The 288,358-nt window shown below is 40.7% G+C and overlaps 13 protein-coding genes and 3 long non-coding RNA genes across 27 annotated transcripts in view; 9 read left to right on the top strand and 7 right to left on the bottom strand.

Annotated features, from left to right (window-relative positions):
* Gycalpha99B (guanylate cyclase 1 soluble subunit alpha 2) overlaps window positions 1–4,571 on the bottom strand; it is a 54,052-nt gene extending 49,481 nt beyond the window's left edge. The window contains exon 1 of the mRNA XM_065489632.1: window positions 4,338–4,571. Coding sequence (XP_065345704.1) covers window positions 4,338–4,484 — 147 coding nt within the window. The 5' untranslated portion in view covers window positions 4,485–4,571. The remainder of the gene's footprint in view (window positions 1–4,337) is intronic.
* Window positions 4,572–26,913: 22,342 nt separating this feature from the next.
* On the top strand, window positions 26,914–33,512 carry Gycbeta100B (guanylate cyclase soluble subunit beta-1-like). The gene is made up of 13 exons (XM_065489710.1): window positions 26,914–27,001; window positions 27,349–27,422; window positions 27,475–27,575; window positions 27,643–27,761; window positions 28,045–28,360; window positions 28,478–28,629; window positions 28,687–28,827; window positions 28,881–28,963; window positions 29,027–29,197; window positions 29,983–30,220; window positions 30,272–30,409; window positions 30,561–30,718; window positions 32,803–33,512. Exons 1-13 carry the CDS (start codon window positions 26,999–27,001, stop codon window positions 32,927–32,929), a joined length of 1,821 nt encoding a protein of 606 aa, XP_065345782.1. The 5' UTR covers window positions 26,914–26,998; the 3' UTR covers window positions 32,930–33,512.
* stops (SOCS domain-containing protein stops) lies at window positions 30,737–32,642 on the bottom strand. Its single transcript, XM_065489711.1, has 4 exons — window positions 32,440–32,642; window positions 31,780–32,142; window positions 31,128–31,451; window positions 30,737–31,079 (listed from the first exon to the last, which is right to left on the bottom strand). The coding sequence occupies exons 1-4, from the start codon at window positions 32,625–32,627 to the stop codon at window positions 30,863–30,865; spliced, it is 1,092 nt and encodes a 363-aa protein (XP_065345783.1). The 5' UTR covers window positions 32,628–32,642; the 3' UTR covers window positions 30,737–30,862.
* A 3,227-nt stretch (window positions 33,513–36,739) lies between the features above and the next one.
* LOC135943988 (proclotting enzyme-like) lies at window positions 36,740–39,275 on the top strand. The gene is made up of 6 exons (XM_065490660.1): window positions 36,740–36,782; window positions 36,838–36,984; window positions 37,259–37,433; window positions 37,982–38,312; window positions 38,369–38,494; window positions 38,714–39,275. The coding sequence occupies exons 2-6, from the start codon at window positions 36,903–36,905 to the stop codon at window positions 38,891–38,893; spliced, it is 894 nt and encodes a 297-aa protein (XP_065346732.1). The 5' UTR covers window positions 36,740–36,782; window positions 36,838–36,902; the 3' UTR covers window positions 38,894–39,275.
* A 1,737-nt stretch (window positions 39,276–41,012) lies between these two features.
* On the bottom strand, window positions 41,013–82,171 carry LOC135944693 (pleckstrin homology-like domain family B member 1). Of its 5 annotated transcripts, none has more exons than XM_065491817.1 (19): window positions 82,023–82,171; window positions 71,264–71,461; window positions 65,801–65,974; window positions 57,292–57,423; window positions 55,288–55,400; window positions 55,010–55,175; window positions 54,325–54,482; window positions 53,988–54,175; window positions 53,249–53,296; window positions 51,647–52,097; window positions 51,468–51,587; window positions 50,376–50,575; window positions 50,225–50,327; window positions 49,654–50,167; window positions 49,090–49,258; window positions 48,266–48,371; window positions 43,644–43,763; window positions 43,068–43,328; window positions 41,013–42,364 (listed from the first exon to the last, which is right to left on the bottom strand). In XM_065491817.1, the coding sequence occupies exons 1-19, from the start codon at window positions 82,042–82,044 to the stop codon at window positions 42,179–42,181; spliced, it is 3,429 nt and encodes a 1,142-aa protein (XP_065347889.1). In that variant the 5' UTR covers window positions 82,045–82,171; the 3' UTR covers window positions 41,013–42,178. The 5 variants fall into 5 exon arrangements, with proteins under 5 accessions (XP_065347889.1, XP_065347890.1, XP_065347892.1 ...); XM_065491818.1 differs by lacking the exon at window positions 82,023–82,171 and adding an exon at window positions 81,260–81,349; XM_065491820.1 differs by lacking the exon at window positions 57,292–57,423.
* On the top strand, window positions 55,013–55,476 carry LOC135944695 (uncharacterized). The gene is made up of 2 exons (XR_010575358.1): window positions 55,013–55,141; window positions 55,212–55,476. It is a non-coding gene; the product is annotated as an uncharacterized LOC135944695 (long non-coding RNA).
* A 411-nt stretch (window positions 82,172–82,582) lies between the features above and the next one.
* On the top strand, window positions 82,583–83,436 carry LOC135943679 (uncharacterized). Its single transcript, XM_065490335.1, has 2 exons — window positions 82,583–82,754; window positions 82,820–83,436. The coding sequence occupies exons 1-2, from the start codon at window positions 82,673–82,675 to the stop codon at window positions 83,299–83,301; spliced, it is 564 nt and encodes a 187-aa protein (XP_065346407.1). The 5' UTR covers window positions 82,583–82,672; the 3' UTR covers window positions 83,302–83,436.
* On the bottom strand, window positions 83,409–84,385 carry icln. Of its 3 annotated transcripts, none has more exons than XM_065490337.1 (5): window positions 84,133–84,385; window positions 83,934–84,079; window positions 83,732–83,875; window positions 83,614–83,673; window positions 83,409–83,561 (listed from the first exon to the last, which is right to left on the bottom strand). In XM_065490337.1, the coding sequence occupies exons 1-5, from the start codon at window positions 84,249–84,251 to the stop codon at window positions 83,482–83,484; spliced, it is 549 nt and encodes a 182-aa protein (XP_065346409.1). In that variant the 5' UTR covers window positions 84,252–84,385; the 3' UTR covers window positions 83,409–83,481. The 3 variants fall into 3 exon arrangements, with proteins under 3 accessions (XP_065346409.1, XP_065346408.1, XP_065346411.1); XM_065490336.1 differs by having other exon boundaries at window positions 83,732–83,878; window positions 84,133–84,384; XM_065490339.1 differs by lacking the exon at window positions 83,614–83,673 and having other exon boundaries at window positions 83,732–83,878; window positions 84,133–84,384.
* Window positions 84,386–88,522: 4,137 nt separating this feature from the next.
* LOC135943632 (peritrophin-48-like) lies at window positions 88,523–93,561 on the top strand. The gene is made up of 4 exons (XM_065490274.1): window positions 88,523–88,921; window positions 91,641–91,902; window positions 92,110–92,377; window positions 92,761–93,561. Exons 1-4 carry the CDS (start codon window positions 88,885–88,887, stop codon window positions 93,340–93,342), a joined length of 1,149 nt encoding a protein of 382 aa, XP_065346346.1. The 5' UTR covers window positions 88,523–88,884; the 3' UTR covers window positions 93,343–93,561.
* A 1,206-nt stretch (window positions 93,562–94,767) lies between these two features.
* On the top strand, window positions 94,768–114,042 carry ck (myosin-VIIa ck). Of its 2 annotated transcripts, XM_065487458.1 has the most exons (33): window positions 94,768–94,953; window positions 103,652–103,692; window positions 104,518–104,631; window positions 104,974–105,123; window positions 105,180–105,364; window positions 105,528–105,649; window positions 105,703–105,959; window positions 106,016–106,181; window positions 106,237–106,753; window positions 106,938–107,444; window positions 107,654–107,915; window positions 107,968–108,111; window positions 108,167–108,394; window positions 108,453–108,668; window positions 108,728–108,934; window positions 109,031–109,222; window positions 109,279–109,746; window positions 109,809–109,982; window positions 110,038–110,265; window positions 110,330–110,509; window positions 110,562–110,679; window positions 110,750–110,876; window positions 111,080–111,249; window positions 111,304–111,494; window positions 111,553–111,671; window positions 111,755–112,025; window positions 112,084–112,221; window positions 112,276–112,458; window positions 112,665–112,866; window positions 112,919–113,144; window positions 113,200–113,297; window positions 113,347–113,516; window positions 113,578–114,042. In XM_065487458.1, exons 2-33 carry the CDS (start codon window positions 103,675–103,677, stop codon window positions 113,782–113,784), a joined length of 6,555 nt encoding a protein of 2,184 aa, XP_065343530.1. In that variant the 5' UTR covers window positions 94,768–94,953; window positions 103,652–103,674; the 3' UTR covers window positions 113,785–114,042. The 2 variants fall into 2 exon arrangements, with proteins under 2 accessions (XP_065343530.1, XP_065343529.1); XM_065487457.1 differs by lacking the exons at window positions 94,768–94,953; window positions 103,652–103,692 and adding an exon at window positions 104,092–104,372.
* A 14-nt stretch (window positions 114,043–114,056) lies between these two features.
* Window positions 114,057–156,740, bottom strand: LOC135941760 (tectonic-1-like). 2 transcript variants are annotated; one of them, XM_065487459.1, is made up of 9 exons: window positions 156,604–156,740; window positions 155,568–155,776; window positions 154,350–155,347; window positions 153,907–153,977; window positions 115,012–115,117; window positions 114,721–114,825; window positions 114,502–114,639; window positions 114,299–114,397; window positions 114,057–114,231 (listed from the first exon to the last, which is right to left on the bottom strand). In XM_065487459.1, exons 1-9 carry the CDS (start codon window positions 156,644–156,646, stop codon window positions 114,057–114,059), a joined length of 1,944 nt encoding a protein of 647 aa, XP_065343531.1. In that variant the 5' UTR covers window positions 156,647–156,740. The 2 variants fall into 2 exon arrangements, with proteins under 2 accessions (XP_065343531.1, XP_065343532.1); XM_065487460.1 differs by having other exon boundaries at window positions 114,075–114,231; window positions 114,299–114,417.
* Window positions 117,688–150,669, top strand: LOC135942677 (nyctalopin). The gene is made up of 9 exons (XM_065488934.1): window positions 117,688–117,843; window positions 143,849–144,005; window positions 145,945–146,197; window positions 146,307–146,618; window positions 146,689–146,825; window positions 147,351–147,503; window positions 148,033–148,213; window positions 149,117–149,256; window positions 149,380–150,669. The coding sequence occupies exons 2-9, from the start codon at window positions 143,975–143,977 to the stop codon at window positions 149,646–149,648; spliced, it is 1,476 nt and encodes a 491-aa protein (XP_065345006.1). The 5' UTR covers window positions 117,688–117,843; window positions 143,849–143,974; the 3' UTR covers window positions 149,649–150,669.
* LOC135942164 (uncharacterized) lies at window positions 150,897–153,839 on the top strand. The gene is made up of 5 exons (XM_065488148.1): window positions 150,897–151,015; window positions 151,175–151,535; window positions 151,594–151,956; window positions 152,015–152,357; window positions 152,899–153,839. Exons 1-5 carry the CDS (start codon window positions 150,984–150,986, stop codon window positions 153,837–153,839), a joined length of 2,040 nt encoding a protein of 679 aa, XP_065344220.1. The 5' UTR covers window positions 150,897–150,983.
* Window positions 156,741–157,514: 774 nt separating the features above from the next.
* On the bottom strand, window positions 157,515–180,032 carry LOC135941990 (uncharacterized). Its single transcript, XM_065487844.1, has 8 exons — window positions 179,700–180,032; window positions 162,591–162,966; window positions 162,303–162,417; window positions 162,029–162,239; window positions 161,168–161,974; window positions 160,868–161,080; window positions 159,840–160,070; window positions 157,515–159,730 (listed from the first exon to the last, which is right to left on the bottom strand). The coding sequence occupies exons 1-8, from the start codon at window positions 179,830–179,832 to the stop codon at window positions 159,579–159,581; spliced, it is 2,238 nt and encodes a 745-aa protein (XP_065343916.1). The 5' UTR covers window positions 179,833–180,032; the 3' UTR covers window positions 157,515–159,578.
* Window positions 180,033–189,996: 9,964 nt separating this feature from the next.
* Window positions 189,997–257,167, top strand: LOC135942897 (uncharacterized). Of its 4 annotated transcripts, XR_010575141.1 has the most exons (7): window positions 189,997–190,294; window positions 204,783–204,858; window positions 208,202–208,327; window positions 208,414–208,496; window positions 226,459–226,538; window positions 238,483–238,553; window positions 256,985–257,167. It is a non-coding gene; the product is annotated as an uncharacterized LOC135942897 (long non-coding RNA). The 4 variants fall into 4 exon arrangements; XR_010575142.1 differs by lacking the exon at window positions 226,459–226,538 and having other exon boundaries at window positions 190,008–190,294; window positions 238,486–238,553; XR_010575139.1 differs by lacking the exon at window positions 226,459–226,538 and having other exon boundaries at window positions 190,010–190,294.
* A 19,785-nt stretch (window positions 257,168–276,952) lies between these two features.
* On the bottom strand, window positions 276,953–278,004 carry LOC135943023 (uncharacterized). Its single transcript, XR_010575156.1, has 4 exons — window positions 277,866–278,004; window positions 277,472–277,812; window positions 277,296–277,415; window positions 276,953–277,243 (listed from the first exon to the last, which is right to left on the bottom strand). It is a non-coding gene; the product is annotated as an uncharacterized LOC135943023 (long non-coding RNA).
* Window positions 278,005–288,358: the final 10,354 nt, after the last annotated feature.

Below are 288,358 nucleotides of genomic sequence, written 5' to 3'. Positions count from 1 at the left end.
TAAAAGCAGTTTGTTGAAATTATGCAGCTGTGTGCTGAGAACCTCTTCAAACCTGCGAATTGCTAATAACTAATATTACAACATCAGCTACCCCCTTGCAAGTCAATTTGATGCCTCACTCAGTGCATCGTGTCTCAAATAAGCTTAATTTGAATAATTGCTTGTTGGAGCAATGTTGAATACCTCCCGAGAACCTAATTATTGTGCAAACTACCCGGGTAGGGTGTGCACCTCGCAGCTCAAAGGCACTTCATAATTAATTACTGCTGTTCGTATTGCATTATTACGAATCTCAACCCTGCCCTTGTTTCAAGCTGAAAATTTAATATTGCTGGCTGAGCAATCTGGCGTGTGCAACACTCAAGATATAGTTATATTTAACTTGGAAGCACAATATCGCATTGTTTTCCTTCTAATGAATGGGCCTCGTGGTTCCCAGCTGTGCACACAATTAAACGACCAAGCAATTCAGTTAAACAAGAAAACAAAAAGCTTTTTAATTGACTGATTGAAAAGCTCAAACTGTGTTCCACAAAAGAGCTAATATTTAGTTCTTAAAGAATTAGTTTAAGAGAAAGCAGGAAAGAGTTGTAAAAATTGATACAGCCGATTGATTAATCAATTATTCATTCGTTTAGTTCTTAAATCTAATCAGTGTCATGAAAATATAAAAAAATAGTATTGATAAATTATAAAATGTACACTTAAAGTGTTCTCATTCAAAATAGAAAATGCTGAAGCAGCTGAACTCTCTAGAAATAACGGTTTTTCTAGATTTTGTGGCATTTTATCATGAATGCTTCAAATATCAAGATGTTTTGTTCTAGTTTAGCTTAAAAACAGTATAACAAAATCTTTTTGTGCTACTTGAACAGTGAACTCTAATCATGACACTTGAAAAAAGATAGCATAAACTTCAACGTGTTGAACATTGAATTTCAGCTATTAAACTGACTCACACCATGCATAAATTAGCCTGTCTAACTTATAGCAACCAATTAGCACCAGATGGAAACGGATTACACGCCTCACCAAAAAGTTTGTTCAGCGTACTGAGCCGCGAGTGAGCAACTTAGTCAGGAAAGCAACGCTCGTCCTTGGGAGTGGGCCGTAAAAATTTTATGGACGGCGAGTTTCGTATTGTAAAGTGGCAAATACAAACTATAAAAAGTGCGCGGCTGTTGGCCGTGTACGTCGTTTCCCGCAGAAAGGGGAATTTCGAGAGGCGGAAAGGTCGGAAAACGACGCGATTCCACACTGAGCCAACGCTTTCACTGCTAACAAAAGGTGAATATTTAAATTTTGCATGAGCTGGCAGGCAGACAGGCCGAGTCGGCCCGCCAGGGACGAGCTGGGGTAATCCCTAATGGAATCACGACTTCTGAGCAACTAAGCCCGACTCGTAGTCACTCTGGAGACTTTCAGGGTCATGATTAACACTAATGAAGATATGAAAAGTGAAGGAAAGGAACAGTGCTTGATTGAACTCAGCCCTCTCCGTCACTCCTAATTTCGGAACAAAGAAAAATGCAATACATTTCTTTGTATTTCGCAAAGTCTTTTCAATACGTATCTTGAAATAGGAAGACTCCTTGTTGTGCAGGGCCCAAATGACCGGACCAGGCTGGAGTGCGTGAATACAATTAAATATAAAGTATCAACCCTGGATGACTCACGTTAGAGTTGATTTTAGATATTTTTAATTCATCTACGAGTTCCTATTGCATGAGTAAACCGCGGCTGGCTCCAAAAGTAAAAAATTACTAATTTTCAAAAGTGCGCTGTTATTTAATTCATGCACAAGCCTCTTTTCCATTTTTATTGATTTTATTTAGCAGGTGAATGCAGTCGATCGGTTTGAATGGCTACTAGTATGAGGCAAAATCGCTTTGAAGGTTTCAACAGTGGAGGTGATTATTAAGTGAATGTGCGAGATATTTATGCCAATCAATAATTAACTCCCAAATACCACCTATATTTATTTTTTTTCAACTGTTCACACTTTCTTTCTTCAAGAAACCCCATTCCTTGTAAAGAAAATTTAAATAATGTTCTGATAACATATTCAGAACTTGACTAATAGAGTGCACGGAGGAAAAGTCTGCTCAACAAGAAATCAGATTTTTCATGCTTAACCCAAACGTCAATTCCGAATCACCGTGTTGATAAAATCCGCTTATGACAAACATACGCAGAAAACTCGCTTGCGCATTTATTCATCTGCCAGCTAGAGTGCGGTGAGAATGAACATCGAACGCGTCTCAGCAGGTGCGAAAAATTGTGTTTTCAGCGGTGCCCGCTCGCTCTCCCTCGCCTTGACGTGTGAAAGCGCAGGGAGTGAATACACAAACTGAGTTGCCGGCGCACCTAAACTGTTGAAAGGACAGCAGGCAGCAGCAATCTCGCTTTTTCTCTCTTTTGGCAGGCAAATAGATTACCCCCAGCAGTGCCCACGTGGAACCTCTGTTCACCACTTTTTCTCTCTCGTGTTGCTCCACCTTTGTCACCCCAGCGGGATGGCTTCAGAAGAGGAGCGGGCCTGTATCCCTGCTCTTGGGAGGAAATTGGGCTCTTGTCGCCTCACCTGCTGCGGCTGAGTCGGCTAATTGAATCGCACGAAGACTTGTTATCTAATTGTTCTCGTTTTCTCTGTTTTCCTCCCTAAGTTATCACCTCGGTATTTTGGTGTCCAGGTAAAGAGCTCTCTTTTATATTTAATTTCCCCAGCCTGGCGCGTAATTTGTTTTTGTATTTCAACCATGACATTAACAAAAGTATGACCTTTTTTAAATTCATTACGTGTTAAATAAAAGCTGTGCTTAATTTCCCAACATTGAAATGCAGCAAAAATTAAAATAAACTCTTTAATTTCAAAATTCTTAATTTTTAACATATAACAAGTGATCTTTATGCGATCTGGCAATCTTGTAACATTGCCTGGTAATGTTTTTATAGGCTTCTTGTTGCAATCGAATTTGAAAGGAAATTTTTTACTTCTTCCTGGCATCATTAAGATCCCGTAAAAATGATGAAAGAGAAGTATGATGAAAAGATCTTCTCGCTATAGTTTGTTGCATTATACTCATACCAATCATATCCTCCTGTGCGAATTTCGTTTTTGAAGTCTGACACTTATCGGGTTTTCCTCGTGCAGCACTACAACATTCTCTTTCATAGTTGTGCAGTTTACAAGGGTATTTTTACCAATGTGACTGAATTTAAGCTAATCCAAAGCTGGATAAGCTTTTTAATTTCATGCCCGTGTGGTTGTGCTGATGATGCGAATAATCCAGTAAAGGTTAATTGAAACGTGTTACACTAGAAGTTTCCTCTAATTTTGAGTGAAATTTGTGTGATTCCTACATGTGATCTAGTTTATTAATTTACACCCTGGAACATTTCAAAGGTAATGACATCATTTTCGCAATCAAACACACTGGCTGATTTGAAAGGGCTTAATTTAATCATGATCATGACATGCTTTTAACTCATAGCTCACAAATATTTAAAAATAAACACTCATTAAATTCCTTATGTATTTTGAATAAATTTTGATAAAACGGTGGCATTGAATACGACTCAAATTTTGATGAAAAACAATCACTACATTTGCTGGGGATGTGGAACAAGAGCAATATATATGTTTATTCCACAAAAATATTCTTGATGAAGTATTTAGGTATAAAAATTTAGTTTGTTGTGAGTCAGCAGGTACTTCATACATCCATAAATCTGAAAGAAAACTACAAAATAAGATTTTGAACTTGTTTATTATTCCTGCTAAAGCGTTAATTTAGTTTATGCTCTAATGGCTAATGAGTCATCACTTGCTGGTTTGAACAACCCTATTCTGCGTGAAAATGATATTTGTTCACGGCATTAGCGTTCAGCGATTTATTTTAAGCACTCGTTGCAGAGTCGAGTGGCAAATTATTATAATTCTGCTTCACGTTGAGTAATCCGAAGCTTATCAACACATTCAAATTCCTCCCATCACACTCAACACAGGTAATAAAATAAATTGATTTCGTGAAAAATTCAATTTTCTGTTAAAAAAACATATTTTTAGAACTTCAGCACAGCACTTCCCGTGCTGACTATGAGTTCACTGGGTCCCACGCATTTGATTGATATGCATTTTATTCATTGGGTACATTCCGAAAATGAAACGACTCAACAGATTTTGATACAGATCCAGCTGGCCAGAGCGAGAACTCGCTCTTCTTTCTCGGCACATACAATAAACAAAGCTGTGAATTTTTAACAGTCTCTGCGCTCGTATGTTGCTCCGTGGAAGCTAGAGCAACCGTCTTGGGCTATAATTTATTTGTGCTCACCGAGGGCGAGGTGAGGATGCCGATGGCCTCGCTGAGGTGGCGCAGGTTGAGGGCGGCAGTCGCGGTGTGTGGCACGTCGGACTCGGCTCCGGCGGGCCGCGTGATGATCTGGGCACCCGAGTTGTGTCGGCTGAAGGGACACGCCATGCTTAGGAGGCCATGCTGCACGCGAGGATACGAGTGGAGATGCCTTCGAGCCCACGCCCGCACGAGCACTGAGACACCGAGTGTTTGCGGCCGCGAGGCGCCCAGGCAGGCGCACTGTCGCGCGGCGCGCACCCTCTCGCTCTGCTGCCGCACGGACTGCCTCCCTTTTGTACATATTTCGCCTGCTGCTTTGTCCTGAATTTGAACCGTGCGGCTTTATTACGACTGACGAGGCCACCGCTGCTGGACAAACAAAAGGATGGCAAGGCGTATTTTTGTTTAGCACCAGCTCAGAAAGTTTTCCCCCTCGATGCTAGTAATTAAATGAAAACAAAGATTAGAACGCCAGTTAATGGCGAAATTCGTCGGTTTGTTGGCCAGATGGTTTGGATTTGAAAGCACCCACCACCTCGTTGCTTTTTTGCAGTATCTGCGGCGAAAAAGATGCTTTGTTGTTCGGCAATTGCAAGAGAGGCAAAGTTGGTAAAACCAGCTTGAGTGGGGCTTTTTGTTATTCAAATTCCAACCACCTTCTGACTGCTGGGCTCACCCTGATTGCTATGTTTGTGTTAGCTGTCAAAGAAGATTACTGTTACCGGCGCAAGAAATCATGAAAGCAATTTTTTAGCGTGTAAATATATCCAGCTGTCTAAATGGCTTCATACAATACAATATATAGAGCGTGGAAGTTGAAATGGCTTTTTTGTTTTCTAGAAAAAAAATTAGTTGGCATTAATGAATTAAGTTTTTTTTATCAAAAGCTCTAATTGGTCGAGCAATAAGAAAGTGGCCACTATGAGAAAAATGTCTGGATTTTCCTTCTTTCTCTGTGAACAAAGAACTTCGCTAAGTACTAATATATTCAATATTTTTGAGATATTTTTTATAACCAAGGAAGAATTTGGTGAAATTTAAAAACTACTTATTTAATAGACGTTTGAAACGGTTTATTTAGAAGATCAAACGAATAAATCACATTTGACCATTTGGTGATATTTAAACAGCTTTAATTTTCATATTTACTTCTATTTGACGCTTGAATAACTAATAAATGGGCCACAATGGGTTTAATTTTACGGATCACATTGGCTCCATGGCAGAATTACAACTAATCCAAACGCATTAATATCTCGGGTCGACACCCGACATTAATTTGCAGTCGAACTGTGAATGTGAAGCCCCTAGGCAAATTACATCCACGTACAAAATTTACGGACAGAGCTCGGAAAATTCTGCTGCCGGTGGCAGGATCGTGCTAATTGTTTCTCCGAGTAATAACGCATGCGGCACGACCGCACTGCATGCAATTACATACTTGTCGGTCGGCAAGGGAATGCGAACTGTACAGGACGAGCGAGTTTCTGCTGGCTAATTTGCCACTGCGTTATTTGCATTATTTATCCACATTCCGGTTGGCAGAGAACAACACAGGCACACCTACTTTGCAGTGTGCAACAGCGACAGCTAATTAAATTGCTTCCAGCGCAGGAATTACGGTTTCCGCAAGCACATGAATGGTCGAGCAGTCATATTCATCGAACGGATTGATTACAAATGCTGCATCCGTGACGTGCGGATGTGCAATGGTTGTGGTTATCAGGCCAGAAAGTATACGAAGTGCTTCCCAGTACCAATATCCCGCATTGTATCAATCTCGTACACTATTGTTTAGATATTTTATGTACCATTTGCATGAGGATGTGCAGTGTTTCCCTTTGAAATTCAATTTTCCCGTGTTATCCAAAGCTTCACCAGACACAGACAATGCACTGCGAATTAAATTTTCCCTTTTTATATTTGCGCAAGCTGGTACGAGTTGTGTTCAGAAAGCAAAAACAAATGTTATGCATTTCTTCTCCATATATCGGTAGAAACAAGAACAAAGGTTTTGATATTCGAAAAGCAATAACAGACTTGTTAAAAACGAGCACTACAAATCTATTTGGAGAGGATTGTGGACAGATTTCGCAGCACAGACGGCAGATTGAATGACGTTAGTTTCAATCTCTGGCAAAATAGCAATATCGTCGATCCCGTGGCCATTGCAAAAGATAATGACACTGTTTTCGCGATCAAAGCAAACATATAAATCCCCATTATCGGGCTACGCCACTTAAACCGGCTGTCGTTGTCAGGCCGTTCCATGTTCCGTCCTTTTCTACGGAGCAAACTCACTGAGTGGGAGTCCAGTCCAGTTTGCAGTCCAGCAATTTATGGCGCTGTTTTGCCACCCGGCCGACCCGACCGACACACGTCAACGCGACTGGCTGCTTCGGACCAGCTCGCCAGATTGCAACGCATGTATATTTATGAAATGCGTTCGTTGGGGAGGAAGCAGCAAGCAGCATCAGCGAAGAGAGTGAATCTGCGACCCACGTCTTTGTGTCGCTGCGTGAGAGGAGGTGGCGACGGGCGACGCGATCTCGCCACATTTGGATGCTGATGCGGAATCCATTCCCCGTCAGTACCGGTGCTCACCTCTCTGCTGTAAAGCTGCCGCCGCGCGCTGATATCATTTGGCAGATACGAACGAACGAGCTCTGCCTTTCGGAGGTTTGAATAGCAAACTGTGTATGTGTGCCGCCCGTACATTGTCTGTTCATCACTTCTGTCATGTGCACCACACAGAGGAAGACATCGTGTTTCCCAAAGATTAAATTGTCATTCCTGTTCACCTGATTCTCATGTTATCGATAAGATTTGAAATCTAGTCGAAGGAAAAATAGTTCAGGTGGCTATTTTTCTTGGAGAACGGTAAAAAAATTAGTAAAAATGTTCTCTCAGGAAATTTAATACAAAAAAACACAATATAAATTATGCAGATTTCAACTTGTAATTTGATTTTAGGGTGCAGGAAGGATTGCGAGGGTCGAAAAGATGTTGTCTCTTTTTATTCGCGCTGCAGAATGAGAGGTTTGACTACGGCTGATGAGGCTCCAGGTGCTTAAAACAATATGAGGATGTGTGAGATCATTTCTCTCTTCAAAATGTTATAATAATAATAAGCCCGAGTAGAGTAGAACCATTGGCAATTTCCCTTTTTCACTAGTGAATTAATTAAATTATTCAGAGCAGCGAGGAATTTTCATGATAGTGAAACCTTTGAAGTGATTAAATTTTGACTGAACGAACAATAATTATACCAATTAGGTGTGCAGGCGTCAATAAACAGGAGTCATGCGAGGAATTTTTAATGTGCTACGTGAACAATCGGCTCCATTTGAATACGTTTTGAGCAAACACTCGACGCATTTAAACCGGGGGCGATAAACGAAGTCGGAGCACGAAGCCAGCTGCTACTGCTTGGTGAAATTATATCGATTCCAATGCTAAAATTTTCATCAAAAGACTGGTACTTTGCAACGCACGCTGCGCGTGATATTGACGGACGCATAAATGAATGCTCAATGATGTGAAAGTAAAAAATGTAAACAGCGGAATTTTATGTTTTGAAAAGAATATTCTGCCAATTCGATTGCAATTCGCAAATTAACATGCAAATAGGAGAATACATTTCCAAAAAAACAGCAAAAAAGTGGAATGATTTTGAGGGGTATTCACCCTATATGTGTTTTACTTTCATTTAATGGTTTAGTGATTAATTTACTTTTCAGTTTGAATGAAATGCAGCTTCCTCGGTTAAATGAGCTGTTTATTATTCCGTAGAAATGTCCTGCTTCTGTTTATATAAACAGCTCGATAATACCGAGGAAGCTGCATTTAATTTAAACCAGAAAATCATGGCAATCTCGTGTGCTTCTACCTTTAGATATCTATCTAAACAATTGTCTTTTTTATGTTTGATTAATCATTCTATATAAAAACTTAAAAAGACCAAACTATTATAGAATTGCATCGACCAAATAAATGTTTGGTATTGCCACAGTGAAGCTGCATTCCAGTTTTATACGGCTGAAGATGGCATCTGAAGAATGCACTCATCGTTCCGGAATTAAATTAAATTAAATTAATCTGCACACGCACGCACCACGCGCACCGCCAAAGAATTCCACGCACTGTCGAGTATGCATAGCTTACATAATAAGTGGTTCTGAGCGGAATGGGACTGCGGCGCCGGTTGCCATGCATAATTTGAGAACATCGGATGCGACTCCGGAAAAGGGGACAGTGAGCAGCTCGCGCACTCGAGGCTTGTAGGCGTGCGTTGCGCCCACCCCCGGGGAAATTTGTAAAGGAACCAACTGCCCGCGCGAGAAGAAAGCGGACTGTGCCGCCGGGCACCTCTGCCGAGCGCGTTGCATACAGCTCAGGATTTTAATCAAGATGCTGATGCTGGCTGACCATCTGTCGCAGCGCAAACGGATTTGCATTCCAGCAAGAACGAGCGACATTCATCCCTTTTCCACAGAACTCGGCCGTTTATTTTTACTTGTCAGCTTAATTTCATGATTAAAATCTCTTTCCTTGGTGATGCGGGACGCGGGGCACGTACACTGCAGATGCTACCCCTGCTTTGAATTCCATAAATTTTGTAAAGCTGCGTGTCCAAATCTTTCATAAAAAGCTGTTTTCCTTACTTACAGTTCTGCAAATTTAATAATCTAATTAGTGGTCAGAGTGGTATTTCTTGTTTTTATTTTCATTTTATTTGACTAATGCGTTTGTTTAATGTATAAACTGCTCTGATATTTCTCCTTTTTGTTGCTCTTGCAAATAATGGCTTTGCATGCGGGTTCTTTTAAACTTTTTGTAATTGTTTTGGCTTTTTTAGCCCCTGCCTGCAGGTCTGCTCTCTCGGAGGAATCGGAGCGGGAAAGCAAATGAAGTGTTTGCTCTCTCGGCTCCTCATCATTCTCTTTGTTTCCTCAACTCACGCGTCTCGTAGTAAGAATTAAACATCGTTCATCATCGTCATGTAGAGCAGAAATAAAGGCATCTCAGCTAGGAAAAGGAAAACAAGCGAATGGAGAAAAGTCATTGGCGAGCGTGTTCGAGGCAATTGCAGGCCCGTTAAGCCTCACGGCCTGGAACAGCACGAAAGCAAATTTAGAAAAATGCACGGCAGGATGTGGGAGGAGAAGCTGGTTGGCAGGGATTGTTTACATGAAGTTTCACGAGTAACAAAAGCGCCCCATCAACTTATCAAGCTCGCGCGGAATTGGGAAAAAGAAGAAAATGGAAAAGCAGGAGGCTGGCTTGTTGGCTGTGTTGGTTGATGCAGTTGGCGCTCTTCCAGCCGACTAAACTGCGCAGAAACTGGGCCAGCGCTGAATAGTAAAGCAGCCATCGTCCTTATCGGTTTCTTCTTTAGCCATTTGCAGAGATGATTAATAAAGAAGAGCTACATTGGATTTTACAACCAATGGGGGCATTGCTTTTAATTCTTTAGTGGTAAATCTGATCAGAGAGGAGATGCCAACCAACACCATGCCAGAGGCAGGGAGAATATATGCACTTTTAAAAATGGTTATTGGCACCGAATGCCGATTTAACTCGCAATAAATGGCCTGTTTTGTGTTGAGTGATCACACTAGCGAAATATCTTTGAAGAACTTAGCTTGAAGTTGGTAGGAAAGGAAGGAAGAGGCGCGAGAGCGCTGATTAAGGAATCCCCCACAAGCAGCACGAGGGAATTCTTCAAAATCAGCGGGGCTAGGAGGAAAAGTTTGACAAGTGCTGAGTGGCGTTTTTTGCTCACCACTTCTCCCCAGTCGAGGGGAGTGCGGCAGCTCTCTCTGGTGCTCGTTTGGCACCGACACGCCTCAGACCTCAGACGTAGAAAGAACAAAAGGATTCCAAATTATCACCAAAGGGAACAATGAAGGACGAACTCTTTGCCGAGTTGATTCAAAAGAGACAATAAATCCAAACTCCTGAGTTGTATATTAAAATTTTATACTTTATACTATTCAACCCAAATTTGGCTTTCATTTAAAACGAACACTGCATACAAAATACTTATTTCGTGGTTTGATGTTGTGTTGTCAATTCCAAGGCAATGCGCAATACGAGAGACACATAAAATACGAATAACACTGATAACAAGGAAACTGGAAACATGACAGCTTTCCCATTCACTTTTAATCAAGAAGAATGAGTTGGAGCCTACGTAAAGCTTTCTTCAATATTAAAGACCTTGCTCAAAGCAAGCCCGTATTCCAATATTTTCCCTCGAGGCAGATTAAAAGTGCTGACGCCGCGGGTGGCGAAAATTGGGCGAGCATCATCAAAGGGTGGAATGGGGTGACGCACAAGACAGCGTTGTGTTTCTGCCGGCCCAGTGGGCTGCCGCACGTAGCCCTCGTTGACGCCAAACAAAAAGCGACAGGCATGCATTTATTTGCCTTCAGCACAAAGTCGTTGGCGCTCATTAATGCAGACAGGTGCCAGCACGCACGTTTCCCTTTTTGCCGTTAAAATAAATATTGAATGGCGCAGCGACCAATCCAAACGTGCCCCACGTTTGTCCCGGTGGGAATAAAATGATGTATATTGGCAGCCCCACTGACTTTATTATATTGCGGCCTTTGTGTGCCCAGCTAAATGCGTTTGTTTTGTTATATTATTGGCCATCATGAGCCGCCATAAAGCCAGCCACCCCTAGAGTCTGTTAATATTTAACCAACAGCAGCAATTACCAGGAATGGTCACCAATTCTGTTATTCCGAGAGCAGGAAATTTAATAGTGGAGTGAAACGATTTCGGCAAATAGTTGTGCTGACTTCTATCGTAGCAAAATAGTACCATTTTTTTCTTTGAAATTAGGGCATATTCAATTTTGAAACGCAAATGGAAAGAGAGTAAATTCAATGCAGTATGCTAAAGGAAATCGTTTGGGAAGGGGCTTTTAAGCACTGCAGAAATATATATCAAAGCAACAACCATCTACAAGACTCAATTTGAGCACCATCAAAGAGCTACGGGTTCCAAAAGGAAGATGCGTGTCTTGTGTATGTGTGTTTGCCTCTCTCTCTCTGGCGTCGGTTTTCATTTTCGGTGATGCCTTGCTGGCGCATGGTATGTTTAAGGTGCATGTAGGCCGCGTGACAGACAGTTTTATTGCCGCTCGTAAACACGGCCGCGTGTAAATAATCACAAAATCATCACCGCTATCATATGCAATTTGGCGATCATTCATCAAACTTTATGACTGGAAAAAGCAGCAGCTTTTCGCGCTGCCGCACGGCCGCAGGTAACGATGTGGACGGGGCTGTTCAGCATTAACACGACCCAGCGCTCTGACACCAACGCTGACGTAAGCATTAATATTGTTTACACCAAGTTCAAGATCTCGAGCGTTTGTAATGTTTTAAGGCCGTTCTAAAATAGACCAGAGATCCACAAAAAGGTGTTCGTGCTCTCCGCTCGTTCTCTGAGTGAGAATCAATAATTTTTTACGAGACGTGACGTTAGAAACAGGACTTTGGATTATTTTAGTCGCATCAAATTTCGTTTGGTTCTTACTAGTTTTTGTAATTTGCTGTTTATGGTTTATTAATATCATACTATATTTATTTCCTATTTGGACAAAATATTTCCTCGTTCCCAGATCCATGTTTTTTGGTAGAGCTGAAAAAAGGTAAGTCAGTTTGTTTGTTCGCAAAAAGCTTCTATTATCAGTCTTTACGCAGGCTGGGCGAGCATATTAGAGGGGAAACGGGAAAATTGATTGGCCCGACTTTGGTGCCAAGCGAGTAAAATTATTCTCTGCCTGCGCGGGAGCTGGCAGCCATCAAGTTTGCAAACAAAATTGAGTTTCAGATTGAATTTCACCTGTCATGTGATCGAGCCGCTGAGAAAAACTTGTTAGTAATTTGATCGCAACGACAAGAATAGTCGGGAGAAAATGAAAATCTTACTTTAATCATAGACTGGGGAAGACATTGCGACAGATTTTTTCCCTTTGGTGATGGCTTAGGTTCGTAATTATCTTTGTCTCTGAAGGGTGCTATTTGCCCATCGCCCTTCTAGGAGTTCACCAAGCTTTTCCCGCCCAGTATGGAGAAAGTTTCACAGTCTGAAACAAGTTCATCCATCCTTCACAGCTAAAACTGCTTGCTCAGCTCTTATCGACGCTTTCGTTTCAAAGGAATCCTACCGCGGCAATGGCCTGGAAAATTAATTTCTCATTCATCAAGCGTTCGTTACGTTGAACAAGTTCTCTCCTCGTGCTTAGTGAGACGATCTATTTTTCCAATGCCAACAGCTCTCTGCCTCTGTTCCAATTAATCTCTTCACAACGTAGATGCAAACTTGCAGAGCCTGTCACGATTGCCCGATAAAACCCGTGCAAATCTATGGACCCAAAACTCAGATTTGAACGATGTTTTTATTTATAAAAGTAATTTATTCGTCTGTGATTTATGATTTCAAATTAATTGACCTAGAATTTTTTATTTAAATTTGCAGCGTTCCTAATTGTAAATTCACGCTCAGTTCTCTTTTTTTTTAGAAAATCAGCATTTTCCAATTTGCAATGAGAAAAACAATCTGCCTGCTTTGATGTCACTTCAAAGAACAAAAACCAGCCTTTCGTATTCATCCACTTTGAATACGCAATGTCGATCCCTCCAGTCAAAGACGCGACAAAATAAAGGTTGCACAAGCTGATTGAGTGGAAATACGAGAAAAAACTGCCGTTTTACGATCCACCACGCGACAAAAATTGCTTTTCTTCTCCTTGTTTGCAAGCATGGTGGCATGACAATGACAGCCGCGAGCGTCGGTTTTATTACCCATTGCATATGCGAAAGGAAAATTGGCTTTGAATGTAAAGGACGATGCTTCTTGCGTAAATCATGCAGCATTATTTATATCCTGTTTACGCGCCTTTACTGGATTTTGGTCCAAAATCGTCAAAAATACGGCCGGCGGAGGATGCTGTTCATGCTTGCACTTATAAGATATAATTCAGAAGCAGATATTCAAGATCTTTTTACGCAACAAAGATCTCTATTTTTCCTGGTGTCCTTATTTTCTTCTATGTCGTCATGAATTTAGCACCGAGGGCGTCAATTTTATAGCCCAGCGCGATCGTGCCGAGAAAAATTAGCTCGCTTCAGAAGTGCTACAGTTGCTCGCGTTGGAATTAAAACTTTTCCTCGTCGTTACCATACTTTGTAGGTTGATGATGCGAAAAGCAACGCTGTGCTTGGAGCTCTGAAACGATATTGCAAGGCTCGTGCAAATACTCTTTTGAGATTAAAATCACCCAACTGGAGAAATTCCATACGCAGAAACCGCTTGGAATGTGTTGACTTGTAAAGCAGCTCGTGCATACTACCCGACCACGAAGAATTTTAACAAGAAATTTCTACTGCCACTGTGTCATTTAATACTTGATATAGAATCAACGCTACTCAAATGTGTAAAATTTAAATACGACTCGCAAATGCAAGACGTTAAATTTTTATTCATTTACGATTGGGGATTAAATTCTGTCTAAATTATAAAGGGCATGGAAACAAGAAGATATAAAATATTTGTCTTATAGTTGATCGAAAATTTATTTAACCAAATTTACAAACCTAACCAAATTTCTCTTGCAAAGTATTTCAGTTTTAAAATATAATTTTCTATTTGAGTATGTAGCGGTACAACAACGCGGTCCTGTTTTTTGTTGGAAGCCAACAATTGTCGGCGGTTTGAATTATTGTAATTTTGCATTATTGTTTAACAGCAGAAAGATGATTTTAAAATAAGAATTCAGTTTTCGTCCGTCAGCCACACGGTGCTGACGTGATTTGTTTAATTGTGCAGAACCCGATTCAAAGGGGTGAGTCCAACCGTCAGTTAAACAAAAAATTTGTAACTTATTATTGTAAACAATTTCAGTTCTGGTATTTGATTAAGCATCCGATCGGATTTCCAACTGTAACCAATTCACCAACAAAATTCGTCATTCTTAATTCATCGGTCTTCATCATTCCAACCCTCTTCATCCCCCAAATTACTGTGTCATTTAATTATTTAATTAATTACTGTGTCATTTAATACTTGATATAGAATCAACGCTACTCAAATGTGTAAAATTTAAATATGACTCGCAAATGCAAGACGTTAAATTTTTATTCATTTACGATTGGGGATTAAAATCTGTCTAAATTATAAAGGGCACGGAAACAAGAAGATATAAAATATTTGTCTTATAGTTGATCGAAAATTTATTTAACCAAATTTACAAACCTAACCAAATTTCTCTTGCAAAGTATTTCAGTTTTAAAATATAATTTTCTATTTGAGTATATTTTGAAATTTGTTTAGAGTTCACGTTCCAAATGGTTTGCGATTTCGAATTAATGAACTGCGCAGCAATTTTCACGCTCATTTTAAATTTACATTGTCATTCTGTTGTTTCGTTATTACCCATGCTGCCCTGAGTTCAATCTCACACTCTCCGAATACAAGCGGTAGATCATAATTAAAAAAATGCCATCGTACCAAACTGGAAATAACTGTGTGTTTTTAATCTGCCCTCTGGGAGTAAAAAAAATACGCGAGCAGGGCTGATGAGATTTTAATAACAGCGGCCGCCGCGCCGCGCAGCTCTGCTCGTGGTAGCATTCATACTTTGCGGGCGCGAGAGGCTCATCCCTCATTGATTTTAGAAAGGTCCAAGGGTGTATGCTGTACGTTTGTATATCACTGATGATGTACACGTGTGGGTGCCGCTGGGCCGTTGAAAGCGAAGCGGCGCCTTGGGGAGCTGCCTCCGCCAGCATATTATGTTTTCGCTCCGCCACCTCCACCTCCGCCGCCGCCGAACCCACACTTGCAGCAATATACACCCTCATAACACACTCTCGCAGAGTGAGGTTTTATATCAGGATTCTTGTAGCCAACCACGCACACAGTGAGTTGTTTTGGCTATGGGGATACCGGCTGTTTGCGCAGGATGGATGAGAGAGAGAGAGCGGGGTGTCCAATTTAATTTTCTCGCAAATTATGCTGGTAGCTCAGATATTACGTGCGGTTTAGTCGACGTTCTAACTAGGCGAAGGGTTGGTGTAAACTTGACAAAATATGGAAACACAACTTCAAAAGCAATTGTGGGTGGTCCTCATTAAAATGAAAGCAAACTCAAATTATATTCTGGGTTTGGAAATGCTCTGAACCAAATATATTTACGTACCAAACAGAACGAAGCCCGATTAAACAATTGATAAACGCAACAACTGCAAATAAAATTAACCTTTGCTTGATTTAACGATGTGAAAATTTCTCCAAACACGCTTCGCGAGCTGAATATGATGATATTATTTGCTTGAACGCATTACGGCATCTTGAAACAACGAAGCGACGCGGAAATAATTAATTAAAGCGACTAAGGCAGTGAGAGAGAAAGATAGAGATTAACTTCAAGGTGGCGCGAGTGGTGTGCTGTCACTTAGAGAAGCATATAGACTGTCTTATTTGTTCAAGCGCGGCGCCCCGTTGATTGCTCTGTGACCGTAAAGACGCTGTCAAAACTCGACGCCTTGCTGCATATGCACTCGGCGCGACGTAAAGTTTTGATCTCGGCAACCGCCTGCTGCTCTAATTGAGCACAAAACGCCAGCGGAAAGGTCGTCGTAGCAGCGCAAGAGCGGATTATCAGCGCCACATCGGACCCTGGAGTGTGCTACGGGTCGTGCGGACGGAAGCCAACCGGAAGCTTTTCCCCTTCCGTGGCCACATTTTCCGTGGCATTTGGGATTTTGAGCCGACAAGGGGTGTGGGAAATTTTGTAAGGGCTGAAATCGATTTTGAATTCCAGGGGCTGGATATGAAAAGTCGCCGCAAGAAGGGTGGATTCCATTTGATGTAACTAATTGAGGAACATTGATACAGCAAATATCCTCAGAATATCATTAGCACAAATTCCCTTTGGTTTCAATTATCTATTTAAATTAGTTTCATAGTTTAATACGTAGCTTCATGCTAGTGGAATTGATTCCGGTACGGGGGATATCACCTATTTTTGGTTTGTCACTTGCAAATTTAAATCCCAGTAAATCCGATCGTTGGTCCGACAGTTTCAAACTATGTGATTATGGCTCCCACTTTCGAAAAGTCCGTCTCACTTTGCTTTTATCGGTGTAATAAAAACGGTGCGAAGATTTCCGTCCGAAACAAGTCAAGAGGGACAGAAAACGACACGCTCATATAGATGAATGCATTTGTCGTCCCAGGGAAAAGTCGATAGGCCTCAAGCCTGTTTCATTATAAACTTGGCGTAAAAACCACCGTCATAAATGTTTTATCTGTTTCATTAGAATGACGAGGGCGGACGCGCGGATACCATAAAAGGAGGCATGCAGGCCGTCATTAAATTAAATCGGTCTCGTTACCTTCGCGAGAAAGTGCAGCCAAATCCTTTTTATCGAACAGGAAGGAAATTCGCTGCGCGGGGGAGGGACCGAGGATAAATTGCTCTGCCCAACTCTTAATGGGCCAAACAGTTTGAGAGCACCAAAATTGCACGAGAGCTTGGACCGATTTTCTACTTTGCTATTCAATTGATGGCTGCTTCACCAATACTGGTGTAGGCAGCACCCGCGGCCTCCACCGGAATCCAATACAGAACTCGCCTGAGTGAGAGCGATTTTCCTCGAATCTGCCACATTTCGCCGCTGGGGGGAAACGTAAGGGTTTCGATGGCAAGGCAAAGCAAAACGGGGAATTTTTATTGAAATATTTTCTTTGTGCGGTGGAAGCTGTTCATCTGCCAAAGGAATTCAATCAAATCAGGCCCTTTGTAAGAGCGTATTGGTTTCGTAACGAGCACTTTTTCAAAAAGAGTTTTATAGCGGTTGTGTTTTTTAAATTCTTCTCTAAAATTCTGGTGATTTAAAGCAAATATTTAATCATCTGGCAAAAATTTTCAAATCAAACGGTATTTAATCTCAATTCTTAAAAAAATACTTCAACATTCATTTCAAGAAGAGTACATTAAATTAAATTGAATGAATTAAATATTTATTAGACACAAATGTATACAACAGAAAACACATATATGGAGATCAACGTTATCTGCTCGTTTTTGCGTTGATGGCTTGAGACAGAGTTAAATACTTCCAATCAAAGTCTAGGAAATTGTAGACTCACATTTTTAAAAATCAGGCAGAGAAAATCGTGTCTCGTAAACATGTGTCTATCAGCAAAAACAAGCTCCCTTCCAATTTTGGTTGACCGTAACGGGGGTGACGAAAAACTCAGGGTCGATTTCAGCGGTTTTAAAGAGCTGAATAGGCATGCATTTTTTAAATACGTCAGTCACCACCAGTGAAATTAAACTAAGCAATTTTTCAACAATTTATGCATAAATTGAACTTTAACATGTTTCCACACAAGCCACCGTAACCTAATATTGTCGGAAATTAACCACAGTCGTTTTGAGTGAAGTCGAAATGGTATATCAGATGCCCGCTTGCCCAATTAACGCAGATGCTCTGTGTTCTCACTGAATCGGCAGCGAGGGTAAATGAACAACGATAACTCACTTTGGGCGCCTTTTCTTTCTGCCTTGCGAAATTGGAAGAATTCTGAAAGGTTCCCCTGTTTCCGCGAAACGAGATTAGGCCCCTGGCTGCGTTGGCGTCCTATTCTGCTCAGTAAACTTTCACGACGAGAGTGTTATCCCCCAAGCCTTTCGATAAAGTGAATTTCCACTGCAACACACTGTTAAATTAAATTATTTTGAAAATTTGTTTCCCGTTGCGGCAGAAAAAGCTCAATAAAATTCTGCCTTTATTTTCCAGTGAAAAGACAGCAGGCTAACGTGTGAAAACGTGAAAGCAGACGCACGGAAAAAGGTTTTCGGCCGACTGCGGCGCTTCCGGGCCACAACTGTCATTCATCACCGGAGCAACAAAAGAAGCGCAGCAGCCCAAATCCATTTTGCGCGACGTATGCAGTGCAAGTTATGCAGGCAAGCAGAATTCTGAGCTGTCACCCGACTTTTGACGGGCTGTCCGTCCGTCTCTCTATCCACTCTATCCACCGGAGCACCCTTCCTTTCTTTCTTTCCTCCTCTCGCTCTGTGTGGCTTATCGACCCACATACGAGCTCAGCAAACAACCAACAGTGCAAACTTCTGAAGTGCAGACTAAGCCCACACTGCGGATGGGGTAAAAATGAATGACGAGAGCGACCGAGCCGAGCATTCATTACAAAGTTAAATTATCCCTCTCATTACGCACGCCGAGTGAGGGCGTTTGTGAAACAATTTCGCGTGGAGAGCGAGAACTCGTTGCCCCCCACAGCTGGAGTTTCATTGCTCAAGATGTGATGCAATCAAGTAAACATTCAAATTCATATGCGAGGGAACCAAATTCTCTGCTGCATTAATACGATTATTTGCTCACCGCTTCAAATTCGACACCCAAAAATTTCATTGTTTCTACTTGAGAGAACGACCAGTACTTGGAATTTTCAGCTCAGCATATTTAAAAAGTTTCCACGCTCGTTAAATCATGCTAAAAAAACAGTTTTCAGTTTAAATTAAGATATTAGCATCAAGTAATTAGTTTTGCTGAGAATTAAGAGCTTTAAAATGAACTTAAAACGAAATACAATTAAAAAATCTTATTGGTCTGATAATCTTGGAACATAGCAGTTTGAATCAACAAAATACGAACAAAAAGAAGCATAAATGTGAAAAGCATTTCGTCAATGTTAAATCTCAATTACAAATTATTCTATAGTTTTATGTTCTGCATACTTTATGATTCTTTGAATAGCATTTTTTAGTTCTAACGCATTCGAAAAACTTTTTTAGAGATGGAAACTGATTATAACAATCAAATGTTATCAAAAATGCAGGCTGTGATCTTTAGCCACAGAAAATAAAAAAAAAACAATAAATTACATCAATTAATCTAGAAATTTAATTGCCCGTCACTTCTGTAAATGCACAGAACTGCCGCAAATAATATTGAAAAAAATATATGAAAATTTGTTCAAAAATTCTACTGTTTTAATAATGTGTGCTAAAAACGCTCAAGTTATTCCCAGCACAAATCCCAAGCGTAACCTCTAAAAGTTGTTGATCAAAAATTAACATCGCGCATTCTCCTGATGTATTTTAACTAAGTTTCATCAACCTTTGCATTTAGTTCAGTGGGCTGAAACCATTTTGTGCAATTTGCAAGTATGAACTTTGGCCAGTAATTTTGCGTCCAGTTGAGCTTGTTTATATGACGCAGCCCTTCTACCTTTGGCAAAGTTGATGTAGAAGCAGATAAAGGCCAAGTATGCAAATGCCGGGGCACGGGCCAAAGAGTAAATCAATCCATTTTAATCCGCAGGGCTTTGCAAGTGGCGTCAAATATTTGCGATGAAAGCCTGGCTGCGGCGTATGTGCGTTCTCTGACGCTCGCGCACCCGCAAATTCTGGTCTGGTTTTCGCCAGGCGAACGCACTTTTGGCATTTTCGACGGCGAGGGAGCAATCAACTCTCGCAATTCTCGCCTCTGTGCCCAAGTTGGTTTTGGTATTCACCCTGCAGGCGTCTAGGAAAATATTCTCGTAATAAAGGCGGCTAGCGGCCTCAGCAGCAAGTCACACGGCACCATGGCCCGGCGCAAAGAGGTATTTGCATACTTGTTTTGCACTCTGCGGCGCACCACCCGCTGGCACGGCGCACACAGTACTCTCAGCGGGGAGAAGATATCGCTCTGCATGACCCTGAACAGCAAAATTGTAATTATATGCTGCTTAACATCGAATCAATGAGGACTGCACAGCACGCTCAACTAGATATCTCAGTCAGCAAGCTGCCGCAGTGCTTCTCCGAGGAATAAAATTACCGGAATTTACATTAATGGAATTCAGCTATCATGTACAAGTCAAGAATTCTTTAGATAAAATTACAATAGAAAAAGGTATAGGAAAATTAATTGCAAGACTTCATCATCGTCGATTTCAAGAGTTTTTAATAATTCATCCAGTTTTGTTATTAATTTTCCTATCAAGAATGCAACAAAATTCAAATTACTCTTTTCATAGGGTAAAAATTTAAAACTATAAAATGAATATTCATTTCTCAAGAGGTAGAATAGAACGGAAAATTTTCTCACTCATTTTGCACATTAATATTGGAGATGGGAATTCCGCAGGGCATGAGCCTGGTGCCTTTGTTCAAATGCGCGGATTAATATTTATAGCGAAAGTTGGTGCGGAGTATTATGGATTATCACTGCGAGGCGAGTACATAGTCGTAGCTATTAAATTTGTAGAATTCTGCTCGAGCTAGTGGGCTGGCTGTGCCGTCGATAAGTCTTCCAGCCTCCACGGCAACGATGAGAGACTGTGTGGCACGGCGCGAGAGGATTAAGGCCTCTTCGGAATTTCATTAATCGCTTTCGCATCGTCGCCGAACACGTACACGCTTCCACTCAAATGGGGCGTCTTGCGTGAACCGCAAAATTCTGCTATGAAGGCGAAATTTTAAACGGTTTTCGATTAATGTTTATCCTTGATTAGAATAAAAGGAAAATCGAAGAAAAATCAATCAAACAGCTCAGCGCAAAAGTTCATTAAATTATCATTAATTGGTAAAAAAAAAACGTTTAGTGAGAGTAATAATTTTTTATTGCAGCCAGTGTTTTTAGTAAAAAATAAGATGTTCTATTTCTGCCAGGCTAAACTGCCCATACTGCTAGATTTTATCATCTCTATACAATTAAACTTGTTCATGTGAGCGTTTTATAAAATTAAACAAAGGCAGAACGTCAACCTTGATGTTTACTTTTAGAATGAAAGCCAACAATATCCATATTTATGAAGGCAATTTACGGTTTCCCAATTCTAGAGACTGAAACGTTTGTCTCGCACACGTTCGCCGGTCTCAATAGTCGCATGAGCGGCCGTATAAAATTATCATTTATCACGCCAACGCTCATATGTGCAGAAAATTTGCCGGCCATTTTCGCAAAATAGTCCGGGAGCATGAAGGTTGACTTGTGCGCGGCTAGCATTAAATCAGAAAACTTTGGCCACGCGCACTCACTGGCATTTTCCGAGCTGTAAAATTTAATGGTGCGGCCGGTGTATAATATACGAGTCCATTTATTTCCAGGAAAACTTTCTCTGGCCACTTTGTGTCATCGAGGTCATTCGGAATTTGTGGTTGGCGTAAATTTTAGTTGCTCGCCTCTGATCTCACCGCCACGGAGAGAGAGACACAAAGGAAGAGGCGAAAGTCGTAAAAAAACGCCAAGCACAATAATTCATCATCTGGAACAACAACTGCTGCCATTTGAGAGCAACTTTTCAACCCTTTTGATCTCGCTTATTCGGTTTGAAATACATTTTCGTTGCTGCAGTGTGGTCGGGCGGTGTCGAAAAATTACTCGCTGGTGGCGAACGCGGCCCCATGCACGCCCCGACAGATTCATCATTTTCCCAAATCGTTGTGTGCTCCGCAGCCCAATAAGGAGGAGTCGACTGCTTCTGGCTGTCCCACTCGCGCCCTACATCCGACTTCTCGCGATAAATCACTCTAGACAGAAGCATTCGAATTATTTATGTGTATTGAGAGATAAAGCGAATTGCGGGGGCGCATTCCAACCAACTTTGAACGACGCAATAAATTTTCTGGAAGGGCGTTGGATTAAATTTTTGTTTGAAGGCATGAAAAATGTGATAGAATTCCGGAGTTTGAAATAAATTTCCTTTCCTATCGTTCCTTTCTAGTTACAGAACCTGAAATTTATCTAGTTTACATAATATTCTGAGGAGTGAATATCTGAAGCAGCTGAATGTTCCCAAGGATGAAGTTTTAATCCTCCAGCACGTCAATCAGTCTCACGACAGCAGACTTAGCAGAGGTTTATACCCCTAAATTAGTCGTCTCCCTCTGGTTTTCATCAAAGGGACGCATTCCTGATCGAAGCCTGCGTGTATTCCGTCAGCGTGCATTTATTTCGCAAGGCTGTCACGGGCGACTGACTATGAGGCGGGCTGGCTGGCTTCTTTTTGCATTAATCATTAAGCACACTTGCGCGACTTCCCTCCGGCAGCCAGCCGCACACTCTATATTTGGCACCAATTACAAGGGTGCTGAATCTTCGGAGTCCCCATTAAAAAGTTTTTTTGCCGAGCTCTTGAAAAAAGACGCGCCATAAATTGCGAGATTTTTTTCTCCGGCACTACGAAGTTGATCGAAGAGACGTATCGTTTGCATATTTCTCGATTTATGGATGTAATGATAGGCCATATCTCTCTCAAAGGGAGAAATTTATTGTTCTTTCTCTGGCTCGTCACTAGATCGACGGCTGCCTTTTACAACTTTATTCGAGAAGTCTTTTGTCATCTCTAGCGTGCACGACTTATTCAGTAGGTTGGCAAAGAAACTTTGTTCCACACGTGGGAGACCAACTTTCACACATCGCATCGAGCGTTTAAATTTATTTGGGTCCAAGCTTGGAATCAGAGTTGCGAGAAATATCCGATTTCTGCAAGTCTGTCAAACCCGAAATGAGTTTTCAAACTCAGGGGGGAATAATTTTGCCCTCCTGCCAATCATTTTGTTCGCGGCTTACTGAACCAGAATCCTGCATATTTCTTACAAAATCTCTTCCGAATTTCTGTGCACCGAAGAGAAACTGATGCTTGCCGGCAGAGAGGATCTTGAACTCGTCTTGGGCGCTCGTGGGCACCCCTCTTCTGGGAAATTGCATCTTCGTGAGTGGGTGACACTTGATTTAATCTCACGCACAAAGACGCCTCATTAGACGCCTTTGTCGCTCTCGGGCGAATCTGGCAGAGAGGAGCGAACGCTTTTAAATCTGCCGTTTGTAAGCACGCGCTCACCTTTTCTCTAGAAAATGAAATTGGATCCACCCACACACGTTGACTCATTTCGTTCGTGAGCACTGCGATTTCCTTTGATCGCTGCTGATTTTAATTAATTGAAAACTTTCAAAAGCCTGTTTTTAGACGTCTGCTGTCAACAATGTGTAATCGAGCTATATTAAATTCCCATCACTTACAGCACATATTGTATTTTCTGTGTCAAAGTTGAGAGTAGTTAATGAGATCTGGTTTTCTGATAACTAAGAGAAAATCATATCCATCCATTTCATGAGAAGCGGTTAACTCATTGTTTGTGGAAAAAAACAGATTGGGTTAAAGGCTGTTAAATAGATGAATGGGTGCAAGTGTCAGGTTTTTCGAAAATAATTCTATTCTTTATCATTCCTAAAATAGATCACAGAGAATGATGCTGCTATATGCCCAGAAAAATCATTTTGTTACCAATGCATGACCTAATTCTTTGGAATTTCTAAACGGCTAAAATTTAATTCTTATAAGCACATAACTTTTAATAAAGAGGCTTCAAGGTTTGTGTGCTACTTGAAACATGAGCACTCCTTGAAATAAGAAGTAGTTTCCCGTCAAAATAAGGCATAAAGCACGTTGAAGTTCTCGTCAAGAGAAATTGAAATAGGACATACAACATGCAATGCATATTTTCGGTATTTTCGAGGATATTGCCATCAATCTGAGTTTTAATAATTATTGTAAACACAATCAGTAAGTTTTGTTAAATCTTAATATCAAACAATAACGCTTTGATTCTGGCCAAAGATACACTTGTATATTTTTTAATTGATCCACTTTAAAACCATTCATCAACTAATGAAATTCATTAAATGCAAATAAAATAAATTTGCACGTTAGCTACAAAGGCGAATTTAACCGAACAAATACGGTGGCTAAATCTCAACAGTTATTGTGTTTAACCAATTCATATAATCAAAGAAAAAGAAAACATATATGTATTAATGAACTTGTGTTTAAATGCTATTTTAGAGCAAATCTTTTTTAAGTCCAACGTGTGTCTACGTGCCAACAGCATTGTTAAGTGCTTAATTCCCCCAGTAAAACAAACTTTTACAGTATTCACAAATATAGACAAAGGAATTATATGGATGTCACGCAAGTCAGTAAAAATAATATTTGCCCGCCGTTGTCTCTCCCTATAAATTCCTCATACTCCATTCGCACAATGCAATAATGCAAGGCAAACAGGCCGACAATTAAATTAGGCCTCGGGTTCCCTCTGCATCGTTTGGCTAGAGGGAAGTCGAGGCAGGAGAGAGAGAGAGAGAGAGAGAGAGAGAGAGAGAGAGAGAGAGAGAGAGAGAGAGAGAGAGAGAGAGAGAGAGCGACTTGCAGAGTCAATATTTGATTTCATGTTCCATCATCATCGTGTTATTACTATCCGAGCCATAAAATAACAAACACACAGGCGCGCGAGCGCGGCCGCACTCTTTATTAATTACACACGCCGGCCAAGAGGAGCACACATCATTATTAATTCGCAGCCAGCTTTTCGCAGCTTAATTACGCTGCTATTCTACGGAAATTGCGGCTTGGCCCGTTAGCCATGCCAGGGGGGCTCTCTCATTTGAGCTGATTCAATAAGCTCGCTGCATTATGAAATATTCAGAGTGCGAAAGCGAGAAAAAAGATCATCCCGCGCAGCCGGTGATTTTTCCATAATGGGAGAAGCAATCAAAACGCTTCCAACGGAAACGGATTTTGTGCGAATCCTCTCAATTCATACAATGCGGCTGTTATAGTCGAAGCACCGATTCGGAACATCTGTTCCTTTTGTTAGAAAAAAAAAACAGAAATATCAAAATTCAAAGGAAGTTAATCCCATCGAATTACGTTTCTCTTTTCAGCTCACACTTTCATTTTCTAAAATAACGCCCCGAATAATAATTCTCTGATTTTAGCCTCTGCACATCTCTTTTATCGATATGAACGTTATATTTTTAGATTTTCAATCGGTGTCCCCCAGCTTTTGCAGATTAAAAAAGCCGGAATTGTTTGTGTTACGCCCTTTCGCAACTCTCATTTTACGTGCCGGTGCCATTTTGCACGCAGGAAATTAAATTTTCTGATGAGTCCTCCACGCGCCCCTCTGAATATAAAAATGAGCTCTCGTTCGTCAACTGAAAAGTTACTGAATAAACGGTTTCTATTGACTGGCTTCCACCGCCTGATTGATTCCCAACGTTGCTGTGCGCGCGGCCCGGTAATTTCTGCAGCAATCATACTTGCAAATATGCCCACCCGTGGCAGCGATTTACGCGTTCACTCTGCTGCTTTCCACCTAATTGCAGCCTGGCAAGTTACTCTTTGAAGCCTTGTTTGGGAACAGACGCCATCGTCTCCGCTCCTTGATTGCACGAAAGAAAGTTTGGTTGGAAGTTGACTTTTTTGGAGCTAACAAGGCACAAGCTTAGCTAATGAATTAAGGGAGGCAGAAAATGATCAAGCGTTGTGATTTTAATTAGAGCGAACACAGAAAATGAAAAATGGAGGAAAAACTTATTTCCCAAGCGTGGAGAAATATTAATTTGGATTTTACCAATTTGAAAATTTCCTCGACTAATTTTTAGGTATTTTAAAATAAAGTAAGTAACAAATTAAATTTTACCATGGAGTTTTCAACTGCATTTAAGTCTCTTTTGCTTAACAGAATACATACAGGAGCAGTGATCAGTAATTCTTCGAACTTAAGAAAAAATTATCACAATATGGCTTTTTTCTGTGAGGAGCTATATCTCCTGTGTAGTTAATTTTGTGTGTTTTTTTATTATTATTTTGCTGGTTAAGTACTAATAATGGAAAGGGGGCTGAAACAGCCACTGTTTATTAATATCATGAGTAAAATAATGTATCTCATTTAGCCACCCATCATAGTTAAGATCCAAGCAGAGTAGAGCCTTTGTGTCGATGTTTCTTACAGTTGGTTTGAATTTAATTCCATAAACGTATTTTATTTTTAATGTTCTGATTTTATCTATAGCTAACATTGGCTCCGTAATGTAAGAGCACTACATTTTTCATGAAAAATACGAAAAATCAATAATCTGGATATATCCTTGATGCAAAAAATATAATTTTTAATGCCTGAAGCCCTTTCTCTAGAACACCAAGAATAAATTAAAACATTACATGCATGAATAAAATACCTCCTCAAAGTTTTTTAAAAATGCAAAAGTTTGTACAGTGTACTTGTTCGACTGTTGGTTACAGTTTTATTAGATGCTCGTTTCAGCCTGGAGTGTTCTGAGCCAGCAACCCGCGCGCCACCAATGATGTGCAGGTTGCCTATTTTTAAATCCTTGTGAATTGCATCATGGCATCTATTCCCCAACCATTTATTTATGAAGACAACCTTCCAGACGAAAAGATAAGCGAAATCGGCCCTCTGGGACCAACAATTTTAATCACGAGTGCACGTTCTTATTACAAGCGGATAAATTCTCGGTTGACTGGAGACGCACGTAGGCCATCCGATCGAATGTACGTAGTTGACAAGCGAGGAGTCGCCCGGCCCTTTGTGTGCCAAGCGTGCTTTTCCAAAAAGGAGTCTCGCTGCAAAGAAGCATCAACCTTGGCGCGGGCAGGCAGCCGACAAACCCTTCTTCCCTCTCTGCTCCGGTGTGTCGCTAGCAACAAGGGTCGAGTGGCGCCAGCGCGTAGCGAGCCTCCAGATCGATGAGCCTGGTGGTGCTCAGTCGGTGTTCGGAGAGGAACCTGCTCTCACCATGGTAAGTCCGCTCTGCCGCCGAGGCAAAATAAACATCGGCGGAATTTTCCGCGTTTGTTTTTACGCTGGTGAATTTCGGCCGTGTTGGGGAATTGTGATTATTTATCATTACGTGGCCAAAGTTTCCTCTTTCACCCGCATGTGCACTACCGGGGGTAAATATTTGCCTGGGAAGCAGCTGAGGAAAAAAATAATTGCCTCTCTGCCACTCGGGTTAATAAAAAAGCAACGCCACAGGGACGGCTTTTATCTCGAATTTTCATGTGTGCCCTTTGCAAACAGCGTGGCTTTCATCCACTCGAAGCCTTTTTCTAATGACTTTTCTTGCGCGCGTGTATTATATTGCAGTACGGCTTTGTAAACTACGCGCTCGAATTGCTTGTCATCAAGACGTTCGGAGAGGAGACCTGGGAGCAAATCAAGTGAGTCCAGCAAATTGGCTACCACCACTTATCTAATTGGCTCGATCCGCAGGAAGGATGCAGACGTGACGATCGAGGGCCAGTTCCTGGTCAGGCAGATCTATGACGATGCCGTCACTTACAACTTGATCGGGGCGGCCGTAAATCTATTACGTGAGGCAGCAGTCGATTAATTGATTTACTACTATGCTTAAAAATAAATGATTTTTAACCCGCTCAGAGATTCCAGCGGACACTATCCTCGAGTTGTTTGGGAAAATGTTCTTCGAGTTTTGTCAGGACTCAGGGTACGATAAAATCCTACAGGTGCTCGGTGCCACACCACGAGATTTCCTTCAGGTATACAATAATTTTCAGAATATATCAGGAAAATGAAATAAAAATTCGTATAAATTATCATTTTTTAATTCACAGACCTAATTTTTCTTAATATTTATCAGATTTATTATTAGCTATTTTACGCTACTTATAAATATCGGAGTGAGAACTGCTTTTAAATACAGTCAAGCTTCTAATCATTTAGTAACGATCCTGAACTACAAAATTACAATTTTTAGTATTTCGTGATTTTAAATACCATGGTGTTTTTGTTATATGTTAAAAACGTGATTTAATTGTCCAGAATCTTGACGCCCTCCATGACCACCTGGGCACCCTTTACCCTGGCATGAGGGCACCGTCCTTCAGGTGCACTGAGGAGGAGGACGGTCAACTGGTTTTGCACTATTACTCCGACCGTCCAGGCTTGGAGCATATTGTGATCGGGATCGTTAAGGAGGTGGCGAAGAAACTGCATGATACCGAAGTAGAAGTGACCATCCTGGAGGGAAAGACGGAGCACAGCGACCACATCAAGTTCCTGATCTCAGAAAAGTCCGTTGGCGCTGGAAGGCAGACTAGACCCGAGCTTGCCGAGCTGACCCACTCGCTTTCCTTGGGTAAAACTGCTAACTATTCACCAGAGATTTGAAAGCATGCGTTGTGATGAAAAAATATATCATTGGAATTACCGAAGGAATTACAATTAATTTAATGTGACCAAAATTAATTTCCAGAGCCAAAGGTTAGCCCTGCTACTTTCTGCAGCGTTTTCCCATTCCACATAATGTTCGACCAGAACCTGAAAGTAGTGCAAACTGGCTACAGCGTAGCTCGAGTGATCCCCAAATTGGCTCAAAGCTGCCAACTGGCAGATGTTTTGGAAATGGTAAAAATATCCATGCATTAACCAGATATCATTTGGGATGAATTTCATAAATTTCAGGTAAGACCACATTTGGACCTGACCTTTGAGAACATCCTCTCTCATATCAACACAGTTTACGTTTTACGGACCAGACCAGGAGCCTATGAGCGCGGAATGGCCGCAAACGAAGAGCCCGAGTTTAATTCCCTACGCCTGAAAGTATTTAGAACTCCCCTCTTTAAACTACTATACTGATCAAATTGATTTGCTAGGGTCAAATGCTGTACATTCCGGAGTCAGAGTCGGTGATTTTCTTGTGCTACCCGAGCGTGATGAACATCGACGACCTCACAAAGTAAACAAAACAACAACTGGGCTTTTGGGGTCAGAGTGTTTAACCAGCACCGAGTGTTTTCAGACGCGGTCTCTATATCAGCGACATCCCGCTGCACGACGCTACCAGAGATCTGGTGCTGTTGAGCGAACAGTTTGAGGCCGAGTATAAACTGACGCGCAATCTGGAGATTCTCACCGACAAGCTGCAGTCGACTTACCGCGAGCTGGACGGCGAGAAGCAGAAGACAGACGGGTACGCATCTCATGTACCGCGTTTTCATGTGAACCGGCAAGCTAAGCTCATTGCCATTACGCAGCTGCTTGTTTCAAAAACTCAGCGAGCAAGCGAGCAAAATGCAACCTGTGGCACACTAGAAACTAGCAGGTTGCATAGCTCTTAGGATATGAAAATTATTAAAGTTCACGCGGCAGATCACATTTTATTACTAGAGAAAGTAAAAAGAGCTGCAGCTATGGAAAAATCACACTTCTCAGTCAAACTTCCGTATTTCTTACATTCTTTCATGGCAGATGGTAGTAGGGAAAGATAATAAAGGAATTGAGGCAATTAAGTGACCAAATGAGGGGTCAGTAAAAGTTAACTTCGCCGCCACATTCGGATGAAGTTTGAAATTAAATTTTTATGGTCCTCATACTTCGTGGCCAGACCATTTAAACTGTTTAAATTGAAAATATTGGTTTGGTTATTAAGAGGTGGGGTATTTATCGGATTTTTGAGCGCAGTTCCGTTAATCTGAACGCCCGAGTAGTAATTAACTCTTTACCCAATGTAATTAACAAATTTTTAAGGAGTGATAGAGATATACATGAAGTGACAGAAATTTGTGAATTTTCCATGAATAGAGTTTCAATAGCTAAATTCATTAAATTTAACTTCACTTACACTTATTATTTTGCTTCATTTGATCCCTTAAATACTTATAAATTAAAGTTTTTCATTCGATTCTCATAAATTATTTTTTAATTAAATATCATATTGTAGGAAAGCTGAATCGTTGTATTAACATTCTGCTGTAGATTGCTGTATTCCGTTCTGCCGATATCAGTGGCCAGCGAACTACGCCACAACAGGCCAGTGCCCGCTCGCAGGTACGATTGCGTGACCTTGCTCTTTTCGGGAATCGTCGGATTCGGAGCCTATTGTGCAGCACACTCGGATGCCCAGGGAGCCATGCAAATCGTTGATATGCTGAACAGAATTTATACCTTCTTTGACAGCCTCACTGACTCAAGTCAGAATCCAAATATTTACAAGGTAATTTTAGATTTTATTTTAATGCCAGGTTGCAACTTTTGCGTTGCTTAGGTTGAGACAGTGGGCGACAAATACATGGCGGTGAGCGGACTGCCCGAGCCTTGCGCGTCACACGCTCGGTGCATGGCCCGTCTGGCGTTGGACATGATGGACATCATCAAAGGCGTTCAGGTTGACGGCAAACCAGTGGTGAGCAGAAAAAAATTCAAGATTTAAAATGATTTAAAATAATCCCTATGATTTAGGAAAAAATATTGAATCAATTGCAAACTAATGTCAAATTATATGTTTATGTTAGAATCACAAGAAATATTTTAAAACATTAAATCTAATTTTTTAGAGGATTACGATCGGTCTTCATTCTGGTGAAGTGGTGACAGGCGTGATCGGCCATCGCATGCCCCGCTATTGCCTCTTCGGCAACACAGTCAATCTGACCAGTAGGACAGAGACCACCGGTGAACCTGGCAGGATCAACGTCTCTGAAGACGCCTACATGTAAGAGAAAACCAGAAATGGAGTTTGTTGATCAATTTATTGCTCTATAATTTTAAAATTCGTGTCTCTTGCGTATGACTAGTTGTGGCATCTCATTAAATTAGAATACATTTTTTTTTTGCAAATCGCGGAAGCTTATAAAATTCAGTCTTCCATGAGATCCAAGTAAGGCTTCAGAGTGGATGGAACATTGAGTTTCTCTATTCCGTCGGGCAAGCTCCACCCCCTGCCCAGTTCCCTCCTGACGGCACACCTGGCGATGTGCTTCAGCTCAGGTGGTTCCGCCCATCTCGTTTTTGGCAGCACGATTTCCGCAGTTTCCCTGAGCCGCTCGTCGCCCAGAGCAGCGTGCGGCAGGGCCCTTAAAAACAATAGAAATAATCATTCATAAATTTTGGGGGGAAATCACCTCATGATGAGCCGTAGGCAGTCTATCGCGGCACTGGGCACCGATCCTCCACTCTGCATAATTTCGTGCAGCCGCAAGAGTTGCTGCACAAGGGCAACCGGCGAGGCGCCCTGGGTCCAGACGCCGTGCTCGCCAGGGCCCAAGCGGGCTCCGTGTCTCAGGAGGAGCAAAAGGGCCGTCGGCCGGTCCATCACGCACGCCAGGTGAGCCGGAAGGGCATCGTGGTAAGCGGGCATCGGCACGTCTACCATGCGGAGGTTGCAACCTGAGATTTTGTAGGTCTGACGTTCAGTTGTGGCGTGCTGTAGGTAGTAGTCTAATGCGCTATAAAGTATAAAGGTATTAAAAGATTTTTTTTATATTAATGTAAAATTAGTTTATGCTCAATTGCTATATTTTTATTCATCAAAAATAAAAGATATTCATGATATTTTTTAAATTTGCAAGCCACAGTGCTCATAAACAAAACCATTAATTTTACTCTTAGCCATCAGATAAGTTGGCATGAAATTGTGTACGTTTCAGCAAAAATCTTTGAATAAATCAATTATATGGGCCAGATAGCTCGTATTTCAGGAATGGTTTCGAAGCTGTAATCAGCAAGAGAGAAAAAAGAGAAAATTGCATTTCGAGTAAAATAATGCGTTCTTACTTGAGGCTCTCCTGTTCGTCCTGGTAGTCAGCTTGCCAGCCAGATAGTAGCCTGGTGACCAAAGGCCCTAAAATGGCTGCAATGACGATCCTCTCGAAGGTTTTCTCGCAATCGAAAATCTGTTTGAGCATGGCGGCGATGACTTGGCTGTCGGAGAGTCGCCAGTCGAAACTGAGCTTTGCCGCCACGTAAAGTACGTTGTGGTGCTTGCCTAGCGGGCAAATTTGGCCGTTGTCCGCCTTGGCGATCGAGTGCACCCTGACGGCTGACGTCACCGCCAGAGCGCAGTTGTCCTCGCATTTGCTGCCCTCGCTTGCGCTTATAATTGTACTCAGGTAGTCGGCGATGCACCGGCGTTTATATCTGAAATTTTTTTATTGATTTTAATTTATTTCACATATTGAACTTTGGTAGAATTTTCTATTGTGATTATGCTTCTGCACAACACGTAGTATCACCTTGAGCTGTATAAACGTGATAAAAAAAGTAAAAAATATTTTTCAAGAAATTACACATTATAGCTAACAGTTAGCGCTCAATTTTCTTAGACGTAAAGAAATAAAAGCAAAAATTAGGTGGTTTAGATGTACCAATAGTTACGAAATTTTCAAATATAACTAAAGAAAATTTTATACCGATGATTTAGAAGAAACAATTTACCTTTTGGCCAGGCCATCCCTTTCAAGGTCAGCAAACACAGTGTCGAAAAACACTTCGATGATGCTCTCGACCATTCTGAATGGGGACTGGCGCGAATTGGCCCTCGGATTATAAAACTCTTTTGGGGCTTCGTCCTCTATGACGCGAAAAAATACATACACACACAGTGGAAGTAGCCCCTTGGCCATTGTTACGGCTTCCCTAACATATGCTCGAGAAAGTCACATGCTGCGCGCATTCGTCTCCTTTCCTGCCCTCCAGCAAAACCCTATAATTTGTAAACGTGCAATTGTTTTCCTTCGTGCGCATCAAGAGAAAAGCAAAAATTCATTTTTCATTCCGTGCATGACTTATCGTTTGCAGAGTGCTGATGCAACCCGACAACGCCGACCCAGGACTGCACTTCGAGCCGCGAGGTCTGGTGCCCATGAAAGGCCGCGCGGAGCCGATGCAGGTCTACTTCCTCTCCAGGGCTGAGAATGAAGAGTAAAATCGAGCAACGCCACCGGCTCGGCCTCGCGCCTGAAAATGTATTTTTGTCTACAGAACTCTCTTGCTTGCTCGGTTAAATGGAAAAAATGTGTCATTCCTCTCACGCGGCAAGATGCAGGTGAAATGCGACCAATGCTGATTGTGAGTATATTTGATTTTGTAACTTGAATAAAATGTGCAAAAATTAATTGAAAATTGAAAACGCGATGATGAAATGCTAATTTATTTTTATAGCATTTCATTGAGTTGTTTGAGGGATATCGAGTTGATTTTTATCCATTTTTATGAAACGTGCGACATATTACGTCCTTGGAAAAATGTTAAGAAAAGTTTTACTAGTCGCCACAAAAGGCAAAATTTTGTTGTATCGTCCAGAGTGGATTAATTCAGTGATGCAGCTGAAATTTATTCAATTGTTGTCAATATTTCAACCAACCTGGACGGAATTAATATAGATGAAAGCAAATATTTGTATTATGCGTATTATAGTAAAATAAAATGTAAAACAATCACTATAGTTAATGTTGATAATTTGTGCGAAATTTTAAACTCGAGAGAGAATAAATGTTGAAAACGGTAAATCCAAGCAGTTTCGTTTGACGGGCAAAGGGAAATTTCGCAAGATTCCGGGGGATCGTCGCGCCGACGAGTGTGATAACCCTCGGCTGGGTGGCCGCACAAGGCTAACAATCAATCAACAATGGCTATAGGCGCGCGCGTGAAACAATGAATAATGCTGCGCATTAGGATGCGAGGCTGCATCCTTATGCCCGCACCGCCCAAGTTCAACACACTCGTGGCTGCAGTCGATAATAGCGGCAAGAGAACTAGGGCCAATGTCGGCACTTCAACTCGCCACACGATCTTTCCAAAGAGGAAAAATTTCGTCGACCTAGGTTTTGTTGTTTTTTTCCACACCCATCATAGCTTTCCTCAGGCTTTTTGTCTGCAGCTCGTCATGGAGGAACCAGCATGCCCGCGATGATGTTGACAGCTTGCGAGTTTCCTGCCGACGGCCTTGACTTTGAGAGCAGTGGTGCAACACACGCCTTGCCCCATTCATTTCAGCACGCGTGACATAATTATTATTTATTTCACTCGTCTGATCGGCGATAACAAGGCACGACACATGTAGCACCTGTCGAACGTGATCTTGAAACAAATCTGCCACAAGACCAGCTTTTCAAACTAACTTTCACTTGAGACATTAAAAATTCATGTTGAATTGAAATACCGGATATTATTTGTAAAGCTATTATTGAGCTCTACTAGTTTTGCCTTCTGTAATTCACCTTATTTCATGAATATATAATATTTCAGATACATTAACATTAAAAAAATCACATAAAATCAATCAGTTGCGCGCCGATATTATTTTCCATAAAAAAATACAGAAATCAGAATATTTTAAATTACTGGGTACTTCCTGATTATAAATAATTATTCAGCATTTTTTTTTTATTTTAATTTGGCATTTTGGGATAGACGGCTGGATTTAAATAATTTTATGGAGGTGCACTGGCGCCGACTTGCAAATAACTGGTTTGTCACCTTTCCACAAAGCTCAGGACATATATGTCTGGCGTGTCTATCGGTGAAACAAAAAGAAGGCCAAAGCTCCTCTACGGACACTTGGGTCCCATGTCATTCGCTCGGCAATGTTATTAGGACCCGGTGGGCACATTAGGAAGTGGTGAGCAGAGGTTATAGTAAAAAAATAAACATAACATCTTACTAAAATAGGAAAAATAAAAATCTATGCGAAGATCTCAATCAATTACTCATTTAAAAAAAATTACTTGTCTATAAAGAAAGTTAATGAAGAATAGAAGACTCGCAATTCGATTCAAAACAAAGAAGCGGTGAGTCAATGAGTCGCTTGATTGTAAAAATCCCCATTCTTATCGGTCTTCCTGCTCGACACAATCATATAGGGGCTGTCAAATCGTTTTCGGAAGTGAATTAATCACCGAACGGCGACGGCACGCGTTTGTGATTTCTCTTCAAAAGGACGAGTTTGGTGACAAGGTTGAGGCTCTCGACCGATAGCTGCAGAGCATTGTCAAGGCCAATATTTGATATTCCTTTCCTGTTCGATTATGTAACGTGACCAAGATAAAAATTTATCTCTTAAATGACTAAATAGACCTTGATTCAGATAAGGGGAGAAATTCCCGTTTAATTGAGCCCAAATGATTTTATTTTTATTTTACATAGCCCAGTTATGGAAAACCTGTAATTAACATGCTGGACTATATCTGTCCATAAATACAAGAGTTTTGGCACATTTAACTGCGCTTTTCCTCGTTCACTGATCATGTTTGTAAACAACCTTTAAAGTTTTGCAATTTTGCAGAGATGACAAGTCAATGAGTATCAGCGTTATGTAACTGGATTCGCTAAAGATGAGTCACCTGATGCAACGAGACACCAAGGTTGCCTCATGAAAGTTTAATTGTTTCATTACAAACGGTTAAAAGCAGGATCAATGGCTCGTCGGAAGGCCACGTCGGGAACAACTAATTTACACACATGGCGGTATTGGAATTATTTTGCAGATTTTGATCGCACTTCCTGAAAAAGTCACACGCACCTGTCATGTCTTGCGAGTCTAGTTTTTATTTTAATGACAAATTTATGGCGCCTTACAGGGTCGGTTAGAGAAAATTAGCTGGTGCTAATTGTACCTCATACAAAAAGAAAATAATTTGTTCGCACGTGAGCGGTATATGATCTGTAAGCAATGGCATTGGCTCGCAAATTAAGCTTTCAGCGTCGGCAAAGAGTGAAAGCTAATTGAAGAAAACAAACAAAAGATTAGAGTGCTCCTAATATGGATACGGGGTTCAATGTCAAACTCGTTTATGAGGCTACAACTGAACCAAAATCACAAGTGAAATTAGCTTCAACCATAAGACAATAAAATTTTTCCATCATTAATTTAAACCATACACAGAAAGACAGTTTATTATTTTGAGTTTTAGTTTGACTACTAACAAAATAAACGGCTCTCTCATTTTAAAACAGCTTTCAATCCAGAATGTAAGTCAAGACTGGTTTCTCTGTTGTTGAATAAAATTTAGATGGCATGTAATTTGTGACTTAAGTGTACTTTTAGTATATGCAAACTAAGTAGTTAAAACACTGAACTCGCAGAGCAGGTAGTGGAGTAATGTGGTGAAAGCTCGGAATGTCAATTTGCAATTCGGCTATTATGCAATTTCTCCGGCAGACTGGTTCCAGTTTCAGGTCGTTCGTCAGCAAAGTGCACCTTAGGCTTTTATCAGACTGGCCGGTGAATCATCGTAACTCTCGCCTGCTTTCATTGGGGCGAATGATTCGACCACTTTAATTAATAGCTTCTTGATCCGAAGCTATCGACGAGTCGCCGGTTTCGCGCCGCGTGTTTGTTGTGAACCCACGCGACACACATGCGGCACACGCGGTGAGCATCAAATGAAAGTGAATTATGTAGGTCAGTGGGCTGCTGAATGCTCTCGCACCACGTTTTATAGCACTGCGTTGATTCTTTTTGTGGGGCCATGACTTGCGCCAGCAGCATTCCAACTTTATTTAAATTAGATGAACTTCAGAATCTTTAAAATTGAACTTTCATTTTAATTTACATAAGTTTTAAATAGAATGTAATTCTGGATTTGGATTTTTTATCACTAAAATATATTTTGCCAATCAAAGAGCGACTCAAAAAAAGAATAAATATTATTCATTGGAACGTAAGTAAATATTTTAATCATGCAGGGTGCAGTATTTTCAATTGCGACCGTCCCAGCAGTGCTCAGGGGCCGGAGATCTTGGGGGCGTGTGCGGCGTGGAGGGGTCAGCCTTGAGAGGTCGTCGGTTAAATAGGTTGAGCGCCGCGGGTGACTTATCATTAGTTGACGCCAGGTCGTTCCACGAGCACCGCTCCTCCACTCTCACGACTTCATTGGGATTATATCATCCGATTCACAATGCTGTACGTTGACACCGGACCGTGCATTTTGGCCATCGCCTTCTTCAGCGGTGTCTCGCTCGCTTTCACGCCTGTCAACCGTGAGTTTGTTGTCATTCAAAGTTTCCGACCTGACTTAACATCCTGTTTTTTTTTTCTTTAACATGAGGTTGCATTGCGATTAAATTTAATTTGAACAACTGCTCTGCACATAGAAGAATGCAGTCAATCTCAATTTGCTATTCCTTGAGTTGCATTGACAAGAGTCTCTTTTAAACTTTTGTTGATCGCTGCCTTTTTTCTCCCCCTCGAGCGAACAAACTCGAGCACTCTGAGTGGGCGAAAAGTGTGTGTCTGACCGCAATCAATCACTAGTGGCCGACGTGCCCTGTGGACTTCGGGGCGCCACCTCCAGGATCGTCGGCGGCGAAAAGGCAAAACCCGGCGAGTTCCCGTGGCTCGTGTCGATCAAGAGGCGCGGCGGGCACTTCTGTGGCGGCACCCTCATCAATAAGCGATGGGTCCTCACCGCCGCCCACTGTCTCTGCAGGTATGTAGTTTTTTTATACTTTTGATTTGTTCCTCAAATTAAAAATTTGAATACGTACAAGAAAAAACAGTGGCACCAACAAAGAACATTACAAAATTTAGTCTAAATAATAATTATTAAATATTTTTTCAAGGTTTTATGCTTTTAAATATTTCGTTTACTATTTTGACACGCATTACCATGGTTAATAATTAAACATATTTTTATCTGCATAGTGTTTCCAATTATAAATTGGTCACAAATAAAGTGTACGATTCTTCAAGTTTATAGCTCAATTTTAACTAGGTATTTGTGTCGAGAAATTAAATATTTTATATTGAGAAAGAAAAATTTAACCCAGAATCACCTAATAAGGAAATGGTAAAAAATGCTGATCGAATTAAATAATTATGAAAGAATTTAAATAACACCTACAATTATTATTGCAATTGCATGCACATTGTCGTTGCTATGCTTATTTAAGACAAATATCATTAGAGTCATGTGCCCAAAAAATACAAAACGTCGTAGATGAGCTCTCGTTTAAAATTTAAATCTCTGTTCCTCAGTGGCACCGTGAAACTTCCTTTAAACTACATCAGAGTGGCTGTCGGCGAGCACGACCTGACGCAGCCTGAGACGCCGCAGTCGATCGAGTACTCGGTGGACACATCAGAGCTGCACCCCGAGTTCCAATGTCAGCGTTACGTGCATGATGTAGCTCTATTGCGTCTGACTGAGGACGTGCAGTGGGCGCCGAGGTCCGTCTGGCCGGCCTGTTTGCCGGCCAGCAGCGGTCGCCTGGCGGACGACCTGAGCGGCGCCAAGGCCGTGGCCGCAGGCTGGGGCTGGCTCAGCGAAGACTCATCCAAGGGTGGTAGAGCCAACATCTTACACAAGGTATGGAGCGCGACAATAGCCAAAATCAGGTGGATTGATTTAATTGCGCCAAGCAGGTCGAGCTGGAGATTTTGGAGAATAAACAGTGTCTCGAGTGGTACCAGTCGCAGGGCAAGAAGGTCAAGATTTTGCCATCGCAAATGTGTGCTGGATACGAGAATGGAGGCAGGGACACTTGCAGGGTAAGTAGGTGTTGTGTCTAAATTAGAATATATTCTTAAAATATTAAAACAATTAAATGCTTTGGCTGTGCTGCTTTTTGGGAAAACAATTTGTGTATTTTGTACTAATTTGAAACTATTGCTTTTTATTGATTAATGTAGCCCAAGTATTGACCAAAACTCTATTACGTTAAGCAAAACCAAAATTAGATTAAATTAATTGGTTGACGTCAATTTTAGGCTGATAGTGGCGGTCCCCTGATGATTGGTGACAGCGAGAGGATCACCGTGGTAGGAGTTGTGTCGGCGGGCATCGGTTGCGCCCTCGCCAAGCTGCCTGGACTGTACACCAGGGTGGCCAAATACCTTGACTGGATTGAGAGCCACGTTGCCAGAACTGATGCCAAAAGGAGGTTCTGAGCCTCCTCAAAAATTTTTAGAGACTAAATTCACACCTTTGAGAGTGACTGATTGATTTGAGGTTCCTAGCTGGTCTAGTCACCTTCTGTAAAATGAAGAGTATTTTACGTACCGAAATGTATTTTCATAATTTATATATTGTGTGTGTGTTGTTCAAATTGAATATAGTTTCGTTAAAGAAATTTCAAATTTGCCCGCATGATCGGCACGACGAGATCCAAAAAGTGGGTCATTTCGAGTGTACATAATGCTTAATTGCGGTTCAGCAATTACCAACTCACTGTGAAGTGCAATTATTATGCATATTTGTTTGAAAGCGAGCGTTCTCCATTCGCCTGGGGAGCCATAGTCATTTTTTGTACCTAAAATAAAATATAATCAGACAAAATATCCAATGTTTTTTTTATTTTTACATCATTTCACGCCATTACGACACGAGTAGGAGAGATTTCACTTTCCATTTCCGCCGGCTGCGGCAGCGGCAGCCTTGACCCTGCTCTCGCTCAAAATCAAGTTCACGGCATTGATGGCCGAGTGAAACTAGATCTCAACCCAAAAACACACTGAGCTCTTTCGCATTGAGATCGAGACATCGTTTCGCCTGCTCCGAGTTCGCCTTGAGTGCCGAGCGAGTGACACGGTCGTCGAGAGTAAGAGTGAAAAGCAGCGCGCGACTTTCTCTCAGCGCCGCGCTGAAAACGGATCGCACGCGTGCCGACGAGGATGAGATGCCGATGTTAAATAACAATATAAATAATTTACCCACCGTTACGCGCGAGCTGCTGTTGCAAAATTGAAATGCGCATTAACTTTGCATTCAATTAAAGTAAAGACTGTTTACTATATATAATGTTAAGACACAGCCTCGAGCTATAAATGAAGAGTGAGCTTAATGAAATTGTCTTCCTGGTTTTCATCTCTTAATTACATTTAGAGATTTCTATGCTATGCGCTTGAAAATAAATTTGCATGTCAATTGAAGAGAAATTACAATACGCATATGATACTAATTTCAAAACAATTTTTAAACATTCTAAAGAATTCTTCACTCGAGGAATGCATGTTGTCGACAAAAAAATTACAGAAATTAGTGATATACAGCAAAAATTTCAAGTTGACCTGGTCGAGAGGAAATAAAAATCCGACTTTTTGAAAACACGAGGATGCCGATTTTTTTCAATATTAAAACTAATTTTTACGAATTAAATGACCTATTCAACTTGAAAATATTTCTCAATGAAAAAGCTACAAATAGCTCTACTCTACGCGGTTTGACCTATGATGCTTCTTTATTTTTTCAACTAATTTACTGCATGAGTGTTTTCCTAATTTTGACTATTTAAAATTAATTTTCAGTAGTGAAAATCTCATGGCGCTCCGCCACGGAGGGCGAGTGGCATGGTTCTACTAAATTTCGTTTCTTGGTTCCCCTTTAGATCATGCTCAATCGATCATTTTTACCATTTTTATATACTACCAGTGGCTCTTAAATTCCTGCAGCGTGAATTTAGTTTCCCAAGAAAATTGCGAAAAGTACTGCGCCAATGAGGCCTGAGTAGCCGAGCTGGCTAGTAAGCGAACATGTGACATTACTGATTCTTTCTTTTAAATCGCACTTATAATTCCTTCATCATAATCTACACCGAAGCTAGAGAAAGTTTACTTTCTTCAAATTTCCTGCGGGTTTACTTTTTACTTATTTTGCTATTGTTATAACATAATTAAATTTATTTTGGTATCTCACTTAGCAGCGCTAAGATTTACTGCAAGATTTCTTCAAGATGAGGGAATATTTAAAAAAATGTATACCTGTGATGAACGTTGAGATTTTTACTTGATTATTTTTTATTTAAATTCCTTATTTGTGTTTTGCAGTTCTCTAAGCAGTCTCCTTGCATATGATATTAAATGAAATATTTTTTCTAAAACCTTTTGGTGATATGATGATCCTAGTATGATTTATGAATTTCTTTTGCTATCCTTGAAAAAACTTCCGTTTTGAATTAATGTCTTCTTTACTCGTCTTTCTTCTGAGAAGGTCAAAATAAATATTGTGCGCTCCACGTTGCGACTGAGCCTAGCCCATTAAAAGTTAAGTGTTAAGGTAATGAAAGACAAATTTGAGTTTCGAATAATTGTGGTTGTAGCTATTATTGTTCCTGTAATTATTGATACATAGTTAAATGTATATGTACAAAGGCACATCTCATACATGGCTGCACAGGTTGATTATACAATAATGTTATGCGATAATGATATTTATTGTATCTATTGTTCTATGTTGTCAGTTGTTGGTTGGTATTCTTTCTTTGCAATGATTATTTCATTAATTAAATGTAGCATGAAAACGTATGTGTATGTAGCACATTTCTGACATAATTTTATTTTCTCACAAAATCCGAAAATCTAATACCACCAAGATTGTATCCTGCATGCATTGAAAATGCAGCCCACACGCAAACTGGTTAAATGCCTTCGTAGTACTTTAAATTACAATATTTTTCCAACTTGATTCGTTTTTAACTTTGGTTGTAGGACATTTCGATTCAAAGCCTGCCAGCTTAAGATGTCTGGCAGTGAGTAATATTTTTTACACAGCTAAGTGTTTACAACTCCGAATAATTTAGCCTAGTTGCCATACATGGCAATAGTGATTGTGTGCTGAGTGAATATGAGCGCTGATATGACAGGTTGCAGGGTTCGGGGCCTCAACTTTCTGACTGTGGCGAACCAAACGCAAACGAATCAGGTAACCTAAAATCTTGTGTAACGACAGGGCAAAGTTAAAACAAGTTACAACATTTAATACAGCGCCGCAAGCCAGACGCTAAAATGAAAAATGAAAAATCATGCGTCAGCGCTTTTCCGAACCCTGCTAAATTGGCTGTTCCTCCAACAAACAGCCCCTTCCATTTTAATCCAGCTCGAAAATTGAGCAACAAGCTTTTTTCAACAACTTAGATTCGAGATATGCCACCGTTCAAGATTTTTTTGAGATTATCATCGTTTGTACCTAAGAAGTAGTCTCGGAGGTGGCCCAGCAAGACAATATAAACGCTGCACCAATTCATTATTACAAAACACGGCAAAAAGCAGCACTGCAGGGATGAGCATCTTTCTCTTATTTCATTTTACCATTTACCCTGAGATTGGCATTTTTTATAAATTTTTCTTTCACGTCTTAACTAGCACTCGCATTTGTTTGCAGCGCAACAGTCTTTTCTTAGAAAAACTAGCAACAGTCACTGTGTTTCGAACCAAATGATTGCAGAGGAGGAGAGGAATTTAACTCGGGCCAAACTCTTGGTAGCCCTCGGCACCGGTGAAGATCACGTCTATCCAAATGCGCATCGCCTCTGCACTCGGCGCCATCAGGTGGTACGTGCGCTCTGAGCATTTTACACAGAATGTCAGCCCAGGATGAGGACTCTTCACAGAGTTTAGGTGGTCCACATAAACTTCCTCAATAGCCTGAAAGACAAATCACAAAAATTAACACCAAAAATACTTTTAGAACAAAGTAAATGCAACGAATGAATGCCATGAGTCTAAAATAAGCACAGAGTTTAAAGATAGGGTAAAATCTAGTTTAATTACATAGTAAAACGTTTACAAAGAGAACTAGATCACTATCCAGACGCTCTCAAGACAAAAAGGGGTATTAAGCTTAGTTATAAATTTAGCGTAGACATTTTATGATTTTTCTAACAATTTTGGATCTCTCTCTCTCTCTCTCTCTCTCCTTATTGAGCATTGAAACAAATAAATATGGGGATTAACGCTTACTATTTAGAGTAAGACTGAAGTTTAATTTTCACACAATTCTTGGAACAGTGAATAAGAAACTGTAAGATATATTCGTTTACTTTATTCAAGCTATTTGTCTGCAAATCAAATCAATTTTTTAAATAAAATGATTCTTGCAATTTACAGGAAAATTAGCAGCATAACTAAAATGTTAAGTCTCTCAGTAATTGAGACAAATTTGAGAAATTTTAACTTCATTTTCTACATTTTAAAACAAAATTGTACTTCTACCAAATTGATTTGTTTCCTTGTAGCATAAACAAGGAACATGATTTCTAAATTTCAATTGAGCACTGCAGAAGCAATTTTTAATTTATGCAGTCAAACTCAATTTCCAAACGTTTACAGTTTAATAATATTTTCTGACCTGGAAATACGCGCCACCCCTGGCTTTCTTTTCGTTGCGGTCCGAGTAGTAGGTGAAGCAGCGCTTGGTGCGGTCGAAGACAAACCACCGGCGTTGCCAGGTTCGGAACTTGGATCCCATTTTGTGCAGATAGCCACGGCAAGAGATGTTGTCAAGAACAACATGATTGCAGAGCTCGACCTGATGTCCGGCACTCTCAATGTGCGCTTTCAGGTCCAAGGCCTCACTTCGGATTGGCAGGTATCGGGTCAGAGGACGTTGCTGGAAGGAAATAGTGAATCGATTAGTCATGCATCCTTGTTCAAAAATGGACAGCAACATACATGTTGGCCAAATGTCAACATTTTAAAAAGCAGAGTATAAATTGTTGGCAAATTTTTAGCGATACAAAGTTAAAATTAAGATTTGAAATTAATAGAGAGAAATATCCTTTCAGATTAAATGGATTAAGTAAAGTTTGATATAATGTAAAATCATCTAATATTTGAAATTAAAAATTCAATTTTTTTTAAATTTTGCTCATAGAAGAATTGTAAGCATTAGTTTGTTGGTTTTTCTGATGAATCAAGTAAGTACCTGTGCTCTAGGCGAGAGTTTTGCGTCCCTCAGTCTGACAGAAAGCTGGTCCTCGTAGCTGGACGAGTCCGAGAGAGGTCTGGTGTCTGACAGATCTCGCTCTGCCTCTTGCTGCTTCACCTGCGAACATTTCAAATCAGCAGAGAATTAATTAAGCGCCTTGCCAAAAGCCATTTATAATTTGGGGCACTAATTAGCAAGAAATTGGGGCAACGGGACAAATGCAACGCAGGAACTCGGTACGCGCACAGGTGTTTGCAAGGCTAGCTCCAAACAAGCGTGTTTACCCACTTAAACGCCTGCCTCTCGACGCGGGCATAAATTGTGACGCACGCCGACGGACTATATTTGTTTTTATGCGCCGACAGGAATAAACTTCAATGAGCATCGCGTGGGATTGCTTCTGGATGCTATAATGCGCATTCCGGCTCGCTCAGACCCATTTAGCGTGCTGGATTTCACTCGGTTATTCATGAATTCGAGCTAATGAGGCGCGGTTTAAAAATTCATTTCGGTGCACCAGCACTTGACTGGAGCGAACCGCTCGTTGCCTACGCCGGCTGCTTACAATTTCATGGGGTGCTGCACATTAAACTTAACGTGCGCGTGTATTTTAATTACACTCTGGCCTTTATAGGTCTTAGTTCAACAAGCTTGAATGCTTGGCTGACCTTTGATAGAATTTGCAATGGCCGTGAGTTTTAACATGACAAATAAAATATGAACTTTAATTTCCCTCTGATTAATGAATTTGGTTGGAGTATCACAAAATACAGACGATATAAAATGAATCATCCTTCACGTATAGATTAAGATAAACCTTTATTTACGAAGCACTTGAAACCACTGGTATACTTAATGCATTTCTTGGACGTATATAAGAAAAGAAGTTGCGCAATTCTGCGACTCACAAAGTCTCAACCTTTACTAAGGACCAAAAGAAAACGCGAATTAACACGCTTTTGACACGGGCGTCTGGATGTTTCAACCCGTGTTTCAATCATGCCCCCTATGAAACGCTTAAAATCGAATAAATAAGTCTGCCCGTCGTTTCGTTGACAGTCCTCGTTTCGTCACTAGGCCGCACAGCGGAAATCGCCAGCATTGGCACGTCCGCCAATGGCAGATAAAAAAGCGGAAAAAGCAAAAGAAAAAAAGTAAAGTAGCGATTGTTGGTTACCTGCTGCTTGAGGTAGAGCACCCGGGGGTCCCCGAACATGACTGTTTTTTCGAAAAATGCCGGGCGTATGTTTGTGGCCTCTGGCCAGAGGCAAGAAACAGTCACAGATCCGGCGAATATATTTAGAAAGAAGAGGCACAACAAATCAGGCTCCGCCTCGCGCCACTCTCAATAATATTCCGCCTGAATTCGACGGGCCGCGACTGGTAATAATGCTGTTCCACATGAGCACCGGCACACTCTGTTCACTGAATAAATAAATAAGTACATGCTCGACGACGGGGTTCGTGTTTGCAGAAAGAAAACTCGACTCCAAGGCTCTCGCGCGAAGTAGTGGAAAACTGAGCGTCATGCAATATGCGGACTCACTAGTGTTTGTTTAAGAAAAGGGCAAAACTCCAGCAAGAAGCTAATGCAGGTTTAATTGCTCTTATTTTAAGTGATATTTATCTTTGTGATGATAAGACAAAGAAGTACATACAAAAAGAAACTAAGTATTTTGCCTGATATGATCAAGAGTGATTTTGAATGGCTCTTTGATGTACTTGGATCCAAAATAACTCTTGACAAACATTAATTGCACTTTAAAATACTTGCAGGGTAATTTAGTTTAATGAGAATCCAAGAATAAACTGTAGTACACATACCCAACTTAATCAAAACTAAGCCAGCCAGCCAGACAAACAAACAAACAAATATAAACGGCTTTTTTATTTTTTGGACAAGAAAGCGTTTTCCACCGCAAAGCTTTTCGAGCCCCAAGAGACGATTCTTGATTAATTTGCACGAACCTGTCAACGGATCATGGGCACGCACGCGGTCAACGCTAGGACAAAGAGCACCTATAAAGGCAGGCGGCAATGATTTGCCGGCTCACTGAGCAATGTCAGCAGAGTGTATATTATTTACTTTTGCTGCGTACTCCATTTGTGCAACGCTTTCTGAAAATCAGCAGTCGCGGCACGGACATACTGCTCCTCGGTGTGGCAACAAAGAGACTCCTGCGCGCTGCTATATATATTTGTAATTCCGGAACGAGCAGGAAGACGTAGAAAACAAGGCGCGCGGGTTCCTTGTTGGCTCTCACGAGCAGCACTAACTAACTAGCTCTGCTAACGAGCAAGCACACACTGCTGACTGCCGCTGATGCAGGGGAGCATTACTACCTAATAATAATATAAAATTGCTCCTGCAGCTGTCAGCCAGCGTCCCCTGCAGACCCGGTAATGGCGCGCCCAGCTGCTCCCCGATGCACTTTTTCCACGGTCGTTTGTAGAATTTTGAGAAAATGGAAACGGCCGATAAATTATTTTAGTTTTAAATGCATTAACAGGGCATACCTTCAAAACGCTAACAATTTATTTTCCGTTCTATGGGAAAGCAACGTGATTATCTTTCAAACTAGTTTCCAATTAGCAAAGATTTATTAGTCCAATTATTTTGAGAGGACATTTAGATGCGGTATGAAGACATAGTCACATTAAAATTTTATTTTTGAGAAATATTTGACTGTTCCTTCCTTGCCGTCATTTGGATATTTTCCCAACTGCAACAAATTTAGCTCGGCAAATAAGAAAACTTAATTAGCTATTAAGCATTCTAAAAAATGTCAAGGTCAAATTTTGGACGTCATCACACCTTTTTGCTGCCTTCAAGGAATCGACATGACAATGGATCTGGCAATTAGCATACCCTGAATAATTGTGCGAGCAGTCGTGGAGGGGCAGCATAATTTCCCGACGTACAAAAATTGCGGGCGTGCAAATTACAACACAGCATTTAAGAGTGACACCGTCTGTACTCGCTCCAACAGCCACGGGACTTGGCCAATAATGTTCACGGTCCTAGAGCGGAAAAATGAGCTTCTGTGAAATTAGCTCTTGGCACCACGTATTGTGAGGAACGATTTGGAGATCTGGACGTAATTGCACTACGAGAATATTTCTCCACAGTGATGCAAACAATAACAATTTTTTTAAATAATGCCCTGCAGAGGGCTATAAAGTGTTCCAAGGGCGTTTTTACGAATTATCTATGGAAATTAAAAAGACCGTCAAATATTCAAGCATTTATATTTGGGCCACGTCTGTCCGTGCTTTAAGCCTATTAAAACATTCAAAATTCACGACGAAAATTGTAAATTTGATTGAAATTCAAATTGATTCACAGAAAATTCTACATCTCACGCAAGGACAGCTTTCAAATGAGTTGAGCAGATGATTTCGGTGACCTCGCAAAACAGACGCGGGTCAAGCAGGAAGGGCAACCGCTTAAGTTATGAACTCGGCAACGATACGATGTGAAAATTTGCGTAAAATAAAACGGCCACAGAGTTCATGTCTGGTTCACAGCCGCAAATTATGGTCAACTGTACTCACCTCTTGACAGCAGTGGCAGTGTCTGCGGTGCTTCTTCGCTTTATTGGAGCGGACGACAGTCATCCACACGAGAGACATAATTAACTAATGAGAGTTTCTCAGTGCGGGGCTGCGTGATATTCGCCCTCCCACCCTCCCCGCAGGTATGGCGTCATTATTTATTTGGACGCACGCTGCCCCTGGAAGAGTCCAACACGAGAAATTATTTCATCTCGCTCGCTCGCCGCCTCTCATTCATTAGTGGGAACAATCAGCCTTCAGTATTTTCTGTTTCTACGACGGAGCGGGATTTGATGGATCGGCCCATGTGACGCGTAATGCGGGGCCCCTGCTTTCCGCAACACTAAATGGGCTGTACCAGTCATGTCAGCTGTGCTTCCATATTTTATGCTATATTATTTTGGGCACCATTAAATGCGAGCCAGACAAATTAGACCGCGATGCCGATTTGAAATTAAAAATTATTCTTGGGCGGGTGTGGGTGGTCACACTACCAAGAACGTGACACTCTTTGCTACAGTCTAATTTGGCTTCGATATGCCTTCGCGACAGACGCCTAATTAGAAGATGCTTCGCAGGACACGTTTGGACAAAAGCGCGCAAATGAATTGCTTCTAAGAATGGAACCCGTTTGTTTGTATTGTATTCTTGAACTTGCAAACTATCATAAATAAGTCAACGCTTTGTACACGGTGGTTTTCCCCGACGATATCAAAATCTAGTCTAAAATAGTTACACCTAGAAATAATTTTGGATAAAAATAATCCCTCGAAACTTGATACCTGGTGCATCCTTGGTACACCACTTCCTGCCGGTTTTTCTATGTGACAAATTTTGGACACACTGCGCAGAAGAGCTCGAAATATCTTTCAGTGAATCATGCTTGGCTCCACGAGCAAAATGGCTTGGAACTTGTTGGGAAACAAATTGCTATGATCACAAGGAGGTTGCAAGCATGCCATTTTCACTGGACACTTTTCAAAATGCTTTTAATTGTACTAATTGCGCGGTACAAATCAGTGGGCTGGCGTGTGAGTTGAGTGGGAATGAAAGCGTCTTCCTACCTGTGATGGATCTGATATGTCCTTCAAGTCCTTTTCTTCTTGGGACGAAGTTGGAGACTCAGTGGCAGGTTTCATTTGCTTCTCAACTGCCTCGTCACTGCTTGCACTGCAATCAGGAAAATTGTTTAAGTTAATTCAAGCTAATTGATATGATGTAAAAATAATGTCTAATTTGATTGCAAGCATCCACATGAAATTTGAATGTCTATCAACCAAAAATCTTATCACTTTCTAACCTTAATCTATTTATGTCAAAATCATTATTTTGAGAGGTCTAAAGTGATATTTTCTATGTGCTACCATGTAAATATTTCGCCACAAAAGAATAGTATAGTTTAATAAAAAATTTAACTAATATCTTAATTTTATTGATTGCGTCCAAATGCATGAAAACATACAATTAATTCAATAATAAGCAAAAAGAGAAAAGATTAAAGGGCCAAATATGTTAGGGGGCGATCTTTTGGTGAAATCCCTCAAAAGTATTGCTAAAAACCTTGTACTGTCCTGTCCTGTGCAAGAGAGAAACACCAGAGGATACAGTTCGTCAGCTTAGGCGGGACGTGTAGATTTTCAATAAGAATATTTAACTTAAAATAATATGAACAAAAAATTTTCCGATTGAACATAACTTTTTGCAACAAGGATTGCACAAATAATTTTCCTTTCAAAAGTCACCCCAATAACATAAAATTCAATTTTTTTTTTTAAATTGAACCGGAAAATTCAAAATTATGTTGAAAGAGAAACGCAATTAGCTTCTGCTAGAGATTTTCAAGCTTATAATCATATTTTACTCTTTTGTTTGAATGTTTTGTGCATACCTTTCCGTTGGCATGTCACTGCTGGTTGACTCCTCGCTGCCAACACTGTTGAGGCTATTGCAGTTTGCCTCACGCTGTCTCCGTTCCTCCCACTGTGCTCTAACTTCGTCCTGGACTCTGCGTTTCAACGCCTGAACACGGTTCCTTTCCTCCTCTATCACTTCGCGACCTGAAAACATGAATGACTTTTGTCATTAATGGCATTTACAATTTTTAAGACAGGGTCTAGCTCTATCAAAGTGATAAAAAACACGAAAACAAATTGCAAATTCCTATGTAATAAACAAATAAAATATAAGTATTGCAGTTGTTCATCTACAAATGTCAAAAAAGATCCCCTCTAGTCTAACAATATCAAAAATAAAAATAAGTATCAATGATGTGACAAAAAGAGTGAGGACAAATCTGCTCTATGGTAATCCATGCTTTGGAGTTTGCTTACACTTTTAATAAATCCCACTCGAGAAGAACTCTGATAGAAAACACAGACAATTTAGTTTTATTTCATTATTTTTAAGTTAATCCAATCGATTATTAATTATTTGTAACGAGAACTGTACTTACCCTGCTTTGCCAACAGAAGCTGTCTGTTCTTCTCTATCTCTTTGAGAGATTCAATTGTTTTCCTGCCCAGAGAGCCGTTTTTCATGTCAATGGGCGCCTGAGAGGTCACTTGGCTGATTCTCTCTCCAAGTTCCTGAGGACTCAGCGCAGAACTCTTTTGCGGACTTGGCTGAGGGGAGATCTCATCAGCTTCAGAGGAACCTTCGGGACTAGATTCTCCGGTGGGCACAACGCCTTCTTTGGTCAACTCTTTCAAGTGCGCTTCGATCTCCCTCAAGCGGAAGCGACCCTCCTCCAGCTGCTTCAGAGGAGTGTCCAGTTGCCTTTCCACCAGTTCGGTATGGTTCATGGCCGCCTCTGCCGCCTCCTCCCGCTGGCTCTCCAGTTCAATCAAAGTCGCTTTACGCTCTTCAATGTTCGCCATTACATCGCCAATTTCCCGAGAAAGTTCTTCCCGACCAGCCTCCCACATTGCTTCCTGCTCCATGTGCTGGAACTCTTGGTCCTCAAAAGTCTAAAATATGATTATTCTAAACATCAGCATTTTGCAGTCGAGATTTTTAAGTTATACCTTTCTCTCTGCCTCCAGAATTTCCTGTTGGTGGCGAAGCTGCTCAGAAATTTCCATCTGGTCTTCCCTGCTGCCTCTACACATCACGAGCTGTTGCTCAAGCCTACAGAATGCATTAGAAACTTCCACCTCACAAAATGCCTGAATTTACCTCCTGACTTCTAACTCTCCTTGCTCCATTCTTGCTCTGCAGTCCGCCAAATGCCTTGCCTCACACAATCTAGCAGTACTGATATCCCTATCCAGTTGCTCCAAGCGCAGCCTCAGTTCCAGCAAATGTTCCTCCTCTTGAGCAAACGTTTCACATTGCATCTGCCACTCTCCATCAATCAGAGCCCTTTCCATTTCGAGCTAAAATGAAGAAAGAAAATTCAAGTAAGATATTTTAACTTTACAAGAAAAAATTTCAACAAGTAAAGGAAATGATGAAAAATAATATGAATAATTATTCATAATTATTCTGCCATTAAAATTTAACAGATCCATGTCGCGGTTGCTGGAAAGCTTAGCAAACTTATTTTGGATTGTAAAATTATCTAAAAATGATTTGTCCCCCCCCCCAGAAAGTGGGAGTATTTCAAATTTGATACTAGGAGTGATGACTTTCTAATTTAAGTTTTGTCTTACACTTAGTAGAATTAAACACTTTGGCCTATATATTTAAAACTCAGACGTTTGTTACAAATACTTTTGAAGCAATGGCAAAATTGGCTTAAATGGTGTAGCGTCGGAACCAGTGAGTTTTCGATTCCTGCCACCCTCTTTTAGCCACTGCAATTGTTCACCGTCTCATGCATCATTTTTGACAGTGGCGAATGTAACGTTGCTACAGGCATTTTACCAACAGATAATTTATTCTTTCTTTCCTTGACAATGGTATTTAATAAATATCTCTGCTCGTCATCCAGAATATTTCCATCAATATGCCAATTTTGGATTGGACCCATTTACGTGTTGGCCAATTTTTCCATTGCTTCAATTACAAGTAATTAAAACACGTTACTAGAATTTTTTAGTGAGGGCAAGTGCTTGCAAAGAGAATTATTTTATTTCTCAAGTTTTTTTTCAATTTGCTTAGTTTGATTTAAATAATTTATCTGATTTTTTGTGATGCTTAGAATGTCTTTTAGTTCTAGTACTATATTAAAAATTTTAATATATAAATCTCAAATGCATGTTGTAAAAAAATACATTTTCTTATTTTAGGGGAGGAAAGTGGTTTATTTAATGAAAAAAATTATACCTCTCGAACCAGTTCCTCCTCGTGCAGTTGGATTTCTGCAACAGTCCTTTTGATATTGGACATTGAGCTCAAGATCCTGCTCCTTTCCCTCTTCATTTGCTCAGCCTCCTCCATGCTCCTCTGCAAATTTTGAGAGAGAAAATCACAATGCCATTCATTAATTATTCATTTCCACTCACCCTTCGGACTCCGTGGCTGAAGTTAGGAGCGGGACTGTTGGGCAAGCTGCCTCCCATCTGCTTCAAATGCGGCTCGAGAGCGCCGTCGCAGGTGCCCAGGGGTCGGATGAACCTGTCAGAGGACGTGGCTCTGTTCTGGGCCTCGATGGCTTTGAGCAGGGGCATGTTGGCGATCTCTTTGGGCAGCGGCGGCTTCGGTGGGGCGTTTTCCATCTCCTTTGTAGTGGTTCGGATTCGGGTCCTCGGACTTTGCGGGTACACGTTCTCGTAAGGGCTGCGCTGCTGTGGCGACGTTCCGGGGCGGGGGGCGTCAAACGTGAAAATTTGGGACAGCTCGTCCTCAGAGGCGGTCAGATTCTTGCCTGGAGAGACTGCACCTTTGGCGGGCGAGTCGTTCATCCTCGGACTGGGCAGCCGCTTGTCCCTCGGCAGCGATCCATTCGTTTTGATCCTGCAAAGAGAAACAAGGAAAATTTCGTCAGTGAGAGTGTGAGGACAGAGAAAATTAGACGACACGGCACTGCCTAAGTAAACATTTCGTCTGGGGATTTTATCTACACGAGAGTGATGTGATGCAGTGTGTGCGCGCGACCATATAGTCTCTGTTAATTCGCTTTGTTGCGTCCACATCTAATATTAACGGGGAATTGCTGATAACGAAATTTAAAAAGTGAAACTGAGAAAACTCTAAATTATATACGCTAAAATAGACCATAAATTACGAATTTTAAAAATTTTCCTACTTCAGAATTAATAATTCAAGCATGCAGAGATGTTATAATGATTTAGTCGTTAAAATAAATTATTTCTGATATAAAAGCGTTTAGAAAAAATAGCCAGCTGGCTATAATAACAATACTATAGTTGTGTAAATTGCTCTGGTATGGAGGTTGTTTCAACTGTCTGCAATGAGTTTTATGGCTTCCCAAGTTCAAGGAGGCGAACTTTATTACAAATGTATTTGCAACTCAAGCGAATTGCGAGCAATGCAAATCTGAGGGGAAACTAATTGTCGGGAGAGAGGGAGGGAGATATTTGGACTTCCTGCCAGCATCAGTGGGGCGCTCTTCTCTACGAGAGTGTATCAGGTTACCAGGGAGCAAACAACAATGCTCATCACTCATGCCGTTGCGCTGATTAAAATGCAACTGATAAAGAAGTGCACGCTGAACGACTGTGACTAATGAAGTGAGATGCTAGGCATGTGCAATCATTTTATCCATTTTAATGTATGCAGATGCATGATAGTCACAAAACATGTGAAGTGGAAATGCAGAAACAAGAAGGAGGTGATGTAAAATGTATTCACCAACGATAATAAATGAAATCGTGTGAGTCCTTTGTTTCAAAATACATGAGTTGCTTGAATTGACAAACAAAGGCGATCTTATTCGAACAGGGTAAGCTCGTTATTATTTTCTTTTGTATCCAAAGTGCGTTTTGTACAATGTTTCTTTCAATCGAGTTTTCTAAGCCTTCTGTCTGTTTACATTGTGTTTTGAAGAGCAGGTCAAGGTAAAAAATGGATGGCGTTGCAGCGAAGTCTCTTTGGTGTCTAGCACACAACTACTAGAAGAACAATAATAGGCTAATTGCACTTACGGATATAGTAGTGAGAATTGATTTAGAAGAAGAACGTTGTTGTAGCTTCTTTAACAAATTAAAGGTCATGGTTAGAGCGACTTTGATCAAAACATCCCAAATTAGAACGGGGGTAGGGTAAAGAGCTCTTGTAGGTATTTACATGTGCGTGGTTAGGTTTTTTCTGCTGTTATATAGTTCTATAAATCGTCCGGTGTGTTTCAACGTCAGCAGTCACACACCATCTACTTCTACGCGTATATATGTGTGAATAATTCCGCGACGCGAGTGTGGCTTTTAATAAAAACACAACGGCAGAAAATAGCCCACAAAGCAGGCAGAGCGCCGACACGATGATAAATTCATCAGCTGAGACACACTGCTGAATTGGTGATCGGAAAAAAGAGGAGCAGGGTGATCGGCTGCCAGTGAAAGAGATACATATCAGGTGAATCAACACTCTGCGGTCAGCCAGGGTATTAAGGTCACCAAGAGGCCTGCTAATTAAATCTGAAAACTGCTCTGTTTGCTCTCCAACGCGGAGGCAGATAAGATAAAACAGAGACTGCTCACTGTTCAGCCTCTCTCAGCTTGGTTACTCAAAAACTTCAAAAATAAAAAATCTTAAAAGTGCGCGTCTAAAAAATTGTTACAGTGCTGATAAAAATGCAAAATCAAACAATATTTTGCATTTCAGGTGCCGCACTTTGTGACTTGGTTCTTTTATTCGTGAAGCGTCAAAGAACTTTGATCCTCTCACCTATTTTGGTGCACGGGAGGGGTGCCGCTTGGGGGCGGCGGCGAGGGCTGTTGTTTGGCACCTGCTTCGGGGTTCTGCTGCTGCTGCTGTTGTTGTCTCTCGTACTCTGCACACATGGTGAGGATCTCCTCGAGGCGGGCCCTCTCTAGTCTCTCAGCCTCCTGCTCTTTCAGCCTTTCCTCTTGTGCCTGTGTGTTAAGTGCAAAGACATCTCGTGGTTACATTTCAAACTCCCACGCCAAGGCAACACTCGCTGAGCTTTTTATCAGCGGAGCCGCGGCACACAGCGCAAAACAAGCTCGCTGGTTTTTTCTCCGTACAAGGGATTCTGATTTACCTGAAGCCTTCTCAGCTCCAGTTCCTCGCCACGCGCCATTAGCTCTTGGAGGCTGCACGACGAGCCTCCGTGTCCACTCAGCGAGGGACTGCACGGAACCGGAGATGCTCGGGTCATGAGGGGGCTTCCTCTCTCCGTTTGACTTAGCCTCCCGCTTCCTGAGATTATAATTTATCAGAGCCGTTTAAGGAAGTTTATTTGTGGAGATCAAAACGTTTTATTGGTTAATTTGGCTTAAGACTGGATTGACATGTAAATTATTCGAACAGAAGGATTATTTATTTTTTGTAATTTTTCCTCGCAGGCACCCTGTGGGGGGCGAGCGCGTTGCATCCCTTAAATATTAAAAATAAGAATCTTTTGAACTGAACGAAAGTAGTTGAAAATAATAATAAATATTAATGTGTGAAATACGAATTTGCAGTCAGTAGCAACAAGCGTTTCGTGAGAAAAGGAATGAATTTTTTCTTTTCATTTAGGCACTACTTGCATAGATTTTATATATTTTTTTCATTTTGGGTTATGTTGCTTGAAATGAAAGCTTCCTCTAGCAAGTGCGAGTGATGATTTTCCTAAACATATCATCCAAGAAAAAACTGATACACTAAGCTAAAAATTGTGTAAATGATTTGACTTAGTTAGGTAAAAATGGGTTCGTATAAATCTAATGCAATTTTTTTTCTACCGGCAGAGAGGGTTCGGCGATGCGCAGATGCCCCATTTCCCAGTAAAGGTGACGGGGATGAGGTCCTCTGAACAAAAGAAGAGCCAGATGCGTTCATGCCGAGAGGGGACTGGCCCAGAACGGCGCTTGCTGGTGAGTTGACTGTGACAGTGTCTGCGTGGAACACCTATGAATTGTGCACAGATTTATTAGTTCCGATCAGCCTTCCAGCAGCTGCGTATGGCTCCTAGCATTAAATTGGCGAAACAATAAACAAACGAGAGCGGAGCGACCCTTACCTTTGGAGAGATCGAATTGTTGATCCAATCCTCGGTCCACGGCTTTGTGCCTCTGACTGGTGGTTTATTCAAACCGATTGGCGTTTGCAGGCTGTAGTTTGGAGTCTCTAAAGCTGAAAGAAGAATAATATTTACGTCAGGGAATTATTGTTTCATATCCAATAAATTGAAATTCTTAGGAACAAAAGGCATGTTCTTGTCGTTACTATCAGTCTTTTATGTATTTGAAATTTTATCTAGCGCAACATGTAATTTCAAAATGCACTATTTAATAATTCCCATCGTCATAAAGATCGCCGTCGTTTCTCTTTCACATCATCCCATTTAATATCGATTCAGCATCAAATTGCGCACCGCAATTTCATTTTATGGTCAGAAGACTTGGCTCAGTCTCACGCTGCTCGCGGGCCATGTCCATTCAATTAAGCCATCTGGTAGGAGCGGGTGTGTTGCAATGTGTCGGGGTGGACACACGCGGGGGTCAATAGCGCCGAGCGAGAGAGGAACTAGCTGCCTGTGGCCGTAGCCGAGCCACCGAGCGCAAATTGATCGCGTTGCTTTCGCGCGCGCCAAGGAGCCTCGCAATCAAGATAAGCCACGCACCACCTCTATTTTCAACAGCACCCTTATCTCGCGCGACACACTAACTCTCAGACACGCAAAACAACGGAAAATTTAAACACTCAACGCTGCGGAGACGTGGGTGCCAACTTGCTCGACGGTATTTTGAGTCGGCTGGTGAGAAATCAACATAACGATTTAAAGACCGTGGAAAGTGGCCCACGGGGCGCAATAAACGAAAATTATTGGCTTGCGTTAGCATTTGATGGCATAATATTTTTAGTGTAGTATTTTCATCGCCTCTTCAAAGTTTTCGGCGAAAATGAAATTAAGTATTATGCACAGATGATGACTGCTCAGGAAAATGTCTCTATTGTTATTGATTTAAATTGATAAGCACGCTACTGTTCATTGTCTTATATAACTCTTGCTCGATCTATCCTCATTGTGGTCATTTAAATTAATACATTGTGCACACTTAGAATATAGAATATTTATTCAACGCCAACGGCGTACAACTATTTTCCAGCATTTTTATGAGGCTGCTTTGGATAATGCCATATAGGTTTTGTCGGACAATCAAGAAGATGGTACATATATGTACTATACAGATTGGCACAGAATCTACACTTGCATTTATCAGTAACATTCAAGTGAAAACAAGTATTTGTGCAATCAAGAAAATGATAACCATGACAAGAATATTTTGTTAACATGGAACGATCTTTACAATTGGAATATAGGTTAAGTATTAAACAAACTGATTTTAAATCAATTCATGTTAGATTTTGTTTAAAAAAATTAATGGATTTGAAACCCTTTGATGATTTGCTATAAAGAAGATAAAAGTAGCCGCTTTTATGATGGATTATGTTGCCCGATTGAGCAGACATGACATGTGTAATTCTGTACTCTAATTTGACAGTTGTAAACATAAACCCTCAACACAGCGGTGGCAGTAAGAGCATGACAACAGCACGCTAATGGGTATTACCTGTTGTACGAAATACATTTGTATTAAAATTTAAAAAACTCAACGTTCCCTTTACACACGAAACTCTCGCAGCATAACACCTTGAAATTCACCAAATTCATAGCTCTGCAGGGAGACGCGTAAAGTTATGGTGGGATATTTTTCAAACTTGACAGCTTTCCCCGAAGGTGGGGGATTTTCTGCGGTCTAACAAATCGCAAATTTCACATTCAAAACGCATTAATCACGGTGTTAATAAATCTTTGGCGCATGTTCACGTGTTTATCGATTCGACGGCACCTGGCCTATGCTGCCAAGACGGACGAAAACTCGAGAGTTGTAGGAGCACCCGCCCGCCAGAGTTGGTATTGATTTTTTGTTCTCTTTATGGATGGAATTCGCCACTCTCTGGCAATCCGGCAGCGGTGGCGGCGGAAACGGGACAAAAGGGCAAAAAGTGGAGGACTCACCAGCCATTGGAGAGACTAGGGGCTGCATCATGGAAATTCGCGTGTTGGCTGGCATCACGCTCTTCATGTAGTTGGCCTCCGCAGGGTGGTTGAACTTGAAAAAGTTAGACCGGCCGATGCCGAGCATGCTTCCTGCGGGCAAACAACCAACTTTCCCTTCAGTGCATTTTGTCAACCATTCGTCGTTGGATTAATATTTGCTTAGGAAGAAAGTCAGCTTAATACAGCAGACCCTTTTGTTTACACAACATATTACTCCCAAGTTTTTTGTACCAAGTACATAGAAGCTTATCGGGGCGAAGGAAAATATTTAAAGTTGATATTGTTCTTTAGTTATAAAATTCGGTGCCTTGCAAAGCTCCCCTGAATTTGAAGAAATTTGAAAGAAACAGCAAGCTGTGATCGCTGAAATTTAATATAGGCAAACATTGTAATGAATTATGATCACAAATAAATGATAGCTTCAACCATAAGTCCATAAGAAAATAAAAAACGAGGAGCGGAATGGTCAACAAACAGCAAATTGATGTTTGCTGACACAACTAAATGAAGCGGCTAAAATGTGTACTGTACACAAACACCTTTTCGCAACACGAAACAATTTTGCGTCATATCAATTCGTATAACTCATTCTTTTGTGTTCCTTTAATGCTATTTCACAATTCTGTTTACTCAATGAAATGAGAATATACCAGCCGTCCACACAACTCATGACAGAATCACTTTTAGATAAGGTTTAAAAGGCCAATATGATGCCAACCAAAGTGCTTGTTCTCCACGAAAAATGAAAAAAATTTATTGGTAGAAATTGGGCAATAAATTATGTCAATATACTTCTGTAAAGAGCAACTGTGACCACCGGCACGTAACTTATAGAACCTTTTTATATGAAGGCACGGCCCATATCTATTTTTTCTGTCAACACGGAAGGCCGATAAAATACTTCAGCAGTGACGGATTTCAAGTGTCTGTCTCTCGCGACAAAAAGATCCAAATAAAAAACAAATGACAGATTTATGTATTTCAGCAGAGCAAGCAACAACGTGATTTTTCGCAGTCTCGTAACCTTGCATGCTGCAGCCCAACATTCAATTAAAAAAACAGCATTATTGCAATTCATACTAGGGCACGCTGAAAAAAAACAATGGCGAATAAAGCGAGCCAGCCAGCCAGGAGCCAGTCAACGAACAAACAAACAACAAAGTAATAATGTATAGATTTTATCAATGAGAGAAAGAGAGGGACAAACACAATCAAACCGCGGGCGGAACGAACACATGCCCAGCAGCCATAGCGCGCAAATGTGCGTATGTATGTTCGGGCTAAATTGAAGAGCGTGGTAGAAATCACCACAGGCGGGAACAGCTGCTGGGTTGTTTCCATATCTGGATAGTGGTTATAATGGCCTTAGTAAGAGCTCATTGTGTTTTCTGCCGCTGCTTGGCACGTTCATTCGTCATTATGAAAGAGTTGGTGCGCGCGCCGGCAAAGACCCCCAAGAGACTTTGGCAGCGGCTCAAACGTAGCCCAGAACGCACCTACCAACGCTTTTTGCTTTGCCAAATCTCGACGCTGCTCCTATTGTCAGGTGAAAATTGGTAAATTGATTCTGCAAGATGAAGACTAACGTTTGCACGGCACACGCACAACTTAATTAATTTAGTTGTCTTATTAGCAGGACCGAATTTTAAATTACTTTTAAGGCATTATATTAGGCTATTTTTGGACTGTTTTATGGAGCAAAATTGTCAAAATTAAACGTTTTGCATGCGTTTTTTTTTCAGAAATATTTTGCAGCATGCTTTTCACGTATTTGATGTTTGGTCGCAGGGAAGAGTTGACCAAATAATAATTCTTCTTTTAACACAGACTTGTTTAATCACCAACAGGACTGTAATACATTCAATCAATTACAATTACAATAATATTTTATCACTAATGGCACTTACCCCAAATTCTTGGGTCCGCGAATTAATAAACGTCCGTTACAATGAACTGCCAATTGAAGAATGATACAATTTGAATATTCGCGTTAACAGTCAGAAAACAACAATGACAATTTGAAATTCTTACACGGCAACAATGAAATAATACAGACCAAATACAACAATCAAATCAACAATACGCTATAGTAGTCCCCTCCGTAGGCTGGAGGCCTGAAAGGAACATCCATATCTATCAGGTTGTTTTACTCGGCGGCCGTATCGAGTTGTATTTCTTGGTTGCTCGGCTGGCTCGACGCTAAGTGCAGGTTGGGGAGGTGGTTCGGGTGCGTGATCTTCTTGTTCGTCAGGTTCTTGCTCAGGTGGAGGAATGATATGTGGACTTGGTGCAAATTGAATCAATTTCGGAGGTGGAGCGATGAGAATGGGTGGCTCCGGCGCCAAGATGAAGGCGGGTTTCAGCCGGTCAATCGAAATGGATTTTGGCTTACCCTTAACTTCTAACTCAAAAGTTTTTTCGCCACGCTTGATGACTTTGAAGGGGCCTCTGTACGGCGGCGTCAATGCTGGTCTTACGGCGTCGGTTCGGATGAAACAATGGCTGGACTTGGCTAGCTCGGGGTGCACGAAAAATGCTCGGCCGCTATGATGCGCAGCTGGTGTTGGGCACATTTCCGCTGTATGCGCTTGAAGACTCGTCAGAAAATCTGGGGGTGAAAGAGAGAGCGATGGCGGCGGCACGAAAAATTGTCCTGGAAGGCGTAGTGGTTCGCCGTAAACTAGTTCGGCTGGGGAACAACCAAGGTCATCTTTCAGGACGGAGCGTAGGCCAAGTAGCACGGTTGACAGAGCTTTCGACCAGGGTGTCTTATGGCACATCAGAGCTGATTTCAAAGTGCGATGAAATCTTTCTACCATTCCGTTGCACTGAGGGTGGTACGCATTTGTATGGTTAACTTGAATACCTGCGTTGCTTGCAAATTGCTTGAACTGGTTTGAAATAAATTGTCTCCCTTGATCGCACACGAGAACTTTTGGAGTGCCGAAGCGGGCTATCCAGTTGTCTTTGAAGGCGCGGATGACATCTTCGGCGGTGATGGATTTCAGGGGAACGACTTCAGGCCATCGAGTGTAGCGGTCCACCATGGTTAGGCAGTACCTAAACTCTTCTGATATCGGAAGCGGACCAATAAGGTCGATGTGTATCACAGAATATCGTTCAGTTGGCGTCTTGAAGTGCTTAAGAGGAGCTTGCGTGTGTCTGGTTACCTTCGAGCGCTGACACTCGAGACATGCTCGAGCCCAAGTGTAACAATCTTTTCGCATCGATGGCCAAACGTATTTTGCAGACACCATTTTTGACGTTGACTTTGCGCCAGGGTGAGCCAGATTGTGAATGGTGTCAAAGGCAGGGCGGCGAAATTGCTTTGGAAGGAAAGGGCGCGCTTCTGAGGTTGTCGTGTCGCACCATAGCTGATACTTGCTGCCGGACACGGAAAACGGTTTAAGATTCAGACAGCTGGAAGGCGAGCGGTATTTTTTTATGTCTTCGTCATCCAGCTGCGCCTTGGCCACGTTTTCAGACGTCAATTCCAGGATTTCGACGGCTTCAATTCGAGACAGCGCGTCCGCCACCACATTTGCTTGTCCGGGAACGTACTGGATGTCAGTTGTAAATTCGGCGATATACTGCAGGTGACGAATTTGACGTGGAGTTCGATCTTCTTTTCTCACCTTGAATGCGGACGTCAATGGTTCCTGGTCGGTGTACACCTTAAACTGCCGGCCCTCAAGGAGATATCGAAATTTCTTTACTCCACTGTAGATAGCGAGCAGTTCGCGGTCATAGGTTGAGTAGTTCTTTTCAGCCGGAGTCAATTTCCTGCTGTAAAAGCTGAGCGGTTGCCACTGGTCATCGACGAGCTGCTGGACGACGGCGCCGATCGCAAAGTCCGACGCGTCGGTCACAAGAGCAAGCGGTGCACCATCGAGTGGATGAGCAAGCACTGCCGCCTTTGCCAGGGCTTCCTTTGTCTTCTCAAATGCTTCTTGTGCCTCATTTGTCCAATTTAGTGGGCGCTTTTTGGGGAGCCTCGGGCCCGCTAAGAGCGCATGCAGTGGAGATAGAAGGTGGGCTACTCGTGGAATAAACCTATGGTAATAATTGAGCAGGCCAAGGTATCGGGACAGTTGGTCGGTCGTTTTGGGCAGGGGAAACTCGGAAATCGCGGCTACTCGATCAGGCAGCGGACGAAGACCATCCTTGCTTACCTGGTAGCCGAGAAACTCCAATTCTTCGGCGCCAAAGCTGCATTTCTCGACGTTGAGTGTTAAGCCATTATCTTGGAGCTTTTCCATGACGGCGCGCAGGTGGCTGTGATGCTCCTCCCTTGTTCTTGAGGCGATGAGTAGGTCATCTACGAAGACGAAAACAAAGGGCAGTTGGCCTAAAATGCTGTCGATCAAATTTTGGAAGGTGGCGCCAGCGTTCCTTAGCCCGAATGGCATCTTCGGAAATACGAACAGGCCAAACGGCGTCGTTACTGCTGTCTTGTGTATGTCTTCTTCAGCCACGGGAATCTGAAGATAAGCTTTTTTCAGGTCCACTTTTGAAAATACCTGGCATCCGTGAAGGGCTGAAGAGCAGTCGTATATGTGACGAGTCGGGTAACGATTGGGAATGGTGCGTGCGTTTAGCTGGCGATAATCTCCACAGGGTCTGTAGGTCCCATCCTTTTTCAGGACGAGATGCAGCGCGGAGGCCCAGTCACTCTCCCCTCGCCGAACTTCTCCTCGCTGCTCCATTTCCTCGAAGAGCTGACGGGCGATTTTTAGCTTGTCTGGGGCGAGGCGACGGAATTTTTCATGGTGTGGAGAGCCTTCTGTGGTGGGAATTCGATGAATGGCTTTGTGTTTGACAGGTTGGTTGAGATCAGCAGGTTTGAAAAGTTCAGGGAAGTCCTTCAACGTGCTGTAGTATTCGTTCGACGAATCGACCATTTTGACAGAGCAGGGCGAATTTGAGGGCTCGGCGATACCTTCAACCGAAAGGTTGGTTATCTTATCGACGAGAGTCCCCTCGTCCAAGTGCACGGCCATCTTGTGCTTGGCCAAAAAATCAGCTCCTAAAATTGGGCGGTCGACGTCAGCAACTACAAAGACGTGTTCGAATCTTCTCCGGAAACCAAATGTAAGGTTGAGGGTTATAAATCCGTATGTGTCAATGCTATTGCTGTTTGCTGCAGTGAGCACTAGGTCAGTTGTCTTGGATCTCTTTGGAAGCAGCTTTGCAGGAAGGACACTCACTTCTGCGCCGGTGTCTATGAGAAACGTGCGGTCTGTTTGCGGGTCATATATGAAGAGACGTTTGGTAGACTTTTGGGGGCTCAGCACCGCCTCTACTGCTGGGCGCCCTTTTCGTTTTCCAACTTGTCATTTTCAGCGCGGCTCTTCATGAATTGCTGGAAGTGGCGGCAGCCGTTGACGCAGCGGCGCGCTTTCTTAGCAAACCTGTCGTGGTAGAAACAAAGGTCGGTCTGCACGAGTCGTGCGTTCAGAGACCTGCTTCGACCGCGGTCGGGTTGGCGTCCACGCTCGTCCTTTTCCATGAGGTTGAGAAGCTTGGCAATATTTTCCTCGATTAAGGCTACTCGAGCTTCGAGAGATTTGGGCTTTTGCACTGCAGCGACAGATACAGTTGCAGGTGCGCTTGCTGCTTGAGAAGGCATTGCAGCACCATAAGCATCGTACAGGGCGTCAGCTGCCTCTGCTGCCTTCGTCAAATCCGAAGCGAGAATCAGGGCAGGGTGCCATCCAGCGGCAGAGCATTGCGCCAGCATTTCGTGAGCTCTTCGATGAAGATTGGATTGGTGCGCAATTCATCGTTCGCACAATTTCTCAGGCGGTTCAAAAATTCAGAAGGACGCAAAGTCCCCATCTGCAAGGCTTGCATTTTCTCGACGCTTGCTGTGAAGCTTTTTGGCTTGAGAGTCTGCAGCAGAACATTCTTCAATGACGTATATGGCATTTCAGTCGGCTTACTGGTGATGAGGTCGCGCGCCGCGTCTCCGATTTCGTGTAGCATAACATCTCTGGCGAGAATGTGATATTTCACGGCCTCATCGGTGATGCCTTCGATGTCAAACGCTGATTCCAGCAGAGCGAAGAACATGTCGAGCGAGAGCGGCGTGAATGGTACGGATAGGAAATCGGCGTTGTACCGGCGCTGCGGAGCAGTCGTGGATCCAGCTTGGGCCATGATCGTGATGGAACCTCTTCACACTAAGTGTCACGTCGGGGTCACCAAATTTGGTCGCAGGGAAGAGTTGACCAAATAATAATTCTTCTTTTAACACAGACTTGTTTAATCACCAACAGGACTGTAATACATTCAATCAATTACAATTACAATAATATTTTATCACTAATGGCACTTACCCCAAATTCTTGGGTCCGCGAATTAATAAACGTCCGTTACAATGAACTGCCAATTGAAGAATGATACAATTTGAATATTCGCGTTAACAGTCAGAAAACAACAATGACAATTTGAAATTCTTACACGGCAACAATGAAATAATACAGACCAAATACAACAATCAAATCAACAATACGCTATAGATGCTTTATTTGACTTATTCTTGCGAAAACATCTTTTGTTGTTATTCTTACAATAAGATATTTCATTTTCTTTAAGACACTCAGATGGAATTAGAAAATATATATTTTTTTGAACTCGTGATGATTTTTTACGAGGAATAATACTTTATTGAAGTGTTTTCTGTTTTATCTGACTAAATTATAAATGGTAAAAAGAGAAAACGAACTTAATAAAAAAAATTCAGCATTGGTTTCCAACCTTTATATGTTTGCTCATATTGCAGACATTATCTGCTTGTTGGTTTAGTTAGAAAATTTTGTTTGCTTCAATCTCTTTGGAAAGAAAAACCTTGAGAAAACAAATACCACGTTGTAATCCAAGCAAAGTCGAGACAACGCAGCCTTTTTTCTCCACATTTAGTCACGAATCCCAATTCTGTTTTGAATAGTCTTGAGTGTCAAAGCACTCGGTGGATTTCCGCCTCATTTCCTTGATTACGTGCGCGGGCAAGTCAACGGCCCTGGGAGTGCGTCGCGGGTTGCGTAATGAGCGCTCGCCAACGAATTTGCATTCGTCCAATAAGCGGAGGACGCCGCTGAGGAAGAAGCCCCGTCCGCGTGAGTCGCTTCTAATGAATATTGCTTTCGCAGAGCGTGCATTCGATTCCGCTGACTGACGAGAGAGACGCAGAGGTCAATGCTGTTGTTTGATCAATACTCTCTTCCTCTCTGTGGTCGCCGGCTAGACGAATCTCTAATTTCCATCTCAAAAGGAATTATAGCTTTTGTACACAATTCAATCAAAGAGCGCAAATTAGCGAATTGAAAAAAGGAGGTTAGACCGCGCACACATCAAAGTTGTTTTTACCAGCGTGGCAGTAGCGATAAATTTGCATCGTCGCGATAGCTTGTGGAGCGGAATGAGCATGGAGCAAACGAATCACGGCGCCTGCTGGCAAAAGTGTCTTTTTGCACGATGCTGTCGAGTGCAAAAATGCTATAATAGTGAATAAACACGAAATGCAAAGAGAGAGCGTGCTTTGAAGATGAGTTATTTATTCCACGAGAGCGCCCAAGCGAAAGAAGGTTGATAACTTTGAGACTCGACTGTTTGCTGGTGCTATGCAAGTAAGAATTATTTCCCCAGCCGAAAATGGTCCTCACTGAAGTTTGCATTATTCATCTCTTGGACTGAACTTCGAGCGAGTTCTCTCCTTAATTGGATGAATTGCGCGCGATGAATTAACGAGAGGAGCTGGCCACTTTTGTGATAAATCAATCGTGGCAAATAGCAGAGCGAAGTTCAGCAATTATTAAACGGGATGGAGTGAGCTCATCGTCATCATCATCATCATCACATAAAGCAATGAAATGAAAATATACCATTTGGTATTATTTTCCTTCTAATTAATCAAAAAAATAATAGTACATAATAAACTAAACTAATGATGAAACTCCGATTTTGCCAATTGTAGTTCTTCTGCTTGTAGTTTTACCGAAAAAAATCAGTGTGTTCAATAACATGACATAATCAGATAAATGATATCATAATTATTATTATGTGAAATCTAAATGCACTAGTGCGGTCAGGTTCAATGAGATAGTTATAGGCATACTGATTCTGCTGAAAGAGAGAATCTAAACGTTAAAACAGCCTTTTCCCTTGGGCCCCTGGACCACCGACAGCTTACAACCCAGCCCTCAACAAGCCATCTTTCTTCAAAATGACACAAGATTTATTTTCTGTTTATTATATATATTTGGAATTAAGTTGAGCTCGGTATTTGCAGTCTACAAGCACTCGACGGACAGTTACCAGTCTAATTAAGCTAATAATAAATAAATAAACATATTCTCAATTATCGCACACATAAACAAATTATGTAAAGCAGGTTGAGATGAAGCTTAAGTTTCGACAGTCATAGCATGGCTCCTATGGGTATAGTAAGTTACAAATTTTGGCTCACCCTGCGTCAAACGCGTGGAAGCAGTGACTGGAACGCCATCAATCGACGTGTTCTGCGCCAAGGGGGTGAGGGTGACCACTCCGGAGTTGTTCTCCAGCAGACAGTGATGTCTCTCGACGCCGGTGCCCTCCACCCTGATGTCCACGTCGTCGCTGCAGCCGATGAGAACGCGACCTGAAAGCACCACAAACGGGCACTTAGTGTCGTGGTAAAAAGTGGTCGCGCCGGGTGTGTTTCGCCGGTCGAGCAAAAGAGTGTGAAATTTGCTATTAATGGTCCAGTCTCTGATGGGTCCCGAAAGAGTGACGTCACGATCAGAATTAGCTCAACTAGCACGCGTCTCGCCCGAAAACAAACAGAAAGGTACTACAAACAGAGGGCGGGCTGGGTCTGGTGTAAACACACGGGATACCGAAACTGTAAATAAGTAATAACAATAACTGGAGGAAACAGAACCACGCGCGCGGGGAGGAAAAGGAAAGCCACCGCTCTAAAAATACGCGCGCTCAAGAGAGGAAAGGGTTGCGACTTCAGCCAGTGTTTTTGTTCAGTTATTTGGAGAAACAGAGTTGATCACGCGATACCATGTGCTAGAATAGGATGGGGTATTTTCGTTTGTGATTTATGAATGGTTGATTTAACATTTTACGGATTTTTCTGGGGACATTTTAGTAGTCAAAGCATGGTTTGTCACATATGTACAGTGAGGTTAACGTTTTTCTCTTAAGGTATTTATACCACTCATGATAACATCTTTAGTAATTCGTCCTTGTAAACGATCAGATACATTTACTTAAAAATATAATTGAATAAAATTCGCAAATTCGCGGAATTTGAGAAAAAATACTAATTATTTTATATTAACAGTAAGGATATGCATCAAATTGAAGCGAATTTTTAGTTGTGATTGTTTGAAACGACGATGTTTGAAACGGGTTTGTTCATTGTCGTGAATAAAAAGGGAAGGAAGCGTCGCGAATTTCCATTCTTGTTCAAAACTTCAGAGAGCGAAGACAGTTTCAGGGAAATTTGACATGGTCAAAGATACCGACGTTGTGGCTCCTGAAGAACTTTTGGAAGCAATGGAACCGTTCATGGACCTGATGCGGAGGTTGAGACGACGCAGGCGGAGAAGTGTTTCATTCTCTGCGAGCAGCCCAAGCGCCAATAGTGTGGACCGACGCCGCCGCCGACGACGACGTCGCCGCTCCTCCCGTCGCTAAGCAGGCTGAGCAATTTTCCGAGTTCTTCCCTCAATAAATTTTGAAATTAACAATCAGTCCTTCAATTTCATTTATTCACCTTTACGGGAAATTGCTTCAAATTCGTTGAAAGTCAATTTTAAATCTGAACTAAACTATGAGTGTTTCCAAAAAAAAAATTGGATTCATCTACATTTTAAGAATTATTTTATAGTGAGCTTAATTATGAATTTCAGTTCAAATGGATTACAAATAAACCCAAATAACGATGTTGTTTTCTGACCTTAATTAGAGATTTTTTAAAAGAAAAATCCACATTAACGATTTTCAACAATATAAATCATTTATGATAACTATGCAAAGTTGAGCTTAATTGTTATAAAATAACAAACACATTATTATTATTTTGGTAATGTTCTAAATGTTCTCTAATTTCGCTGTGGCAGCGCCTTTTCCCAATAACCTTGGACAAATAGTTAGATTTTTGCATCTACGTCCGTGTAAATTTTCTGCCGGCGATAAGTTCTTTTAAAGTCCATGTAAGGGCACAAAAATTTCAAAGAAAAAAGGCGGCACTCAAGTGGTGTTGAAAATTTTCTGTAAGTAAAAGGGTTACCTAAACATTTACAGCATTTTATAGGGGTATACGCATCTAAATTTTAATTTAACGACAGATAGGCAACGGAATGTTCTATATAATATACTAGATAAGCCACACAAGCAACACAGCTCCTTTATTTAAGAGCTGCCACTCCACGCGATGCTGCTGCGCTCTCATCAGAGTGGCCTTGCTAACTTGCATTATAAACGAAATCTCATATCCTTCAAATAGAAAAGTCAGCAGCAGATTAATCCGCACTGATGCATCCCATTTTTCAGCTGTTCAAGCAAATTTCCAACGGCTCCAAAGATTTAGGGCCGCGATTGAACAAGACGGAGCCGTCAAAAGCAGCCGGCAGACAATCAGCCGTCGCGTCGTCGAGTTTTTCCGTGAAAGAAAAGGGAAAATGGTCGGCACGGAAAACACCAATCTACGTGAAATAATAATGGGTCTGACCTGCATCGCCGCCCGACTTTGCTTCCATGCTTTTTGCATGGCTGATGCATCTCATTATTCCAGCTCACATATTGCAGAGTCAACACAAAAAGTCGACTACCTCTCTGTCACCAGTAGCCACCCCTTAACGTTCTTACGGCGACGAGGGAGCGAAATCACGCTCTTTACTTGCGGGCTGCATCACCATGGCTCCTGCGGATCCCTTCTCGCGCAGCCAACGCGCCCCTTCGCGCAATTTATGACTCGAATGTGCCAAGAATATGGTGACCTGGGCATTACTCCATCGAGCATCCCTTTTTAATGGAGACACACCAGCTGCTCGAGGAGAATAGTGTCAGCCGTTATCACAAGTCAAGCAAAGCAGGTGCATATATTTTCTTCAGCTTTGACATATATAACATAGAGACTGCATCAGTATATAAAAAGAGCACCATTATTTTGCAACCTGTGCGGCACGCAGGTGGAGATGTTGCATACAATTACTCAAATCATCAAAGAAAGGTAGTCATTAAAAGGGAATTAATTCTGTTGGGTGAACTTTAAGGTTTTTTATTGTAATGAATTTATATTGCTTGAAATTCAACTAGAAAACAATTGTTCCTCTTTGTTAGCCTACGTAATGCGATTTAATTTGATAACCGCGAGCTCCAAAGACATTGTTATTCAAATACTGCTGACTTAGTGTAATTATTTCAAGCATATATGTGTAGCTCAAATTTATTACTTCCCTTCCACTGCATCGTGTCTTCCCACATTGTAGGTGACTCATCCTGTTAACTCTTTCTCCGCACCAAATGCTCCAGTGTGATTTGTCAAAGAGAAGTAATTTCGAGCTCCCTCGACCAAAAAGCGTAAAGGCCTTTCCAAAAATAAGCACCTCTCATTTGACGGTATGCATGCGCACCAAAGCTTAAGGGGGTACTTCAAAAAACGGCTCCCGTTTAATTTCCTTCGCGTGTGAGCGCGGCACCACTTCTCTGTTTTCAGCAAAAAGCTGCAAATTGGAACGATTTTGCAAAGGCTCTCCAGCCATGTGTGCGTCTCGAAAGGCGCACGCGAAACTGAAAAGGGACAAAAAGTTGTTGGCTTTGCATGCTGTGCTCTCTCTTTCTCTCTCTTGCACCCGCGTTGGAGCCGCTTTTTTAGTTTAGATGTATTCAAGGGCCGCTGTCGAGGCACTTAAAACTGTCGAAGGCCCATAAATTGGAATGTGTGTGTGAGAGTGCTGCGCCGCGCGCGCCCTTCAACTCTTCCCATGTGACACGCAGAGTTTAGTATAGGGAAATTGGAGTGACACGTTGCATCCTGTTGTCTCTCAAAAATTTTATTGCTCAGAAATGTGGCTCGACTTTTGACACGACCGTATTATGAAAAGGCACTCTTAATTTATTTCTTTGCTACTGAGACTAATTTGAACTGGAACATGGCTGGTGACAGGCAAAGAAAATAGACACGAGTGTTCTTTGGTTCAATGACACCCTGAACTTGTGCAGCTGAGGACGGTGCCTTTGCTTGAGTGATTTTTTTAGATAATCATAAATCTTAGATTTTATTCTATGTAGCCAAACACGATAATATGGTTTTTTTTTCAAATTGAAATAGCATATAAGTATTATGTATTGTAGAGTGCAGTTTTGCAAATTACAATTTTTATTTATTCTCATTCTGTTTCCCACTCATGAAGAGAACAAAATTCTAACCTCTGGAGCTCTTCTGCATCACGCTCTGCCATACTTGGGCATCCTACAACGCATGATATGTAGTTTTGACAGCTGAAACGATCAAATGCGTGGGTTTGGTGGAATTACACACCGCTGTGGCACACTCATGGGCTTGCATTGTTAATTATTTCGGACCAGGAGGAGAGCCCGCAGCGTCTCTCTCGTTCTGTGTCATAAATCGATTTCCGCCCCCTGACAAGGCCACCGTTCTCTCTTGCTCTCTGATGCACACATAGACCAACAGAGAGGGCGGGAAGGCGGGGGTTGCTCCATGGTGGCGGTTTGGGTTTCTAGCCACACCAAAGCTAGTTGTTGCCCAAACTCTGACACTTTCTTCGTGACGTTTGTCTCTGCCTCACTCAGAGGAAAGTAAGCTAGCTGGGCCCTGCTTCCCCAGGGGAGCAACAAAACACGGAAAATGAGGGGACCCGACTGCGAGCTCGTAATCTGCTTTTCGAGTAAATTGCTAGTGACTTTTCCACCAGCCTCCATTGTGGCGATCACCCCTCTAGCCTCAAGATGGAAAATTATTTAAATTTTTAAGAATGCGAGCAGCAAAGATGAAAATCCACTAGAGCTTTAAAGCTTGGAGAAATTTTGAGGCTTGGGAGAGATTTTTTATTAATTTTTTAGTACACTAAATGAAAGTAAACACCGCAGGGATTTCAACAAAAGTAAATTAAATACTCAGGAGTACACCAAAAAGTTAGAGTCTATATTTTGTGCATTGGTAATGAAATTTTTCAATGAGAAGAATGGTAATAATATGATTATGTAAAATATCACCATTTATTTACTTTTTAGAGATGAAATAGACAATTGAAGGACTGTGCATAAATGAAAATTTAATATCTACCGGGATCATTTTTATTTAAAAGCTCAGAGCAGCCCAAAAACTGGGGCTCTCAAACTTTGCTGGTATAAAGTCAGTCTTTTAAGCATCTCTTAATGGCCGGCCTGAATTAATAATCACCTCCTAAGTCAGCTGGCACCAAGCATTCTCACTATGATATCAACGTCCCAAGAGCAAGCAGCTCCGTCCGTCATAACAAAACACCAACCTAATCCTGACGCAAACCAGTATAAACTTTGCGCAAACTAACTTGACCACCCGCTGGAAGTCTGGTATCATTATAATACGCTACTATCCTCCACGGAGTAATCCACTTATGGCTGTAGAAGACAGGGGAAATGCGAACGAAGAATTTTGCGTATCACACAGTTCGATTTTTTTAATGTAGATTATTATACATTTTTCATGGCGAAATATTTTTGCAGCTGATAATGAGCAAATTAATGTTTCAGAGAGCCAAAAATCGATACAAAAATTAACTTTGTTAAAACGTTGAAAATATGTTTGTACAGCAGCTCAGTCGGAGGAATGTTTATAACAAAAACGCAGCTTTTAATGGCTGTTTTCAGGTGAATAAATATTTAAAACAAATATTTCTGGCTGTTGCCGATGCATTTAAATCCAACTGACCTTGCGGCAGCGGGTGAAGGGTGACGGACGTACTGAGCCTGCCACCGCCTAGGCTGACCAAATGGGGTACCTCGGCGTGCTGCACCTTGAGTGCCCGTCCAGCCTCCCGAACCTGCAACCCCCGGGGGCTGAGCGGGGGCGGCATCGAAGAGAGCGCGGGGGCTGCGCAGCCAGGCGAGATGGCCGTCATGACCGCACCTGTGGGCAAACAAATCAAGTCGATTAAGCAGGAGCCGTGATTTACGACGGCTGATATGTAATTAAGATTGGGCCGGCCAAGACAGGCCGGTTGTTTCGATTATTAATGTCCTCGCTGTCTATAAATATTACTCGCGATTGATTCAGAAAGAGAGTCGTGACCGTGTTTGAAGGAATAATCAGCACTGGCATTTCAATTCGTATATTAAGTTATTGTCTCTCATTGATAAACTTTATTTTGACAAGGTGAGAATCGAGAATGCCTCGTCAATTTAGAACTGTCTCGTGTCATGCCACTTCTGCTCAATTATTACGACGCAAAGCATTCATAATTTAATTTTATTTCTTATCACAGTCAGAAATTGGTGACTTTAATAGCAACAATGATCTAAATGTTCACAAAAACTGTGTTAATGAGAGTAAATCGAATGCTCTCAATTAATTTCCATATGATAACGAAACCATGTGGGCTACAAACCCGCATAAAATTCCAACTGTTCTATAATCTATAATTTCGTGCGTTTCAATCGATATTGAAATTTTAATGAGACAGAAGATCGATTTAACTTTATTCCAGAACAAACATTTTTTGCTTTTATTGCGTTTTCTTGCAAATGCAAATGAGATATGCAATTGAGTGTCCAATTCGAGTAGTAAAAATATGCGTAGAGAGCAGGAACAATATTCAGCTAATAAAAGTTAAACCTCACGTCATCCTCCTTCTCACGTGCGCATAATAACATTATTATTACTCTGGGCTGAGCCAAAAGCGTGCTCTGCCTGTTTGGATAACTTTTAAAAATGACTCGGTCTCTTTGTACACGCACACATTTGCTCAACCCAACTAGTTGTGTTCCAGTGTGGCGATTGCGTCAGAGCTGAGCAATTTTCACAGCCGCACGTTTAATAAAATGATTACTTTAGCAGACGCACTTGTGTTTCGAATCTTAAGCACGCACATTTAGCTGACATGAGCGGCTATAGCTCCCAAGCAAAAGAGCAAAATTTATTTTTGAATACTGAATTACTGCACACAATAGCATGATAACAACGAGCTGACAAACACATTGCACGCAGATAAAATTATGTAACTCGATCGTTCATGAAAGAAGATGAGCTTTGAAGTTAATCGCGAGAAATGATCAGCCAGCTAATTGAGACAAATTGCACGGATGCACACTCGAGACAATCAATTTCAAGCAGTCTGATTGGCTGAATCAGCGTCTGAACTCGAGTTCGCTCTCTTGAGCTGCAGCCAAGTGAGACGTCGGCTGCTTTCTTCGTTACACCAATTGCTGTGGTAAGGTTCTATTGGACTCTTTGTCCAGCTGGCAGCTTTATATTACGTCACTGCAGACAAGCCAAAAAGAGTTGCCAATGCCTACTACAAAACACTCCACTTATGCGCACTTATTGAGAATTCTCTCTTTTATTGCGACGTGGGCGTCGTGAAGTATTTTATTCTTGGCTGAAAAGTGCCAGACGTGAATTGTTTTCTTTTGCAGGAGGCCGGGAGGGTCAGCGGAAGGCCTGCGTTTCATCAAAGAAAAATTCACATGCGAGAGCGAAAATGAGCTGATTTGTGTACTGAATGGCTTTCAAACATTGCTGGCCAAGATTAAATTTAACTCCTCGTGATTCAGCGCAGTTAGGCAGAATTCATCAACTTCAGCCTAAAATTAAAATCGATATCAATTTATACTCTCTGAAAATGGCATGTGTGTATCTAGTATCTATCTACAACGAGTAAAACAAGTGACACTCGCAAGCTTTTGTAACAATTAATTATGTGAGATTGTAAAAAGCAATGCCATAATATGACGTTTTATCGTTTGAGATGAGCGAGATTTTAACCAAGGACTTTATCGTGCAACAAATCCCCCAAAATTAAAGGGCATGCACGCAGCAGTTTGACAAATCAGTTATGCACGATCCTCAAAACTTTAAATCGCTTTTATTTAAGGATCATTAAAAGATGTTTCAAAAATTATAATTTGCAATTACAATACACGTTTTGAAGTCAGAGAACAATGTTTGGGCGTAACGAATTTCAAAGCACGATGTTTTCGCACCGCATACACAATTAACGAAGTTTGCAAACTTTGATTTGGGCCCGACGCAAAATTTGTGTACGCCGGTCCGATCGCGCGCACACAGCATGCTCATGGCAGCTCATTAATATTCATGTTTGAACTCCAGAACTGGCGGCAGTAGAATGCCAAACGGAGTGTGAAAATGCAAGTCGGCAATTATGCAGAGGAATATAATTGCCCCGCATAGACGGCGCAAAATGAACCGACGCGCACTACACATTGTACCTGCACATGATACCATTTTCAAATGATATTACATTCGAACGTGTCTGCTGCACGTTGGGCAAGCAACGAAGAGGTGCTTGATGGTGTCATCCTCTCAGCAGCAGCAGCACTTACATCACCACGGCGACCAGCGCAGTAATTAATATACGCGGACAACTCTCATCGAACGCGAGCGCGTACACCGCAGCCATCCAACAGCAGACGCTTTTTTCGCTGGATTTATCGGCGGCTAGTCATCTGCATGCCGCGAGATACAAATGAGTCGAGAGACCCGCCTTTCATGAGGTGAACAAGCCATAAAACTCCAATAAAAGTGCGGACGCCACGGCTTTGTAATAAAATTATATATGGCCTGGAGAAAAACACCAGCTGGGGACACAATAGATCCAACGCCTGAATTGAAAATTTTGGCCCAAGGCGGGATATTGGAATAGTTTATCATTATTTGCCAGCGTTGAAAATTGATATGAACGTGAAAAGCTGTTAAATTGAGTGAGTTGAGCGGGGTTGAGAGGAAACCTCTTATTTTTGCAATTAATGTAAATTGCACTTAAGCTTAATCTTTCATTTTCCGAGATGGATTGAGGTGAACATGAATTTAATTTATTTACAATTACTGTAGAAGTTACCTGCAAATTGCAGTAAAATTATAGCAAGGAAAAACTGAATTTCATAGCTCTCGAAATACATTTTTTATGAAATTCAGAGAAGGAAGGCTATAAAAAGTTTCTTTATGTCTCTTTAGCTCGGCGTTCATGCACTTTTTACTGCTTTTCCTGGCCTTTTGAATGCATAATGCAGCGCTGCCTGGCATTTTCTCTCCCAAAGGCGTGTCGGGCAGTGCCCACATTTCACGTCGGTTATTACGGAATTTTGTTTACCCCAGCGAGGTGCACCGCAAGCAAATGAAGCTAAAGGGGGCGAGGGGGTGGACGAGAGCTGCACAGCATGTGTGTGTCAGTTTAGCGTGCGCGACAGGAAGTAGTGGTCCATTGCTTATTTTGAACGCAACCCACCCCGATCGCCCTTTGCAGCCGACACAGCCGACTTGACGTACTGTATAGGACCAAACATGGCTAGCAGTGGCAGACTCATTATTGGAGTTGATTGGCTTTCGGAGCACGTGCGAAACGCACGCAACATTGCAGCCGGTGGTACTTGGCCAGTCGACACTGAAAAATATAGCGAAGCACGTGGACTTGCATGCAGTTTGCAGGAACAAATTTATTGAATGGTTTAACCTTTGTTATATAGGTTTAACCTCATAATGAGGGAAGTAATTAATGAGAAAGCTAAATGCTTGAAAGCAAAGTATGAAACATCTGATGCATCTGATAAGGTATAACAAATAAAATAATCATAGGCTAGAAGTCTCTTAATTTACCTTAATTAGAAAAAATTATTAACCACAATATTTCCCGGAATGATTGAGGTTAAACTCAGAGGACCTCCGTGGAAGCAAAATTTAATTAAGCTCGCTCAATTTTCACAGGGGGAAAAGTCGCCTGTGCTGAACGACCAAACTTGCCTCCAGAGAGCTTTGCCTTTCTCGAATATATGCCGCATAATAACACAGCACTGCTAATAACATGCGTGCCCTCCGATTCGAATCTTTTACAGCCAATAGCCGGGCACACTATAAAACTATTACGAGAATTAGATCCGAACGCACGCCTTTGCCGCACAAACATTCGTGTGGGCAGTTTCCTTATACTCGCATGAATTTATTATTATATTCGTGTGGCATGTGTGAGAGAGCGCAAGTTCAAGGCCTGGCGTGATTGAGTGGTAAATTACAATTATTATGATGGCTTCCTAGATGGGGGAGTCGGTGATACCGTCTACGGTCAAGAGAGGGTGACAAATGAGCACGTCCCACTTCTCATCTCGGTCCCCAAGGAGACAAAGGACCCGAGGAATTCTGCCACTGATTCATCCCCTTGCGGCAAAACGTCAATTCTCAGGCTATCCAATTGATTCTTCGCGCGCGTCCTCGGGGGAAATTTGAGAAGAGCAATAGATGCAGCTCTGAGCGAATTTTATGGGCAGTCGACAGTAATTACTTTTGCCAAGGAAACTTTAGTGCTGGACTCTTGATATTTCATTTTTCAGCAGGAAAAATTGAAATACGTGTTTAGCAGAAGGCAGGTTTAGATTAAACGAACTTAGTAACTTTTAGACCAAGATTTTAACTAGCCAGCAGAAGTTGTAATTGTTTGAGTCATTAAAAAATTTTAAAGGAATATCCAGCGTTAAAATTGGTTTTATCCAAACAGCAAACTTGATTGAAGAACAGTTATTCATATTTATGAATGTCAGAACCATTAAAACACAAACAACAGAGCAAATTCAAAGCGAGGCGAGAAACAAAACTGTCAGCATCATGAAAAGTGAGCCCTTTCTCGGAACTCGCAACACAAAACACAATAAACGTGCCGATTGAGCATATCAGATTACAGAACATGCATACACATATTAGTTTATTCTCTGTGTGAGCTGGCGAGATCAAAAGGAAACATTGCCATTTTCTTTTTTCCGTGCCTGCTGCTGCTTCACAGATCATTATTATTTGAAACGCCCTGGGCATTTGCGAGGCGCACAAAGAATAGCTGATGATCACGTCGGCCTGCCGCTTTTCCCAAAAGATCCCACGGCAGGCTCTCCTCTGATCACGGAATTGTGTCAACCATGCATTTCGTAAGACACGAAACGATTTCATTTTCAAAACAAACAGTAATTCATTTAGATTGCATTCCAATTAATAAGAAGAAAAGAATTAACAAGTGTATGAGAGAGCCCACTTTTACAAAAAGTCAATTTCGCAATTGCTTTGAATTATTTGCTTTTGCCCCAGCAAAAGCAGTGCGATTCTAACTTGATCTACAAACACATTACGTTCTGTCCTTCCACGAATTTTTTTTTCTGGCTAGTGTGGGAAATGTGAGCACAAAGTAGAACTCTATCCAGTCCAATTATTTTCACACTCTAATGAGTCGACAGGAAAAGCAGAGGCTGATATATGTAGGTGTCAATTAATAGAGGGGGCTGAAGTGCGCAGTAGGGATGAGTTCTCGCTTGGCCGAACATGACCAGGCAAAAAAGGCTGACCAGCTTCATTCGCGCGGCAAATTTTTTTCAGCCCTGGCAGATGGAGATGCCACAACATTTTGATTAATTCAACGAATTGGAATTCGGTCAATATCACTTTGTCTTCATCGGCTCGGTGCACAGGAGCGTGGTTTGGCAGCCAGTCAAACTTTTTGCACCGAGCCGCTGTTGATGTAACTATCTAATCGAATTTTTCCTGAGCGATCGACATGTTGAAATAATAGAAATTATATCTGCCAAAACTTGTGAAATATTGCTGCTAGTTTCATGTTTTCGTTAGAACCAATTTATTTGGAGCCGAAATATGGAAAAATATTTTTATCGTTACGAACTTCACATTAGACTGACACAGGCATGTGTGTTTATTAATTTATTAATCATAAGGAACTTACATTTTTTAGCAGATATTATAATAACAATTGCTGATTAACCATTCAACTAGGTTATAGACACTTCAAATTAAACACTGCGTTTTCCAAGTGTTACGTGTTACAGAAAAAATGTGTATATTCTGTAGGGTTTCAATGGTAGTTGGTAAAGTTGCAGAACTTTAAAGCGAGTTAACTTTTGAAGTTTCTTGTACAAATTTGTCTTGTGTGGTTTGTACTGAGAGGAGTACGTGGGTGTGTGAAACGTTATTATTCCCTAGTCGGAGTAGCTGCACGCACACGCAGGGAAGTTTGATATCAAGCGGCACTGCCATTCTGGCCCAACGCTTTCCTATTTTGGCCGAAAGTAGAGAGAGTATTGATTATTCCAAGCGCACACGTAGGTGTCTTGATAAGAGCCGCGCGCCTTATTTACCTGACTCTTTTATCAGCCTGCTGACTGACAGAAAAAGAACGGTAAACCGACGGGCGCTGAATGGACATGCCCACCCATTAAAAACGAGGCTTTGATGTGCTACTGTGAGCTCTTTCAAAAAGATCCTTCAGAATGCAGCCGCGAAAAGGTCACAAAAATGGGCTGGCCAATTTCGTAATTAAATGTAAGAAGCAGCACTCAAGACAAAAAGTGACATACCTTTTTAAATTAAAGAGAGGTTTGTCGCCTAATTGTAAGTGCGAGTGCTGCCCAAATATTAATATTTTTTATTGCGAGTGACAGTGCTCACGCATAATAGACAAAAGTAAAACATTTCGTTTGGTTCATGCTGGAACAGAAACTACAAGAAAATTGTTGTTCGTATCTACGCCTCGTTCACTTTGATGAGAGGAACGAGGAATTCGATAATAGGAAAATACGTGAGCTTTCAGGGCGTGCCTCCTCTCATTTGTGAGTGGGCGGACAGAATGACAAGGAATGCATTTTCCTCGCTTCTCCTTCTCACTACAAAGCCCAAGGAACGGACTGCATATTTGGGACAAAAACCGGCTGGAAAAAGATGTCAGTCAGCGAGGTTGGCATCCCCTAACGCTGGAGGGAGATATGCTGTCAGCAGGTGCTAACGGAGCTAAAAGAGCAGCCAGCATCCCGGCACAAAAGTGTGGCGCCAGTCGGCCCGTTGAAACTGGCACCGAACAACTTCTGGCTGCGTCTGTGGTCGCTGAAGGAAATTCGACTCTTGGCTAGCTTGTTTGCGAAACTCGGATTTCGCGGCCGGTGTGCTTTTCTTTCTTTCTTTCTTTCTCGCACTTTCGGCCTGCCCGGGATTAGAAATTAAGCTGCCAGTGCAGTCAGTCAGCGAGAAACAGAACTGTTTCTTCTTCATTGAGCTGAAAATCAATAGCACGTTCCGCTTGATGCGTTTGCTAACTTACAACATAATATTATTTATTGTAATTATATATTGGATTGCAAGTCTTCGTTTAAAAACGGTTTAAGTGACAGGTAGAATTTGAAATAATTAAGCGACGAGCAAATCAAATCATGTATTAAATACCAAGCCTCACTTCATTCCTCGAACTGATTGCATGAACATCTGACGCCGAGTTTCTCATCTCAGTTTCAATTTGTCATCTTCGCAATCAACGACGCGCAGCCTTGACTTTAGTAGACGCCATGCGTCTCATAATTGCAATTCACGGCAATTAACGCGGCGCGGCGACAAGAAACCTTGTTCAACTTACTTTGCAACGCATGCGTTCGCCTGGCATGCATGTAACAACAAACAAGCCCGCGATGGTCAATTCAATTTTCGCCATTAGAAGACTCACAAAGCCGCCCGAGCACAGCTTGCTGCATTAGGCATTAAAACCGCCAGCCAGCTTCGCACTGGATAAATGACTGCGCTCCGGAGTGTGTTGTACTTTAAAATTTATGCAAATTGCTCACGCCAAGCAGTAGCAGCAGCCTGCTCCGAGGAAGGACTCGCAGGGCGTTTTACTCCAGACACTATTCTTACATTCCGCATTAAGTCGGAAGAAGTACTCTCAAGCTGTGTCTTGTAAAGCGCGCAAGTAAACCCGAGTTTTAAACATATTTTAATTTTAAACAAACAATATTTCTCTGTCGCATCCAATTGCGTCGAATTTTTTTCTTGTGATTTTTTAACTTTCGCAAAGCCACACGTACAATCTGTTAATAACATAGGTGGGGCAGAAAACATCTTGCCAACACCGAGAATGGTAATTTTTCGTGGCTGCAGGACAAGAAAGGCGGCTCGTCTCGCGGCCGATCAATATAGGCTGGCATCGCGGCGGCACAAACGTATAAATGATTGTGTTTGATATCGATTTGCGGGAGCAAAGTTGTCTGCCGTGTCTGCCGCTTTGCAAAAAGTGAGAAAAAAATCACAAGCAGCAACGTGCAGCAAGCTAGCTTTACGCAACACCGGCCAGATGCCTGCTCGCTGTGTGTGGTGAGAGGGAGAAAGCACACAGCTCGCGCAGTAATTACGCTCAAATTATTACGCATTCACTGCCTTATGCGCGCAGATAATATGGTAGCGAACGAGGGCGGATTTATCGCCGTCTGAATCTGTTCCGGACCAGCAGGTGGAAAGACGCGACGCCACCACCGCAAAATGGATCGTTTCTGCACACTGCCTCTGAAAAGTGGCCTTTACAAAATAAAAACAGACACCAACGGAAATTTAACTGCGTTAGGTCCCAACAAAGGGCAAAGGGGGCATTCAATAACATTAAAAAGGCAGCCATTTCCGTCCTGAGTTGGTTATTTTTGTGACATATTTATATTGTAAAGATGACAAGGTCGGAATCCATAAAGCTAATTTTAACATCATTGTTCGCGTGACGAGGCGTTGAAAAAAAGGCCAAAAAGATAAGCAATAAAATCTTATATTTAAGCTTGAATCGTCACCAAAACTAGGCGCTAAAAATTCTGATAGTATTTGTCTCTGGTTGAGCAAATAAAAATTCCAGCAGATTGAGTAAAATTAAAACAGTCGGAATTTTAAAAATTTTAACCTTACTTTTCTCAGGGTGAGAAAACAAGTTCACGCGATGAGTGTAGTGTAGAGCAACACGCTAAAATTATGTAACCAGAGCGGCACAAAATGTAAAGGAATGCATAATTACAAAGGCTGCTATTGAATTACGTGCGTGCCCCTTTTATGGCTGCCGTCGGACCTGTGACAAAATGAGCAAAACGTCCAAGAAGTACACATAAAGCGGACAAACATCAGCGCGTTTAGCTGGAAATCCACATTTGTATTCTGTTTGAAAACCAGATACTGTTAAATACGAAAGAGCCAAAAATAGCTACGGTTGGAGCGGATTTAGAAATCCCGACGAATATTTTTGCCAACCGCAGTGATTAAATAAATGACTATTTTCCACGAAACTGATGAATTCCTGATAAGAACTGTTGTTGAATGCCTCTGGGTCTGGGCGTGTCTGATTTTATAGAAAAAGTCATCTCACTGGGAACTATTTTAATTTTTGCCATCGTCATCGCATTTTAGTGTCATCATCAAAGGAAAAGACCACTTTTGAGAGACAGAGGCTGTCGAGTAGAGGCTGGAGGGAGAGTTCTGCTTTAGCAGAAAAATGAGTTCGCTTTTATATAGCTCTTTCATTTATTCATATATGCACACATATTTTATGATAGACTAAAAATGTCAACTGTCACGAGGAAAAAACGACTAAAAATGTATCAAATAATAAATTGAATCAAAAAACTGATATGATAAAGGTCTTCTGTTAATCAGTAATTAGGCTGTTAAAAGGTATTAAAAATAGTTAAAAGTAAAATACAAAACTAATTAAAAAAAACATATAAATAGTGTAGGATGGGTGCATACAATTCGACGCAAAACCCGGATTTTCCACATTTGTCAAACCAAAATTGCACCTGGCGGTCATCGGTCTAGTGCTGTTAAGAAATGCTGCTCAAGTAACGATTTCGTGGGGAAAAAGCGGCTGAAATTTGGCAAAATGGCGAAGCAGAGGAAATATTGATGTTGGCTCACCGGTGTGCCGACGGGATCGAAGTGTGCGATCCGCACAGAGTCCGTCGGAGTACTATCAACAGCACGCCCAACCCTTGGCGAGAGCACCAAGCCGGCGCACTCGCTCCACGCGCACCCCCAACCCCCGGCAGGCTGGCCAATTTTCGCCGAACGCGACTCGCTCCCCAGGCCCAGCCTCTAGGTTCAAAGTTTTACATTGTTTCTGCTCCATGAAGAAATAAGAATAAAATACCAGTCAATCGTTTCAAGTATAGATAATTTATTGTTCTGAATTAAAAAATCTACACTGATATTATTACTTCAGTATCAAGGTCAAAATCAATTAGAGATTTAAATTGAACCTCGTGGCTGTTACAAATAATTATAGAGTCATAATTTGAGGTGAATGGAAATTGCAACTTAAAAGAAAATTAATTTTTCATCGAGGTTTTTTTTAATTTCCAAAAACATGAACAGTTCACACGTAGCAAAATAACCTGTTATATATTTATCTACTTAAAAATATTTTGATATTAAATTTTGGAATGAAGCAAAATTCAAAAACTAACGATGCACTTAATTGATAATTTATGACACAACAAAGCTTCTGAAAAGTGAATTGCCGGCATAATAAGTTTTTCAGATCCATAATTCGTTCCAAAGACATTTTTGCCGCCATCGTCGTTAACTCAACAATTCTCTAATCTCTCGCAATTCTCCTGTCTTATATCAATGAAAAGGAAAACACCGACAGAGTGGGTTCGCAAAAAGTAGCTGGACTCACCGATTCCGATGTCACTTTGCATGGTTCATAATTGGGCTGCCGCACAAATTCATAAACAAACGCACTCACACCCTAACACGCACCCGACTCGAACGGACCAAAATGTTGTTTTCTTCGCTCGCGCAGTTCGCTCATTCGCTATTCGCTGGAGCTCGATGCTGGTGCTGAAAACTCTAAACATTTGTTGCGCTTGGACCATGCGAAGGCCATCTGTCTCCAGTCCTGGAACTATGGCTGATAATTTCTGCCAAGTCGCGCTCACTACGTTTTCCTGTCGACTAAACTGACATCTGGTGATCTTATGAGTTACCTCTAACAATCAGAAGTAAGAAGTAGTGTTATTTTGATAAAATTAATAAACGGAATTAATCAGGTGCCAATTGATAAATAAAAAAACTTAAATGATTAAATTATGATGCTAGAGAATTAAAAGGCAGAAGGTAATCGTTGATTACGTAAAAAAATGTTCATTAAAAAATATAAAAGCATCGCATTGCACTCAAAAGGGCGGGAAATTTCAAGGCGGATCGTAAGATTTGGCGGTAGAATCAGCCGGTTGTTCCGAATCATATGTTTTTGTTGAATGAGTTTAGTAAAAGTTGAGAAAGCCAGCATCAAAGGCCATTGACGAGAGAAAATAATAGGCTGAAATGGAAGATAAGCCACCCTTAGAAAAAGATGAGTACGAAATCAGATTCTACGATAGAGCAGTTCGAGAATTGTACAGAGAAGGTAAGCCTCATGAGCCTGTAATAAGTAGCTTTTAATTATTATTATATATTTAATTTTTATTCCAGTGGAGTATATCTATTTTAACTCTGCAAATGATGCGTTCAGCAACATGGCAAAGCTGGTGAAAAAACAACTGGGCGAGGCCAAGAAGGACAAAGTGGACCATATTGACAGGAATTACGACTTGGTGTCCAAGAGAGTCGTAGACGAAACAAAGAAGCAGCTAGGTGCCTTGCAGAACATGATGGAGCAGAAAATTTTCCACATCCCCGACGACGTGGTTCTTCCTGAGGACATGTGCCAGATGCGCTATGCCAACACCACTGGCAGCAAAGTCGACCAACAGTTTGATCAGATCCTTGGAAGATTTGAGGCCGTACGCTTCTTGAAGTCAGCTGTCAACGACGAAATCCAATGCTTTGAAAACCTGTTTCCACACACTCAAGCTCTATGTGAAGACATTGAAAAGTGTTCTAAACGCATAGAAAGTAATCTTGTTAAGCCATCTACCCTAGAACAACTTCTCAAAGTTGAAAACCTGCTTTAAATTAACTGTTAATAATTAGTAGATTTGTGACTCGTAAAGTTGCATATCAAAATTAAACCTTAACATAAGAATTGTAAAAACTTAGAATTATAAAATAAAATATCGTGTTGTAAATTGTACCATTAAATTTACTTAATATCTCAAAATGCATACAAATAATTGTCGTCAACGTCTTCATTGTTATTCCGCATCATCAAACTGGCCTGGTTCAGCATCCATTGCATCGTCACTGTGATCATGGCCATTCCCATTGTCTGTGGCTGAAAAATTCAAATGATTATTAGACTCTGGACTTAATGAAAATGTTCTTACAAATCCTTTGGATTGTGATATTATTGAGGGCTGCTAATGTATCTTCTCCTTCGAAATCGTCTTTTGCAAGTAAAAATATTTGATTTCATTAAGACTATTTCTTTAAAACAATCACTACCTTCGCTTATACTGTCATTGGGGTCTGGATGTAGGAGCTGGCAGTCTTTTAGAGCTTCAAATAGCTGTTGCAGAATACCTTTGTCTGCAGGAACAAATCTGACGATTGTCAAGTTATCCTCTTCCTCGTCGTCATCACCAGCCTCTGCTGTTTAAAGGAGATTTTAACTGTCATCTTTAATTTTTCTCTGTGAACAACAAACCTGTATTGTCGACGTCAGCGTCCAGCATGATGTAGAGACATTCGTGAGGGAAGTTGGAGAAGTCCTTCGAGACAGCGTGAAGAGAAATGTGAGGGTACTCGAGGCTGAATCCATCCTCCGAGGTGCTGCTCTTCCACGACAGAATGCTAAGGAGTAGGAGACATGTATGATTTTCTTGCGATTGGACAGGGTATATTACGATTCTGCAATGTAAAGGGTGCCGCTGCCCAATTCCCTTTCGTTCACGAAAGCACGTGTGTTGGATTCCTGATGGCGAATCTCGCCGCTCGGCTCGCGATAACTGCTCATAACCACCATGATTTATAACTGAAGGGGCGGCTGTATCTTTCTCAAGAATCGTTTTTTGGAAGCAGTCGCTGCGTCGCTCAAGAAATATTCTGGTAAAGTTGAAGCCGGCGTTGGCGTACCCTCGACTCAGGCTTGTTTCGTTTGTTTACGTTTATCGCCGCTCACAAACCAACTCGGAGGCCAACCAATGAGAGCGCTCAAATAAGTAGACGAATGGCACTTGGCTGATTTTGGACACTTTCAGCGCCAAAGGAACGTGCTTTTGATTTTTAATTCTCTTCCATCCAAAACAAGCATATGGATGGAAAATATTAGGATCCGACGATGGGACAAACATCCTGTTACTTTCCATAACAATTACATGAAGAGGTAACAGGATTGTCGGAACTTAATCTCTACCATCTTTAACTCCAAGGGTCCCACGGTTATAGCGTTCAAAAATGCTTTTATTTCGAAGCTCAACAATGTTATGCCGTTGAAATTTTTTTGCAAATTGCGAAATAAATGCGATACATTCCTATTCAACAGTTATAAAATAAACAGGAACTACTATTTATGGATGAAATATTCTGATATTCCTTGTTGAAAATAGGTCGTTGTTTTATTTTCTGCCTTTCGGCTGTCCACTGCAGCCCTATTTCATGGGAAAAATTAAAATCTATAATTGGACCAAACAGTTAAAATACACAGAATATATGTGACATTGAATTTAACGCAGGTAAATTATCAAAAAAATATTTCAGGACATTTAAAAAAAAAGTAAACTGCATATTTCTTGGCTAACAATTTGCTGGCGGGTACTATGGAAAATAACGAAAAAGCATAATTTAAGATGTTTGATTAGTGATCACTGTAAATCTCGGATTTTAAGGGTCTTGTAAACAAGAAACACGCACAATTTATTTGATTCATCTGGTCATCCCCTAGGTAAATAAAGTATAATTTAAGGATGATCGGCGCATGCCGTTCAACCCCATTTATACCCCCTTAAAAATCAATAAAAACATACATTTTTGATCGTTTCAGAATTTTAATCACTTCAGTTACTTAGTTTATGTGAAGGTGATTTGAACTGTAAGCATATTTTGCAATTGCGACACTTACATAGAACCCGAAATTTAGCTTACAATGCTATTTCAACTTAAAAACAATGAAATCAAATAGCATGAAATAATATACTTTATTCTTTGTAAATTACAATGAAAAATGTTTGGCTTTGCAGCAACTTTCTAAAAAATTTACTGTGCTGCTTAGCTCAATTTAGGCTTAACTGAATCCTATGGGATGAGTTCATGCTGCAGCAAATGCATTGGCAACCAGCATTTTCCAGGGTTATGCAGTAGCAATCCTCTTTAAATCGCAGCGGAAGTGCCTTAAAATCGAACGTAAACTAAACGCATATTTTATACCTATAATGAATATTTTAAATGGAACGTTTTATTCAGTGCAGAGCCCCTACTCGTGAACACTCGCGCTTTGCTGCTTTACAGCCCACCTTTTTATGTTTTAATAAGACTAGCGTTTCGATAATTAACTTCTCGTCGTCACGCAAACACCAGAATTCGCTCTCAGTTCGAAAAAGGATTAAGACTCATTTTATTTCTTACAAATTAAAAGCGAATTACACGAAAATTGTTTAAAAACGGATCCCGTCACGATCTTTCCTAATTGTGACGCACGAGAGCGGATATTTTTTGCGCCACTGGTTGCAAACTGGCAAAATACTAATGGCCATCCATCTAAATGTGATTCGTCCAACATCCGCGTGAAATATGCATATAAATCTTAAACTCGACTGCTGCTGCTGCAGAAGATGACAAGAGTTGACTTGTTGTTTATGTCGGATTTGATGAGAGCAAAAACATGAGAGTTTAGCTGCAAAAAGTCGGCTTTACATATAATATAAGGTCGTTTTTGCTGGCAGGTTGTTGAGAGAAGCTGAAAGCACAAGCGCGCTAGCTCGCACTGGTCGCGTATCCGCATTCTATAAAAAGCAAGCGTTGCCTCTCTTTTATAATGTGGTATAATGCGGGAAAAGTCGTGATTTTGAACAAATAAATATTCGTGCGCCTCTCTCTCCGCAGGCCGGCCGGATCGAGCTGCTGCCCCGCTCCACTCGTGCGCGCAGATAAAAGAAAGGAACCACAAAAAGTACGTTAATAACACCAGGCAGACACTATATATACACATTGGTCGTGACCTGCACTGATCTAAATTCACAAACAGCGTATATTTCGTTCCATTTTGGGGGGATGTTGCGATCCTGCTTCGTTCTTGTCGCCCCCTCGCATTCAGTGGCGTGCCTACACTTCTCATCACAGTTTCTGGAAATTAAACTGTTGGTTGGCTCCAATTTTTACACACATTCACCAGAATTAAAATAAAATCAGTGGATTATTACTGGTTCAGGTCCATTAATTTCTGTTCACATTTGTTATTTATGTAAGAAGGTCGTTCAACCAAGAGGGGAGGTTTGTGCTCCTTATATGCAGCATGACATATCATGATTGTTTAATTTTTTACTGTTGAAAATAAATTTTATTTATTTATTTCCTGTTTCAATTTCTCTCTTGTAATTTCTCTTTGTAAATTAGCACTTAAGTTGCTGGTATTTAATTTTTATCCAATCCTAATTTACTATAGATGTAGTAGGACAATCTAAGTTCCATTATATTTATTGTACATTGAAAAAACTATTGAGCGAAGTAAATGAAGTATTTTTTTTTTAAATCCTCTGATGGATAACAGATTTCATTTTTATGCGTAGGATTAACCATGCTTTTGCTTATTCTTGAATTAGACAAACTTCACTCTGAGAATTTGTCTTAGTCAGTATTGTTTTGCCTGTCCCTTTTTTTCTTTAAAGCTAGATAATTTTAATACCAAATTATTCTACAGTTAATGAGATGATGCTCAAGAACAGTCTTCTAATCTTTTTTTAACATAGCTATATAGAAAAACGTATACGCGGACATTATCCTTTTACTGAATTTCAACATGTGCGTACAAGCAACCTACCAAACCACAAAATTGCTAATTTTCCGAGTCTGGCAAATCACGATGCTTGAATCACACAGAGCGGATTAGATTATCTTTGAGAAGATTCGCCCCTGGCACTATTGCCTCTTCTGTAATGCTAATGGTGAAGCGCATCTTCCAACCGAGAGAGAGAGAGAGAGAGAGAGAGAGAGAGAGAGAGAGAGAGAGAGAGAGAGAGAGAGAGACTCTCGATACGGATGTGACCCCCAAGCAACTCCATGACTCCCTCATCAATCACACCATCGGTCCTCGATCTCATCCACTGGTCTGCGTTTTCAGGGAAATCCGTGCGCGCGGCACAACTCGCGAATTTATCACCCGTGAGCACGAGCGGGCCTAGACGGCAAAAAATTCAGCACCGCGCGTTAATGAGTGCTCAGGCGCCCATATAATGAGGCAGTGAGTGATGCCTGCGAAGATTTCGCTCCCGGCGCCAGGTTCAAGTGACCACGCGCGTTTGCCAAAAAGCTCGATCGCACACATCAATCACGGTCTTGTTTTGTTCTCTCTAGTATACATGTGTAGATGTTCAAAAACATAAACAGCAAGATTGTTTCATGTAATATAGACACATTAAAAATCTCAAAATGTGGTCAAAGGAAAATATAATTATTCAAAGCAATTTTCTCCTATAGCTTATAGTGTTTTGTGAAACATGTTATTGAATCTACGAAAAAAAGTTAATTTTAAGAAACAAAAATCTCCAAATGGCTCCTATACTAAACGTAGAATTGTTTTGTTGATTGGTGGTATTTTGTGAAATTTGGAAAGAAAAATGACCTTGCACTCCTTCCTCATACTGGAGATCCCAATGTTTTGGCCTCATTTGGCCAAGTCAGCAATAGTTTTCCTAAAAAATATCTAGAAAATGAGTAATTATTCTTCTTCTAGATAGGAAAATAAACTGAACTCTTGTCAGAAATACACCTTGTTGCCTTGTAATGTACGATTAGTGTGTTAAAACAAATAAATCAATTCTTTAATTGCATTCTCAATTAAAAAATAACACGTTTAAAATATCTGCATCATTAGCTTAGTCATCCAAATAAGGAGTAAATAAAGTTAAGTATATTAAGTATTTATAATCTTTCCATGATGGCTAAAGACTTAGAACATGTGTAACTAGGAGAGAGAAAAGTGAATTAATAATTGGGCATGCTTTCGAGAGATTGACGCGTTAACGTAGGCGATAATTAGCCGAGTACTGGGAATCGACGAGGAAACTATACACAGCTGCAGTCTCGAAATTGAGCTCGTGCTTGCAGCAGGCTCACCAAAGATCCAGTTTTCTGCGCATCTTTTGACTCGTGGGGTTTTCCTTTCAGAGCAGACGCGCTGTAGCGCGGCATACGTCAATCCCCAATCCCCAGCAGGAAAATTAGCATAATTTTCGGCGTGTAATCCTAGGAAAGGGCAAGTGCAGAAATTCGGTCAGTCGTGAGTGTGCGGCTGTGGCCGGCTTTTGCGATGCAAATCCAGGGGATCAAAGTGCTTGGCTAGGCTGGCTAGGCGGGGGACTGTCCAGGGTATAAGAGGTTGAGGAGCGCCTGGCCCGCGCCACAAGTCACGATCACTGAGCGGCGAAAACAGCAACACATGCAGCATGAACCCAGAGCAATTTGTTTTGGTTTTCCTTGCAGGTATGTTAACTCATCTTTATATACCAGATTTTTTTCTTCCCATGTGCACAGATTTGGCCTCTGAAAGGTATATTTTTTAAAAAATTAATCAATATCAATTTGATAGGGCGTCTTTTTTTAACTGGGACAAATCGTCGAATTCTAACCTACTGTTGGGCTTTGGCAAGAAAGTTTTCTAATTACATAATCAGGCATGCATTCTTTACGTTACTGATGGATTGGGAAATGTTTATTTTAAAGAATGAGATTATCATTAGACGAGAAAGCGTCAGGAATACAAACGTTGTTCATTTTGAAAGAATGCCAAAATTCTGAAGTGTTAAATCCTGTTTGGAAGCAATATTGCTCTCCCAGGCACTCTGCAGTCGCGCACACAACCTTCAAAGCTATGTGAAAAATGCTGAATAAATGATGAGTTATTCCTGGTGCCTCTCAAATAGGCTGAACGTGAGATGTCAAAATATTGAGAGGCAGCCAATTAAGCGTTTGCAAAAAAGGCTAAATATGACAGGCACATTTTAAAACACACTGCGCCTGGCGTCACATATGCGCACACAAAACTCATCTATCTTTGTTGGCTCAGTTGAAGTGCGCCTGGCAAATCGAGGCAAAAAGCCGCTCTTTTGCATCTCGGAAAGTGCATTGCCTCCAAACATACATGCACGACAAGGGCGTTGAGCAATATTTGCGCCTGACCATCGTACAATCTAACAAGGTCTTGTGTACGGTCATTAAATGTCTATCAAAGTCTAAGTCGCTTCTAGACCGGCGTGACCGTTGACAATGCACCATTCACTACATTTTACGACCTATTGAAGGGAATTTTGCCTCAGGATTTGCATAATTTTTTTTCCGCTGCTCTATTACTTGTTTCTGAATCAAATTTGCTCATCGTTGTGAGCTTTTAATCGAGTAAATTAAGAAAATAAATGGGCTTATTTACATTTTTAAATGGGTTTTATAAAATTTCTCATTTTTTATCACACTTAGGAATTTTTGGCGGCTATCTCTTTTTTTGCCTATTTGTAACTGATAACATGCTACAACGATTCGAATGATATGATATTATGCATATTCAATATTAACTGTCATAAAATCAACTTTACTAACAATTTTTGCCAATTAAGCAACTAAGAGCACTTTAAATACAAATTGTTCCTAAGCCTTCATGGAATTTTTGCCCTTCAAAAATCTCGAAAATATATTATGAAATATATGCAGGTTTAAATAATACACTGAATTTCCGTTTCCTGAGATTAAACATGAATCGATTTTTAAATATCTGAAAACTTCTTTTACAGACGAAAACTAAATATTTTAGCCAAAAAATGACTACAGACAATGACCCTTTTGATCATAAAAATCAACTAAAAGGCCCAAGTCTAATCGTTATTGATCGCTAATATATGTATTATTCTTGTTGAAATAAAATAATTCAGAAAAAATCATGCTTTATCGAAATTATTTGTTGATCAGACGCCAAATCACTTTTGAAGACGATGAAAATGTGAACAAATGTGAAATAAAATGTTCAGGAAAAAATCAAGAGAGAACTGACGAGCGCTCTCTTCGTATAATGATGTACGCTATAATCCAATGCAAGAAGCCTTGAGACCGAAAACAGAGTGTTTGTCTAGTACACTTCTTCTTTCCTAACATACGCAAGTATGGAAACATCCGTCTGACACCATCGCTTGCCGCCACCTGAAGGTGTCTTTCACGCGCGCGGCTCTATGTTTGCACGGTTTGATTAAAGTGCAGGCGAGAGAGGTGACACTTGAGCAGCATAAATTTTAATCGCATCAAGCAGTTCGCTCGATGATTGATCGGGACATTCTCTTGGCAAAGCGAGTGGAATAAATTCAATTCGAATCGAGCATGATTGGCGTCATGATCAGGAGTCTCTCACAATCGAACAAGAACAAGTGGCAAATATATAAATGGCGTTTTCAAAATGATTTTGAAACAATACTGCAGACAGACACTTGGTTGCTTCGCGCTCGAGTAACACCTTGAGGTTGTAAAAGTGTTTGATGTTTACGTTCTGCACTTGTAATTTTTTTGCAAAAGATGTTGAACGTCAAGTACTGTTTGTTCAAAAGTGTCATTGCTCTTTTATTTCTTTAATTAGCATTTGTAGCCATAACATCCAAGGCGAATGTTTGCATTTACATTTAGTCGAAAAAGGCGCTCGGCGACAGAGCAAGTTTTTGTGAAAAAAAATGTTGATCTACGGCTTTGAGTTTGAAGAAGGCAAAAAAGCGGCTCATCAGTACAAGGATGCACCAGCAGCGACGGTGCTAGCCGGACATAAAAAGCGGTCATCGGCGGCAATAAGTCAATTAGCACATTTTAGCAGCGGAGCGAGCGGCGGTCGGAGCGGGCTTAATTTTTTAATTGGCGTTCTTGACATTCCTGGCCTGAAGAATGCGAATAATTAAGTGGCATATAGTGTTGTTTTGCGTAAGGCTGCGTGTAATATATGGTTGGAGGCGGTCAGATCGTTACCTTCCACTCGGCGCGCTCCCGGATTTCCAGACGGAACCTGCGAGAGTGCATGACGTCACGCGCGCTGCAGGCACGCCGGCTGCCCCGGCCGCGCGCGGTTATCCTCAAATGCTCACCGCGGTGCTGTGCTTACATAATTAGCCGCGCGGCAGCAGAATAAATCTGCTTCTTAATGTTTATGGAGACTTTAACGAGCGACGCTTTGCTGCAGCCGCGACCGCTGCCGCCACCGGCGCCGCTCAAGACTGCGCCTCCAGACCCGACGGCTACCACTGGGACACCGCCTGCACCGCCTACTGGCTCTGCAAGGGTGGAGTCCTCGCGCTCAGCAGGACCTGCGCCGAGGGCACCCTCTTCAACGGCCTCATGTGCGTGCCAGGCGCCCTGGTCGAGTGCCGGCCGCAGCCGCCAGCCCAGCAGGCGCTCGACCTGCCCAAGGACGCCTGCCTCGGCCTGAACGATGGCGTCCACAGGTATACAAATTATAATCACTCATTTACATAATTTCGTTTTTATCTTGTGCGCAGAGGAATATTATTTTTTAGCAGTGAGTCAATTTTTTTTTCTTGAAGGTCTGTCTGGGTTGCGTAATCGGTTGCAATAATGAAATTAAAAATTCTAATTAATAATTTGTTTACTTATCATGAGTCTAACATTTTCCTTTGTAATTATTTTTCTAGAGATTACCTCAGAGGTGGTTGCTCAAGCTACTTGATGTGTGAAAACGGTAAAGTGGTCCAGCGGGGCGAATGTCCAACCTCCATGTCGTTCAACGGCCTCACCTGCGTCAACCAAGCGGAGGTCACGTCTTGCGGACACAACAGCATAGAGGAGATTCCTTCCTGTTCCTCCAGTCCTGGTGTTTCCAGCACACCCTCGTGCAGAGGTTACTTCTACTGCTCAGCCGCTGGAGTCCGAAGTCAGATCTACGAGTGTCCAAACGGACAGGTGCGTTCCCAGAAATATTTTGTTCCTGTTGTGTTGGCTGAGTTCCACAACCTAACAGCACAGCGCTGTAGGACCCTGATAATATCGACATTGACTTAAACAGTTTTGATGTAGGCAACCGTCTGCATTCAGTTGATAAGCGGGTTGCATAATTATACTATGAAGTCGATGTAAATAATCTGTAACAATTTTCAAATGTTGACAGCATTTCAGATAAATTGATAAGTTGATTGATTTTAACCTTTTTAATTAATGGGACTAAACTGAATAATTAGAACTCCCCCCCCCTCTCTCTCTCTCTCTCTCTCTCTCTCTCTCTCTCTCTCTCTCTCTCTCTAATTTTTTGTACATAAATCATTAAAATATTTCTTGTACTTTTTCAGATCTTCAACATCACTACTCAAAAATGCAGCCCTGGTTCCTCATGCACACCTCCTCTGTTGAACTCCTGTTTCAACAAAACCGACGGCTACTACCAGGACGCCCTGTCCTCAGGCTGCCGGAGCTACCTCTACTGCTTCCAGGGCAAGGCTATTACCTACCTTTGCCCGGAGGGTTACGCCTACAACGGTACTACCTGTTTGGTGGACACGTCCTTTGAGTGTCCGTACTGGTCTTCGGACTGCATCGGCAAGAGCAATGGCTACCACGCCGACTCCTCCTCAGGGTGCAGGCAGTACTTTTTCTGCCTGGACGAGAACAGGATACGCACCCTGACTTGCAGCAACGGCCGCATCTTCGACGGGTCCAAATGCACTCCTAAGGGCCACTGTCCAGCGGCTGTGAAGAATGGCCACAGCGACTGCGCTGGGAAACCGGACGGACGACACGTGGTAAAAGGCACAAAGTGTACCAGATTCGTTGCGTGTTTAAATGAACAAAGAGCAGCGACAGGTTCGTGCGCCAAAGGGTTTTACTTTGCGGACGGCGAGTGCAGACAGAGCGGCGCGTGCCAGGAACTTTAAGGATTATATTCCACTGCCATAATGCGACCATGTGGTGCAAACCTATAACTGCGCTTATTGTTAGACCTAAAAAAGGACTGGTTTGAAGCGCTCTTGTGTACAAATACTTTTTAAGTTTAATGGCTTTTAGATTGTAACTGATATACATACTTATTTATTTTAAGCCCTAAATTTTGTGGTGCAACTGAACAAGAAATAAAAATGTTCTTGAAAAAGTAATGAAGCTATTTTTATTTCTACGACTGGCAAGAGTGCCCGAGTTTTTTTATACGTCGATGTAAATTTTCAGGTTTAATTCAGTTTTGTGAATTGGTAAAAAACGTCTCTATTAATGTTTGGTTCTTGTATGATTTTGATTGCAGGCAAATAATGTCATCAATGAAAATATCATGAACAAACGCAAAATATAGCTACATATGTTTGCCCACTATTGACGCAAGGTAAACAAGATGAGGTTCTGTTGCTACTAATTATCGCAATTCATTGACCGCAAGAAGTGGAAGATGAGCTAAATTTTAAATGATATCTCCAGCAGAATTAATTATCCGACAACGAGAAAGATTTTAATTTCTATATAGCTATTGATTTGATAGGAAGATTTTTCTGCGATGAGACATCAGGTACACCTGTTATAGTCGCAGTTAACAACGAGCTATATGTGGGCCCAATAATATCGCGATTGAATAACGAATGACAGGGAACAGCACACGTTGAAGGTGAGCTTGGTCCTGTGAAGGTAAGACGTGTTGCTCCCACACTACCAGTGTACGATGTTGATTTGTTAGGTAGATCCAGAGCGCATCGGGTGCGACTCCTGGCGCCGTTTGTAATTGTCTCAGTGCTGGAGCAATCTGTAGCCAAATATTATATACATGTATGAATAAGAACTCAATTGCATTTGAACGGACAATCGAAGATCAGACGTTTCCTCACTACTGAAAACCCGTTCTTTTAGTGGATGTTGGCAAGTATGGGGCAAAGTTGCCCTACTGGTCCATATCAATAAACAAAGTGGAACCTAGAGTGTATTAAAAGGCTATAGGCATTTTCCTAGTTAATCTCATTCACGCAAGCTAGAAAGGTGCACACCAGGATTAACCATTTACAGTAAAACCCAGCAGGAAAGTATAAAAATTACTATGAAAATTTAATTTATTTGAATTAAAATAGAAAATTATATCCAAAAATAATAATTTATTAAAAGTTGTTATATAATTTCAATATGAAATTCAGCAATTGAGATTTATTTTTCATTGCGATTTATCTGTGTAACAACTTCCTCCAGGGCATCCCGAGCATCATAGGATTCTGTTGGTGGTTGAGCGGCACGCCAGATGTCTCGAGCAGAACGGCAAGCACGTCTGGCGCGGCCGCCGAACCTGTGCGCCAGGGCGCACCACTCTCGCTCACCTGCTCTCGCGGAGTACTGTGCGGTGCACTCGGCTGACTCGGCGAGCAAGAGCAAGCCAATCAGGTGTTTGACAGGTGTCACAGTGCATCCTCAGTGCCCTTGTTGGATTTTGCCCAAATTATTCGGATAAGTCACTCTGGATGCCGATGCGCCACCCCGAGTGGTGAGCCGCGACGCCCCCACACCCTCCGACTGCAAAGGTGAGTCTCGAGCGACCTGAATTACGCGTCAGGTACACTCTTTTTGAGCTGAGCCGGTCACTGACCTTGCGCCTGCCGGTGCCTCGACGATGTCTGTCATCGAGCAGTTTTTCCAGATTAGCCTAATTAAGAACCGACTTGCGAAACTGGATTCTCGAATTATTAAACTCTCCCGCAGGCTTGTTTCAGGGCGGGATTTAAACTGTGAATGCCTCGACTTTTCGAGTCTTAGAGCCTACGTACGTGTAACGTTATGACGGAAGTAATCTTAAAAATTATGAAAATTAAAAGCTCAGAATTTAAAAAAAATTGCACGGTATTTTAACAAGAAGAAAAGACAATGCTGTTTAATGTGCGACAAGAATTAGGATCATTATCATGCATGGTGCGTATTTCCCCTCATAGGAAAATCAATCAAGAAAGAGGTATAGAAAATTGTATACAACCCAACAGTGCATACTTTGAGCAAGAAATATAAAATATGCTTGTAATATTGATTTAAAAAAGTATTATCGCATATTTAGCTGTAATGAAAACAATTTTTAAAGCAAATTTTTTACTGAATATGAAAACTTTACGTTTCCACTAAAATTGCAGCTAAAATAGACAACTTTTATCACAACACTTTTTATCCTCAAAAGCAAAGGAATGCTTTCTAAAAAATACGGTTCTAAATCGCGATGGTTTCGCGTTCATTGATTTTTTTCTTCCTGCAACGGAACCAATCGATTGTGTCTCTCAAAGAAAGGCAGGAATAGTCATTTTTAAGAGTTAGTTGCGCGTGAATTTTGGCACTTGATAAAAAGTAGCACGTAAACATTAAGCTAATTGAAAGTGCAATTTTGCGGCCGTATTAAGATATCCAATTACAATTCCTCTGGCAGCCGCAAATCAACGAAAAAAAAAGTTTTCGCTTTTACAGTCAACACATAAGCAGAAATTCTTAATCACACCGTAATTTGGTGCGTTAATTGGAGCCGAGCAAGATTAAAAGAACAGTGAATTTCGGGTTTACGGCGAAGAAACGAAATTGGCCCATTATCAAGGCGTCGAGATCAGAGGTTGATGGAAGTGCGCTTCCGCGGCGAGAGCGATTTCCTTCTAGTTTCGTGCTCACTCGCCAGAATTTGGAGGAGATGAGCAAAAGGGTTGAGCCTCCTCTATGCAGTCAGTCGAGCGTTTTTACAACGCACACCACTTGAAGGTCGGCGCCGCGCGAGTATGTTTGCTCCGGGTTTTTAATGCAATTATGGCGACGCAAATTGGCGTCAAGTTCATGGTGCGATGATTAATTCCACGCCGACTGCTGCGTGCTGCCGAGGAATCCGCAAACACACAGTAAGCTCGTCACTTCTCCGCCTCTTTCTTTTTTCGCGATTTTTTCGAATATGGGTCAAAATGAATGGCTAGCTGAATAATTATTCCACCGTGAGGCTCTCCTTTTTGTACTTATCATGATGCCGCGGCGCTGCTGTATTCGCACGACGAGGCAATAAATTAAACGTGTTCGCTGGCCAAGCCCAGCAACAAACCCGCACCACGCATTTTTCCTCTCCAATCGAGAGAAGTTGATACAAAACGGTCGATTTTGAGCGCTTTTCTCACTGCCCTAGATTTGCAATATTTGCAATGCATGCACTGAAAACTAAATAAAGCATAATTTTATAGATTTTATTCCGCTTATATTTTTTCACAGTTAGAAAATTATTTGAAACTCTTTCGCTCGGCACCTTGTAATTACGTCATTTGTCGAGATCAGAAGCATATACTCAACACCTTTCTTGGTCTAGTCAAGGCAACAATTATTGTCTATTGTCCATCTGCACAACGACCTCTTTAAGATGCAGACTCGAGCGACATATTAATAAATGAGTCAAGTCACAACAAAACGAGCATACACGTGGATCTTGTGCGGTATAAAAGTAGGCGGATATAAAAGGCAGCTCATCTATCCGCAGACAGGTCTCTCTTTCTCTTTTCTCCTCCAGAGTGAATTTCATTAAACAAACTGCTGTAAGAACAACAAGAGTCGAACCAACAAACTCTTGACTCTTGGATAAAGATCTTAAGAGGTGCTCAAGAGGTGTCGAGACAGAAATTCACTAGATAATTCTTAATTTTCTTTCATCCTAACGCTTTATTTTGATAAACATGTCTATTTCTTTATTTCTTGTGATGATTTTATTTATAACAAACCTGTTATAGCAGCTTCAAAATATGATATCGTCTTGTTATTTTGGTTATTCCCTCATGTATGGTGGTTTTTCTCACTGGGAATACTTTATTCAAATGACGAGACAGAATACAAGCAACTCTGCTAGTATGAAAGTTGCAATTTTTCCTTTGGGCTCCAAAGAAATTCACATTTGTAAATAACAACCGTAGCCATTCATTTCTGCAAGCAGTCGTCGTCGTCGTCGTTGTCGCCGTTTCCACGAAGAAGTGATAAACAGCCCAGTGAGGTGTTGTACTCGTTTCGTGATTTGCGTTCCGGCCGACGCATGAATACGAAAACAGCAGTAATGGTGCCGCATGAATGCGACTGATAAACATGCTGACTAATTTAAAATTTACAGTAGTAGATGCGTGAATAGAAAATCACAAGCCGGCGTTTTTCTCTGTGTGTCAGTCTCATCATGCGCGCAGCCTTCGAACGCGCGTGATTCCATGTATTATTCCCGACCGACAAGTACAGTTAGCGGGTGCTATAAAAATAGCTAAATAATAATTAACATAATGGTGAACATGACTATTTTCGTAGCCGAGTGTTGCATCTGTGGGCCATTTTTACAGCTCGCTCCTCTTTCGTGCGTTTCCTTCAAATAATGCCATCTGACTGATGCCCTGGCACGTTTAATTGCCGTCGTTTGAGACTGAGATTTACGATGATGGATGGGGGCTCCAGGAATACTTAGCCACTTCACTTTAATCCTTCCTAGGAATTTATTGGCAGTGCGTGAGCATGGTTTGTGGAATAATCACATTTGAAAATAATGAAAACTTTCAAAACAATCAGAATTTCTTTTGATAAGTGGCCTCCTTTAACCCAAACTTCAGCAAATCGGTTGTATTAAATGTTATTTGATCAATTGATAGAAAGAGGCTTGAAACAAAGCTACTAGGTTCTTTACGAAAAGAATAGTGCGGATCTATTGTAGCGAAAAAGACATACTTTATTTGGACAAAGCGTTCCACGAATCAAACAATGAGTCTGTGATCCGAAAACAGAATCACGCCCTACTAGCTATTTCCAGCAAAGAAACAAAACACTTCTTTGATAGTGTCGAGTCAGAGAAAGACTGGAGAAAGAAAGCGATCGCAGAGGCAAAAACAATGGCGAATGAATGAGACGAAGGGAGCCAGTTTGACCTGGAGAAGCGAGGCAGAAGCAAGCTTTTCTCATCGCAGCGCAGTGGCAGGTCCTTCTCCACGACTCAAATGCTCCACATTCAGTGCGGAATTAAATTTAAATCGACTTACTGGAGCATAAAAATAGCCGGCTAGCTCCAATTATGTCTCATTACGCGCTGCATTATCTTCGGTAAACAATGCATGCTGCGTGCGCTGCAGAAAAATCAAATTTCAATATGAGATTCGCGGCGTCGAGGGGAGCCTCGGCCGTGCTTTATTCGCCTCGTGCGGTGACGTAAGCAGCGGCAGCAGGCTCTAGACGATGCACCTGTTTTGCTATGAACCGTAACTTTTTCTTATACCTGCCGCGCAACAACCTTTGAGCGCAGGTAGCCGCCGTTCGCAGAGCATCTCTGCGCGCTTCACGCCGCCCGTGGAATATAAAAGCTAAATAAAAGCGTTTTTTACCGCTTCTGAAGGTCGAATTTGGCCTTTACCTGGGTGCAGCGCGGTTTACCAACTATTTTCATTATTATTTCCTCTTCGACGTTGCATGGAATTGCTCTACAGTCGCATTAAATACATTTTTTTCCAAAATCAATACCGCTGAAATGTTTTAAAGGTTTATTCCATAGATCCCAGTCAAATTTTAGTTTTTATTTTCTTTATAATTTTATTAGAGTTTCACTAAAAAAATCAATGGATTTGCTCTGTGCGTTTCAATTTAGGAAGGATGGCTAAAAGTTAAAATTAGAAGAAAATTTTTTGCTTGATTTAATTTACACGCGTTAAAAATTGTGCATTTTTTCCATTTTATTTCCGCAGTTTTAATACTCTCAAACAGTTGGCGCATAAAAATTACATACAAATATCATGCGTCGCAGCTGGCATTAAAATGAATTCTAGTTTATTTACTTTCTTTCTCATATACCAAAGAATAGTAAAATACCAAACAGTACCTGGAGTGAAATTCGATCAAGAGCAGCTCTACATATTTATGACCCCTGCTTCACCTGAAAACGGACCCTAGCGTGTGAAGGTGAGCTCAGACGCAAGTTTTGACGTCGCAACCTGATTTGGGCCGTAATCAGGGGGCCTATTCAAAACATTCGCATCGCGTGCAATCTGCTTCCCGGTGAGAATATGCAAATGCTGGCTTGTCGGTTTCACCCAGTAAGTTTATAAAATCAACTGGAGCATAATGAGTGAAATTCGAGTTTGATTAGTCAGCCGATTTGACTCGCTGTTCTGCCGTTGCAAAGGGCCGAGAAACGAGGCATGAAACCGTTTTCAAGTTTCGCTGTTTCACTCAGCGCCGGTACAAACTGCTGAAAATGGCTTCCGAGAAGTAGAAGTGTCGCTTGACTTGTTGCGAATTTAGTTTATACAGCTCTGTCGTCTATTCCATGCTTACCGCAACGCCCTTTAGCACGGATTTGTCACGATTTTATTGCACTGACGTGGGTGTTGCGTGTACTCACTCTCTCGAGAGAGAAAGGGATTATCTAATTCATATTTGTTTTGAGGATGACAGCAGACTGAATGAAACACACTTATGCTGTTGGCATTCCGTATCATTTGTAAACAACAGAGATAAAGAAACCTACGACACAATCGCAAATTCCAATGCTCATAGACACAAATCGGGTGCAATGATATCATCGTTTAGATCATCCGCGGGTGAGTTCGTACAAAATTACGAAAAAAAACCTCAAAATAAATAAGACATTAATTATTTTATTTGTTAAAAGTTAACGTCGGGGAAAAGTCAAGTATTTACTGCAAAATTTTTTGCCTTTTGCTTATGTGAATAGCTTCTAATTGTGTTTTCTCTTTAAATTTTCTGTCTAATAATTATATTTAGTGGGTTGCAGTGCTTAGAAAAATATTACAAAAATATCAAGTATGACGTTTTAATGAGCCTACTTTACTATGCATTTAATCATTTTTTGTTATAAAATGTAGGAAAAGTATGCACAATCGATGACAGTAAATAATGAACAGCAAGAGCATAGGGGCAAAATAAAATAAAAATAATTGAAAGATTAAATTATAAAAGAGTTTACTAAAATAAAAAGTGCAGTCTTCTAATGCTGAAAACTGATCATTGAATCAAAACAAACAATTTGTTCTGCTTTGTAATAGTTTCACAAGACAAGACATTGCAATATATCACTCAGCACCCGTAGAAATATATAGGTTTACGTGGGAGATGCTGCCTAACTCTCTGCTCAACTGATTTCAAGAGTGTTAAGTTATACCAACGAAGTGCACACTTAAAAGTGGCGTGTGCAGAGAGAAAGAAGCCATTGTAGAGCCCTCAGTACGTGGTGCAATAATAAAGCGCGTCTTAACAATGGAGTTGTGGTGGCAGGAAATCGAATTAGAGTCGCGCACCGCCTCATCGGCCACACTTTGAGACAAGCAAGTAGAGCAAACATCATTTGAAAAGCGTAATACCATGCTTGCTCTATATTTCGGACTTGCGAACTGATGTCCACCTTCCATGCAATAGAAAGATTTGATTTTGCCAGTTAAATTCATCGACCGTTTTTATTTTCGGTTATTATAAACTTTGCTGGTCCTGGTATTGCATGAGCGAGTTAATTGACCGCAAATTATGCGGTTTTCCACGCCTAGCGTTGAATATTCGTGGTTTCTTATGTAATTTACAAGTTATGCGCTTCATTTTTCTGTTTCTTAAGTTATTTTATCCAGCTATTTGTCAATATTTTGCAGGGTAGAACATAAATTTATGGGTTTCAAGAGCCCTCTAAATTAATTTGCATTTTAACAAGCAAGAAAAAATGAGTCACAAATAATGAAACCACTTTTTAACATAATATAAAATGAAAAAGTTTGGCTGTTTTAGAACTCTTTAAAATTGAGTAAACGATACTACAATTCATAGATTGCTCTAATATTTGTTTCTTGTTATGGAATGCTAAAATGAAATTAACATTATTTTTTCGTTGAAAATAACATAAACAGTGAACCTCTGCCTTATAAATATACTGAGAATACATAGGTGTTTTCATAATTTTTCAAAAAATAGTTGAGTTTGGATTTAATAGCGCCAAAATTCTTTGGTAAAGTGGTATAGAAAATTAACTCAAATCCAGTTCAGTCTCAATTTAAACTAGTCATTCTAAATAAAATAGATCATTAACTTGATGTTCATGTTCGATTTCTATATCGAATTACAAAATCAAAACACCAAAAAATAGCAACGCACCGCAAATCACAAGAAACCCAATCAATGTAAGAACAATGGGAAATGCTAATAACGGGTTCGTCAACCATCTTCAGCGCAGTGGCTGCTGCGTTTCCTGCGATTCCTCGAAGCTAGGCTCCTTCCTAGCTCTCATCGAGAGCAGCTCCGGTTTCAAATATTTGCTCCCTGATGAATAAAAATAAGCAGAGGCAGATGATGATGATGCCTTGGTTTGGTTCATCATCTTCGTTTTAAGCGCTTGCCTGAGCACGGACACCAGGAATCTCAGCCTTGTCGATCGCTGAAGGCTCTAAAAAGTTAAAGAGGGAAAAAACAGTTAGCCGTGTCTGACCAGCGTATATCTCCCTCTTCGCTTTCTGCCGGCCGATAGCACACGCCGAGACATGCTAAACGCCTTTTAGGTTTTTTTTTATCCAGGCACCCATTAGTCACTCGACGACTGCTTTTTTTCCTAAAACCTGCTTTTTCTGAAGGAAGTCTGTGAAGTGCATGGCTTTCCCTGAAGACTTATTCCGTAATTGAGCTAATTGGTTTGAGCACTGTCTGTGATTTTTTTAATCAGAAGGCAGCAATTATACAACCTGAACGTGACATAGGACATACAAATATGTACAAATATGAAAATAAAAAATAAAACAAAAACTTGAAAATTGCTGATATGGAATCTCGCAATATAGAGATAGGAAATAATATTTGTTTACCACCCTTTACAATCGTTTTGAAGGACATTGGTGGAATAATCTGCTCTCTACATGGACTTGTTCCCGTGCAATATTGAACTTTCAATATTTCTCAGTGACCTAAGCGGACAGTTAAATTACTTTGTAATTTTTAAGCAGTTGTGCTATTTTCACTAAAAAAATTAAAATAGTAAGGGGGACGGGACAAGTATTTTAGCTCCAATTTTCAGCTGTTGAGTTTCGCTCTGTTATAAAAAGCGTTACATTTATACACGCAGCACACAATTTAAGCGAAATTTTCCGTGGGAAGTATCGCACAACATGGAGCTCTGATAAACCTCGCAGGCCAGAATTCTCTCACTCGCGAGCACCGACTGCTCTAAATTACTGTCGGGCGGAAAGAGCGACGTCGTTGCCGCTGCTGACTATATTCCTCGAGTTGTATAAACAAAACGAACGTGATGCTAATTAGTTCTGCTAAATACTACAGCTGCCATTCTACGCGGCATTCGAATGAGGGCTTCAATAATAAATTACTGAAATGCTCATAACGACCCAGGAGATGGTAGAGTGATGCGGGTTGGCGCTGTCCTCACAAAAAGCGCCTGGTACCGTTGAAATCACCAGTAGTCGTTTTTAATAGTAGATCGCAGAGCGAGGCGGATCTGGTGATTACCTAATGTGAGATAATTTTTGGCCAGAGGTGCAGAATTTCGTAGAGGGGTTTGACCGAGCAGTAATTCCAATCCCTATAATCAAACTCCACCAAGCGGCAACAAAATTATAAGTATATCTATTTTTTCAAATCGTTTTAATTTTACAAAATTTATTAACTTTGGAGATAGGCTAGAATTAATTCACATTGACAGTGAGTCCCTCCTGCTCCCTTCATTAAATCAATTTCTCAAATTTACCTATCGTTTAAAATATAGAATCGTGAATCATTACTTTGCACCTCAAGTACCTACACATTTAAAATTCATAAAATACACTCTTTCAGCTGTTCATGTGTGAATTATTCCATTTACTTTTATGATTAATAGCACTGTGATTGAATTGAATATTTCACAAAATGAAATCTACTTGATTTATCTCTGTTTGACGGCTGGATGTTATGACTGTGCGTCTCCCACACTAGCACTCTCGCAATTTTCGCGAGACGCAAAGGCGGCGCGACGAAATAAATGACCCAAGAGACGGCAGAACTGCAATTTATTTTTATTATTAGTGTGCGCGACACCTTTAGCGTAGGACTAGGGCCGCGTTGAAATAAATTCGTGTCCGCAATAAAGCGTACACATTTGAATTACCAACGAGGCCAAACAAGGCGGGTCGCGTAACATTGTGCTCGGACATGGGTTTTCTTGTCGAATTTTGATTTGCACGACACGGCTAACCGCAATTTATTAACAGTCGACGCACGGTGTTTCAGGTGCTGCCCTTTAGCGGTTCGCCATGGTGATCGTGACCAGGGTAAGTGACAAACGGAGGCGTCTGACCCGCGGGTCAGCCCAGCCACGTCCTAAGACAGACGCAATTTAATTAAATAGATGTCTGAATCGCGGCCTCTTGACAGGCTGATGGGAGTAGAAAACAACATGATGTCTAGCTCTTGGCCTATGTTAATCGCGTATTATTAATTTGAACTTGACACCTTTTTATTAACGACATTGGCCAGCTATTTTGTTCCTGATAAAAACTACAGGCTACTTAACAACTTTGCTTTTTACAGTCTATGAAATTAAAATCATTGCTATTTTTCTAAGCAGGAAGAAGAGCAGCAATAATTTTTCAGGATGCAATTTTATGCCTTGAAGGTATTCCTATTTGCAGTTTTTGGTAGTTTTGCTAGTGATTGTTGAGTAATTTATTAAGCTTTGTTGCCAATTCGCTCGGAAAGAGATTAGTAGGTGTGGGCAGGGGAAGCGCAGGAGCGGAAGCACTTCCTGTGTCTCTCGCAGCCAGTTGCACTCTCACTCACCTGAATGTTGCGTTTTGTTTTCCTACCCCCCGAGTATGGACAAAGCCATGCGTAACATTCACTTTTGGCTGCAATTTACATGCTCAGTTTCAAACGAGTTGTTGGCAAATGAAACGCATCACCATCGGACAAAATGAGACGAGGGCGAAACGCTCTCAATTTACCAGGCAAGGTAACTAATTGACGGATACAATTTTCAGGCGTGTTTGTTTAAACGAGTGAAAAGTTGCGTTTCGTTTAGCAGCAGCTCGTTTTGCTGCATTGTCCGCCAGACTTTGCTTTTTTGATTTGCACTTGATTGACAATTTGAACGATAGGGCGACTACATCTGGGTCGAGCCCACCTCGGGCTACGAGTTTGATGTCGCTATTGGAGCCAAAGTTGTTAACACAGAAGGGAGGAAAATACAAATTAAGGACGACGACGGCAAGGTTTGCGAATTTACATTCGTTTGTTCTAAAAAATATCTTTTATAAAGCATAATTTAAATTGATTTTGACTGGGGAACTGTAAATTGTTTGTACATATAAATTAAAAGATTTAACCATATAATACTTAACTTATCAAAGATCAATAAATGTTCTTAAATTGATCCACTCAAATTGATAAGCGATGGAAATATAATAGACTGATTTTTTTTCAACATGTTTGCTTTCATTGGAATTAATTTGTTGGTTTGGCAAATATTGCTTTTATGCTATAATTGGCTGTGGCAAGAAAATGAACCTTATTAAGTGTTTATGGAGCTAATTCATCTTTTTCGCCGAGTTTAGGACCAATGGCTCAGTCCAGAGAAAATTCGTATCAAGGCGATGCACGCCACCTCGGTGCAAGGCGTGGAGGATATGATCTCGCTGGGCGACCTGCACGAAGCGGGCATCCTGAGGAATCTGCTGATCCGCTACAACGACAACCTCATCTACGTGAGCTATTCGGTTACGCGCTTGGTGTCAGATAGCTAAGTGTTTACATTTTGCAGACCTACACTGGCTCGATTTTGGTGGCTGTGAATCCATACCAAGTGCTGCCCATCTACACGGCGCAGCAAATCAAGCTGTACAAGGACAGGAAAATTGGCGAGCTGCCACCGCACATTTTCGCAATCGGAGACAACAGTTACACGCACATGAGGCGCTTTGGCCAAGACCAGTGCATTGTCATAAGGTTAATCCGATTTCATTCAGACCGTGAAAAAATGCGCCTGCCGGACGCTTATCTAATTTTCCCATCGCGAAAACGACGTGACGGAATTTATTGCTTTTTGGCGCTCTCGTTCTGTTGTTTGTTGACTTGAGGGAATAACTTGATTCGGTTTCTGACGTTTCAGTGGAGAGAGTGGAGCAGGCAAAACAGAGAGTACCAAACTAATCTTGCAGTATTTGGCCGCGATCAGTGGAAAGCACTCTTGGATTGAGCAGCAAATTCTCGAAGCTAATCCCATTTTAGAAGGTTTGATTCCCAAAAACATGTCAAAGATTTTGACTTAACCTATTCAACTACAGCTTTTGGAAATGCGAAAACCATCAGGAATGATAATTCGTCCCGGTTCGGAAAGTACGTTGACATCCACTTTTCGCACAGTGGAGTCATCGAAGGTGCGAAAATCGAGCAATATTTGTTGGAAAAATCGAGAATCGTGGCGCAGAGTCAGGACGAAAGGAATTACCACGTATTCTACTGCATGCTTGCGGGGCTGAGTGCGGAAGACAAAAGAAAGCTGGAGCTGGAGGATGCATCCCACTATAAATATTTAACAGGGGTTAGTACATGTCCATCGATAATAGAACGATGCTAAAATTTAAAATTTGTTTGCAGGGTGGCAGTATTGTATGTGAAGGAAGAGATGATGCTGCAGAATTTGCCGATATTAGATCTGCGATGAAAGTTTTGCTGTTCACTGACCAGGAAATCTGGGACATACTAAAACTCCTTGCTGCCCTGTTGCATACCGGAAATATTAGATATAAAGCATCAGTCATTGGTAATTTCAATCCGTAGACAAAAAAATTGTTTTTGTTCAATGTATTCAAATCTAGACAACTTGGATGCAACTGAAATTCCGGAACACCATGACGTCCAGCGGGTTGCAACAATTTTGGGAGTAGGCAAGCAGCCCCTGATAGCGGCTTTGACAAGAAGAACAATTTTTGCCTCTGGAGAGTCAGTGGTTTCAACCCTGTCAAGAGAGCAAGCCGTTGACGTCAGGGATGCTCTTTCCAAGGGAATATATGGCAGACTCTTTGTCTACATTGTTAACAAAATCAACAAAGCGATTTACAAACCAAAGTCCACGTCGTGCAATGCCATCGGAGTGCTGGATATTTTCGGTTTTGAAAATTTCAAAACCAACAGCTTTGAGCAGTTTTGCATCAACTTTGCTAATGAGAATTTGCAACAATTTTTTGTGCAACACATTTTCAAACTGGAGCAAGAGGAGTACAACTTGGAGGCCATCAATTGGAGACACATTGAATTTGTGGACAATCAGGACGCACTGGACTTGATCGCCATCAAGCAGCTCAACATCATGGCCCTAATCGATGAGGAGTCACGGTAATATACATTTAATTTTAACGCTTCCTTAAAAATCTTAAATAGTCAAGGTCAACGCCGGAAACTCTTGTAAATGGGCCTGTACCAATTAATGATTATTATTTTATTATTTGCAAACGTTATAAAATTGAAATAAAATATTTTTAAGTGCATTTTAGCTGAAAAATTCTTATATTTTGTATAGATTTCCAAAAGGCACTGATCAAACTATGCTGGCAAAGCTGCACAAGCAGCACGGCTCGCACAGGCACTACCTGAAGCCCAAAAGCGACATCAACACCTCGTTTGGCCTGAGCCACTTCGCAGGCGTCGTTTTCTACGACACCAGGGGCTTCTTGGAAAAGAACAGGGATACCCTGAGCGCTGACCTGCTACAGCTTATCCACATTTCGTCCAACCCTTTCTTACAAATGCTGTTCGCTGAAGATATAGGCATGGGTGCGGAGACAAGGAAAAGGACTCCCACCCTCTCGACGCAGTTCAAGAAAAGCTTGGACTTGCTCATGAAGACACTGTCAAACTGCCAACCCTTCTTCATCAGGTGCATTAAACCCAACGAGTTCAAGAAACCGATGCTGTTTGACAGAGCGCTCTGCTGCAGACAGCTCCGCTATTCAGGAATGATGGAGACCATCAGGATCAGAAGGGCGGGATATCCGATTAGACACTCGTTCCACGAATTTATTGAAAGGTAACATTATTTATTCTCTAAATTGAGGACCGGCAAATTTTCATTAATAATATTATATAATATGAAGCCAAGTAGATTTTTTTAAAGACATATTTTGGATAAAAAATTGGATTAAAGCAGCTATTTTTTATTAGGAGTAATCGTTTCATAATCAATTTTGAATTTTTAAAACAATCCTAGCTATATGCTTATTTTAATTCAATTTTTAGGTATCGCTTTCTGATTCCTGGAGTCCCACCTGCTCACAAAGCAGACTGCAAAGCAGCAACAGCCCGAATCTGTCAGGCTGTTTTGGGCCGCTCAGATTATCAATTGGGAAAAACTAAAGTGTTCCTCAAAGACGCACATGATCTATTCTTGGAGCAAGAAAGAGACAGGGTGCTAACTAGGTACATAGTAGTCCTGCAGAAGAATATCAAGACATGGGTCCACAGACGGCGTTTCATGAAGCTTAGGGCAGCAACCAGCATAGTAAAATCTCCAGGTTGAGCGAAAAACATGGTTTGACTTAAATATATTCCAGATTCAGCAATACTGGAGGGCTCACGCTCAAAGAAGACGCTATCTGGAGATGAGGGTTGGCTACATGAGGCTGCAAGCCCTGATCAGGTCTCGCGTTTTGGCTCACAGGTTTAGACATCTTCGAGGCCACATTGTGTCTCTTCAGGTATGTTTTATTTTAAAATCGCACATTTTTAGATGATAAAGTATTTTAATTTTAGGCGCGGTGCCGTGGACATCTTGTGAGAAGAGAAGTCAGGAGGAAATTGTGGGCCGCAGTGAAGCTGCAGTCGCACGTCCGTAGAATGATTGCTCAGCGCCAGTACCAAAAAAGCAGGCATGAAAGAAGGCACCATTTGGAGATGTTGCAGCGAAAGAGGCAAGAAGAACGGGAGCTTGCCCAGCAGGGCAACAAGAGGGCCAAGGAGATTGCTGAGCAGCACTATAGGGTAAATTTATGAAAATATTAAAAAAAATCATTAATTATTCTATTGTTTTCTACTTCAGGAGAGATTGGTTGAACTTGAGAGAAAGGAAATCATGCTGGAAGAAGAGAACAAGCGTAAAGCAGAAAACCAGAGGTCAAGAATTGAAATTGCTGCTCGAAAGCAGGAAGAACCAGTGGACGATGGAAAGTTAGTGGAGGCAATGTTCGATTTCCTCCCAGATCAGAGCTCAGACCAGCAGAGCACAGGGCGTGGAGGCGCAAACGCCGTTTTCATGGTTCGTTGCAAAATACTGCATTCACGGTGCTCATAATTTATTGTGCGTACTATTGGCAGGATCTACCAACAGCGAACGCTGATGATTCTCTTCCCACCGATGATGAGGTCATGCCACCTATTCAACCAGCAAACGACATTGACCTCTCCGAATTTAAATTCCAAAAGTTCGCTGCAACGTATTTCCAAGGAAATGCAACCCACCAATATTCAAGGAAACCTCTCAAGCAGTCTCTTCTTCCTCTTGAAACGCAAGGAGACCAATTGGTACGATAATAAAGAAGGCAATAAAAAATATATTGTCAAACGAACTTAAATTCATTCAATTGATAAATTAATTAATGAAATGGAATTCGTTTCCAGGCGGCCCAAGCGCTTTGGATTACAATTTTGCGCTTCTGTTGCGACTACCCTGAGCCCAGGTATCACACAATGGTCAGGGACACGTCATCAGTCATGTCGAAGGTGACAGCCACGTTGGGCAGGAACTTCATTCGTAGCAAAGAGTACCAGGAAGCTCAGCAGATGAATAATCAGACCAATGGCCATGAGAACGTAAAACAACACAAAATAAAAATCTACTCATATAAGTTACCTTAATTATTTTCCAGGCTAAACCTGAGAGTCCAACAGCCAGGTCGATTCGTCACAAATTGGTTTCCTTGACACTGAAGAGGAAAAATAAGTTGGGAGAGGATGTGCGCCGAAGACTCCAGCAGGACGACGAGCAAGCTGCCGACAGCTACCAGTCCTGGCTGGAATCGAGACCAACGTCAAATTTAGAGAAACTGCACTTTATAATCGGTCACGGCATTTTGAGGGCAGAGCTCAGGGACGAAATCTATTGCCAGATCTGTAAGCAACTGAGCAGCAATCCATCCAAGTCGTCGCACGCCCGAGGCTGGATCTTATTGTCCCTCTGTGTCGGCTGTTTTGCTCCTTCAGACAAGTTTGTCAACTACCTGAGGGCGTTCATCAGGGAAGGGCCACCAGGGTACGCTCCGTATTGTGAGGCCAGGTTGCAGAGGACCTTCCACAATGGCACGAGAAATCAGCCACCAAGCTGGCTTGAGCTTCAGGTAATTTATTATTTTAAATGAAATATAATTTTTTTTTCACACACCTAATGTTTTATTCATAGGCTACGAAATCAAAGAAGCCGATCATGTTGCCCATTACTTTCATGGATGGAAACACAAAAACACTGTTGGCTGATTCGGCAACCACTGCCAGGGAACTGTGCAACCAACTTGCAGACAAAATCTCACTCAAGGACCAGTTTGGGTTTTCCCTCTACATTGCCTTATTTGACAAAGTAAGCATTTAAAAATAAAAAACGCACTTGAAAATTTAAAAATATTATCTTGTAGGTTTCGTCATTAGGCAGTGGAGGGGACCACGTAATGGACGCAGTGTCCCAGTGTGAGCAGTATGCCAAAGAGCAAGGTGCCCAGGAGAGGAATGCTCCTTGGCGCCTGTTCTTTAGGAAGGAAATCTTCGCTCCGTGGCATGACCCAGCAGCCGACGCAGTTGCTACTGATTTGATTTACCAGCAGGTTGTGCGTGGAGTCAAATTTGGGGAGTACCGTTGCGACAAGGTATAAACTAGATATATAACATTTAGAAAGAGCATATATATAAATTTTAATTATCTTCAAATAGGAGGAGGATTTGGCTATGATTGCAGCCCAGCAGATTCTTGTTCAGTACGGACCCAATGAGAATCTGCCACAGGACGAACTGTACTCGTTGCTTCCAGGGTATATTCCTGATTACTGTCTGACAGCTTCAGACAAAGCTTTGCCCAGATGGTCCACTTTGGTGTCTCAAGCATATAAGAAGGTATGAAACTTTTTATCTATTTGAAACTTTATTTAAATTTTGATTTCTTTAGAGCTACTACTTAAAAGAGAAAGTTCCCATACAGCGAGTTAAGGAAGACATTGTCAGCTACGCCAAGTTCAAGTGGCCGCTTTTGTTCTCCAGGTTCTATGAAGCTTACAGAAATTCGGGTAACTATCGATTTAAATTACTCATAAATAGAGTTCATTAATGTTTAAACTTTTATATTTACGCTTCTAGGGCCTAATCTGCCGAAGAATGATGTAATTATAGCTGTAAATTGGACTGGTGTATACGTCGTGGATGATCAGGAACAAGTTTTGTTGGAGCTTTCATTTCCTGAAATTACTGCGACAGCAAGTCAAAAGTAAGAGAAAATCAATTTAAATCAAAGCGAAAAACTCCTGCTGAATATATTCATTAACAAATTTTTATTTGCAAAAACTGGCAAAATAATATGCAGCTTAAACAAATTTATTTAAATTATGACATGATATAATAACTAACCCATGTAGTAATGAGATGGATTAAAAAAATACAAGTTTTACCATTATTAATTTTGCATTTCAGATCTGCTCAAGTTTATACCCAGACCTTCTCCTTATCAACAGTCCGTGGAGAAGAGTTTACCTTCCAGAGCCCAAACGCTGAAGATATTAGAGATTTGGTTGTGTTCTTTTTAGAGGGACTGAAGAAGAGGTCAAAATTCGTCCTGGCCTTGCAAGATTACAAGGCACCAGGTGCGTTCATTTCATTTTGCGCCTAACAAGTTAAAAACAATGATTCCGGTGCAGGCGAAGGATCATCATTCCTGAGTTTCACAAAAGGAGATCTGATCGTCCTGGAGGATGGATCCACTGGCGAAACGGTACTGAATTCCGGCTGGTGTGTCGGCAGGTGCGAGAGTTCTGGTCATAAAGGTGATTTCCCTGCACAAAGTGTATACGTCCTGCCGTGCCTCAGTCGACCTCCACAGCATATTTTGGTATTTGATCGATTTTTTTTACTTCACTGCAGATTTTATGTTAATGTGTGCAATTTAGACCTTATTCAGCGTAGAAGGTGTCGAGCCAAGAACGTTCCCGGCACAGCAGACCTCATTCAACGGAGAGAACATCGAGAAACCTCACACACTAGCCCAATATGCTGTAGAACATTTCAGGTAAAACAAAAAAATACCCCTTTTTATTCTCATAGTAACCTCTAAGGATATATGATTTTTAATATTTTTTGGTAAATGTTTAGAGCGCCAGCGAAAAGGAGTATATCCAAAGCAGCCCTGGCTCTGACTGCAGCTCGCGGTGGATCGCTAGGCCTAGGAGATGACCTCTGGAGGCACACAAGGGACCCAATCAAGCAGCCTTTGTTGAGAAAACTGGTCGGAAAAGAGGAGCTGGCCGAGGAGGCGTGCTTTGCCTTTTCATCGATGCTCAAATACATGGGAGACCTGCCATCAAGGAGGGCCAGAAACAGCTCCGAGCTGACTGACAACATTTTCGACGGGCCCTTGAAACACGTGAGACTTGACTAAAGCGTGATCTGATCAATATAGTCAATGGGATTGGAATTTTAAGGAAATTCTGAGGGACGAAATTTACTGTCAGCTTATGCGCCAGTTAACGGACAACCGAAATAGACTGAGCGAAGAAAGGGGCTGGGAACTGATGTGGCTGGCAACTGGACTGTTTGCCTGCAGTCAGCGCCTCTTAAAAGTATAAAATCATCGCTTATCTGCAGAATATTTTGTTAAAACACATTTTGTTTAGGAACTGACTTTATTCTTAAGAACAAGGCGTCATCCCATTGCCCAAGATTCTCTCCAGAGGTTGCAGAAAACTTTGAGGAATGGCCAGCGCAAGTACCCTCCGCACCAGGTTGAGGTTGAGGCCATCCAGCATAAAACAACTCAGATCTTCCACAAAGTTTACTTCCCAGATGACACCGATGAGGTAAAAATATTTCAAAACTGGAAAATTCATCTCGCACAGGGAACTAGCACTTAATTTAAAAATTCATTTGTCAGTCATAAAATTATTCTTTGATGAAATTTCTATTTTTTCCTGCGTGGCCATTTGGATTTAACAATTATTTAAGATTTTTGTAAGAGATCGAAACATTCGCTTGAGACATTTTATTGACAATTCATTTTCCTCAGGCATTTGAGGTTGATTCCTCTACAAGAGCGAAAGACTTCTGCTCCAATATCGCCAACCGGCTAAACCTCTTATCAGCAGAAGGCTTCAGTCTGTTTGTGAAAATTGCAGACAAAGTTATCAGCGTTCCAGAAGCAGATTTCTTCTTTGACTTTGTCCGTCATTTAACTGACTGGATAAAAAAGGCCAGACCATCGAGAGAAGGTAATTTGCCTTCAATTAAAGCTAACAATAGATTAATTTGTTTGAAATTTAGGTGGAGTTCCTCAGTTTACATATCAGGTGTTCTTCATGAAAAAGTTGTGGACAAACACTGTCCCCGGCAAGGACAGAAACGCTGACCTCATTTTCCACTTCCACCAAGAGCTACCAAAGCTTCTTCGGGGCTACCACAAGTGCACTAAAGAGGAGGCTTCCCACCTCGCAGCTTTGGTATACAGGGTCAGATTTGGAGAGAGCAAACAGGAGCTACAAGCTATCCCGTAAATATACGCGATTCGCAATTAAAACAATATATTTCATAATTTAAAATGTTAGGCAAATGATACGGGAACTCGTCCCTGCTGATTTACTCAAAGTCCAAAATGCGGCCGACTGGAAAAGGAGTATAGTCGCCTCATACAACCAGGATGCTGGTATGTTTTAAAATCTGCGAAACTTTGAAAAATAACATAGGACACTCAGGTTTGAGTCCGGAGGATGCGAAGGTTTCCTTCTTGAAATTGATCTACCGCTGGCCCACCTTTGGCTCCGCATTTTTCGAAGTCAAGCAGTCCACTGAGCCAAACTACCCTGAAAACTTGCTTATTGCCATCAACAAGCACGGAGTTGGGCTCATCCACCCACAAACAAAGGTAAAACTTGCTTTCATTCTCTTGAAATTCAGTGTGACTCATGGTTGGGTTCATTTCGCAGGAAATATTTATCACACACCCGTTTACCCGCATTTCTAACTGGTCTTCGGGCAACACTTATTTCCACATGACCATCGGAAACTTGGTCAGAGGTTCAAAACTGCTGTGCGAAACATCATTGGGCTATAAAATGGACGATCTCTTGACCTCGTACATTTCCCTGATGCTCGCAAACATGAACAAGCAGAAGTCTATCAGGGTCAAGTAAACAACTTAAAAAAGAGCTTTTTGTACTTAAAAATTTAATCGTAGCCGTCCACTAAAGAAATGTGTACATTGTTGGAATCTCAAAAATGGCTTTTTTTTAATTTGCCAGAAGGATAATTTTACACAGTTGTAAATTATTGAAAGAGAGGGTTGCAGTCTTCACGATGATGTGTTGTAATATTAACGCTTATTGTGCTATTTATACAGAAATGATAATCACTGTATCCCAAAATAAATAACAAAATATGTCTCAAAATGAGGTGTGAAATTTAATTATGATCTGCTCCCAAACTTTGTACTGCCGTAAATTAGTATGGCAGAAGCAATACTAACACTCCAGAAAATAATCATTTCATGCATGTTATCTTCATTGTTGAAAACTGCGAGGAGAGGATCAAGCATCTCAAGCCAAGAGTTCTCTGAATGCTCCATCATGCGCAGCCAAAACCTTGAGAGTACATATAATAAAGAGTTACAACAATTTTATTTGTCCGACCGAACGCTTGTATACTTACTTTGACCTCTCAGTAAATGAGTTGACTCTGAGAAACTTGAGCGAAGAGGAAACAAAAAGTGCCGACGGCGCTGGCATAGACAAGTTGATTGCCAAAGGGCTACAAAGCAACAGAAATTTCTTTGTGAGTAAAACAGAAAAGCAGAAAGCAGAGGTAGTATAGGGAGTACAAGTAAGTTTTTAAGGATTGACGACGGAACTCACTCGATGCGGAGACCGACGAGTCTGCTCAATTTTACACCTGACGCCAAGAGATGTTCTGAGAAAAGCACTTTAATGGATATGCCAGACGCAACGACGCACCCACCGACCTGCTCACTAGAGTTATCATCCACTCCAGACCTGCACCAAGCACGGATTGTAAAGGCAAAGTAGCACGTCTGGCAACTTTCAGCATGCCTCGAATAAGGAACGCATATTTACCACAAAATGGGCACCACGTCCGCCATAGACTCGAATTTCAGGTCTCCCCGTTTGCCCGCATGCTCGCCAGATATAAGTGAGCTGACGAAGTCTGCCATCGATTCACTGTAAAAGACATTATTTGGTAAAAAAAGAGATACCGCAACCGGCATTTCGTTGATGCCCTGCAGGTTGCATAGCTATTATCGTAAATAGGACCTAAATCGCTTCTGTAAGCCATTTGTGGGTTGATCGCATGTTGTTTTTTAGGAATATCAATGTGAATCTGGTTTTTAAATAAACAGACTTTACCTGAGCAGAGTACAGTTGTTGATTTCTTCTTTTTGCAATTTATATTTGCAAGAGGTGATAGTGTCATAGCCAAAGCTGGCTGGCACAACATTGGCGCAATTCCCATCTGTAACAAATACAAAGTTTACTGTAGACTATTGATCTTTGACACAAAGATACTTGAAGTGATATACATCAAAAGACTTTCATCAGTCTGTTTCTTTATCTATATACACAATCGTCGTTATATCCCCGGCGTCCACCAAGAAAAAATAATTAAGTTTGCTCTACAACGGTCTCTGCGGGCAGAATTGTATATTATAGTTGCTGTGCAAACAGCTTTGAAGGGAGTGGAAAAGGTTTCTGCTACCACCGCAATATTTTTACCCCCGTGGTAGTGGAAAGCAGTAGCTTATTTTCCCAAATTGAAAAAAACGAAGTCGTGCGTTTGCTTTTACCCAATTGATTGTTTTATCTTTGAGCTGAATTAATTTTTGTAGTAAAGTCGTTCCAAGCATTTTACGCCCTCATATTTTTAGATGTATGACCCTTGAGTTCGCTATTGTTTTAATCTTTTTGAAAGGACAAATTTTACTCGCCACAGGAAAACAAAAAACCTTTGCCTTTGGGACAAAGGCTCTTGAGCTCCTTTGAAAATTGAGCACCTGACGTTAGGGTGTATCTCTGCGTAAGAATTGTACGGGAAAGTTTTCCCTTCGCCATGTTGGGCGATTGGCGCACAGCCGAATTTCACTTTCACCTCTCTCAGCGGAAAAGTGCGAAGCCAGGCTAGAGCGATGTTTTCGCAGCCAGTGATTTTGCACATCGCTCACTGAATCGGCGGAGGGTTGTCCTGCGATTGCACCCAGAGGGGGTTGCTGCAGGGTAGACTAATGAGAGCGCGGCGTAACTCTGGCACTGCAGCGTGAAATCCGATTGCTAGCGCCTGTTAAATAAATCACGCTCACCGTGCGAATAATGCGCTCTGTCAGTCAACTACGTCAGGACTGACGCGTAATGCACGCAATCATCAACTATGCACAGCTCTAATGATAATGATGGAATTTGTTTTATTCATGCTTGCAAGAATATCCAAGCGTAGAATTTGCACGCAGAATGAGAAAGAAGATAATTTCCCCCTTATTGATTCGACTCACTATCGTGTCCGTTGCTAAAAGCGCTACCAGGAAAATTAAAAGCGTTCGCTTCATGAAATAAAGCGCATGCCAAGATTCGATTTATTCTGGACATGGACAAACATGAAGCATGATTAAAATATCATTTGAAAAAAAAATGTTTCCACGAGAAAAATAATTTTTTTATTGATTTGATAATTTTTCCGAGAAGAACTCCGGAGAGCGGTACATTAGCTACTTTACAATCAGACGGGAAATTAATGAGGCAATCAATAATCAAGGACCAGCGCTAATGAGAATGAGACCCTTATTTACAACCCAACGGAGAAGTTTGAACAGCTTTGGGAGAGCTGCCACTTGTGTTAGCTTTTTTAGCTGTGCCGAGTTTTTATTTTGTGAACAAACTTTGCGTGAAAAAGTTAATACAGGAAAATCAGTTTGTATAACGTAGACCGTGGGAAGCGTGATCCGTCCGTGCCGTTCAATCACTTTGATTGTTAGAGAGGGCAGGTCGAGCGTATTAACTAGATTAGCTCTAATTGAGCACCCTTCCGCCGGGCTCCCGGTGTGAGTTTGCACCTGATGCTCGTTCCAGAGATCAATGTGGTCATAATGCTGCCTATGGTGGGCAAGCTACTCAAGCTGCTGACCCAAGTGGAACCATAGGTCTACGGTGGTTCTGATAAGTAGATTGGATATCAATCTTGTGTCATAAAAGGTATTACTACTAAAATCTTTATTTCAACAAATGAAGCAAACTGTTTTGTTTTACACAAAAGAAAAAAAGTTATGCGAAATGATTCTGGATGGGTTGCTAAGAGTGAAATTGAAATTTAGAAAAGAAAAATAATTTAGCGCATTCTCAATAGTCAGCAGGTTTTCCGGTCTCCGAGACTTTAAAATTGAAAACTAAATAAGACCGTGAGGTATGAGCTGCAGGAAATTCTGAATCGCTGCGATCGCTGAAAACGATCGACTGTACTCATTTCTGAGCTCGTTAAATAAAGCAAGTGACGAAACCCCGTGAAACTTCACCCTTGAGCCTCACTACGGCAAAAACCCCTTTTTCAAAAATTCCCGTGGCTAATTTTTTTGAAATTTACAGTTAAACAGATTTAATTATTCACGAGACCTCAAATTTCAAAGCTAATATTACTTTTCTAGAAATGCTGGAAAGTGATTATGTTAATTCTTAACTAGGTGCAACATTTTGTTGTTTAAATCATCAATAGTTCAATAGAATAGATAGAACAAAACACCTATCACCGTTTATTTCTCATAGTCAGGTGTGACTATCGCATATCGGGTACTGAGCAATCAAATCAATTTGCAATCTGCTCCTCGGCAGTTTCTTTGCACATCTGCGAAGGTGTTTATGTGTGCACGAGCATTGATCTGATCAGGGAGCGCAGCAGGTGCACGGCAAATGCACATTTTGGAGGCAACACAGAGCCACAAGTAGGAGGGCAAGCAGGCAGGCGGCAGCTTCACGCGATGATTCGGTGCATTTTATTGACCCGTGGGAGGTCAGTGAGTGCGTGCGCGCTTTTCGAGGGCACCACCAGGGTGTGCGAGGGTCGCGGTGCCCCTGCTGCCGCGACCGCGTCGGATGCGAGCAGCGCGGCAGGCGCAAGTCTCTTCCAGGAGCCAGCGAGTTCAGTGTGCGGCTGATCAAGGCATGGGGATGCCAGGTAGCCTCCTCTCGCACCGACTCTAGGTGAGTAGCCAAACAACTGCAGCAGCCTGCCTTTTCGCACGACGCAACGCCGGCGCTGCCTGACAACCGGCAGAAGCACACTAAATATCGCGTTTGTTAGGCGTCTGATTTATTTTTAATCGTTGTTTAAACAAAATGTGTTGAAATTTCTCGGTTAAATAAATTAACATCGAATTAACTCAGTCAGGAAAATTATAAGAATTTATTTGCATAAAATGGTAAATTTCTACTCATTTTAATAACTACTTGTTGCTGCGGTTCGTACAACTAATTCGATTTTGCGCTTTTCAATTAGCCAATTATTGAAGTATGAAAATTAAAGAAGGCATTATTTTTCAATTAAACTTAAAAAAGCAACATTTCAATCTCAGCGATTTTAATGGATTGTTGATTTTTCGTATCACGTAACAAACTTTTTAATGTACCCATTCAACTACACTGACTAGAAACTGTTTTTTTCATGATGTTAGAAAATTCGACTGAAAACTGAATAAGTTTGCATTAATTAAACTTTCATTCACTCTTTGGACTATCTAATTTGTCAAACTGATATATAGTTTCTATTCCCATACTGCACCACAAAGAAAAAGAAAACCGCCAAACGCTGTGTTTGGATAACCTTCCAACCCTTTTCATTTGCCCTTTCCTGAACATACACCAAGCCAACATTTTGTCAAGGCAAAATAACTCCTCCCTTATCAAAATGAATCTCTGAACACACCCAACTTCCACCAAGCAGCAATTCACGAGCACATTGTGCGCTTTTGAGGGAAAAAAACGCACCCGCGGGGCCTCTGCGGTTTAAAAAGTGGAAATAAGGGGGCCCGCAGCCTGCCGACGCGAGAGCAGGGGGCTCTGAAAATTCGCATCGCACGCTGTTTGAATTGTTATTTGTTACTGCGTGAAGCACATTTAGGTGTCAGGAGCAGCGGCGACAAACGGATCAACAGCCACTCATTCAGTCGTTGCGTGCAAAACGCGCGGCGCAAAAGCCTTTCAGCGCAAAATCTCGCATATATAATGTGAGCACAGTGACATATACAGATAGGAAAACGCATAATCGCTGTGATCGATTATACATACGAAATGTCAAACACACAATCGGAAATGAGATTTGCAAACTGAATCAGAGGTAAATTATTTTGAAATAGCAAAAAATCGGGGAAGACAAGCTGACATTTTACCGGTTATGCTATATTTATTCGTGGTAAAAAAACAAGACTAAAAAAGGATGCTGTTGCAATTTTTAATTAGATATCTCCGTCAATATTTATAATAGAAGTAGACCTAAAATATTAATGAAGAGTCTATCTTGGAAAAAAAGCATTTTGCACCCAAACATTATTTATTTTCTAGAAAGCAATTTTACAGAGTGGTTTTCACCATGCCAAAAATATAAGCCTTGAGAGTCAGCTTTAGTTTTGCTTGACTTCAAACGAAAGATTTCTCTAGGCAGTTTTCTACGCTTGAACAAACACCCTCTCGGATCTTAAGATCAGAAATAAAATAAACACCCTTGGGAGATGGGGCAGCTCCGTATTAAATTAATCAAAGCTGCGAAGTCGGGAGACGCGCTGCTCCAGGTTTAAATCTGAGAATATGCATGAAAAATTAAATACAGCTCTCCGAATAATTTGTATCCTCGGGAATTCGGATTATAGCTGTAAATGTCTAAAACTCTAGCTGCCTCTCATTAAATTTTCACTATTGAAAAGACCCGGCCACCCGAGTATCGGTACTCATCCGGCACGAGTAGACCCCACCATAACGAAGCCGCTTTTCTGGGAAAAAAGCTGCCTCATCGGGAAATTAATCAAGACTCGCGTTACTGCATGCTGCTCTTGGTGTCGGCAGCAGTTAATTAGTTTATCTTCGCTGTGTATGTGTGCCACACCATGTTTGAACAAAGCTCAACTGACGTAATTTCTCAGTTTTCATCGCTGAAAGACAAACGCTTTCGGTGTCGGAATCGTGATAATTATGGTACAATAATTAATTCTGGATCAACAGAGGTTCGTGCAAATTTTGGCATCGTATTTTAAACCAAGAGCAAAGGTTTGAGCGTCAAGGAAGTAAGCAAGAAGCCCTAGCAGTACATCTTAATTAAGTAGTATCTTGAACTGACAAACAGTTTTCCATAGCTCAACACTGTAGACAAAATTATGCTTCCATTCGAGATTTGCATGAAATAGAGAAAAATGAAAAACAGATTACCAATATCATCGTTAAAATCGGGGAGTTATTAATTTCTTGAGAAACTTTAAAGAAGTAAAACGCTGATATTTTTAACAAGGAAGAATATTTTTTTGGTATGTTCATTCCATCAAAATAAAATAGAAAATCAATTTGTCACTCCCCTTTGGAGCAGGCACACAAGCCGGCAAAAGGACAAGGCGCGCTCTCAAAGGGGTGATATTTGCGAGGATGTGTGCGAATACGCAAAATTGCCATTACTCGGGGGCTGGATGACAAGAGGCTCACACTCTTGCGAGACGCGCCTCTCCCAGGCAGTCCTAATTGCGTGAATAGCACCGAAAACGGCCGTATTCAGGCCCCTAGGGAACTGCGCGACGACACACGCAGCGGCAGAGTGGACTTGGAAAACGCTTTTTCTCGTTTTGCTGCAGCTTGTCTGGAGAATTATTTGCAAAACAACGCTTCTGGGAAGAGGCTTTGTTTCGCTGACACAATAAATAGAAGGAAAGCTCCTCTGCAACGGATGAGAACATTGTGACAATAGCTGCGTTAGTGTAAAAAATACCGCAGAGATGCAAAATAATGTAGGCACTGAAACTGTAAAATATGATATCACCAAAGAAATAAATTTTGCGTTTGGTAGCAAAAAATGGAAGACTTACTATACAAAGTAGAGAATTTTGTAAATTTTCTTTCTCTCAGCATTTCTAAGCTTCTCTAGTTTCAGTCTGCATCTGCAGCCAATTCAAAAATATAAAAAAGTTAGAGAGAAAAGGTATATCCATTGTAGTAGGTGGAACTATCGAAAGAGGTTGAATTGGAACAATTGAAGTGCTCAATCACCTTCATTTGCATCGAGGCCCTTTTATAAATAGAAAGAAAAAAGAGATAGGCTTATCAAGTAGAGCGTCTCATCAACGAAATGGCGTCTTAATGCAATCAAGTGCAGGTAAAAGGCTGCTCTCCTTGTTATGCATGTATTCAATTCCATTTGTTACATGCATTATCTCTGGTGCTTTTATACTCCTCAAAGGCAGGATGGAAGGCCATTTTTATGATGCATGACTCTACGCGAGTAACCGACTTTTATAGATGTCGCACGGCGTTATGTAATGCCATTAGTAAATTACACCCCGGCCGACGTGTGCTCATCCAGTTTATTTGCCCGAGTGCAAACGATAAGTCAGCTTTCCGCGCTGACATTCAGCAAACACTGCAATGACGCCGACGCCTGTGTGCGCCAGAGTAGAATTTCACTAAACAAATTTTGTTTCCACGCCCGCGCCGCAAGTGTACAGAAATGACGCTCAAGGTGCTGATTCCTTGTGATTTAATTAAAGGGTTGAGCGCGTCGATCCTGCGGCAGTCGGACGCGTGTTACACCACAGTGGCAGTCGGACGCCAAAAGTGTAAGCGGATATCCGACCCACGTTGCCCTGTGTTTGTGTTGCAAAATTACAGGGTAAAACGCCACACTCTGACGCTCTTTAATTCTTAATGCCGCACTATAAAAGCAGTTGTCTTTGATGCAGATTTGAAACCAGCGATTTCTAGGCGCAAAGATTGCAGAAAAAAATGAATACATTAAGTCGTAAAACTCATTGCCAACGTCACTTTCATTTTTCCAGAAATGTTTCAAACATCCAAATTGACGAATGACCCAGATGTAATATTTATGCATCGCTATTTGACATATCACGTGAAGAATCGGTGCTTTCCACGAAAACAGCCCACATGCCAAGGCCGTATAATTTCAAGTTTGGGCACCCCATATTTCAAAGGAGCATGTTTATATGTACATATAACGATTTCATGCTGAAATCGCCCATACAGAATGTCAGAAATAATTCGAAACGTTGCGTTGATAATCCGTCATTCTTGTTGACATGCAACAGAACAAAAAGCTCGCGTTTTCCTGCTACTGACCAAAGCCCTGAGCACTAGTGTGTGGCTGAAAACAAAGTTTTTTCTGTTTTGTGCGCGCACTTTTTTCACTCTCCGGAGTTAGCATGTAAGCCCACCAGAATTTTCACCACACTAGTCAGTCGGCAATGAATTTTTCATGCAACCACCTTCAGAGCCGTCACTCTCAACCAAGCCGTTCGCGTGTGTCAGGCTAAAACTGAAGGATAAGTAGATGCGTATTAACGGTCATAATTTATAGGCGTATTGGCGTCCCTAATCTAATTTTAAACAGCCACACGAATGAATCACGAGGTTGACGCACGAGCCGAACTCAATTTATTGCGCAAATTGTGATTAATAAGCACTCCCAAACGGTCAAAATGGTTGCGGACACGCTTGACGAGCAGTTTTCCCTCGAAGCTGGAGATTAAAAGGAGGTCAACATGCCCATTAATAATTTTAGCGGTACATTATTAATATGACGTGCAATGAATTTTCAAAAAGGATTAAATATTTCCATAGAAATCTTTCCTATAGACGCTTGGTTTTTTTATAATTTAAAATATTCAGCTTCAAAGTATTTTCTGATTACTTTTTACTCTTTTTAGTAGTAATGAGAATCAACAATGTATTTTCCCGTTGGTCTTCACAACAATGTATGTATATGCGCAAAATCCCCAAGACGTACAAATATAAAATGATTTTTATCTCTCAAAGAATTTTTATGTTTCTCCTTCACTTTCAGCAGCTTCCCATGTTGGTTTAAAACCTAAAACTTCTATTTACCTGTAATAAACAATAAATTTAATCAATTAATTGATTGGGATTGAAGCTACCCCGATCCTCTGAGAGTAGAAAATGTTAATTAATTCTTATTTCTTTAGAGAGATGGAAATTAATTATAGCTAGGTTGTATGCGCATTCACCTGTTTTGTCTATTTGCAATACTACTTGACGCATTTTAACATCTTTATTGCGAAAGGCTTGATGCGAAACGGCGTAGTTCACCTTTGAAAAGATTGCGTCTAGCAAAACTTGCTCTTGAGAAAATTGTAAATTCTATATTACTAGAGACAACAAGGTGAACCCCAACTGCAATAAAGTCGAGCACGCAAGATAGAGAGTGCACCTTCCTTGCTTCCTTACCTTCCTTAGAAGTGTGTACATATGTACACCTAGTATTTGCAATATCCCCGCTCTCCATCTACTTTTGACAGAGTTGTCTGGGAGAGAAAGAGAGCGAGCAGCCTGGCGATAAAACGGCACTGCATTGAGGGCGTGCTCAAGAAGCCAGCCAGCCCTTATCTTTTGTCAGGTAGGCAACCGCGCGTGGCCATTACAACCCCTTTGTCTCGGCGGCCAACGCTCGAGGGCTGTAAAATATGCCTCGAATTTCGCAAGCCACTTCGATTCTCGAGATGAAGAATTCATGCGCACGCCTGCCCTGTCGCGCAAAATTGCACGGCGGAGTAAACGCTGGGTCTCTTTGCAGATTTTCTTGCCAACGCTTGTTTTAAACTTGTATTAGGATAATCACAGGGAGTGACCATTGTCTTTGTTATTACGCATCGCAGGGGTAGCTTCACATCGTGGTGAGCTGCGGCCAGACAACTTTCCAGCGCCCAGCGCACGTACAATTTCCACAGCTCTCTGCGAGGGGTGCGAGCTCGAGTGGCACATTTGCATAATTAGAATTGTTCCAGAGCTAATTTAGCAGAGTTATGGTGCGTTTAGTGGGTTTAAATTCAAATTCAAACGTCTGCACTGCTCCACCTTTTAATCTGGAGAGGTGGGTCTATAGCATAAGGCTTATTTACTTAAGTTAAGGGTGCTATCAGTTGAAGGTTTTTAACAGCAGAAGTATATAAAAACATAAAAAGCTTAGTTAAAAAAACAGATCCTGTGGAGAAATTGCGAGTGTCCTGCTGTGTATTTTATTATCTTTGATTTATTTGCAGCTTCTTTTCACTCTATACACACTTTTAATTATTTAAATTTAGTCAAAACAAATGTCCTGAAAATATTTAACATCGCATTGAGGCTATATATGGCTTGCATTTAATCGATATATATTAAAATCTAACAAGAATGTTTTTTCGAAGTTTGCTCGTAGAGACTGGTGCAGAAACAAATTTACTGCTTTAAAACGCTATGCAATTTTGCGAGTCATTTTCTTGTTTGAGCTTTGATGAGAAAATCTAACGCTCCAAAAAGCAGGATTCCTTTCACAAATATATTCAAGTAAAAGTAACGAAACACTAACTCTGCATGCTAATTGATTGAGGGAAGTTATATGTATGAGCACCTTCCAATTAATTTTGCTCGCCCAACTGGAAAAGCATGAAAGACGTAAGCATGTACAAAAGGAGATGGAATAGGTTCTCCGTCTCCTCCTGTTTGTTTATTTTATATTTTCCCAATTTCCCGAGCTATGCCTTCTATACGCTTTAGCAATTTGGGAATTGATAGTGGAAATGTGACCCCACCCTCGTGTGTGTGTATGTGTGTGCCGTCGGTAAAAACCGAAAATAAAAACAGGTGCTGCGGTGGCGACCTCTCGCATCGTTAGGGGATGGATTTCGCTTTTTCGCCCACCCTTGCGGAGCGAAGGACTCCAATTTTAATTAACCCCGCGGAAGAGAGCGAGTGAGGGATGAAAATCCGAAGCCGCGCTCTTGTCGGCTCGATGCAATTATTCATCTGGTAATTAAGGGCGCAACTCCCGCGGGGCGGGGTAAAAAGCATGAAAATAGCGTGTCGTGCCGCACGAAGAAAAATGAGATGCTCGCTCGCTCGCAAAAAGGAATTCCGCGGATCAAATCTTTAGCGAAGTGCGGTGGATCAAAAAGGAAATATAATTTAATTGCGATGGAGTAGGAGCGGAGAGCTTTAAGGAGATGGAATTACACTCGCGCCCACGGCTTCTTTGTGTCCCTCCCGACGACGATGTAATATTATTTCGCTCTCTGAAAAGGCGCTGAGCATGATTGGGAGTCGAATATCGAAAAGGAAAATTGCTTCGGAGAGCGAGAGATGTCTTTCAATTTTCCGTCTTTTATCGCCCAGGTGTGCGCGCAAAGTGACGAAATACCTGTTTCCAATATATAGTTAGGGGTAACGCCGACTCGGCGAAAATTGCGTAGGGACCGGCGGCCAAGTGCTGAGCGACCATGTCGGGTTTTTGTCCGCTAGAAAATTGGTGCTTCTGGATCATAACGTAAGGCACTGCGGAATGGGACGTGTGTGCAAAAAATTAGCCAGCACACTTTGTCGCTTTATGTTATCGTTTATGACAGTGGTATATATGTGGCCCTTTGGTGTAGTTTGTTCCGAGTTATGGTGCACAATGGACAGAGAAAATAGCCAGTTCGTGGAAAGTGTATGTCCAGTTTTCCGTTGATATTTTTCTATTCCTTTGAGACTTTTTTTTACCAAATTACTATAATTTAAAATCATGTATCACTATAATAATTAGGTTATTTAAGTTGTGATTTCAGGGCTTTGAGTTTCAGTTTTTTTTCTGGAGTTTATATTATTCATGGGGACAATCATATTAGCACGAGTCAAGCAACAATTCAAAATATATTTTTTGACCTGGAACCCGCAAGGCGATGCTATTCATGAAATTGAAGCATCAAAATAGAATTAAACTTTTAATCTTTAGATTATTTTTTAACCAATTGAAGCATTAACTGACACGTCAACAAAGGTCTTCCACTAAAATATATTGCACTAAGAGCGTCTAAACCCATACTTATTGCTCCTGAAAACAGTCGTCTAATTTTGCAAATATATAGTTATAATTTCAGAGCCCTATATAGTTACGAATATAACTTTTGGTTCCTCCGAATATTACAAAGGTTGATATTTCATTATAAACTAAATATTGAGCCATGTATATGCTTAGAATAAACAATGCAAAGAGACTCCATTTAAAAATTTGCTAATCACAGTTTGTTTTGAAATTTGTAAGCTCTAAATTAGTCGCACCTCATGCTATGATTGGTGGTGGAGCTGCGAATGACACCGACTTTTGACATCGTGCAACCCCAGAAATGAGACAGCTTAAGAGTTAGTGCTGTGTTTGCTAATTAACTATTAATTATCCGCGTCGGTAATCTCGGTCGGGTCTGACACGAGGAAAGAACAACAAACCGCGTCGTGAAAGAGAGAGTGCGTTCGTTATCAAAGACTCGGCGCGCAGAAACGCATGGCGCGCGGGCAGTAATTACACAATAAAGTCAGTAAACCCCATGCGCTCTCCTTGTTTTATGCTTCGTGAACGCGGTAAACGCGTGCACAACAGCAATGCCACCCTCGACATCTCTTTCCACTCTTTCTCCCCCGAATCCTGGCCAACAAAAGAGAGCAATGCACGAGCGCTCTTTATTTCTCACGCACACTGTATTGTGAAATGAAATTTCCATGTTGTGTGCGTGTCGTAATGGAAAAAGGCTGGAAAGTGGGTGGACACTGTAGCCAGCTTGAATTTAATTATAGCTGCGCTGCCCGGCCAAGGCATGACACTGGAGGTGCGAAGGGTGTGTTGTTTTTGACACTTCATAACGGCGAGGACTCTCTAAATTTATGAAAATTAATAAAATTTAGAGTGCTCTGTCCCATGTCAGAATTTAAACAAGTTCCTAAAATCCATCCTTCGTTGGGTCGACGTGCCAACAGTTTTAAGTGTTATCATCGGAGAGTTTAAAACCCTTCAAGAGCAGTATGAACAAACAAACTTTGACTATGAAGGCATCTGTTATCAAAAACTTTATTTCCCAGGGCGTATCAAAACTTTATTTTGTCAATAATTACCTTTCTTACGAAAATTTCTAGAACAAATAACTCGGCAAATTAGCTGCGATATTAAACAAATTGACGTCCTTTGTGCGAGCGTGGCAGAAACAAGCCTTAGTGCCTTTGGGAGTTGGCAAACAAGAGCGGCAATGCGAAGCCAGCCTTGCCGATAATTTACTCGGCTGTCATGCTCTGGAAAAATAAGGAACGGCGCCAAGCCTGGGAAAGGAACTAACTTTCCTATCTTTTGTTAGCAAAAGTTTCGCCATCGGAGTCTCCTCGACCAAGTTTATTTTCCCTCTGGTGGGCAGATTTTATTATAGCAAAGATACAGAGGGCTCTCTCTCTCTCTCGCTGTTGCTCCGCTCGCTCTCTCACTGTCGAGAGCAAACACACGAGGAGGACAAGGGCTGCTTATTTATTCATACAAATTTTCATCACGTATGCGCCACCAGCAGAATTGAAATATAAAAATGAACGACAGTGCTTCCACACGAGCTTGTAAATTGTAATTTTTCCACTCGCGTGGAGCACATAACTGAATAATTGCGGATTACGTGATTAATCAGCGAGAATTCATCACAAAGTAGGTCGTTTTTGCGCGGCCGCAACAGTCAATTGCAATTTCCAACAGGGATTATGCAAAAGCAATTGAATTTGCCGATGTGGATTGAAGCGATGGAGTGCAATAAATTTTTCAATTGCGCATTCATTTAGAACATAATTTAATTGCGTTTAATTTGAATGCCATTTTTGCTATTTGCTGTATTTTAATCAATCAAGGCTTTAATTGTGCATCATTTCGACCATCACAGATGTTTTAATTTGATTATTTGGCTACAAATTTGTCCATATATAATTATAAAATGATACATGTATTTGATTTAAAATGAGGAAAGACTTTCGCCTCTGACTTAAGTTGTGTTAAATGTTGAATGAAACTTTTAGACCATTTCGTAATTGTGTTTAGTTGATTTCCCTAGAATGGTGGGGTTAAATTACCCCACTGAACTGCAGTCAAATTAATTTGATTATTTTGGGATTTTAAATGCTGGCAAGACTTGTATAAAAGTCACAGTGCTATTTCTCAGTCCTATGCCTAATTCTGGATCAAAACGGCGGTACAATCCGCTTTTGGTACAAGTCCTCGTAGTTGTTCAGGCGTGTGCCAATTAAGCGACATGTATAAAAATTGCACGATCCCGGGTCCAGCGGCGGCGGTGGTAGCGAGAGAGGCGAGATAAATGGGTCCGTGTGCGCAGCAGTGGCAGTCAGCGAAAAACAAACACGCACTAACCATCGCTGGCGCTGGCAGGGGCTACGCTGCTTACACACCAGGATTATGGCCACCGCCGCCGCCATGTGTGTGTGTCTGTGGTGTTTCCACGAGTCGCTGTGCGTGTGCACAGACACGGTTAGTTGGTTGAGGAAATACGAATTTATGTACTGCAGAAAACTCTCAGAAAGGAAGGTGACGGCGTAAACGCCTGTAAATTTCGTTTCATATTTTTCGACGGGAAGAGAAAGTTTTCAAGCTACACCATTGCGGCAATTTGCGTGCAAGCCGACATGTCAGCGAAAGCAGGGGTTGATAAATGGTGTCCGCATCGGTGAATATTTTGATTTATCGCACGAACGAATTGCATGTGAAAAAGCCGATTTCTCCGAAACCGCACAGCTGTGATTCGGGAGCAAATCGAATAAGTCGTATCGAGTTAAAAATAGCGGAACGAGAGGGAAGTCTGAATCAATTTTATTGCCCTCTTTCTTATTAGTAAAAGAGTCAATAAAAAGCTTTACGAGTCTCTTTCCTCAGAGGACGGGTGGGCGTACTCCTCTGGTGATCAAAGAAAATGCAATCAACTGAGCGTCCGACGCACCGCCCAGCCAACAATATCCGATTGCACTGCTGGAAAAAACCCACGGTTGAGCAGGAAAAGGGCATAACGCAGCAAACTGCACCTGTACCAGGCCTTAGAAAATATCGTGTGCAGAATTTCAAAGACGCGTTGTATTTTCACGTCCTGCTTGTGCCTCACAATTTTCTCAACGGGTCCCTCTTGTGACCATAATGATGATACACTTCTGGAACGCGGCCGCATTTTGAAGCAGCGGCAAAAAGTGTATATATGTGCTTAGGATATAAATCATTTCTGATTGGGAGTGATGCTCAGCAAAAGAGAAAAATAAAAGAGGGATGAAGGGTTAAAAAGTTCACACACTGAAAAAAATTGAGGTATATGGTCTAATTTTCTTCAAAAATTAAAGAAAAAATAAGTTCTAAGTAGTCGAAATCATACAAATTTATATTTTGCAGTGATTTTTGAGTCAATATTATGTAAGCAGCTGTTTTTGACAAGCTAGTCTAACTAGTTCTGACCCCGACCCATCGTATATACAATCGTAGTCCCCGCATTCACTCTTCACTCGCTTTGCTAGGGCAGTCTGGGAACGACGAATTCATGCATATTTCACTCTGTCAAAGATATAAACCCCATTTTGTGCCGCTGAAAAGGCTCTTATCTATAAAGCATGAGCGACTCCAGCACGGCGGAAAAAAGAAAGAGTCGGAAAAAATTCTAGGTGGCAGACATGCGTGACATCACAATTGAATAAGAATGAAGGGTGCCCCGTGCGTTCCTGAATAAAATATTACTTCCAGACCAGCTGGGGGTAACAATATTGACTTTCCGCTAAATCCATACGATTCACTGAATATCCGTCGCAGTTAAAAGATTTAAGATAGCCTCACCCTAAATATAATGTATTTTTAAGGCACACCGCTGATAATTAATTAATAAGGGGTAACTCCGACCCTTGATTCACACTGAATCTCTTGACAAGCGAAGCCTTAACACTTGTATATGCCATGCTATAAGACAAATTGTTTCGATTCTGCCCCTCGAGACAAGCGAATGGGGCTAAACTTTTTGCGGCAACATATGCGACAAAAGCCGGGGGCAGATCCGAGCTCTCTCTCTCTCTCTCTCTCTCTCTCTCTCTCTCTGCAGGTCAGACTCGTGTGTTTAGCAGCGCAGCGGAAATTGGCTTTGGCTGCTGGAGATTAAGCTTTTTGTTGCACACGGGAATCAGCAGCCTGTGCTGTTGGCGTTCGGTCGTTTCTTGTTGGATTGCGCTAAAGACATTTCGCCGACTGAATAACAGATGAGAACTTGCCAGCTTTTTGCCCCTGGGCAAATAAATGGTGCAAGGCTGATAGCAAAATGTGCTGCATTTTGATGAGGATGAATATTTACTGCTGGAGAGTGCATGTTAGAATCAGCTTGATGCACGACTTGCGCTCCTGGTGTGGTGAAATATAACGTTATGAACATTACTTTTTTAAACTGCCATTTAAAATGTCAGCAGGGGTCAATGGGAATGCTTGCATTCTACGCAGCATCCCATAGAGCTGCAAATTTATTGACCTGGCTTTCATCCGCGTCTGCTGAGTAAAGAATTGGTTAAGAAATATCCGTGGAGATAGACAGCTATAGTATGTATGTTCAGGATGCGGTGCAACTTGGTAGAGAAACTCAAATTACAAATCCTTAGCCTAGTTCATGTTTTGTTGCACTCATTACAACTTCGGTTAAAACCGCCAAAGCCTGTAGAATCTAATTTCAAATACATTACAACATTACACCACAATGCACAAGAATAACGAATGCAAGTCATTTGCATCGCCTTTTGACCCTTGCAAATGTCGTCATGTATACGGAATAATTGCGCCTCACCCCCCTTCCACCCTCGAGGGCCTCTAAGACCGAGTTTATCAATATCTGGGGGGAAAACACGAGTTTGCATCGCTGACGTTTATAATCGGAGACGAGAAATCCAATCTCGAGACGAAGCTACGCACGCAGTTAGAGCCGGCTGATGCGGAGAAGGCGAGATAAAGGCGCATCATTATACAAGGTAGGCCAGCAGCTCGAGCTTTGAAGTGTGCGGGTGTGTATACTTTACAGGAGCAGCGTGCCACATCCACCCGCGCACTCATACACCCCGTAGCACTGGTGGGTAGCAGGGTAAAAGCACACACGCCGCTGGATGGGAGGGTTGCGCGCACTATCGATTTTTATAGGCTCATCACACAAAACACCAGACAGCAGACTTTCCGCTGGCAATTATTTAAATGAGTGCAGACCGACACCCGCGAGAAGTGCGTGCTGAAACTTTCACGTTCTGTGATTGCATAACTTTTTTATGAATCGATCGCTCAATTAAAAATTTAAATGGTGACGAGAGGGAAGAAAGGGGGGTTACACAGCATACATTTTGTTGAGTAAATAAGTCTACCCAATTCTGCAAATACTTGGAAAGGCTGATTTAAAGATGTTTTTAGTAATTTCTTCGAAATAATTTGAAGAAAAATAGCTGTAAGGGAGAAAGGGATAAATGGTAAAAGAAGGAGATTTGCCACCATGATGAAGTTAAAGAAGTGGAACATAGCAGACTGTTAACTTCATTATTGTATTAAAAATCTTTTCCTCACACACACACATATATATATATATACATGAAATTTCAAACCGAGTTTTGACAAATAAATCCTTTCTTTTCAAAATATTATAATTTTTATATACTGTACTGGAACAAGATTAATTTTAATTTTTTTTTCAATCAAGCTCGAGAGCGAAAATAATTTATAAATAAGTAAAATTTACTGTTTTAACGCAAAAATAGCTGGACAAATAATGATATATAATCTAAAAAGGTTAAACTGAAAGTTTTCAAAGTACAATCGTTTTTAGTGTGATTAATACACGATCAAATTGAAATTAACGTCGATATTACACTGTCAACTGCTCTTGCGAAGAAAAAGAAGGTTAATTGCCATTAAAAACGCTGAGAAAGTTTTGAATCTTTTCATGACTTTAACGCTGGTTTATCCGATAGTTTCAACAAGCCTGGAATAAATGTCATAATCATTTCCGAGAAAATATCTGCTGACATGCTTATATAAAGGGAGTTTCTATCTTGGTCTATGCACCTTCATTTCATCCGTTCAATTACCACGCTCATATCCAGATTGTCGGAAGCACTCTACATAGAATATCACCTGAAAGTGTGGTAACAGCGTCGCTTTCTTCACCATCTTGCGAGCGAAGCAGCTCCTAGGACTGAGGATGCCTCGGGCAATTGGAGTGCATGCTCGAGTCTATTATTGCGCCAGTTCTCTTCTCTTCAACGGCCCACCCATTTCCAGTCCAACAATAGCAGGGGCAAGCCCCTCAGGAATTGGTCTGAGAGCAACAAGTCTACTCGCTGCCCGCGCCTTTCTGCTGCAATTCCTCACTATAGCAGTAGTGGTGTGTTACTACTTGACGGCAGCCACCAACCCTGCTCCTCGCTCGCGCCGTGGCAGCAGGGTTGGTGGCTGCCGTCAAGTTGCACAATGCGCAACGTCCAGATCCATCAATACAGCGGCGAGTTGGACTGTAGAACTGGAATAGGCAGCGAAAGGAATGCAAATAATGCGTCTAGACAGCTCAGCATTAATTGAAGCTCGCTCTGCAATCAGTCAGACTCCTTCTAGCTGATTAGATTGGATGAGTGAGCAACCTCGTTTGCATGCAAAAACTGCCTTGTGTGCGAGTGCTGGCGGCTGACAGTGCATAAATCCAGCAGTATAACAAACTCGTAAGGGAGAGGTGGCAAGGTGAAATTGCGTCGTATCCATTGCGTCCTTCATTTTTCATGAATGCAAGGAAACAAGCAAAACTTTGCCCTTAACACCCTCCACATTCTTTCTTTGCTTTCAACGCGTTTCCCAAGGGGTGGGAATAATTCAGGAGGCTGCTTTGCCGCGGTCGAAAACACAAGACACGTAATCCAAGCCCTATTTGTCAAGGCGCTCGTGGCTGGCGACCCTCACCCGCCGCGTGCGCCGTCGCCGAGGCACGTCCTAAAGTAAACTCATCCGTCTAGTCGATAACTTCCTATTTTAAGCCAAATTCTAAGTATTTTTTGTTTGTTTTCATTTCTCTGACGTGCAAGCGAGTGAAAAATAAACATTGAGTTGGAAGAGTAATCAATTCCGTGAACTTCTTCCTCGCCCGACAGTCTCATCTCAAGAGATTTTCGAAGACTGTTGATGCTAAAATTTTAAAATGGGCGAAAGAAAGCATGAAGAATGAGAGTCGCAGGTATATAAACAAATCGGATTTTCATTGGAAAACACTTTTGAGAGGGAAAATCTTTACATTGCTCTCACATCGTTGGCAGAGATAACGCAGAAAGGACGCGAAAACAGTCTTAAAAACTGGACAAATCTACACAAGTATAGAGTGTTTGTAAGAATTTAATAATTGAAGGATTTAACTATGAATTATTGACCACAAAGCCAGTGAAAAATCAGCTTTGACTGAAGAGTTTGACCTCTGAAGAGTTTTTTTTGTCTAGAGGTCGTGTTGAAAGAAAGCCTATTTTCATTACATCCATTTTCCTCAATCTCTAGATATTTACGAGCTGTAGTTTTATACACGGTATGGGCGTTGCGTGCGAGATGGAGCGGAATTCACGTTGATTAAATCCGGAGCTGCGAATGCATGAGATTGGTCGGCGGGGCGCAAAATTGTATCCCGCTGCTTTTCGTTCTCGCATTAATCCCCTTTTGTTCTTCCTCTGCCACCAACGCGTTTAATTATGCCATATGTTCACTTCCCACCATCGTGTTTTAATGAAATTTTCATGGATATTTGTTGCGATGTAACAAATCTCCAATATGCGCACTTACATGTTTGAATACGAGATGGTAATTGCTTCTTTGTGGCAATAGACCTGCGCACGCACATGTATATGTAACAGTGCGTTTGACGTTTGTGTGGGACAACACATCAAATGCAGCCCAAACCAGATTTTGCCTTTTATGTATTGGCGAGCTTTGAACTAACAAAGGATGCCATTAACGATGCTCCTTTTGTCTTCTTTATGTAGTCTGCCTTGTGAGCACAAGTTCCATAAGCAAACCAGAGGAAATGAGGCGGAAAAGCGATGATCTGCCAATTTTAGCAAACGTTTTTAGCTTTGTGCTGAATTTATTTCCGTCCCTCCGTGAAAAATGATATTCATGAGATCAAAACCAAATGATGAGAGTAACGTGATGCTTTGTAATGTATTTTTTTAATGATATTAGCTCGCTAGGAGCAATTCTGTGCAATTGAAACGAAAGGTCATATTTGAGAGAGATTAATGTTGTTTTAAATTGGATAACAGGCCAATTATTATTATTATTTCATTTTGTTTGAATGGTAGAATGCAAATCAGCAATTTCATTGTGCTTAGATAAATATTATTTCGTGGCAGCGTGTGATTTTAAATAATTTTATGAACAAAATTAGGACAGTAGCAACATATTTGCTGCATTTCATAACCTCTTTAATAATTCACAAACGCCAACCCTTTACGGGAATAGAACACAGCTGGGCGAAAATTTCTTGCCCAATTGAATATCGACCCGAAGCGTATCCGAAATTCCTCTTTCCCCAAGGCTCAGAGGGTTCAAAGTTAACACATCAGCATTCCCAACCGGCTTTCCACCAGCATAGCTCCATTTCCCCGGGGCAGAACTATCAATCGAAGCATAGAGAGGAGCCGTTCGGATTTTCTGCACTTTCCCCGAAATGATTGATCGCGTATGGAAAGGTAAAATCTATACTGATTCTGACATTCGAAATTCCTCGAGGCGTCTCGTAACAGTAACGTGCACTAATGGATTGAACGATTCGGTCGGTGCACTGCACAGCCCGCAGGAAGTGTTTATTATGCATGCTATGCCACTTTCGTCGTTTGACCGCGGGCGAGAACGCAAACCAGGAATACCATTACGATTCAAACTCAACAGGTCAAGTGACCTGTGACAACGCATTAAACTCTAATTTCTCAGGAGACGGTTTCGTGGCCGCGCGATTGTTTTGATTTAGCCCACTGTATTTGCGGCTTGGGGCCAGCGGTAAAATACCATGCTTCAGAAGTTGCTAAACTCTCACTGTGTGATTAACACGAATGTTAATTAAATTTAATCCTTGTGGTGTGATTTGAATAGTTTTCTAACGTATGGCCGGAGTAGCAAATATATGGAGAGCACAATCATACAAAATGCATTTACCATGCAACGAATTTCATCAAATTTAAATTCAGTATATAAAAGGGAATTTATATCTCTGGAAGAGGCACACTATACTGTGCTTTGTCATATTTTGCTCTGAATAAAACATCAATCCCGTTCTGATCAATGCCGATTCTATATCCCGCTTCCTCATCCAGTAACGTATGTTGTATGCTTTTTTAAGGTCAAAACATCACGGAGAAAGAAAAACACCTGTTCTCTTTCATATCTGCCAGACAGCGCAAAAGCGGCGAGTGATCAATCATCAGCGCAAAAACCCCACCGTTTCTCCAACGCCCCACCGCGTTTCCAAGAAAAGCGAACCCTTAGCGCGCTCGTTTCACGCAACCTGCCGAGCAGCGGAATCAAACCGGTTGCATAGCCGCATAAATAATTGCTCATTCCTCGATTTTCCGTGTGAATTTTCTCCACTGATTATACCAACTCCAAGAGAGGATGCTTGAAAGCACACGCAGAAGTTGAATCGCAAACACGGACTGCCACCATGTAATTGAGTAACGACTGATGAAAGCTCTTGCATGTTACCAGTTTGCATTGCAACGTGGTGTTTTCAGCTGGCGGCTGGAGTTCGCCAAGAGAATTTGGTCGGTTTGCCGGAGGCAACGCAAATTGAATCTTACAATCAGGCAACCTGTGCCGGCTTGATGTGGTGGGAAAGGTAGCAGAGCGGCTCAAGTTTATCCACATTGAGCACGCAGATTCATATCATTTAATTAAATTGAAAATTTTAAGCAAATAAATAATCTTGGACAAAGATGATTAATTAAAATTCGTTGATTAGGTTCATAAGGTAAATTATTATCTAAATGAAAGGATAGAGAAGAGAATACACCTAAAATATTAAAGTAAATAAAATAAAAAAATTTTTGAAGTAAAAAACCTCAGAGTAAAATATTTCTTGAGATTACCGCTCACTCCACCCAACCTCTCGTTGTGGCTGTGATGTTCAATCATATTTTGCAACAATGGAGTATAACTGATCGCTTTACCATTTAATTGCTCACACCAAACCCCACTCACTCAGCGCCAAAAGGCCCTAGGACGAGGGGTGCGGAAGCAACTAAGAGATCTAGATAAACAGCCCCATCGCCGCGGGAAAGCAATTACTACGGCTATCATATATCACTCGTGAGCGGCGACTTTTGCAGATTCTGCTAGCAGTGAAGTGCAATCAGTAATTTCAATTACTGCGCCGCGCACAGTATTGCAGGCGTGGGTGGTCTTTATTTGCGCCAGACCTGTTACTCGATGGTATCGATCTGCACACTGCATTGCAGGTACACACACACATTCTCTCGCGTCTTCCCCCGCCGGGCAGGCGCGCACTCTGCACTTTTCCAGCCACCCATCCACGCAATCCGCGCATTAAGAGACCAATCAGCGCAAACTGCCACTTTAGTCGCCCCCACGAGCAACAATTTGCACACGAAACACGCAAAGTAGATTTTGTAAATGTATGAAATTCATTTACCTTCATGCAGGAATTTATTTCGATCGCTTTTGATTTATAGGACTTTTTGTTTACCCCGCACACAAGGGTTGCGCTTGGAAATTGACGCTGCTGGCTCACATTTTACGATCCCTCGTTTAGAGTTTTTCTCTCATGAGATCAACAGGCTGGAGGGTACATTTGCAACGTTGTGAGTGTTTTTATGGATATTTTGTGGCTGCAGGTGTTAAAACTTTGTTTGCGTGAGTTCAATTCAGGCAATTTCACGTAGAACCAGGAAACGCTATTTTTTCCTTCACGAATTAAAAATCAAAGACGACTCGAAATTTAAAGCCTAATAAAACCATCTAAATCTTGGCTCCTGGGATTGAGCCAGAACTTTAAATTAAAACTCTTCAAACAATTTTTTTTACCTAATTCAAACGACAGAATGAAACTCAAAGAGCCAGGACAAAAACATATTTCGTTTGTAAAAAGGCGCAGCAAACAACATTAAGCACCACTTTGACTGCCATACGATGGCAAAGCAGAAAATCAAATAAAACCACACCCTTCTCTGAAAGCAGCAACAAGGGCTGGAATAAATTTTCAAAGCGTAAAAAATGCAAAACATGTTCGAGGTCGTTCGCCTACGCCGTGGGTATTCTATTTCGCACAACGGCAGGGAATGAGATAGAGTCGAGAGAAACGCAGATCGATGGACGCAAGCCATACGTTGGTGCAAAAGTGGCATGCAGGCGTCCATAAATGGAATTATGCTTGCAGGTTCCCATAGCCACAGAGGCAGCCAACCAACCACCGGGCTGCCAACGTAAATGTAATTGCAAACCCGTGTTGGCTCCGGTGCGCGGCCGAAGCTGCTTTTCTCAATTTATTTGACATCCTTTCCATATATGCGGGAAAAAGGGATGTGAAAAATAGTCAGTCGGCAAGTAAAATCCAATAGGGGAAATCTTTTGGAGTTGGATTATTGAATGATTAATAGGCTGTTGGTTGCTCAACACGAGCAAATTTAAAGTCACGAGCTTTTATTTCAACCGCATAATTATATAATATCATGGAAAATGAACTCACTCCTTCATTAAATTCTAAAGCATCCATGTCATGATAAGAATTATTAAAAAAACTGTCGTCTGAAAGACCCAATTCTTTCTGTGCATATAGTTGTTCCCAAAATTTACACTAAATCTCGACTCGAATTTTGAATCTCTTTGTTATGACAGACAAAGTATATAACAACAGGTTTAATATTTAAGTTAAAGAGAAACTGAATTTTTTCCTCGTAGAATTTTCACTATAACCGTTCAGAATTAATTTCCTACACAGAGTAGAGCCATTTTGTCTTTCCTTTTTTGTGTTTCGCTTCTGCTCATCTTCATATTCACTCAGGGAGAAATAATTTTCGATCAGGTTTGCGTCTTGCGGCTAGTTCCTACTTACGTTTACATTTTCAAATTACCTTTGAAATTGCCTATTTTTCACACCCCCTGAAGCAAATATTTCATATCTCAAAATGACACGCGACGATGTGGGTGTTTGCTTTTTAACTTATAGTTGGAAGCGTGTATGCTGACGACAAGGCGCGGATAAAATCGCATGCGGCAAAAGGGACGCCTGTTTGAAATGGAAGGACAAAATACTGAAATAATAATACATCATCGTTTGGGTAAAAAGCTCTCGTCCGGGAAATATCAATTTTTCCAAATTATGTCCACATATGAACGAGACAGGCAAAACCAATTAATTTTGTGTTTGATTTAAAGCTATAAAAATCTGCGCACAAATGGATAAATCAATGCGTGTGGCGGCAGTGCACTCTGAATTATTCATGAAGGCGCTGATTGAACTGCGCCTGCCGGGATGAATGTCAATGATGAAATAGTAGAAAATTAGATATTGCCGATCGCTTTGACTGCTAAATCCGACTAATGTGGCAATAAATATAAAAAATATCTCACTCACCATAGGCATAAGGTAGTGCAGGAAAATCTACTTGAATAAAGAAACTTTCCAAAGGGGTCATAAAAGTATGCAAATAAGAGCTCAACACAGTCTTCTCTCAGTTTTACGGGCATTTCTAACGTAAGGGTATAAATTTTAAATTCCGGAGCTGATGAAGGGGGATATTGCATGTGGAAATTTCCCCGCTTCCTCGACCGAAATGGACTCGTTAAAGTAAAAGTGGGCAAACACGTTGAGAAAACCGGTCTGCTTTTCCTTCCTTTCGTCGTCGGCGCTCTAGATAAAATTTACGTGCATGCGGCCTCATTTTGTTGGTGCTCACCTGGAGCCTCACGAATCGAGCCGAAAGGGTTGTGAATTCTTCTCTGACGGAGCGTGAGCAATTAAATACTTTAGACGAAATAAGCGCACGCTCGCTGACGGCACGGAAGAAAACGTTATTTCGCGTGTCTTACGCCAGTAAGCGAGAAATATGAATGCATTCTTGTAAAGCGCGATGGTTTCAAGTTCCACCTGTCGCGGCGTTATCTCTCGTTGTCTGATGCAGGAATTGCACTCGCGGATTTGCATTCAAACTGCCCTCCGGAGCGTACGGCTTATCCGCTGTTTGTTTTTATGCGGATCAATTGAAACGAGGAGCGAAATATATTAATCCCCTGCTGCTGCTAGAAATCAACCTTTATTGCTTTGCTTGGTTAGAAGCAAGGATCAGTTCTAGGAAGAGAAATGATATCGTTGAAAGCGTATTGGATTTTCTTTATTGTGGAATCTACACCCACGATATTAATTTTTCCTTCGCGAGAATTCTGTTAACTAATATATTTAAACACTACTACAGCAATGTGCTGAAGGCGGATTTATATAACAAAGGAAAGATTGAACAAATAAATTTTATACACATATGACATCAAATAGTGAATATTAAATATCTTGAAAATGAGGATGGATTTTTCCTCTTCAATTTTGTCCTTCTCAGCGCATCCTCATTCTCAAAACAGATTGAGAATCCATTTTATTTTTTCGGCCTTACAGAAATTTAATTTTTGGACCATCAACAAGTCAGGTGAGACAGCATCTCTATGTTTTTTTATCGATTCTCATACAAGTAATTGAAAATCTTTGGATTTTTTCCTTATCAAAAATAATATAGAAACAGTAAATATTGGCCTAATAATTAATTACTTTTGCTTTTCCGTAAAAAAATCGTTATATCATTTGCTAAGGTTCCTCTTTATAAAGTTTAAAATAGCTATAATTCTATGTGAATAATCTATCATTTGTTTGTCCTTTTTATGTGCTTCTACTAAAAAAGAGAAAAGACATTTTTTTGTCAAGCAGTCTAATTAAAATGCAAATAGGCCGAGCAGAGTGAGCGGTTTAAAGAACATAGCGCGGCAGACAATTTGGCGGAGAAGACGTTGGTCGCCAAAAGGGGCGAAAAGAGACTGGATTACGACGCTGCTCGGCGTGGCGCTTTCATAAATTTCGCCGTCTTCATAACAACACGTGCGCATGGTTAGGTGATTTTTTCCCGCTCCTGGCTGCGGTTTCTGTGGCTGCCGCGCTTAGCAAATTTATTTTCACGGAGTGCTGCGCCTTTTCATGTATTCCCGCGAGATTTTGCATTACGTCGGGCGCGCACGTTGAGTGAGAACGGAATTTACGAGCCACCCCGCAGCTGGTGCCGCGAAATGGGATAGGGTGTTTGCATTTTTAAAAGGTCAGACGGTGTCGACCTGCATGCTAGTGGAAATCAGTCCCCACCGATCAGCCCGGCGAGCAGCACTTAACCCTTAAGGAGGGCGTCGCGGATTAGAAGCAGACACGGCGTCAATAATGCTCCTGCCCCAGCCTTTGTTCGCGCACAAAATGTATACACTCTTCTCGTCGTGTATATATTTCACTCTCTGCGCGATGGCCTCGCCTGCTGTGTACTTACCAGCTCAATACAAAGTGGATGCTGATAGATCCGCGTGCTCTATTACGAAAGGGGATTTTGATTCTTTGCATTATGCACGAAGCAGCCCTATATTTCCTCCGATCTTCCTGTGAAAGGTTCTTTTGATAACAAATTCCTTCTTTGCTGGTTACGCATTTATAATTTCCCCTCTCTTTTTCACGAGTTTTCCTTCCGAGCCACATTTCTCGGAAAGGAATAATAAATTCGGATACCAAGTTGGCTTGTTATATAAAGGAATCATAAACGTTTTACTGCGTTGACAACTTTTAAAAGAGCTGATTCACCTCCATAGAAGCTTTAAATGCACAAAAAAACTCGCTTAGCCCCTTTCATCACTCTCTTCTTTCAAACTCGGTGCTAAACTCAATGCTAATTTCCACTCAACTTATTTTTTTCTTGTGGAGAAGGGCTGAAAAGTTGCTGCGGATTTCAATGGAAAGCGAAAAGGCATGGAGCTGCGCGGGAGGCCACGCGACTTAACTGGTGCGCATGAAATAAAGTAGATTGGGGTCAATCAAGCGTCTGAATGGAGCTCTTCCTGTATTCATTCCGTACGTCATCGATCCCACATTTTGATGTAACAAGTCTGCCATGACTGCATGCTTATATTCGGGGGCTAATGCGATGCGCCGACCCCATACAACGCGGCGTCGGCGGTGGCGTAATGCCCATTAATATTTAACTGCGACTTTGACTCCGGCCTACTGTGCTCGCGACGACGCCTATTTGTCAAGCTTGCAATTTGGCTGGCTGAGACGCAGATATGTTTGCATTTGCACTGCTCGACGCTTCCACTTCAGCTAAATTGAACGTCACAAGTGAGGTGCTTACTAGCAAGGCCAATAAAGTTTTCTTTAAGTTTGATTCCCAAACTTTTTCTCAGATACTTGATATGCAAACTCATTTCATTCAGAAGAGCTTTTTTCAGCACGGATATTTATAACTTTTAAAATATTACTCAATTTAATTTGTGTTCATGCCGTACAACATTACTGCTCGTTTTCCCATAAAAATCTTCAGGGTGCTGGCAGAATTTTTTTCCAATGATTGTGGCCTATTGCAAATTTTATGGAAATTTCATATTTTATATATTTAATTCCTAAAAATGGTATATTGTGTTGATAAACTTACTTGTATAAGTTTGAGTGTTACAAATTCATTTTGGAATTATGCTTTTATATAAAAATAATTCTCTTAGCCATCATTTTTATCTTTATCTAAAACTGGAGTTTTTTTGCGAACTTTGAAATCGGTGGCGCTAGATATGCCTCTTACGAGAAGATGATGGTTATTATTCGGAAAATCATTTTTCCCGCAGGAAAATCAATCAAATTCCTCTTTCTACAGGCGATGAAAACCGCTGAACAAGTAGCTGACTGAGTTACACGGTTCTAGTCTTGCTTTCGAGTGAATAGTAATTCACTCATACAGTTCGTCGTCTCTGCAACGTGCTGCGGCGGCGGCTTTCTTGCTGACTGTGTAGGAACCGCTCTTCGCCGCACGTACAGAATACATAGAGGAGAAAGACGAAAAGGAACTATATACGAAACACATACAATTACCGGCCTTCAGTTCTGGCACCAAGCTATGTCAGGAAAACGTCAAATCATTCCGAAGCTGGATTGAACTTTATTGCCATCGCTGTATTTCGAGGAAGACTCATCCTGTTTATTTTAAGCCAGTGTGATGTTCTGTGGACTCGAAGAATATAATTAAAAGGCTTGCATCAAGTACACTAGCTATTTTTAATTAAATAATGCACTCTTAATAAAAGTTAAATAATTCTGATAATGAACCACTTGGAGAACAGGCATTTATTTGGAAAATATTGTTTCTTTCAAACTAACGTGTTTTGCCTTTTTGTCTGTCTCAACATGAATTTTTAATAAACATATGTCGAATGAAAATCGTTGCTGCGGGGCTGCAGGGGGTTAATAACGCTGTTACATTATCAAAATTTGACAACGTGGCCTCAAATTTCCTCTCATTATGCTAACCGTGTCACGTGCCCTAGGCAGGCGATTTCCACCTCGTTCGTAACAAAAGGCCCGTGTTATGAGACGGGCTGGGCACGATAAGAGTGGCGCCCCAAGGGAGCAGATCAGCAAAAGCCATTTCACAGGCTGCACAAAACACCAGACTGTGCGTGTATATTTTATGCGATTGCCAACGTCCAATTTGTTTCGAATATTTAACGAACGCGCGTGCAGCTGACTCGCAGGCAGAATTTCTGAGCGAGGCCAACTTGACGTGGCGGGCGGTAAAGGGCGTAGGGCGTACGCAAATACGTGAGTCCAATACTGACGCTCACAAACACAAAAGGATTGCCGAGTTATGCGAGTCACCAAAATCCTGCCTACGCACCCACGTGGCGTGAGAAGCAAATAATTAGGGGCAAATTGCGAAAGGCCGCCGGTAGTGCAACTGCCGAATACATAATTCATTCGTTGCGCTGCGCATAGCTTTAGCGCATGCTAATTCCGCGTTAATTTGGCACACGAAGCGTCGATTGAGATGAATATCATGCGTGTTTGTGTTTGCTGTAACGCTTCCGAGGAAACCAACCGGCTCTTTCTGCATTGCAAACTTGTTTGTATTTCATTATAAGGGTTTTACAGTATTCAAATGGGGTTGCTCTCTGAAGTTTGGGAAGAGCACCTGTCTAAATTTTAGTGCGCTTACTGTTTCCAATGATAAGTCAATATACGTATGTGACCTGTTTTGTTTTCTTTTGGTTAGTTAGAGGTAAATATTTTAATTAAAATAGCTTACTCCCTTTTTTCAGCCGTAAGTCAAACACTGAACAAAACTTGGGTGGAACAGCAAATATTTTATAGCTAACAAAGTAGGTAATATACTTTTTCAAATAAAAAATTCGATGTTTGCATTGTGAAAGAATACTCTTGAGGCCGCGGTAAAATTTAACTAAATAAAAGCCCATAAACACACTTTAAAGCATTCCACGCCCCACAGATAAGCAACCGCTGAAAATGACTGGTCACAGCAGCAATTAAAAAGATACGAGCAGGCTTCTAGTTTAATTAAATTATGCACGTATGGCAAGGAAAACTAAAAAAATGGAGATCAATTCTAAAATCATGCCTTACCGGTTTTTGAAACTTAACGCATATGTAAATACCTAAATCTCATAAATATATATTTTATCTATATTTTTTGTAAAAAAATGAACTTTTGAAATATTTTCTAGATATGAAGTTCTTACATGAAGTTGCAGCAGCATCATAGCTGTCAAATTATCACTGGAAATCTCATCATTTGATTAATGCCCTTTAAATTAATAATTTTGCTACACGTAAAATATCCAAGAAAATCTAGATATTGCAATAAATTTTACCATGTGACGAACCCAATGAAATCGCAAATGCATAACTTTGAATGCTCGTAACAACACACTCAGTCGTAACTACCCATCAAATCCCAATAAATTCTCTGCGCGCGGATGGTTCTTCTCAGAACAGGATATCGTTTGGTCGACCGCGCTCGCTAGGCCATTTTTTCCGCCCGCCTGCCTTTTCCGGGCTAATAAATTGTGTGCACACGCCGTTTTCGAGTGTTTATATAGTGTGCTTTCGTGTGCCCGCAGGGACTGAAGTGAAGGGTTGCGGACACCGGCGCATGGCCGGTGGTGCATTTCGGTGCTAGCAGTACAACGGCCATCACGTCAACCGAGAGGGGTGGAGGTGGTGAGGCGGAGAGAGACTAGAACAGCATGGCCAGGCAGCAGCCACGCCGCTCGCCAGGTGAGTCTCGCAAATCGCTCGCAGGGGCGGCTACCCCTTTTCCTGTCACGCGAAATTCACTCGCGCCGACCCTTTCTTGTTAGCATAATTTCCCGTCTGTTTTGTTTAAAGCCGCACTGCAGTCGCTCCAACTCTCCCGCGTGTGTAAATTTAAGTCAAGTTCTGCGCCGTAACCCCACTTTGTCGAGTAGATTCCTATAATCTCGGTGCGATAAGTTTAATGAAAACTTATATCGTCCTGAGCAACTTGTTGTTACGGGGCAGAGTTTTGTGATTATGCAACCTGCTCGTAGCAGCTCTGCAGCAGGTTGTCTAACTTCAGTGGAGGCAATTAAGGCTGCTTGGAAGATCTCAATCTCTGAAAATAAGTGGTGGGAAGTTTGTTCAAGATTAATCCAGTGTCATGTTTTGCAAATTGATCGCATCATTTGACCCGGTAAAAAATGTAAAAGCGAAACTTCTGGCAATTTTGTAATTATTGGTAGTTCAAATTTTCATCGGAGCCATCATTTAGCAAAATAAAAATCACTATTAACTGTAAATTTGCTTGATTGTTTTCAATTTTCCAATTAGGGAAAAAATTGATACAGTAAAGTGAAACCACCAAACAGAATATTTGAGAGGAAACAGCTCACATAAATATATATATCCAGAGCTGCCACGCTTGGCTCACTTGTTCATTTAACCTCTCTAGAGATTCATTTGCCTATTATTCTCGCATATATATACGGCATCACAAGCGTGTATTGAAACGCGAACCGCCAGGGATTTGTGTGAAAAGTTTTCGCTCCGAAGCACAACAAAACCTGGTGCGGTGCGGCCAGCATCCCACCGCACGCGCTTTATCTTTTTCCAAATCATATTACAAAACGAGCGATGGTTTAATAAAGTATGAAATTTCATACCCGGCTGGGCCGTCGCTTGGGCAGGGCTGCCAATAAAATGAAGCCCCCGCGGTGCCGTGCCCGGCACAAAAGAGTTTATTATTGCGAAGCCAGCACAGTGGCGAACACTTTTGCAACAACTTTTCTTCGACAGATCAATTTTCCGCCTGCTCACAAACACGCTTCAACTTGTGCTGAACAGAATAGGTATGCAAATGCACGTACGCAGGGGGTAGAATTTGATATTTGTTGAACTTGTTGGCATTTTGCGTGTATATTTTGCTTGCTCGGCTAAACATGAGAATAATTTTTTTCGAGTGCCGCTGGATGCTTGTCTCGTGTTTGAAAATCATTAATCGACTTTTTGCAAACGCACGCACTCATTGCTAAATTTTCCAGCGTCCAGAGAGGCTTGTTTACCTTTGATAAATTTTAGGGTTGATGTTGATTTTCTGCCTCCAGTAAAAACGAGCATTTGAATAAAGTTTTCTTGTTTGACTCCACTTGAAATTACAAACCAAAATGACGCTGATTGTTTGTTCAACAATTTCCCGCATAATTCTAAAAAACATTGTCAACTAATTAGGTTATTTCAGTTATTTCAGCAAGCATATCTTTGCAAAATAGTAAATCCCTCTGTCTTTTACATGATATTCGAAAAGCCAGCAGTTTTTTCGTCTTCACACTGAAAATATATTAAATTTAAGCAAAGTTTTGCAGTTGTAAAATATCAAAGAATATTTTCAGTGTCACGATCTACCCAAACACCAATTAAAAGTGTCACACAGGTTGATCTGAACTTATTACACAGCCAACTGCGCAAAACAAAAGGCAGTTGGCGGCTTTCAAAAAACATGATTAACTTTTTGTTTGATCCGTTGCTGTGATGTAATTAAACCCTCGGCGAGTTTTCGTGCAATATGGAAATTAGTGAGCCCAAACGGTGCCGCCTTGTAGAACAAAACACACACACGCGAAAGTAATTTTTCAAAGCACCGCTGTTACACAAAGCCATTTTCCACGTTAAAAACAAATGTTGTCATTTAATTTCGCAGAGCGAGTGGCTGTGTGGCTGCTGTTGGCTTTGGGCCTGTGTTTGAGTGTGGGGGTCTTGGGGGCCCCGTCGCAGTGCCCCGCGTACAACGAGATCAGCCCGTGCATCTGCAACGTCAAGAAGAATGGTCTCGACCTGCTGTGCGAGTTCACCGACCTCAGCCACATTTCCAAAGCGATGGGCGTGCTCAAGGGCCGCCAGGTGGTCCTCTACTACCTCAAGCTGCGTCACAACAACCTGCCTAAACTTCAAGGGTGAATTTAACACTGCAAACTCTACAAAATTGACATTATGAAATAATAAACTACATCCAAAACAAAACTAACTGTATCTTAATCTTAACTGCCTGATCTTTGTTGCCAGTTTCGTTTTCCTCAGTCTGGATATCAGACACCTGACCATCCACAACAGCAGCCTGGCGGTAGTGGAGGAAACATCTCTGAGCTCGGTGGGCAAGGGCCTCACGCAGCTGGACTTTTCGCAGAATTCTCTGCAGCTGGTGCCGACCTCAGCTCTGAAGCTGCTGCACAAGCTGCTGATCCTCAACATGAACCACAACAGGATCGGCACTGTGCATGCCAGGGCCTTCGAAGGGCTGGACGCCCTTGAGATTCTCACCCTCTACGAGAATCGGATCAGCAACATCGACCAGGACGCTTTCAAGGGGCTGGAAAAGTGGGTTTTTCTCTCTCTCCCGCGAGGATTGCACGCGCCCCGTTTGAATTTATTTTTTCCCGATCGACAGGAAGCTGCGCCGATTGAATTTGGGAGGCAACGACTTGAACTCGGTACCCACAGCGGCGCTGTCGGTTCTGGAGAATTTGCATAAGCTGGAGTTGCCAGAGAACAAAATCACCGAGATTAATGAGGGAGACTTTGAAGGTAAGGTCGATCGATGGGCATTTGCATGCGAATAGAAAAGAGGCTTCCCGCAACAGGGACTCAAACAAAAAACTTTTGCAACTTAGTTTTCTGCAGGGCGTACACAGTGGGCCTTCAGCCTAAGATTGTCAGCTAAATTGTCCCTAGAGGTGGTAATTTTCGGTTTAAATATTCATGATGAGACTGCCACTGAAAAGAATTGTTAATTTTATATTCAAGAATACGAAAATTTAACTTCTGTAACTTCTTTCGAGATAGAAATAAAAGAATGAAATGAAATCATGCTAAAGACCAATAGCAAAAATTGCTGCTAAAAATCTAGATATTGTAGCTAAAAATAAAACAATATTTCCCGTTGGAGGGATGATTAAAATTGTACTGTGTTTAAAAAAATCGCTTTTTATTTACCATACTTTTTCTAAGGGAACATTTTCAAAACCCCCCTAAGAAAAATTGAAGTCCTCTTTCCGCAAATAAAATCGACCAGCCATTATCTAGAAAATAAAATAAAAATACATTATACAGGTCTTGGAAATCTCGACTCGCTCGTCTTGGCACACAACCACTTGAGAGTCGTCCCAGCTAGAGCCTTCGCCACCCTCACTAGACTAAACTCTCTCGAGTTGGAAGGAAACGGCATCTCCAGAGTCGATGCCGACGCGTTTGTGGGAATCGAAGGTGAGTTCGCACCAGGGAAATTATTCACGTAACACCCTCTACGATCACGTTCCTGGAATAAAGAATCAAATAATTCCCTGGTCGGAAGGTAATCTGCGTGTCTAGATTGGCGATTAAATAGAAATCGGGAGTCTCTGGGCAATCAGCATGCAATGCACACAAACCGACGCCCAACTTGGTCTGAATCGGCGAGATATAGTCACTTTGTGTGTAGTATTTTTAGTCTACCACACTCGCACCCGACATATAAATGCACATCACGTGATAAGACCAATCAATAGCCAGTCGGCTATGGGCATGTACATGCACACGTAATTGCTCCCCTTGAACACACATGTTTCCAACAAAACGCTGGGCAGTTTTAAAACAACACTAGCTGGTGCTCTATTTCTGCCGTAACAACAATCAACAACACGCAGTTTATCTTAATTATTTCCAGCGCGCGCGTCACAGAATAAAAGCAATTAATTCTAAGAGTGCTATTCCAAGGCTGGGGCGGCATAGTTGATTTTGTTTTGTTTATGCGCAGAGAACTTGCAGTACTTGCGACTGGGTGACAACAACCTCCACGAAATCCCCAGCGACGCGCTCAGGTCATTGCACAGGCTGCGCCAACTGGACCTCAGTTCGAATAACATCACTGTGGTTGCGGAGGACGCGTTCGTTGGATTTGGCGATTCAATCACGTTCCTCAATTTGCAGAAGAACGAGTAAGTTTTACCATAAAAGGGGATATATTCTAAAAAAAGGAAACAAGGCTATATTTAATTGCCTTAACATGTTGAAATTATTATCGATTTATTTTGCTCTGAGTTAAAATTAAAATATGATCTACGGGAAACAAGCATGAATTGAGTGAAGTTAAGATTATAACAACGAAATGCGTATTAATTTGATCAGACTTTATCTAAATTTGCTGCTCTCATTTTGCTAATTTATTAACAATATTGTTAATTCGAGCCTTAATTGTTATTCCAAAACATTAAAATAATTGATAATGAAATCCGTTAAAATAACAAGATGGAAATAGTGTGAATTTAATAGAAATATTCAAGAGGCAGGCTTTTAATTATTGTTAGTTAAATCTGTTCTATTAAATCCGCTAATGGACGTGTTTATTTTTCATTTCAAATTTACTAAAATAGCTGCTGAAACATAATATTGAAATGCTCCATGGTTGAACGTGCTGCTGTTCATGCACAAATTCACGGCTTTAGTGATTAAACGCTTCGAGCTCCCCTCGCTAATTGATGGCGCTTCAATCATTCACGAGGATAACCCTCTGCTTTAATTTGCACGCCCACTCTGCGCCTCTGGAGCTTTCGCTCTGTGCGTGCCAATTTTGTAATTTATCTCTCACGCAAGCAGGAAGGGTCAGCGAGATAAAATTTTATTTTCATTCGCGCGTTATGAACTGTGGAAATTTTCCGCACTAATTGCAAATTAAAACAGGGTTGCATAAAATTCGTCTCACGGAGATCATGCGCATCACCAACCAAACTTTGAAAGAAAATTTAGTTAAAGAACTACGCGGCGATGAGGCCAAATTTATTTTGGAGACGTCTTCTCGCTGCTTTTTATCATATCATAGTAATTGTGAATTTCCTTTTCAGCATAAAAACTTTGCCAGCACTAACTTTTGAGAACTTGAACTCCTTGGAGCAGCTAAACTTGCAGTATAACAAGCTGGACCGTCTGCCAGAAGAAGTCATGGAGCCAGTGATGGATACATTGCGGAATTTGGACGTTACAGGTGAAATTTAAATAGCGTTTTACCAAAACTTCGTCAATACTCCCCGACAGCTGTCCTCATTTGAACTCTTATAAATAAACCCTTAAAAATAAAAAAATGAGCTAATCCCTGCTCTGGTTGCAGGCAATCCCTTGGAGTGCACGTGCGAGCTAACTTGGTACACGGAGTGGCTAAGACGGCTCCGTGGCAAAGATGACGAGATAATGCAGAAGAAGAACTCCATGTGCGTGCTAACGCGCGAACGCCACGAGTACAACATGAAGAGCCTGCCGCTCGACCGCATGAACTGCGTGGGCAAGAACCTGGAACGGCTGTCGTCCAGTTCCAAGTCGCTGGGGGCGTTGGCCACCCTCACCTGGGCGGCCTCTATGACCTGCCCCCTTCTCTTCTGAGCAAACGTACACACACATTCACAAATTAGCGTCTATTCAACCTTACACATATCAAGATTAAGACCTTACAACTCTATTTAATCAGACGAAATACATATCAATGTGTCTGTGGTTTTCTCACACCTATGTCACACACATTTTGGATGTCTTTCTGGAGCATATCACTTTGCTGTCCTCCAAGGAGGCAGGATGCTGTTGAACCAAACACGAAATAACTGTTAGTGTATAATGAAATAGTCGGTAAGGAAGCATTGTAAGTTACCATTGCCGCAAGCGCCATGTTCTGGTTTTCGTTCGATTTGTAAAGTACACACAATAACGTTAAGCATTTTAAGAAAAGGTTTGAACACCATTCTAAAGACTTGAATTCGCAGATCGGCATTCTTGATTTTTTTACGTAGCCATCGCCACAATGAATTAGAATCACTAAATGAACGCATCTAGTTTTTGCTGGGGTAGTCTTATAGTTTCTGTGTGGAATCTTACTAATAGGCGTGTAGTTGTTCATTAGCAATTGAGAGTGTAGTTGTTAGAGTGTTTAACGTTTTGGTGCCGAGGGTTTCTTGACCCGCAACCATCGACCACAATGAAATACATATCCACTGTAAAATTGATCAAATATCGGCCTCCCGATCGGCCCAATGGCACTCGCTTCCTCGAGGACCGATTTTCTTTCCATCCGTCGCGCGCCCAAAAGTCAGACAGTGGTCGGCCCTCGCCCAAGTGGCTCAGTCATTTCGATCCGCTCTCGCCGAGGCCGAAGACACATATCTAGCACCACAATTCACTAATTTGACATATCTCTTGTGTGAATCGGTGTTAATATTTACACTCAAATACAGATACATATCATCATTATATTATACTCTCTACACGAGAAGCATTATTGAGATAAATTTAAGAACTGCGTACCATGCGTCTTGATATATTCCAATTATATAATGTGTATTTTACTTGAGGAATCAAGAAATTTATATATGTTGTGCGCTTAAACGAAATAAAATTATTAATTGTAAAACAAGCTTTACGGAATTTTTATTTTTATGAAAATCCATTTGACGAACAATTAGTGTTTAAGATTAAACACGATAATTTATACTTGTTTGAAACAGTAGCACTCATACGGCTTGAATTTGGAAAGGTTCGGAGTGGTACTTCAATGAGATCACGATAAGAGTGCCTCGCATTTAACTGGCGGCATATATTGATAGGCTAAATAAGCCAGTCCAAACACAACTTAATCGCCACCGATTGCAACGATAAGGGTTAAATAGGGTGGCATATGGTTCTCGGACTGACAAAGCCATTTCATTTGCTATTTTTTGCTTTGCAGAAATGAGCGGAAGCATCCGAGAGAGCAAAGAAAGGTATACAAATATTAATTAAATTTTTGTTTTAAAGATTTTCCCAGTTGAAATTTTTCTTTTAAATCCATTACCGAGTTGGTTCAAAATTGAATTTCCCTTGCTCCCCTGCAAATCTTGTGTGTCTAAACTAATTGAACACCTTTCGGACCCGATTTGCAGTATATTCACGTACGGCACTGATACCCCGGCAAATCACCGCGTAAGCCTGTATGTGGCCGGCGTGTGCGCCTGCTTGCTCATCTTGATTACCACCGTACTTGTGGTGATCCCAGACGACCTTTACAGTTCCAACCCCAGCCTGGAGACCGATCCAAAACCTCCATCCGTGCGGTCACTTGATTCCCTGCGACCGTCCATTGCAGGCTGGCCCGATGTTGGCGGTTCTTGCGAGCTCGAGAGCAAAAATAATTCGGAAAATTGCAAAGTGGTTTGCCGAGATATCGGTCAAAGCGGTAACGATGAATTTCAACCTGGAGACTTTATACAACAGCAAGTAGCTGAAATGTACATAAACCAATCGGTAATTTTGTGTTCCCATGCCGCAATTGTATAAAAAAAATAGTAATTGATTTCCTCAGGTTTCTGAATCCTGCTATCTGGCGCCAATTTGGCAGATGTCGATTATTGACACGTATTTTCCTCACAACACAATAGCATCCAATTGGTTTGTAACGACGATTAAAACTTCTTTCCCGGGGATATCTTCGTTGGAAATTCAGGATTGTTATGGATTGAACAAGATTGAAGACAGTGCTTTTGCGAATTTCCCGTTTGGCACCAACCTTACACAACTGACCCTTTCCCAGAATATGGCTCTCAAACATTATACCGCTGGAATCGCAGGAGGATTGACGGCTCTCACTGCATTCAACCTGCGTGGAAATGGCGTTATGATGTCGGTGGATGAGCATATATTAGACCCCTTCAAGTATTCTCTCCAGGTATATTTCATAAATAAGCCCTAAAGCTAGATTTTATTTTAAATCGTATCAAACGCAGGTTTTTGAGATACAAGGCGGAATAAATGAAGCACAGCTCCTAGAAAAAATGATCGGCCCTTCTCAAGGCTACTTGAATTCACTGGTGCTTGTCGACCTCTCATACAACTCTGCTGGAGAAGGCATGCATCGGCTTAGTGCTAACCAATTAGGTGCACTGAATATGGTAGAGAGTCTGACTATACGCCGTTCTGGCGTTCTCACAATTGATGTGGATACATTCAACACAATATCTGGGAAACTGAATATTCTCGATTTGAAGGAAAACCAGCTAAAAACAATTCAAAACGGAACGTTTGATGCTATGAAGAGCTCTGGCAGAAAAGTCTCGTTAACTTTGAAAGGTACGTTCTTTGATGCTAAATTATCATTTTAGGATTAAAAACCAAGGAATGGTGTTTATATAATAGGGATTCCGAGTAGGATAACATTTTTTGAATAAGAATACACAAGGGAGTGAGCCAGAAGGATGTTTCAAAATTCCGGATTAATTTTAGAACATTTTCAAATTTTTGTAGTCCAAAAAATATTCAACTCGAAAGATCAATGATTATTTTAGTAAAATATTTTTCGTTTCAACTACTGTAAGTTAAATGAAAATAGAGTAGAAGGCTACTAGAGCAAATTTCTTTCAAATCTAAGAACCCCCATGGCAGCAGAGTGTCGGAACCTTAATAATTTAAGTGTGGACTCTTGTAAAGGGAGATTTTACGTTATTATTTAATTATTGCAATCATCTGATGAGTTTATTTGAATATAACTTTCTTTTACTATCGATAGATAACCCATGGGTCTGCGACTGCCATTTGGAATGGCTTCAGACGCTGCTGAATGACACTAACTCCAAAATTAAGTTAGAAGAAAAAAATGTCACGATATGCGCAGAGCCAGCGTCGCAAAGAGGCAAACCCCTTCTGGAGGCGGATATGACCACCGCATGCCCCGAGGTTACTACAACGCTGACCCCCACAAGCACCACAAATACGAGGCCAACCACGACAGCTCCTCCTGAACTGGCTGAATTTGAGTGCAAATCATTTGCGTCCCAAACATACGGTCTGGCAGAAAAGAAATCTACTGTCGAGAGGAAGCACAATTATATCAATTTTACTATCAAAGAACTACCAGATGACGGGAAGGGAAAGCCTAAGGTGGTTATTATATCAAATGATAGCATGGAGCAGGGTCTGACCCTAGTTTGGCACGACGTTCAAGATATCTCCAGCTTGAATTGCGCAGAAAACTTCAGTAAAGAGTACGCAGTAGAAAACTTGACACGAGAGAAAACGTATGTCTTCTGCCTGGTTGAAGGAAAAAGAATTGAAACACCCTCGCAGTGCAAAGGTGTCACTATCAAGCCAGCGTGGGAGTCCAGAGCATGGTTCACCAACAAAAGTATGCCTATGTGGATCGGAATTTTCGTTGTCATCGCAATCGCCTGTGCGTTGGTCGGGGCTTTCAGCGTCATTCTTGCCTTCTGGCGGAAACCGACTTTACTCGCGCTCCACAGCAGAGTAGTCAAGGTGAGGACCTCCAAGACGGAAGCCGTGGTCATGCCAAAACAAAGCAAAAAGAATAAAACGGAGCCGCAAGCGGACAACGCTTCAATTCATAGTGATCCAAGTTATGTCACGGTCAGGAGGGCCAATCGAGTTAGTTTGGTAGCGTTTCGATTTCGCGAATGGCTGCGGAAAGTGGAGAACGGAGAGATAAGCCCTAAAGATCCATACACAATCGACATTTGCAACACCGGGTGTAATAGAGAGCATGATAACTGCGCTAACGAGAGCGGGATTAAAACTGAATCGTCTATATCGAATCTTTAATGTTATGATCAATTTGGAACTGGATTACTTAAGTACATGATAAAAAGGAGTCAAACTCTGTACTCACCAGGGCCGGATATGAAGAGGTTGAGAAATCCATTCTCCCATTCAAATGTCTCGTTTCCGCTTTCGTGTGTGCTGCAAGTATAATTATGTACTAAGTGAAGTTTTTTAAACTAATTGTTCTTTTAAAGAGGAAAATGACAAAATAAATACGAATTATCTACCTAAAGCTTTACGTATATTTTTTTAAAAATATAAACAGCTTTGCGTTACGAATTCTTTAGCACAAAAAATAAATCAGTCCAAAATTATTTTACTTTTCTACGCACAAGCAAAACCTTATTTGTTAATTAAAAGCTCATTAAGATCATTAAAAAAAATTGGCTTTTTATTTATATTTTGATATCGATAAATGTACTAAAGAAATAACTATATAAAATTTTTAAATTCTACGCATATACCAAAAAAATTAGATGCGTGCATAGGTAATCTGTTTATTTCACACACCTGTTAAACAAGTTGCCAACGATCAAATTGTTTCCATCTTGGTATCCTGGATTTCCTGAGCGAACGCCAGCAGCAATTTCGGCAAATTCAGTGAAATTGCTGTTCGTCTCATTTGAAACACTAGACGTGTTTTCAGCGTGTTGAAACGAAACACTGAACTGCTGACTCAAATAGAACTTGGGAGAAGTTTTGATCCTCCACTCCAAAACATCAATATCAGCAAGGCGAAAAGTAGTTTCTACGCTGGTGATGTTCGTTCCATTCCAGAAAATTGTGTAATCAACTCCAAGCAAGGAATTGTAGCAAATTTTGGTTCTTGGATCGAAAAATGAGCTCAAGAACTGTGTCTCAGAACAGTTTGTGAATTCCCCTCGCCAGTCATAATTTAGAAAATATCCAAGCTCTCGCGAATCCCGCTTCATTATGCGCATAAATCTTCTTGCAGAAGTTTTGTTCATACACAAAAAGTTGACCGTCGAAATCATCCCTTCCAGGCTGCTTACAGTTTTGCTCAAAGTCTTATCCAGAAACTTTTCAATTGAAACTGGATGCTCCTCACATGATTTTGCAGTCAAGTGGCGTAGGCAGTACGTTCTTCTATTTTTCAAATAGCGGATAGGCTTGTCGCGAGAGCAAAAATTAGTTCCGGGAATTTTGTCTGGCATGGAAAGAAACTCTTCCGAGTGATTGTTAGGTAAAAGCGTCAATCTTGATCCAAATTGGTAAATCAGATGGTTTGACTCTAGGTCCACTTTGCTGTCACTTGGAAACTGGTACACATTTTCAGCCAACTTTGAAAACTTTGCGTAGTCGGTCACATGATCTGGGGGTGTAAGAAAGTGGCGGCCCAAATAAGGCGAGTTGTCGGTAACATAGCAAATAAAGGCGTGCCATGATGACAGGTTTGACTTTTCCTTGCAGCTCCAAAAGTTCGATTTTGCATTGAATTCTGTCTCAGTGACGCATTGGAAAGCCGCTTTTTGACTTGCACTGCAGTCCTAAAATCAATTGATTAATTTTAGAGAAAATCTTTTTCAGCTTGGGTGCGTGGTTAAACAAAATAAAGTATGTATTTGTTAAATAGCAAGAGAAGATCGATTTCAGCTTCAGCAAGGTGCTACACTCGCTAAATTTATGAAGTGGTATTGTAATACAATTTTCAAATGTGCTTATTTATGGCATAGATTTTACCGGAGATTACTGCTGATAAAATTTTACCTTATCAGAACAGCAGTGCAAATCGCAGTAATTTGGTGTCAGATCACAACCAGACGGTTCAGACGCCAAAAAGTAAGGGTTGAGATAGCTTCTGTCAGCCCTGCTTGTCGAGTTGCTTGCTCTTTTTGTCTCGTTTAGAGCTGATTTTAGATTAGCTCTTGTATTTTTGCCGTAAACCTTTGCTCCATCGCTCAAATGCACTGTTAGTCCTGAAAATATTGTGAATTTTTAACCAAAAAGTTAGCCAATGCAGAATATTTGATTTTTTACATGTATAACTACAGCAAAGTTTTTTGAACAAGATTAAGAGCCTACAATTAATATTTTAAGCTGTAAAACATAATATATTTGGTGTTAGTGTTGAATTAGTATTCATATAGTTGTTGGAAAAAATATCCTTAACCTCTATCGAAAATAAATTCAAATATCCACCTATATCAAATTAAAAATGGGATCTAACCAACAGATTCAATGATCATATTGTTGTGTAGCGGAAATTTGAAAAGTATGCGCGAGCAGCCCATGCGAGTCACGGCCGATAAAAAAAGCTAGTCGTGAGCCCTCCTGAGCAATATGGCTCAGCATCATCAGCTATTGACTTTAAATTTGACTACCGCTGACACCGCCGCTGAATTGGACTTAAAAAATTAGGGCTTAAGTTACAGTCTACTGCCTGTGCTGTGTATTACGTTTGCATCCCCGACCAGCGCACCTTGCGTGAGACTGAGACATCCGCTTTTTGCTCGTTAAAAACGCTCGGCGAGCGAATAAAAAGTATTAATTTAATGAATATCGAGAATTTCCTGCAATATAATATTAGTCTGATATCATTGAACGCATTTTCTTAATTGAATTTCTTTCGTGCTCTCAAACCTTATTTAAACCTTTTTAACTTTCTAGTAATATCAGTGAGTTTCTTGGCAGAATTTTTGCTGCAAACCTTGAAAGTGAGCCAACTACGTTCTGTCGAGAAAATTAATTCAGCCTTCATCAAATAAATTGATTGAATGGTTTCAACAACAGAGGTGACACTCACCAGCGATAAAAAACGTGATGTTCAGAATGCAAATTACGTTCATTTTCAACCGGAATCACAAACTAACACACGCGTGGAGTTATGTACGTTCAAAACTGCAGACCGTAGCCCGCTCTGCGCCCCTCCGCTGCTCGTCGACAGACGGCATGTGTTCCAGGCAGGTGCTGCCGCGATCACAAAGCGACCAAAGCTCTGAGAATTGAATTATTGAATTTACCTGTCCTGATCCCTGGTGTGGTCGATCAGAGGGGAAAATTATTTTAGCCTGTCTACCAAATAAGTAATTTTATCTCATTTAAACAGCTCACTCTCATTAAATTTCAATTAAAATATATTAGGTCAAATATTTGAACCTATGTTTAGCCGTATAAAATACCATGGATGTTTTTGACACATTCTATTTTTAGGAAGTTAAACATAATGCAAATTAAATATGACGTCAAATCGTTACCTTGGCCTGAAAATGTTCGCGGGTCAACTGCTATTTTCCGCGGTAAATTTTGGATTCAAATCACCTATGATTATTAAATATTATAAAAATAACTAAATATATAATAATAATTAAATAATTAACATCTGGCCCATGAAAGTCGATGATGCTTTAGCAAACTTTAAGCTGCGTAAAAGAATGCGAAATAATAGTAACACAAGTTTTTTAATTGCTGGAGTATAAACAGGAAACGATATTTTAAATATTTTTTTTGTATATTTGAAATATGGAAATTGAACTAAATTTTTAGGCAATCCGATCTGCTTGACGAAATGAATGAATAGCAATCCCTAAATTGCAAAATAAATATTTTACCAGCGTCAGTTAAAGGGTTTGCTGAGTTAGTTGAAGCACTAATTATTATAAAGGAAATTTTTCGAGTGCAGATAATGTGGCTTATTAACTTTTAATGAGAAAGCTCTTTTTTCGGTATAACAATATATTTTTATTTAGAAGGTGAAATACACGAAAAGAATAAGAATAATTGACTTTTACAACAAGCAACAAGAAAGGATGACAAGTGATCGATGATGAGTATGAAGGGTGAAAGATGCGGCGATATTGGCAATCGTTGGCTATCGAAAATACTAGATGGTCTATCTAATGATGGTTATTGATGAGTGATTTCAAAAAATATAATGTCTATGCTCTGAATAAAATAGAATTCTTTATGCGAAAAGTTCGCCTGCTCAAATCTGTGTGATTATGGACGGGGTGAATTGTGGTTGTGGGTGATGCAGTGATTTCACAGTGATGAATGAACACGATGAAAATTACAGAATTGAGAAGGTGAACTTACACGCTAATTTATACTTTATCATAGTAGTGAAGTCGCGTGAAATGAATTATTTACAACAATAAAATATTACAAAATACATCACTTAAATGGCGCATCAGATGACAAATTTGAGCTAAAAGTACACACAACATTACGTTTTTATCACCAAATTTCTTTAAAAAAAACGCTTAAAACTTCCTGCGTGGGAAGTGTGCGCTTCTCGTACTGCAAAAAGACTCGTCACATTTTGACACAATCAAGTCTCTCTGGCAAATAAATATTCTTTGAAATTAAAATTAAGGAATCCCACCACGGAGTCTCAGGTCTAATGAGGATGATCGATGAGGACAATGATAAATGGGTTTGCGCGAATGATGATGGAATGTGAGTAGTGAGGATGATTTGCGTGAATTGTGGATGCTTGTGCAATGCGAGATGAAATGCGATGTTGTATGCGTGTATGTGTGAGTTTACGTGTGGCGTAAAATGACGTGAAAATGACTAATGGTGATGTGAAAAAATGAAAAATGACAAGATGAAGATGAGATAAATGGGGGATGAAGTTGACGCGATTGTTCGCAATGAATGCAAAATGAGGGAAATGAGGTATGATGGTGAGAATTGTGATTTTGCAATGATGAGGTGATTGCGATTGTATTTTATGGTGATGATGATAAAATGATGAAAATGACGATGTTTATGAAAATGAAATGATGTGATGAAAAATGATAATTGTGAGTGTGATGTTGAATGAGTAATGAAAAGTGATGGAATGGGGTTGATGAAAATTGAAATAATGGAATGAAGTGATGTGGACGAGTTGATGATCAATTTTGTAAAGTGAAAATCCAATTAGGTTATGGTAAATGAATGAAGTGTGGAGATGAAAAGGTGATGCTAAATGAGAATGAGACAGTGAGATTTGATGAAAAATGAAGCTAGATGAAGAATGGGGGCGAAGGTGATAGGTATATGAAAAAAATGTCGATGGTGTGAAGAGATGAGTGGTGATTTATTTTTGGTTGTGAATGGATTGCGCATGATCGTGATTGATGGAGCGTGAGATGAAAAATGTTGATGAAAGTGTGAAATGATGGGGAATAAAATGGAAGGTATGAATCTAGAGTAATGAAATGATTGTGAACACGATGGATTTGCATGAAAATATTGATGATAACAATGATGGAATGACACGATTGAATGAATGAAAAATGAAAATGATGGCACAATGAGGTGAATGATGATAATGATGATGAAATGGATGATGAGTGGAAATGAATATGATGGAATGGATGAAATGAATTGTAATGAAGATGGCGCGAGAAAATGGATGAAATGAATTGCAATGAAGATGGCGCGAGAAAATAGATGAAAATGATTGAAATGAAAAAAAGGTCGCGTGAATTGTAATGAAAATGGGCAAAATGAAAATCAATGAAGTGAAAATGTGTAAGTGAAAATGACGAGATGATGTATGAATAAAAAAAGATGAAATGTTTAATGAGATGAGAGAGTCGATGAAAATGAGAGGCGAGTGAATGGAGGGGCGATGGGGAACGTGCGAAAGCACAAATGGATGACTATGAGCGAGTCTCGCGAGGTGGAATACGCAAAATTATAAGCCAATAGGACACAGCATAATTATTTTTAAAATTATAATAAGTAGTATCAAAAATTGCAAAATTCGCTACGGAAATGGAGGGCCGGCTAGTGTGCCAGCTGAATAGGGGGTAAGTGATCACCGCATCTAGGGAAGTTCGGCGGCACCGGCGGCAAGTCGGCCTGGTTGCCTACATGTAACACCAAGTTCATGCCTATCATTATGTGATAGAGGAAGTGACAGTGGAAGATCCAGAATCCTGAAACAAATAATTAGGTCATTTAGAAAATGTTTTCAACTGTAGCAGATCAAATTTTAATAAAGTTTTGAAAATAAATTTATTGCAGACGAAATAATATTTATCTTACCAGGATTGTCGGCTCTGAAGCGAAGAATGACGTATCCATTGTTGGGCACAGCAATGGTGTCCTTTCCAGGAGGGTGGTTGAACTGACGGTGCAGCAGACCCTGCCTGTCAAGGTCCAGGGCGTGTTTCAGGTTGATCTTCTTGATGGTAGAGTCGGGCGAGCGGCCAATACCGACCACGTTGAACGAATATCCGTGCAAGTGGAAAGGATGGCTCAAGTTAGGTTGTTGGACTGGAAACACACAAATCGAAAATTAATATATACGTACATCCTTAAAAGCTTTACAGGTTTGGAGAAAACACGCATTTTAATTTAGGAGATGGCACAGTTTGTGATAACGCAAGAAAAAGCTTTTTAACACAAACAACACTGATTGTGAGTGAAAGTAGTTCGCGTGAATTTTTTCCTCCTGAGAGTGGAAGTTAAAGCTGCGCCGAGTAGTTGTTTCGAGGGCGTGAACAGCTACTCGTCCGACTAATTAACTCTCGGCCAAAAAGGCTAATAGGACGATGAGGAAGACTTTTACTTTATGCTAATTTGCACGCTCCGCCTCTGAGGTAAATTAAAATTCCGTGCGCAGAACAACAATAGCGCCAGGCGGGCGTAATATATTTGGCGCTAATGTGCCAAACACTGAATTATGGGATGCGTGAAATAACCAACAGCGAGCGGCGGGCTGCAGGAGGAGAGGTTATTTTCGCTGCGGCTCGGCGACGACAGATCGGCACTCGTGTGACCACTGGCAACCAACTGATCTGCTTAATTTCTGACAAGTAGGAAGGCAGAGGTCACACGCAAACCAATAAATGCGGCTTCTTCTTCTTCTTCTTGATCATTGTGGCTTCGCTGTTTTAACGATGAATATTTTTTTTTGTAATTTCGTGAAAAAATTTGCATGCTTCAATAACAATATTTTCTTTCTTGATTAAATATGAAGACAACAATCAAAATGTTCAGACATAGATAGATATTGACTTAAATGGAATAAAAGCTCTAAAACTAAACTAAAAAATAGACTGTGAATTTACCTTCATCAACGAGAACAACTTCCACGATGGCGTTCAGAGGGATGTCAACGCTGTGCGTACACATGCAGTTGTCTCCGCACTGAGGAGGTCTATCGTCACCGTTGCAGTACTGTTGAGGGGGAATGTCTTCAGGCTGACTAAGAGGAGGAGCCTTGGGGAAGACAAAAGAGATGTTGTCCACCAAAGACACGACGTGATCACCAGTGGGGGCAACTGTAAAATAAAGTACAAAGTTAAAAAATTGCTAAAATAGGACTTAGAAAATCGGGATTTTTTGTTTTATTTTCCATGATGACTCACCAAGGAATCTGGTATAAGAATTTCGCCTGAAAGCCTGCTCAGGAGTGAGGAAGAGGAATCGGAAGGGCAAGAAGATCTTGACATCAGGGTGCTGCTGGAGGATGGCTTCCTCGACCTCCTTGGCGTTCTTCAGGTTGGACACGCAGATGGCGTCAGTGCGCTGGGTGTTACAGACAGCGTCCAGAGGGTTGAGCACCACTCCCTGAGGAAGACCGAAGTCGTATGCCGGAGCCCTGTTGACGGGTTCATAGGGGCCGCGGGCGTAACGAATGATGGCGAGCTGCTGGACGCGGGTGATGCCGCACTCTCCGAGACCTCGCACCTGGATCCAGTAGGCGCCGACGGGCTGGTCAGCGTTGATGACGAAGTCGTAGCGTTCTCCAGTGAAGGAGATGATGGTGTTGACCGGAGCAGGCTGGACGGGTTCTCCGTCGGAAGCGATCACGGTCAGAGGGTGGCCCTCGATGGTCAGCTGAGCGGGGCACACGGTGCAGAAGGCGTTGATCATGCGGAAGCGGTACCTGCGTCCAGGGGTGACGGTGAACACCTCCAGGGGGGTGTTGGTCATCAGGCCGGTCTGCGGGTCGCGGAACTGACCCTTGCCGTTGATCAGGATCGTGTCCGGATCCTGTCCAGGACGTACCTGCAGGCGTCCGGGGAAACGTTCGGTGGAATCTTCGTGCATCCAGTCTTGCAACATCACAACGTGGTTGGTCAGGTCGAAGTCGTACAGGTGGCTGTGCAGATCGCGTGAAGGCGTCTGACGGACGATCATTGAGCCCTGGAGACCGTCAAGTTTTTGCGTTCCTGAAATTTAATAATTAAAAAATAATGCAAACAAACAAATTTATTGCGTTTAACCTGTATGGGCGTGGTAGAAATGCGTTCCCGGTTGGTCAGCGTTCCACTGGTACCTGAAGGTGGTTCCTTCAGGTATGGGACACTGCGTGAGCATAGGAACACCGTCGTAGTACTGAGTGCCGCGCTGGTGCTGGCCGTGCCAGTGGATCGCCAGCTCGATACCCTGCATGCGGTTGTCGACGTCGATGATGACTCTGTCGCCTTCACAAACCTGCAAATTTTTGTTTTTGTGTTTTAGAATCTGCTGCTCTTGAAAAGGGAGATTTGTAATTACCTGAATTGAAGGGCCAGGAATTTGTCTGTTGAGGGTCAACACGCCTCTTTCGACGCCGTCAGCCAACACGCACTGGCAGCCGTTGGTGGCGTTGGGAGAGCAAAGAGCGCAAGCACTGCGAACCGATAGATGTGCGAAATTAGCCAAAAATACATTTGAATTTCGACAAGCTAGCAACCATACTCAATTTCTCTAACTGCTCGAAAGAGATAGAAATCAAGAATTTCGTGCCAACAGATTTTCTCTCGATTTCATTGAGCAACAAAGCGTACTGAGCGGGCTACTCACGCGCCAAGGGTCATGTAGTTCTCGGCGACCATCTTGAAGTAGCAGGTGCGCGGTGGCTCGCCGTCTCTGCACGCCCTGGCACACTCCTCGGGCGAGGACAGCGCCGGGTTCTTCTGCAGCTCGTCGGCCTCCTCGCCGACGCCCGTAAGCGGATCCCATCCAAAGTGCGAGCTAGGCCCAAAGCCGAAGCCCGAACCACCGCCGGTGCCGCTGCCGCTGAAGGCCGAAGAAAGGCCTCCGATGGCGCTGGGGGCGCTGCCCAGAGGGTGGTTCTGGATCAGGCCGTGGCTGCCGCTGAAGAAGTCGCCACCGCCGCTCTCGTGGCCATTCCACCACGATGCCGAAGCTGCCAAGTCTGATTTGGCACTATTTGATTCTGAAATCAGAAGAGGAAAAATATGAGAAAAACTGTATCATTTCATAGCACCGCTATTTATAGATATTATTATAACATACATATTTATTACGTTAATAAGGTAAAAATGATCTGTCAGCTATTTGAGAAATTGGTTTCGAAAAAAAAATTAGCTTGACGTCATCAGAATTTCCTGTATTATCTTGTAAAAAGGCGTGAACGTGCTAACGAATGCTTTTTGCTAAATATAGACACAAAAATAGTCTGAAAAGAAATATCTAGTTCACTTCCCACTGTGCACAATACAGATAATGGCCAATTTAATCCTTTCACTCGTCAGCGAGTGACAAAAAGCCGGCCGGGAGTGGCAGTCGCAGTTTTGCACTAGCTTTCATTTAAGGCAACTTCCGTTAACAGGCACAGGTTCGCGTCCTTCGATACCTACGTGAGCGTGATGATGTGAGTCAATCGCGCAACAAGAGCTAGAACACTTACTTGCACGATTAAAATATTTCTTTTCTCATTTTCCACTCAGGTTCCCACGACTCGTCTCGCAGACGGTGTTTGTTCTCGCGCCATTCACACCTCAGCACCCGCGAGTGACGCGACCCGCGATATCCCACGTTATTCGCGTAGAAAACGCAATCAATCTCGTGATAGATCCTTTCGATTTGTGCAAACAGATTTAATTTCCCTAGCCGGCGGCCAGCTAGTGGGTGTGCTTTTCTCCGCGCAATTTGCATTTATGCAACAATGGTTGATTTACTGCCGGAGCAGCGGTCACCGGAGTAGATATCTTTCTTCCTAGAACCGCGTCTACTTTCATTATCTTTATGGAGAAAAGACGAACCGTGTAATTTTCTGGTCGTATTTTTTATTGGTTACAAGATTAGTCTAATAATTTCTCTTTTGACTTGAGCGATGCTAATTATCTTGAAAGAAAAAAAAACACTCACACAAAATTGAGTTATTTACAGTAATCATCCACTGCATTGATTATTATATTCATCCGACCAGGATACGCTTGTTAGAAGGATTTTCCTTATATTCTGAATTTCTTCCTGGATCCTTTCCAATAACTGGAATCATAGAGGTAGGCCATCACAAAATATACCGGCCTCTCCAAATGAATTAGTTTGACTTTGGACGAAAGAACAACACGAGGAAAAGGCCAGTGCATGTTTGAGGAAGTTTCCTTCAGCAATCAATGCAAGGAGTTAAGCTTCGATCTAGTGAAATGTCTTTTAGCTCATGCACGCATAGCACTCCAACTGATAATTGCACAATTGCATCAGCCACAGCGTGAGTGTGTGTAATATAATGTGGCAAAATGCGCGCGACTCTCGAGGAAAGTGCATGTCGTTTTCGTGTTTCTTACAAATTTATTACGCTAAAAGTGAGTGAGTGTGTGCCGCCGCCGCGCGCAATAAACACACTTTGCGCGCTCTGGTTTGTTAATTTCCATAAATTCACCTGCCGGCCATTTGGTGATCATTAAATAATAATAATAATAGTAGCACACTCACAGGTGAAAAAGTGAGAGGCCCGTTGAACAAAAAGCATGGTTTTATCGAAGGAAATGCGCCTGCCGGCCAGTAGACACAATAAAAAGCATGCACGTGTATTGCGTGATAAAATTGAAGGGGCCGATCGGCTCTTTGGCAACTGCAATTTTGTCCGGACCAATTCTAATACTCTCTCGAATTGATTTAATAAAGCCGCGGGCGATATTTTTTGTGCAGCGCTCGACACTGAAACAGAAATGGAAATTTCCGACAATATGTCACCTAATTTAAATTTTTACATTTTATACGACCTTCAAATTGTGTCAACTCGCCGCGCGTTACCATTCACTTGAATCGCACTTTTCTCAAGGAAGCGACGCCTGACGGTAAAAGGCGTGCAGCCGAAGCAAAAAATAGGTAAATTGATTGAATTGCCGCGTGTACGCAGCCGCCTTTTGTGTTGCCACGTAACAAGCAAGGAAACATTGACACTTTTCTACGCCGGCAGCCTCTCTTTGTCCCGGCGGCACATGCAGGTGTGCAAAATGCGAAATTGCACCGAGTGAATTTCGCGCTTGACTGGAGGCCTTCACATTTTCGCCTGAGAACTGTGCTCGATTTCCATTCATTCCTCCCGCAGAGAAACTATTGTCGGAGCTATTTGTGTTGATTATTTTGATGCCGCTGGAAGAACCGCTCTGTTCTAGGATGACACGTTTTCGGATTGAGCAACTTCAATTCATTCATCACTGTTTAGTGTCCGTTAATTCACGATTTTGGCGTGTCTCTTGGACACAATCAAACGCCTTATTTACATGCCGAGAATGGCGGATTTAAACGTAAATTTCACGTCAGAACACAATGTCCGCTAAATTTGAAGCAATTTGGCTCAATTACAACGCGAAAATCACGTATTGTCTTTTTGTACTGGACTGGACAGCCAAGTTACGCGACACTTGTTCGGAATACCTGATAATCCCCCCAGCGTGAGTACACTGATGTACACTGAGCAAGACAGTCTTCGTTCGCACTGCATATAGAATATTCATGAGCGATGTGTAGTTTTATTACAAAAACAAACAGCAGCTCAGTCAGCATCTCTCGGCGGCAGCACTCGGCGTCACTCACGCCGGCTGGAATTTTCATTATGAAGAACAAAACGAGTTCATCTTGAAATTCCAGTGAAATCACTTCAAGTTTTAAAATCAATCTCCCGCCGGCTTTCGCTTTAAGGAATCTTGCCTTTTCTCTTTGGAAACAGGGATCAAGAAATACTGTTTGTCATGTTAATATTTTCTAATAATTTGTTGTATTTGTAATGCAGTAAAAAAATGTAGTATTGTTCAACTAAAAACTATGATAGTTTTTAGTTTTATGATGATTTAGTTTTAAAAACTATGATAGTTTTTAAATATATCTTGTTAATTAAGATTTTTAAATTGTGCATGCTTCGAAAATCGATGCCAAAAAATATGAAATATTTAATTTTTATATACCTTTGCAATAAATTGCTACTGGTACTTTAATAAATTCCCGGAAATATTTAAAATTGAATAGGGCGTGATAAAATGATTGCAAGTGATAAACAGAACCGTTCCTTATATGGAGGTAATTGCCAATAATTTCCTCATGAATTACATAATGAAGAGTGTGCACTTGTGGTGCAGCAAGAAATTTAGCAATTATCTTTTTCTCGGGATAATTTCTTCATTGCAGGCGATGGATGGCAAAAAAGTGTTGTTGTCAGCTCGGTAGAGTAAACAGCCGCTTAATTAGTTTCAGATACGCTGTGCTTTCCATTTTAATTCCGTCGCCACCGCGCATTTTTTTCGGCCGAACGTTCGTTGGTTCGATGTGCAGCCAATTTCCCAACTGCTAAAAGCTTCCCTACAGTTGTTTGGTTCGTTAAGAGTAAGTGAGTTTGCAGCACGCCTACGTGCCTGGCGGGCCAGGCGCCGGCGAAATTTAATGAGTAATCAAGCGTCGGAATGCTGCGGTCAAATCGTCGTTACGTCAGCAAAGATCGATTATCTAGAAATTTGGCGCGACCGCAATTATTGGAATGAGAAGAGCAAACCCCATTTTTAATGGACCCGCTGCTGCTTTCACTGTCAAAAATCCAATTATTCGTGTGTATCCTGCACAATCCGAAAAAATTACCGCAGCCGCCTTTTGTGTTGCTCCACACCGCGGTTGATATGAGAAAATAAACAAGCCGTTTTCCGACTGCACAAGAGACGAGATGCAACAGGAAGTTGTGCAGAAAGCAATTCGTGCGCGCACTAGATTTTTGTGTCAAGGTGCAACAGCAAGAATGCAGCAAGTTATTGTCGCGCGCATCTCTTTCAGAGCATGAAAACTGACTCACTGCCATTGTTTGCACCACGTGCAGTGGTGTCAGTTACTCACTCCTTTGGCGCCTAATTGCTGTTTGCGGAATTATCAAGCGACGCCATCCCTGATAGTAAAAATGCTTATTACGAGTGTGGGAGAGGCACGCGGATGAGTTTTGAGACAAGGATATATAGAAAAAGCAGCGATTTTACGAGCTGGATATGTTGTAACTGACAGGGATAATGGAGACCCTAAAATTTTATGGGTTGCGCACAAGAAAGATTGAGAGTTGCTTCACAAAAAGCATCATACCAGTTGAGCTAATGAGCAAAGAGCAGTAAAAAATTTCAGTACATCTGAATATTTCACGGCGAAATAGTGGCTCGTTTAAACACGCTCTGCAAAGCTTGTTGCTCAAACTGCGAGAAATTCAAATTAGAATCGTTTGCTCGCAAGCAAAAGTCGTTGTACTGTGTAATTGGGAAGCAAATGTAAAATACGGCTACTTTCTCGCTGGATAAGAAAAATGGTGATTACCTCCGGGTGTCGAAATGAGATTTAGAAATGCAAAACTGCAATTGACGCGTGCCTAAAACGCATTTGAGCCATTCTGACAATGGCTCTGCATGCATTCCTCCTGGCATTGTCGGATTTTGCATCCGACGGGCCAGTCTGCATTTGGCCATTATCGTGTCCGTTCAAGCGTAAGTGCGAGAGCGGCTTTTTGTGCGGATGTTCAGGTTGAGGGAAGAAGTTAAACTGACCATGTGGCACAAATCGGTCACCCAGTTTAGCACGCAATTGAAAACACAAACAACAAAGACGGCTGGCACGCTCGGCGCAGTGGTCGAGGCTCTGATTGACACGAACTGATTGATCGCGGAATCCGAAAGGAAACTCGCTGCCAGGAGAAGCGACATCAATCAAGCAGACCAGTTTTAATCGAGTGGGTGGCAAGAGGATAAACTTTCATTTCGCCAATAAAGGTGCTAAATCGGCTCCATTTCTCCTCTGATCCGTTTCCGTTTCGGATCAGATTAGCCTCGTGCGGTTTTAATTGATCCTGTTGAATGCGATTTGATTTATTTGCATGTAATGTAAGTCGGATTTCCCTATGATTTGCGTGGCAGCAAGTGTTTGCCAGCCGAGTTTCTATAAAGATTTGACGCTGATGGTATAACTAAATTTGCCTTTGCGGTTTGACAAATTGAGATGAGTCGAGCCGAGAGAGTTCTCATCTCAGAAGTGCTTTTCAAACTGTAAAGTAAACATGCGTACGGCACGTGCTGAGAGTGAGATGAGTGATGCCGGTTTCTACTTCACGGCTGCGTGAAAAGCAAGGAAAGCGATCATTTTTACACGTTGCTTTTTAGGGATATCACGAAAATTTTAATTTTCCATGAGAATTGACCTAATGAGGAGAAATATTTGCGATTCAAATTAACAAGCCGTTTTGGCTTTCCGTTTCCAGGAAATCGATTTGAAAGGTAATTAGGATAATGCGCGTTAGTTTCTACTAATTATAAGCTCAAATTTTCGTATTTTCTATATTTTGCGGCCCTGTTAAAGAATTTCAAGAAAGAAACTAAAATCATACGCCTTATGAGTATCAATTGTGCACAACTGCTGACCGTTACTTCAGATAATGCTTTTACTTTCATTCGACGCGAATAATCGAGTTATCCGCCATAAGGCGTTTATATCACTATATTAATTGGAAATTACAACCGTGAAAAAAACTCTCCATTGCGGGACTATCTGAATTAATTTCGACAACAATGATTTATTTCAAAATTCCATTACTACGCTGCTTATACACGTAACAGCCGGCGGTCAGACATGTTACTTTCCGCGAATTACAAGACCAGAAATTAGTATTTATAAATTCAGATCGATTAATTTGATGCAGATAGCGCGGCTCCCGAGCAAGCAGCCTTTGAAAATCTAGCGAGAAGTAAAATACCGTTGCGCATTGTCTGCGTTCTGCGGGGAGAATATGTATGGTCTCGGCGCGGGAAGGCCATGTTCTGAGGCGCAACTAATGAGTGGACCGTTTCCCTGCGATGTTTTTTTTTTACTCGCGTGTACTGCATAACACCCAGACGCAGACAATCCTTGATTTTTTTCCCCTGGGAAAAATTGCACGCAATCAATTTTGTTTAATTTAGCTTGAGCGGATCATATTTATTTTCAATAGATCGAAATCTGTCGCAACCTTGCGTATATCTAGAACAAATGTGAAATCTGCTTCTTGCATTGTGTCTGCTGAATCTAATCATGGCGAAAATAATAACAATATAACAACGGTAATCAGATAATTACCTCTCTCTGTCCGCAGTTTGACCCTATTACCCAGCACATGTAAACATACATAATACGTGTTTTCTATCAAACCGCGTGTGTGCAATTTCGATTTGCTGTACAGAAGAACAACCAATCAAATAACGCGGTCCATTGTTTCTCAAAAAGCACGATGATAACATCATCTGGGAGTTGTAGTTACCTCATTGCATAGACAATGAGAAGAAACGGGCAAGAATAAAGGTCGCTCTAATATTGTTGCAAATACCACGCACGCCCACCAATACGCCTAGAAAGCGCAGTCGAAGCGACGCGCCTTATGCAAGCTCAAAATTTCTTCCAGCACTTGCAACACATGCAGATGGTTAAATGCCAAAGATGTGGTGAATGTCAAAACAAACTCTTAATCTGTCAATTCGTGGAAATTAGCAGTAAAATTTGAGATTGTAAAATTCGGCGAGAGAGTTTGCGGCCTAGAGAGGTGAGATGAAATGTTTTTGGAGCTATTCATTGAGCAGGAAGTTTTATTGCAGTAATTATATTTGCCATTTTTGCTTTCAGCATTTGATTATTCTTGGTAAAAAGTTAGATGTCTAACATCTCTTTTGACCATAAAATTTCCAACCATAAAACATCGGTTTTATTTTTATTAAATTTAAAGAAGTGAAGAACTGCGAGAGAGTTCTCGACGATATCCTTTTTTAAATCGCGTTTTAATAGATGCCTTAGGAGGTTATGAGAAACTCTAAATCTCTAGTTTTTATTTTAAAAATACGCCTGTCATTCTCGCCATATAAATGAATAGTCCGTATTTTTCTCAAGAATTGCACCTGCAGCCTATTTTATATTTAGAATTTCTCACGATTTTCTCTCGCGGAATAAGTGACAGTGCGAATTTCTGACACCCGCCTTTCCACGTCCAGCCCAGCTTGAATGGGCCAGTGCTGTCTTCTTCTTGACGCTTGGTAATAAAATCCGTCTTATAATCACAGCCACGAGAAAGTAGTTTGGAAGAAGCAAAAAAATTAGAGTGGGCTTTGTCTGCCACTAAACGACACGATAGCCACACCGACGCTGGGCGCTTGCGTTTGGTTTAAAAGCAGAAAAATCCACGCCTATTATTGAGTGTTGCTCAATTCAATTCACACGCAAACTATCCAAAAAGCGCAAATTATCGAGCGGGCAATATAATTGTAATTATCATTTCAGTATAATTATCCAGAGCGCTGGTGGTGACTTTCAAAATTATGAATTTATTGCGAGCAACACTCATTAGTTAGCTGGCAGCGCAAGCGAGCTTTCAAATAATGGACAATATTAAAATAAAAACTGGTTTTTCGCCTCTGCCGCGCTGCTTCCAATTCTTTTGCGGCCTTTATTGTCCTAAAGCGCAGACTTTGGATATTTTTCTCCCTAATTGGGAGCCGCGCAGGCAAAAATCGAGTAGGCCGGTTTTATATTCTGCGAGGAGCACTGAACCCACTTATGCACAAACACAGGCAAAAACGAGTGTTTACGGCGGCGGCAACAGTAGTCGGTCAATAATTTGATGCCCTCGCAATTACAAAATGACCGTTTCCCGAAGGCGATTCTGCACAGTATCGCGGAATGTTTGACGTACACGCGAAATTCCAGCTTGGAAAAGCATTTATGAGCAAGTGGCCGTCTGCGCGCGGCTGCTTTTACCGATAGAGAGACTTTAATGGCTGCATTCCATTAGAAAATTGGAGCAATTTCAAAAAGACACTCGCTTTCATAAATATAAGAAGGTGAAAGAAAATGACAAGAATAAGAGAGGAAGTTTCACCGGGAGCATTTAATATAATGACTAAATTTGCGCCTCGACTGCCCTATCCTGGAGCCAAAAAACTGCAAAAACGGTACGCACAAATCACATGCACTCGGACAGAAATTTGAGCGCTCGTCTTACATGTGTGGTCTCATTCGCTCCAGTCGTGATCGTGAGTACACCTAGATAGATATTATCAACGATCTTATCTCGGGCACGATTTCACTCCGATTATTGCAATTTTTCAAATCAATTTGCATACTCGAGACGTTCTGTCGATCCAATTTCATGCTAAATCTCTCCCTTTGGGAAGCGAAATAATTGTCTCTCGGGGAATGATTTGCATGTGTAATCAACTTCTTTCTAGGCTTGGTTCGAGCGGGAATAAAAAATGTGCTCGTTTCGAACGAGTTTGTGCTGCCTGAAGTATTCAGAAAAGTAAACTACGTTTTTTTTAACTGTAACGATTCATCACGTTAACTCGCACCAGGAGAATATAACAACGTTCAAATCTGTAAAAAAAGGCTTCGGTTCGCACAAAAATGCAAAAAGTAAATTATGAGATTTCTCCTCTTGAGTGATAGAAAAAAGTAGCCAGGCTTTCCATTAAATGCGACCACAAAATAAGCTATAGAGACAAATTCCTCTGTGCGAAATGAAATTCACAAGCCACCGAATATATTCTGTCGCTGGGAAAGATTGGTGGGAAAAAAGTGCACCGAAATTCCTCAAGTAATTAGTAAGCACACCGCACATATTCGCGGAGAAACTCCTCGAGAGAACAGAGGAGTATCATCAATGAGTGCACATAAATTCATCACGCAGCTGTGAAAATTCCAGATCAGAAACGAGTGAGTACACAACGTATGCACGTCTCACGAGGAAGGGTTTCAAGCGCTAATTGGGTCGTTGCTCTTAAAGAGCAATGCATGGTGGATCTGCTTTGAAAGAGAAAATGCCCCGCGAACGAGTAAATGAGAGACAACAAAAAGGATGAAATGGACACACTCTTGCTGCAGCTTCCACACTGCCGGCCAATACATATTTAGTGCCAGTTAGAAATTCTCGTTTGTCGATATGCTCAAAGGCAGAAGAATGATTTTGTTATGCGGGCTGGCCTCATTTTCACGCTTCTGCCTCATCCATAAGGCACATGCACACACTCGCGGCTCTCAAATTAACCGGCGTGATTTTCTAATCAGAAGCGTTATGGAGATGCCTCTCTTTAGACGTGACTAATCACTAATCGCTCGCGCGTTTCTACTGAAAAATTAGGATTCCGGTTGTAATTTGCGCCAATTAAGTCGAAAAATGCCCGGATTGAATGGGAACGGCTCGGCTGTGAAGCGGGCATAATGCCATATAATGGGTTTCTTAAGAGCTACCAACCGACACACAATGAGACTGAAATAGAATAGGAATTTTATCAGAAATACGCGATTTCCTCACAAGTGAAAATGCAAAATGAGTGTTCCACCCGCACCGCTGCTGAAATAGTCGTGCCATAGTAGCAATCACCACATTAGCACTATCTACCAAGGTCCAAGGAAGACCTTGAAAATGGTCCAACTCAGCAATTGTGATTTCTTTTATTTAGAACAATTGCAGATTTCGTTATGAGGCTAAGTGTCGGCCGCGATTATTTCCAGTCGCAGAGAGAAGAAAAACTATTTTACCACCGCAGCAAATTTCTTCAGGGACAAAAAGCTTTCAAGTGTTTTTTTTCTGCGCACTAAAAGCTCTCCATTGTCTCCGCCGAAATGATTTTCCTGCAAACATGCACTTAATGACACTGGACGAGGGTCGTGTGCATGGATAAGTAAGGTTGCGGAGGCGAGAATTGCATTGTTTGCAACGCCAGAGCTAATTGAGTAGAGGAACGAGGAAAATGGAATGCTTTTAGGAAAATTTGCGTGTCGTCCGAGCGGAGGCCGCGCGCGAATAGCGTGGACACTGACACACCGACGACTTCGTTCTTGAGATGCATTATTCAATCAACGTCCAGTGATTTTTAGCATTGGCATTTTTTCTCAAGGATTTAGGACAAAGAAATCACTCCTCGGAAAGAAACAGATTTTTTCGTTGAGTTGTTTGTGAATTTATGCGTGTCGATTCCTGGTGAGCTATCTTAAGGAGAGAAAAAAATCTTTGACCAGAGAGAACATCTAGAAATAAAAATCTTGATAGTTTCTCTCTTGAAGTGGAATAGATCCAGCAATATAGTACTGTCTGGTTCATCGAGATTATCGAATCCGGTTCATTTATTTGCTGCAAAATCAAGCACGCATGCAAGTATACGTACTTTCAACGAGGCCCCACCGGCCAGCATGAAAGTCGAATAAAAATGTCCGAGCAGCGGGAGGAAGATTTTCTTTTGAGAAAATACATCTCGCTCGCTGGCCGTATTTATACAGCCTGTTCCTTTTATGATTTTCGCGATAAGAATCGCGCGTTATGAATAAATGTATGAGAGCTCCCTTGATCTTGCGCCGTGACCTAGGCCCTGCTGGTAATACGCACGCAGATGACAACGACACATCCAAGGCAAACCTGATTATCGCGCGCGGCCAACACAAACACACATAGCGTACTTGTGTGCGCGTACGCGTACGTACGTAACCTGGATTCAGAGAGGAGTAGTGAACGCCAATCGAACTAGAAGCAAATTGATGTACTGTCTCGCGAGTGATATCGGCTCTCGGCGAGATGAAAGTCATTTCATGCTTGTCATTCCGCTAATAGATGGTAATAGGCGATTAGAATGGGCAAAAGATCACGCATGGCGTTCGTTCGGTGCGCTATTTCAGCGGTGAATGTCATCGTGCGCGTTATTAATCGTCGGCCGAGCAGCATAACTAACTAGACTTTTAATCAGCAAGTGATAGATGAAACGTATGAAAAATGCTCACTTGGCAGATCGTCACAACTGAGTGGTGAAATTAATTATGGACCTGCTGATGGTTTAAATTCCATAAGTGGTCTCGGCATGCTACCTCAATTACTCAGAGGAAGATCTAGATGCGTTGGCGCTTTATGTTTGCAACAATTTATCACAACTTGGTTTACAATTTAAGTAGCAAAAAACACCAGAGATGAGCCGATTGCATAACAATCCCCTCTATTCAAGGGGGTTAGAGCAGCGCACTGGTGCGGCTAAAGTGAGAATAATGCCCTTTCGCCATGGAGGATTCTCTGCGGAACAATGAGCCGCAAATCGGCTTCCCTGATCCTTTACTTAGCGAGTCGTAACCTAATGCACCTCGCGATTCATTTGAATCTGCAGCAGCGGGATTTCTAAAGACACGGAAGTGGTGCGGACAAGAAGAGCGCGTCTTGAATCGCCGCGCGGATATCGCCATCCAATCTGGCAGTGGCTTAGCACGCCGTAGCACCGATTCAATTACATAAGGCGGCTAGTTTCGACACACGCACATGTACCGGCCGCCACCGCGCCGCCAAATTCCAATCGATTCAAAAGCAGCTGATCATCGACATTGCAAATTTACGTACTTCAAAGGCGGTGCGCTCTATCATTAAACTAATGAGGTTGCTTGATTCAATTTCGATCGCGGATAATTAATTAGTAATTAAAACCACCATGCTAATGGACCACCTAGCTGCTCAAACGAGACGCGACGAATTGAATTTTATAGACTCTGGAATAATGAAGCGGCAGTGCTTTTAAACGCATGAAACCGCAGCACACGGCTCTTGCTGATTCTGGTTTAGTGGGCGGGAATTTATTATTACCATCAGAGTATAATTGAAAAAATATCGTATGCAGAAGTAATTCAAATTTAATATAGAAAAAATTACTAAAGGTTCTACTTTAAGTATGATAACACTCCATGATTCAAGAACATGTAGAAACAATTTTCTAGAATTATTGTAATCGATTTCTTAAAGTATTGAATTATTTTGTCAAAATGACAAACATGCGTGATTTCTTTTTTGAAAGCCTTTTCAGTGGCATTAATGCGGAAACTGATAGGGATCAGAGTCACGACGAGCGCCTCTTCATGCATGAGAGCTGAATATATGAATCCCTTGTCGCAGAAACAATGAGGCGAGAGTTACGATATAGTCAAAATTTGCACAACCGATTCATTTATGCTCACGCGTGAGAAAAGAGATTAGAAATAATCTCGAGACAGTGAAGAATTCATCGACTATGCCAACTTTATCCAATGAGTCTCGCGTTTTAATTACGAATTTTAATTGCTTTTCGCGTGAGCTGAGGTGAAAGTTTTCGGCGCACTCATTAACAATGAGGGCCGCGTGAGGCGAAATTTTTTAATTGATTGATTATCGAGCATGGCGACAGTTTGACTCGGCAAGGGTGAGAAGAGGTGATGGCAATAATCGCTCACGCTCTTTGTTCCAACACCTGATGACCCAGATCAGTCCAAAATCGCTTCATCAACTGCAATTGAGACGAGCACTTTCGGTTTTTTAATTGAATTTCTCTGTAGCTCGCCGGTGAAGACGGCGAGCGGCAAGAGAGCGATAAATTCACGTCAAGTGTTTTTATTTCGCTCCCGATCAATGTGCAAACACACATTCGACCGCAAAACCTTTTATGAAAAATGGCGAGCACTGTGTTCAAATGGACTGCGCAGCAAATGTTCGACTGAGGAGAAGTCACGAAAACACATGTTTCTGCGTGGTTAATACAGCACCGCTTCGTTTAATACGCTTTAACGCTCTGTCACATTTCTGTCCTCTGGCTGTACCAGCACAGCCGTTTGTCAGAGAAAGCACGGGATTAGAGGTCGCTCGCTTGCGATCAGCAAGGACGGTTTTTTTTTACCAAACAATCGAATTTATCGTCAGTGGCTGCCAGCAATAAGATTATTTTTTAAACACACACGCGTTTAGAGACACGCGCATACGAAATGACTAGAGGGACAAACAAAATAAATAACTATAAATTTATAGTGAAGATTTGCTGATATGAATCAGCATTTCTCTTTCTGTTGTGATTTATTCTCCAATCCATGAAGCGGATGTGCGATTTTCCAGTCAATCCAGAACATGGACTCGAATTAGGGGCAATTAAAACCGTTCGAGTGTTTAGCATCGCCGAATTTTACGACCGAGCTTTCTTTCACCGCTCGAAATTTAGTACCCCAGATATCCATATTTTCATCTCGGCACCGTGTTTAAATTAAACTCACATCGTAAATATGAAATATATAGGCAGCTAGCTGGTGAAATTAAGGCAGAGACACAGGCAGAAGAGCATCCGCGCGAGCTTACAACTTAATAAGATCGTTCCGAATGATTTTGTCTCGGTCAGTCTGGTTTTATGAGACACGTACGTGCAAACAAGAGAGCGTATATGTGAAAGCTACTTACTCTCAAAAGATGATTGCTCTACATTTTTTATCATCATACATTGAGGCGAGAGTAAAAATTATGCCGTCTGTGGTTAAATGCCGGCCGGCCGGCCATCTGCCGTTAAAAATCCGACCACGCACAATGAAATCTTTTTCCCTCGCAATTTAATTTCCACTCGTGATCGAGCACTGCTGGCGTTGTTTGCGTTTCTCATATAATTTCTCTCTCGCGACAGATGAAGCGAGACGACAGCAGCGTATAATTACGCACTCAGTCCTTAAACGGCAATTGACATCGACGCTGTAATTTGTAAATTTGAGTGCAATTTAGAGCTTTCTCCGCAAGAAATGGCGCGTGCACGCACTTCTGTGATGATTGCCATCTATCTTGACAGGAAAATGTTTGCTCAAATATATCCGGCCAATCATGATTCATCTCTCTGGGCAAAAAGGTCGAAACTGGAGCGTCAGCAGGGAATTCCAACGCGTCGTGGGAATGTTTTATCAGGAATGTTAATTTTGTGCAAATTAGACAAACAGAAAGCCCCGATAAAAAATAAACAGTATAACATTTATTTACTTCTAAGAGAATAATTTCACAAAAAAATTAGGACTCGACAGATTGGAGAGGCGGAAAGTAGTTGAAGAAAAATTGTCTTGTCGCAAAAACAGGAACCCCGGGTGGCTGCACGGAGGACGCGACAACGCAAGTACGCAAAGGCGAGGCGAGACAGATATGATTTATTAAAAGTCCATCAGCCTATCTGAAAGCTAGATGTGGGCCAATTTATCCGCGAGTACATACATAAATGAGCTGAGATTGTGTGTGCGAGTGAAGGGCAGGGTCAGTGGGAAAAAATCGCAATGCCGCTGTCCAGGTGAGTGGCCTGGCTGGAAAGAGACACGCAGCTCAATAAAAGAGCCGGTGCGCGGCGCGTCAAGAAATCGCGCGGCTTATTACTTTATATGTGGCATTAAACTCGAGTGCTTTCACGATTTCCTCTGCTTAATTTGACACCTGAATGGCCCATTGTTGGTATCACATGCAGTCGGAGGTTGGAACATGGCATGAAAGCGCGCCTGATCACTCATTATTTAGTGTGACCTGTCACATTTTTATCCAGTCCACAGCCGCGTGTTTCTGCCAATATTCCAAGTGACGTGTTGGCGGTCAGCGCAGGAGAAAATTAAAAGGCGTAAAACTTTAGAAACGGATCTGCGAGCATTTACACTTCCCGATCAAGCGTGACGAGGCGGAATGCATCTAGGAATTTCTAGACAAGAAAAATGTCTCTTTCTCTCTCTTTCGTTCCAGATCAAAAGTGAATGTCTGTTAGTTACGCGTGGGCTGAATCACTTTTAAACGCACTTGTGTTTTTTTCGCCGAAAAGTGCCGAGATCAAAAGTGAACATGCGGGTAGTGGGATTTCACCGGCGGCGAACAGCGGGAGGCGACGAACGGAAGCCGATCTGGGTTTGGGGTCATGCCCTAATGCACTGCACTTGTAATTTTGCGGATACGCTGGCTGCTCGTATGACTTTTTGGGAACAACGCAGTGACAAAGCAGGGGCCGGGCGGCACAGTGTGTGTGTATATGCGTGTACGCGAGAGACGCGAGGATATCATAAAGTTTTAACCGTTCTTCGCTGCTGCGGTTCTCACACGCACATCTCTCCACCGCGGTGTCGCGAAATAAATTCATTATTTATGAAGTAGTTAGACCACAATGCCTGCGCGCGCCGAGCCGCTGCTCCTAGTCTTGGCACCTTTGCCTGCTGCTGCTGCATTGATATTCAGAGCGCGAAACACGGTGGCAAAGATGATAAATGCGCCACTTGGCGAATGGTGTTCTGCACCTAATTTCGCATTCCTGCCGCCCAGCCAAATTGCAAATATTATGTCAACCGCTAATCGGCGTGCGCCGCTGGAGATTTAATTTACAACAACACAGCCTTTCAAATTAATGGGTCAAGTTTGCAAACTAGGGAAGAGAGTTTATGAATGGTAGAAATTAAATTACAATTTATTCTGGCGAATCTTTGACAAATGGATTGTTTAGTGGAAAATTTCACTTAGGCTACCAGCGTAATCAATTCTCGTCACTCCTTCATTTTCGAAATCTGGCATATCTTTCAACTCGCCAACAATGCATAGGCTATAATTATTCGCGGCGGCGGCGTCTTGAATAAAAGGCGAGTACGTATATACGCGAATATTCGAAAGCAAACGGCGGCGGCAGCAGCTTTCCGCGCTTGTTGCTTCGCTTCATATGTTATTACTCGGAATACATTTCTCGCGAGTATTGCCTTCCTTATTAAGCGAATTAAAAGTAAGTCTGCTAATTAGATAGCCGCGCCAGACGAGAGGTTATGATAAGATAATTCCAGTGTTAATACTCGCGCGTCGAAATCACCGCAGCAGAAAAGAGAGGCATGTTTCTCGAGATTTTTATCAACATCAACTCGCTCTTACTTAGCTCTGCTATTGTTAAAGTTAAAAATTCGGGTATAATTATTGCGTTTTTTTCTCGGAGCCGCGGGAAACGAGCAATCGTCGGCTTGTTAAGCGCGCTGGCTGTCACCGATCAGCTGCTGCCTCGTTCTGTTCATTTCGGTCGTCGCTCATCCTTAATGACCGGTAGAGCGCTAAGCAACTGGGTCAGCAAAGTCTCGCCGGCAATGAGAGAAGCAGAGAGAATAAGTGATAGCTATTAAAAACCGGCCTAATTCCCGCATCTCTTTTCTCTCTCACTCTGCATTCGCAGCAAAATGCATGTTACCCGGCTGTTTAGCATAAAATGTGAAATTTACTCTTAATTTACCATGCTGCATCTCATTCTCTCGCCGTGCGCACGGAATCTCAATTTCTCGCGGGGAAAATCGATTTGAATTGAATGGCCGACACTTTGCATAGCTTTTCAGGCTGCAGGTGGTGCGACACACTAAGAAACGGATTCGTGAATTTGGCCACAATTTTTTGCCCAGATATATACCGTTAGGCGCGGGTTGCTTTGTGATAATTCAGCAAAGTCATTCCGCCCAGCGAATGAGAAATGCAAGTCAAACACTAATTTGCCTTGTTTACCAAAGAGAACCGGAGATTTTTTGTTAACTACACTATTTCGGCTTCGGGGGCGATTGAATGAGAACAGATCGCGATGAATTAATTAAAATTTTATATTTTTCAAATTTCTCAATAGAGAATTTTTAACCGTTTGAATTTGCGAAATTAGGCAAAGCTAGAAAGCACACTATTTTGCGAGGTGGAGTTGGAAACCGCATTGATTTTTTAATTAAAAAAACGCAGACGCAAAGTCTACAGTTTCATGTGCAGTGTCTAGGATAATTTCACGCTTTCCCGAATGCACTGCACCGCTGGTCGTCGGCGGCGTGTGCGCGACGAAAACAACGACAAAGAAGGAAAAAAGCGGTTGTGCAGCTGTTGCCGCGCGCGGATCACATGTGAAGTGCCGTTAAGACGTTTACCTTTCTTTCGCTTGGGCGTGGAAGCACGTTGTCTGCTGCGTCCTCCCTCGACGGCGTCGGCGTCGGAGCCAAGGCTTAGCAAAATAAGTAAACAGGCCGCTAGGGCCGTGCGAGTCCAGAGAGCCTTCGCCATGGCTCCGGAGTGCGTCGACGGAGCGAACACCACAAGCACTGTGTGAGTGTGAGACCGCAGGGGCTGCTTGCTCTTGCAGGGCACTATCCAGTCGGCAGGCTGCAAATGAATGACTGCGGCACTAGACTCACTCTGCCTCTTACGCCGCAATGTTTCCGGCAAAAAAGAGAGGCTGCTTTGCCAGCCGCTTGCTACCTTCGAAAGAAAGAGAGTTGGGAGGGAGTTTTCACTCAGTCAGTCACTAAGTCAGTCAGTCAGCGGCGTTCGCGTGCCGCTCAGCCTCCTACCCCACTTTTCGCTGCCGCCGCTGCCGCCGCCGCCTGCTCCAAAATGGCCTTTCCGAAAGGGGGGACGGCCCGAGAGCGAAAGTACGTGCACTTATTGCATTGGAAAGCAGCAGGTGGGGTGCCTCTCTCGTGCGCTCGTGTGCCTCCATTCCTCGCCAGGGTAGTGGCGAAGGTTAGAGCCGCTGCGTCCTTGATTCGATCCTCGAACCGGACGCACCTAGCTCCAGCACCTTTTCCCGCTTATGCAACCTGTCGTCGGCGGCGGCGGCAGGAATTTCGACCCGTCTAAGGCACGCCGAGGGTTGGGGTCAACCGTATCGCTTTACTAATTGGAGCGCCAGCCAAATACGGCCGCGCGCCTGGCTGGCCTTTCGTTAATTACCACTGGTCATTTATCTATTGATTGAATTAGCATTGCGCCATTGGTTTTGTTTGCTCAGCAATGGATGCGAGATAAAAGTACGACAGGCCATTAGTGAATGTAACAATTTTCGAGTGCAATTTCATGTTTAAATGCATAATTAGTGTGTTATCACTCACTTTTTGCCTTCAAAAATAAAAAGAGTACGTGCTGTTTAATTATTCAGAAATTATTGCGGCAGGTAATTCAATTAGTAGCCGCATGCCTCTCTACCCCGCTGTAAACACTTTAATTGGACATAAACTCAAGAGGAAAACTTTAATTAAACAAACACATTGACAATCATGCTAGCAGAATTATGACGTCGTGATAGAAAACGAATGCTTTCCTGCGGTGGAAACTTCAATTTTATGGACAATAAAGACCCATTTTTATCCCGCAGCTGAGAGTGTCAAGAGGCCGTAAAATTGTAGAAGAAGCAATAATTTATCCGACTGTGCGACACGCTTGCTTGTTTGTTTGCCTGCGATGGTTGGCTCGCTGCCCTTTTGCAGAGAACACGTGAAATCTTGTTTTGCATCCAATTAAGCTGATTTTTGCCTGAGTCAGTCACTCTTCGGCATCTCGTAAATTACGCGCCTTGCGTCACCGCACACACACACACACACACACACACACACACACACACTCCTGCTCCGTGAGTGACCGCGTGTCGCGAGTGTAGCATAAGTTGCAGGCGTTTATGTCTCTGAAATCACTACTGCTACACAGCACTCTGCTTACAGGTTTATATTAAACGTTCATTTCATATTTTAATTTTGATATTAGCAAATACTTAATATTTTTGTTAAAAAATACATTTACTAAACATAATGTAACAGGGTTGAATACACTGTTACAAGAAAATAAATTCAAACATTGTTGGTAAAATTAAATACATACGTTTAATAATATTTTTATTTATTTTTTATTTTTTTCATATAAATATTTTTAATTAAGTTATTGATTTATATTTTTTTATTGAATCAAACTTTGATTTAATTTAATTATTTATGCTCTCACAAAATCAAGAAGATTTTAAATATTGCAATTGAATCATTTTGTCTTGTAACTCCAGTGTCTAATAATTATCATCTAGAGAAATACTTTGGAAAGAATGGAATCTTTTTCAAAAAAAGGGAAATGTTATAAGTTTGTAGATGCGCCAATTTTATGATGCATATATTGAATCACAAATTATCAACAACTTGAGCTTCTAGCTATCGATGGTATTTTATAAAAAAAGAACACGTCAGTAAAAGCATTAAAAATATAAGACAAAATTTTTTTAAAATTCTCCATAATATATCCTGGTTCTTAAAAATTAATTTTTTCGCTTAGAGCCTCATGTTAGATTGGAGGTTTCGCCAATCCGCTTGTCGCCAGAAATCTCTTGTCATTAATAATCGGTTACAGTTGTGCGTGACGTTTTTGCTGTTCCAAATCGTCGCATTACATCACCGCACATGAAAACATTTGCTAGATGAGGTGCACTACTTCGTTAAATGCTGCTCAAGATACGATCTTTGGTGTAATGCGTTAGACAGAGGTGCTCTCGGTCTAAAATTAAATAGCCCTTGTCGCAGCCAATGAGAAATTATGCCGCTGATGGTGAGAGGAGATAAAACATTAGTTTTGCTAAATGCACACCGAATATTTTATTTGGATCGCCCGCAGCCAGCAGCCCACTTGGTAAAATTGAATCCCATGCAAATGTTTTGCTGTCCAATTAAACTCCCATTTGAGCGTGTGCAGCAGAACATTAGCAATCGCGGACCCTGGCAATTTCGCACCGTCATGAGAGGCGTGTGCTGCTCATTCGGCGAGTTGTGCAAACCTTTTTTGTGTATTTCTGTCATTGTTTGCTATATGAAACAAAAAGCTCACGACTCATTTCAATTTGGGAGAGACGCGGTCTAATTGAGATTTTGCTGCTGCGCGCTGCTGCAACAACGCGCGCCGTGGGGTCACGTTTCAACCCCGCCCGCCCGCCGTGATTATTTCGTCTCTGGGTAATGAAGAGCGCGGGAGCAAGGTTGAGACCTTTGCCTTCTGATGCAATTATGACACATTCATTGCGCGCGCGCAGCTCTCTGGTCACGCACTCGTTTCTTACGTTTCTTATGAGTAATGTGCATTATCCAGGGCACTATTATTTTCTCTTTGTAGCTGCAAAAGCCGAGGTTTTGCTCTACTGTTGGAATGCATTTCACTGAAAATAATATTTTAGGAGTTTTGGAAAAGGAAGTTATGCGATAATTAATTGTTATTGAATAGTTTTGTAAGAAAAGAAAAGGTTGTTTCAAGTTAGCCTTACAGCTAATAAATTTAGGGCTTTGATATGCACCTGATGAAAATTTTTCAGTGCTCTCTACTGAAAAATCTAAAGCTTTTTGCCTTTCTATTTAGTATTATTAATAATTTGAATTAAAAATAACGAAGTCTCGTCAAGGAAATGTAATGTAAATTAAATTAGCAGTAAAATTATTAATATTTAGTTTGCAATTTTTTAAAAGTGAAGATGTAATTAAACTGGAGAATAAAATTTTCCTGGCTTAATCGGACACTTTCAAATTAGGTTGTGTATTTTAAGAAGTCAAATTTGAACAAATTGTTAGTAATGAATCCCACCTGGAAATTTTGTTTTCATTTGGTTTGATTCCAAATTAGGTATTCATTAAAAAATCCTTCTATGTCAGAATAGAAAAATAGGTTAACAAATTGTCTAATTTTGATGGTAAATAATTCATAGGTGTCTAACTACTTCCATTAATTAAAGCTATTAATAAATGAGAGAGAGAGAGAGAGAGAGAGAGAGAGAGAGAGAGAGAGAGAGAGAGAGAGAGAGAGAGAGAGAGAGAGAGAGAGAGAGAGAGAGAGAGAGAGAGAGAGAGAGAGAGAGAGAGAGAGAGAGAGAGAGAGAGAGAGAGAGAGAGAGAGAGAGAGAGAGAGAGAGAGATCTATTTTGCCATATGTAAGCATTGCAATTTCCTTTAGTAGTAAATCAAGCAGCGCACAAAGCGCACCACAGGGAGCCGAAATTTGAATATTTGATGGAGATACCCCCCACCTGTACGCGCATTTTCAGTGACGCAAGTTCACAGCTCTGTACTCGCAAGTTTAATTTTTTAGATGATCTTCTGTTGTCCGTCAACAAGCTTCAAATTACTGTTTATGAAGAAGAAGTTGGGTCAGGTCAATTTTCAGTGTCTATAAAAGAATCACTTTGATGTCAGCATGAGGTGCAGAGGAGCAGAGGAAAGTTTGAGAGCATAAGGAGTGGCAAGAATAATTGCTATTGCCTCCTACAGCTGACTATCAGCAAGCATGGCAAGGATAAATAGTCCTCTAGAAAAGGTTTGACTCGCATTTAGATAGTGAAAAATTGCCGCTCTGCCGCGAAGCTCTAGTTTGCAAACAGATAAATCTAACGAGCTGTGAGCTGTCCATTTTATGCGGATCATCAAAAGAGCTGCTGAAACTTGTGTAACTGTTAAAATAGTGTGCAACTGTTGAAAGTTACGCACTTAATAACCAGTATTACAATTAATTAATAATTTCTATCTGCCGATCGATACGAGACAAAATGAAAAATACTTATTGGGATTAGTTGATTACGATGTAATACATAATATGTATCGTGATTAGAAAACTGAGCGGTTGTTCGCCTATTTTGTCCAATGACCATTGACTACTTCCTAAGCTGACAGCCTTGTGATTTCTTTATTAAATAATTTTATGGCAACGTCCACCTGCGTTTATTAGCTTTTATAAAAAGTATAAAACTAATGCAGCCCCTGGTGATGTGGAAATAAAATAAACAAGAGCAGTGCCGCGAATTCCGCACACTCTGGTAGTTTGCCAACAAATTCAACTTGCTATAGAGAGCCGCTAAGTGTGTGTAGAGGAAGTTGCGAAGAATGAAAACGTTACGCACTACGCATAAGGTTGCTCTCGTAATTGTAAAATAAAATCAGCGAAAGGGGATTTTACATGCGGAACGTGGAGACATGGAATTTCAATGTTGTCGCAAGAAAGTGAGCTATGAGCCGCTGTTAACTTTCGTCGCGTGAAGAGTAGCCGAATGATGAATCTTAACTGCCGCTTCCGGTGACCAAATAATTGTTGAGAATTCACACTACCTTCCGGGGGCCAAATAATTATGTAAGTTGTATGCATTGTAATCCCAACATGCATGTTGAAATTTTTAAAAACACAAAAACTGCTAGAATAATATTGCTATTATTAAAAAATTTATTTTTCGGTGTGGTTATTAATTTTTGGATGGCAATTATATATGCTACTTTGAGGAATATTATTTATTTATAAATTATGATTTAAAGAAATTGCCCAAGGTGGTCTGTATTTTATTTTTAAATATTTTAATTATTTATAAAAATTTTATAAACATATTACTATTTATCTCAAATATACATAATTGATTAAGGCAGATTCGTACAGTTGGGCCGGGCAGAGTATGTTCAAGTAACAAGCATATTTATGCTTGTTACTTGAACATACATTACTTTTATGTAAAAGAGACATATATTTGCCAATTTTCGTTTCTAATTTAAAATAAGTGAATATATCACTCCCCTGCTTTCCTATAATTATTCTTAATTAAAAATATTTTCAAAAATTGAGCTGATTATTTGTGATTGTTTATTTTAAAATTTCTTTTAGAAAGAATACTCATATGCTTTTTTCGTTTCCATTCTAACGTATATTGCTGGACCAAAAACATCATGCTAAAAAAAACCGATAAAATTGGAGCATCATGGTATTAATTTGTAAAGAGACAAGCAGGTTTTTTTCTTCTGATTCAAGGGAAACAATGGAGTGCGCAGACAGTAATGCACGTTGCCATCAGACCATTTACGGATTTGAGTCGGGTTTTTGTCCACGCGGGCATTAAATACGCTTGCTGCTTGTGAGAATATATGTGTGTAATTCTCCGCTCTCTCGCATCAGAAGTGGATCTTCTTGATCTTCAATATACGCCAGCCTAATGGCAATAAAAGAGCTCAATGAAGGTCAATAAACTAGGAAAGAGAAATGATGGCCGAGCGATTATTGAAGCAGAGATAATCTTCCAGCACTCGCTCTCGAGAGCTCAGTTGAAATGGAATAATAATTTTGCTTGGACGCCACGCGTGGATTGGCATCAGGGCTGGCACTTCCACTCAAATCGCGCACATCCACCCATTCGCTCTCTAATTATTCACCGAGTTGCGGCTGCCCAAAAAACTTGCGTGCTCCCGTTCAACGGTCAACTTTCATATTTTGGTCCTACCTTTCATCTGCGTGGACGCACTTAACAATTTTCAAATGATTTTATTTCAACCAGTATCCTGAAGTGGCGAAATTGTGTAAAAATAGCGCTCTTGAACGTTTGCTGTCGGCGTACTTCCCCTTTTTTGCTACGAAAACTGGTTGCTTTATTTTTAGCGATGGCCAATCGGCAGATTTCGCGATATCTACTCAAAGAGTTCCTTTTTTTGCAAGGCAGGAATCCAGTTTTCTCTTTAAATCGCCCATTCTGCTTGCAAGAGGGGCGTGAAAAGTAAACGCCATCATTTATTCAAATTTATATATAGGTTGATTTTTTGCATTAGTTTGATCTACAAATTAAAAATATTTTGCATGGGTGTAATCAGTGGGAAGAAAAATTTAAAAAGCATTTAAAAAAATCTCCTAGCCGCTGGATTGCATGTATATTTTTTCGCTTTGGGAATAATGAAGTAGCTTTTTCTGGCTTACTTGCCATTTTCCAGCATGCGTCAATATTTCTCACGATATGGATGTCTAGAATTATACTAAATGACCCTGGCGGTCCCTTCCAATAGATCGGGCTAATCCCATGCGCCGTCTGCTGGCCTATGGGATTTGTTCGAGATTTTATTTTCCACTAGACAAAAATCTATACATTATAGCCTGGCCAGATTATTGGCTTGCCAATTCTTTGCCTGATACATATTTTTTATTGCATCTGTTATTTTCAACTTGACATCTGATGATGAAAAATCAAGATATTAAGTCAAGCGAAATTTTAATATACTATGTTACACATCCCTGAGTGTCACTGTAAGTGTCAGACTGGATTTATATTTATACATTGCAAGGAAGTACCTCAACAGGTGACAATAACTCGTTCCATATTCATTAAAAAACTAGTTTTGATCGGATTTCGCGTACTAGTCTTTCTCGCCATTTTTTTAAGAGAAACTAGCTTTTCGTCCGTTCACCGTCGGAAGACGCGATTATAAATAATTCCACCAAGACTTTTGTATACTATCTCTCTCTTTCTTTCAAGTTGAGAGGGATCAAATGATGTGTAAATTTTTTTATGGGCGCGGATTGAGACACTGGGATCATTCTGTCGGATCTCTTCTCTGCATCTCGCTAGATTTTTCTCAGGACAGCTCACAATAATATCATCATGTCACTTCCTCAAACAGACGCCTGCGTTTCGAATCTCGCCGCCGCCTTCATTGCCGTCAACTATTTATCAACATTTGGGCTGCTAGCATCACGTATCCGTATCACCGTGTGCCTAGAAAGACACACTGCGAATATCAAGTTCCAGCTCCTACTGGTTGCTGCTGTCTAGATAGAGTTTCCAGACTCTGCAGGATGAAGATAACAACTTTAGGAATCATCTCGTTTTTTATCCACAACACGTCTCGCCAGCCCCAGCGCGTGGCACCGTGCGTTTGTAACTAATTTTTGCCGCGTTGTGAAAAAATGCTTGGAAACGTCACGTTTTATTCCGGACCAACATGCGATTGCGTGCAGAAAACACTTTGTGTTCTACTTCGCAAATTCATCCAAGGTTAAATGGTGCTAGATGTGCTATAATGATTGCGCGCCTATAAGTTTCGCTTTTCACCGTGTTTAACAGAAATATTGATATTAAAATGCTATAAAGCAAAGCCTTTTTACTGCCAATTACTGATCACTAATCATGGTGTAAATCAAATCACAGCTTGAAACCAGTCTAGAAAATTAGTGTAGCGCGAAAAATGGTGCAGTGTATAGATTCCGAGAAGCTAACTAGTCTCAAATTAACTACATTTTCTTATGCTTGGTTATTGCAAAATCCTGCGTTCTATTTACTTAAAAAAATGTGTTTTTTTTACAAGAGATATTTTCGATTCAACGTAATTTTCAATTTTACTGGCTTTGATAATCCGTGAAATTCCTTCAAGCTTAGAGGAAAGCCCGTGCGCACGATCCTATACTCATGATTGTAGTTTGCAAAAACGAAAATAAAGCAGCGTTTGTGAGCAGCGAGCTAATTTCATGGCTCATTCTTTGTAATCGCTCGCAATATTGACACATGAATTATTGTGTTCGGACACGCGCGCCGCGTACTTTCTTCTAGCAGATAAATTATCTCTTTCTCCTCTCTCGAATGGTCGCACATCAATAAGAATGGAACAGATTCGCCAGCAAAGTGTCTCGGTGCTCTCGTGCGCTCATAGCTGAAAATGCACACAACACGAGGATTAGCCGAGCTAATAGCGCGCTTTCTCGAACCTATTGAATATTTATTTGCTGCCCAGTGATATATTAGCCATGTTCATTTGTTCTGATTGTTTTGTTTCTGTGTGGTTGCTTTTCATTATTAATAAACCCGCTCCTTTGGCGGCGGCAGCGGCAACGGCGGCGAGCCATCGAGTAATTTAGGCGCGTTAGAAATAAGCGCAAGCATTCCATTTTTGCAAAGAGAGCCCCATGGGCATGTCCAGCCATTCTTTATTAGTGGCCATCAATAATCGCGCAGAACGTGATTTTTTCTGCGTCTGCCTTTTTTCCTGCTGTCTAAGCATTCGATGCTAATTTTTGTTTAATATGCATGCCACCTCTGCGCTAAAAAATTGTTACCTAAGGGGCCAAATTGTACGCAACGTTATTTGCGATTTCTGCACTGTTTTTTTACAAAGGGAAACTTAATTCGCATTCATTCAGGCATTATGTGAACTAATCAACTCTAGTTTCAGGACCACCTTTCTTGATATTGAGCTAACCGAATATTTTATCCCAGGGTAAGAAAGGTCTAGAATACATGAAAAAAAAAATGAATGTTTGATTGAGGGCGGAATTTCCCGAGAGATTTTAAACAGTTGTACTTTGGCAGCAGATAAATAGTTTCGTTATTAATTTTTAACCGCAAAAATTGTGGACACATTTAATTTCTGTGCATGTTGCTAACTGATGTCTTCTAACTCATTTTCTTTAACATAACAATTTCTTTGACCTTTTGGAATAGTAGGAAAAAACAGATGAGGAAAGTCTTGATGAAAATTTCAAAGTGCATGAATTTATGCTATCTGGCTGCATTTTCTGTGTTTTTAGTTTCTAATGAGAGGGCATAAAATGATTTTTTTCGCCACCGGTTCTTCTCTTTTGAGATGAGCAACCCCCTGAAATCAAACAACTTGCGAAAACTCCGTGTCCCACTAACGAAAAACATCGTCTCACGTGCCTGCCAACAGAGGTAGCCTAGTCTAGAAAAGGACCGCCATACCAAGGTCCTTTATTGAAATGCTAGACAAATATCCCGTGAAATTAATTCACGCATGCTGGAAAGGTGCAAATCAGCAAGTAGCGAGTCGGAATGCTTCCGCAATCCTCCCAAATCCGATTGGAATCGTCTTTGCAATGCAAGAGAGACAAATGTAGGCACAAATAAATTCCTGAAATTAGATTCAGATTAATTGCGGTTCAGCAGAGCTGCCAATTATCAAACATTTTGAGACTATTTGATAATATTCGGACCTTATTGGACTAATATTTTACACTTCAATTTCATGATTATGATAAACAGAGTGTTTTTGTTGACGTCTACAAAACAAAGAAAAAAATTTCGGAATAAGAATACGTTCCCTAATTTTTAACTTCCGAAAGTAAATTTTAAATTAGATTAGACATTTTTAATTTGATTTTGTTTCAAACACATTTTCCTGGCACACAATTAAATCCTTCGTTTGCTTTGTTATTCAGTCCGCATACAGCTATACAGCAGACAGAATTTTTCAAGGAACTCCACTTATCGAACTGTAACCATGACTCGACACATACGTTCCTCAAAAGAAAAGCGCTCGCATCACAACGTTATCGTCTTGTCAGCATCTTGAGCTAGACGCGCACCTATCGAATGCTAGAAAAGAGATTTGGTTGATTCCTCATTGGCTTTTTTACGTTTTTGTTCACGCGCTGATATTGGAGGTTAAGTGCGTGTGTGTACGATTATTATTAGCATGAAAAGCGTCGGACACCGGCGCATTGTCAGTAGAAAAAGCGGGGCCTGCGGCGTCCGGCTCATCAAAAAGAAGCCTGGTGTAATAACAATGCACGATCGGGGCCCAAAGTCGGTGCCGGCCGCGCCGAGCTGAGAGCGTGGAAAAAAGCGGCCGGCTTCGTTCCAATGGATGTGTGGAGGGCTCTGGGATCGGGCTAGTGGTTCACCTTGCTGCTCTTTACGAATACGAAGAGAAGAAAAAGAGGAGATGGGAAGAAGAAAATGTGTATCGCGCGCGCATCAGGCACTTTTCAGTGTTGTCCTCAAGCGTGAGCAGTGTGTACCACGCAAATGAAGCGCGCCGGCCTTACGCGGAATTTTGGCCAATATTTTCTCTTTTTCATGCCCCGCGGACGGCTAGAGAAGGAATTTGATATAATTAATGGAGGTGATGTCAAAATTCAGATCGTCGTCCCACTGTGCGGTGCGCGCGGCCGCTCACTTCGTCGAGTTGGAAGGAGTCGAAAGAAAGTAAGCAGAGGCAGAAGCCCCTTTTTCCTTTCATTGTACACCACAACGCAAAACGGATTTGATTGAAAATGTGTGTATCCTTTTTCTGCCTTCGGATCCACTTTCACACACGCCCGGGAGATTCGCGCGCGACTCGTTAATTTTTTGCGGCCAAAAGCTGCCTTTTTAATGAAAGTGAATTGTGCGCAGGGTAGGACGTCTTGAACGGCTTCATTAAACTTTTTAGCACCAGTTCAACGACTATTACATTTTTATGGAGAAACGCATTTTTTGCGCGATCAGTGCGTTGCAGACTGGAAGCATTTCGCCATTGCAGTGCGTACGATACATATCAATTAATCTGCGGGCTACATTTTACTGTCAAAGTTTACATATAAGTTTTGCCGCGCGCGCGCGCTCTCGATCACAGATAATCTACTTTTAAATGGGCGATTGTGTCTAATGACTTGAATTCGGCACTTCCTCATTCGAAAGGTCTGCTGTTCGCGAGAAACTTGACCAGCCAATGAACTCTGCTTCAAACCACACCGCACACACGCAGGTTTATTAAACCACCTTCACTTGCTATAAAATATAGGTAACGCAACTAATTAATTACGTAGGATCAAAACTATTGCTACTCGACGTTTAAATTTGTCACAGATAATACCTTTTTGTTTATCTAAAAGTGTTGGCTCAGTTAATTTAATTTTATACTTTTTATAATCAAATGATATAATTATGCCCATAGAATACAACCTTTACATAACCGAGTGGTTGTTCGCCTATTTTGTACCACTGACCATTGACTACTTCTTAAGCTGACAACCTTGTGATTTCTTTATTAAATAATTTTATGGTAACATCCACTTGCGATTATTGGTTTTAAGCATAAAACTAATACCGCGCCCTGGTAATGCGGAAAGAAAATAAACAAGAGCAGTGCCGCAAATCCCGCACACTCTGGTAGTTTGCCAACAAATTCGACCTGCTAAAAACGCTAAGTGCGTGTAGAGTAAGTTGTGAAGAATGGAAACGTTACGCATTACGCATTAGTTTGCTCTCGTAATTGTAAAATCAGCGAAAGGGGATTTTACATGCGGAACGCGGAGACATGGAATTTTAATGTTGTCTCAAGAAAGTATGTGCTTTAAGCCGCTGTTAACTTTCGTCGCGTGAAAAAATAGCCGAATGATGAATGTTAACTGCCGCTTCCGGTGACCAAATAATTGTTAAGAATGCAAACTACCGCCTCCGGTGCCCAAATAATTGTAAGTTGCGTACTATGCATTGTAATCCCAACATGTGTGGTGAAATTTTTAAAAACACAATCGCTGCTAGAGTTATGTTACAAATTAAATTAAAAATTTCCTTCTATTAAGTAATTTTACTTTTGGGAGGCTATTATTATGCTACTTTGAGGAATAATTTGTTATTTCAAAACTATGATTTAAAGAAATTGCCCAAGATGATCATTATTGTTTGAAAAAATTATAATATAATATAAAAATTTAAACGAAAAGTTGAAAAAACACGAGCATAGATAGATAACGTTAGTTTAACGCGATTTGTGTTTAATAAAATTCGGTATAAAAATTGAAAAAAACATTTGATTGTGGATCTCAAATTTTTAACAGTAAATGCAGTATCAATCCTCTTTAACAATGCGAGCCAACGGGCTGGTCATTATAGAATGATTTTATTACACACAAATAAATTGTTGAAGGAAATTTGGAAATCGTGTAAAACATGGACGGGGTAAAATATCTCCTGTAAAACTTTTATCTCTTTGTTACAGATATCAATATCGGTATATTTCATTTTGTTAATAAAAAGTTAATTGTGAGAGCCTAAGTATGTCTTTATTCAACTTAGTGTTGCATTTCCGATTTTGAGAAATATTTTTAATACGCTTTTATGACGTGCAAAATCATGTCATGAGAATTACGGAAGAAGGACATATATTATGCGTTTGTCCTATAGCCTAAAACGCAAAATAAGTGGACAAACCCGATTTTAAAGAGCAGCTCACTCTCAATTATTTCCTTGTTGTTCCGAAAAAAAAATCCGAGCGTGTTCCCGTTCTAATTAAGCACACGTCTGCTCAGTTTTTTAAATATACACTGCCAAATAAGCGTGTAATTTACGACCCACATGCAGCAGCACAGACAAATTTCCCGCAGCTATATCTACACAATTGGCAACTTTGAGAGTGCGATCGATTTACAAAAAGGCTCACCTTGAGCAGCGCGCAACAAAAATATTACACTATATCTGCCGCTGCGAGAGTGTTATTTAACAGTCCCTAGACAATAAAATTGCACTCGGCTGCTCCAATTTTGATAATAGCTATTCAACTGCTCATTATAACGTGAGACTCACGACTCACCGAAAAATCACAAAAGCTCTCTTTCAAATTTCAATCGGCGTGCGCCAGCAGATCGCGGCGTGATAATCAAAGTCTTAATTTCTCACCACGCGGCTCTGACGCAAGGTCGTGCACTTATTAGCGAAATTTATGAGTGCAGCGGAACGCAATCAGCAGGTGTGTTTGCTGCGTGGGTGCGAGATTCGGATAGACATTGATACGTGTGTTAATAGCTCATTTGTTCTTTGCTTTCAGTCGATTGCGTAACGTATTTTTTTCAGCTAACGAACTAGTTGGCGGGCATTTTACGGCGGCAAAACGACAGGAAAGCGAAATAAAAGTCACTTGCGCAATTAATGTATAAGTGAAAAGCAATAAACGAGACTTTAATTGAGCACTTGTACAGTCAGTTTCCTGTCGCTAATAGGTGACATTGAATGAAGTACGACTCATTTCGCAAATGCAAGTTTTGACAGTACAAAAAATGGCATTTTATGTTTGCATATTTAATATCCTGTTCTGTATCTGGGAGCTGTTCAAAAATACACTGTCTCATTTTACATTAGTATTGCAGCATGCGTATGTTACGACATCAATAAGTGTCCGAAACCCTCTCCAACTTCAAATTGCCAGAAAATTTAGTTGTTAACGCTTTAAAATAAAACATAATTAACTCATAACAAAAATACCTTTTTAGTTTGCAAAATATAACTTTGGAATGTTTTTTTAATTCGATGCTACATTGAATTTTGTTTTAAATATTAAACATTCAAACTTGCATGTTATAAAAGCAGTAATTATATAAATATTTTCAATAAAAGTTTCAGACTCAGTCATATCAATTTTATGGTTATTCATAACATTGAAAGCAATAATTCTTCATTGTATCATGTTCCCAAATTATAGTCTATTTAAAAACAAAATATTTGCTTAGAAGGAAAAATAACAAAGTTGGTTTGGTCTCTCTTGATTCGGTACAAACTGCTTCGTAATGCAAGTAAACAAATGGATGATGTTTTTGGAAGCACGAAAAGCTATCTATGGAACAACAAATTTTAGGAAACACAACGCCAGTGATGCAATCTCTAGGTCGCGAAAGGAAAATGAAGCAGTTTCTTTTGATCCGTAAGTCGTAAAACAGCAGGTTCATTTCGTTCTGGTAGAAGAAAAAATGTGAATTTTATGTGGCCTCGTAAAACACAATGACGATAAATTTTGGATCCCGGCTGGAATGTAGTAGTGTCTTCTCTCGGAAAATGGGCCCCGATTGATATGTATCTTTCCGCGTTTGTGCAAGGTTTAGGACGCCGTAAACTAGATTAGAAGTTGGATTCCGCCCCTTACGACCAGCAGCTTCGAGTTGTGTAAACAAGCAGTCAAATCGAATTGAGATGCATGTAGATTCAGCAAGTTTTTTTTGTGTTATCTAAGAGATTGTTTCGTGACGAAACTCTCCTCTTGTTCACCAGAACCTTGGTTCCACTCGGGAGTTTAAGGCATTCAATTGATTACCCGCTAAAATTCACGGCTGTCGTAATTTGCCATCTCAGGCTGATCGAGACAATGAAATTCTCTAAAAATGCATTTTTGCGACACCGCCAGAGCATTCCTGCAGCTTAATTTATGCGCGACGCCAAGCGAAACGACCGTAAAGTAAATGTTTGCAGGGCCGCAGTAAAGTGGCATGTACTCTCTGTTTGTTTTTCCATTACTTCTCGTAAGGTTTAAATCAATCTCCACGGCCAATGAACATTAATGACTCACAAAATTACGTTGTCATTGTTATGATGGAAGTAAATTTCATAACTGCAAGTGAACATATTTTAAACCTGAACTGTATTCCAAATGAACCTGCGGTATATTGTATTGATTTTGTAATTGAAACCTCGTTTTTATCCTGACGAGAGTAATGGCTGTCTCGTTAGAGTATGATTTAAAGCGTGCCTGAGCAATGAAAATAAAAGAGTTGCTCAATATTGATCGAAATTTGCATACTCTCGCTGGCGGAAGAGTGGAGTGGTCTTGTTTGATTGTCATAAAATCTGTCAGCAAATGCACTACAAAGGCCGATTTGCCAAGAAAATACGATCGCGCATTGACATGCACAGCACACATTCACGTAAAAGATTTTACGACTGTGTAATAACACACAGAGATCCGCCGCACCGGCTTCACGTCTCAGCGGCGCGCATGAAAAGATCTTTACCAGCAGATATGACAATAAAAAATAAAAATAATATCCTCTCCCTGCATCAGCAAGTTTTGATCTGCGGCGTCAATAATGAAGTGTCTTATATTGAAATCGGCTCTAATCTCGCACGGGGAAACATGCTTCTTTTCACAGCCGCTTGAAAACATGTTATAATTTTCACTTTCTCAGTCGACGCGCATTATTGGTGTAATTCGAAGTGAGCGCGATGAATTATGACTGTCCGTGCCTGAGAAATGTGGGGTTCAAAGGCAAAAACTGAGCAAAAGCTTCGATCCAATGAATTATGAGTGTCTTATCTGATGGTGTAACTCTGGGTCTAATTATTACAAATCATTGCTAATTGCTGGGTTGAATGTGCGTACACATGTCCATTCTTCACACACCGCGGCTGCCAGTGACCAGACATCTTGAATTATATTTTCGTTTCGCACAGGTTATTCCGTTGTTCGTATATATCTATCAGGAGCTGGACTCTGTCCGAGCACAAACAGTCTGTAATTAAATTAGAAAAACTACTTCAAAGGAGCTAAAAAAAGCATGGATGGATCATTTCTGCTCAAATTTTCATAACTGTTAAAGCTTTATATGGACACGTTAATTCTCCTTATTTCAGGTATAAACTTTTTGGGGAGATAGACGAAGCTCTCATCAAGCTAATTAATTTATATTTTCAGCATTTTTAACATTACTGTTTCAATAAGGCCCATTATTATATCATACTGATTTTGTTAAGACCGAGATAAAATATTGTTGAACACGTTATTTAGATTTATTTAATTATTAGCATTGGTTTGAACAAAATTTTCGTCTATACATATATGTTGGTGCCATTACTTGAAACGAGGTTCAAGTTTCAAAACTTGATCCATCATAAATCCTTAGCTGAATTCACACACATACTCGAGGTACAAGCGGCGGTTTTAATTATTTACTGTGCGGCCACGCATCTATCAATTACACCAATTTGCCTGTTTGGTCTCTTGCAATTAACGTTGGTCTGCGCGCGGTTAATCAGGTGCAATTATATATTTCCCAAACTTGAATGCGGAGCTGGATTGCAGAGCGGTCAAAAGTAAATAAAGGGTGGCCGCGGCTCGCGCTAAAAACAAAAAAGCGGGCGGAGAGGAAGACGCGATGATGCTCTTAAATTACATTGGCTTCATGTTATGACGAAGAGCAAGAAATAATAATTAAATTAATTACGAGGTTTTTGTGTTTTTACATCGGCGCCCCCCATCAGGCTGGCTGTCGTCTCCCATTGAAGTATCTTGTATCGCTCACAAATCTCACTCTGCGCCGAGAGAGGCTAACTAATTAAGGAACAAACAAAAAGCGTGCGTTTCGTCAGCGGAGGATGAATTAAAAAATATGAAAGAAACACCGATGCAGTGTAATAATAATTAATTCCGCTTACACGCCGCAGCTCCCAGCTGAGAGCAAGAGCTTAATGGAAAGAAAGGTCCCGACCCTGCGTGCACCGGCTGACCTTTCAGGCTGAATGGGCACCTTCTCGACCGCAGAGATAAAACTCCACTCTCGCATGTGGGCCAACGAAAAAATGAATCAAAATAAAAACAGTTTGCGTCAGAACAAATAGGGGCAAGCCTTTTGAGCCAAAATGTGTGTAATTTGCTGCGTTCAATGAAAGCACGCTGCTGACCTAGGTCAACATGCGCTGTAATTTGATCGCGAAAATTGACTGGCGTGTCAATCAAGGTGCGTGCCCCGCTTGTAATAATTATATTTATTTGGCAGCAATCGCAATGCGCCGTAGGTTTGGATTGCGCCGCGTGTCTGCCCTTGCAGATCGAAAACAGCACGCCCCTGCTCCGGCTCATTTCGAAACAATGAATGTTAAGCTTCGTTTCTCGCGGAGACTATTGATGGACATTAGCAGTAAATCCCTCAAGCAGTTTCTGCAGTTTCATTGCAGCAGTTCGATCGATGCTTTATGTAATTGCACTCGCGTAATTGCACGTACAGCCGCCGAGGAATTTATAAGAGTTGTGCAACTTCAATTCAGCACGATTTTCAGGAGTCTTTTATAGAAGAGTGAAATCAACAAATCCCATCATCAGATGACCGCATTGTTTGCAATAAAAATGCCATGCGGAATCAAGCAAGCGCTCCTCGAAACGTAATTTCAAACCAAATTTGTCTTAAATAAATCTACTGCGTCCTAAATAATGTGAAATTTATTCCACACATTTCTTGTTTGGATTTTTAACAAGCAGTGTGAGTCGAATATATAACCAAATAATGTATGTGCTTGGAAGAAAATAATTTTTCACTCTTCATTAAAGCTGAAAAGCCGACAAACAAAAGATAATAAAGCCAAAAAATTTCGTTTAAATGTTCTGCTTCCAACGCAATTTCCGTCATATAATTTGGTTAAATTTAAACGTGTACCAAGCTTCATGAATTATTATTACAACATCCATCTCCTTTTTCGTCGCTCTCTGCATATGAAACACATAAAAGTATAATAAAAGCAAACACACAACTATAACTGCTCTTGCTCTAGCTGTCCAAATCCAGTTTTGAAGCCAGATCCCTGTGGCAAGCAAACCACACTATTTATTTTTCAAAGAGGTATAATATATCTGATCCATCTTTATTACCTGCAAACATTGAGCCAGCAATAATTTGGCGGCGTTGCCACGTGATCCTTCAAAACGACGAAAAGCATACATGCGCCAAATGTTTCCTAAAAACTACTTGATTTTCTGCAGCGCAGTCGCTTTTTTATTCTGGAGGTAAGAGTAAAAATTATTTCTCACGCATAAAATAATCCAGGTTGTTAACACCTGAAGAAAATGCATACACAATACAAGAGAAATGACTCAATTCTCACTTGCTGCATGTATGCAGTTTATGACCGAATGGAAAATGAGACACATCAGCTCTGATGAGATCAAAGTCATAAAATTCCATTTGTTTACTGTTCGCTTTATTACAAAATTCAATTTCAATTTAATTTATGAAAGAGCTGTTTTCTTGAGTCGGTGGAATTTATTCGTTTTGCACCGAGTCAAACGCGAAGGAAGCTGAGTGACTTTTGATCTTAAACTGAGACGATTTTATGTGCACAGCACACACCCGTGAAGTTCGCTAAAGCCAAGTTGCGAAATCAGTGATGAGAATTTCATTGAGTGGCGCGCGTGATTTATTAAAACCAACATTTCATCCGCCGCGCGGCACATTATTTTACGACGAGATCGAGAGCAGCTCTAAAAGCAGTGCCGGGAGTTGTTACTTTCGTGGAAATGCGGGAATCACGTATAAATGCTGCTCAATTTTATTGCATTTAAAGCAACGAGCTGGGATCAATAACGAATAAATATTTTCTCCTTTGCACTCCATTTATTTATTATTTTATTGTCTCGCCGGCGTCGTTACTCACCTTTAAACGCTGTGCGCTGGAAAGTCGAGCTGCTCCAGAAGAGAGACGTTTCCTTTTGTCTCCGCAGCCGCCGAAACAAAAAATTGAGAACTAACCGACTGATGCATGTGTACTTTCGTCGTGCGGCGAAGGCGTACGTGAGACCGTCCGAGTGTTTTTCTCCGCATTTCTCCACATGCGATTAAGCGAATTTGTCAAGGGTCTGCATTCAGAAAGGGCTGGATTTGCAAGTCGTGCGTTCAAACGGCCGGGAATCGGCGTCCGATCAGTAAAAGTGTTTGTTGCTGGTGCGAAAGTGTTATGCAACACGTTAAATTTCGTGTCTGTGCTTCAGAGATCGCAATTCATCTACAACGCCAATTGTGACTAGTTGAAAAGAGGTGCTGTCAAAAACGTGCCGTTGCTTTTGACCACATGCAACGCGAGCTTTTCGACAACCTCAGAAAAGGGTACCCTGTGCTCAAATTTCATCATGCTGTAATATTTTTAATTTATTGCCGTTTGTGTTTTTTTATTCTGTCTCTCGCCGAACCCTTTCAAATTGGATTGTTCTTGTGTGGCCTTGCAACAATGCATTTTCTATAACACTCCTACTGCATCGCAAATGAAACGCGTGACTCGGGAAGTAATCGCCCATTAGCCGATGAAAATGCGCAGTTCACACGGTCGCTGAGATTTATGTACAAATTAAAAGTATCGGAGCAGAGCTCGGATTGTGAGCCAATTCCTCCGACTTATTCAAAGCCTCGATAGCTGGATTTATGTCTAATATATTCCCATCCGCATTGGAGGCACGGGCACTTCAGAGCACTGATTCCCGCCGCCGCTTTCAAAAATAATTACTTCTCCTCGGGTCAAAAAATCAATTTCATAGCTCGCACGCATTCACTGCTATATATCGATCAATTTAATAAACTGACAAATTCAGAGAATTAATGACTCGCTCGGCTGAATATAAAAGAGCAGGCAATCTGCCGATGAGATGCATTTTCGTAACGTGATCTGCATCTCTTGGGAATTAGTGAGGCACTCACTCGCTCAGGTAAATCAACTCTCATGCACTGCAGATAAGGTTTAAGGTTGCCAGCACACCAGGTTTTAATTCTAATTAATTTGACTTTTGCTTATATGACTTTTACTTAATTAAAACGCAACATTTCTCGTTACATATACCGGCAGTTTGGATCGAAATTTCGCGTGGCAACCTTAGCATTGTAATTAACAGCCGCGTCTTCTAAACGGTGAGTGAAAAAGTCGTGTCTGTTCTGCCGACTGGCTGCGCCTTCATGCCACCGATCAAACTTTGCGCGCGCGGACAAACGCGATTTTTCAGGCACTTAACACGTCGGGAAGAAAAGTGAAAACTGTGTGAGTTGAGTACTCTCGGAAACATCGCCGCTTCTGAGAGCTGGCAGAGGAAAAACTGCAGTCAGAGCTTGGCACAGCATGGAATTGACTGAAAAATGACTAAAAGGGCGTGAAACTCCTGCCATCCGAGTTCTCACAGCCGATGGCGCTTGAAATGAGAGAATTTTAGGTATGGCATACTTACGATTGACTTGCAGGAAATAATGTCATTGATCCTTTTCAGCAGAGACATGCTTGAAAACATTATTGCCATTAGCATTTGAAATATGGCACGTAAGTTACGTCATAATCAAATTAGTTTGGCATTTTGGCTTAATTTATTTATCCACGCATGCCTCTTTAAGCGAAAGAGTGTCAAGAGGGGTCAACACATAGAGTGTTGAGAACATAAATTCTGCGGACTCGCTTTTGCCGAAAATGATTACCTGACGTTGCTTTAAATTTATTGCTCATTTCTAAAAACAAATGATATATCGTTCACGATTTAAATGCATCAGCTATAAAAAATAATTTCTTTTCGCAGTTCTGCACTCCATAAATATCTCATAGCCCGGCGCATTTAACCCGGCAAGTGCAGTAATGGTTCCATTAACAGTAAGAGCGCTCTGCTGGCGAATTCTGCTCCTTATCTCCGGTCAGGCACATTTTCATTGAAACAAGAGAGCGCAATTTCGTATGCACAAGCGTTCGCTCAGGGGGTTCGGGCGCAATCAGCTCAATTGAGCCATTTAATTCTCGGCGAGCACATTATCTGCACCGCGGCCGGAGAACAAATCTTTTAAGCCAGACCATTTATTTATCCTTTGTCGGAGCCGCGCAGACACTTCGACGTTCGTTCAAAAAAGGCGGCTTTACAGACGCCGACGTGGCGTTTAATGTCTACGAGTGAGCTTTTGTGCGAACATACCGCGCCGAGTGCGTCAATGAGTCATTGTTGGCATTCAGATAAACGTCTGGACGATCATTTATTTAAGGTGCATACTGCGTGACAATCATTCAGGATAAGTGATTTTGCGTTTTGAACTACATTGTTGTTATTCAAAGCGGCGACCAAGGTTGATAGGAGTATCGCAATTTGGTATTAGAACCAGGTTAAAATCATTACTAACATTCTATATTATTCACATAGGATATTTTTTAATTGCTTTTTTTAAAAATCCATCAATTTTGTAGAGATGCTTGAAAATATTTAACAATAATCTCCAATAAGGTTAATTATTATAAAAAATTTTCGTCGTTTTTCATCAACAGAGTTTCAAAAATGAATGATAGACTAACCAATATAAAATGCATAATTCACAACGCGTATAATGTCCGGGATAATAAATTAGATGGTGTCCAATGAACATGTCTAAAGTAGAAATTGTGTGCTAAACGACAAACAACTATCGAGCAATCTCAATACCCTTTTATTTTCTCTCCACTGCATCCGTCATAGAAAGACGGTTGTAGGAGTAGATTATGCACTCGGAGAGGCACTCGCTCACCCGTTTTGTCGCCGCGAGAGTTGCAAACTAATCGAGCGCCTCCGCACGCACACTGTCATGTAAAATACGCTCGGACCAGCGTCAAGCTCACACGTGTGAATAACGAACGTCTCTATGAACCAGTGCATATATATCAGATTATAATCCAATTATTTTTCTCGCTCTATAATCTGCAACGTGTGCATGCGTGCGTACTTGTTATTTATGCACTTGGCGAGGAAAGCTGAACGCACGGTGATCTGCATTAATATTTATTTCCATACAAGTGTGACGTGAGGTGCGTCGTCGCGGAGATACATATCAACGGAAAAGCTTACTGATTAATATTTCTTCTTATGGAGTAAATATGTTAAATTTCAATTCTTATACGCACTGCACCTTTTTTATTTAAAATGTTAAATGAAATAAATGCAGAGGCAAGTAGCACGAGAGCGTTAGAAAATATTCTTTGCTGTTAATTTACTTTGAGGCAGCCATTTCTTATTTGTAACATATAAAATGTGCGTGAGGTGCTGTGAAATAAAAACGACTGATTTTTTCTGATTGTAAGCTTCCGATCGTCGTAGGACCATCAAATAAGCACAAACCAGCTCTTTCATGCCATATAAACCATCTAAACCCATCTGAATTTCACAATGTGTTGTCTAAAGGCCATCCAATTCAGCTAGAAATCTGCCAATAATTTTTTGCATGGATTATTATTTTAATCTCACCGAGTTTTTAATGAATTTTTAATTCGATTGTACAGCATATTAGACTGATAACCTTTTATTCAATTCGTGTATTTCTTTGTCAAATTTTCTAATTTTTTGTCATTTCTAAATATTGAATGAATTATAAAAACCAACTACGCAATTTTCGTCCCCCGTTCAACGGAAATATTCTATGAAATATGCATTAATTACAGATCATTGCAGTTACACAATTTTCGCAACTCATGACCATTCATTTCATTTCATACATTCTGCAAGGTCTGACTGAGTCCGCTCCATTAAAATGCAAATGCATCGACATGAAAAAGATTACAATATGAAATTAAAAACATTAAAAGCGCTTTTATTATTGCTCGCTGCGAGGATAATGAAAGAGCCGCTCGCCGCTTTGTCGCATGCGAGAGGCAGGCGAATAAAATATCGCGATAAAGCAGAGCATTGTTGTTTCTCGAAGAATGACTGGTTTGCGAGTTGTACTATTTCATGTTGAGCCGTCTGTCAGTTTGCAAAGATAGCGAGCGAGAGCCTACAGCTAACGGTGCAAACAATCGTATAATGAAAGGAAAATTGCAAGCCAAGAATGAGAATAAGCGCGGCTAGATTGCACTCATGAATAAAACAAGCTGCATAGGAATATCGCTCTAGCTGCTGCATTTCATGGTCAGCAGAGTGCCGCGCCTTTATTCACTTTCAATTAAACTATCTTGCAGCTGCGAAAAAAGTGAGAGTGCGAATTTCTTGACTGTTTCTAATCTACTTAAGAGGAATTGCTCCATGCTACTTATTCAGCCACTAATGGCGAATCTAATTACGCCAAATGTGGCGTTATTAAGCGCACCATTGCTGCTGCCCGCATTCCGCTTTTAATGGCCTGTTGCAGTGAAGATCAACTGGCCTCGAAGGGTGGGCCGAAAATGTGATGACTCGGGTTTTTCATGCGCCAGCACTCTCGCAGGGACCATTTTTGTTTTTACAGGCCTCCACAGGATGTGAGCTGTTCATCGTAAAAGGGCTAATAAAATGAATTTTAAAAGCAATCATAAATTTTATTAAATTTACAGACAAATAAAAATTGTAAACTCCACGTGCAGTAAAGAATATTTTCTTACAATGCGTTAGCGATAACATTATAAATAATTCGACTCATTTTAATAGACTTGAACTACATTGTTTTTCGTTAATGGATATCGATGAATATTTGAACCCTGGACCTGACAGGTTAGCGCTAGAGGCCTCCCACGTTCTAGACATTCGCTTCGATCGAAATATTCCATTATTCTCGACAATGTATTATGCATGCTCCCATATTGTTTTGGTCCGGCATTTTATCAATTGTGTAATCTCTAATAGCCGTTCGCAGCATACAAGAGGAATGCAACACGCGCAGTGATAGAGCAAATAACCGCTCTATACTTATTTCTCCACTTATAAGGTGAGCACACTAGAATGCACGCGTCAGCCGGTGGGGCCATGCCATTAAAGATTAAAATAAACACACGCGCGCATGCCAATTCTCGACCTTTGGCAGGTCGAAAGGCGATTTATATGCAGCTCCAAATTGCTGGTGTGTATGTATTTTTTAATTCGGCACGCATAACCGTTGTTTGGTCGATTGTTATCAGCACGTGGCGAGGCGTTGTGCAGACCAAAATTATCAGCACTCGATCGGCGCGGCAATTAGGGGCGTAATTTATATTTATTCGCCTAATAAGCTGTGAAAATCGAGATTGGAGAGCGATTAAAAGTCCGAGAAGGGGATTTCATGTAGCCGCGCTGCGACCATAAATTACGCAGGCAGCGCACGGTCGCTTGTGTTTTGATTAGCATTGTGGCTATTAGACCGAGCTGCACCGCTTTATTAATTCATGCATATTTTAAGTGGCCGTAAATAAATTCAATGAGCTATTTTTCTTGATGCATATTTCAGGCCGAGAGCAAGCCAGCTAGCCGGTGCACGCCAATAAATGGCTTTCTATAATCGCTCGATGCAGTGCAGCATCTCGCTCGATTATATTATTCACATCCGGGGATGTTTAGTCATTGGTGCATGCATGCTCAAGTACGCTCTTGGAGCTGCTCCGTATTTTTATTGACTTTCTCCGCCGGCGTGCCGCTGGTCACTTTATTCAGGCCGCTCGCCTTCGTTCCAGGAATTCGCGTTTTTCTGCTTTAAATTTGAATTCTCCACCGGCAAATGGCTTTTAGACGCGAGGCATTATATATCTTTTGATGAGGATAATTTGTCAACGATCAAAACGAGTCGGGGCAATGACGAGATTAGATTGCTCCGGCAGCTCTCTCGTTCGGAATGCCCATTCTAATGATTTGACCAGAAATGCGCTCTTTTCATCCGCGGAATTTTACCTTCTCGTAAGATGGGAATAAATATCTGCTTCAAATTATTACATTCAAAATTCCGGTGAACATTTTTTTCTCATTATGATGACTCTGTGAGATTTGCGAAATTCAGGCTAATCAATGGCGTAGCAAGAGGATGAGTGATAATTCGCCAAAAGTGGTCATTTCACAAGAAAATTTTGAGCTCAATTATCTACCAATCGACTGAAATGCTCGACCACGCGGCCATTAATCATGCAGCTTGGATTCAAGCTCAATAATTATTGCTCCTCCCAGGAGATCTACTGCAGTTACGTTGATGCAGTGTGTTACGTCGTGTGTGTTGTGGTGCCCGCGGCCAAAATGCAGCCGCCGCGCGTTTCGACGAGACAGCAGCCCAATATACAAGACGCGCAGCCGGGGTTTCTCTCGTAATTGAATCAGAAACCGCTGTGTGGTTTCATCATGAAAAGTCATTTTCGTGCGATGCACGGCGATTTCAGCCTTCAAATATAAAATATATGTACGTTGCGGAATCGAGAAGAACTGAAAGTTTTATTGCAGTCCAAAGAAAGTGACAGCAAAAGAAAGCGCTTTTATATTTTGAATTTGATTTTGCAGATCGGCGGGAGACAGGTGGAGCTCGCGAGGAGGAGTCTCCTCATACCAATGTCCCTTGGGCGCCGAGTTGAGCTGAGTGAGTGAGAGATAGAGAAAATACCGCCGCTCATAACGTGTTATTATTATCACAAGGCAGAAATCATCATAACACTTCTGGAATGATATCTGGCCGCCGACCTAGATCCTAACACAGACCGTCTTTGGCGAAATGACCACTGTGGAGTGCTACCAAAATTTAATTACCCCCGCGCTGGATCGTAAAACAGCACCTGGGAAGCTATTCAAACTATACAAGGCTCATTTGCATTCTCTTACTAATTTATTAGCATTTCTTGATCTGGCAGTAGAAAAAATGAGAGGAGTCGTAAAAGTGTTTATCGTGCCAAGAATGCAAATTTTCGAGCTGAGAAGTCTTGAAACGGCTCCGAGATTTTCATGTTAAGAAAAAAATTGCTGTCTTATATAAAATTGTAATATCCACTTAGATAAAATTGCTATTGATCAAAGAAATTATTGCTTACGACAAGAGCTGTCTCTAAGTTTGGCATTTTTTTTAACATAATATCAACACGCCCATGAAATTTGATCTGAAGAATGCATGTTTTCGACGCCGATTAAATGATTTCCAGATACTAACAGGAAAACGCCAGGGAATCAAATTAGTGTTATGTTTATAGCTCTGAGGTTCGTCAAAGGTGGGAATATAACGAATGCGAGAGCGATACAATAAAACGCTTCTTCCCATCACAAATAAAACACATGCACCCAGTTAGAAAACACGACGAAATTAATTCGTGCCCGTTTATATCCATATAAATAGAAACACTGCTCTTCTCGCACTCATAGAGACGAACACCGAACACGCTGGCTGATTCGTAGGAATACATATATTATTAGTTTCCGAAGTAGGATTTCAAAAGATCCCACCGCCGACAGCTAAAATACTGGGCCACTTCACAGATGAACAATTTTGATAAACAAACAATAAAACTCTGGTCAGACTCAACAACCTAGCCGCAGCCAAATCATCACCTAGCACAGACTGCTGGTGAAATCAGCAGCCGCGTGCATAAATAACCGTTTGCTTGGGTTTTATCGCAGAATTTGGCACTTGAAATGGCGATGGCTGGCCATATGGGCTGTGGTTAAAGGTGTTTGCGTGCTGTCTCGTCTCTCGTGAGCTCGAATAAAGTTGTGAGAATATGCGCGCTCCGGTGGTTTGAATACATTATACCGAGAGTGCGCGGCTAAAGTTATGTGCCAAACCTGGCCCTTTCACCGCAGAAATAGATTAGGAAACAGTAGGCGATTCTCGTTCTGCTCGTTAGGATGTTTGCAAATTGAAAATTAAAGCGTGAATTGTGACCACTGCGTCAAACAAAAATCATAAATTTGTATTTCTAAATTTTCCCACAGAGGAAGTCCATATTTGGTGAGCTTGTGTCAGGAAGGCCATTTTTCATTCAGATACTGTAGACCAATATGAATTCAGCTGACACACCTGTTTATGTAAAACATGACGAGTTGATTAATATTACGCCTATTATGAAATTGAGGTGTATGAACTACATTTGATCATTTTTTGCGGTGCTAAATTGGGGAAATAGAGCAGGTGGTACCAATAACGATGACCTTGGGCTCTACTATTCAGTAGGCTCATATTTTTTTTTATTTCAAAATACCGCTTTATTCGTTGTATGTAACGCATTTAATGATATTTTCTCCCTAATAATCTTAAATATGAGCCACAACTCCATCACAATACTAAAATTGTGCTTCAACGAACTGATTCATTTGAAAATACTTGAGCTAGAATTTTATTTTAAAGCTTATATATCCTTGAAAAACAAAATAAAAGGCTTCTGGAATTCAATTGTACCATACTTAACTGGGAATGACATAAGACACCTTATACGTGGTGGATTCTCGTGGGCCAATTCCCTCGAAAAATATGCTCCCCTCTGCAGAGGGCCTGTAACCGGTATTGAAGCCCTAAGTCGTCGCTCACGCGCTGCAAAATCGTGAACAATGCAGCACATCTTCTTTAGCCCCGAGTGAGACAGCACCGCTCGACAGGCGTCGTGATCATTTCTTCCGAATCACGAGCCAATTTCCTTCCTTGTGCTACGGCGCTGCACGCGGCGACTTTTCTCTATAACGATTGATTTCCCAGTCGAGATCCAATTTATAGGACTGCAGGTCGTTAGTGAACAGAACATAGCTGATCTCCTAGCTGGAGATGCGATTTATCTCGGTCTGTGCGGCCTAATGAGCCGCTCGAGCTGTGAGAACGAGGCCCGTAAAAATGTATCGCGCCGGTTTTTCTCATTCGCGATATCAATCAATCGGCGTGATTCTTTTGACATTGTGAATATTATACGATTAAAATAATAATGCACTACTTTCACTTTGCATTTTATTAGAAAGGCGTAGCTCACAGACACACACACACACACACATACATACACTATTGCGCCTAGCCATTATTATTATTGAACAAACACAGTGCACACCTAAGTAAACTAGTAGTTTTACGCTCTGTGTGTTATGTAAAGCGTGAATTTTTTCCAACTATCATCTCTCGGCGTTCGTGCAGGCGGTGGCGGCTATATTCTTTTAATTATTACTGGAGGTGAGTTAATGCGGACGAATATGCAATCGGCAGCGCCTGTTGTGCGTGCAATTGCATTCGCGACAATTAAATAAACAGCACCTACGACTTCGTGTATTCGCACTCACGCGATCCATGAAGTTGTAGGTTTTTAATAGTATGCACCTGTTTTACAGACTACTTTTGCGCTCTGAAGGAAACGATAATCATCTCTTGCTAGATCTAGAGATCTTTGCAATCTCTAGGCATTGCAAATTATTAAAGGGACCAATTATAGGGAATAAGCGTCATAAAATGTAGCACATTTTAAAAGACTTTGAATTTCTCTTAGAAATATTCAAGCTTGCCTCTCTTTCATTGTATAACACTTGTTTAGAAACTCGTGTTGCATATCTTGTCTTCTTGACTGACACGTCTTCAGCTGCCAACTTAAGATGCGCTCATAAAACTTGTGCACTTGATCTCTCTCGTAATTATCAATCTTCCGATGAGCTACGCTGCTTTGTGCGCAGTGTATTTACTCTCAACTTGTAATGAGCAATAAGACGTTTGTATCAAGATGGAACGAAGCTCAATTATTAGATGCATGTATGTGCGCTTTTTACCTTGCGGAAGATCTGCATCTCCACGATTTTGATTTCGAATTTCAAGGCCGGATTGTTTGAAAAGAACCCACTGGAATATTTTAATTAAAGGTGCTGCCACAATATTATCGAAACGATCAAATTGAAATGTGCAACCTTTTGTTGCCCTCTAGATATATAACATTCAGACGGCTTGTAACACGCTGCCTTTCAATCTGTTGCAGTGTATTCGTCAAGCAAAAGTACATGCCTAGCCGCCAAATTGTATCAAGATTATTTGACGTAATTAGCATCACGAGCAACGACCTAACCTTGCCCTTTGCAATCTCGGCCCGTCTCTCCGCATTTGGGTAATTGTAACACACACGAGGCAAAGAAAATTGCAAAAAAACGCTCCGCCACCATTCGTCTGAATACACATGTTTTTTGTTTCCAGGCGGACAATTTGAGCCGGAGCTTTTACTATCACCTGCGGAGGAGCTGAGCTTATTTTCGTCGGGGCTGTGAGAGAATTCCAAGGTAGGTGTTCCCTGATTGTGAGCGAATCTATTTTGCACAGCGGGAACTTGTGCAGCCTAGATTTACGATCGCATTCACAACAGACGTGGCCCGTTAAGGAATTGCAATCAGGCGGGCGGTTTCGTAACGTATATATATGAAAATTAACTGGTGACGAGCGCGGAGCACTTGGAAAATTTAAATAGCACCTCGCTCCAGGGAAGTAATTTTTATACACTGCGGCAATTTCGCCTGTTTCGTTTTCTGTGCACGGTCATTAATTGTTTAAAATATATCGCAATTACGAGACGTTTTACCCAACATCTGCTCGCTAAATTATCAATTAGTCTTTACGAACCTCAAACGAATGTTGTTGAATGTAAATCGCGCAAAGAGCTCAACCCCGTGAATAAATTCTCGCGACGAAGCTGAGGAGCCGCACATAGCCTCAATGGAGCTAATTGCTGCCGTGCTATAAATTCAATCGTGAAAGCAAACAGGGCCAGCGAATTACGAGTCTAATTCCGAATGTCCGCCACGGGTACTAAACATAAACTTTGTTCGCGAATGAAAGGTCAGCATATAAAAATAAAGCGTTGTGCTGGGGTACACGCCCCTCGCACTTGACAACTAACTGCAATCGAGCTGCATCGTGTGTATATGTGATACGCCGATAAATGAGTCGGAGATACACCAGCCGCATCGAATGCTCAATGCATAATAAAGGCTCGGCTGTTAATTGTTTGATGGCCCGTAATAATAGGAGAGAAGAGCTGTCGTGCCCTCTAGGTCGCTAACCCTGTCATTTGCGACTCTCGTAGTCCTGACATATATCGAATTAACGCTGCACAAATCACAAAACGTTTGAACATAGGTGCGTACAAATTAATTGGCATCGGGACTAAAGGTTAATTAGTGGCACTAATTTTATTATCAAACAAAGCATATTTTTAATTATCAAGCAGCTACAGTAATAAGGCAAACAAAACTTCCTGATGTAATCAGTTGCGCAGGCACAGCCAAACAACCTGAAAAAAACTTCTTTTCGGAAGGAAAAGCTGTAAGAGAAAAGAGCCGAGGGCAGGAGTGGCGAGAAAGTGATCGCGCCGGACAAAAAGTGGCAGCCAGGCAAAACCCAGGATGAAAACGAGAGTGGTTATTGCTATTGTGTTTAGGCACCTTACTGTGCGGCGCATGCGAGCAGGCGTATAATTAAAATTCTTCTCCTAAAGCAGCAGCAACAGTATAAGTGGAAGATGCGTTCTTATAGTTGGTTCCGTTTCCTGGAAAATGCTTGCTTGAATTTCATGGTGACCAAACGCAAGAAGTGTATCAGGAAGTGCATTTTTAACGCAAATTCTGCGTTATTTGCAAAAAATGATCCCTATTAATTTAAACAAATTTTCAATTGCAAATTGATGAATTTTAAATTAAACGAGAAAAAATGTTGAAGTTTGCATTTATGAATTAAATTTACATGCTAAGTTGAAAACTTACAGCTCAAGTCAAGTGGGCATGTCTAAAAATAATTGGCGGTTCGACGGTTCTTCAGGAAATCTCGTTGGCGGAATTCAGCTCTCTCTGAACTGGTTCAAATATTAATTCCGATTTCAACACCTTACTACTTGCCGCTTAAACACCTTTTTTAAGCCTCGTCAACTAGGTTCGCGCAAAATACACCTTACTTACGCGATCCGATTTCCTAACGTGCCAAAGATAGCTTTCGTTAGCACTTTCCTTTCCCAATCCGCGTTATATAATGCAGTACTCTTCACATAAGGGATAAATTAACGACAGGTGTCGATATCGCTACGCGCGCACTCCGCTTTTTAGAGCAGAAAGTCGATTTTCTAGCATAGGAAGCCAGCGGCGCTGTCTGAGTGAGCAACCTGAAAATTGTAGGCGTGCGTACTCGCAGCCTTGTGATTATTTAATCCGGCGGCAGTGAGAACAAAATCATCCGCCGATGGGAGGAGGAAAGGAGGTGAAATTATTAATACACGCCGCGTACTATTTTGATAGCATCAACGCAACAGGGACGTCCCGCAGCTCCTCTCTTCAATTGCAATTTAATTACACTCACCGGTCATTACTTAGTTGTGTATGCGGAGTGGCAGGAACGAGAGAATACGTGCCTCAAGAAAGCGGCGCGACCTGTGATAAATCGAGTGTATGATGTACGGCCTTTTTTACTCTGGATTCCTCACTGAATAGCCACTTACGGCGCCGTGCGAAATAATTCCACGAAGTGGCAGCTGCGACGTCGCTTGACCCTTCTGGCCATAATTTGCAAATGAAAATAAATGGACAGGCATCGCCGCCCTGCTTTTCATTAAGATGGCATTTCTAAGCTAAGTGCTGCCCCATTACGACCGCGACAGTGAAGAATTACTGATACCAAGTTAATTGTCTATTTATATTTGCTGATCACTGATGCTTGATGCAGATGGAATCATTTAATCATCCTAGAGAGATTTAATCAAGAAGAGAGCGTTCTTGAGCTTGATTTCCCTCCGGCAAATGGAATGTGTCCAGCTTGTAAAATTATTTTCAGTTGTCAGCCGCAAAATATTTCTTGCGAATTTTATCTTTTACTGGCGCTTGTTATGTTATGAAATGTGCCGCTACCAGCAAAGTCCTCACCACACATTTCAGAGCTGGTGTTAAGTGTGCTTATTCCGCAAATTTGATTGCCTTCTTGAAGCTTCTGCCAGTTTTCTGAAGTGGCCGCGGCTACTTAGCTTTCCTCTTCGCTTAAGACATGCTCGTAAATAAATTTTCTACTCCTGCCGACGATGATGATAGGTGCAATAAAAACTTTGATATCTTCTTATTAATGGGACAGCCTGTCAGAAAGGTGGAAATTTAGCGGGTAAGTAAAAGCAAACGTACTTTTAGCCAGTGAATTTCTGATATCTATTTAAGTACCCGTCGCGACTTTCTCGAAAAGACGCACACCCAAAATCGAACTGGCTTTCGGCCTAGTCAAGCGTGTTTCGAGCAGCAGTGCGTGCAATTTTATGGGGTGTCAGGTGTTATAAAGGCGCGGGGAAAAGATCTGGCGATTCGTTTTTATTGACGAGCAAACACAGGCCACTTCTTCTCAATCTTTGACAAAGAGAGCTCCTCCTGCATGGCCAGCGTTATTTTTTTACAATCGAACTCTTGAAAAGCCTTTGTGGTGCTTAGAGAAGAGTTTAGCTCGCACGTGTTCTCGCTTCTGCATCCTGCTCACAATAATAAAATTGGACTCACTGTGTTTGTTTGTGTTATCTAGAGATTGCATTAAAATTTAATGTGTACAATTCCAAAGGAAAACACTTGTACGCCACGCGGGGATTACGTCGTGTTTTATCAGCCGAGCAGCGCACCAGCTGAAAAGAGCAAAAGTGTGTAAATGCAAAACACGATGAACATATTGATTTGATCTGACGCCATTACACAAATTAAACGCCACTTACTTCCTAGTTCGCTGAAGAGAAAAGTGTGATAAGCAGTTGAGGGAATACACGAGTCTGTCTATAATCTTTGATGGCAAGAGGAAAGCAATAAGAATATTCAACCTGGTGAAAATGTCTGGCTGAAATCAATTAGTTTTCCCTTTAAGTGAAATCTGACTATGTCAATGTCATGTATCATAATAAAGAACGCACTCGTGATGAATGTGAGGAAAAACATTGTCGAAAGTTTTGAATCTCTCTTAAATCTAAGAGGTTTTATTTTCTTCCTTAAATTATCTCAATGAAATCTTATAGCCAACTAAATTATTTTAAAACCCTATTAAACTAGTGAAAAGTATCATGAATTTACTGAACGAAATAAAATTCAATATTTTAAAAGTAAAATTTGTTTCATTGCCGAAAAGTCCAACTGACAATACTCAGTTTCTTACGCAGATAATTGGTTAGTTTATTTTAAATAGGTGTTCGTCATCATGCCAAAGTATGTATGGTCGATTCGCCTTGTGGAAATCCCACAAGCCTATCTTATTGAATGAAGGTGAAATCATTATAGCGGTCATCTCGACGCAAAAATCTAGACCGTCCGCTCCCCAATAACAAAGAGTGGGCAAGCCTCGCGAACAAAATCATTAATTTCTAGCGTGGCCAGATTAGAATTTTCCTTGTCAAACTGACATCCTGTTGCTCTGCAAATTCAAACTGACTCACAGTCTGGTTACTCGAACATTGAGCCACGAAAACATGTTTGCAGCAGTACGTATGGTAATAAAATTTGCGCGGTGAGAGCGCAATAAAAAAATCGGACGAACCCTATGGCTAGCTAAAAAACAGGAGGCGTCTTGATGCAGTGAGGCAAAGAAAGCTGCGAAGAGGGATCAGATTTCCTGTGTCAACTCCCACACCTTCACCCAAACAGGCTTTGCTTTCGCGAATATCCTTTTGCACGCGCGCGCGTGCAAAATGGAACGCGCCACTAGTCTCGGTAATTTACGAGCGTGCTCTGCTCATTTCGCGCGCCCCCTGATGAGACTCACGATTATGCTGTGCGCCCTTGTGAAAATATGGCCAGCTCTGATGATTTTCACTGCCGAGTGAACTCGTTTGCAATTAAGACGGAATTTGGGTGCAAACCTTTTTCTTTCCATCTCTCTCGCCACACGCGATCGTCACGAAATTGTGGATTAATCGCACGCATTTCGAAATTAGTATTAAATACCGCGGCGGCGATTGAGAGAGGATCGACTTTCTAGTCGGTTGCATATTATATGATTTAATTGCACTTATCAAAAAACACGGAGCGGCCACTCTATAAAATTAAAATTGGGCCTACACAACTCGTTTGAATGCTTTTTGTGAGGCACAGCACAAATAATACGCTCTGTGCACTGGTCGTCATTGCTAATTTAATGCCCTTTATGAAAGTTGTCAGCGCGGCCATAAATAGGGAAGTAATAATACACAGACAGCGTTTCGAATATTACTTCACATCCACAATACGTGCCTCTGCAAATCTGGTTTCAATTTGGGCAACGGTGCCAATAAAAGCGGTCTGTGTAAGTCATTCCTACTACCGCTAGTTGCTCTTGGTATATACGCTCTCGCTCTCATCAAAAAGTGGAATGACTAATTAGGAGATTTTTTCGTTCAAGCCGGCAAAACGCACGAGGGCATTCGCGGTGACACCCGATCCGCTCATAATTTTTTGAAGCGCCTTTCACCCGGTTCTTTTTGCCGAGATCGAGTGTCACCTTGTGTTAATGTAACTGGTCGCAAATTGAAAGGTCCATTGACCGACGAGACACCTTCCTCCTTCTTCTCACAATCAAGCGGCAGCAGCGGCGAGAGCAGGCGAGCAGGTAATCTGATGACCGTCGTTTCACTGCGCCGAAATTTCGCACCTATTCAATCAAGTGGGCAACAATCATCGATATTTAAAAAGGAGTTAACAACTCAAAAGTCGTGACCCAGGTATAAAAATACCCACACAAAACCGCAATACTACGCTCGCCGATTATTTCCTCTCAACAATAGAAAAAAGAGGCAAGCGTCCGCAGGGATGTGAAAAGTAGAAAACTTATTATTTTAATTAAAATTTGAATGAACCTTTTCTTCTCGTGATTTGAGTTTAAACCATGTAAAATATGGCTTATTGTCGGAAAAAAAATATCCAGAGTCTGCAACAAAGGCGGCTTAAAATAAATTCGCGTTATCTTTCACATCTGCGGTGCTGAGCTCCAAAATTCACCGTGTTTGCAGAATCAAAACTTTTTTTCACGTCCCTATAGTCATGGTCCAGGTCAGCGGAGCAAGTTCGAACCATAATTATCCGCGTCGATGGCTGCTGACACGATTACTGGCAATGCGATCGGTCTGGTAATTGTTTTCGCCTTTTGTTTTTTGCCCGTGTACACTTAGGGGCAAACGACCACGGCCGTGAGCTTGTAAATCGAATTTCGGAGAGAGGGAATTCCGGAGCGTCACGACCAGCATAGAAGCGCAAAAAGTTGTGAAGCTGCTGCCTTTGTTACCACTGGACCACCTCGGAGATTTAAAAAAATCCAATTTCACTTACGGACACGACGAGAGCGGATTTTCCTCCACATTTTCACTCCGCACAGCCCGATGATTGGCGAAATCCGTACACAATTAAATTTATTTAATCCACACATGCACACACACCTGCAGCTGGAGCAGAGGAGAAGAAACTCGCGTCATGCGTTTTGCAATTAAACCGGCCATTGAGCATGCACAATTCGCCAAATCGTGCAGTTCACCTACAATAAAACTTCTTCCCTTCAACTCGACTCGAATTACGTGCCGACGAATTGTGAAAGGTCGACGAACCGCTCTTTGTGCATAAATCTAAATTCGTCCTAAAATTATCATTTCCTGCGCTCACGCTTTTCGATCGGCTTGAGATCTATTTCCGTCGTGTCACTCGTGTTTCGCGCGGGTGAAATGCATATTTGCATTTAGAAATCGCGTGCATATTCAAATAGACGATAATTATGCTCTTCTCGGTGCATTACGCGTTGCGTGACGCTCCGGCATTAATGCTCTGCGTTGGGCAATTAGCCGTAGTGAATTTTGAAAGCATACATGCGCCATACGGCGGTAGTAAAACATCAATTGTTCTCGGTTTCACCACTCTTGTCAGACACAGCAAAGGAGGCAATAATTTGCTAGATGCGACACCGCGCATAGAGCATGTCCCTCCGAAAACAAACGAGTTTGCAACGCATTAATTCTGTCTTTATAGACCCTTCCCGCATTTTGTAATATGTGATTTTATGAAGCATCCGCCCACTTCGGTTATTTACTCTCTCTGGGCTGTCTTAATTAATTTTCAAACGGCGCGTCGGGGGGTATCCCGTACCCGCTGTTAAGAGCAGCATACGTTTCAAAGAGGTTGCACCGATGGAATAGCTCACCGAATGAAAAAAATAGAGACTGTCCTCATTGTTGAAACTTTGTTTATTTCTCGCTGTCAAACACTAGTTAACGACCACTATGTCATTTTAGTATCATATCATATATCATTTGGAATCCATCAAGACGGTGATATAAAGAAGTTAAGAATTAATCTAATAATGGCATGATTTTCTAGAATTAAAAATATGTTTGCAAAGAACTTTGGCTAATTAAAAAAGTAAGAAAATAATAAATCAACACATTTAAATTTGGACAATGAATGCATTTATTTTTGCTTTCAAATGGTTCATCACTATAAACAAATGCTAACAGAGCTACATGTTTAGAAACCTGCAGAGACATTTGATATTTATTTATTCCTCTAATACAATATTGAACATAAAAAAGAGTGAAAAGGCACTTGAAAAAGCGATCAGTTCGCTGAAACGTCGGCGATCAAGAGATAGCAGAGCCAAACAAGGCCTATGCTAAAACACTGCGTCACACACACTTTAAAATTTTTGCCACAGATGAACTTTGAGGCCAGATGAAAAATACTCAAATTTTCTGTCTTGAAGTGGCTTAGGCAAATTATTTCATTGCTCGGTGATCCGAAAAGAATAAGCTTGCTGGCCAAAAATTGTTCTAACCGGGGGCGGAAGCAGGCGCCTTTCACCTTCCAGGACTGGGGCAGCCAACAAGCGCGCCGTCGCATCAAAGTCCGTCACACCACTGCTACATTTCTTGAAAAGCAGCAAGTCATTGTACTATGGAGCTGCATTTCAACCGGCATAATTTTTTGCTTGTCCAGCGCGGGCAAATGATATAATTTATCTGTGCTCCCTATTGACTTAAAAATTCGTGAAGCTATTATGAACATTATTTATAAAAATTTTATCCGGACGCCCTTCACGCCCAAACAGCAATGACTCGTTTGTGAGCGGCAATATCACGGATTTTGTTTTATTTCCGGCTCGTATAACACACTTCCTACAGCAACAAGTGAACAATTACGAGCACGAGCATACTTTCAAGGCCTACACTGTTCTTTTATTGTTAACAATAATCAGGCAGAAAATAATAACAACAATTACTGCACGTCTAGAGCTAGAGTGAGAGGAATTAATTTACTACTGCTTGTTATATGACGTGCCGATTTTTAGATCCTTTTCAGAGAACTCGTCACGACTGTTTTCCTCCCTCTGTTGACGTGCATAAAACCATGTTATCGCGCGGTGAGCTTTGATTCTTTGTCGGCGATATTTTGCTGTGGCATTCGTCAACAAAGCTATGCGGAGGTGTTGCACCGCTTACGTCAAGCTTGCCACTTAATTAGGAGCTTTGGTGGCTGGCTCATACCGCAATTGACGTATTCTTCGCCGAACTCTACTTCTTGGAACTAAAACTTACAATAGCTTACATTTGCTACACCTCAGATAAAATGTTTAAACTGTTCATAATCTCAATAAATACTTATTAGCTAACATATAATTTAGAGTTGCATTTTAATTTATAAATCACTCAACGAAAATTCACGAAGAAGATTTATATGAAGTATTTTTCAAATAGATCACGCTATTGGAATAATTGTTATTTCATGGGTTGTTATATTAGCCCATGAGTCAAGTTCGTATGTAGTTATACTACAATAAAATTTTTCACAATTACTCAATTAACTTAAAATAGTCTTTTACTACTATTGTTCTCAAAAAGCTGAAGGATGAGAGTCAACATTTTTTTTGCAATAAGTTAAGCAACAGCAGAAACACATGGTTGCAAGCACAAGGAAAATCTAGGGCGCGACAAATTGTCCACGGTGAATATTTTTAATTCGCCATCAATGGGAACTGCTATATGAACATAGTAGCCTCTTTGTTATTTCATTAACTTGACAAACGGAAGTTGCGACAAAAGGTGTCTTTAATATATTCGCATGCAAAATGTGTAGTTCAAATCCCATCCTGCCTCTTACTAACACGCACGCCGACCGGTGTTTTGTTTGCTAATGCCAGGAGGTGTGTATTTAAACCACCGCCCTTTATCCCAGTGTAATTGCTGTTCTTCGGTGCTCATTGTCACACGTGTAATTGAGGCAAATTGCGCTTTTTATGCACAATCGAAACGGGTTTCTCCGCTCCAAAGTAGTCATCATCGCTTCAAACTAGTTTGCGAAAAGAATAATTTTTACAAACCAATTTCACTTTGATGCCGATTGTGCCGCTGGAGAAAAAAACGCCTCGCTTACAGATGAAGACGAAGGAGGAAACCACCACCAGACAAGCATACCAATAAGCGGAATGCCTTAATGGCAAAAATTACACGCATGCATTGCTTTTTGCCAACTTTCTTTTCTTTTCTCTCCGTCGACGGCGCGTACTCGCATCTCTGAAAATCGAAAGCAGCCAGCGCAGCAGCAGCAGCAGCAGCAGTCGGCTGATCGATTTGCGGCACATCAAAATGCGTCACGTTGCCGGTTGCGAGAGTAGCTTTTGAGCTGGCTAACTCCAGCACGTGATTGACATCGGCATAAAAAGCCGGATGATGTACGCGCAGACAGACACAAATTCAGGCCTGATTTTTCATGCTAATAAAAGCTAACAAGTCTGCAACTAGCCCGCAGCGGTGAAGCGTGCATAAATAAATAAAATAAATGAATAAATATTGCGGACAATTCAGCTCCAGCAAGCATGCACACCAGTATATCAATGCTTAATTCAAAGAACCATTCAAGCACAAAATAAAACACCAAACCAATATTATTTTATTATTGTGTCGTAACAGTAGACTGTTTTTAAAAGAGCACGTCATAAATATGATCTAAATTTGGCAATATCACCTAAATTTTGAAATGTTTTTACTGTGTTACAGAAACAGATCATAAACAACTGTTCATGCTTGTTCTTCAAAGATCAAAGCGAAGAATGAAGAAGGGGAGAGATTGAATTAGAGTTGTGCTAGCAATAATTATAATAACCCCTCCATCTGAAACCACTGCAAGTGACATATAATAATGTTTTACCCGTGATTTTATTAAGCATTACAATTTTCAAGATTATTCTCAAGATGCACTCTTCAACGTTTGAAATAAAAATATAGCATCGTGAGTGGATACAGCTCAATTTTAGCGTATCAGTATCTATATTAAGCATCCACGAGGAGAGAAGCATAAGTGACTAAAAAAAATAAACTCGCAACAAATAAATAACGCGCGTGGTTGACTGGAAGAAAGAGATATCCATCTGCAATCATGTTTTTCAAGTGCAGATATTTTCTGCGAGAGTCTCAAATAACAAATTATCAGAGCTTTTTCTCCGATAAATCATGCGCGCCATGCCCGCTGCTCGTAACCAATAATTTATTTCATTATTTCATGTGATAATTCAAACGTGGAATTGTATATTTAGTCTGATTTTTCTTCGGGAATATCAATACGCTAGAGGAGAAGCAGCGCATATTTTTATTATTTATGTTAGATAATGACATAGCAGTGGGCCGTGCGGGAAGATCGAGAGCAGCTTCTTCATCTCATTTTCCGTCCTATGAGGCGTGATAAATGATGATGTCGTTAATGGCCTTTTAAATCCTTTTCCCGCCGCCGCGTTGCTCCAAAACAATAATCAACATTATCATGCGACCTGCAGCGTCGGTCGGCCGCTGCCGAGAAAATTTAATCGCCCAATCGTGTGTCTCCGAGGCTGGCTCGTCGTAGCTTTATCATTTGGAGCTATCACACGCGTTAAGAGCCCGGAATTAATGAAACAGTCGGATGGACCTTCTAGTGCGCATCGCCGAGAAATTTATGCGTGTGTCGAGAGCAGAGCTACAGAGAAACTCCTCTTTGTTCCGTGGCGTGCGCGATATTGGCGTGTGTCCCTCCGATTTTGAAAGGAGAAAATGTTTATTAAAAGTTTTATCTGTCTTGTCTGTTTACTGCCACTGAATCCAGTTGATGCCACTCCTATAAAATTTGATGAAGAAAAATTCGGAAATAATTTCGTTCATTTAAATTACTTACTTAATGATTTGAAGAGGGAATGACAGCACTATCACATTCCCAGAAATATAAGTATTGTGACAAAAGTAACTGAAAGATTAAAATTAAAAAATTATAGTAAGTTAAAATATATACTAAGAAATTATTTAAATTTTCGAAATAATTTAAAAAAATAACTTAATGCACAACTAACAGTTAATTGCTTTCTTTCAGGAATAACTTATTTTTTCTTACTTTGTAATTACATCTTAATTAATCTAACCTTAATTATATATACGGCTCTGTACTTCTAGAGAGCGAATGAATTTGCATAAGGTGCAACTTTTCTATGGTCAACTTGCACGTTTGAACTGTTTTCCAACATATAATTAGATGAAATCCTTATACATTGAGCTACTAGAAAACAAGATCTCATTAGGCACCACTCCATACAATGCTACGCTCACTGCCAATATTCTCTCGCTTGTGCCGTATTTGTCTCGGAATGATTTCCTCTCGCCAAACGCGTGATAAAAAGTGCCAATTGATCAGCGCAGTTTCTCTTGCCACCGCGATTTCACAAAGCAGATTTAGCGGCTCAATGAGCGTCCCTTGTAAACTAATTAAACTCGGGGTACAAGCACATAAATAGCATTGCTATTCGTTTTTTATTAAAGTTTATTGCCTCGCCGAGTGCCACGTTTAATTACGCGATCTCATTATTTGATCGGGAGGGACAATTATTTTTCAGTGCACTGTGTCGGCATCGAACTCACTCGCGTTGCTTGCATTAGCATTCGCCTGCTTAATTGCACCACTGCGATATTTATTTGTGCTCCTTGGTGATCGGGAACGCATTCCAGCAGCTGCAGCGTGCGCGCTTTTAATGTCTTTCGCACACACGTATACAAACACACCGCAAGCAGGATGCAGTTGTCGCCACTCTCGGTGTGATGTTTATGCGCATTTGGTTGCGAAAGCGTTTCACGCTGCTTCTACACCTCCGTTTAATGAGACGCTCGTCTGTTTTATCCAAACCGCAGAGCGTTTCAGTGATTTATTGAGGTATTTGATAGGAAAAAATCGCATTTGGCAAGAGTGCCTGATAATTTCGCAAACAAGTTCAAGCCTCAAGCGGTAAACATTAATTAAGGCCACTCTTGCCAAGTTATCGACTATGTGTATTGAACACTCACTTAAGCAGGAGGCAATTAGTCACCTACTTCTTGTCAATTTCGCGAACTAGTTTTGCTGTGAACTCCATAAATCTTTCTCGCGGTGCATACATAGGCGAGGAATTGCACGAAGTGCCAACTCGAGTTACACAAATAATCTAGTAATGGATTGATTTAGAGTGCATTTGCATTAATGGAGGAGATTGAAATGTGCTACGCAGCTAGAGGGCTTCGACATGAATAAATATGAGCAGCCATCGCACACACGCACTTTGCCTCGATGAATTAATTCCGAGGAACGAGACACTGCGAGCTTTTTTAATCTTGCCGCAGAGAAGAGATGGGAAAAGCTACCGCCCGAGGAGTAAATATCTTGACCAAATTATGTTCACTCATAAAATAATTCTTGCTCGTGCTCACATTCTACACATTAATTAAATTGAGCGGTTATGCCCCGTTAATAGCTTGCAAACTATATACACGCACAATAGCTTCGCACTCAATGGCTTAGTCTCAGCGAGGATTCATATTAAATTATTGTTTTGAAACCTGGAAGCTAATTTTGACTAACAATAAAGATTGTTTACAACACGAATGTTTTAATTTTTCGGAAATAACAGATTATATTTCTACGCAACGCAATTTCGAAAAGGCTCGTTTCGAAAGCATTTTCACGTGCGTGAAGGTGTAAATTCCTTTCGGAAATTGTCTCGCTGTAACTCGAACGCCGGGCTCTTATCTCCGCTTGGCTGCCCACCAAACTGAAGAGAGCCAATCGCTTCTGGAGAAAGAGCTAATTAATCACCGACTTTGGAAGTTAATATATAGAAATTATTTGATTTAGAAAGCATTTCAAGCCGCGCGTCTATATAGAAGGAGAGGCGTGTGCATATTGTCCGCGGTCCATACGCACACAAACACGCTGCTGGCCATTCCAATCGGCGTGGGCAAAGGCAGCCGCAGCAGGTGTGGGCCACACAAAATTTCACGTAACTCTTCAGCATTCAAACGCAATCAATAAAAAAGAAAATCCTGCTGACATGTGATCGATAATTATAACGCTGATTTGGGGGAAAGACGACAGATCTCTCCTGAAGTGGGAGCAATATATCTCTTATTCTTAGTTTGACAAGCCCTTTAATTGCTTTGATGGCTAAATCGAAAAACACAAATTTTATTTTTTCTCATTGGGGTTCCATCTGGGATCTGTTGTTTGTAATAGTTAAAGATTTTACTGTTTGTGCTTTATTTTTGTAAGTATAAATATTATTTTAACAAATATTTCAAAATATTTTAACACCTCTAATTTAAAATTTTTTAAAACTATTAATGAAATTAAAAATTAAACATTTTTAAATATAATTTTTATAATTTTTTCTAACTTTGTCTCATTAAAAAATCATTTTGCACTCTTCGTCAAGAGTCAATTAATGAAGAAAAAATATAATGTCTTTTAAAAATATTTTTATATTTTATGCAACAATCTTTATACTTCTATATTGTGTGAGTAACACATTATATTTGTGGCACTATCCCTTTTGTTATAGTAAATATACGATTTGAAATATTGATGGACAGAAGGGGAAGTAAAATATATAATTTCAATAGAAATTTCAGCCCAGGAATAAGCGAACAGGAGTGACACAAAAACCGTCAAATATCTAGATTGAGGCATAACAATCTCCAAATCCAAAACGCCTACGATCCCATGGTTTTATAAATTATTATTGTTCAAAAAAGTTTCAAACAGGAATACATGTAAGAAATAATTGTCCATTGAGACGTCTCTCGTTTAAACAGTGCATTTCATTGCAAAATCAAATATATATCAAAGAGATAAACCTAAAAAATAAGGATAACGATGGTAAATTGAATACAAAGTTCGTCCTGCCTGTGAACGAAGTACATCCGCGTTTCTTTCATTCCTTCGACGGTACCTGGGATGGTACCTGGTCGGACATGCTTGGCAACCCTTGCATGGTGCGGGACCAGCAGCAACAGCCACCAGATAACAAAAGCGTCTTTTGTGCGCTGCGTGGCAATGAATTGTTGCGATGAAAGGTGAGCGGCAACATTGAAAGGCACTCACAGGGCCTATTGTGCTCAAAGTGCCTGGTGGGTATGCAGCCTGCTCGACACGTTAGACGCTTTGCGTTTGTTCAAAGCTATATATGGATAAAACTTATTACTATTTACTTACCTCGAATATACCAGCTATGCCCTATCTCCTCCGCATAAAACACGATTCAGGAATTTTTCTTCCTCAAATTTAAATCTTTAAAAACGCGAAAATTTTGAGCATCAATAATTTGTAAATCTCTACGAAATTTTTGCTTTTCAATAGTTGAGCTGCTGCAAATCTTGGATGTCCATAACATGAAAAACACCGTTATTGAATGAATTGCGAAGAAAATATTTTCAATCAGGCACAAAAACAATGATATCAAATTTGGGTACATATATTCAAGAGAAAATTGCATTTTTTTCTATTTTGATAAATTTTGTAAATTTAAATTATTGCTATAGTACTTTCAGTCAATGATTTTCTTACGTATATTAGATATTTTCTTACGTATATTGTTATATTAAATCCTCATACACTCCATGCTGAAATGCACTTTAAAAGATTGAACCAATTCATCGCAGTGTCAGCAGGTGGGCATTGCACTTGAAATTATTAATAGATGCAAGAGTCGCAGCTGGGTAGGTATTTATCCCACGCAAGAGTGCATAATACGCAATTCAAAACATTTGGAGTCATCCAAATGAAGATTTATGTGCGCGTCACGCTGGGATTATGTTACATTTATACACATATTTCCTCGCAGCCACCAAAAGCCTTATTTGATGTTGCGGCGAGCGGCTTGTAATCGCGAGATAAATACTGCCGACTGACTGTCCGCGGCATTTTTGCTGCACACACTCGATAAAACATATAATACATTACATCGCAACCGAAGCATTCAATCTTTTGCACAGAGAAAAAAAAATGAAGCGTGTTGGATTTCCTCGGCGTTCGCAGGATTTAGTGAGTATACTGCCTTGATGCACCGCTGGTAAAGAGTTATTTACATCGGTGCTGGAATTCAGCGACCAATTAGGGTTTATGGGCATTTAATAATTTATGGTGTTATAATTACATCTCGCCAGCTGAGCGGTTGAGGAAAAGAATGCGACCGTTGGCTAATTTTATTGCGGCTTCGAGGAAAATATGTAGTCTAATCGGTACAGTTCCAGATCAAGGAAAATGCATTCAAATTCAGTTAGTATAACCGATGCACCACCAGACACTTAATTTGATTAATGGTTCAAGCGTGGTACAAGTATCAATCATTGTAGACCACGCAGAGCTTTCACGGACTTTGATGCCTGCTGACTAAAAGTAAAAGGCTTCAAAAAGTGGCTGTGGGTGATGAATTCGTTTGGTATATGTCGTATGCAGAATCAGCACGAATGGTGAAGCTGAATGGAAACACTTGCGTCCGCCCGTGGCATTTTTTCTGTCTCTAATTACGTAATTACTTCGGAATGTGGTGCCGGCAGCGGTGCATTGCAAAATATATTATCTTTTATATCAAGTGTTATAATATCCTGCTATTTTTTTTATCTATTCACCGTCCTCGCAGCCCATGTTGATTGGGCGGCTGCAGTCGTGTATTAATACAGTCATTTGGTAATTACGCGTGATGGTGTGCCGGGCATAATAAAAAAGAACGTGGAAATTTGGAGCACGTGCATTGCGACCTTGTTATACTGCTCTAAGCGTGAGAGGCTATCTTTGCTATTCATTGTTGGTTTTACAAAGAAATGTCTAAAATAAAGTGAGAGGCGGCGATACTTTTGTTACACTTTGTTGTGAGCCCTTGGTGTGCCATAAAATAGACTCAAAACAATGGCAATAAAATAAATTGTGTGTTAACATCCGCGAAAATTGGGTTTATAATATTCAGCTAATTTAAATTTGCAAAAAAAAACACCATATGGATTCAAGCTATATTTCAATCGTGAAGAGATAGTAGTTTGAAATGAATAAAAAAAAACTATCTGGTTTTATGTCTTGAACGAATTTGAATGGGGTTGTAAAATGCTGTTAAAGTGCCTTTCAAGGCTAGGCTTCCTCTCTTTGTTGCTCACGGTAAGGTCCAGCTTTTACGTCTCACTCATTGCGCGCACTTTATTATTTATCTCACACATTGGAGGGTCAGTTAATTTCAATCATTATCGCCCAATCGCAACATGAAAGCAATGTGCAATTAAAACTAAATCTCCGGCCGTGACTTGTATTGCTCCATCTGTCCTATTCTGTTGTTTGCCTCTTGAAGTGGATATCAATTAACGCTAATGGCGGTGATATCTCTATACACGGTGTCATTTTTCCTCGGTACTAAGGACCCTTCTCTTTCTTACTGATAGTATTTCTAGCTAATTTGCATTTTTATCAGGCACTAATTGATTTTTGCACAATGTCCAACTTCAGGCTCCATTGCTTTTCAAATGAAAAATGAAGCGATGCGAACGATTAAGCCGCACACAAGAGACAAATCAAATAATGCATTCCATCTTCGCAGAGATAAAACTTCATGCATACTCGCAGCGGGCGCGTGAGTAATTGCAGCACCGGGCAAAGTGGTCAGCAACACCTAAACGCTTGAGAGCGCGGCCAGGTCCAATAACTCTCGGCAGGGTATATACACGCATCAAGGATAAAATCACTACTTGCTCAGATAAAACTAATTTACAGCCAGCAAGTGCACTGTAGGGGAAGTGCATTGCAAGGGAGTGTATTATATCAAGCTGAACTAGATATGCTCGCAAATAAATATGAATTCTATTTCTAATTAAACTAGCATAACTAAAATTATATTAGTAATAGGAAAACTCTATTTCAAATAAATAAACAACTGTCTCACACACCCTTCTATAAAAAATGTCAGTTAAACATAATTTTTATATTTTTAAGCTCATTATTAGTAACACAAAACTCTTGAATTGTTGCACCGAAAAAAGATAAATAATACATATGTATGGCAATGCAGTTTTTTAAGGCATATCTTTTAAATTTAAAATATATAAAAGTATGTGCTAAACACATCTTTTCATACTTTTAATTGAAAAATATTTGTCTGAAGAATTAAATGCATCTTCAACCCTGTGTATTTTTCCAAATTACTACAGAATGGTCCAGCTCAACTAGTTTCCCCAGCTCTACTAGTTATCCTCAGCCTCCAGACGGGACAGGAAGCTCATAAACTGCAGCAAACAGTAGCCGACAACACTAGTAGAGGAAGAACATTCCATAAATATATATATATGGAAAAAAATAAACAGCTCACTACATACTGAGGAAGCTGTATTTAATGCTTCTGACAACTATGTGTGACAACCTCGTTTGCTTAATATGCCTTCATTGGCATCTATCAAGGATTAAAAAAATATATGTACGTTTCATTACAAATGTTCCAAAGACATCATGAGATAACCATCGTTTATACTTAGGACGTTTCATAAGAGAATCAAAAAGTTAACTTGTGTCTACCCTAATTTTAGGAAATATAAGAAATTGCCAGGAAGTAAAAAAATCAGAAGCAGAAATATTTAAGCCATTCACGACTTCAAGTTTTGCCAACTCATTTGCTTGTTTTGTAAATGGCCTCTTTAGATTTAAAGCCTAACCAGACACACGGGCTGAAATGAAAATAAATCGCTCACGTCAGTGGCACACGAAACTTTCTCTCCTCGCGACTTTGTTGCGCCTATGCATGCAATGCGGCGTAATAGCCGATAGAGCACGCGCCTTTTCCTTCTCGCTTATCCAACTTGTCGAATTTTTTGCCCGGCTTTTTCAATTAAATCAAAGGTAACAACCTGAAGGAGGACCGCCCGCGTGCATGCATCGGCCGCGCACTCGCTGGCTCCTTCGCCTTCCTGGTGCGCGCGCGCTGATCGCGAATCTATTTTTGCAGCTGACAACGCGGTTTTGCTAGCCTGCTGAACGCTCCACTTGCGCCTCCGTTGTCTCCAGTCTTCTCCGCACGTATACCAGGTAAGTCAGGCGTAAACCCATCTCGGCGGGTTGAAAGGCGAACGTGCCAGTAATTGTGGGAAGGAAAAAAACTGTGGAAAAAGACGTTTTACTAATACATTTTGTGTAAATTTACGGAGCGCCTTGCATTTCGTGTGAAACGTCATCACGCTCTTGACATAAATTGAAGGCGATTCTAAGAATTTAGCACAGAGTTTGTTGAAATAAATATGAATAAGAAATTAAATGGTTTTCCAGGGTCAAATATTTTTAATTTAGGGCGTTTCAAATTTTTATAGTTATTATTCAATTTAAATATTTAGATTTTAAATTTATTTAACACAGTTTGGTTTACTATTCCACAAACAATAAAAATAACAGCGAGTGATCTCAACTTTTTCTGATATTTAATTTTTTGAGCATAAGTTTGTTTTGGGTAGTGCCTATTATGATGGTTTTCTAAATTAAAAATTGGTATATTATAGAATCCTTCACTTTCTAAAGTGATAATAAAGATTGTGAGTTAATTTCAAAAAATATTTTAAATAAAACCAAAGGCTTAAATGATTCAAAGAAACCTTTTTTACCAGTATCTTTAGCACAGCACAATTGAACGAACTTATTATTTATTTGATCCTTAGCCTTATTCAATGGAGTTGCTTATTTAGACAAGCGGTGAACTTAACAAGTTATCATTATACTGTCCCATTTGTAACGATGTGGGGAACTTCAAATCGAGGATTGATAGCACTTACTCATTTTGTGTGTCTCAAAAATTATTTCCAATGCTTAACCAGACAAATAGTTATTCGTTACTTTTTCAAGTAACTAAAAATTATCTACACAGTGTTTAAAGGTGTAATTAGGTAACAATTAACTAAATAACAATACTGCTTTGACACACCGAGATAATCGAATTTGAGCTCTTTGTGCAGGAGTTCTTCGTTTCTTTGAAATAATAGTGTCATTGTGTTGGTTTTGCAAACGTTTTGTCTGACAACAGCATGTTCATGCAAATTAAGCTATAGCCAAGATAACGTTTTGACAAACTCGTAGTGCTGATTTCATTTTCTAGGTCTAGACCTGGAGCAACGTCCATTAGTCACAGTCAGCAAGAAGGGAATGTGAACATCAAATTGTCCGAGACGATGGCTGATCCCATATCTCGACACAAGCCAAACATTCAAAATTAGAAATCCGTTCTTCTGGCAGGCGTGCGGCGAGCAATTTGATTGGTTTTGCAAGCGATCACTGCCCACGGGCAGCGACAGGGCACACGCGCTGCTGTGTAGGTTGCATAAGGTGCCGATCACTTTCCTCTTCGCGCCGTTTTCACACACAATTCACTCTGCACCTTTCACAAAAGGCTCAATCTATTTGTTTTCACCAGCTGTCCGTTCTTAAAATCAATCAACCTGATTTTTGCATATTTGGTCGAGGGGGAGGTGAGGCACGTAGGCCACGCAGACAACAAACAAACGTTTGTCCGCCGCGACAAGCATTATTAATTTATAAGCGCTCTCTGCGGACCACGTTTGACATCGCATTTAAAACTCGATGCGTGAGACAAAGATCTTGCGTTCAGCGGCAATTATATCTGCGGGAATAATGGCCATGCAGCCAATGGCGAATTTCTTTCGTCGTTTGCTCTCCATTCGCAGAAATGCGCACGCAATTTGCTCGTTGCTGATGACGCAGATAAGTGCAATAAAAAGCAGCAGTTTTCCTGCTCAGTTTGTTTTATGTAAGTCAGCAGTATGTGTCTGCTCTGATACACATACTCTCGCGGCTAATAAAGATTGTGCATATTTGCGTGATTGCTCTTGGCGCAGACAAGGTCAGATATGCACCGTTTACTTGCGGTCTGACCTCTCATTATCTGCTCAACCACGTGGGTTCGCGTTGTTGTAGATCGCAATCAGCACGTTCACCTGCCACTTCGCACCGATTGAATCTGTCACAAAATCCCGATGAAAGTGCAAGGGCGAGGATATCTATTGCATGCTTGATATGAGAAACTTGTTATTAAACAGGAAATTTCCGGTCAAAACTAAAAATTGCAGAATACTTTACCGACAATAGACAATAAATTGGACTGTAAGAAGATTAAGAAGCAAAAAGTAACCTTAAAAAAATGTGCTTTCAAGGTCATATAAAATTCGACTATTTAAAAATTAAAATTCTTGCGTGCTTTTTACGTCAGTTGATTGCGTTGACGTCGGCAAAAACGCCTTTGAAGACAGTATGGGAAGTGTTAAAAATTTCACCACCATTTAACAGGCTTGAAATAATCTCATTTGTAAAATATCAAACAACCTGACAAGTGCCCTGATATTCGTGAAGTGTGACATAACATTGTGTTACAGAAGTACGCGTATAGTTTTTATTCGTTAATTAGCGCACCGCCTTTAGATTTAAATGAGGTCTTAATCAATCCGTAATATTGACAGCCTGTCATAACCAGCTCTCTCATTTTTTTGCTCTTCTTTTGGTCAGCAGCACTCCACTAATTGAATGAAAAAACCAAAACTGCACTTACACAGGCTTACACATGACTAAGGCAGCGATAAAAATCATGCACTGTCGTACGCAATCCAAGTGTATGACCGTAGAGGGAAACAGCTGCGCTTGTGCATGTCCATTTTTACTGCGTACCTGAAAATCGAATTTCAGGCAGTAAATTGTCGATTGACCGAGAGCAGCGCAACCTGAATCATGACCACGGCGCGCTCATTAAAATAAAATCCCCGGTCTTACAGCATGTAATTCGAATCGCTGTAAAAGGCCGGTCCAGACGGCGAAAATCTTTGGGTTAGGTCGTTGCTCTGCATCTCGATGGTGCAGGCGACCTGAGCGGCCGATTTTCTCATCTCGAGCAAGAAAGACAACTCAGCGAAGCTGCGAAAAGTAATTATTTTCCCTCCTGCGTTAATGCATTGGCGAACTGTGGCTCAATCTCCAGAAGCACCTGATGTATGTAATTATTCAGTTCACGAACAGGGCGCCTACTTATAATGCATTTATGCTCGGTAATTAAGCGTCTGGTCAGCGGCAGCTTGTTTGCCGAAATTCGATTTTTCGGGTCTATGACCCGGCTGCGTGGTACGCAATTGAGGTAGATTAGTTACAGCCCACATCAAGCCCGCGTCTTGCGCGCTGAGAATGGGCCAATAAATTCTCGGCCGCTTTTTCGAGAACGCAGCTCGCCGTTTTATCAGCACCACGGCGACAGACGACTTTGTCCGTTCTGCGCCGCGCGATGTAAAACGTAAATTATTGCTGAATCAGGTCGTAAAAGTCTGCTCGCATTTTCCTGGCCGAAAATATTAATCTCGGTAAATTGGTTTTATACATATTAAGAAAGTTGATGGTCGCAAGAAAATGAACCAACTGATTATGCTGAATTTTTAGTGACCTTATTTTTCATTAAATCAAAATTGCGGGGTCTTAAAAGGGATTAATATACAAGTTTTACTGCACAGGCGACAGGCAGGATCCATAAATTTCGGTTTATTGGACTGAAATTAAACGGACCCCTTTTGGGTTGTGACTTGATGATGTGTTCACGTTGCTTGAAAGGAAAATTGAGAGAGGCGAACACAACGATTTGTTCTTCTCGACTGCTCAGTATAGCAGACGGACATCTGATATGGCCAAACTGAAATATTGTGGGTTAATGCATAAGACACGGCACGAATAAATCAATTTTAATCGAATTCTGCGTTCAAAAGTCAAACTGAATTAATTAAAAGCAAGCGGCTTTGCTCATTAGAGGTGTCTAAGTAGTTTCTCGGCGTGGCGGCTTCAGTGAATGAAAGATTGCAAACCTACTATAATAAATGCTCCTGGCATTTGAACTCCTTCGGGTCAAGAATACGAAACCAAGCGAGAGTCTGCAGCAATCATGCAATGTATACGGGTCAGTTTGAATAATGCGTTTTCATATTTTGACCTCATTCGGTTTACCGCAGATTCAATTACAGCTCATTAATTTCCTTCTAAACGCATTTTAAATTAAACCTCAATTTCTTTATCAGATTGATCTATTAGATTTTTATATGCAAGATTAAATTCAAATCCATTGCGTCGCCCACGAAGCGAAGGGCGTACGTACTAAACTCACGATGTAATTGCACATCCCATTTTATCGCGACTTTGCCTCAGCCGAACACGCGCAACTTTCAAAATGTGCAGCCCTCGTGGGAGAATTAGCTGAAACCTGAAGGTTGTCGAAAATGCGACCGGACGCTGGAAAACAGGCGTGATCGCAAAATTTTCAGGCCGGCGCGGCGCAGTGGTGATTTTATTGCACATTTAATGCATGTTGCGAATATGTAGGACATCAATAATCATGCACACATGGCCGCATGTCATTAAAAGGAGTTTATTATATAATTCTCAAGTGCGAGTGAGTGGCAGCCGGGCAGGTATGAGGTGTAAATAAAAAAATGCAGGGGCACAATAAAAGAATCGAACAAGCACGCAGTGTGCGACTGTAATTGCATTCGCCGTTGCTGCTGCCGCCGCCGTTTCGCGACCGTCGGCCCCGCGGCAATGAATAAACTACACATTTTTATTCAGATAAGACGAGGTGATAGACGGCTTTTAATGATAATCAGGCTCGGGCAGAAGTGTCCGTCCAGACACACCTCCGATAATGAGCAACGACAAGTGTGGCAATTATTCAAACTTGGCTTTTGCAATGCAGAGAGGTGTGGAAATACATATTCTTTCTCTTGGGCCCGAAGCAGCAGCAGCAGTAACGCGGTGGCGGCAAAATTGACTCTCAAGAGCCAGAACCGTGTAATTTGGACCGAGCTGCTGCCGCCGAGTCGGTCGACCAGAGCACTCTCAAAGTGCTGCTGCGCTGCTCGGAAAAAAATTAAGAGATCTCTCTCTCAGTCGGCATATTTTTATCTTGCCATTATTATGCTGGCACGCAATCAATAAAGTAGAGCAAGTGAGTTAAATAATTTGACCATCCCACGATGACGTAATGGAAAAGAATAAGCCATCCATTAAAATATTGACGCACCATTCGTTAAACTTAAGAGCAGTGTTTTTCTGATAAACTTGACCATTTTAGTCGTTAGTTGGGGAGAGAGTCAGTTTGTTTAGTCGGTATGATAGACCAAAATAGTCTCTTGAAAACTGTTGTTTAATTTAGTGGGTGAAATAGAGAATTCAATTTTATTTTTGGGTTTGACAAATCGGTACAAATAAAAATTATAATTAGCCCTTCTTCTATAAAAACGTTCAATTCAAATGTTTTGTAGCCCAAAATTATTCAAACGTGTCAATAATATTTAAATTTTGGGAGTTACAAATTTTCCTAAATCAGAAAACATAAAAAAGGTAGAATTTATGTCATTATTTATTGCAAATTTATATGCTGTCCGAATTTTAACAATTAGATCCATATTTTATTTGAACGTTAAATATGAATTAAAGTCGTTGGTTTCTAACTTTTAAGATATCATAGCAATTTTTATAGCTAGAATATTATTTCAAGAAATTTTGTCAGTTATCATGTTGTGTAGCTTAAAAGCGATTGACTTAATTAATTACTCTTCAAAACATCCAAAATTCAAAGAACTAAATTATTTTGAGCCAGGTTTGCTTTGTCCTTTAGAAGTGTTGCTCAATCCAGAACAAGAAAATGATCAGCAGACCACAAGAATAATTTTCACCAGCCTATCATTTTGAATGTTGGAGAAACAGATCACGCTTCTTTAAGGACCTGCTACGCCTGACCCGTCGCAGACCCATTACGAGAGCTTTTTATGGAATAGGCCAAGCTGGACATGAATTAGAAGATTTGTAAATCGAGGATTGAAATTAAATGACTGCGTGTTGCAACATTGTGATACATTTCATAATCGCAACCCGCGATGGTCAATGATGCTTGTAAATCAGGCCTAATTACCAGGCTTATCCGTCAAACATATCAGACCCTCCAGAATGATAGTAAAAAACGCAGTTTCCAGCAGAAGCTGTTGCCGCAGCTTCCCGTTCTCATCCACAACGCGCCAGGCGGAGTTGCGCGGAGATAAGATCGAAATCTCGCTCGCACATATAAAATATATTTTCTAAATACCAGTGCAACGCAGGGAGGCTGCTAGCTGCTCCTTGATTATATAAAAAGCTCTAAATCTCGGTATCGGGCTGCCGGATAATTACACGCTGCTCGCTCTGCGGCGGCGGCCATAATTAATTAACACTCAAAGGGAAATGTGAATAAATATCATTAAAAATTCACGCCCCAATTTATCCAGGATGGAACTTTACTTTTTGTGTGCATGTTTTTCCGTACATTGGTACCGCATCAATGATGGGTTTCCAAGCAGGTGCAGGCTGAAATGCTGAACCCTTTTTGTTAATTAAATCATGATTAGGAAATTTAAATTTTCGATTAGTTATCAAGCTCTGCGCTGATTTACTAAGGATGTAAAGCAAGTCTATTGGAGAAAAATAAATAATTAAATTTCTTCCTCTTAAATTATTGCTCTACCTGTCCATTCTTAGTAAATTTGCGCAGAACTTAAAATCCATATGACAATTTAAAGATCTTAAAATTGCCTGCTAGCATATTACTTAAGTATTTAAGACAAGCACAAATTTGGCTTGAAAATGGCTGAGAAACAAGCAAATTAGGCTGCGTATTTTAAACCAGTCAGCATTTCTTATTCTTCTTTCCCGCCTTAAAACTTTCATGAAAGAGCTTCCAAAATTTAGTATTCACCATAATGTTCAAGTTCTAGCTTTCATTTACAACCTACAGTAAAAATATCAAAAACTGAGGGGGATTGTGCGGATTGCAGCTTGAATAAACTATTGACGCTTTAAATGGTGTGCTCCACTCGAGAGAATCAGGTGTGGTACATCACATAAAAGCACAAAGCGTGTGTCGTCATTCCGCACGCGCGATCTGAGTGGGGTGGTCGTTGACTGGAGCTCGTCGATAAGCACGTATAGAAATTTTTGCCGCTGTTGCTTCAGAATGAATAAATAAACGTTTATGCGCCGCTATGCATTATTAAATTCACTCTGCCATACGCCGACGAGAGATAGGATCAGCGCAGGACCCAGCCTCTCTCGCCGCACTTTCTCTCCGAGCACAAAAAATGCAAACACGCGTGTGTTTATATTTATATGACACTCGCGCCTCCTTCTAGGGTCTAACCCTTTATTAATGGGCCTAACTCGCCTATTGGCAGAGCCGATCCACTCCCATGGCGATTCGACCAACCGCCGCCACTTGCAGCCAAATCGAAATCGCAGCACACGCACGCTTTGCCCTGTGACTTACTGTTTGCATTCCAAATGAGGAAGCCGAGGAATCAATGTTTTGTTTAATTACTTTATAAGTGTATTTTCTATATGATTTTAGTATAACTTTTTGTTATTTGTTTCTACATTATATAAACTTTTTACTAATTTTTTTAAAATAAAATTATATTAACTTGTTTTTTTTTAAATGTTGCTTATAAAATAATTTAATTTTACATTTTAACATTGTTTTATTTATCTTATGAAATATACAGAAACTTATATTTAAGTAAATAAATTATTTATATATTACTTTGCATGTTTAATGCAATATAGACTTAAACCTTACTTTTCCTTCAAAAGCAATACTTAAGTTTTTTGTTATGGCATTATTTGTGGTCAAAAAAATTTACGAATATCATCTGTATGCCGCAAGGTTACACCCTGATGCAGCCCTCTGATCTTGAGTGTACATCCATCCACTTATATTGAACTCTTTGCTGAGAAATTTTCTTCCATAATTTCCACTTTAATGGAATATTCTCCAGCTCTCGTATTTCACAATGAAAAAAGAGCTCTCTGTATAATCTTATTTTCCCATCAGCGCGCGCAGTACTGCACGGCTGTTCCTCTCTGCCATTTCATACACAGACGCTTTATGCACTTCCAAAGGTATAAAATTGCCCTGAAACAACAACAATCTGACCTACCACAACACGATGCTGCAGCTAATGTCTGCTAAATACACGACGCAACCTACCGCAACCTCTCCTCATTTTGCCATATGCGCGCGGCGCACAATGCATAATCCTTTCTTTGGTATAATAACGCCAGGAAAAGGAGGCATTCTGCGCCGCTCTCTGAACATGCATGCAATTTGATATCTGATTAATAAACCGCCTCTTCTCGCGCGTCGATTTCCACGGAGCGAGAACAACGAACGAACACAAACAGCAGACGCGGCGCGCGCGTTCCTTTTCTTTCCTCGACTCTTTTTTTCTGCTCCCTCGCCGTCTGGCCGGCCGTGTGTCCAGTATAATTCATACTCTTATACTTCGTTAAAATACAGCGTTAGCAATGTAGCGCACGCTGCGCTGAAGAGGTGTGTATGATAAGTGGCTTTGTCTTCGTGAGCGTGCAATTACAATTATCGCCGGTGAAAATCTCCACTAAGCGAGCTCATTAGAGTAAAAATTAGATTTTTATAAAAACAGGAATTTTCGTCTGTTCATAAGAATGCGTTAATTTTGAGCAGTATAAAAACCTTTCATTGGGACAGTGGTACCATAATAGAAAATGATTAAAATATTGTTATAACTTTAGCAGTGTTAAAGAGTATTTCCCTCGTGTTATATAACTTTAGCCCCCCCCCCTCCCGAAAATTAATGCAAATAAGATTAGTGATTATGTTTTCAAATAAGGAAACAAACTTAAGTGAGCCCTTTCGACATATTGGATGATCTTCTCAGGTCAATCTACCAGAGGTAAATGAATGAATGGAAAAATTATGAAAAATAATTCTTTAAAAAAATGTTCCTTGGACTTGTTCAGTTAAAGAGTATCACAGAAATGCATTCAAAAAGTATAATGAAATTAATACAAAACGATTAGTTAATATTGTCAGAAGAAGTAAAGGTCAGCTTCCTCAGCATGTAGCAAAAGCTTTTTATTTTTCCATATTTCTACAGAGATGTCCTGATCAATTGCATGGTTTTAAGTTCTTCTACGGCAAATACTGTATAATAATTAGGAAAAAGTTCAAGATTGTAGTGAAGAAGAATGCATTTAAATGAAAAGCAGTTTAAATTTGATCAACTTTATCTAGAGCTAAGTAGAGCATTATTCCAATTTTAAATTTAACCAACACACACCATAAAAAAGTAATCAATTTAATTTACGAATGTCATATTTTTTCATCCAAATAATCTCGTAATGTTTGAAAACGAATTGGCTACAGGCTAACCAAAGTAATTTGCATCAAGCGCCGTCGGTACAGCACGAACATTGGTTTCAGCTCCATAAAGTGGACCTTCAACCTCTGGAATCCAAGGGCTGCTGCCTAATGTGTCATTGCAAATAAAATAAATAGCCTGTTAATCTATCACTTGTCGCGGAGGTAGTATACGTGTATTGGAACAGGCTTGTTTACACACCGGTGAAAGAGGGCTGTAAAAGAGTGTGGATGATAAAATTTTCACAGCATTGTGATGGAAATAAGCGCCAAGAGTGCTGTGCGCTGCAGCAGCTCCTGGCTCCGTTCCAGCTCGCGCGTTCGTCTCTCCTCGATCAGTTTCTCTCACTGCTACATTATGGAGAACAAGAGCCGCATATTTATTGGAATAATTCTCGACACAATGAGATTAGAAAAGAGAGACGAAATTAAGTGAGGGAGAGGGAACTGCAGCTTTACCTCTTTCACGAGTATTAAACGCTGAATTATGCAATAAATTTCAATTTTGATAAGCACTGACTGTAGTTAATTTCCAAGACTGGATGACAACAGGTTTATGTCTTTTCATATAAATATAATCGAGTTTGTCGCCGAAGCCGTTCATTCTAATTCCGTCAAGACGCTTTCAGCCAAAGGGCTGGCTAATAAATTCAAAGCGAGAGTTGTGCAATATTTCCTCTGTAATAAACACATAAATGCCGAACAGTTAAGTGCGATTATTCGCACCTTCGCAAAACACTTCCTGAAATATCATATCCCTGGAATGCACCACGAATCAAGAGAAACAATAAACAAATATGTTTCTTGTAATGCGGAGACAAATAAAACGATAATTTTAATTCGTCTCAAGCCCAAGGACGCTGTCCGTAATAAACGCAAAGCTTTCATATTGCACCAACAAAATTAATTGCAGCCCAATAAAAGTATTTAAGGGCAACCCACACCCTCATAAAACTCGATCACTATCACAGCGATTCGGGGACAGTAAAAAATCCAGTGCTGGGTATCTCCCTGAGAGTTTCACAAACTTGCAGTGCAGTGGTATTTTGTGGTATTTACCAGTTTCGTGCGGGGTTTTTGCACCTCATGGTTGTATAATGAACAAATTCCCTACATGGAGAGAGAGAACGTGTTTTTAGATTTTGTTGACTCATGGGTCATGTGTCTAACTTTTTGACATTTTTAAGCTAAATTTAATTTTTTATGAGCACTAAAAATGCGGGAGAAACTAGATGCAAAAAAACGTAAAAAAACGCTTAATACCCATGCTCATTGTCAGCCCTGAAAAATCCCTTTGTCGAATCTAAAAAATTGCATATACTCGAAGCGCAAAATCAGCGGATTATCTTAAGTGCAAGGTTACACTCACTCTCAGTCAGCCGAGAGTAAAAATAGCGCAAAAAACGGTGTTTCCAGCTGACTGCGAGAGGCGCAATGTAATAAAGATTGTAGACGTCGTTCAGATGTGGCAAGGATGTAATTTCCCAGACGTGCGGGCTCAAGCTGGATTGCCTTTTTTACACGCAAGTGCACGTTTGTTTATGCGGTCCCCGTTTCTGTAAAAGGCTCATATAATCAAAATAATTGCTCCCGCGGTGAAGCCCGACCTCGGCTCTCCGCAGATGTATGTATGCCAAAACAAATAGAATTCGCCGCAAAATGTGTTTGAGTGCAATAAAGTGCGGGGCTATTTTTAAAATTCAAACGGCCTTAAAAGTTATCCGTGCCAATATTAAAATTGGAACGCCCGCCGCGCCTGCAGCATCTCGTGCCGAAACGGAGCTTTTGAGGCTTTTGTTGCAGCGCGAGAGAGGCACCAGCGGCAGCAGCAGCAGCAGGTGGCAAATTCACTTACAACAATGTCTGGATCAAATCGTGGCTCTTCTATCCTTGATCTAAAATTTGTAACAAAGCGGATGTATTCTCGATCGTGTGCCTGTCTGTCTGCCAGTCTGCGAGCAAACAAAAAGAAATGTATTTTATATTTTGCCTACGTGAGAATGCTTTTCACAGCGGTTAAAGATAAAAATAATTCAGGGAATGTCTGTCCGATCTCATTGAAATATTGACTCGGGAGTAAAAATCAATTCGTTTCTATTTCTATAGGCCTTTATAATTTAAAGGATAAAACATTTAAGAAACTTTTGAAGCAGTCGAATCATGTCAATGATTGATTGTGCGCGCACATTGTCGTAATCTAGATTTAAAACCGCTCCTGTGAATAGGTTAAATGGACAAAAGGTCAAGCACACTGCTACCTTTCTTTAAACAACAAATCACGTAATCAGATTGTGAAATTTTCGTTGCACTGCGTACCAATATATTTTTAAACCTTTTAGTTGATTGAAGACTAGTTTAAGTTTGCAACCGACTAATGATTTGTATTTATTGTTTACCTTGGATATATTTTTGACATCTTTATGTTTCATGATAAATCTAGTATATTATTGTTGTTTATCGTAGGTTAATTAATTTTGTTACATTTGTTAAGAATTCTTAAAAAATTTATCAAAAAATCGTAGAATTATATTGTAAAAGTGCTGTTTAATTCGTGTAGTTGATTTAACATATTATATCAGTTTCTTGGTTGAACCTTTTGAAGCGTGAAAAAAATTATCTAATGCCCACTCTAAATCAGAGCTGCTTAGCCTCACTGACTTTGATTAACGTTGTATTCTTTTATTTATTAGTATATTAGTTCCGAATGTCTTAATTAGCCATCTAAAGTGTCTCTTTATGTTTCAGTAGCGCTTAAAAGGAGATAGGAGCGGTGGATTTTACAGCTCATAGAGTCGCAGGCATCCAGGGATCTTTTAGTGAGTAAATCAACAGTTTTCCACCCGTGCTCTCTCCAAGTTTCGCCCATGATTGCGTGTCAACCTAGTCAGGTTTGCCCGCGGACCTAAATGGTAGCTCAGTTGCAAAATGTTCGAAAATTAATGAGCAGCTCGGCCGGATTTCTGCGGCTAATTAATGAACGAGGCACAGGGAGACCAGAATGAAAGAAAGAAAAGCATTCAAAGCACGTGGGCAGCTCACCATTAGGGCTTAAGATAAACAAATTAAAGGCAGGAAACTTTTTTAACGTCATGCTGATGCGTCATCAGAAACGCGGGGGAGCATAAAAAATAGCACTGCTCAAATAAAAACATGTCCGCAATAATCGCCGGGCCATTAATGCCATGAACAATAAGGAAGCACAGCCGAGAGTTTGAGAGGAAACAAGGTGTAATAACAGTATGCACGAAATAATGACTGAAGGGAAAATCCACACTATCCAGTTTGTTGGGACAAACAAGCCCAAGAACTGGCTTACAAATCATGAACAGAAATCAGGGCATTTAAAAAGTCCTTTCGGTTTTTTTTAGAAATGTACAACAAAAAGAAAAAATGTTCCGTTATATTAGCAACCATAGAGATTTTTTTATAGGGGAAAAATTTTACTGAAATAAAAGCAGCGTTCCGATCATGGTTTGTATGAAATCGAAATTATGACTTGCTGCCGGGCAGGTTTTGAACAAAAAGTTTCCCGCGTATATGGCCGCTAGGGCTGTGGCCTGGAAGATGGATTCGGAGAATGGCCGGCGCCGCGCGCTCTTGTCCACTTTCTCCTGCTGTGAGAGAGCAAAGGTGCCGTTTGTTCAAAAATTTGCTCGGTGATGGCGAGCACGGCTTCTCTTTTCCGTCTGCAAGGTCAGCAGCCTGCGAAGGTGGTGCATGCATGTTCGGTGTCTGGCTAATCTTGAGACGCCGGCAGCCGGATTATTTCGGCTGCCGGCTGGATAAAGAGCGTGAGGCGTGAAGACTGAAGAGAAGCAATTTCGCGAGTGGGCGAACCATATTGACGCCTCATTTTAGCAGCGGGGTCTTAATTGCTATATGCAAATTTCGCGTATGCCGCTCCAAACTGCTTGTCGATGAAAATATGATACAAAGATTGATGATGTGGCGCACATTTTCGAGAAATTAGCCTGGTGAGGATAAGTGGTCAGTCTATAATTGCCAACTCATGTCGCCTGTGCCAAATTTTGTTGTAGAATGTGCCCGGCCTTTTCTGAATTAATAGTTACAAGCATGAATTCCTCAAGGCGGAATGAATTAGAAGATTTCTATTTTGCAGAAATCATTGTTGGAGCCTCCTGAAAATAAAAAATGCATTCGCCAATCGGACATTTCCCACGTCCTGGTCGCAATTATTTAAAGATCAGCGGGGTCTCCATGCTCGTACGCCTAAGCCCGCGCGTCCAGCGGTGCAAGAGTGCATAATATTAGTTCACGTGCACAATGGTCGGACTCGGCTTCACGTGTTCGAACCACACATTAAGAGCGCTTTGTAATTCGATACAAAAGCATAAATTAACGCACGCAGCGAGAGAGGCATTACATCTGAAAATGTTGTTAAGCAATCGCGCAATAGCCATTGGTGGTGCATGCGTTTATTTATTCAAGTGAGCAGTCCTCGCGAGAAGTGCAGTTTATCATCATGTCCTCGCTTTTTAGTGGGCGATAATGCGCGCACACTCCTCTTGCAGTACGCAGCCTGCCGGTCTTTTAACGCGCTAATCCAAGTTTGTGAGTTTTCTGCTCTCTGCGATACAAACATACACGGCAGCGAATAAAATTTCAGTTCAATGAGATTTCGGTTCTCAAGCGACACTTTGATTGCCTCAGCTGGCCGAGTACAAGTACACAGCACACCAAAGAAGCCTCATTTGTAATTTAAAAATCGATATCATTTGAATATTTCTTTCTGGTATGTATTTCGCAACCCAATAATTGAAAAAATAATTTGTTTTTTAACTTTATATTTATACTTTTTCTGGCACTGCACTTTCAAATGTGATACTTTTAACAACACTCGTCACAAAATTTGCATCTACAATTAATAATTGATTCATATGATGAAGTATTATTTATTTATTTACATTCTTGAAAACTGGCCAACTTCCAGCCCTCCTTATATTGGAATTTCAATAAGAAATTTTCAGATTGGCTGCAGGTTCTCTCAGGCAAAAATAAACACCATATTTAATAAAAATCTGACCCCTGCTGAGAACTGTAACGCCCTATACTATGTAGCTCATGGCAATTTAACTATTTATAAATTTTGTCTTCTAATTAATTGCTCTGCTTGCCATTTTTTCCTCAAAACCCAATAAATAAACTTCGTGAGGCAGTTCACTCCACTAATCAGTGCAAGAAATCCCCTTTCAAATTACGCTAGTTCATTTGCTCTAATAATCGCGCTGCTCGGCAAACTCACGTGAGCCGCGCGCTGCCCAAAAAGCCCGCGTGACAGGGTAATTTTATTTATAGTCCGGCTGGTTGTAATATTTTTCGTCTGAATCATTGCACTGCTGCTGGCTTTTCGCGAGTAATGCAAATACCCCCCGTCGCGTTAATTACGGTGCAAAATATCTGGCCAAACTTTTACCACGCGCGAATGTGAGAAAGAGTTTTTCGGTGCTGGGCGTAATTTTACGATCCGACTGCAGAGTGCACACACATTTCTTGTTAACTTGGGCGTTTTTATAACTTTTACATGTGATGTAAGCGCTGCTTTTATCACCTTGAACCCAGAAGGGTCGCAGTTCAAAACGTGCTTTCTGCTGCTCGAGGCACGAAAATCGTGAATCAACTGACTTTACACACATCGCGAAAATCCCTACCGGGTATGCATGCGGTCGGTTCCTTCTCTCGCGCTGCGCAGCTCTGAATTTATTTCACAGAAGGTTACACCCTGACATAATGGTCCAAATTTTTCCGACTGCAAACAGATTGCCGGCGAACACGATTTAGCCGGCAGCACTTTCAATTCATTCACATGTGTATATGTGTGTGTGTTTGCATTTTGGCCCAGCATTTCAAATAACTCTAGGGCTCTCTCTATAACTTTTAGCCTTTTGCCAGGCGGATTATGCAAAGCGCGAGTCGAGTGCACGATTGCCGTTCCTTTTCTCGCGCTAAAAATGATGAATTGTATCATCTTCAGGCTATGTTACAGGCGTGAAAATCAAATCCAATTAAAATAATTGTCAGAATCTTTACCTTTGCTGGCGGGTGAAACTTTAATAGAAATTCGTCAATCATATATTACAAAATGCAATTTATCTTGTTTGCTCTCCTGTTGATTGGAAAAGAAATGCAGAGATTTAATTTTTTGATTTAACTTGAATACTCTCTCTCTCTCTCTCTTTCTGTTAGTTGCTTAAATAAATTAACTTTCTTTTCCTCTTTAAAACATATTAATTAATTATTATTTGATACATTCATATTGAATGTAGTTGACACATTTTTTTCTAGTTGAATTGGTTCCAGTGTTGCTGTATATATTAAATTTGCCTCTCTGATGTTTAATACGTTGAAAAATAGAAGTAGATTGTATCATTTAAAAATGATAAATGATCCAGTCATGTGGGTCTTAATATTTTCCTAGCTTAGCAAAAGATCAATCGATCAACCGCTCTGTATGCTCTACGCATGTGAAATGGATCTTTTAATGGGGTGCTTGCACATACCTAACCTAAAGCACCACAGTTAAACGCTTTTTGTTTGAACATGCCTGGATACAACGTATAACAAAATTTTCATTGATAAATATTTTAACGAGAGACTAGCAGAAACCGCGCAATTAATCATTGGACCGACGCTGCCTTTGCGATAACCTTCTTCGCAGTGTACAAAATGCTGTTTATGTTGGTCAAAAGTAAAGCTGCGAGAGGGCCCACTTCCTGCAAGCTGCTCCAAAATAATTAATTCAAGCAGCGGACTGTTTTTAAAATCTTTTTGTTGCTGCTGGTGACAAGATTAATGAACCCGGCCCGCGAATTTTTGCATTAAAATCCGCCTCGTGAAAGTTTAATTCATTTAGGCGCTCAGATAAAGCAAGGGGAAGTGACTTGTTTTTTGCTCGCCGACATCAGCAGCAGCAGCAACAGGTCTCCGAAATGTACATAGGAGGAGTCGCGGCTTGCATCACATTAATAAAAGCAGGCAAGCGTTGTAGAACTCACTGATCTTTTATTAAAAGTCGAGCCTGCTTCTTTCAATTAAAAAGTCTCGAGCACCGGCAGGCAAGCTTTTGTACATTTCCCTCTCGACTCGCTCGACTCAAACTAAAACAGGTACATCAAAAACAAATAATGTTTCCATTTTGTGCGATTCTATTTTAATAGATTTATGCACTCGAAGCAGTTCTGTTTTAATCTACTACTGATGATTATTCGTCAGACTTGCGAAATGGTTTAAATCAATCCTAAATAACCGGTTTTAAACAGAGATTTATTTACATATACACATAGAGTATGAGAGGTAACATTATTTGTATGATGATGTGCAGGCTTCCAAATTTTCTATATCTAATAAAACTTTTTCGGGATGTGGATCAAGAGTTGTAGAAAAGAAATTGCACTTTAATCCAGCGGATGATTCGAGAACCAATTATGCATGGCATTATTCATGGTGAATTTTGATTTACTGCGCGTCGTGATAGAGTGCACATGCTGCCGCCGCTTGGTCCGCCGTCGATATGAATAATAAAAGCAGAAAGCAAAGAGCAGCAATTTCTTTTACATTTTGCATGCACTTCAATATTGCTCTGTGCTCACAATTGTGCATTCACTCGATGATTTATGTGCATATCATGTGACTGTAAAATTGATAACGCAATAAATAAGAATCAATGGCGAGCTTCTTTTTCTCCTCATTTGTTCCCAGACTCATTTCTTATTAAATTTATTGTTCGGGTAAAATATGGAAAAAATGGGCTCGGCGGCGGTCACTCCTTTAACATATTCCGATTTGTGCGGCTGAAAGCATTAATTTCCGTGCTAAATGTTGGAACAGCGAAACATGACAATGCACGTACGACTTGTTTTACAAAATGAAAAACGTCCGCTGCACTTTTGCCGCAGTCGCGGGGAACAAAAGAAAACCCAGATGGCACATTTGCAGCAAAACGAGTGCAATATATTTCCAGACTCCAGGTGTCATCTCGCAGCACACAACATTCTCTGTGTGTGTGTGTGTGTGTAAATATGCAAACCTGAATTTATTTTACGACGAGAGAGAGAGAGATTTATAAATAAGGATCAGTGAATGCGTTTTTGTCCTTCTTTGGGAAAGGAGACGACCACAAAACATCAATTTCGTGTGTGCCTCGCGAAAATCAGCGGTTTTCATCGCCAACCAGCCGCGCCCTTCATCTCCGGCACCGACCAGATGGACAAAAAATATAATTTGGCAAGGAGCCGCAGAGTAATTCCGATATAAGAAACAAATGGGGAGAGGAGATTAAAACGCTGTTCATTTTAAGTAATTTAAAAATTAAGGTTACACGCATTCATAAAAAAAAATAAGTATTTTTATATATTTAACTTGTTTCAACACAAAAAATTCAACTTCTCCTAATTAAAATTAAAAAGCGTTTGTGTTTATAGATTTGTGTTCAAGCAGAGTTTGAAAAATGAGAAATGATTTATAACTTGTTACACAATCACTCTAAATAATATTTGCTGTTAAATGAGTTTAAAGTATAGTTTAGGAATATGACTTGTTTGAAGAAATAAAAACGAATTGAGGAATAAAAAATTTCCAACTGTGTCTATGTTCGCTGCGACTTTAAATTGTATCAATTTATCAAGTAATTATTATTTTATGAGAATTTTAAAGCATGAACAAAGATGGAAGAAATATATTCATAATATAATTTATAATGCATTGACACTTTGAAATGCGCCGGAGAAAACCGGCACACAAGTATCTGTCTGAACCAGGATGGGAAAGGACGAGTTGAATGCGAGGGTGTATTGAAATCAGCACGACACCATGAATCAGAGGCGGCTAATAAGGGGCACCACTGGCCGGCCAGTCGGAGCGGTGGCCATCTCGTATGGTCGCCGCTCTTTCTCTCCCTCTGCTCGCGCGAGTAATGGACCACACCTTCTGCTTCACTTTCTCTTTATACTTTCACCCATTGCAGCCGGGGTATGTGCTCCACTTTAAAAGTCAGTCTGCAGCGCGCGCTAGTGTTACACTAAAAGTACGGCTTTTTTATGACTTCATTTGCCCATCATGGGTATTCGGTGCGGAGAGCGGCGAGCTGAGCCCGCCCTCTTGTCTCTGTCGCAGCCAAGAACACTACGCCAGAGGATGATCTCATTTGAGCAGCGTTCCTAATAATTTTAATTTTTGCGCACAAGATGTTTTTTTAGCAAATGGAAATTCGCATCTAAATTTTGAATAAATTTATTAATTTGAAATAGAAAAAACAAACAGAAGGTCCCCATTCTCTTTATTGAAGATATTATTATGTATTTGTTGATTTTGGTTCTAAAATAAACTTAAAAACAATTATTTTTAGTTTCAATGAAAATAAAATACAAGGTAAATTTTACCCGGTAGTTTTTAATCAGGCAGGTGTGTCAATGATCGATGTCACTGAACTCGTAACGCGCATTGGCACTTCAATTCATCACTTCAGTGGACATAACCAAATGCGACATAAATTCACTCATTAGCGCGTTTGAATGCAGAAGTGATTAATCACCTGCATGGCTCGATCAGAAAAGTTACGTGCAAGAATCAACCCTTTGAGGAGTGCGATAAAAACTGATTCACACAACACACTGCATTACTGCATTACATCAGAGTGTTTTTATTCGAATGCGTGCACCGGCTGGCTGCTACTTGAAAGTAGCTGGAGGCGAAACGCAGAGCAAGTGCAGAGCAAGTTATGCAACCGGGGCAGCACGTCTTTGGAAAGACGACTTCTCCTAATCTGTCCTTACGCTTTTAATGGAAGGAGATAATGAAATTTGAATATCTGCCGTCTGCTTGAATTCATTCCCACGACACTGCACTTCAATTATCGTTCCTAATGTGAATGAAATTTCGCCTTGAGCGGAGTGAACGCTTATAAAACCCAGAGATAAGCACCTACAAAAGGTTAATTGGTGGCAAAATTAAAGCCAAATTTTACAATCAGTTTATTTACTAAACCCCGCGGCAATTAACTTTTGAACCAGCGCTAACATGTGTTGGCACAAACATTAAAACGGATTGCAAAATAACAAAAACGTGATGTGATAACACAGAAGTTATGCTGTTAGAAAAGCAAGCAATTACCTGATAAGAAGCCGCGGCAGCAATAATTTGATTATTACGCCGGAGAAAATGAAATTACAGAGGCCTGGGCAGGGCTATTAAAAGTTACAGCTCTGCTCTCATGCGGCGTCCCGAGTGTGTGTGTGTGTGTGTTTGCCGTATTATCACGCGCGAATCAGCAAATATTTATACTATAAATGCCCAGTTGCATGCGCACACACACACACACATCCAGCTCGGATGTTGAGAGTTGGCCGAGTGGCGGTCACACTCGATCGACCAGGCTTCGAGTTGCTGCGGCTTTTTTAACATTTTCTAAATAATAATAATGATGTATGAAAGCACTCTGCTGATTGATTATCCGAGCGCGAGCCGCAAGTTTTCCCTTCATTGCTGATCAACTACGAATCATGCGGCGCGCGCCAGATTACCTCAACAGGGCAATTCCCTCTCACAACTGGAATTGGTGAAAAGTCCTACCTTGGATTCGAATTACCGGCTCTTCCGTTTGTTACTTTCTCATCTAAATTTTAAAAATACTTTAATTCAAACTCGGACCTTTCAGAAAATCTTCATAATTTCATATTTACCTCTGCAAAAAGCTAACAAAAGAGTTATTAAATAAATAAAAGTATTAAGTGTTAGTTACTTAAATGAAGATAATGATATCCAGATAATAATTCCGATGTTTTATTTTCAAAAGCTCTTTCACAGTTAAAAATTAAAGGTTTGAACCCTTTGAAGAAAAAAAAATCGATTATTTTGGATTCAGAAAATATTAGAGCCACAAAAAATGAGGCCTCAGAGTGACGTATAAACTTGTTTACATCAGAAAAAAATTAACCGATGAACCACAATTCCCAAGCATTATATAGTCTTCGAAGATTTTGTCCCTCACATTTCCTTAGAAAGCAATATTTTATTCAAAAAAGCTAAAAATTCCGATGGTCAATTAAATTCACGAATCGGATCGAATCACCTGCTTTCCTAAAGCCCTTTGCATAATCTACTCGTCTGAAGGTTGAATGTTGTGTGGTCGCGGTATCACAGAAGCTCCGCGGCGCAACAGACTGCTTTTTATTCTAAAATGGATAAACTTCTACTGCTGCGCGCGCTCGCCAGCCATTAGTAATTTAATGGAGTTTAAAGATTTGTAGTCCCCCTCGCTGGGCAGATAATTTATTTTAATAATCCTCCGCTGAGAAGCAATTTCAGAAGCTCGGCCAATTATTAATTTTGATTAACTAAGAGCACAGTTCTGTAGCGCTTGTGATAATTTCCGCTGCAATTTAGAAATTTGCATGGCGATGGGCACATAAATTTGGATGTTGACAAGGCAGCCGCACACGTCGCGATAAGCTGAATTAATGGAAAGCGTGGAGGGGCACAAAGGGAGTCAGCTCAAATAGCCTCATCACCTGGACAAAAGCAGATCAGCAGATTTCCAATAGGCCCGTGAGCCCAATGACTCAGCGAGTATTTCCTGCTCTCGTAAAAATTTCTCCTGCACAGCACAAAAAAAATGTTAAGCAGGACAAAAAATGGCTTGATTACAACGCCTAATTATCAAATCGCAGCGGGGAAACATTTTAATTTAGCAATGGAAGCTGTGAGCTTGATTGAGTTTTAACCTATCGTATTTGTGTTCGTGCCAGGCCCCATAGAATATATAATAATGCAATCAGAGCCACTGCAGCCAGTTTTGCCGTGTGCGTGTATTTAAATTACGAAGTTCCCGTCACTGCTGCTTCAGCTTCAGCCTCAGCACACTTGTCTCGTCGACAAAAGAGCCTATTGCGTCTGTAGCGTCTGTACATACACATATATGAGTTCGAGCATTATTATTATTATTGCGGCACGGTGCCGCGAGATGTACAGGTGTCTGCGCGAAACAGCGGATTGCGAACACGCACGCTTCATTTCCTTGTTAAGTGCACCAGTTCGGTGTATAAACGGCCTCTGACACTTTTAATTCGATATCAAAATATAAAAAAAGTCGAATGCGTGGCACGTTGCGAATACTTTTTATGTTCCGGCACTGTTTTATGAACCAACCGATCGCTTGAATATACATAATTCTTGACAGGCACTCTTACTCAATACGCTTTTTACAATTTAATTCACCTTGATGTTGCGTGATTTTTATTCTTGCTGCAAACACACAACTTATTTTTGCTGGACATTTACGCACGAATTTTGAACGTTTGCGTGATGGTAAATCAGAGGCGTTGTATTAACGGTTACGTCCAACTTGATTAAAAAAAATGAGGTGCAAACTTTCTGAATTGGCCTCTTTTCCTCGACACATGTGTATAAAAATTATAGCCATATCCTTGGTCAATGTCCAACTTGAAGAGCAGTAATTATTCTATTGCGATTAGGTCAGCTTTTATTGCCTAACATATTATTATTTGCTATAGTGAGATCGTAGCGAATAACACAGTGGAAAAAATTCAGTCCTTTTTTGCCTGATATATTGAACACACTGACGCACATACGAAAAAAATTAATCGGCTTGTCTCTAGCCTAAAATCATTGCTTTCACGCCATATTTATAAAATTGTACAATTGAAATAAAAAAACTCGTTTTCAGAAATATACCAAAGTTAGAAATCATTTTTTGATGCTTAAATTAAATGAGCTGATTATTTTCCCGTTTGAATTTCCACAAAAAATTTCCTGCATGATTTTGTTGTAAAATGCGGAAAAATAAATAAGAAAGAATCTGTATTGGAAAAAATATTTACACTCTCGTGTGCTTCTGCCTTCATTGGCAGCTACCAACGAATAAAATGACTTCGTGAAATATCAAGACAAGATCGAAAATAAGCTTTTATTAAAAGCGTAATAGTGTTGTAAACTGCAAGTCCATCTATTTAACTGGAGTCTGATCTTAACTTCAAGATAATTCGGAATTGAAATATGTCAAGATTTCTAAAAAACCTTGTTACGCAGGTGGACCGAGATAATAAATTTGAGGAAAATCTTAATTATATAATAACGATTGGGAATGAGCTGTCGATCGCGCAAGATATCAACCATTAATTGGCGTAATTAGATTCTAATCAAGACATCTTAAGAGCACTTTTCTTATTAATATCAAGCGCATGTACTCCAGAATTTGCAGTGACAGCAAAGGAGATAGATCGGTTTTGAATGAGCGGCAAGCACAACTAAATCGGTTTAAACCATTCTAATGCCAACCAGCAAAAAGTAGATCAGATTGTTCAAAATTTTCCCTCCCCTCTCACACACACGTGTCGGTCGTTAAACCGAAACTTTTAATTAATAATTGTTGCAGAGAACGCATTAAGCCATCAGTCGAATGAAGGAAGTAGTAAAAGCGATCAATGTATTATATTATCGCATGCGACCGCATCGTTTTCTCACGAAAGTGATTGCAGATAACTCTGACTCAGCGACAATGACAATGGGTCACGCCGCGCAGGGAAGAGGAAAGTGAAAGATTTTTTCGTGTGTTTTGTTTATTGTTTCCTTTACTTTGTCAAGCCGGCGGTGTCGATCAATCACACACACGATGCTCGCTCTTTGGAATAAATTTCCAGCCCCGCCTGACAATAATATGTGGGAGGAACACAGCGATGCCTCGATTATTGCTCAGCAGTCAGTCAGCCTCAAATTACTATGTGTGACAAATGAAACGTTCAGCAAACTCCTTCCGAGGCTCATTTCCAATTCAAATGGGACTGATTGTTGTTGTGCAGGCTGACCTGCCGCACAGTCGGAATATTTGAAGGATGGAGACACCAAGCATGTGTAAAGTTGAGGCAGTAAAAGATACATTTTCAAGCATGTAGTTGATCACGTTGTATAATAATATTTAATAGCTTCTAAATAAAGTCTAATTGCAACCGAAATTTATACAAACATTACCCGCATATCAGCCTTGATCCTGAAAACTAGATACCACCGTAATTATCATAATTATATCACGAGAATGTGGACGTACCGCTATTAAAGAAATATGATATCAGTGCCTGTGTCATGAGGTTCCTCAGCAGCAATTTTGTTTTAAGTAGACCTTAAACTTTATAGGTTGGATAATGGTGTTATTAAACTTAATAACACCGTGGGGTCCCGAAAATGATCTAAATAGCGTATGCAAATTAGTTCACTAAGGACTGATAGAAAATCGAGAGCACGCACGATGTGCAAATTTCAGCCATAGCCACTTGTTAAAAGGTTCTAATTGCGTCATTATTAGATGTAGGATAGCGTTATTAATTCCATCAGCCGCGACAGGAGAAAGCTGCTGCCGCCTGTGCATACTCCTTGCGTCTTTTTGTCCGGCATGAGACATGCAAAAGTGCATGGGTGGCCGTGGCTGCCGTCTCGTCACTTTAACGACCGAAAATCCGTCACCAAGCCGCATTCCAGCCGTCGAGTGTGATACGTCCCGAACGGTAATTGGCAATAAAATGCCAAATTACTGTCGGACAATACATCTCGGGCTGGAAACTCACGCGCCGCCGCCCGAAATCAAAGCCGCCAATTTTTTTGCGGCCCGACTCTGCCTTTTTTCGCGCCAGTTGCCTGTCAAGTCTCGTATGATTTTAAACGAGACTGACAGAGAAGTGTGAGTTGAAATCAAAAGCGGCCGCGCCAGCGTGTTCGGCCATTGGTACATTGGCACGAGAAATTAAGCGAAACGCACCACGCCATGGAATGCAGCGCGTCAAACCGAATTTACAAGTTTCGGCGCCAAAGGTCAATCACTGCAAGCCTTCGTTCCTTTGTGCGCAAAACTCGCTTGTACAGAAAGTGTTGCGCTCGCACACACGTTTAATTTAAAACTCGTGTTCAAAATTATCGCAGCTTTTATAAATATAATTCACACTGACGCGGAGCGCATGTGTTTTTGCACCAGCGCTGCAATTTATTGCCCCTCAGAGAGTAAATTTTTATCTTCACTTGCAGAGTGAAAAATTAATTTCGTAATGAAGCAATCAAAAAAGAAGGCTCAACCATCAACGTTTTGAGCTAGCTTCTAAATTAATTTATATCCAAATTTATTTAAATAGCCGCTTCACATCGGGGAACAGCTTTGTGAAACTATGTGTGCATATGTTAATATTCAAATAGCTCAATTTAATACGAGACTGAACCTCTGTCAAGCTTAATAAAGTCCCATCAACCACGGGCTTCTTTTTGGCAAGCCCAATCGAGAAGCGTTTGTTTACCCTTCAAGCCAAATGAAAAGAAAGCCGCTGTCAAGCTTGTAGACACCATTATTAGTCTTTTTGTCCGACCCGCTGCCCGGTGCTAATCACAAAAAGTACTTTTATTATCACCATTGCGGATGTGTATTAGTCGCCTGCTAATTATTTCGCACAAAGAGAGCGACAAACTTTCATTGAAGATTGCTGCCGGAGCGGAGCGGAGAGACCAAAGGCAAAAAACGCGACGGTTCAGGTACAGTGACCGCCGCCGCCTCTGTGCCCTCCCTTAGGGAGAGGATTGCTCGTGCCGAAACTCGATTGCAAAGTTGCTATGTTACCAGCTGCACGCGAAATTTGACCTCTGTAATAAAAATTTCAACTTATCTTATAGTCCATCAATTATGATTTACAGAATCAATTACATCTAGTCCTTAAAAAAATAATAATAATAATCCAGGGGTATAATCTACGTCTCATTAAATTTTAAATGTTATAATGTTGTTAGACCATAAATCAAATTTTTAAGTGGGTTTTTACTTTTACTGGCAATTAACTGATATCTACTGGCATTATTGAGTTATTATATGGACTTTGAGTGGATTGTTTGATAAATTCAGATTGAACTTGGATTTCTAAAATTTCAAGCGAATCTGATTTGTCTTGCCGAGAATTATATCATTTGACGGGTATCTTTGTTATACAGTCAAATAAGGAGACAGTTTTTGCCATTTGAAAAATACATATTTATGTCCAGCCATTTTTCTCAAAAATTTATGGTGCTTCCTGATGAAAATTTGGCTCCATCTTAACCCACAAAGTTTGGTCAAAATTATGGCAGCACGTTTTTTTCTGGATTAAGCTCTATCATATATTACTCTTAAAAATCTTACATTCTAAAAAAACCTTATAGGGTTAGTCAATGTTTTCAATCATAATCAGACTTAACAAGTAAAATTATTATGTACTGAAAAGTCCTTGTAGTTTAAATTAATATTAAAAAATTGTGTGATACCCTTAAGCCTACAGGATTTCGCTCTTTGATTTACCGCAGCAGATTTTTTGCGATATTATTCAATCTACTCTCAGGCAACTACTAATCATCTTACGACACACCTGACCGGCTGTAAATTTCTAAAATTTTATATGACAGCGCAAATGCAAAGGTTCAATTACACGGGCGCTCGGTCGAGTGCCAAAAAGTAGCACGATGTTGTGTAAAATAACGAGTTGTTGAACGCTGGACAGGATAATGATTATGAACCTCAAATACGTGGTTCCGTCGCCAAACAGACTAAAATATAATAAGCTTACATCCAGTCTGTTTCTAGGCAGACAAGTGAAGATATTTGATATTTTCGTCTGGAACGAGTGTTGGTTTGACACGTCAGGTGTGAAATTTGCTTTTTGCCTCTAACACCGCAAATGCGGGCAGACTGTGCACATGTAATTCGAGAAACATGGTCATTCAACTCACCATGCGCGTGGAAAATAATTCTTTATTTCGCAGCTACTTGTCTTTCTGATGACCATATCTTGATTCTCAGTTGCACCCAAAGGGCATATTTGCATATAGAATGAATTGTGTACAAAAATCCGTTCTGAGACACAGATGAAAGCCAAACCCGTTGAGCAGAAATATTGCGAAATTTAAAAGCAGTTATGCAAACTATCAAAGTTGTCATTTCGCAATAATTATAATTTTAATTTATCGTAGATGCAGGCGGAGATAATCAATTTTAATCTGAGATATTGAAACTCGAGCACCAAAATGCCCGCGAGGTTTACGGTGCTGAGACCGCCCTTACGAGAGCTACTGATTGCTCGAATTATTCATATTTATTATTTGAAAGAGCAGAGACACGCCTTGTGTGCACTTGTATGACGTATTGAACACCGGCGAGTACGTGTGCACACACACAGACAGAAACTGAGTAAATTAGCATCATAAAGAATAATAACAACGTTAATTAATTCGCATTGAAAAGTGTTTACCGGCAGGGCGGCAGTTCCATTTACAACTTCAAACAGTGAAATGTTTATGTGCCCGCTTCGAGTGCGAGATTCTCATTAAAATATTGCTGTTGTTACAAATGCAATCGGAAAAATATTAAGTGAGTATGCACACGCAGGTTTAGTGGGCATGGGTAAATTCAATTATGCATTATTGGCAGCTGCTCATATTTTTATTGCTGTTCCAAAGAGAGCAATTACTCTTTCGTAACTTAGAAACAATGAGGGAGTTGTCCATTTTAAGAGTTACTAATGCAATAGTTCAAATTCCAATGATTTGCGTTGCGTAAAAAAATAAGGCAAGTCCAAGCAATGGAGTTGAAAAAATGGGAACAGCATGCATGTGTATTTGATTAAATTTGTTTTGTAATATAAGAAAATTAAATTTAAAAATGTGATCAAAGGTAGAGCGTGAATTTGTAACCAAAATTTATTATCAAAACAGAATGTGTTTGTTTATGAAAGCCTTCAGAAGGAAATTGAACGATCTCTTGCCGCAATAACAACACCTTAAAACGTCAGACACTTTCCCACAAGCGAGCATTCATTTAGTTTAAGTGAGGTCAACAGGTCAGCTGCGGAGGTTGAGCTGTTTGAATAAAGTGTCCATATCGCTGCTGAAGCGAGATGATCGAACGAACAAATGACATCAACTTATTGCATCTGTTCGTCTGACGCTTATTCTAATTTACAATCGGGCCTCTATATTCTTGTCATGTCGGACAAGCTCTTTGAAAAGCAGTTTGATTTTGGACACAATTCCAGCTGAAATTCCACTCGAGCGTGGGTTGGGTACTTGATGTTCGTCGACGCGAGCAAAAACTGTTTTTGGGCCACAACCGCCGAGATTTTATTGGCATTCGAGACATACACAATGCAGCAGTTGTGACGGGGTCCAGAACCAATCAAGATGGAAAATTCAACACTCTCTTTCCCGCTGCCAGTCGTGTGTGTGTGTGTGTGTGTGTGTGTGAGCTGCTTGAAATATCACTTAATCAAAAGCTTCAAAAGTGCAGCTGCGATTGTGCAATGCAGCACACATATAAAGCGGAGCGAAATTCCGCTTGTCACTGGCTGTAGTCAGTGTGTGATCAACGCGAGTTTATTTTTCACTGGCTGGGCATGCACTCATTCACATAAACATTTTGATTTTCTGTCTGACAGCGTTGAGAAACAACAAACCATAAAGCGCCTGTCAGGAATTACAGATCTTCTCGATGTGATACATACCTTGGAGCCTACAATAGGAATCCAATGGCCGCGTAGGAAGTGAAACTGACTGCTCCCGTCTCACTTTTTTATGGAAAAAAAATATAATGAAGTGAAGCCGTCCGCTGTGTTTGGCACTTCGAGCAAAAAAAAGTCTGTTAGGTTTCAGCAGGGAGAAGAAATTTACTTTTCTAAAAAATGTTATTAATGAGTTGCAATTAAAGTTGACAATATTTTTGCTCTGCGGATGTTCCTTAAAAATTATCACAGCTTATTTATGACAAAACTCATAGACTGCCTTGGAATCTTCTGCTTTTAACAGAACTTAAAATGGAAACGCCTACAAGTAATATCATTGTTTGATTTTTTTTAATGTCGGGAGTGGTGCCCTTTCTCACGTTTTATTACCCTTGGAAGTCATATTATGTGATATTAATTGTATTTTATAAGTGAGAATAAACATCAAGTAAATTGCACGAGAACAACTAAATTTGCTGCAGAAGAGACCCTGAAGAGTTGGATTGAGGAAAGGAATTTAATCCGGTCATTTCCTTGTTTACATAAAAGGTCGTCTTTTATAACTATTTCACCTTCACTCTCAAGCACGTGACCATTGGGCCTTTCAATAAAACTATTGTCGTGCTAGAAAATGACCTTTCTTGAAATTTACTCCCTGTCTTTACTTTTTCCAACCGATAATCACTAACAGGAATGAGGCAATAATTCTAAAATCCTTTCCAATATTCTTATGAACACATTTACAAAAATCATAAAATACAAATTTATGTATTATGGTGTGTCAAACTTAACGGTTATGATCACTGATCACGAGACGTGATTAACTGCAAAGAAGACGCAGTTGGCGCATGGAGAAAATTCCTCCTTCAAAACCACTGCGTTCGTGCAGATCACAAAATCGACGCTGCATTGTTTCCTGGTGTGCAGGGGCAATAAAACACCCGCTCTCGCACAAAAGCACACTGCGAACAGTGCACACAAATACAAGATTGCGTGCAGGCTGTCTTTTATTTGCTTTGCTGCATAGAAGCAACTCTGTTATTATCATTTCCCGACTCGCGCGCGACGGGGCTATTACCGCAGTAAATGCAGACACACTGCTTGCTGGTGTTGCTGCCAAGCTGATTATTTTTGCATTGGCTGATGCTGCGCTCTGGAGCGGCTATTATTCGATCTCTGCGAGCGACACTTCCTTTGACAACTTAATATCTTAATCTCGCTCTCATTATCGGGCTTTGTATTCCAGATAAGTCTACGTGAAGGCTTCGAATGCATATACAGTATAAGCAGCTCTACTTAATCTCGTAATTTTAATCTCAAATATTTTCACAACTCTGCTGATGCCGCTGCTACGAGCGAGTGAATTCAATAAAGAGCCGCGCATCTCGCCGGCTGTGGCTTTTGCATAAATCAGACCTTGAATGTTTTATTCAAATCAAATACTCCTAAAACAATAAAACTAACACACAACACTGACAGATTCTCAGCGCAATCAGCTGCAAAATCTGTTGACGTTTCCATGCAGCGATCCGGTTATTTATTTTACCAGCCGATTTCTTGAAATCGAGCCGCTTTTTATCTGATTCGCGCCGCTTGCTTGAATAAGCAAATCACGTCCTTAATGAATCGCGGAAATCATGAGAAAAGCGGCAGAAAAACACACAGTGACACTGCCGCCTTGCACAGCCGATGAAACTTTTCAGTTCTCGGTATAAATTTCCCCGGCGTGGCACAATATCTTATTTCTTGCTCACACCCTAATTAAATGCGAATAAATTAGCGTAAATCACACTTTATGTTCCGGAGCACTCGAGATTTGCATAGTTTAACATTACGCCGTGATCATTTGAGCTGGAAAATGCTTTCAGCACTCGCACCGTAAGTACGTTTTTATAGTCAAAACTGCATGACTTTTATTTCACACACCATATTTGAATTCACTGGAATTTAATGTGGGAAAGAGTTGCTCAATCCGAATCAGATCACACACATGCTTAGCCGCCACTCTCTCGGCAATGCAAATTACAATATTCGAAAAGTGCTCGCAGCCACGCTATTGATTGAATAAGTAATAAATTAATGTTTTCGCCGCTGCGTACGCCGATTCATCATGTGGGCCTTCAGGTCGGCAATGTTTTTGAACATCTCAGCAGTGCGATTGGAAAAGTACAACAAGCTAAACAACAAAAATATTAGCTCCTGAAGCTCATTACTCAACCAGCAATAAATTTAACTTATTAATAAAATCGGGAGGATTTCATCTCCAATTCATTAATCATCGAAGCAAAATGTTTATCAGCCAGCCCACTTGGCACTGAATTCGAATCGTGAAAATGGGATAGAACTCATAAGCTATTTAATTTCTCCTCTCTCTATCGAGCGAATTAAATTGATAGATCGATAAAGGGCATTATATCATCCAATTTCCAGCCAGCAGTGTCCGAAATCGAGATGGCGAGACGGCGATACGCCTCTGCAAAAGTCGGTGCGCCGTCGTAAATATTTTTGCAAACAATTTGCACTCTCTCATTATTCAAATAGCACCGTTCGCGAGCTCACGAGAGTCGAACATAGAATTTATTCGCCAGTATAAATAAGGTAGCTAGCACCGCCGACCTGACGATGCAGACACCCAATTGGCAGTCTGCGCACCGCTTATCGCGCGTCCATCCAAACGCAAATTATGGTCATACGCGCTTATCTAACCCGGCATACCGTGATTACAGGTCGGCTTACGTAAGGCTGCCGTTTCTACAGATCTTCAAGACGCAGTCGTGGCGCTAAGGATCCCCGCGGGTATGGATTGCTTCCAAATGGACTTTGGATAAAGTGTGTATACCCTCATGTTGCCGACGTGATGTAATCGCATATGAATAGGCTATGTCTGCAATAAAATTTGAGAAAAACTAGTTACCACGCAATTTGTGATTTCTTCGCCGATCCAATTAATTCAAGAACATTTTTATGATCCACGGCCAAAATGGCAACATACGCCAAATTGGTCTCTCCCCTGGTTCCACCCGAAGGTTTATTTCATGTTTGGAACGCTTCCAGCACCACAAAACTCGAGTTTCCCGTGCGTAAGTCCAATCATACGCAATTAAGCCATCACAATTCAATGGTCCATAAACTTGTCATAAATCGTGTAATAAAACAATTTTTCTTAAAATCAATTTAAATAAATTAAAAGTTGGAAGAATCCTTTTTTACTAACGACATTTGACTTTAAATTTGCTTTATCATTAGAATATTCGCTTGAATTGAAGGTCAAACAACAACATTTGTCGTGGTAATTATCACCTTTTCTTTTTGATAGCTGTCTTCAATTTAAACTGCCCGCCTAGTTTTTATTATATTGAATTTTTCCTTTACGCATTTTAGAGCCAATTACTTCATGGTTGAGAAATGTTTTAAGTGCCTGCTGCCAATGAAGATTGCCTTAATAAAATTTTACATTCATAGTAAGACGAACCTTAGAGCAGGCGCAATTTGGTATGCCCGATCTGCTAAGGCACTTTTCGCCTCAAATCAATAAAATTGACAGCGGCCATAAATTAAATCATGCACATTTGCTCCGCTTACACCGCTACCTACTGCATGAAAAATGCTCCAAAGTGCGCACGCGATTACAGGGGGCAATTACCTTTGTGTAGCTTTTGTGCGTCCATGCATAAGGATAGATTATGGAGAGGAAGCGGCTCTTCTCTCTTAATTTTTACAAGAAGTAGTGGCTCTTCTAAAATGCCGCGCGCGCGCGTGTGTGTTATTATTAAAAGCAGGGATTACTCTGAGATGCTGTGAGAGGTGTGGTATCCCAAAGGGTGTTGCCTGAAAACGCTGGAATACTCGAAAGATCAATCAAGAAGAGCGCGGCGAGAAGAAAAAGGCTTCAAAATTACCTGACTGATCCTCGAAATTTTAATTGGGTTTAATTTTCATTTAACTGATAGGCTTGTGTTACCTAAAGGAATGTCTTAATTAATATAGCCAATATATTATGTTATTTTCTAGATTCACGTGGAATAATTTAATTATGAAATTAGAATTATCGGAGGGTTCAGCTCTGCGTGGATTTAATTAAGAAGATTTTGAGAGGGATAAATTTGAACGCGTTGTTCTATTTTTTTTCTCTCAAACATTCACTAATAGCTCTGTCCAAATCCACGTAAAGCTCAGCCATTCGATAATTATATTTTCTATATTTTAGACTAAACATTGTGGATAGTTTGAATTCCAAATTAAAATAATTTTAAGCAACCAACTCTCGGTTACTCCTGCGTCTAAAAATGGCTTAACCAAATCCTGAAACCCTCCATTCAACAAAGCCACCATTGTAAAACTGCGCGCGTTACCTATTTCTGCTTGTGAGTGGGATCTAAATCATTATATTTTTAATTTTCCAGATCGAACATTAAACTTTATGCGCCGTTTGAGAGAGGCCAATAACAGTCCGTGCTGAGCATTAAACTATAATAAAATCATGCATGGCTCATATTATTTATCAAGTGAGAACTGTGGAGAATTCCAGCGAGTCGAGTGAGTGAGCGCGGGGAAAGCATGCACCATGCTAATTTCTTATTAATTTAGCTGATTGAAAATTATATGTTGGGACGCCAAGCCGCATAAATTTGTAATAAATAGTAACCCGAGACGACGCGAGCTTTTTATTTTTACTACTACTGCTCGGTTGTGTGGAATGTAGACCGAGCGCTGCCCCGGCCTGTCCTTTCTTCTGCGTCATCCAAAAAAGTGGCATAACGTATAATTAGAACGCTTTGAGCCCGGCTGCTCGGCCATCGGTCAGCTGATAATACGTTTTCCTGCTTCTAGCATGCAAATTTTAGAGCATTACACGAAAAGCATCTAGAAGAAAAGTGGGGCCACGGCTCCCGGGCTTTTTAAATACGTACATATATGTTCAACGTAATTAGCACTTTCATATACCTATTTCATCTCAACCAACAAGTTTATGCGCAATAATATTTTTTACGCAGACTATAGCTATGACACTGATAATGTATGCCAAGTTTTATTGACATAAAACGCTTTCCAGGAAAACCGAGTAAATAAACGTTGAAAATAATTAAACTAGACCTGCAATATAAGCATATACAGTGTGTAGATTTATCGTCGGCATCTTAAGTTGAATCGTGTTTATTTTTATTAATTTTTAATCTTTAAATAACGATGTTTGTTTATTTTCATCTTTGCCGATCTTAATCAGGGTTCCTAACGTTGATCGACTGTTTATAACGCATTAAAACATAATTAATGTGTAGTATATAAAAGTTCCCTCGTGGAAAACTTGGTAGATACACATCTAAATTTCACTCAGCGGGTTGCCTATTTCATCCGCCCATTTGGTTCTCACAGGCGAAAAATCTGTACATTTCCACACCTAAATTCATGAATTGTGTAGTAAAATGAGCGCAACAAAAACTCGTTTCCGCGATAACAACCTTTCATTGCTGTTGAGCAATTTAAGAGCTTGTATAGCACATTTCTGTGAGTTATGAGGTGTTGCAACAATTAAATCTTTTCCCAAGCTTGCGTTTATTCATTCGACAGGTATTGTGCTCACGCAAAAATAGAAGGATTGCTAGGCGGCCCCCATAAAACTGCGTGGCTAAAAGCCGCTTCTTATCGTCCACTCTTTCATGTTGCCCGTCGACCGCGAACTCAGATGAGAATTTTATTGGCCACCTCTAAAACTCTATTTATGTGGGAATAAATTGACAGCCAAGGGTAAATGTACGTGGGTTTTGGCGAGGAATTAAAACGAAATTCATCCGCAACGGATTTGGCGAGTAAGACGCCTTAATTTGGGGCTGGCGGCCTAAGGTGATGGGTGCCATGGTGAGGTGGGTCTGAAAGGTGATGAGTTAAGAATCTTTCGAGTGATTAGTGCTGGGATGAGGTTGCTTCATCAAAATCAAAAGTGGTTTTTCTTTCTTGGCTGCTCCGAGCAAGAGAGTATGAAACAAAACCTGCTCCCCTGTCAGCTTTGGTTATTATCCAGGCGCGCACTTTTCCGAATCCAAAGCGCACCGACTCCGTTCAGTCCATTCCATTTGTGGAGTCGTCGCAGGTGTACGCTAGACTCGCCTGACTGAGATCTCAATTTAAACTGTGTGCAGCGAATAGGAGACATTGTCAACGTGCTGCTCATTTATCATAAGTGCAGAATTGTTTTGTGTAGGTTCCCTGCGCATTAATCTATTATCGGAGCGATCAAGCATATGCTCATTATTTACCATTAATGACGGACCAAATAGAAGTTAAATGATTTTTCCTCTTGAATTCGTAATTTGAAAGATTAATAATTGGTAGGAAATTTCAAAAATAAATTTTGATCTAGGGTGGTGCAATGAAAAAGCTATAAGTAAAACGATGGTTAGAAGGGCTATTCCTTAATATACGGACGTTTATTTTCACAATTTGTCTAAATTATTCATAAAAATTAATTACACCCTGTCCACGAGGGAAGTTGAAGTGAGCTTAAGCTCTTATTAAATAGATTTGGGTATATTTTATTTGCTACGTTTATTATAAAGTGACAATAATCATTATTAATTGTTCCATAAAAATAGATTTAATGATATAAATAAAATTATTTGTAGTACAACGTTAAGTAGTGCCTTTCTACCCTTTTAAGGATGTCTATATGGTGTCAAAAAAATAAATAACCAAATATGTTTATAGTATTTTTTATAAAATATTTAAATGCTATTTTTGTAATATTTTGCTAAAATTAAAGATATTTTACATTGTAAAATATATTTAATTTATTTTTAGCAAATCCTACTCCTTATGAGAAGACATATGTCGCTAAAAATGGTTCGAGTGTGGTTGATCTAATATTTTGTTCTAAAAACATTCATCAAATGAAATTAAAAATTACTGACTCTTTCCTTAGGAAACACAGATTGCTCTGCTTTACTTTTTGCATTTCAGATATCTCTCCTTTAAAATTAGCAAATATTAACAATGTGGTAAAAATTGATTTCGATCGAATGCACGAACTTGCTATTTTCCCATATAAGAGTAATTTAAAAGACAATATTAGCTCTTTAGAAGTCGATAAATTTTATGAGAATATCAAACAACTTATTCAAGATTCCAGAACTAATATCAGCTACAAAAAGCGAATTAGTCAGCCTTGGTTTGACGCTGACTGTTATTCTGCGAGAGCAGATTTATTGTTTCTGAGAGATTTCACAGATAATTTTTCTAAATATCCGGGTAAAAATACTGAAAGAGATGAAGTCTTAGAAATTTTCAACGAATGTAAGAAGTATTACAGAGGTTTATGCAGAGTAAAGAAGTCTCTCTTCATTGATAAAAGTGATGAAAAAATAATTCAGGACTCCGAGAAGTTTTGTTTTAAATTACTGAATAAAAATTGTGATACTACGCAAGTCAATAATGTTCCTATGCATGAATGGGAGGCTCATTTTGGAGCGATTTACAACAATGCCAAATTAAGCGCATCAGATTCTCTAAATCTAAAAGACCTTTTAATAAATTACACTAAAAATCCTACTGTTAAATGGTTCCTAGAAGATGAAGTAAATTTATCTATTAAGGAACTAAAAATTAAGAAAGCACCAGGGCTTGACTTGGTAACAAATAAATGTTTGAAAGAGTTAAACGTAGTTTTAAATAGTGAACTAACGAAATTTTATAATATATGCCTTCAGAATGGTATTTTTCCCGATTCCTGGAAACTCTCTAATTTGAAGCTTTTATTTAAAAACAAAGGTAGTCCGGAGGATGTAAACAATTATAGAGGGATCAATTTATCCTCCTCTATGTTTAATCTTTTGGACAAAATGCTTAACAAACGTTTGTATTCCTCTCTAATCAGCTATATTCCATTAAATCAATTCGGCTTTATTAAAGGGAAATCTACTGTACAAGCTGTAAATTTACTTATTCAACATATTCACTCAACAGTAATTGTAAATAAGAGACCCCTGTACGCTTTATTTTTAGATTTACAAAAAGCATTCGATTCTATTAGTAGAACATTTATCTTTAAGAAAGTCGTAGATACAAAAATCTTTTCTTTTGAAGAGCTAAACTTGCTTGCAGAAATTCTTGACGTAAATTTTCTATTAATTAATGATGGTATTTCCGTTTCTGAAGAAATTTTACAGTCAAACGGGGTTAAACAAGGAGGGTGCATGTCACCCTTCCTGTTCATTTTTGCTATCAGTGATATTAACGATATTATGAAAGATTTCCCTGGCGTTAAATGCATTTTGTATGCAGATGATATTGTACTTTTAAGTGAAAATTTAAATGATTTTTCCATTTTACTGCCCAGAATTACAGACTACCTAGCTATAAGATGTTTAAAATTAAACGAAAAGAAATGCCAAGTCATGAAATTTAGAGCCGGTGGTCATGGTCGTTATAGCAAAGTAGATTTGAACTGGGAAAAACAGAATAAAATTACCTTCTGCTCTTCAATTAATTATCTAGGAGTCACTTTCCAAACTGCAGGTGTATGTTTTAGTAAACATATTGATAAGAGAGTTAAAGCCTCAATATTTGCTACAGGCAAAATTAAAAATTTGTCAAAAAGTTCTATTGTTACAGCCAAAAAATTATTTGATTTAGCTATTTCTCCTGTTGCCTCATATGGTATTGAAGCTGTCTGGAAATACTTGACTTTAAAAGACTTAAATAATCTTGAATGTGCTAAGTCTAGATTTTTTAAGAAAGCCTTATGTGTCGATAAGAGAATGAAATCAAGATTTGTATATGATCTAGTTGAGACTGATTATTTTGTAAATGACTTAAAGACAAAATTCTCCCTGCCGGACACACCTGTTTATATTAAATTCTTGGATAATATGATGCATAAAAAACAAAATATTCACCCTAATTTTTACAGTACCCCAGCTATGACAAACAAGAACTGGTGGCTACCCTATTGTAAAGATCGAAGTGTTTTTACGAGATACTCTTTCCATGGTTATCATTTTCTGTTATGTAAAGACAAACGTTTCCATCTAGATGTTTCTGCTAATTGTGTTTGCCAATTCTGCGATGAAAGCGGTATAGACATGTATCATTTCCTCAATTGTAAAAATAATACAACTACCTTATTTCAAGCTGCTAAATATAAGAAATTGCAGTTAAATAATATCGTTATATAATGTACTCTGTGTTGTACACCGTTGGTGTCTAATATAATAAATAATAATAAAATATATTTAAATTATTATTTAATATAAAATTAAAATTTAATTTGCAGTATTTATTACTAGTTTCTTTAGTAAGCATGAGTTAATCTTTTGCTAAATTGTTGAAATAGTTAAAATATAAAAAAATAAATTTGCTTCCCTCTTTATCATTTTATATTAAGATTATGTAAATAGTATTATTTGATCATATACTATGTTGTCGTTTTGACGAAGATAAATAAAATTGGCTTTAGGTCATAGGTGACTGTTCTAAATCTGATAGTTAAGTTGGTTATTAAAATATATAAGATTTAAATGAATTTGTATTCGTTCCACCAAGTGTGTTGACTGTTCAAGAATAAGCTTGTTTATACCTTGATGAGCAATATCTTCATTGGACACAGGAGTATTCACTCTGATGTAACTGGATTGAACTATTTTTATGTCATGGTGCAATATTATTTATGCATTGAATGATCATCAAGAAGGATATTCAAATTAGAACGAAAAATCCGCTGAATGAATGCGGTAAAGAAAGGGATCTTGATGAAGATATAGCTGAAGGAGTGGGTGGTGTATTAATAAATAAGTAAACAAGACTGCAGGCTCTACATTATTATGATAATGATATTCACAAGTGCCGCGTTTCTGTTGCAACCCGCAACAGCAGCCAGCAGAGTGCATTTATTTATTTAACAAACGGCCAGTCGGAGAAAAAGACGTGTGCGCTACACACAGCGTAACCTGAAACCGAAGCATTTCATTATGATTATTTAACATTTTCGCCTCGCAACAAATGCACTTTCCGTGTCCGTCAGCAGTGATATAATGAGAGAGGAGCGTGAGTACGGTGTATCTTAATTGCGGAATGTGTCTTTCGTCCCCCGGTGATATGATAGGGGGGCACTTTTCTAATTGTAGACAGCCCGAGATCACGCCGTGCAGATACAACATGAATATTCAAAGTGCACACGGCAGTCGCTTTTTGCGACGGCCCCCTGCCGTGTCTTTTTAGTTCTCAGTTAATTCCTCTCGTTAGCGGCAGATAAAATGCGGCAATAAATCTTGCATTTATCGGGGCCGTACGTGCTGCTCTCGTCTGGCCGCATATTCACGCCGCACCACCAAACAGGCTGCTTATTTCCCAGATAGCATCGCGCATCTGTCTGTCTGTCGTCCACCCAACGCCGTCTAGTCTTTCTCTATGGAGCGTTATTATTGATTTGATCGATTCGCTATAATAGCGGTGAGCAGTGCTATAAATATCCGGCCTGCTTAGCGTCCGCCCTCGGTCAAGAGTGTCCAGCATTTTGACGAGTGGGCTACCAACTATGTGATGCTGGCGATTTCCATGCCTGGAATTCCTCGCAATTTACTCAATCCTCGTTTCTCTTTTGTGCTAGATGAAAACCATCATTTACGTAAATAGGGACGCAAAACCACTCATCATTTAAAAACCCGGTGAAATCGTTTCTTTTGTAAACACACCCGTCTTTAATTGAACTGTGCAACAACAAAGGCAAACAACCTGTGGCGAAACAAACCAGAATTAAGCGGTCTCATTAGTACAGGACAAACAAGACCATCCGCCCAAGATTTTTGGCTTTTTTACAGAGCGACCGGAGTGGATAAATCAGAAACGACGGCCCACTCGGTCACCCTGTCGGGTGAACAAATAATTCAAAATCCGGACGCTGCGTGATAATTGAGCGCTCAAGTCGGCCTGGACGAGAGATTTCGGTCCAATTAGACAATATCCAGCGGAGCAGTCCAATTTACGCTCTTCTGAATTATCCCTGACTTATTTACGGCCGATTTAATGAGGATCAGGCCAATTATGTAAAGCATGTGTGATCGCCCGCGGTGTTTCTCCAAAAGAGTGACATTGTTTCGTCGGCTTTGTTCGTCAGCCCACTCGAAATTCTACACTCTGACGAGCCCGCGGGGTGCTCACAAGCTCGCTGCGTCTAAGCCCTTTTCAAATTACATCACTCTAAAATGCACGATAGGATTATCGAGTTTAATATGTGATCGTGACTACTAATCAAAAGACAATTATTCGAGCACCATGCAGAATACCAAGCAGCTGAAATTATATCAACAGTTCCGAATTAAGTCATTTCTGCTGCAGAGATATTACCAAATTACTTCAATCTGTGGTATTAAAGTGCAAATGAATGAGGCGAAATAATGGCTTCATATAGAGCCCCTTTTACTTCGACGCACCAACGAAAATATTTTTGTGTTCCGCGCGACACACCTTAAAAAGCTCTCGCCGCTTTAATTAAAATCGCGCTCCAAATTAAATATTCACCTCCCATTAAGAGACGCGGTGCTAAAAGGAACGCACGTGTGGCAAAAATGAGATTTAGTAATATTTCATATTCAAAAGCGCGTCTGAAACGGCGTTTATAAGATGAATTATGTGAAGGATAGGCGCTCGTCCGCGAAATTGGCTGCGTGTGCAGGCAGAACTCGTCCGCGCGCCGAGGGAAAAGCTGAGATCTCACGAAAAACAAAGCGGTAGCCGCGCTGCTCGGCCGAATTAAATGCGTTCTGTCGGCTCGTACGGTAGTCTAATATTTTTATTTCCACTCGGATTGTTTAATCCATCGCCGCCGGCGGTCGCTGTCTCTGCTCTCTTTTTGACACACAGAAAATAGCTCATTCGTATTTCCTCGTCCAAAACCGAATTACACATGCCACTCAGTTTAAATTAAAAATAAGTCAACCTCTGGTGCGTGAAAGAGGCGCTCATTTCATTTGTGAAAATGCAAACACGTTTCAGGTGGAGCTCTCTGTATTACCTGTGTAATCTGGAAAGTGGATGCGGGATTGCTCATTTACAAGGTTAGTACACCAAGCAGCTGGATTCTACAGAAGAGAATTTGTCAAAATAGCTGTGAAGTGGAATCGTAATTAAATGGATCACTTGCTCGCAGCCAGAAGCAAGAAATAAAAAGGAGATGAGCGATTGCTTTCGTCGATTTTAGCCATAGTTTTTTAATTTAAATAGCAGATGATATATTTTCAGTTGAAATTTATGAAGATTTTTTATTTCTTGGCTTAAATTTTTGCTTCTCTTCTGCTCCCTGTTTTTTTAGAAAATTCAATTACATTTTAAATAATTTTCCTTAAAGAGAAATTGCTCTTTTTTATTTCAAACCCTGTAATCATCATTTGTCTGCAGATGATCTTTTGCGTGTACGAATGCCTTGCAATTTTCAACAATAAACATGAAGCGGAGACTTGACTTGCCCACTCTCTTCCCTTAGTGGATTTTGATCTCGCATAAATAATATTTATCATCAGCACTTCATATGAAAGATATTTACGCAGATAGCAAAACGACAGGCTGCATGGCTCTCACGCCTCCGTTATTTGTCGCCGTGCATCTAATAATAATGCACTGCGCGTTCCTCTCGCATGTTCGCTTTTGAGCTGCAATTTGTTTGCGGCCGCTAATAAGGCGAATCTACATAGGTCTCTGTCATTTCTCCGGGGCTGGAAGCGAGAGACGCGCAGCAGCAGATGAGCACTGCGATTAACCGCGCCGGCTCGATCATTTTTTAGCCTCTGACAATCCGGATTTGATTTGCAGCGAGATAAAGATATTTATCTCTCTCCACTTGGGGTTTGAAGTACAAGAGTGCTGCATATAATTGACGCGGCAAACGTGTTCAGCAGATTGATAAGTCAATTTGTTGGCTTTCGCCGAGACGCATCGAAAGTACAGAGGCTAATTGTTGAAATATTCAAATCGGACGCGAGTGTTGCTTCCCTGTGAAAAATGCCTGTTGTAAAAGCCACCTACAATAATTACCCAGCTTTTGGGGCAAACGGCCCCTCGGGCCGCGAATTGGTAATGAGGCGCAAAAAGCATTCCCTCCTAGGGGCTACTACTGACAGCGATTTCGGTGCGTGCACCAATTTATCACTGCAATTACAGCCGGCCGAGCGCCGCTCTTTCCTTCTGTAATAAAATCTGCTAATTTGAATTCCCTGCGGAGCGGGTAATGTCCACTTTTTCTCAGAAATATCTAGCCGCTTCTGGTGCAACAATTAATGGTCAACGGTCGGTGTGTAATTAAAAATTAAGCGCACCCAACTGCTGGCTGGGGATAATAATTACCGATGAACGTCGATTTATGACGAATATTTCCAAACGCTAGCCGCCACACACAGGTGTTGCCTGCCTTTAAAGGCAATTAATTATGCATTTCAATTTACGTCCGACCATCTTTTGAAACGGTTCTTAATTATCGGTCGGTTTTAAGTGCAGTGCCGCGATATTGAAATCCAAGCCATGCAAATTTAACGATAGGCGCGCTTTGGACTTTTAGAGATTATCGACTGCTTTTAATTTACGGCCTTTCGGAGGAAAGTTATTTCTACGCGGGCAAATTAATGGCTTTATCGGAGGGAACTCTAATCATATTCAAATTAGAAAAAGTAATTAAACGCGTCGGGACAAAAACGTCTGTAAAGCACGCAGACACCGCGTCGCACCGCGTGTTGTAATAATAATAATAATAAGAAGAATAAATGAGAGCGAAGTGCGGCTCGATTCCAATTAATGTTCTCATGTAAATTAGACGGCATTCCAATTAAAGTGCGTCTCCATTTACACACATATGAATGTTTTTAATACATTTGTATTTTTTCTTCAAGTCAAACCCACATGTCTTCTCACTGCAAGCAGAAATGGGATTTGCTTCCCGTCAACGGCAGCCGAGTCGTGCGCCGTGTGTGTTTTCTAATTATTTTTAATTAGTCGCGCATCGCTCCGCATTTTTAATTGCTTTCGGCTACCGCAAACTGACACACCCTCCAAAACAGCATAGTAGTCAACGCGGAATTGCTTTACTTTATATGGAGTTTCACACTCTATAAGTAAAGTAAAAACAAGTTCACCGCACCAAGTGGAATTTATTATTGTGAAAAAGTTTGGCTTTCGCATTCCTTTTTTTAAATGAAGTGTTCAGTTTTATGGTTTTGTGCTCTTTTAGCACAATCTTTGGCCTAATGAATTTATTGTGTTACAATCTCCTATAGAAAAATGATACATTATTTGCAGAAATTACTACTCTGAGATTGAAGCCATCAAAAAATTTCCCTCTTTCGATAGACAATTTTATATTAGAGTCAATCTTTAAATATTTGTATTGATGAACTGAAAAGATTAATCTTTTAAATATTTCTTTTCTATCTAAAGAATTTGTTAATGAACATAGTATATGAACATTTTAGGTACGTAGGATTGAATTTAAAACAGACCAGAAAGATGTAAATAAATTGTTAGGACAGAGAAAAAATTATCTCGGTTCGAAATTTGAGCTCTCTCTTGACGGCTATGCTTCAAGAAACATTCGAAATGCATTAATATGTCTCGGAAAGCACCTTGAGTAATATATGTTCTAAATTGCCCATCATGACTTTTGAAATTAAAATTGCATACTCTCGCATTAGGACTGCTTGGAGCTTGCGAGAATAATTGCGCCCATCCATATTTTCCTACGCCCAAGGCCGGCAGCGATTACCGGAGCTTAGAGCCACATTTGAAGCTAAAACGCGCTCTAATTGTCGGTTATTCTCGGACTAAAAATTTATTGCCACTTTCCCACGCCGTTGAAATTAATCGGGGGCACCTAGGCCATTGTGCGCGCGTGCAGATTGCGTCGAACGGCTTCATTTGTGCGAGAAATGCGGTCCATTGGTGCGTCCGTCCGCGAGTGCGTGCGCGGCAGCCCGAGTGGAAGAAAATCCCTGATTTATGGGGTAATGCCTCAGCTAACTCAATAATAATCGGCTTGGCCTGTGCGCCTGGCTGCTGCGCTGAGAGATAAGCATCAAGAGAGGCCCAAATTGTTATTGCCACATTCACCTCCGCAGATCCATCATCTCGTTTCGACTTTCATCCGCAGCCTCCTCCGCGCCCGCCAGTGTAAAGTGAACACATCGCTAGCACGCTTTAGGATGGCTAATATTTCAAATGGACCATTGACTAGATCCTTTGAAATATTGCCATCTGCGACGATAAATTTCGGAAATTGCCGGTTCCATAGGAGCAAACGCACCTTTAACTTTTCCCCTAAAATGGTGCTGCATTTTAATGGCCTAATCAATATTTTCTTGTTAGCAGGCTTGTACATAATAAGCCCTATTTAGACCGGCACTTTGCGGGAGTGGTTATTCCTGATGCGATATGATTTGTGCTTTTTTTCAGAATAAGAAGTGTTTCCGAAACTACAGTTTAGAAAATCGTCTCTTCCCTGCTATAAATTAGAAATCATTTTAAATTTTCCATATAAATTCGAATGTCACAGTTGCTATGAAAAATATGTAAACTTGTTCGTACACAGTGTGTGTCTGTTGCGTTCAGATCTCTTGCCGCAGCTCTCGCTCCGCTCGCTGCCTGCGGCTGCTGCTTGCGCACTTCTTTATATTTTGTTGGACCAAGTTGTCGGCGCGTCTTCTGCTGTTGCAGAATTGTTCGTACAGCGTCCTTGTGGCTACATAGCTGTATACACTGGTTGTCTAATTCCCCTTTAATATACCTTTCCTGTGCTTTCAAAAACCTGCAATAAGAACGGTCGCACATATTTTAAGGACCCTTAAAAACTATTTTTCCGTGTTATGTGTTATTTAAAATTTAACGGCAGCATAAGCTTGCTTAAGTAGAATTTCTTTCTCCTAATATGGTGCCATTAGAAAACCTCTACATGATAAAACATATAATAAATCACTCGATGGTATTTGCTTAATTCGCAGTCAATTTTATGGAGCAATCCTCTTTGGCAGTCCTTAAAAATTCTTTACATTATCAGTGACGAAACGTTCGCTTGACCCGTTGTTTAATACTTAATATATGGTTAATACCTTTTTACATCAAAGCTAGCACATTTCCGGCCCAAAGGTAAATTTGCCTTTTACTTTTTTATGCGTCAGTTAGCTTTCCGTCGCATATGTCGCCTCTGGTGATTTTATTTGAGAAAAAAATGCCCTGCGAATAAAAGACCGGTTCGTTTTCGCTTTTCAAGGTAGAATCTGAACTAGTAAAAAATCTTGTAAAAAAATCCTGTCTCACTGCTTTTACAATTAAATTTAGTGGGCATTTCTATGCTAAATAAGTCGGAGACGGTCGCTTTAAAAGGACAAATGAGCAAATTAATTGAGCTTTAATTTTCACGAATCGTGTTACAGAGCTTGGGAGCATGTTTCCTGATTTTCAGGGAACATATTATTGTCGTCTCTCAGACAATCGGATTAAATCGCCCATTGATGGCTAGTAGCAGCAGTAGCTGATAAAAAGCACTCTTTTTTAGGTGGTGTGTCCCACGTTGAGTAAAAAATCGTGTCGTTGATCTTGTCGGACGCAGTTAGAAATGACCGGTGCCTTTGAAGGTTCACACCTATTCAGTAGCCGCTTGTTTAATTCACGATTAATTTTACTGTCAGTCGATGAGGAAGGTCTGCGCAGCACCAAAATTACAGCATTCAATTTCAAAAAATTTCCTTCGGCGTTTAAAATAGTGCTTTTTGCAGCCCATAAAAAAGAAACACATTTATATTGCATTTGGATGCATATAATGATGTCAATCTACGTTCATCCATTATTTATTTTTGACAGTGTCACACCTTTGTTGTCACTTCAGGCTGTGGGAAACATCAATCGTCTGTAGGACTAATATAGATATTAATGGAATCCGTTGGGGATAATGTGCGGCTGAGGCGTGTGGGCAGAAATCAGATGCAACCACCTTAAATGGAGTTGAGTGGTTTTGGGCAGTACTATAGTAGCACTCTCAGACTCTAAAGCTTTCAATGAATTTGATTGAGATAGTACCTCCCCAAGCAGAGGCTCAACACATATACATATATCATCAGCATTCAAATTTTCTGTCAAGAATGAAAAATGTTACACTTTTAGCTGGCACGATATTTTTAGGAATGCCAGGAAGGAATCATATATTTTCCTTGTTTTTATTAAAATTCTTTGTACATCTGAAGAGTAACTATTAAATTTATTTCATCATTTGAATAATACAATTTTTCCTCTCCTTGTCTTTTTGCTCGTGGTAATTGCTCTCCCGCATTTGTAATAATTGCGTGATTGAGAAATTTATCTTATGATGTTGCAATTGCGAGCCGGCTCTCTGCAATCGAACGCAAAGAAAGGAATGGTATCGCCCGTGGGCTTAATATTCCTCTCATAATTCATATGCAGAAGCGCAAGCACGGAACACACACCATTTCACACTTTGAAGGCGGCTCATTGTTCGCCGGTCATAAATTAAAGTCTTCAATTAGCAGGTGCCGCGTGCGCTTCTTTCTTTCATGTTGATATTTCGGCCGGTAGAGAGTGAATTGTGAGTTGTTACAAGTGCGATTGTGATCTGCACGCCCAGTTGCATATAATATTATTTCAACTGCGTGGCCAGAGAAATGGATGTGAGTTATAACACGCATAATAATTTCGAGATGCTGGCCAGAAGAACAAAGAAACCAGTTCTCAGAGATCAATAAAATGTACACAAAATTAATTGTGTCCGCTAGCTGCTCGCGGAGCAAAAAACCAATCTGATTGCGATCTCTCCGAGTTTTGGCCTTGTTCCAACAGCCCTTTTGCACGTTTCTCATTTGGAAGAGCAGAAAATTGAATATTCGCTCTTCATCTCTTCAATGTACACATCATTGCAAACCGTTTCTGCGAACTGCTGGGGCGGGACACATTTTATGAACGTGACATAAATTGGGAACATTTATTTGTACGTGAGGAGCACAAGTGTTTTCACTGTGAGCAAAAAGAAAGCTCACGCGTGCAGAGACCACATCAAATTTAAGTTTATAGCTCCATAAATTTTGAACTTAAAATGTTGCCAGTTATCTGGATCTGCTTTCTTTTACCGGGGATGTTGATGCAAATTGATAAATGTATGCAACCTGCTGCGCATCTAGGTCACCGCCAGTTGCCTAGATTTCACACATTTTCTCAGTTTCGACTTGATTTGGACAGCTCTATTAAAATTGAATTCATTTGTTGTATTGCATCATATACATTGTTTTCTTTTGAAATTTGAGCCATTAGCAACACCAAATATAACAATTCGTTAATTAGGGAGCATCAGAAAGTGACTAAGTTTTAAGTGGTAAAGCTCTCTAGTTTTAAGTAACCAATTTGACAATACAAGCCAAATTTTTTAACTCTTTACTTTAGGAAGAAGGTTTGTGACATGCGAAATTTGGAAATTTTCTAGCATTTTTTTAAATTCGATAAAAATCAGTAAAATTAAATTTTAGATCTATGCAATGTTTTTTATTACAAAAACGGAGCCACATGAACTGGCAGTCAGCTCAGAAAATTTAAAAACGTTGTCTTGAACTGATATCTTTTCCGAAAAATGAATAATAAATAATCCACTGATCAATTTGTCTAGTCAATGAGTTCCTATAAAAAGAAAACTGGCTTCGCAATTGAATTTTAAATTAGTTTTTCCCTTAAAGATATCCTTCCAACCTTCGCAAACTCCGAATAATCCAAAAAATTCCCCTGGTGATATCACTAAATTAGTTAAATACTGCGGAATTCAATGGTTTGCTAAAAACTGAAACGTCGAATCCTAAGAATTTCCTTATTAGCTTCACATACTATGAGTAACATTTTACTTGTTCACCCATATATTTACATTTACTTTTGTTCTGTTTGAATGATTAAAATTATGCTGGTGAAACTATTATAGTTCCATTCCTGATTTAGTGGACGCTGCTTGGTTTTTATTTGCTGGAGAATGGCTTATTACGTCAACTTCCTACTCTGGATTTTAATATTCTAAATAAGGGCACAATATATTAGCAACACTATCATATTACAGTCATTATAATGCTTGCGCACCAGATGCGCTTTAACTTCATGAGGAATGGAAAAAATGCGATCGTGTGCATTGAGTTTAATCGGTTATGAAGCCGCCGACAGTCGATAGACATCAAGCATCAATGAGCACGCCGGCTGGATAGTTTACTGATAATGGTCATCATAAACAAGTTTCCTTGTCATATTATGACATTCATAGAGCCGCGAGTTGTCAGCGTGCGGAGCGCAAACACGCGGATAATTCCTCTCACCCACTCACCGGCGGTGGTGCCGTAATATGACAAATCGGCAAACAACGGTGGCAGAAAAAAGCGTCCGTTCCGCGTACCTTGCATGCCGATTCTTTTTTATTAGCGCTGCCATATAAAAACGTGCTCTGCATAGCGTGATTTATTCAACGAGTGCACCCACTATCTTTATGGAGCGACTGCAGCGATCGAACGCGGCGCCGAGCTTGAATGCAAGCCGAGATCCGTGTGCGTGCGTGCAGTTTTGCTCTGCTTTGCAAACAAATAAATTAACTCCGCAAGAGTCAACTAAGCTTGTCCTGCGTGGACAGTGCGCAGGATGCAATACGTGATAAATGAATTTCTCGCGTACCATTGTGACAATGACATAGAACAAAATGATTTCAAAACAGAGGATGTTGAGAAACCGACGCGTTTTCCATGATCCTGTTCGCTACACTCACGAGGAATTAATTTTCCATAATTCCTAGAAGCTAGATTTGTAATTATTTTATTAATTTATTTATTCTCCATACAAGTCAGACACAGTTTGAAAGCAAATCAAATAATCGAGTCTTCAAAACACGACCGTATCACAAAAATTAAGTACAGGGAAGAATGGGATGCGGACAATAACATTGCTGACAAAAAAACGTCATCTCACGCAGCGCCGATTGTGAGCCCTATCATCCAAATAATATTAATTAAAGGAGATGAGTTTTGTTATTTGAATCTTTTGTTAGTTTGTTTTCCCGACACGGTAAAATCATTTGTTTTCAATTTATCGCACCAAAATAAAGTGTTTTATCTGTCGCATTTTGTGATATTCCCTTTTAAAACTTCAAGTGGAGCTCAAATTAAAATTGACGATGGGCAGAGAATAAAAGGCTTTGATTAAAAGCGTGTGTTGATATTAAATCTTTTGCGACTCTGCACACTTGAGAGTAATAGAAACTTTGGATGATTTTAATGGTCTCTTTCTGAAGTCGGATTTGATTTTGTTTTATTTTGATCTTTTAAGAAACTATTATAACCGTCTTTGGGCCTATGCAGAATGGTGAACCAGTTTAAAGCAAGTAAAGAATAGAATCTTAAAAAGACTTTTAAAAATTTAAGGAAACTATATTACTTGCGAAAGGACTGCGACTAGTGCCAATTCTGTGATAAATCTATCAGCTTCTACCATTTCCTTGAATGTGATGAGAACAATTTGACACTGTGTCAAGCCACCAAGGCAAATACGAGAAGTGAACTAATTTCCTTATTATGTCTTTTTCTGTTGTACCATTGTTGTTTAATAAAGAATTCATTCAAAAATAAGGAAGCTTTATACCTTTCATATATTCAATATTATTTGTATTACAGAGGATTGTTACCAACAGTAACAAGAAGCAGGAAGTACTACTGTTTACCGCAGTAATAAATGGAATGAGGCTTATTTTACACGCATGATCATGTAACAATACATCATAGAGTAAATAAAATATGGTGCGCTCTTCTCTAGGCGAGTTACGCCCCTGATCAGTATCACGCTGGAGTGTAATTTCGTCGTCACGATTTCACCGTTAACTCGGAGCAAATCAAACAATAATTATTCCGCACGTTCTATGCGCACATGGAGATATATTGAAATTGCACAGAGCAGATTACGGTCGGGTTACAAGGAGTGCGACCTAGTGTGTAATCGCATTCTGCGTCAGTTGGCGTTTTGAGCGAGAACAAAAGTTACGTAGGCGCAGCTCGGCGCTGTCATGCGTTTGCATTGGAAATCAAAAAGCCCGCGGCGGCCTCACTCTCCACAATGAGAGTATGGAAAGAAAGAGAGATTTATTGTTGTAGAAAACAGAAGCCACTGCTTTAGCACTTTTAATATCGGTCGGGTGAGAACGTTGAGTAATTCGCCGAGATGCTTATCGCCCATATTGAGGCGGCAAATAATCAAATCCCCTTTTTGATGCCTCGTCCCGCCTGTGAATTTCGGTACTTATACCTCTCACGCTTGTCAGCCTAATCCTTTAAAAGGGCACTCTTGTCGTTTTGATTAATCTGTCTCGAGCGGGCGCAAAGTGGAAGAAGTGAAGTCGCGGCCGCTTGAAACTAGATAAGCAGGGATTAGTTGCTCAGGTACATTATTTCCAGTGATGAACTGCGAATCGAAATCACAGAAAAGTGAGTGGCTCACGCCTTAAACAAGACTTTTTGTAAAATGGCAATTAATTTCTTCTGACTTAGTAACTTTTTCATAACAATGTTATCTTCCTAAGCCAAAGTAATTTAATTGAAATGTCAATCATGTCAAAACCGGAATGTTTATAAATTCTGCAACATTTTTACATTTTTTACAATCAGACTTACAACTAGAATCGTGAGACGCAAACACAGTCATATAAGGCCAACAACTGAAATGCATTAACAAATATTAAACATTTTGAACCAACAGGGAAGCATTTTAAACTTGAATATTTTATATATATTTAGTACTTTTTGTTGCAAGTTCATACAAAATTAAAAGCATTGTCAGGAATTCGTGCGCAAAGAGTGTAGCAAGCAGTAGTAACATGCAGTCCATTCCAAAATGAATTTTAATAACCCATAAAGTAGTACAAATGTACAATTAACAATCGTTCAGCACTCGCAGTAGGAAAAACGTGTAGCTACACAAGAAACGTCTGGTAATTATGAAATCTGTTTGAATAATACAAATAGGCGTGGGTGTTGCAAAAGATCACAAAAGGCTATCTCTTCGGCCGCATCGAAGGGAGGTCCGAAAGTCGTGAGGGCCGCCTTCTCCACCGTCCATTCTAATTAGTATCAGCGCGGACCTTCGCAGCTGAAAACGTGATAAAACGCCGTGAAAATAAACAGAGCCACCGCGATTGCGCTCGCATTCGTATAATGTGTGCACTGGGAAATAATAATAATAATAATCGACGTGCCGGTTATGTCATGCATATCTAACACAATGTAATGCGCACCACTATCGTGTATCATAGCGTGGCGCTCACATGCGCGGCCGATCCGATCTTGGCAATTGAAGCGTAAAGACAAGCAAAAAATGCAACACACACAACTATTGCGACGACCCGTAGGTGCCGCAGACAGATCCGGAAAGGGAAAGGGCGCTGGAAATTATAATATGATGACCTTAATGGCCGTCATTATCCACGCTTCGTACGACATATATTTTTATGCGTGATGACTAATGCTGTGCATGTGCATGGTTATTTTATCCGACGAGAAACTTACTTACAATAAAAACAATATGAATCTTTCTTTATCTTTACAAATTTTTCAAGAAAAATTAGACGTAAAATCAGCTGTTTTATTAAATTTTACAGTCCTGATTAACGACACTCCGTATGATTCGCATTAAGGAATTAAAGTATGTCGCGTGTAAGCGCAGACGATTTATAATACATTGTTTTTGCACGCCGCTGACATAATTAGAATCGAAGCAAATTTGCGCAACGGCCTGCTGGTGTTCCAGATCAAGACAATGTGAGTAATCACTATCAATTATTGCGGTACTAGGAGCTATGGGCAGCGGTCCAGCTCGCATTCACCTCCCTTCAGGAGCTCGCCGATCATCCGCAAGAAGGGCATTTTGCCGCAGCCGCACCGATTTTTCACGTCGTCCATGTCCGTGTTGAACAGCCCGAAACCGGCTCCATCAATGCTTTTCAAGAAGCGGACCTTTATGAATTATATTTGATTAAAATTTTGTTGCTCCCCAATGTAAAAGCACCTTTTCTAATAGAGACTGGTAGTCGTCGAAAGCATACCACACCTTGTCTCTGTAGGCGTAATGCTGCGTCGCTATATCTTTAACCACGGTGAAATTGTTATTTCTCACTGCCTCGCATACCTAGGATAATATCATGTCTTTATTAACATCGCAATTGTGATTTATTGAAATAGTACGTCTGCAAAGGATGTCAAAGGTGATAAATTTGATTTTTGCACAAATCCAGAACCGATTTTGTGCGCGTTTGGTGTTTTTAATTCGAAAGTCAGGCATCCAACATTCAACAGAATCAAAATCTTTTGCACCACGTCTTTGTTGTTTTTGATTTTGTTTTTGAAAAAATCAAAGGATGTCTTCTATATTTCAAAATTAAATATCAATGAGAGGGGGACATTTAAACAGACCAGCTTTTTCAAATTTGTAGGCACATCAATTGACATTGACCAACGGCCAGCTTGACCGAAGGAATCCATAACAAAATAGTCCACGAAGTCTGCGATAGGAGAATAAATATCACCTTAAAATCAGTTCGCAATGAACGTAAAATACTGTTTTAAAGTAATTTCATACCGGCGGAAAAGGTAAGGAACGCCGAGTTCAAGTTTGCAAAGTAGAAGAGCAATTTTCGGCTTGGCTTTAGAATTTGATAGAGGTCCTTCATCATATTTTTTACACCAACTTTATCATCAAGTTTGTATATTCCGCAATCGGTGTTCTTAGTTCAAAAGTAAAGAAATCAAAACTATTTAATTCACATCATGTACCTCCGGGCAGTTTGGATACAGCCATTTGATGAATACGCCATCAAAACTATAATCACTTAGTAAACCTTTGAGTTGGGCACTAAAATTGTTTCTAATCGATTCATTAGAGCCAACTTTGCTGAATAGGAGAGCGCTTCCCCATCCTCCAATCTCCAGAATGTTTTTAATCCCCGCAACTCGTGCATACTGAAGAGTCGATTTTAATTCTGAAATCACGACACATATTAAGATAAGATCAAAGCTTTTATTGCCGCCTACGCTGGTATTCACTCTCGGCGATTGAAATTGTGCTGTTTCCCGGATTAAACCTTAGCAGGTCAATGTACAAAACGAAGTCACACACTTTGATAATTGGCGTTTCGTGGAATGGCAATGCGTTCAGCGACCTGTGGGGACTTTCGAAGTTTACAACCGACCAATTTCGAACCAATTCCACTTGCCACACGCTATAGCTGCAGAGCACCTTCTTGGACGGCGCAGCATTGAAAAACTCGTTTTCTGGACATTTGTCTCCCAGGACTGTGTTTTATTTTTAAAAAAGCAATTTCATGTTGCGTCGGTTAAAGAGCAAATTACCCCCTCCGGAAACTTGGCTGAAATTGCAAGGCTTTTTCTGATCGACCAGTCCGAGACACTCAGCGACGCACCGCCGGATTGAAACTTCTGAAGTGTAAAATTAATCTCACTTGATAGAAATCTACTGCGGCGACGAGAACCTCTGATTATCCTCGGCATGATGATCGTTTCATCTGTCATGCACAAAATCCATCCTCCTCGACAGGACAACTATTTATGTTTTGAACTCTATAGGTGGGACAGACAAAAGGTTTATCTTATACGATACCTGAAAGACGAGGACCACCGCAAAAATCAGCTCCGTCTGCATTAAACACGCGTGACGCTGAATAGCGAACATGATTTATATCAAATGTTGCGAGTGGCTCCGCCGATTATTTGCGTCTGACAGATCATTATCAAGTATGATTGATGGCGCATTAATCAAGATTATTTCCTGTTGTATTTTACGAAAATTAGCTGAATTCAAACTGTCGGTCTGAAATAAAATCGTTTTTTAATCATAATTATCTAAGAAAAAGTGGATAAAATAAGACTAAAAGTCATACAAAACTATCTAGCAGTTGGAAATATGATAGTTGGTTATTCTTACAGTTCAGAGGAGAAAAATCATTAAAGTTAACTTAAATTAAACACCCAAGATCAATATTATTTATGGATTTATAGCTATGCTCTTAATGTAATCATAACTTTATTGGATTGAATAGCGGTATGGAAAGTATATTAATAAAAAAAATTGTTGGTCGTACTTAAAAACTGGATTTAAAAGTGCAAATTTATTTCATGCGATTCATGTCCCAGAACACTCGATCAACAGGCGAGCTTTCTAGTGGTAGAATATAAGTCAATCACAAATATTGCAATATTAGCTCACACTTACTGAGCCCAGCCCATCGTAAAAAGCCGCGGCACGCGCAAATAGCAATAACTCTTACACGTATAAATGCATTGATAATTGCTTATTTTGTGGCCGTTAAAAACCAGCAAATAAAATTTATATCAATTGCAATCGTGTCACGTAATTGTTCGCATTTCAGCGAATTCCTTTCAGCTTCTGACGCTCTACATATCGCAACAAACAATGCTCTCCGCTACTCTCAGTGTCAATACCATTGGTAATTGAAAAGGAGTCCCTTGTTAATTGAATTTCTATCGCCTGCGGCCAATGCGTGGAAACGTGTGCCGCAACGAAATAAATAAGCGGCGAGAGCGCCTTTATTTATGCATCCACAATGGAATATAATACAGTGCGATGGTGTGCCGCGTTGCATAACACTTCTTCTCGGTCACTCAAATGTAATAGAGCAAGATAAGGTTGCCATAATCCTTGGATTAACATTGCTGGTGAAAATTATTGGAATATCAGGTAAAATAAAATATACTTTAAGAGGAAGATGAAAATTCTGTCACTAATCGGGTTAGATAATAAAAACTTAACTGAAACCCTCTCACTGAATCCATTGCAGGTAGAGTGTAGCACTTAAAGTGTTCAAATCACTCCCTTAACTACATTTTGCAATGCTTTATGATAAATTTAATTAAGTTTTTAGACATATCCACAAACAATTAGTCATAATTTGTAAATCATTCAAACACACAAAAGTGCAGAGTAGAAAAATATCAAATTACCTGCAGCTGGCAACCATAAAATATACCTTAACATTAATTCACGTGAGCATGTGATTATCTAACCAGATAGAAAAGTTTTAATTGAACGTGAATTTGAAACAGTTGCATGAAATACAGCCGCAGGTCAAAATTTGCGATTCTAATTCAATTTATATAGGCCTCGTGAACTCGGAGCAACAAAAACTCGTTCTCATGATGTGTACACTTTGTAATTTACAAACAAATAAAATTAGCCACGCTTGTCAGAAATCCAGCTGAGCGGTTTTGTACGTGTAATCGCGTGGTCACCAATAAGATGTCCCCCCTTAAGATAGAAATTTTCTGATTCTCGTACGACTCGAAACTCGAAACAGATTTATGACTTTGGTACCCTGTAATTTTGGCTTTGAATTTAATTTGCACCTGCGTCCAGTTAAACATTAAAGCGGCAAAATGTAAACATGGGATGCTGCGGAGCGCGTGCCTTATGGCGATGTAATTTGCTTTGATGTCGGAGTGGGACATCACGCGACCATTAGCGTCGTGATTAAAGGGCCAACTCGTTTTTGACGAGCACGATTAACCGCTTGACAGAATTCCGACGCGTCATTAAATGCTAAAGCATAATTAGATCTGACTAAATTTGGGGACCCACCGGACAGACCGCGTGTGATAAATCTTGAGAGCACCTCAATGGCTCCATAGCCAACAACGTCGGAACTTATGAGCTGCGAACTCGTATTTTAGCCTCCGTTAATTTATCATCTCTTAATTTTCTTGTTCAATTTCACGTTGAACTACTTCAGCTGCACTGAAAAATATTTTTTTCGGAGAGCGAGCGGCGTACGTGCTTGAAAGGGAGAGAGTTGCATGTCGGCGGTGTCAATAATAATTTGTCACACGGCTCTCGATTTGAATATTCCAGCAGGAATCGTTTGGGCGGCTCGTAAAAGTCACAACACCGAACGGCTTGACCCTTCGTGCTCGCGATGGTGACATAAGCAACACGCGAACTTACATTGTTAAATCAATTATATTGCTCGATTTATTGCTTGTAGAGCTCCCCATGCGCGAAACCGAGATAAGATTGTGAATTGATTGTGTCGGCAGGTGTGACAACGGATACTTTCAACGATTTGCATGTGATTAAATTAAACATAAATCGAGCGTCTGGGAGTTTGACACCTCAGTTTTCCGAGTTGTTAAGCACAAGGTGCAAAACTGGGCAGTCCAAACAATCTTAATAAAACGTGCAGAGCAGTGGCCTGAATTTGGCCTTGGCCGGGGGTATAAATTTTATTGCTAAGTCTGGTTAGTTAAATTTCGCATTCGGACACACGACAAGTCGAAAATTGTAAAATATGACTGTTCATCATGCATAATTTTCGGTAATAACTGTCTTGCGCAGAAGTAAAACGGATTGGAATGAGGTATCCCGGGAGTCGACGACCCCGTAATAGCTTAAACGGCGGAATTTTTAGCTGAGGTCGTCGGCAATAACAGCCCACATGTTTAATCGAGATCGAAACAATAGATATCAAATAATGTGTGTAAACGCCAGATCACATTCCACGAAGTGCGCCCAGCAGTAGTGTGGATAACCACTTCTTGATCTATCCCAATGTGCAAACCATGGTTCTAGGTCCGACCAGAAAGCCGAGCACTCGAACACAACCTTAAGTGTCACATTCAGGTGCAATAAATAATTCAGGCGCATATTATGCTCAGCTTACATAATATTTTCGTGTCGTTGAAATTTATTCAGGTCGTAATATTTGAGAGGGAGAGGCATACACCATACATAATAAAATATGATAAGCTGCATGGTTGTATGAAAATCGGGTTTGGCTGGAACGAGAAATGCTCTTTTACAAAGCGAGTGTTTCATTATTTCTCCGTTCACGGCTCAACTATTTGCGTGTTGACCGTTTGCTCCGCGAAAGGGTTTCGCTGTCCTCTCATGAATATTATATTCGCTTGCAAATTTTCCCGGCTCATTTTTCAGACTGCGCACAGTTTTTATGGAAATATTCAGCTGGCGAGACGCGACATTTATTTCTCAGCCAAATGGCACTTGAAAGACGCCGACCGGACTTTGCATGTTCCCACACTTCTTTCGCATTCGAGTTTGCTAATTTGGCGATACAGACGGTGATCGATGGCGGCTTTCCAAGATGCATAAATATATTTGAGCATGGGCGTCGCACGTCTGCTTCCGTCTCGCACGGTAGGTGTGTTTTTATGTAATTGACATGTCCAAAATATTTGTCACGAGTTAAAAGAGATACAACTTTCAATTGTCCTTATTGTAATGCAGTCCGAATTTACGACTTTAATCTTTCCTCTAAATTTGAAACACGCCTTTGACACAACAGTTTTGTTTTTGAGAATCTAACACCATCTGGTTAATAGGAATAAAAATAAAAGAACAAGCATTACACCTGCTCCTGTCAATATTGTTCGTTTCTTTTTTACTGCTCTCTAAATTTTTAAGGACAAGCTTTTCTTTGTCCGAAAGTGATTCACAGAATTCGGTCAGCGCTAATTAATTTTTACTGCCGATTGCAGGAGCCTCCATGGCAAAAAAACAAACGGCATATCGCCGATCGGTATCTTGATGCCGAAAAGTACTCAAGGCTGCATTTATCTTGTCGCTCTGCTTGCCCGCGTCGAAGAAAAAAGTGTAATTCAATTTGCACCTTGCAGCCACACGCATGCCAGCTGAAGAACGGCCGTATTCTCCACACACTGTTCTAGAGTATTAAATCACCGCGGTTGCGCAAATGAGAAGAAATAATGGGCCAACTCGTTTGGGTGGCGGCACAAAGAAACTTGATATGCAATTCTGGCCTCAAATCTTGATCTGAGAAGTGCGTGTACAGTACGCCGATTCACTTTTTAAGGACAATTTCTCCTCCTGCCTGGCCGCATGTTTGCAAATTTAATGTAAAAACGACTCTGACCTTTCGTTACTTTTGCGTAATGGAGACATTACTCAGATTTTTAAAACGCGATTGGGATAAAATTTACGACTGCAAAAACCACCAGCCCGTCATAAATTAGCCGTCCGCGAATTCGCACTGACCTACATCAATGCGTAATTTTCCTTTCTCAAGGTATAAATTTTCGGCGGAACGTTAGAATTCGCCGCCCAGGGCTTCCCCGTTATTATGATTGCGAAATTGACACGGGGACACCTCTCCATTTGTGAACGCTAATAATTTAAATACATGCAAGCACTTGTAACGCACGCTTGCTCACATGTGTGTGTTCCGCATAATGAAGTAACATGTTGATTAAGAAGCGAATAAATTTAAACTTTCCGCGGCTTTTTGTTGTAAAATGATACTTAATCTGGCGAACACAACAATTCCATTTATTCAGGCAGGCACATGGCAGCAGGTCGCGGCATGTATCGCACCGAGAACATTTTCATATTAATTAAAAAGACCGACGGCGAGCATTGTCCTGTCTTTCTCCTCGTCTGACAATTCGAAAGCGAATTCCACCGCTCTACCACCCAGCGAACGACCACGTTCGACACTACAGTGTCGAAAAAGGTTGGTCCCTCCTCCAAAATTTTTAACTAAAACATTTTTGCTCAACAGCTTCTATAAAAAATGTGCACTTTTTGGTTAGGGAGAGGGGACCAAGACTTAGAGTCTTTTCAGTCTGTGCCCTTTTTTGGCAAAAGGTAAAGTGAAAAAATATTTGTGCCATATGTTTAGTTAGACTAGAAATTCCAAAATTTCCTCATTTGTACCAATTTAAGTTCTCATTTAGATGTGACGAATAACTGAAAATGTGTAAATTGCGATGAAGTATCAGTAAAAATGGTTCATTTTATTTTCCGTTAAAATAATTGAATGTTTCAAGCGTTTAGGAACAAAAAGTGTAAACTAAATAAACTAAATTAATAAATTATCTTTAGTTATTAATTCAAATGAAAAAATATTTGTGTATATTAATCCTTTCCATTATTCCCTCATTGTCAGTTCAGTCAGTCCCTCAAATAAGCTAAGTTTCCATCAATAAGGAAGGTGATAAATAATTAAAAAATTTATATAATAATAATTTAGGATTTTTTACTCTAGATTTGACTGATTCTTCAACTATCAAGCCAAAATGAAATAATTAATAGTTTCGGATTTGTGGCGAGTTTATTGCATAATAAATCTGCTGGCTACGAGAACGTTTTGCTTGTAGCTCTCAAAAGAATGCATGCACGAATTTCGATGCTGCGCACAAATGACACTGTCGCTCGAACCTGTGAAGTTAACTTTGACTGCGTGCACACAACACAACTGGCAATTAAAAGCTGCACAAGAGACCAGTTTTTTATTGTTATTACGTTAGCAGACACGTAGTATAATTCTGCCTAATTACGGAGCGAGGCGGACGCCTTTTGCACCCAGCACGGTGGTCCTGCAGCATTTACTCAATACTTTATCGAAATCGACGCGAACCGGCTGCCATTAATAAGTGCAATCTGCGCGGAAATTGAAATATTTATCGGAATATCAGCTTTGACGATATTTAATTACACTCGCTCTTTAACATGAATATTCATTTAAATATGCATCAGGCCTATAAATCACCGGTGTGGCAGGTCCAGCTTGAAGGGGATGCTGCTAAATCTTGGCGAGCGATTACAAACTTTAGAAGTTGGCCGAGATTAAAGTGATTGATTGGCCTGCTGTTCTGCCAGGACGGTGGATAATCGATTTGCACGCCAGCTAATGTATTTTTCCAAATTTACAAGAGTGGGATTACATTAATATATTGGCCGTTACTCACTTTTATGTGACATTGAGCATGAAAGTGCCTCTGGTAAAAGCTCACAATTATTATTAGCAATTTAATCAAAAATAATGGCGTCGCTGATCGCCGTTTTGCGTACCGAGCGGTCTTAATTAAAAGTATGTGCGGCTTTCAACGAGCCTGGCTCATGCGTTGAGGTGTTAAGCTCTGCTCTCATCTCAGTCAGGGGATCGAGAAGGAATTGGCCACTTAACGGCACCCAATCTGATAGTCAAATAATGGCCGACGTATATATAGGAAGCGATAATGCTCTTTTCAAAAGCAGGCTTATCTCGAATCGCCTCTTTGAATAATAGTCTGCCGAATGTTTTGACGCCCTGCGCGCAAATGTATGTGCATTAGGGGCAATTTGCTTTTATAGAGTGGTTTGGAAATTGCCGTTTTAACACGTGCGCGCGAGGATCGCTGCAATTGATTAGATCGAATTATCGAAATGGCCTGCTGCTCCATTGTTCCTCCCTAGATGCTTAGGGAGATGATGACCGCTTAAAGCAACCAGGAAATTCACAGCTTTTGGTTGCTATACTTTCAATAATACCAGCGTGTATGACCTGTAAGCAGTGAAACAGAAATGCAAATGTTTCAGTCCCTCTTTTTAAATATTTATCATAAACAGCATATTTACCGCGCTTTTTGTAGCAAATTAACAAAAGCAGAAAATGTAAACAAGCTGGATGAATGAATACCGTTAAATTAATCCACTGCTGAATCATCTTGAACAATGTGGAAGCAAAACTAAGCAAAAGATTACATTCCAAGGCTGTCGTTTCTGCTCAGAGCCTTCCAAACTGTTGTTGCATGCGTCTTTCAGTGCAAGAAGAGGTTGATTCAGACAGCAAAAATTTTAAGTGATTGGCCAGGGACGGAGCAGTGTCTGAAATAATAACGTGCTTTTCATTCACATAAAACGACGAAAACGTAAAAGCGCGATTGTCCTTTCAGACCACCTGAAGCTTGAAGGCAGCCAGATGCAATTTCAAAGGTTGAAAAAAATCAGTGGCACATTTTCTCACTGGTTTAAAAAGTATCAAATTTACACGGCAGGATAAAATCTCAATCTTATGAAATTATTATTATAAATTTGGCCGCAACTGTATGCTGGTTGAGGAAATCCCTCCAGGCTGAATATTTGAATTTAAAAATAATTTCATGGTTTAAAATGACAGCAAAAAGTCAGCTGTCAGACGGCCCACACGGAATGGGGCTGCGCGTACGCATTTACAATGTGCGATCATAACACTGCCAATTACAATTGTCTTAATTTGAATAACAACTGAATGGATTCAGCTGAAAAGGGGGGCAATAAAAATGTGTAGTTAGCGCGGAATAATCCAGTTTTATGGAGTCACTTCGCTGGCATATCAGGTTCATTATATTATCATTTGAGCACAATCCCGCGCGTTTAAATCCACATACGAGCGTGCGCGCCTGCATAAATTTTCATCAGACGACCGGCATGCCGGCACATACGCTGCTTGGCACATAAATTTGCTGGCGCAAAAAATTCAAAAGCATATTTTACCACATTATTTCGAGTCAGCCGATAAATTGTGAATAAAGAAAGCCGGCTCGGAGAGAGTGCTCTCTCGGTAAGAGAGCGATTGTGGGTGGGTGGTGTCAGCTTTTGTGCTTTTCTCCGCGAGGGTGGATGGACTCGAATAAGTAGAGAGCTGCCGTGTCAGGAGGCCGCACCCTGAACGTAATTAACACCGACGCTGCTGCCGACTATTAATTACCCGCGCCACACGATCAGTCTGTTCTCCTTTCGCGCATTTTTGTGGTCAGGTGAGCATAAAATTGTGGTTTCATCGATCGACCTAACATATTTTCAGAAAATTGAACGGTGTTTTTATCAACTTTATTAAAAATTTTTTACATTTTATTAAATCAGATTTGAAAATGCTTTTAGTGAGGACTGTTTTCGAACTTTTATTTGCAGACTGCAGACACATCAAATATTATATCAAAATAAATTTGAATTTAATCTTACTTAGTAAGTGTTAAATAATTTTAATGCTCCATTTAAAGCTACAGTAAAATTTCTTTAAACCGATTTCATTTATTCTTCTTACAAAGAGGCCGGAGAAATTGTATGAGCTGCAGAGATAAAACTGACCCGTTACCCACACTTACTCAAAAAATCCACAACATTGAACAGATTAAACTGTCTTGTAACTTCGCAAGGCACATTCAGAGTACAGGAATGGGCTGATAATGATCAGTTCTATACATCAACTAAATTTAGCGACGCTGTTCGTACACCCCGGTCGTATAATAAAGATTTTCCTTTGGTCTCGCATACATACCTTTTTGAGTTTCTTGACCTCCGCCAGAAAAGGGCGAAGGAAGGAAAATAATGTTCTCGTTTTTTTTACATAAAAAAGTGCAGTGAACCACGCGGACAGCACTTAATAACTCCCATTAGTTGTATGTCTCGATCTGACCTGGAATCAGACATCGCAGAACCTCATTAACATATTTGTCCCCAGCGTCTTGGGATAGAACGGCTATAAAAATCAACTAGCTGGAAGACAACAGGCTATTTTTAAACCTGTCTGGTCACATGAAAAATTCAACATCCGCCGAAAATAGGCGCTCTCGCAAATTTCGACTGGCAGACAGTCAGCAATAATTTTCCCTTTTCCTCAGATGGCACATGCTTAATTGGCCGCGAAACTAGTTGGTCCGGAGTAAAATCGATTGGATTGAGCAAGCCGAGCACAAAAAGCGGGCGGAATGTCCACGAATTAGCATTTAAGCGATTAATAAGGAACCAGCCGCTCGGCGGCGGTCGCTCTGCTTCATTCGCCGATTAAAGGCAAGTTCCTTTCGAGTCCCTTCTGTTCTGCCTACACATAAATTTGTATTTTAAAAGAAAGCCAGCCGAACACGCACAAAAAAAATATATATTTCGGAAATAAGAGTTGGGATCGGCGGCGATGAAGGCAGCGCGGTCGTAAATTTTTGCGGTATGTGTCGTTTAATGCTGAAATGCTTTTTGCCTGCAGTTGATACACTTTCATAAAGATTATATTTTTACACCTTTTTCAGCGCTTCGGCGAATTGAAAAGAGTCGCTGCGGGTTGAGTACTCTTTCCAGGAACCTGGTTTGAATCAGAGCTAGAGAGGTTGTGAATTGTGTTTCAGACGTTGATAATTACTAGCGTTCCTGTTGTAAATCAAATCGTTTGAAGGTAAAATCTCCTCTCTTGAAAGGCGTAATCTCGCGATTATCAGCTTTCAACAGAGCCGCAGCCTATGTACAAACCATTCAGGGACGTGAAAAGTAGTTAA

This window comes from Cloeon dipterum, chromosome 4, assembly GCF_949628265.1.
Source record: "Cloeon dipterum chromosome 4, ieCloDipt1.1, whole genome shotgun sequence".
In the NCBI taxonomy this organism is placed as follows: Eukaryota; Metazoa; Arthropoda; class Insecta; order Ephemeroptera; family Baetidae; genus Cloeon; species Cloeon dipterum.
The sequence above is the reverse complement of the archived record's forward strand: the minus strand, read 5'-3'. Positions and strand labels throughout refer to the sequence as shown.

Coding starts and splice junctions, on each gene's coding strand:
- ck (XM_065487457.1), top strand. CDS start 104,334: ATGAGACGAGGGCGAAACGCTCTCAATTTACCAGGCAAG. Junction 107,445..107,653: donor TTCCACGAATTTATTGAAAG/GTAACATTATTT, acceptor TTCAATTTTTAG/GTATCGCTTTCTGATTCCTG. Junction 110,266..110,329: donor GGGAGTACCGTTGCGACAAG/GTATAAACTAGA, acceptor ATCTTCAAATAG/GAGGAGGATTTGGCTATGAT.
- icln (XM_065490336.1), bottom strand. CDS start 84,251: ATGGTGGTTATGAGCAGTTATCGCGAGCCGAGCGGCGAGATTCGCCAT. Junction 84,080..84,132: donor ACCCTTTACATTGCAGAATC/GTAATATACCCT, acceptor CCTACTCCTTAG/CATTCTGTCGTGGAAGAGCA. Junction 83,674..83,731: donor CAATGACAGTATAAGCGAAG/GTAGTGATTGTT, acceptor TACTTGCAAAAG/ACGATTTCGAAGGAGAAGAT.
- LOC135941760 (XM_065487459.1), bottom strand. CDS start 156,646: ATGAACGTAATTTGCATTCTGAACATCACGTTTTTTATCGCTG. Junction 114,398..114,501: donor CTCGTCGGTCTCCGCATCGA/GTGAGTTCCGTC, acceptor GTTGCTTTGTAG/CCCTTTGGCAATCAACTTGT. Junction 114,232..114,298: donor TCATTTACTGAGAGGTCAAA/GTAAGTATACAA, acceptor TGTACTCTCAAG/GTTTTGGCTGCGCATGATGG.
- Gycbeta100B (XM_065489710.1), top strand. Junction 28,964..29,026: donor AACATCGACGACCTCACAAA/GTAAACAAAACA, acceptor GAGTGTTTTCAG/ACGCGGTCTCTATATCAGCG. Junction 30,410..30,560: donor AGGTTGACGGCAAACCAGTG/GTGAGCAGAAAA, acceptor CTAATTTTTTAG/AGGATTACGATCGGTCTTCA.
- LOC135944693 (XM_065491817.1), bottom strand. CDS start 82,044: ATGCAAAGTGACATCGGAATCG. Junction 55,176..55,287: donor ACAATTCGATCTCTCCAAAG/GTAAGGGTCGCT, acceptor CACAATTCATAG/GTGTTCCACGCAGACACTGT. Junction 54,483..55,009: donor TCGCCGAACCCTCTCTGCCG/GTAGAAAAAAAA, acceptor TTATAATCTCAG/GAAGCGGGAGGCTAAGTCAA.
- stops (XM_065489711.1), bottom strand. CDS start 32,627: ATGGCCAAGGGGCTACTTCCACTGTGTGTGTATGTATTTTTTCGCGTC. Junction 32,143..32,439: donor AGGGATGGCCTGGCCAAAAG/GTAAATTGTTTC, acceptor AAAAAATTTCAG/ATATAAACGCCGGTGCATCG. Junction 31,452..31,779: donor GACGAACAGGAGAGCCTCAA/GTAAGAACGCAT, acceptor TATACTTTATAG/CGCATTAGACTACTACCTAC.
- LOC135943632 (XM_065490274.1), top strand. CDS start 88,885: ATGAACCCAGAGCAATTTGTTTTGGTTTTCCTTGCAG. Junction 88,922..91,640: donor TGTTTTGGTTTTCCTTGCAG/GTATGTTAACTC, acceptor GCTTTGCTGCAG/CCGCGACCGCTGCCGCCACC. Junction 91,903..92,109: donor CTGAACGATGGCGTCCACAG/GTATACAAATTA, acceptor TTATTTTTCTAG/AGATTACCTCAGAGGTGGTT.
- LOC135941990 (XM_065487844.1), bottom strand. CDS start 179,832: ATGGCGAAGGCTCTCTGGACTCGCACGGCCCTAGCGGCCTGTTTACTT. Junction 162,240..162,302: donor TTCCTGGCCCTTCAATTCAG/GTAATTACAAAT, acceptor AAAAATTTGCAG/GTTTGTGAAGGCGACAGAGT. Junction 161,975..162,028: donor TTTCTACCACGCCCATACAG/GTTAAACGCAAT, acceptor ATTAAATTTCAG/GAACGCAAAAACTTGACGGT.
- LOC135942677 (XM_065488934.1), top strand. CDS start 143,975: ATGGCCAGGCAGCAGCCACGCCGCTCGCCAG. Junction 144,006..145,944: donor GCAGCCACGCCGCTCGCCAG/GTGAGTCTCGCA, acceptor TTAATTTCGCAG/AGCGAGTGGCTGTGTGGCTG. Junction 148,214..149,116: donor CTCAATTTGCAGAAGAACGA/GTAAGTTTTACC, acceptor TTTCCTTTTCAG/CATAAAAACTTTGCCAGCAC.
- LOC135942164 (XM_065488148.1), top strand. CDS start 150,984: ATGAGCGGAAGCATCCGAGAGAGCAAAGAAAG. Junction 151,016..151,174: donor ATCCGAGAGAGCAAAGAAAG/GTATACAAATAT, acceptor CCCGATTTGCAG/TATATTCACGTACGGCACTG. Junction 152,358..152,898: donor AGTCTCGTTAACTTTGAAAG/GTACGTTCTTTG, acceptor CGATATGCGCAG/AGCCAGCGTCGCAAAGAGGC.
- LOC135943679 (XM_065490335.1), top strand. CDS start 82,673: ATGGAAGATAAGCCACCCTTAGAAAAAGATGAGTACGAAATCAGATTC. Junction 82,755..82,819: donor TCGAGAATTGTACAGAGAAG/GTAAGCCTCATG, acceptor TTTTTATTCCAG/TGGAGTATATCTATTTTAAC.
- LOC135943988 (XM_065490660.1), top strand. CDS start 36,903: ATGCTGTACGTTGACACCGGACCGTGCATTTTGGCCATCGCCTTCTTC. Junction 38,313..38,368: donor GAGCCAACATCTTACACAAG/GTATGGAGCGCG, acceptor TGCGCCAAGCAG/GTCGAGCTGGAGATTTTGGA. Junction 38,495..38,713: donor GAGGCAGGGACACTTGCAGG/GTAAGTAGGTGT, acceptor CGTCAATTTTAG/GCTGATAGTGGCGGTCCCCT.